Source organism: Carcharodon carcharias, chromosome 6 (assembly GCF_017639515.1).
Source record: "Carcharodon carcharias isolate sCarCar2 chromosome 6, sCarCar2.pri, whole genome shotgun sequence".
Lineage (NCBI taxonomy): Eukaryota > Metazoa > Chordata > Chondrichthyes > Lamniformes > Lamnidae > Carcharodon > Carcharodon carcharias.
Window position 1 is genome coordinate 36,070,927 of NC_054472.1, and position 288,358 is coordinate 36,359,284.

At 42.8% G+C, this 288,358-nt stretch overlaps 4 protein-coding genes across 4 annotated transcripts in view; 3 read left to right on the forward strand and 1 right to left on the reverse strand.

Annotated features, from left to right (window-relative positions):
- Positions 1-4,534: 4,534 nt before the first annotated feature.
- On the forward strand, positions 4,535-50,730 carry LOC121279353 (collagen triple helix repeat-containing protein 1-like). The gene is made up of 4 exons (XM_041190533.1): positions 4,535-4,943; positions 30,401-30,622; positions 48,662-48,878; positions 50,044-50,730. The coding sequence occupies exons 1-4, from the start codon at positions 4,830-4,832 to the stop codon at positions 50,187-50,189; spliced, it is 699 nt and encodes a 232-aa protein (XP_041046467.1). The 5' UTR covers positions 4,535-4,829; the 3' UTR covers positions 50,190-50,730.
- Positions 50,731-51,130: 400 nt separating this feature from the next.
- LOC121279352 (mitochondrial folate transporter/carrier-like) lies at positions 51,131-75,952 on the reverse strand. Its single transcript, XM_041190532.1, has 7 exons — positions 75,677-75,952; positions 72,841-72,991; positions 70,256-70,341; positions 67,552-67,712; positions 63,959-64,072; positions 54,801-54,946; positions 51,131-51,938 (listed from the first exon to the last, which is right to left on the reverse strand). The coding sequence occupies exons 1-7, from the start codon at positions 75,843-75,845 to the stop codon at positions 51,815-51,817; spliced, it is 951 nt and encodes a 316-aa protein (XP_041046466.1). The 5' UTR covers positions 75,846-75,952; the 3' UTR covers positions 51,131-51,814.
- A 64-nt stretch (positions 75,953-76,016) lies between these two features.
- dcaf13 (ddb1 and cul4 associated factor 13) lies at positions 76,017-181,276 on the forward strand. Its single transcript, XM_041189079.1, has 11 exons — positions 76,017-76,224; positions 86,103-86,302; positions 90,489-90,596; positions 97,192-97,281; positions 100,574-100,729; positions 108,551-108,628; positions 108,726-108,808; positions 117,593-117,757; positions 134,751-134,886; positions 174,288-174,451; positions 180,762-181,276. Exons 1-11 carry the CDS (start codon positions 76,155-76,157, stop codon positions 180,847-180,849), a joined length of 1,338 nt encoding a protein of 445 aa, XP_041045013.1. The 5' UTR covers positions 76,017-76,154; the 3' UTR covers positions 180,850-181,276.
- A 70,566-nt stretch (positions 181,277-251,842) lies between these two features.
- rims2a (regulating synaptic membrane exocytosis 2a) overlaps positions 251,843-288,358 on the forward strand; it is a 1,407,304-nt gene continuing 1,370,788 nt past the window's right edge. Inside the window, 2 exon segments of the mRNA XM_041189340.1 lie at positions 251,843-251,903; positions 251,979-252,099. Coding sequence (XP_041045274.1) covers positions 251,843-251,903; positions 251,979-252,099 — 182 coding nt within the window.

A 288,358-nucleotide genomic window follows, 5' to 3' on the forward strand; every position in this document is an offset into this window, starting at 1 on the left:
CTAAATTCTCAGTCACAGATCCCTGGAGTCTTCCAGGGTCTAAAGAGGCTGCAAGGATGGCTCCTCAGGGACAAGGGCTACCCACAAAGGCTGTGGCTGATGACACCCATGCAGTGGCCTCAGACTGCAGCAGAGCGACAGTATAACGAGGCTCAAGCTGCAACTCGCAACTTGGTGGAGCAAACCATCAGGATGCTGAAAATGAGGTTCCGGTGCCTGGACCAGTCTAGTGGAGCTCTGCAATACAGTCCACAGAGGGTGTCACGCATCATTGCCTGCTGCACCCTTTACAACCTGCCGCTGCAACAGGGAGAGGAGCTGGCTGAGGAGGAGCTGGAGGAGCGAGAGTTCTGCTCCAATGAGGAGGATGTCGACGGAGATGAGGGTGAGGATGTTCATGAAGGCGGCAATGAGGCCATTGCACTGGCCAGCTGAGGCAGTCATGCTTGGGAGCTGCTAGATTTGTGGAGGATGATGACGACATGCAGTAAGGAGACATCATGGATCCCACATTGCATCTGTGAATGTTTGACTCCAGTCTGGCTGATGGCAGGGCACATATGCTCTGTGATAATGCTCCTGTCATGGAGACGCAGTGGAGGCCCTAATTGGTGCTTGATTGCAGGAGGATGAAGACGGCATGCAGTGAGGACACTCCATAGGTCTTCACATAGCCTCTGAGAATGTCTGACTCCTGTCTGGCTGAAGGAAGCTCACTTGCGCTCTGTGATCAGGGTCATATCACGGAGATGCAGCCACGAACCTTTTAAAAGCACCTGATCCATTGTCCACCGTCAGCACCTGAGCCCTTCAGGAGCACAGCATCATTCGTCATGGATGCTGAAGAGATGGGGCCAGCCCCACCTTAAAGGTGCTGAAAGCACACAGAGAGAATGACAGAATTCGGTGGCACCTGCCCACAACATTCTGGCAGCAATGACCAGACCGTTGAGGTGCAGGCATCACTGATGTGTCCAGGGAGTGTGAGGCATCACTTTGGTCTGAAGGCTGCAAAAAGCACAGGGAAGAGGACCTGGACTGAAACGCCCGCCTTTATCTTTTGCAGAAAGGTTTCACATCTGAGTGATACGAACACTGCTCATCAGAACAAGGAGACATAGGCAGGGAGATACTCTTGGGAGTTTACTTACAATAATGAACATTATGTACAAATGATTAATACCTGGGCCAAAGCTGTGCAACTATATCTTTTTTACCTGCTCTTTTTGTGGTCATGTGGAGTCCGTGGACCATGTTTATATAGGGTGTGGTAGACTGCACTCCCTTTTCAGTTACTTGAAAAACCTTTTATTACTGTTTTGTTTGGACTTCAGTCCCACGCTCCTGACCTATGGACACCCGGTGCAGAGGGGGGTTGGGAAGGAGGAGGACCTCCTCGTGAACCTGCTCCTGGGCTTGACCAAGTTAGCCATTAACAGGTCCAGGCAACGGACGAATGAGGGGGTCGGCCCACCGGACTGTTTAGCCCGCTTCCGTGGCTATGTTCACGGCCCGGTGTCCCTGGAGAGGGAGCACGCTGTGTCTGCTGGCACCCTCGAGGCCTTCTGTGCCCGGTGGGCACCGCGGGGACTGGAGTGCTTTATTCACCCCCTTAATCACATTTTGATTTGATGTTTGTAAGTTTCCTTTAAACTTAGTCTTTGTTTTATAGCTGACCTGACTTAGGGGCTGTGTTTATTTTACCCCTCATTTTGTTGATTTAGTTTGATTGGTTTGACTCTGAAAGAGTTACATCTTCTTAACCTTCCTTACTCTATCGCTACATATTGGTGCTCCCAGATGTCTGCAGCATCAGCAACACTCACCCCAATATTGCAGACTTCCCACCCTGGAAACGTCGCACCCCAGGATAGCCAATCTCCCCTGCTCCAGAATTGCAGACCCACCCTCGGATTATGGACCTTAACCACGCCTCTTGGCATTGCTGCCCTGCCTCACCCCCTCCATGGATCTTTCCACCCCCCTGCCCCCCCCCCCCCCCCCCAACCACACAAAGATAAATACCCCTCACCTGAGGATTGCGCATACCTTCTTAAAATTTGGAACCTACCGACTTTTGGGATGCAGTCTTCCCTAGAATTTTTCACACTCGACAAGCAACCAAGTGTTTAAATCAGGCTGGCTTCTGGGTAGTAAATCTGTTAAAACAAAAGACAAAACTCCACAAATGCTGCAGAAAGGGGTTTGTGATCCTGGTTGGTGAGGGCGTGTGGGGTTTTGTGGTCTGTGATGCTGAGGATAGGGAAACCAGGTTTTGTGTGTTGGTCTGTGGGAAACACCCCTGCTCTTCCTGGCCCACACAGCATTGCTGGAAAGGCATTTATCTCCTTCTGAGATATACAGATTCTTCTGAAATCTCAACCCAGTTGAAATCAGGGCCATCTATGATAAAATTAATTGCCACTTGGAAAAATATTGGTTCATAAATGAAAGCCAGTACCATTTTGTTAAAGGTAAATCTTGTTTGATTGACTTGATTAAGTTTTTTGATAAAGTAATGGAAAGGGTTAGTGTGGATATTGTGATTGATGTTGCAAAAACTGTTTGAAAAAGTACTAGATAATAACAAGATTGAAGCCCAATATATCAAAGAGGCAGAGATAGTATGGATATGAAATTGGTGAAGGGATACAAAATGGAGGGTCGTGATGAATGGTTGTTTTTCAGGCAGGACTGAAGTATAAAGTGGTATCCCCCAATGGTTGGTATTAGGATAGCTGCTTTCGTTGATATATATTAATGACCTGGGTTTACTGGGCATAATTTCAAAATTTCCAAACAACAGAAAACTCTAATGTAGTAAACAGGGAGGAGGACATGGACAGATTGGTGAAATGGGCAGGTGCAAGGCAAATGAAATTTATTGCACACAAGTATGAAAAGATTAACTTGGGTAGAAAGAATGAGGAGAGGCAATATAAGCTAAGGGGTACAATTTTAAACAGCGTGCAGGTACAAAGTGACCATTCAGCCTGGCAGTTCAAGTTGAGAAGGCTGTTAAAAATGCATGTGAGATCCTTTATTATTAATAGTGGAATACAGTACAAAATCAAGGGAGTTATGCTTAACCTTTATAGTTACTGGTAAGGCCTCAGCTGGAGTATTGTGTTCAATTCAGGGACCACAATTTAGGAAGAATGTCAAGGCCTGGAGAGGATACAGAAGAAATTTACTCAACCAGTGATGAAGTACTTCAGTTATACAGAAAGATTGAGATATCGGGATTGTTGTCCTGAGAACAGAGAAGGTTAAGGGGAGACTTGATAGAGGTATTCAAACTCTTGATGAATTTTAACTGCATAACTGAGGAGAAACTTTCCAGTGGCAGGAGGTCAGTAACCAGAGAACACAGATTTAAAGTATTTGGCAAAGAAACCAAAGGCAAGACACTGAGATTGTGTTTTTAATAAAGATATGCATGGAATTTGGAGAGGACATCAAATTCAAAGACTACAGAGAGGAATGTGAGCTTGGAGATGGGGAGGTAGTTTGCAACGATGGAGCAATCAGGGTAGGTTTTTTGAGGAAGAGTGAACGTAGCACATTTAAAGGGGAGGGGGATAGTACCCAAACAGAGGGAACCATGAACAATGCTAACATGAGGGCCAGGAAGGGAATTTAGTTGATCAGCAGTTGGTGGGAATAGAGCTGAGGGTGCAAAAGGTAGGCACCAAGGACAAGACTTTTATTTATTTGTTCATGGGATGTGAGCAGTCACTGGCAAATCCAACATTTATTGCCCATTCCTAACTGCCTTGAGCATGTGATGGTGAATCACCTAGAACTACTGCAGGCCATCTGGTGTAGGTACACTTACAGTTCTTTTTCAGATTTTGACCCAGCAACACTAGCCCTGTTTTCTGTTCTTAATTTAGTTACAAAGTTCCGATTGGCATATAAAAGTTTTTGGTGAGCGAATGCATTTAGATTACATTTACACTACAACTCCGGTGTTGACGTGGAATGGTTCTAATGCAAATTCAGCCTGAATTCCGGATCAGGATATGACCCGGCAGTGGGGCTGAGTGGAGTGAAGCTCCCTGGGGAGCGAGTGAGTCTCCAATCCAGAATCAGTTCAGACCCTAGCGCCCTTTTTACACAAGGCTGGTACGTTCAAAATCAATGCCGACTCGACACATGCTGGCAAAGTCCCACGTTTATGTAAATACAACTAGTAGGGTAATGAAACATCTTCTGTTTTGGTTAATTGAAAGAAGGAGGCGGTGAATACCTACTGATTAAAATGCTATGGCAAAACAAATGAAAACTTACGCTGAGATGAACTGTAATTCAAAGAGCAGCTCTGATAACTATATTTTTGAAGCATAATACTTGCGTAAACTATCATTTGCGCCTTGTAATCTACCCAAATCTGTTGACACGCCACGTTTAAAATATTGAGTTTGAAAACTGCATTCATTCAGCTTACAGCTGCAGTGGAACTTACAAGCCCGTCTTTGTTCTCAAAACTAGCGATGATTTATAAGGGAGTGTGTATCCGCTACTAACCGCAGACTGGCTTTTCCATCCATGTTTTTATTTTCATTTCGTCAAGAAATCTAAACTTTCTAATAAAGGTTTAATCTGTAGCTTTGAAAATTCCAAACATTCCTATTCTGCATTTGATCTGAAGTGGAGCTGCACACAGAAATGAGTCAGTGTTTGGGCTGAGACATTCCTGAAATCCCTGCAGATGTTGATGTTCATGACCTGAAGCAGACACAAAGTCTAGAGAGAGGCTAAGTGGGATCCAGTGAATTCCCTGTCTCATCTTTGGGTCTCAGTCTCAATAGCTCTTTTCTCCCAACATGAGCTCCCTGGCTCGGATACTGCTGTTCACCTGGCTCATTCTACCTTTACTCGGCACCGAATCAGGCAAGAAAAGAACTGCTCGTCAGCGGGATGAGGAGTTTATGGAAAGGGTAAAATTTGTTTTTTTCTTTGTCCGTACCGTTCTGAAGGGGAATGTTTCTGAACGTTCCGTTTGGAATCGTTAATCCGGCGGGAATAAGTACTTTTGGCCATACTATCGAGTATATAACTGTCTTTTTATTCCCTTAATCTGCTGCAGCCTGTCAGAGATGTCTAGCAATACAACTGTTTATAGACATTAAACCACAATTGAGCGACTGGTTTGAGTTTCATAGAAAGTGATGGGGACGGGCGGGGAGGTAGCTGGTGAAGAGAGGTGTAGGAAAATGCAGCTTTAGTTAGCAGTGAGAAAAAAATACTTCAATTCGCATTGAGTTGGAACGTTTTTAGTTAATATGAAATTAGTACTCGGTGAAATTTTCCAACGAGCAAGTCACTAGGAAACTTCTTTCATCAATCTTTTATTTTAACTCTCAGACTACTTTTATAGATATATTTTCTTAATAAAAGTTTATTAGATATGAAACCTACCATTACCCCTGTGGGATAAAATTCATTGTAACTTGTTAGTTATGTTAGAAATGCCCCTTTGGGATGATTGGATATCACCGGAATTGAGAAAGATATTTAATTTGGATTGTTGGTTTAGAGGACCCAAGTGTTACAAATAGCGCTCAGAGCAATAATAATAATAAGCAATATCTTTCCTATAAACTGAGGATTACAATTTTTTGTGCGACATTCAAAAATAAGGTGGAAACCTTTCCAAAATCACTGAACGGAACTTCTGATGAACCCTTACATGAAAAGGGTTTCACCGGGTTAATTCGGAGCGCCTGGGTTCGAATCAATGGATCAAAACAATGGTATTGAAAACCCTGGGACAGCTGTTTGGAAAAAAAAAAAGTCCCTAACGGTTTTCTTCGAGGAACAGATTTCTCAATGCTTAAGCAAACAGAAACGATTAAGATTCTATCAGACAACTAGACAGCGCAAAGAACCGAGGGAGGAGCTGGCCGGGTTTTAAAAGGAGCGGGAGTGAGAGGCAATCGGCTGGTAAGAGCAGAGCCACCGAGGGAGAGACGGACAGCAGGGAATTCTCGGAATTTTGATAAATTTTGATGTCGAGAGTGCAATCATAGCATGTACAGAGCAAGAGCCCTGAGGTTGAGATATTGGGTGAACAAAAAGGAAGTAATGTCTTTCTTTACAAAAGCTGTCTTCAGTTGGAGAGCCAGGAGGTAAGGGAGCGCGTGGTGATTGGTGACTGGCTGGCGAATTTTATTTTGTCTGTTAAATTTAGCTAGTTCTCTAATAAATTGAGACATTAAAAGGAACCTCAGTCCAGTGGAATGCAAATCCTGTGCCATGTGGGAGCAAGGTCACTAATTCCCAGGGGAAAGTAAGGGGGCGTGGTTAATGGTGTTGGTAGCACGGGGCAGGTTGCCAGAACTGGGTGGGTGGGGTGTGTGCAGTCTTAAATCTCAAACTCAAACTGTACGTATGCCGCATCTGACACATTCGTAGAGGCGAATTAAAGCTGAAATCCGGGACAAATCGCACGCAGGGAAGGCCTGACACAGGACAGAAGTCTGGATTAGGGCATGATCCTGGAAAATCTGGGATGGTTGGTCACCCTATGTGAGAACTCCAGGGCCCTTCTTGTGGAGGATCAGGAAGTGTCATCAGCTGAAGAAACTCAAGCTCTGAGTTTTGGAACTTGAGCAGTAGTTGGGGTCACTACAGCGATTTTATGAGGCAAAGAGCTACCAGGGCCGTATGTTTCTGGAGATGGCCACCTCACTCTTTAAGAGTTTGCAGGTGAAGAGGGAATGGGTAACCATGCCATTAGAGAGGCTTTAGACTAGTTTGGTAGGGGGATGAGAACTTGCGTGTAGATTTAGAAGGGAGAGGAGAAAAGCTGGAAATGGAAGCCAGGAAATTATTAGGTGAGTATGGAAGGCAGACAAAACAAAAGCTGTAAAATAGACAATAAAGGAATTGTTCAGTGATTTGTTGTATATATTTCAAATGCAAAGAGTCTAATGAATAAAGGGGATGAGCTTAGGGCACAGGTTGGGCACTTGGATGTCTGATATCATAGCTACTAATGAAACATGGCTTAAAGAAGGGCAGGAATGGCAGCTCAATGTCCCTGGCTACAGGATTGCAGATGGAATAGAGAGGTGCATCAAAAAGGAAGGAGGCACAATGCTGGTTAAAGAAACAGTCACAGTTGTGAGGAGGGTTGTTGTGTTAGAAAGATCATCAAATGAGACCACATGAGTTAAAGTGAAGAACAAATAAGTGACAATCATTTTTTCTTTATTCTTTCATGGGATGTGAGCATTGCTGGCAAGGTTAGCATTTGTTGCCTGTCCTTAATTGCCCTTGCTAGGCCATTTCAGAGGGCAGTTAAGATGCTGTGGGTCTGGAGTCACATGTAGGCCAGACTAAGTAAGGATGGCAGATTTCCTTTCCTAAAGGACATTAGTGAACTAGATGGGTTTTTAAGATAATCAATTATAGTCATTACTGAGACTAGCTTTATATTCCAAACCAAATTAGAGTGAATTTAAATTCCATCAGCTGCCTTGGTAGAATTTGAACCCGTATAGGGTAGGATAAGGTAAAATGGGGAAACTTATGTGAGAACAGAGAGCTCAATACAGCAGAGAGCTGGAGAAGTATAGAAAGTGCAGTGAATAAATTAAAATGGAAATAATCAAAACAAAGGGTGTGGAAAAAATACTGACAAGCGTTGGCAAGTAAATTCAATGAAAATCCAAAGGTGTTTTATAAGTACATAAAGAGCAAAAGGAAAGAGTAGAGCTGTTTAGAGATCAAAAAGGTAAATTGTTTGTGGAGATGAAAGACGTGAGCATAGTGCTTACTGAATTCTCTGCATTTATCTTTGTAAAAGAGGGGGGCAATGCACACATTGTAGTTAAGTGGGAGGGTGAAATAATGGATGGTATAAAGATGGTGAGAGAGGAAATGTTAATAGATTTAGCTTTTTTGAAAATGGACAAACTGCTAGGCCCAGATGAAATGCATCCCAGGCTGCTAAGAGGAGGAAGGGAGGGAATCACAGAGACAATGACAATCATTTTCCAATCCTCTCTGGCTACAGCATGGAGTTGGAGGATTGCTAATGTTGTACCATTGTTTAAAAAGGGAGAAAGGATATACCGAATGATTACAGGCCATTAAACCTAAGTGGTGGGCAAAAGATTGGAAAAAATTCTGAAGGACAGTATAAATCACCACCTTTTCTCTTCAGGTGCTTATCCAATTCCTCTTTGAAAGACATGATTGAATCGGCCTCCACTATACTCTCAGACAGCGTGGCCGGAATTTTCCAACCCTCCAGTGGCAGCTTTCACTGCAGCGGGGCAAGTGAGCCATTGAAATTTCCATTCACATCTGCAGGACTGGAAGATCCCGCCAGCGTAAGGGGCTGGAAAATTCCAACCTGTGTTGCCGGTCCTAACCATCTGTTGTATAAAAAAGATTTTCTTCATGTTACCATTTTTTTCACCAATCACTTAATTCGGTGTCCTCTGGTTCTCATCCCCTCTGCCAATCAGAACAATTTCTCTCTATCTATTCTGTCTAGATCCATCATGATTTTGAATACCTCTATCAAATCTCCTCTGGACCTTCTTTAAGAGGAACAACCCCAGATTCCATAATCTAACCATGTAACTGAAGTCCCTCATCCCTGGTACAATTCTCATAAATCTTTGCTGCACCCTCTCTAAAGCCTTCACATCCTTCCTAAAGTGTGGTGCCAGTGTTTTAGAAAAGTTATCTGAATTAGCTTCTGCAATTTTCCAGTGAAAAGCTCCCAAGTCATGACTGGCCTCATTTGAATGTATTGAAATGACAGCCATTTTAAACCATTGCTGCATGTGGGTAACAGCTGTCAGCATCAAAGTTAAAAATATTAAAAATCCATAAAGTGCAAACAAACCACTTGGGTTCATTGCTAGAAAAATAGAATTGAAGAGCAAAGGAGTTATGTTAAGTTTGTGTAGAACCTTGGTTAAAACACATGTACTGAATAGTTATGGCTTCCATACAACAAAAATGATATAGAACCACTTGAGAAAGTGCAAAAAAAGATTGCCAAGAATGAAACCAGAACTGAAGGTCTGACTGAACAACTGGGGTTCTTTTGTCTAATAAAGAGAATGCTGAGATGTGCCCTGATTAAAATTTTGAAGGGGTAGATGCAGAGAAGAATTTTTTTTACTCAAAGAGTGGATATAGTGCAGTGCAGAACTAACTGCTGCTTGGAATGATTGTGGCATGAAGTGGCATAGCTGCACAAGGGGAGGCTAGATAAGTATGTGAAGAAAGGAATAGAATGTTATGTTGATAGGGTGAAATGAAGTAAAGTGGAAGAAGGTTGGGTGGAGCATATGCACCAGCATAGTCCAAATGGCTGTTTTTGGCACTGTAAAATTTCTAATTCTATGATGAGTTGTAAAGCAGTTGTGAGGAGTTTCTGAAATAGCAAGAATCTGAATATCTTTGGAATTCATATTTCTACTGGTCAGGAATTATTACCAACATGTTGTTTTTCTTTGGCATTCTGCTTAGATACTGCACTTGCTTCCCACTGGGTAAGACCAGTGGCAGATTTTTTTGGATTCCTGCCTTTTACCCACATTCAGGGTTTTTCAGAAACAGGTATAACATTTCCTATGGGCACCTATTCTTGTGCTAGGATTGCAGGAGGAGGGCACAAAATTCAGAAACAGACTAGTGAAATGGGCAGATGTGTTAAATTTAATGCAGTCATGATTAGTGATGCGCTTTGGGAGGAAGAATGAAGAAAGGCAATATCAACTAAATGGTACAATTTTAAAGTGGGTGCAGAGAGACATAGGGTGGAATCATTACAGATTTGCACAAAATGCAATAGCGGGTGGAGAAAAGGACGTTTTACCCACTGGCTGCAAAGGCAGGTTTTCACACTGTAACATCCCATTCCCGGCGCGTCCCACCTCATTAATAATGCATTTCTGCAAAGTACACTGGATTTCTGGCAAGCAGCCTCTGATTCACCCGCCCTGCTATCACCACAGACCTTCAGTAGTCCGGGCTCCCCTGCATCGAGCTAGCTCTCTCTAAGGGATCGTAAGTTGCTGCAAAGTCATGGCTGTCAAAGGGAGGAAACATGCTGCCCCTAAATTTAGTGATGCCTCCCTTGGGTGCCAACTGGAGGCAGTGGAGGCCTGCTGCAAAGTCCTCTACCCGCATTCTGGGTGAACACTAGCAAGCAAGGTGACAAATCCAGAATGGGAGGCAGTGGCAGCAATGGTCAGTGCCAATGCCATGCAACAGAGAACAGCCACCCAATACTGAAAGAGGATGAATGATCTCCTCCTCATCACACTGAACTCACACTTTCACAAACCCATCACACATCCACAGGGATCTCATTCACTGCTGGTTCAAGGAACATCACCGTTCACTTTCTCACACACACCTTCATCTCCCCTGTGGATCATGTCATCAGCCCATCCATGGCACCACTCACCACCCACACATGCCAGGCATCCTTCTCATCTGGCCTGGCAGATGTCCTGCTTACACTCTCCCCATCTGTCTTCCTGTAGGACAAGCTGGCACACAACAAAAGGGAGAGGTCCCCAAAGCATTACCACACCTACAAGCCACAAATCAGGAGTGTGATGGAATATCCTTCACTTGCCTGGATGAGTGCAGCCCCAACAACACTCAAGAAACTCAACACCATCCAGAACAAAGCAGCTGGCTTGATTGGCATCCCATCCACAAACATTCACTCTCTCCACCCCTGATGCACAGTGGCAACAGTGTGTACCATCTACAGCATGCACTACAGGAATTCACCAAGGCTCGTCAGGCAGCACCTTCCCAACTTACAAACATTACCATCTAGAAGGACAAGGGCAGCAGATAGATGGGAATACCAACACCTAAAAGTTCCCTCCAAGCCACTCACCATACTGACTTTGAAATATATTGCCCTTCCTTCACTATCACTGGATCAAAATCCTGGAACTCCCTCTCTAACAGCACTATGGGTATACTCATACCACAAGGACTTCAGCAATTCAAGAAGGCAGCTCACCACCACCTTCTCGAGGGCAATTAAGGGATGGGCAATAAATGCTGGCCTAGCCAATGATACCCACATCCCATGAATGAATTAAAAAATATTAGTGGAGGAATGCCTGACATCAAGGTCCCGACAGACTTTGAAAATAGAGTCATCAAGCTGGCCGGCAATTATCTGGACCACTCCTGTGCTGACAGTGAAGTCAGCGGTGCTCACTCAAGTGAGGATCCAGTGATGCAACATTCATCAGACAGCCATGCTTTGAATCAGTTCCCCTGTTCTGCAGTCCCCTGCCATGCACTAATTATCTCTCCTGCTTTTGCAGGCACATCTGGGAAGCAGCTGAGGGAGTCCATGACCCACATCATTGAGTCAAGCCCCAAAAAAACCTCAGAAGAATAATCTGATGACACCCTTACTGAAGGCCTGTCAGAGCACTCACACACACCCTCCGCCAGCACAGAGACACACACCTCAGTTGGACCTAGTTCTAGGGTAGCCTCGGGGTCACAATTTGGTGAGGACATCACACTGTCTAATCCACAGCAGGCAATGGCAGGGTCTTCCCAGGTTTCTGGCACTTGGAGGATTGCTGGGGGCCAGAAATCTGCTGAGTCCAAGTCAGATGACGAGCCTCTGGACTCAGTCATATCTCGGTTCCTGGAGCTGCAAAGGCAAGCTCGGGAACTTCAGAAGAGGGGTGTCCGCTGCACTCCTCAGATTGCAAGGCACGATGGAGGAGTCCATCTGCCTTCAGTCTGAGGTGATAGCATCGGCATGCCAACACACTGAGGTCAACACTGGTAGGGTGGCAGCCACCATGGAGACCTCAGTCCAGGACATTGGTCCTGCACTGCTGCTCGGGCTGAACTCCATTGCTGGTGCCATCATTGGCCTCCAACAATGTCAATGCGAGATGGATGTGGACCATCTCGATCTCACTCCAGCTTCCCCTTCCCCTCAAGGAGTCATTCAGGACCCTCAGACACCCATAGGGAGAAGGATTGGCAGGTATACATTCCGGGGCCATCCAGGTGACTCCAGGAGTGTCCAGCCCATCCAATTCCCTTCTTCCTGTGACCCCAGCAGCTCCACTCCACAGGTCAATGAAGAAGCCACTGCCACACAGCAAGACCCCAAAAGTAGGCCGCGGCCCTCCACGTCTAGGCCTTCCAGAGGACGCCCGCCAAAGTCATCACAGACAGGGTGTAGCAGTCAGCAGGCTGCTTCCACCTCTGCTGTGGATGTCCAGGGATACCAAGACAGGGTTAGGAAAGTTAAGATGATGTAACTCTTTTGGGAGTCAACCAATTAAACTAAATGAACAAAAGGGATAAAACAAACACAGTCTCTAAGTCAGGTCAACTGTAAAAACAAGGACAAAGTTTAAAGGAAACTTACAAACATCAAACCAAAATGTGATTAAAGGGGTCAATAAAATACCCCAGTTCCTGCAGTGTGGCATGGATGTTAATCACTTGTACTTAATGTTCACTATTTAAGTAAACTTCCAAGAATGTCTCATAGCCTGTAGCTCCTTGTTATGATGAGCAGTGTTCATGTCACTCAGAAGTGAAACCTTGGTTCCTGCACAAGATAAATGCAGGTGGCTCAGTCCAGGGCCTCTTCCCTGTGCAGTGTGTAAACTTCAGCCCAAAGTAAAGGTCCAGCTTCACATTCACTAGACACATTAGTGCTGCCTGCACCTCGATGGTGCTTGTTATTTCTGCCAGAATGTTGTGGGCAGGCATTACAGAGTTCTGTCATTCTCTCTGTGTGCTCTCAGCATCTTTGAGGTGGGCCCCCCCACCTCTTCAGCATCTGTGACCAGTGACAATGTTCTCCTGAAGGGGTCAGGTGCTGAAGCATGACAAAGAATCAGGTGCATTTAAAGTTTCATGGCTGCTTCTCCATGATATGACCTTGATCACAGAGCGCAAGCAAGCTGCCCTCTACCAGACAAGAGTCAGATATTCACAAAGGCAATATGAAGATCTATGGAGTTTCTTCAAAGCATGTCCTCATCATCCTCCTGGGATCTATTAGGGCCTCTGCTGTATCTCATTGACATGAGCCTGAGCACTGAGGGTATGTGCGCTGCCATCAGCCACACAAGAATCAAACGTTCACAGGTGAGAATGTCAGGACTGTCCTCACTGCATCTCATCATCATCGTCCACGAATCTTGTGGCAATGACGACCTCCCAAGCGCACCTGCGTCATCCAGCCAGTACGATGGCCTCATCACCGCATCATTGCCTATGAGGACCTCATTACCCTCACTCCTGTTGATGCCCTCCTCATCGGAGGATACTTGCAGCTCTTCCATCTCCTCCTCAGTCAGGTCATTGCATCACTAGACAGTGGAGTGCGCAGCAAGCGACAGTGAGGCACAACACCCTCTGGGGACTGTATTGCAGTGCTCCACTGGACCAGTCAAGGCACCGGATCCTCATTTTCAATATGCCTATTGTATGATCCACCAAAGTCCGAGCCACAGCATAAGCTTCCTTATACCGTCTTGCGGCTGCAGTCTAAGGCTGCCGCACAGGCGTCATCAACCACGTGCTCTGTGGGTAGCCCTTGTCCCCTAGGAGCCAAACCTGCAGCCTCTCTGGATCTTGGAAAATGTCAGGGATCTGAGACTTGGTAAGGACGTAGGAATTGTGGATGTTCCCTGGGAATCGTGCTCGGACCTGTAGGATGTATTTGTGGTGGTCGTATACCAGCTGAACATTCAGTGATTGGAAGCCCTTGTGGTTAACATAGTTTACTGTTTGTTGCCACGGAGATCTAAGTGCCACGTAAGTGCTGTCGCTGGCACTCTGCACCTGTGGAAAACCTGAGATCTGCACAAACCCCAGTGCTCTTGCTTCCTGGCTTTCCTGATCCTGGACAAAATGCACAAAATTCTATTCCTTTGCAAAGATGATGTCTGTAATCTCCCGAATACACTTGTGTATGGAGGCTTGCAAGATCCCACACAGATCATCTGTCGGTCCCTGGAAGGAGCCACTGGTGTAGAAATTGAGCACTATAGCCATTTTCACAGCCACTGGCAGTGGATGCCCTCCACTGGTGCCAAATCCTACAGCAGGTTGCATATGTGACTATCCAGTTCCCTACACAATGCGCAGTCTTCGGCAACACTGGTTCTCAGTCATCTTCAGGAATGACAGTTGCTATCTATAGACCCTGGGTCTGGCGAGGCACCTATGTGCGACAGCTCACTGTGCCTCTTCAGCTGTGTGCACAGCAGCCCCTGCCCCCTCTTCATCATGAGGGAGGTGCTCATTTTGCAGAGCCACGCGCCTCCGCCACTCTTCTTCTTCCTCCCTGCTCCCTGTAAGCCATAAGGCATACCACCAAATCATCAGGCTGCATGGTCCTGATGTTCCCCTCCTGGAGTATCAAAGAGAAAGACTCATGTCTTAGCTTTGGAATATTAAGGACCTCTCTTGGTTAAGTCTCAAGACCACTTCACACTGACAGGAGAGTGCTGGCCACTACTTGGATGGCTAGTTTGTGGTGTCCTCATTGGCTGTCTGAAACCCGACCCACCTCTGTCCTCTCCACTTGACTGATTGGCGGCAGCTTTGCCCATTGGACTACATGCTGTGCTCTCAGCTCTGGCGCAGGCATTCTCCTAACCAGCACTGCAAGGCTGCGCTGTTAGCATGAACCATAATGGATGCTGGTCCAAACTTTAATAAAGACATCACAAGGGACTTGTGAGCGCCTCCACCAGTGACTGCACCATGGCCATCTTTCACAAGGGGATTGTATAACTTGTTTAGTCGGCCAGTTGCTCTGCTGCCCCCTAAAATGCACATTAATTTGCAGTCTGCGCCGGAGGGGTGAAAAGTTCTGGAGCATTTGGTGGCACTTTCATGCTTTTGCGCTGCTTGAGTGGGCAGAAAAGCTTCAGAGGCCTGACTCCAAGCATGTCAATGGATCTGCAGCTGAAAGATCTCAGCTGCAGAGGAATGCTCACTTTTGACAAGCTTTTCCAAGTGTGTGGCCACATCCCTCACCCCCTGCCCCCACACCCCAGCATATGCTTGAGTATTTCCTTCAGTCAGGCTATGTTGCCTTGCCCCCCACACCCTCGCCACCGGTCTGAACCCCTCTGGAGCTCTTGCCCCAGAACTGCACTGAAAGCCAGCCAGGAAAAAGTGAATTGCCTGTACCCAACCCCTTCCAACCGAATGCATGGCACCTCTTCCTTGATGTCCCACGGGCGATGCTCGCAAGTGATGCGCAAGGTTGTGTGCACACACCTCCAAGCTCCCCTCAAAATTCAGGTTGCCAGGTGCACGCCTTTTAAAGGAGTCATAAATCATGCCGTTCTGAAGTCACAGCAACATGGGCAGTTGACATGGGGGGATGATTCAGGCGAACGGGGCTTATAATTAGATGCAAATATATTGAAATGACGTTCCTGATGTGTGGTAGCAGGAAACGGGCCTGCCATTGACAGGTGGAATGGACAATTGCAAACTGGTTTCACAATGGCATTAAACCGATTTTTATGCTTCTCACCATATTGTCCCACCACCCCCCAACCACACCCACCCCACCCTACCCACCATGACACCCAATGCCAACGGGGCTGGAAAACTCCAACCATTGAGTCTACTTACACAAATCTTTGAAGATTGAGGACAAGTTGATAAAGCCGTGTAAAGAAAAACATATGGAACCCTTTGTTTGATGAATAAAAGCATAGAGTTCAAAAACAAATAGCTGTGCTGAATCTTTATAAGTCATTGGTTTTATCTCAATTGGAATATTGTGTCCAATTCTGGGTGCCAAATTTTAAGAAGGTAGGCTTGGAGAGGGTGCAGAGGAGATTGACCAGAATAATATCAGGATTGATGAACTTTAAATATGTGGACAGATTAGAGAATCTGGAATTGTTTGGCTTAGAGCAGAGAAGGTTTATAGAGGTGTTCAACCATTATGAATGGTTTTCATAGGGAGAAATTGTTTCCTCTGGCAGGTGAATCAGTAACCAGAATACACAGATTTAAGATAATTGGGAAAAGTACTAGAGGATTTTTTATGTAGCATGTTGTTCAATAAGGAAGCAGGTTCAATAATAACTTTCAAAAGAGAATTGGGTGTATACTTGAAAAAGGAAATTTGCAGAGCACTGAAAAAAGGGCAGGGGAGCATAAACTAATTGGATAGCTCTCTAGAAGAGCTAGCACACACATGATGGATTGAATGTGTTCCTTATCTGCTGTATGATTCTATGATAGGCTACTGCTCATACTCTAAAAATGTTCCATGAACAGAGAGGGTCCTTGCTTTATAGCATCTTATGTTGCTTTCCCATGTTCCATTGATATGGTTTTATGTGGGAAGAGGGTGTGGCGGATTGGGGGTGGTGACTGAAGATCTGGTATGTGCTGCCGTTCTGAGGCACAGTAATGTCTTTGCAGCTGTGATTCCTGGTTGTCTTGGTGCCTCCAGCGGCCCACTCTTGGCAGTTATTACCTTCCTGCAAGAAGATAGAGTGAATGAGGTAGTTGAGCAGTGAATGCCACGAGACATGGGAGAGGTGAAGTAAGTAACTTGGGGGACCAAGGCAGTTAAAGGGGACAGAGTGGTTTTAGGGTTGTGAATGTAAATAATTACTGTAAGAGGAGCTGGGTAGCCATTGTGTAAGATGGTGGGGAGGTGGTGTCATAGTGGTAATGTCACTGGACTAGTAACCCAGAAGCCCAGGCTAATGCTCTGGAGATATGGGTTCAAATCCCACAACAGCAGCTTGTGGAATTTAAATTCAATTAATAAATCTATAATTAAAAACTAGTCTCAGTAATAGTGACCATGAAACTATTGCTGATTATTGTAAAAATCCATCTGGTTCACTAATGTCCCTTACGGAAGGAAATCTGCCATCCTTATCTCATCTGGCCTTCATGTGACTCCAGACCCACAGCAATGTGGTTGACTCTGAACTCCACTCTGAAATGGCCTAGCAATCCACTCAGTTCGAGGAAAAATAGGGATGGGCAACATTAGCGATGCCCACATCCCATGAAAGAATTTAAAAAAATACCAAGTTGGAGAGAACACTGTGATGGATTAGTTGAGGAAATGTTGATTTGTGAAGGTGAGAAGTATATGCTGGTTCCCAGATTGAACAAGGAAGGAAAGAGAAAATGTGCAACATGTTCCCTTGCTTCCCTGGCTGGGGATGAGTAAGTTTTAGTGTTGTTCTGTAGTACTGGGGCAGTTAGTGCCATCTCCCCTCAGAAGGCTTAAGTGATAATTCTGGGTGTCTTGCTGCCACACATTCCCAGGATTCTCTTTGTCTTGTTTTTAAAGCCCAACAGAAGGACTTGGAGGTCTGAATGAGTGAGATTGTATGATTTTCTTCTTTGGTTTCTTGCCATGTCACAGTACCTACTGGGTACAAATGATCATAATTCTGCACAAAAGTAATAAAAAGTGAAGAAGCCATGTCATGGAATTATTATAAAGTGAAATGGAAGAGCCAAATATTGTTGTTTGCTTACCAATTTATGCCTCAATCTGCGCTGAAGAGAGCAGAGTGAGCTGACTTTTCAGAGGCTGCCTAAGAGGCTTTCTGCTTACAGTTGCTTTACACCAATGCCTGCACCAATGCTAAATGCAAATAAACGGATCTGTGAAACTCATTTGTGTCTTCCTCTGGATCAGGAGTTCTCAACCAAGGGTATGCAGCCTCTTATAGGAATCCAAGAGAAGGATTCAAGAATCTGCCAGAAAAGGCTTACACTAAAAGCTTGTGCTGATCAGTGATCAGACCCAGAATGGTGCTGAAAGCCAGTGCTTACATCAGGAACTACAGCTAGAAAGATCTCACATTGACCATAGTTTCCCTCTCTAGTTTATTCAGTTTAACAGAATCCTCGTGTATTCCTTGCCCTGATCTAAAAGGATAGAGAACCGATCCATGGACAATGCCCCTTCACCTGGTAGACTTTGCGATTGCGTCTGATGAACAAGGTTAAACTATCACTTAGGTTTATCCAATGTGTTTCTTAATGTCACACCTGATACCAAAATGTTTGCAACAGAACATTGGAATTTAGAGCTACAGAGTGATGAAAATCTCTTTCACAGAACTGTTCAATCTCCTGAAGAAAGCAGGACAAGAACCTTCATCCCCAGAAGCCCTTTAGAATCAATATGAAATATAATGTGACACTTAGGACAGTTCCACACAAAGAAAAGGGAGGTGTTGAAGAAGAGTAAAGAAAGAATTCAAACTCCTTAGAGTCTTCTAGAAACTCTCACAATAAAAGACACCAATAGACCCATTTACAGCCAGGCATTGCAGTGCTGGAGCAGAATCGTGAAGGGTCAACTGAGAATCAATGGCTCCAGGAAATCAATGACAAGAAACTAAAATAGAGCCTGAATATGGATTCCAAATTCTATCCGACAGACAGATTTCATTGGCCTGAATAGAGAGAGTTTAGGTACATGTTGACAGAACCCTCAAATGTGTCCAAGTGCCATTTACCTGCTGTTTGCAGTTTGTTATTTGGGAGTGTTGGTCAAAGCAGAGCACTGGGGTGGTTCTTGCTGGTTCAGTCTCCAGGTAATGTCTCTAGCACTTCGTCCAAAGTCTCAGGGATTCCCCTTTACCCATAAAATGGAGGAGGGTGGGGTTACATGGGCAAAAGGCAAGATGTCAACCACCTTGATGTTCTCAGTGTATAAATTCGGTGCCATTTTAGCTTGCTCACTGATCCAAAGCCACACATTGAGTTTAGGGGAGTCATTCTCACCGTGAGATTAATCCTCCCTCCTGGTTATCCAATCATAGTTTACTTTTATCCAGAGTCACTACTTTTTTGCCTGAAATCTACCTCATAATACGGTAATGGATCTGATAAATGGAGCAGAGTGAGTCCTTCTATTGCATATTTAGGGATTGGGTAGAATATGTTAAGGCCCATTTTTGTGCAGGGTATCATGAAGCATGGTCCCATTGAGACAGGCAGAAAACAAACTTCGTGTTGCCTCCTCACTTTAATTATATTAGCATGCAGTCAGGCGTGAAATATGCTGCTGACTGGCTCCAGGTTCAACAGGGGGGCCAGAAGCATGCCTAGCTATCAAAATGCTTGCCTATCCTGCACCTCTTAAAGGCAGCCTGCCCTCCATAGAGGGGAGCTGCACACATTATACAGAAGCTGTTGCATACTGTGTATAAGACCTGAATAGAAGGAGAACACACTAAATGAGGCAACAAGAGAGAGGCTCCCAAGTTTTCAGATGCGCCATTGGAGGCTTTAGTAGAGGAGGTAGAAAGGAAGAGAGATGCCATGTTTCTGCAAGAGCAAAGGAGGTCCTCAAGGCACACTCTGGGAAGCAAATGGGAGCAAATGGGAGGGAGATGGCTACTGTGCCTGAATAAGCTCAATGAACTCGCAATGGTGGTCAAGATCAGTGAATCCATCTCCACATGACATCTCTTACCCAATGTTCCACCAATACCTCACACTGCTCAATGCACCACAGCCCCATTATTCAACCAATCAGCAATCTCTAGCAATCAGGATTCATGACTAATGTGTTATGATCAGGTGAGGAGGGGTAGAATGGCTCCCCACTTTTCCCACTCACACGGTGGGAATGATGGAACTCTGTGATGCATGCCCACAACATTCCAGCAGCACTGCACTGGCAGCACTGTGTCCAAAAGGCACTCGAGGTATGTGTCATTGAAACTGGGGGCTGCAGTTTTTTTGCCTTTCAGTGCCACGTCTTCTTTGCAACAGTCATGGCTGGAAGCACTGAGAGGTGTGCCCATGGCTGCACTTTAAATATGGCACCTGACTTGATGAAGCTAGTGGATTCCAGATCCATGGTTTGCATGATTAGATTATAGCTGGCTGAATTCCTTTCTCAGCCAGAGTTCATTGGCTGAGGTAAATACATAAAGTCATTTTGGATAGGAAGCATGGCTTTATAACAATTGAAATGGTCTTCCTCACGCTCACACAACCTGCAATGCTGCCAGCCTTATGCCTGCCTCTCATTCCTTCCACAACTATTCTGCTATGGCAGGCACATCACTCAAACACGCTGCAACACACACACCGACATTCTTTCCTATCTCTTAGAGGAGAAAGTAGAAAATAATCACAGGGAACAGAACAGCAGTAGTGGGGGTTGGCACTCCGCTATCACCTGAGCCCGCTGGACAAGACAGTGCTGCACATCATGGGGCTGGCTGTAGCTGAGACCATTGCATGCAGATTCAGAATGATGGTGTGTTCCTGCCTTATGTTCCCTTCTCAAATCCACCTATCTCTCATCCTGATCTGGGGCATGAGGCGTAAGCTGCAGATGGTGTGACCATGGACCTTTTGCTTTGCACCCCAAACCCCCTCCCCTCAATCAAATCCTCCTCTTCTGTTTTTATGCTTTCAGATACCCAAGAACTGCTGCCTGGCCAGCCATTGCATCCTCATGATGAAGACTGACAGCATACCTCACCTCCAAGGAGGGAGCACCATCACATGATCTGACAATTGCTGCTACCAGCTCAGATACTAGCACTGCACAAACTTTAGGGGGTATCGGGACCAGCACATAGTGAGTCCAGGAATGAGTGGGCTACAGCCAGGGCATGTGATACATTTGCCAGTTCACCGTAGGGTGAGGTTGCACACCAATTCTGACGTAGAAGACTTAGATGAGGAATTCAGTGGGGCCGCCCAAAGGAGAATGCTGATGAACGTGTATACTGAGATATTTGACAGGCCTGCCACTTGTCACTGTCGAGGAAAATGGAGGAATTGGGCTTCAACTTGGCATATGGTTTCATGCAGAGCTTGCAGCCTATTCTTTCCAGCGTGGACGTGGTGGCTAACATCATGATTGCATTTGCAGACCCACCTGTGATGCAGATTCTGATGGCTGATGTCTCAACTTCCATTGCAGCATGAGTGGAAGCCACCCAACTCTGTGTTGCAGTGGAAGCTCAAACCAAAGCACTTTGCGTGTTGTTTTTCAAGCCCAGATTGATGCCATGCAAACTCAGACTGCTGCCATCGTGGCTGCAGATGGCAGTGCTCAAAAGGGCATGCAGGCTCTCACAGAAATCCAGCAATCTGTCCTTCTGTGGATAACAAGGATTGCTGAGGTGCCACCCCACTTTTCAGGCTTTTATTTCAGGATTTTGACCAAGAAGGCACTGTGATGGTATGCAGCAGATGGATTGAAAGTTGGTGAATTGTGAAGCAACTGTGATGATGGGATGACATCTTAGATCTCAGTATCTGCTCACCGACAGCCCTTCCAGAGTGAAAGGGTGCTTCCTCCCTGTCTCCTTTTCCTCCTTTTTTGTACTCCATGTGGTCAGGTAGCAGAGGGGTAATATTAGCCAATTGTAGGAGCCAGCCTCTGGTGTCGTGGTGGGCCAAATATTGTTGAATGCCACAGGATAAAGGCATAGTGGCTGCTTTTTAAAAATTCATTCACGGGATGTGGGCTTTGCTGGATGGGCCAGCATTTATTGCCCATCCCTAGTTGCCCTTGAGAAGGTGGTGGTGAGCTGCCCACAGTGCTGTTAGGACGTGAGTTCCAGGATTTTGACCCAGTGACAGTGAAGGAACAGCAATATATTTCCAAGTCAGGATGGTGAGTGACTTGGAGGGAAACTTCCAGGTGGTGGTGTTCCCATCTATCTGCTGCCCTTGTCCTTCTAGGTGGTAGTGGTCGTGGGTTTGCAAGGTGCTGTTTAAGGAGCCCTAGTGAATTCCTGCAGTATATCTTGTAGATGGTACACACCGCTGCTATTGTGTGTCAGTAGGGAAGGGTGTGAATGTTTGTGGATGTGGTGCCAATCAAACGGACTGCTTTGTCCTGGACGGTGTCCAGCTTCTTCAGTGTTGTAAGAGCTGCACTCATCCAGGCAAGTGGGGAGTATTCCATCATGTTCCTGACTTGTGCCCTGTAGATGGTGAACAGGTTTTGGGGAGTCAGGAGGTAAGTTACTTGTCACACAATTCCTAGCATCTGACCTGCTCTTGTGTTAAACAGTGTTTATATGGCTAGTCCCATTCAGTTTCTGGTCAATGGTAACCTCCAGGATGTTGATAGTGGGGGATTAATTGATGGTAATGCCATTGAACATCAAGGGGTGATGGTTGGATTCTCTCTTGTTGGAGATGGTCATTTGCCTGACACTTATGTGGCGCGAATGTTACTTGCCACTTGTCAGCCCAATCCTGGATATTGTCCAGGTGTTGCTGCATTTGGACATGGACTGCTTCAGTATCTGAGGAGTCGTGAATGGTGCTGAACATTGTGCAATCATCAGCGACCATCCCCACTTCTGACCTTATGCTGGAAGGAAGGTCATTGATGAAGCAGATGAAGATGATTGGGCCTAGGACACTATCCTAGGAACTCCTGCAGTGATGTCCTTGAACTGAGACGACTGACCTCCCACAACCATCTTCCTTTGTGCTAGATATGACTCCAACTAGCGGAGAGTTTTCCCCCTGATTCCCATTGACTCCAGTTTTGCCAGGGCTCCTTGATGCCACACTCGGTCAAATGCTGCTTTGATGTCAAGGGCAGTCACTCTCACCTCATCTCGGGAGTTCAGCTCTTTTGTCCATGTTTAAACCAAGGCTGTAATGAGGTCAGGAGCTGAGTGACCCTGGCGGAACCCAAACTAGGCATCGGTGAGCAGGTTATTGCTAAACAAGTGCTGCTTGATAGCACTGTTGTTGACCCCTTCTATTACTTTACTGATGATCGAGAGTAGACTGATGGGGCAGTAATTGGCCGGGTTGGATTTGTCCTGCTTTTTGTGTACAGGACATACCTGGGAAAATTTCCACATAGCCAGGTAGATGCCAGTGTTGTAGCTGTACTGGAACAGCTTGGCTAGGGGTGTGGCAACTTCAGGAACACAAGTCTTCAGTACTATTGCCAGAATATTGTCAGGGCCCATAGCCTTTGCAGTATCCAATGCCTTCTTGGTTTCATGATATCACGTGGAATGGATTGAATTGGCTGAAGACTGGCATCTGTGATGCTGGGTACCTCCAGAGGAGGCCAAGATGGATCATCCACTCGGCACTTCTGGCTGAAGATTGTTGTGAATGCTTCAGCCTTAACATATGAACGCTGTTCTGGGCTCCTCCATCATTGAGGATCGGGATATTTGTGCAGCCTCCTCTTTCAGTGAGTTGTTTAATTGTCCACCATCATTCAAAACTGGATGTAGCAGGACTGCAGAGCTTAGATCTGATCCATTAGTTGCTGCCAGGACAACAGACGTTGAGAGAATCTTCTGGTTATGGTTGCACACTAACTGGATGTGATGGCCTTGAGATTAAGGAACATCTCGCAGCTTTTGAGGCGGAAATTTGAACAATGGGTTGGACCCCTGATGCTCTCCCACCTCCTAGCGAGTTTCCCAAGGGATGGCTGCCACAGGAATCCGCATCCCACTTATGGGCCATTTTCAGAAACCGCCAGTGTTTTCCTGTGTTGGACTGGCTGTCACCCTTTATTGCACCTGGAGAATAGCAGTTACTTAGAGGCTGGCAAGGAGTTGAAAAGATCACAGCCTTGGCCTTTTCCATCTCAGCAGTGCCCATCCAGTGAGGCTGCTGTGTTGCAGTGTTGCAGGCCCTCCTATTGGGCCTCTGCCTTGAGAACCCACACACCATCCTTAATTGTATGGTGAGCATGAAGGCGGCTTCTTAATTGGCCATTTCCCATAAGATTGTGCAGAGGGCTCACTGCAGAAGCAAGCAGGTGTGGAGTTGGTCCTGACCTCTGAAAATGTTTTAAGCTGGTAAGATGCAGCACTACTTGTGTGCTGTTCAATCCCCTCTGCACCATTGGAAATCCGGCCAGCTTGCAAATCCATGTCTTCTTTGCTCCTTCTTCGCTCTGGTCAGTGAGAAGATGATGAAATCCCCCCTCCTATACAGGTACTTTGTGACCTCCCTCATGCAGCGATGGTCAGTGAACTGATGTCGCCTGCTCCCGCCTAGGAGGATCCACTAGTCTGGAAATTGAGGGTGATGGCAAACTTCACAGCCACTTACACTGCCGTCCTCACATCTCTGTGCAGCTGTAGTTGAGTTGCAGAAGGGGCATAGTTCAACCACCACCTCCTTGGCAAAATTTAGGTGCCTCACACACTGTTCCTGGCCAACATGGAGGTAGGAGAAGTGTTGCGGACATGGCCTTCTCTTGAGAGCTCTGCTCCTCCCACTGAGCACTGATCCCTATGCTCCATTTCTACATCATGCTGCAGTCCAAGAGGGACTGCAACTATAGCCCCCATTACTGAATCAGGCTTTCACTTAGAGGGCAGAAAACTCCCCTGACCTCCTTGTCAAGGTTCAGCAACACTCTTGAAAATCCAAAATGTGAGCCAAGCTCCTCCATGAACACAACATAACTTACACAAACACAAGACCTACAAATGTAAGTCAAAAGCACCTCATCTGTAAATTGAATGGCTATCCCTTTAAATAGCACTAGTTGGGGTTTGGCGGAGGTTGGGGGTGAGGGGGCGGTGGATACAGTCCCTCATGCAGTTCAATGCATCTTCAGTTGGGAGTGAATATGAAAATGAATTAACTGGACTTGCACAGTCCAAGATATCACATATGCACCAAAGCAGCATTAGAGATAGATTGACATCAGAATCCGCCCTATCTGCATGCTTCTGGCACGTGCGCGGCATGCCCACTCTAGCACCCCGTCACTCAGAATGGGTTGTGCCAATGGCGGCTGGAAGTACTCTGGCTACCTTATTTCATTTCAAGGATTTCAAGGCACTGGCACCAGCATTGTTAGGGAACCCAATTTTGTGGCCCCAATTTCCATTGTCATGACAGGATTGTTGCTTAGCACCGGCAACAAGTTCCACGTTAAATGAGTAAAGCAATAATAATAAAAAATATATGTTTAAGTGTTTAACTAGTTTTGATAAAGATACAATACTTGTGTATAAGGGGCCTTATAAGAGCCCTTATAAGGGCAATTTTTATAACATGGTGGGGGGACCTCAGAGGCAAAAATGTTGAGAACCCCTGCTTTAGAGACCACCAGCAGATGCAACATTATATTTTGGAGGTGCAAGAGCAGTGTAACTCATTTAGAGGAAATCTTAGGCCATTATTTATTTGGAACATTGCTAAAACTGAATAAACACATATCAACCAGAGGAAATAGTGCCTTAAAGGAAATATAAAAAGCACTATTCCTGCCTTGGTGTTGGTTTCAGATCCACAGGATCAGTAGCTCAAGTATGAATATAAAAACAAAGACAGTGAAATTTCAGCGCTGCAAAAAGCACCCATCATTTCCCCCAAACTCTGAACATTTTTGGGTGTAGCTCAACAGCCCACCTTATCACAGACTTTTACTGATGACTGGCTCTTTATTGATCTTAATAATATAATGATCATTATTATAGTCCAGCAGTTGCCAGTGAAGTGAAGATTAGCCACTTCAGAGACATAGGGCGGAATCATTCCATGGAGTCATCGAGTTATAGAGCTCTACAGCACAGAGAAAGGCCCTTTGGCCCAACGAGTCTGCAATTTTCATGAAGCGGTAGCAGATGGGGAAAAAAACGCTTAGAGCCAGTTGCAATGGTGGGTTTTTGTGCCATATCATTAATTATGCAGCCACAGGAAACATGCCATCTCGCTGGCGGGCAGTCTCCAACTTGCCCACCACGTCATTACCTCGCCGCTTCCTCATGCAAGGTGCAATATTTAAACTGCAGCTGTGCATATTCTTCTCAATGCTTGCAGCCTAGGACTGCTCCAGTGAAGACATGGCCCCAAAAGCCTGGAAGAGTGCAGCCCCCCAATTCAGTGACGCATCCTAGGATGTCTTCTGGATGCCATGGAGGCCCACAGCAATGTCCCCTACCCCCGTCTTGGCCACAGGAGGCCCATCAGTTTCACCACTCTGGCTTGGGAGAAGGTGGCAGAGGTGGTCAATACCAATACTGCACAGAGGATGTTGGCCATCTAGTGCAGAAAACGGATGAATAACCTCATCCGTGCCACCTGGATAAGGCAACCATCTCATCACTCTAAACTCACACACTTACAAGGCCATCACACATTCACTGGCATCTCACTCACTGCCAGCTCAAGGGACATCACCACCCATTCTCTTAGACACATCCTCACATCTCCATCTGGCCTTATCTCCTCTGGACACTGCCTCCTCAGCCCTCACCATCTTGAGGCCACTTGCACAGATCAACTTGTGCCCCCTTCCCCAATACAGCCCTCACCCTGCAGCCTCTTCCCTTGCCTGAGGCCACATCTCCCCCTTCTCCTAGCCCTATAGCCACTAAAGAGCTACGCCTATCTTATGGCTGGTCTGATAGGTAGAGACCTGTCCATAAGCCCCCTTAAAAGTGGTGTGGTGCTGTCTGTGAAGCCTGGCACTGATGACCGTGAGTGCTGTCCGAAGCAAGGTAGGCAAACAAACCTTGAAGTCCAGAGCGAATTGCAGCTAGCCAGGTGCAAGTCGCTTATGTACAGCTGTGAAACATGTCGGCTTGCAATCACGCCGATGTGCCCAGCGGATCCAATGTAGGGGAATGATTCCAGGAAGCAGGGCTTATAATGAGATGCTAAAGTACTGAAATTAAGTTCCTGATGTGCAGCAGCGGGAAACGAGGCCCGCCTTAGACGGGTGAACGAATGATCACAAACTGGTTTCACGATGGCATGAAACTGATTTTTAGCCATCCCGCCGTATTGTCCTCCCCACCCGCCATGACGCTCGATGCCAACAGGGCCGGAAAATGCCGCCCACAGTGTGAGCATGTAGTCATTCAGGTAACTTAAAACAACATTCACAATCTCACTGTTCTCAAGGGTTTACTTAATAAACATAAATATTCAGCCACTACTCACCTCTCCTGGACCCTGGAGCAACCACTGTTGGCTCCTGTAGACTATCTCCCCTCCTTAATGGCCCTCTCTTTCCACTTTAATTTTAAACTCTCTCATGCTGTCCCCTCCTTTACCTCTGTTTATGACCAGTCTTCTTTAATCTTTGCCAAATCTATTAACCTGAATGCCTCTGTGAACATTCACTTACTTATTTTGGACAAGAGCCCATTACTTCCATGTTCCTTATTTATTCTCTTGGTCACTCACAGCCATTCTCTTTCCCTTCCTGTCATTCAGTCAACTCACTTTCAGAGATGGGCATTTTCCAAAGGGCCCATCAAAGCACCCATTGCTAACTCTATAAACTACCCCAATTCCCCATCCTCCTCTCTAACAGTCCTTCCCATTCAGCAGACCCTCTGGAGGCTAACCTCACCAATGCTTTTTGTCTTACTCTACCCAGTACTGTTCATTTGGACTCTATCACTATTTCATTATTCACCAGCCTCCTCCACTTTACCCTCCAGCCTGTCCATTGACTCACAAATAAGGTCCTCATCATACCTAACCTTATTGTGGACATTTGCATTGGCACCATGGCTCTGCTTGAAACTTGATTCATGGGTGACAGCAGCTTTCCCCTTCCTGAAGCCTCCCTGCCTGTCTATACTTCTCACTAGCTGTCCCTCTCAAATCACGGGGGTCCATGTCACCAAACCTCCCTTTGGTTTCCCTCCCTACTTCTCTGACAACTTCTTCTTCTTTCAGTACCTCACTTTGTTCCATCTCCCTTGTCTGTCCTTTACAATCCTTATAATCTACTACTCCACTTAAATTTCTAACCAGGATATTCTTCCTCCTTTCCTCCCTCAGGTTCTGCATTGAGTGACTTACTGATCATATTCATCAACTCATCTTACTCTTTGTCCTCTGAATTTACTGACCTCCTATAACCTCTCTCTCCTTTGACCTCTTCATGACCATCCCTCAAGTTGCTATCTTATATGGACTCTCCACTCACAAATCTGGAGCACAGATAAGACTGTCTCCTCCAGTAGGTATCCATGTGTCCCTTAGTACTCACATCTCTCTGTACCCTTCTAATCTCATTTCTTTCTGCATCCACCCTTTGTCTTAAGAAAACCAGCTATGGTGCTTGTTATATATTGTTGCATTATCTGTAAATATCTATAACGAGCTAGGAACTAATTAATATGTGTAAGTGTTTCAGGTGTCATGACCATGGATCCTATCTCCGAATTACTTATGGACATGTTGAACTTTTAAGTAAGACATGCATTTTTTTTAAAAAAGGACATACAAGCAAAAGTTGGTTGAGACTGTAAGGTAACCACTTGATGGAAAATTCCCATGCAGATTACTTGACCAACTAGTTCAGAGAGAATGGAATGTCACCTAAATGGTGTGACACAGCCTACTTCAGCTAGAGGTACTTCAAAGGAAAAGATACAATGCAAAAACTGAACTGTAATCTCCTGTGGTTGTGGAGATAATGGAAAATGTTTACCATCTCAGCAGAAATGACCTTCTGTTGAGCTATATCCCAAACTGTGAACATGAACTGAGTTGAAAAAAAAACAGATCTGGGCAAAAGACATGCTTATTTTCTTTCCTTCCAGGAATACATAAGGAAAGGGTTTTAAAGAAGCCAACTGCAAGCCTAGTTCTGTGTGCTAGTCAGGTGTTCTTTTCTGGTGTGTGTGTGATGTGAAGGTCACAACTGAACATCAACTGGGCATCCCTGCACTTGCAGGTAAAAAACTCTCCCTCTCTGATTGCTGGAAGCAAGTCACAAGTCAGCAAAGCCACAGTTGAAAAAGAAACAGGACAACTCCTTTCAGCTAACCTGCAAAACCAAGGATCTCCAACCCAACTGCTAAACTGCCAAAGTCAGCGCTACTGGAATCACCCCAACTTAATGGCCACAACATTTCACCATCTCACGGACAAGCCAAAGGACTGATTCATATATCTTTTTAACTTTTATTTTCAGACTCAATTTCTCATTTCTAATCTGTGTGTATATGTGTTCCATTTTTATTACTTTTTTTAGCATTCAGTAACTAATAAACTCACTCTTCCTTTGACTCAAGACAGCCTGGTTAAATAGGCTCCCTTTAAAACATAAATACATTTGAACTGGGAAAAGATATCCAAGAAGGAAAGGATTATTTTTAAATTAACCTTGTTGTGACCAACCGAGGGGGCTGAATAAAGAAAGGAAGCAAATTCATCCCTCCTCACCCGGGAGCATAACAATTTGGGGTACCTCATCTGGGATCATTACATATTGGGGGAACCTCGCCTGGGGACTGGTCGTAACATAGGGGGCTACATTTCATAGCTGCACTGGTATCATGAAGAGATATTAATGTCTATAATGTTATTGGAAATTATTTTTAAAATGGGGTTGTAGAGGGGTCTGTGTCTATGTGTTTGACTGTGTGTGTCTTAATTGAATTAAAGCCAGCTAGCCTGGGTGCTTTGATGTATAGTAGTTTGAGATATTAATTGGGTAAGAAGTAAGGAAGTTAAAGTGTACATTTGCATTTGTTGAATAAAGCATTCAAGAATGGGAGTAAAATCTTGCACCTAGCTGGGAGATGCCAAGCAATGCGTTTATATTACTAATAAAATTAGTGGGATGAAAATGTTATTGTTAGAAGATGTGAAGTTAAAAGCCTAGTGACATCATGGAAAATTTACATTCAAAGAGGAAGCTAGGTATAAAAAGGGAAAGGAGATTGTGTGTAAGGTAGAGGCATTTAAGGTCTAACTAACCTGTAAGCCTCCAACTGTGCCTGCAAAGGAACCAAATTGCAAGGAACCTCATTTTGAATTCATAAGGTCAAATTTGCTATCAGTTTAAAATTTATGTGTTATTGTTGCCTTGGTGGAGATTTACCTGGGAGTGATTAATTTGGGGAATTATTTAAAAGTTATTATGGTAATAATTTGTAGACATGTGTATGTGTTTAATTTGTTGTAAATTAATAAATGTTTAGTTTTATATAAAAATCCTCTTGAGGCTCAGTGGTCTTATTCCTGAATTCAGAGCTTCATCTCAGACATACCAATTGAAAATATGGGTTATGACAGTTGTTTCAAGTTTCCCTCTGAGAGTTAAACAACTCAGCCTTTACCAACTGCTGTGTCATAACAACTGAAGACTGATGTGATGAGTAACAGAACCAGTTCAAACTAGTCCCTCTTGTATACAAAGCAGCATGGCAGCTTAAAGATAAAGAGTTCTGATCTCTCCAAGCTTAAAGTATAATTATTACCAACATCAGGGAACCTTAAAGCAATAAGAACTCATAGTACTTGTGGTGAGTCAGAACAGGAGTAAAATGGTTGTGGCTCTGAGCTACATCTATTGTAATGGGTCATTTCTGTTCCATTTGAACAGTAAAATTTGAATGAAACTGATGATCTTTGTTCTTTCTCCTTAATGCAGCATAATAATATATGTATGCGGGGTTCACCAGGTGTTCCTGGCCGAGAGGGTAATCCCGGAACGAACGGTATCCCAGGAACCCCAGGGATCCCGGGACGGGATGGAATCAAGGGAGAGAAAGGCGAGTGTATGCAAGAGCGTCTCGAGGAGCCCTGGAAAATCAACTACAAGCAGTGTGCTTGGAAAGCACTCAACTATGGCATTGACCTCGGCAAAATCGCGGTAAGTAAGGTGAAATAAAGCAGATGAAGCACTGGAGTATTATTTCCATGGACCAGAAATTGCCAAAGTATAATGACACATTAACAGCACTTGTCATTATTAGTTCACTAAAGATCCACAATTTGTGGCAAAGAAGAGAAAAACCATGAGTTCTCACTCTTCACAAGTTCCTCAAAATCAAAAAAATTTACCCTCTCATCGTGAGGCTCCACATTGAAGGCCATTGTTAGATTTATACCACTTCTGCAAGTCAATATTGCCGGAGCCCTTTAGGGCTGATAATTGATGTCTTAAGGACCCTGTTAATGATGTGATTTATGATGCTGACATGACACTTAACCTTTGAGGCCTAGAAGGGGAATAATAAATCTGCAGATTTTACTTTAGCAGGTAGTGAATAGTTCCTAGTGTTTTTTTTTACTTTTTATTTGTCTTAGCATTATTTTTATATCACTCTTGCCATTCACATTTCTATTAGTGTCAGAAGGTAATAATGTTCACGTTGCAAAGCTGTTTTGACATTCAGAAACAAAATTGGATAGGTTTCAGAAAATGGCATTTCGTTGTACCATATAGGAGTCATTTGAGATGTGAAATAGAATTATTTAGGATTACGTAGAATATTCAGCACTGAAATAGGCCATCACTGAAACAGCCATTCAGCCCAACCTGTCCATGCTGATATTTATGCTCCACTCATGCCTCTTCTCATCTTTTCTCATCTAAATCTACCATCGCAACTATCTATTCCCTTACAACTCATGTGCTTGTCTAATTTCCCCTTAAATGCATCTATACTATTCATTTCAGCCACTACCTGTTGTAGTGAGTCCTATCTTCTTACCACCCTGAGTAAAGAAGTTTCTTTTGAATTCCCTATTGGATATCTTGGTGACTATCTTATATCTAGCAATGCTGTGAGGTTTTGATATACTGAAGGACCTTATGGCAGATCTAATACATGCGTTTATTTCTTTGTATCTTTAGTACTTTACCCACATCCTCTACTGTGAGTACAGTTAAAAAGTAGCTACTTAGTAAGTCCTCCACTTCCTGATTTCAAATTACACTATTACCTGCACCTGTAAGTAAGGGGCCTACAATACACTTAGTCACCCTCTTTCTCTTAACCTTTAGTGTTGCACCTGTTATCCCTCACTTGCTTTTATTCATTTTCCTGTCTTTCAATGTTCCCCTTTGCTGTTCTTTATATCTCTCCCAGAGCTCAAAATATCTACTATTCTTTGCCTGCATATGTTTTTTTGTATTTTTATTTGTAGTTTCTTTTGGTTTTACAGTCTTACATCCTTTCCTATCCTTCAATTCTATTCATAGTATTTTTACTGTCTGCTTACCCTTACTGATATCCCAGCTTTCTAATGACTTGGATTTTGAATTTTATGAATTCTCTATCCTAGAGGGTTGTGGATGCTCCATCGTTGAATGTATTTAAGTTTGGGATAGACAGAGTTTTGGTGCCTCAGGGAATTAAGGGATATGGGGAGCAAAGGGGAAATGGAATTAAAGCCCAAGGTCAGCCATGATCACATTGAGTGCCGGAGCAGGCTCGACGGGCCACATGGTCTTCTCCTGCTCCTATTACTTGTGTTCTAGTGTTCTTGTGTTAATGCATCCTTGCTCAATGTTGCAACTCCTCCTGCTTTTTCCAATTTTCATGTCCTTTCCAAAAACCTTATAACCTCGAATAGTTATCTCCCACTCCTATCAAGCTTCAAGCCAGGTCTCAGGAATGGCCATTATGTCATGCCCTTTGAGCTGAATTTGAACTTTTAATTCACTTGTCTTATTTCTTATGCTGCATGTATTAATGTACAGAACCTTTCTTTGAGTAACAGACCTCGTCATGTCCTTATACCCTAATGTTTTTAACGCACAGTTTAACTTATCACACTACTTGTTTCTTTTATCACTTTTGTTGTATTCTTATCAGTTATATATTTTTACTACCTACATTTCTTTATGAACCTGAAGTTCAAAGTGCCCTGAAATACTCTCAGCATGATGAGCACCAAATGAACAGAAGTTGCTTTCAGCAAATATCAGTTGAGAATACAGTGCCTAAAATTGTTGGGGAGAGAAATTGGTTTCTGTAATGACCATTGTGCTACAAGACTTTCTAAAGTTAGAAAATGGCATCTGCGATACACACACACAATTCGAGGTGAAGTTGATGGACGCCACCTTGGGGAAAGGTTATCAGCAGCATGAAGAGCAGATAGATCATGACATCAATCAGTGTGCAATGCTGATTTTATTTCAGCTTTGGCATTTTTTGCATTTCACGCTTCAGCCTACACCTCTTAACCTTGCACAGCTGAACATGATGTTAAACTGCATGAAAGATCCTATCCCTCCCACCAGCGCTATTCAGGAATCATGGACTACTGCTGCTGGATTACTTTTCTGGCTGTTGGTGCAATACCATGCATTTTGGGAGCTTTTCCATGCTTTTTTCAATATTCTGAGGTTGATTAGTGTGGAATTATGTTCTTGGTGACTTAACGGCATGTGCTAAATGAGTTTAATGCAGATATGGACCGCCTGGTAAGACTTCCTCTTGGAATTCAGCATGACTGGGATATTGAAGAAAAGACATGGAGAGCAGGACTAGAAAAGAGAGAAGGGGGGAGAAAGGCTTTCAGCAAAAGGTCATATCTGTAGAGGGAAGAGAGTGTTAAGGGAACAATTCTCTTACCTGAAATTCAATGATGCCCAATGCTTAAGTCATCTGTTCTTCTAAAGAGGTTGTGGCTGAAATCTGACTACTGCTGCAGCCACAACTCCAATCTCAAGGTAGAGCATGGACTATCAAGTGGCTATCAAGGTGACTGCGGCTCTGAACCTTTACAAATCTAACTCTTTCCAAACTGTTGCTACAGATATAAACAATATCAATCAGTTTACAGTACACTGATGCATTAGGGAGGTCACTGAGGCTTTCTATACAGGAGGGCTAGCTTCATCTTATTCCCTCTTGGCAGAGACAAGTAGGCAACGTGAATACAGGGGGTTTGCATGGTTTGCAGTCTTCCCCATGGTGCAGAGTGCCATTAACTGCACTCACTGCCTTGCATGCATCTCATATCAACTCAGCCATTTTCCTGAACCAAAAGAGATTCCAGTCCCTCAATGTGCAACGGGTGCATGACCACAGGCAAGTGCTCATCCAGGTCAATGCCCAGAATCCTGGCAATAGCCATAATTCATTCATTCTGCAGTATACCTCTGTGTCACCTCTATTTAAAACACCACAGCAAATCATAGGGTGGATACTGAGCAACAAGAGTTATCCACTCATGGCATGGTTCATGAACCCATGCACACTTGCACAGCAGGCATACACTGAGAGTCATGCTGCCACAAGGAGTATTATAGAGAACACCCATCCATGCCAACAAGCAATGCTTCTGTCTGCACTGCTCTGGAGGAGACTTGCAGTACTTGACCAAGTGGGTCTCAAGATATGTGGTGGCAGCTCATTGTGGATAATCTCACCATTATGTGGGAACAAGCCTTGACTCCATCTAGCAAGTGAGAACCCAAGGAGCAGCAACAGGAGGAGGAGCAAAAGAAACATGTGACCAACCTCCTCTCTGTTATTTTGCCTTAATTCAATTTATTTCATTCCTCTCATTATAATGTCTGTTCTATACCACATTTCTATTTCATTTATCGCTGGTGTTCTCTATTTAGTGCTTCTATATCTTAAGTCTAAATTTTACTATGGCTGCTTTAATATGCATATTACTTTTTATTTCTATATGCTTTTTTCTGATTTCACTCAAATATTTTGTCCGGTTAATTCACTTTTAATTTACTAGTGTTCTTTTAATTTGAGCTTTTTTATTCTTTTACATTTTAAAAAGACTCACTTCATGATATACCTGATTTTTGTAACTTATAATGCTATATTTTCTTCTGTCAATAATTTTAAAACAAAGACATACACAAATCTTTGAGCCTGCCAAGGCATGTTCAGAAGGCTTTTGAAAAAACATATTGCATTATGGGTTTTATAAACAGAGATACTGAGTAAAAGTGCAATAAAAGGTTATAATAAACCTTTATGATTCATTGGTTCAGCCTCAACTGGAGTATTGTGTCCAATTCAGCACATCACATGTTAAGAAAGATGACAAAGCCTTGGAGAAGATGCAAAGGAGAATTACTAAAATGATACTAGGAATGTGGGACTTCTGTTATTTGGAGAAACTAGAGAAGCTGAGATCATTCTCCTTTAGACCGAAGAAGGTTAGGGGCAGATTTAATGGAGTTGTTCAAGATTATGATGGGCTTTGATAAAGTAAATATGGAGACTCTGTTTTCAGTAGTGGGAGGCATTCTAACAAGGACACACATTTAAAATAAATGACAAAAGATCCAGAGGGGAGATAACAATAATTTTCTTTAGGTAGTGAGATGTTACAATCCAGAGTACATAGCCCAAAAGGGTGATGGAAGAAGATTCATAAGTAACTTTGAACAGGGAATTGAATAAATATTTGAAAAAGAATTGTTTGCAGGGCTATGAGAAAAAAGCAAGAAAATGGGACTAATTGGATAGCTCTTTAAAAGACCTGGCACAGGTTCAATGGGTTGAATTGCCTTGCCTGCGCTATATGATTCTTAGATTAAGACTGATAATTTTCTATCTGTTTCAACTGTTAATCAAAGTCTTGTCTCTTGCAAAAACATGTTTACTAATGTTAGCCAAACGTACTTAGACTTGTTAAAGGGAGATCAAAGACAATTGTGCAGCTTTGCACAGTTGGAATATGAAAGCTAATACTAATGAAGGGAAGGATTTAATCAAGGTTGTATTTCTCTATGCTTTCCATTCCTTTCAAGGGACAATAGGACTGTTCTTTAAAATAAAGCCATTCAAAATTATATCTCGGCTTTCGCTAGGAAAATTAGGTCAAAACAATGAAGGTGAATATTTATCCATGTACCGGTTGGTAGTGATGCTTTCTGTTGCTGTCACTATGCCACCTTGTGACTAAAACTAAATATGGCATAAATTAAATGAAAAGACAGGCAGAATTTTAATGGCCAAAGTGGGGCTAACTTCATCTTGCCCACTCCGAGTTTAACCAGGGCAGATTGTAAGGCAAGCAGGAAACCCTGCTGAAGTCTGGTAGGTAATTTCAATGTTTGAATTGGCAATTAATTGTGAACTTAACCCAGAATTCTGGCTTTAACAGTCAGTGCACACATTTCCCAAGTTGTGTGAAACTCACCAGGATCAACAAGGCAAGAGCACAGCAGGGAACCACGGTTCAATTAAGCCAACAGGCTAGAAAAGCCTTTAAACAGTGAAACTTCATTGCTGTTGCCCTGCTTATGTGAAAGGCTGGTGCTCACAGCACCTCTTCCTAGAGTCTGATTTCACTGCCTCACAGGTGATTTCCAATTTTCTCGACGTCATTTCACCGAACTTAGACATTACTCACCTTAATCAGATCTTCCCTGCTGTCAGCCTTCACTGCAACATGGAGTAGTTTATGGATCTCAGATGTCAAGAAAAGCAACAACACCAACGCCAACACCAGAAGCTCTTGGAGCAGCAAGCGTAACATCTGCAGCAGCACCACCTGCCTTCTCCTCAGCCACATGTTCTCCACAGGGAAAGGGGATGGATAAAAAGACCCAAATCCAAGGAGCTGATAGCCCCAACATATAGCCAACGGGTAGAGGATCAGCTTTCTCAATATGTGTGGACATCAATGCCTCATGAGACTCAGACTTTCACTGCAGTTCATTGCTGACATCTGCAGCCTCCCAGAACAAGACCTTCTTTCCAGTGGACCAGTTGGGTGTGAATTGCCATAGGCTGCCAAGGTGGCTATCACTGGAGGACCGCCACCCTGACCCATTCTGCCTCCCCTGTTGCCAGGTCCCTTCCTCACCCTGCAATCCTGCACTCTTTTCTCCTACAAGAAGAGAAAGCAGGGACTTATGAGCATTAGAAATGGCTTGTATGGAGACCAGTTGTGGAGGGTGACTGGGAGGCATGGGTATGAGATGTCAGTAATGTGAGGGTAAGTGTCAGTGTTGGCTGTTCAGATGGGAATGTGTAAAGGTGCCTGGGGAGAGACAAATGAATGGAGCTGCAAAGTGTACTGTTCTGAGGAGTGTTGTGCAGCAGAATGCTGGGGAAGTCAGCATGTCAGAATAACACTTGAAAGTGGGATTCCACTCACCTTTTCTGCTTTCATGAGGTCATTGAACCTTTTGGGGCACTGTCTCCAGGTTCAAAGGAGCACACTCCTGCTACTCACTTTTTTGACCACTTCCATCCATGCTTGGTTTGAGGGGCTGACATCTTACTGCCGCACTAAGGAAAAATATATTCACTGCACTCCCTCAGATCTCATAGCAGGACTTCCAGGAAAGGACCAGAAACCCAGGGGGCAGCATTCTCAATCTCCTTTCCATTCCTATGGTTGCTGATGTTTCAGGAATCAGTGTAGAATTCAGCCATTCCGATCCTTGCCTGAGTCCCTCTAAATAAAAATCCTTCCCTTGACAATTTGCGGGTAATCATCACATCCGTACTCTCTGATTGGCTCAAGATAACTGGAAGCAAGATATTAATTCTGTGGCTGAGTTAAAGAGCCACAGCAAAACCTGCTTCTCTGAGAAACAAGTTCCCAACATGTTCAACATGTTTTCTCCCCCGTTTCCATCCCGCAGCCACCACACCCCCACCCTCCACCCCAGCTGCAAGGGGTCTGTCATATTAAAATTTGGCCCATGTATTATATAGTTTTGCGTGGAGGGGAGAAATTTGCTGTGATTTTTGGTGCAGCAATTGTTATTTGCAATGGTCCATGCCCATTCAGACCGAGGTGGGCAACACACACAATTTACATATACCCACCTCACCTAACTGTGATGCTGACTGGCGCTCCACAACTCTTCCTTCTTAACGCTGCCAATGAGCTCTGCACACAGTACTTGGCCCCAGTAGCATAATTTCTTTAAACATGGTAGAGGCAGCCTGCTGTTTCTTAAAGGCAGACTGCCTCTTAAGAGGAAGCTGAACAAAAAGATCACTGCAATGGACATCCCTGGAAACTAAACGCGAGGGCAGACTGAGGGATTGTAATGGTGGAAGCGGCACTGGAGGCATTGGTGGTGCAAGTGAGCATGAGGAGAGATGTTATGGTTCTGAAGGAGCCAGGAGACCCTGAAGACCCACCCTCAAAAGAGAATAGGAACAAATGGCCAGGAAGGTCAACTCCTGAAGCGTGGCAGCAAAAGGTCTAATATCTCATATGGGTGATCAACTAAGTCTGCAGCCTTGCAAGTCACACCTCTTCTCTTGCAGATTTTGCATGTTCATCCCTCCTATTTTTGCTTCACTGGTCTGCCACTCTCAAGCCTTTCAATTTCAAGCTTTATCAGTTTTCAATTATCACACAGCCTCACTTTACCTCATGTCAATGATCTTCTCCAACTATGTACCTCAGCCTACACTCTAATTCGGCTTCATTTCCAGCTTTCTTCGCTTCAGCATAAGAGGCTAATTCTTTGGCAACTCAATCTTATAATCGATTTCATTTCTTTCAATAATTTCCTTAAAACCTATTCCTGTATTTTCTATTTTATGTCTAATTTTATTTAATTCAGCAATTCCCTTTTCTTCGTTGTAAAGCTTTCTGAGACATGCTTCAATGTGAAGGATGTTAAATTAAAGTCTGTTGTTGTTGTTGTAATCCTGACTGCTAAGATCCATTCTTAATGTTGGCACAATAGGGGCAATTCTCCAGATATGCGCCTGTGGTGGGTGAAATTCCCATCAGCACATACTTGGAAAATTATCCCACCTGCAAGTACTGCCAATGGTTAAAGAAACAAGAACTCTAGAGACTCAGTAATATTGAAGGCTAAAATGTTAAAATCATATTCTGAGCCAAAGAAATACAACCAAAAGTTCAAGTCAATCAAGTAATTTCTCTTGATTTAGAAGTCCAACACAAAGTACAAGTCAAATGAAGGCTCAGCATTAGGTTCCAGGTTTGTCAAGACCTTGATATTAATGCCTTCAGCAGGCAAGTGCACCTTGAGGAAAGTGTTAAATCTTGTGAGCCTAAGGAGGTTCATAGTTAACATTTAGCACTTAAGTCTGGAGAAAAGTAGGGCATTGTTGATGCTATGATTTCTTTTGAAGACAAAATTCTTGACTCCTAGCCAAAGGTTTCAGACTCAGTGTGGGAAAAGTCACAGATTACACAGTACATTAAAGCTATCCAGATTACTTGAAGGAACGTTGCCAAAAAATCCTATCTTTCAGAATTATCTTGTACTGGAAATTCATTAGCAATATCCATGGACACAATTGTAACACTTAACCATAAATATTTAGCTCTTGCACATAATAATTCTAAACTGCCACCAGTGACCCATAATATTCCCATATTATTACCAAAATGCAATTGTTATGGACATGACAGTCTTGCTTTTCCCTGGTGAGAATTTCATCAAGTGTATGTGGCTGATATTCACATATCTGTGCCTAAGAGAATGGTTTCATCTGGCTTTGGCTTCTGGAGACATTTACCCAATTATCAAGTTCCATTGAGGGTTCAACTATTTAGCACTGGTACTTGGATATATTTAACCATTTTATAGAGTTCAACCTCTGAAGTGTATCATGAGAAAAAAACTGTCTTCAGAGATCCTTAATCTAGATAAAGCCACAAAGAGAGCGTTTGTGAAAAGCAACAGGGCCATTTACAGAGAGAGGGCTTGTGAATAGCAGCAGGGCCATTTACAGTGAGAGAGTGTGAGAGAAGCAGTGGGGCCTTTAACAGTGACAGAGTGAAGGAGAGTGGCCTTTAACAATGAGAGAGTTAGATGAACAGCGGGGCCATTAACATTGAGAGAGTGAGAGGAGCATGGCCTTTAGCAATGAGAGAGTGAGAGGAGTGTGGCCTATAACAGTGAGTGTGTGAGAGGAGAGTGACCTTTAACAATGAGAGAGAGTGTGAGAAGAATGAGAGACCATTAAAGAGCACGAGAGGGAAAAGAGCGCAGGAAGCAGCTGATTGGTCAGTAGGATTGATGAGTATTTCCAGTCTGTAAAGTAAAACTAAGGTCTTTAGTTTGTGTTTAGGTCTCCAGTCTTTTTTCTCTTTTTCTTATAGATAGCTTGTTAAGTATAAGATTGGTACTGGTGTGTATAAAAAATAATTATAATAAAGTGTAAAGAGTGGGGATACTAGAGAAATTAATTAATAAAGTGAATAAAATATGATAGTGATGGCAGGCTGGGTGATGTGTTGCTGCTGCAACATGTGGGAGCAGCTGGACACCAAAGTGATCCAGAGCGAACGCATCTGTACCAGGTGTTTGCAGCTCAAGGAACTTCAGATCTGAGTTAAGGAGCTAGAGTCCAAACTGCAGACATTGCACCACATTAGGGAGGGGGAAAGTTACCTGGACAATTTGCTCCAGGAGGCAATCACACCCTCAGATTAGGTAATTCAAATTTGATCTGTGATCAGGGACAGGAGGGTGTGACTGCAGGTGAAGCAGATTTGGGGACCTAGGGGGGTAATGTTCGAGGAGCCTCAGCCTTTGCAACTGTCCAACAGTTACGAGGTTCTTGCAAGCTGTGTGGACAAGAGTGGGGACTGCAGGGAAGATGAGCAAACTGACCACGGCACCATAGTACAGGAAGCCATTCAAGTGGGGGGAGGAAATAGGAATGTGGAAAGGGACAGTATAATTAGGGGGATAGATACTGTTCTCTGCAGCCGTAAGCGTAAGTCCAGAAGGTACCAATGACATTGATAGGACTAGAAAGGAGGATCTGCTGAAAGAATTTGAATAGTTAGGAGCTAAATTATAAAGTAGAACCTCCAAGGTAATAATGGCATAGGGTAAATAAAGACAAGGGGCTGAATTCTCCGGTTGGTGAGTGGGAGCGGGGCCCACTCACTGATGCGTAAAATGAGGCGCGGTGACATCGGGCAGGCGTCATATGTCACCGCGCGTCATTTAGATTTCCAGTTTGGCACTGTTCTCGGCAGCCGACTCGGCTGTGCGCCCACCAAACTGTCAAAGGCGTATTAAGGTCTGTTAAAAACTAATTTAAGCAATTAAATGAGCTGCCCATTTAATCTTAAGGTTGGCGGGCAGGTGAAGAGCTTGGGCAGCCTTTGCATTCTTCATGAAGCCTCAACCACGGGCGGGATGAGGTTTCATGAAGTGTTTTAAAATTCAATGAAAATTTTTAAAATAATTCTTTATGTCCCAGCTCATGTGATGAGGGGTCATGTTTTAAAAGTTTTTAATTACTTTATTTCAGTTTTTAAATATCAAACTGATCTTTCTGTGTCTCAGAGAAATCTCTGTGCTCTTTCATACGCATGTGCGAGAGAGCACCGGCCCCTAGTCAGGGAATTCCCCCGCCCGCACAGGGAGCCCTCAGCGCTTCCAGGTGAGCGTCATGTTGGATGGGCCTTAACTGACCCGCCGACGCAAAGCGGCGATGCAGCCCCGGTTGGGTTTGCGCCTGCTCCCCCACAACCACCCCCCCACCCCCACCACCAACAGGGAAAATTTTTCCCATGGAGTTAAATGCTTAGCTCAAAGATTGGTGTGGGAGGAATGGGTTTCATTTAATGGGGCATTGGCATCAGTGCTGGGGTAGAAGGGAGCCGTTCCTGACCGAATGGACTGGCTTCACTTGAACTGTGCTGGGATCAGTGTCCTGGCGAACCAAATAACTAGGCCTGTAGAGAGGGCTTTAAACTAAATAGAGGGGGGGAGGGTTCTGGAAAGGGGATACGTAGGCTTACAAAGCAAAGGACAGCTTTGGTAATGATACCCAGAGTGTGACAGGAAGGGACAGAGTGTAAAAACATAAAAAAAACAGCAGCAAATAGGATCAAAGGGGAAAAAATGGTAAAAAGGCAAAATTAATGGCTTTTTATTTAAATACATGTAGTATTCAGAACAAAATAAATGAATTAACAGCACAAATAGAGGTTAATGGGTATGATCTTCTAGCCATTTCGGAGATATGGTTACAAGGAGATCAAAGCTCTGAACTAAATATTCAGGGGTATGTGATTTTTCAAAAGGACAGGCAGGAAGGAAAGGGTGGTGGGGTAGCTTTGGTACTATGAGATGGGATAAGTACGATAACAAGAAATGATCTTGGATTGGAAGATGTAGAATCCAAAAGGGTGGAGGTAAGAAGTAAGAAGGGGAAGAAGACACTGGTGGGAGTAGTATATAGGCCCCTGAACATTAGCTGTACAGAGAATAAATCAGGAGATAATGAGGGCATGTAAAAAAGGCAGTACATTAATCATGGGTGACTTTAATCTTCTTGTAGATTGGGGCAATCAGTTGGCAAAGGTAGCCACTGGCAAGAATTCATAGAGTGTATTTGGGACAGTTTCCTAGAACAATATGTTGTGAATCCAAACAGGGATCAGGCTATTTTGGATCTGGTAATGTGAAATGAGGCAGGTTTAATGAATGATCTCAGAGTAAAAGATACCCTAGGAAATAGTGACCATAATGTGGTAGAATTTAGCATTCAGTTTGAAAGTGAGAAATTTGGGTCGGAAACAACAGTGCTAAACTTAAATAAGGGTAATTACAAAGGAATGAGGGCAGAGTTGGCAGGGGTGTACTGGGATAGGATTTTAGCAGAAAAAATGGCTGATGAACAATGGCAGACATTTAAGAAAATAGTTCATGATTCACAAGAAAGACATATCCCAGCGAGGAAGAAGGATTCAAGGAAGGAGATAAACCAGCCATGGTTAACCAAGGAAGTTAAGGATAATATCAAATTAAAAGAAAAGACATACAATGTGGCAAAGATTAGTAGTAAGTCAGAGGATTGGGAAGGTTTTAAAAACCAACAAAAAATGACCAAAAAAATAATGAAGAGGGAGGAAATAAACTTTGGGGGTAAACTAGCAAGTAATATAAAAATGGATAATAAGACCTTCTTTAAATGTATAAAAAGGAAGAGAGAACCCAAATTGAACATAGGCCCCTTAAAGAATGAGGCTGGGGAAATAATAATGGGGAATCAGGAAATGGCAGAGGAGTTGAATAAATACTTTGCTTCAGTCTTCATGGTAGAAGACACAAATAGCATTCCAATACTAAATAATCAAGGGGCAAAAGAGGGGGAGGAAATAAATACAATAACTATCACAAGAGAAAAAATACTAGGGAAACTAATGGGGCTAAGGGCCGATAAGTCTGCTGGACCTGATGGGTTGCATCCTAGGATATTAAAGGAAGTAGCTACAGAGATATTGGATGCACTGTTAGTAATCTTCCAAGAATCCTAAGATTCTGGAAAAATCCCAGAGGATTGGAAAACTGCCAATGTAACATCCTCATTCAAAAATGGAGGGAGACAAAAAACAGGTAACTATAGGCCAGTTAGCTTAACATCTGTCATTGGGAAAATGTTAGAGTCTATTATAAAGGATATAACAGCAGAACATTTAGAATTACATAATCTAATCAAGCAGAGTCAGCATGGTTTCATGAAGGGGAAATCATGCCTGATAAATTTATTAGAATTCTTTGAGGAGATAACGAGCAGGATAGATAAAGGGGAACCAGTAGATGTAATATAATTGGACATTCAATAAGGTACTTTGATAAGGTTCGGTAAGGCTACTTAATAAGATAAGAGCCCATGATGTTGGAGGTAGTATATTAGCATGGATAGAGGATTGGCTAACTAATAGAAAACAGAGAGTTGGGATAAGGGTGGCATTTTCAGGATGGCAACCTGTGGAGTGCCACAGGGATCAGTGCTGGGGCCTCAGTTATTTACAATATATATTAATAACTTAGATGAGGGAAGTGAATGTACTATTGCCAAATTTGTTTATGATACAAAAATAGGTGGGAAGCCAATTGGTGAGGACACAAGGATTCTACAGAGGAATATAGGCAGGTTAAGTGAGTGGACAAAAAAGTAGCAGATGGGATATAACGTGGGAAAATGTGAGGGTATGCACTTTGGCAGGAAGAAGAGAGGAGCTGAGTGAGGTGGACAAGCTTTGGGGAATCAGGAGGTGAGTTACTCGCCAGACAATCCCAGCCTCTGGACCTGCTCTTGTAGCCACATTATTTATATGGCTTGTCCAGTTCAGCTTGTGGTCAATGGTTATTACTAGGATGTTGATAGTGGGGGATGCAGTAATGGTAATGTCATTGAATATCAAGAGGTGATGGTTAGATCCTCTCTTGCTGGAGATGGTCATTGTCTGGCACTTGTGTGGCGCAAATGTTACTTGCCACTTATCAGTCCAAGCCTGGATGTTGCTCAGATCGTGCTGCATATGGACATGAATTAAGAACATAGGAGTTAGGAGCATGAGTAGGCTATTTGGACCTCTGAGCCTGCTCAACCATTCAATAAGATCATGGCTGATCGGGTTGTGGTCTCAACTCCTTTCCTGTCTGCTTCCCATAACCCTTGACTGCCTTGTCAATCAAAAATCTATCTAACTCTGCTCTGAATAAATTCAATGACCCAGCCTCTACTGCTGTTTGGGGAAGAGAATTCTACACATTAACGACCCTGAGAGAAAAAAAAAACCCTCATCGCAGTCTAAAGAGGGAGACCTCTTATTCTTTAAATTAGTCCCCTAGTTCTAATCTCCCCCATGAAAAAACATCCTCTCAGTTGTTGCCTTGTCAAGTCCACTCAGTAAGGTCACCTCTCATTCTTCTAAACTCCAATGGGTATATAGGCCCAACCTGTTCAACCTTTCTTCCTAGTGTAAGCTCTTCATCCTAAGAATGAGTTGTGTGAACAATTGTTTCAGTATCTCAGGAGTCATGAACGGTGTTGAACATTGTGCAATCATCAGCGATTCTGACTTTATGTAAAAGGGAAGGCTAATGATGAAGCAGCTAAATATGGTTGGGCCTAGGCACAACTCTGAGGAACTCCTGCAGTGATGTCCTGGGACTGAGATGATTGACCTCTAATGACCACAACCATCTTCCATCATGCTAGATATGGCTGGAGAGTTTCCCCTCCGATTCCCATTGATTTCAGTTTTGCCAGGACTCCTTGATACCACAATTGATCAAATGCTGCCTTGATGTCAAGGGCAGTTGCTGTCACCTCCCCACTGGAGTTCAGCTCTTTTGTCCATGTTTGGACCAAGGCTTTAATGCCGTCAGGAGCTGAATGGCCCTTGCGGAACCCAAACTGAGCATCAGTGAGCAGGTTATTGTTAAGCAAGTGCTGCTTGATAGCACTGCAGATGATAATTCCATCACTTTGTTGATGATTGAGAGTAGAGCGATTTGATGGTCATTGGCCAGTTTGGATTTGTCCTGTTTTTGTGGATAGGAGATACCTAGGCAATTTTCCACATTGCCGGATAAATGCCAGTGTTGTCGCTGTACTGGAACAGCTTAGATAGAGGTGCAGCTAGTTCTGAATCATAAATCTTCAGTACTACTGCCAGAATGTTGTCAGGGCTCATAGCCTTTGCACTATCTGATGCCTTCAGCCATTTCTTGATATCATGTGGAGCGAATTGAATTGGCTGAAGTCTGGCATCTGTGATGCTGGGGATCTCAGGATGAGGTAGAGATAGAGCATTGATTCGGCACTCCTGGCTGAGGATGGTTGCAAATGCCTTGTCTTTGGCACTGATGTGCTGGGCACCCCATCATTGAGGATGGGGATATTTGTGGAGCGTCCTCCTCCTATTAGTTGTTTAATTGTACACCACCATTCACGACTGAATGTGGCAGGATTGCAGAGCTTAGGTCTGATCTGTTGGTTGTGGAATTGCTTAGCTCTATCACTTGCTGCATATGCTGTTTGGCACACAAGTAATCCTGTTTGTAGCTTCTCCAGGTTGACATCTCATTTTTAGGTATGCCTGGTGCTGTTCCTGGCTTGTCCTCCTGCACTCTTCATTGAACCGGGGTTAATTCCCCACCTTGATGATAATAGTAGAGTGGGGGGTATGCCAGGTCAGATTGTGGTAGAATAAAATACTCCTGCTGCTGATGGCCCACAGTGCCAGATGGATGTCCAGTTTTGAATTGCTCGATCTGTTCAAAATCTATCTCGTTTAGCAGGGTGGTAGTGCTACACATGATGGAGGGTATTTTCAATGCGAAGATGGAACTTTGTCTCCACAAGGACTGTGTTGTGATCACTCCTAGCAATACTGTCATGGACAGAAACATCTGTGACAAGTAGATTGGTGAGGATGTGGTCAGGTAGGTTTTTCCCTTTTGATGGTTCTTTCACCACCTGCCACAGACCCAGTCTATCAGCTATGATCTTCAGGACTTGGCTAGCTTGGTCAGTAGTGGTGCTACCGAGGCACTCTTGGTGATGAACATTGAAGTCCCTATGTGGAGGAAATTCTGTCTCTTGCCATACTCAACATTTCTTCCAATTGGTATTCAATATGGAGGATCAGCTTCATCAGCTGAGGGGATGGGGTTGGGATGCAAAAGGTGGTAATCAGCAGGAGGTTTCCTTGGCCATGTTAGACCTGATGCCATGAAACTTCATGGAACCTGGATTCAATGTTTGGACTCACTCCCCATATCATTCCCTCTTGACTTCAGGGGTACAGAGCCAACGTTGAGGACTCCCAGGGCAACTCCCTCCCGACTATGTACCACTGTGCTGCCACCTCCAGTGGATCTGTCCTGACAATGGGACAGGCACATCTTCCCAAAATGACCAATTTCCTGCAAAGAAAGCATTCTGCAATGTTTGCAGGACACTATTCGCGCCTGTGGGTCTTTTTGGCGCCACAGCACTGGCAGAGTTTTATGGCATCTTGTACTTGCCCTCCAAATTGTATCTTCTTTTCTGATGCTTCTTTTACATTCCTGGGCTTAAGGAACTGGATGGTTTCCTAAGCCAAGGTTTTTCTTCACCTCTCAGTATTGCCCTGTTCTATTTACAAACCTCCGTTTGTCTCACGAGCTGTATTTTTTTTCTAAGGTTAGATCCTCCTTAGTTTGCAATAAGTCTGATAGGGATTCATAGGTAACACCGACTACAATATGGTCTCGTATTCATTCTGTTTTTAGGTCTTCATACTAGCATCCATCAGTCAGTCTGTAATGGCCATTAACAAAAGCATATGCTGGGTTCTCCTGATTTCTGGACATTTTTGTTTAATGTGCCTTTTTTCCAGAATCTTATTGCTTCTCAGGTTGAAATAGTTATCAAAGGCTTTTAAGATCTCTTCAAATTTATCAAAGGTCTCATTGATGCCATATCTTGCAATATCATCTACTATTGTTCCTATAGAGTAATATGTTGACCTGTTCAGAATCCCACTTACTGTCCAATCCTGAAGCAATTCAGATCCTCAAGAATCTTTTTCTCCAAAGTGTCCATTTTTGAGTTTGATTTAGTCCCTCATTGTGTCCAAACCTCTCAGGTAGCATACATTTAGGATCCATGGCTTTTCTAAGATTTTAGGTAGTTTACCCAAAATGTTTAAGTTTTCTTCCAGCATTTGAGCTTTCCCACATCATTCAGCCTTTCACTGAGACCTGCTGTGATCACTGTCTCTCCCTGGGGGATCTTTCAGCAAGATTGAGATTTATTTCTTGAATGCTGCAAAGCTGTTAAAAATTGCTTTGCTTTAAGTTATTTCAATAAGCTCTTCAATCCCTTCCCCTGGAGCATCAAGTATTTGCAGTCACTTAATGGTTTTTGTCACAGTTGTCATGTGTAATGGCATTGACCTCTGACCCAGACTGCAGGGTTTACTGAAATTTCGCCCTTGTTGGGAATGTGGTTTTCTCAGTACTGCCTGCCCAGTGCACCACTAAAGTTGATTTTTACCCTTTTTAAGGGTTGCTCACAAGTTCCATGATCTTTGCTTGGTTCTCCAGCTCGAAGCCTATGATTGCTGGATTAGGATTTCCTTCACAATCACATAGAATGACTTTATAAGTTGATTTTCTGACTCTTCCTGCCTCCACTTTGTCTATGGAGCAGCTTTGGAGTTCTTTAACCGTGCTTTACAGAGTTCTGCAGTTTTGGTCCCACTTTTACAAGTCTGACATTTAAAGTTGAATTTTCAGTGTATTGGGGTCCATCATTGCTGCCACCATATTGTATGTTGGTTGGTCTAGCTGAGGAATGATTGCTGGGATGTTGGTAAAGCCAAATAATAAGGTTATTGTATATAAACTATGTACAACTAACCAGGATCGGGTGTTACCACTGCAGAAGCCATGAATATTCTCCCTCCAGCTCCTTGTCATGTGTTCCTCTACATCATAATTATGGGAGGTGCTATTTACACGGTCCCACCCATTGACCCTTACAAACCTTAATACTACAGTATTGTAACTAGAATCCCTGACACGTGCTTACCAAAGCAAATCTCCTATGGAGAAATTGAGTCTGGAGTGTGCTCTCGTGGTGGTCAAAGGAAGTGCTTCAAGGACACTCTGAAGGTTTCACTTAGGAGTTCTGATATCAACTTTCAGTCCTGGGAAAAGATCACCTAAGATCGCTACACTTGAACAAAAAAATTAAAAGTGTGGCTTCCTCCGAAAGAAAGCGTTTTTCAGAAGCAAAAAGAAAACACAAGCAGAGGAAATCCAGAGTCAGAAACTCATCCAAAACTCAATCGTCTGCGGTGTCCCATGCTATTTGCAGCAGGATCTTCTGGGTGCAGATTGACCTTAACATTCACCTACATACCCACTCCTACCAAAATGTATCACCTCACACTTTTCAGGGTTAAATTCCATCTGCCACTTATCTGCCCATTTGACCAGCCTGTCTGTATCTGCCTGTAGCCCAAGACACACAACCTCACTGTTAACCACCCAGCCAATCTTTGTGTCGTCCGCAAACTTACTAATCCTACTCCCACATAGTCATCTATGTCATTTATATAAAGAACTTCAGTTATTTGTGTAGAAGAGATTGTGATTTACAAAGTCATAGTATTTGTTATTTTGAGTGTTGACTTTATGCCTATTTGTGTATTGCTTCAGGAATGTACATTCACCAAGATGCGCACAGACAGTGCTCTCCGGGTCTTATTCACTGGTTCCCTTCGTCTGAAATGCAAAAGTGCCTGCTGTCAGCGCTGGTATTTTACATTTAATGGGGCTGAGTGCAGTGGTCCACTGCCTATTGAAGCAATCATCTATTTAGACCAAGGAAGCCCAGAATTCAACTCTACTATTAATATACATCGCACATCTTCAGGTTTGTCTGAAAACACACTTACGCTTTAGCAGCTAATTATTTTTTCATTAAAAATATACTTGTATAAGAATCTGTCACCTGGGGGTCCAGTAGCATCATTATAGTTTAAAGTCGCTAGGCTCAGGAAGAAGCAAAGAACATAAACCTAGAAACTGAATTGTTTAGCACCTTTCAGTGTCTATGGCATAGAAACACATTTACACCAGGCATGTAATGCTCACCACATTGGTTAAGGAACCCTGTTCCGTTTAAAGCACCCTCTGAAGTAGGCATTGGTACATTGCCAATGCAAATTATGGATCCAATACATTTCAGCTCCCTTCTTTAAACTAGTTGAGACTTGAGAAGCGCTTGCTGCAATCTGATCCCTCAAGCGCACAGCAACCAAACTAGGGGTCTTCCACCAAAAGGCTAAACAAAATGATTTTGCATTAACCTGAATATGGAGTCAGGAATGCTCTTCCTGGATCCACGTTAAAGTGTGGGCTGCTGCAGGTAAGCACTCGTTGCCTTCCTGATCTCCTTCCCCCTGTGCCAGTCTCATGGTTGCTCTGGTGTTTGCATCTTGCCAGATTTCCATCTTTTAAATGACCAATGCATATAGCACATGCACTGATGATGCAAGAGGTCAAATTTTGAATGGTTCTCCTGCTCATCAATTTCTAGGCCCATGTTCTTGCTCCCCGATTTCTACATCCAGCTTTCCTATTCCTGAATTTCTAGGCTGAGATTTCTTTCTCCGAATATCTAGGCCCAGATTTCTAACTCATCAATATCCCAGTGACAGCTTGATAGAAAACATCTAAGATGTGGAAGTCAGAATTAGGTTGGCTAATAGGCATTCCTTCTGCCAATAAATTTCATGTGGCCTTACTGGCACATGAAGAATGGCAACTGGATGGCTCCAGTTGTCTTCCTACAATTTTGGAGTCACCTTTCTACGTGCATTATTATTTTCAACATTGAGTTGAAAATTGATTAGGGAAAAAGCATTGAAACAGATATGTAAGAACATCAAAAGAAAATCTTAGTGTGCTTTATCATGTAAAGCTTCGCTTCACAAGGAAACTAGGCTTATACTGCAGCTTTGTTCTAAAAAATCTTTATCTTAATTATGTTTATTCTTTGCAACTTCCTAACAAATTTCTATTCATTTTTTCCACAGTGGAAGGGCTGTGCGAAGGAATCAGTGCTGGACTAGTGGATGTTTCAGTCTGGATTGGGCTGTGCTCAGATGGCTACCCACAAGGTGATGCTTCTACTGGCTGGAACTCAGTATCACGGCTGATAATCGAGGAGATGCCAAAATAGCTTTGTTTCTACAAGCTGAAAACTATCAAGAGCCATTCCTGCTCAATCAGAACAGTTTTAAGGAAAATTGTTGACTTCATAAATGTTCACACATTTCTAATTAAACATTTTGGTAATTTGAAAACACCCAGTGAAATTTAAAATAAATATAAAATTTATCTTGCATGGGATACAGTTGTACTTTTGTACCTGAACTTTCAAGTATGGGGATTCAAGTGAAATTTAGACTATATGGCAGTAATTTTGACGTGTGAAAGCGTAAAACAGTTGATATTGACTCAGCTACCCATTATGCATGCCTTTTGATTTTATAAAAATGTGATAAATAGTCAAATAGATAATCACCCAAAGTCATGTTGCTAAGTTTTGGTTTGATTTGAACAACCTGTACCCTCTTAACTAATTTTAAGTATTGTACTCCTTAGGTGTTAGAAAATTGCAAAGTTGGCATGGTTTGCATACTTCTGGAACATTTGTAGAGGACTCTCTAGAATACTAGATTTTCATAGCATTAAATAAAAAGCAATTTGGAAGATTTGAATAATGCAGGTTTACTGTAAGACAAGAGAAATTATCAAATTCTGCCTGGATATACTAGCTTTGGTGGGCTAACTAGAGATTAGATGACAATGTAAGTAGTGATTTAAATGTTCAGATTTATCCTATCTAAACATCTGAATGTCTGTATGAGATTCAAATGTACTAAAGTAGAAAAATGTCCTTGTCCAACAGTGCCACTTAACTCCATTGTTTCCACTCAACTGAATTCAGCCATTAAACAGATATTTTACGTAGCCACACAGAAAAAAGCCACATTACGAACTGTCAAAATGATAATGTGGGAACTGAACACCACCATTGAAGAAGACCATCAAGGTGCATCACCTTATCCAAGCTCTATAACTTCATTCTTTTGTAATTGAGATGCAATTAAACATGCCTTAAAATTAACATTTTATTTAGTTCTGCCATTTGGAACAAGGCTCATTACAATATTTAGATTTAGCAATATTATATGACATTTATATATAGGATTGTAAATTTTCCCAGAGCACAGTACATAAACTTTTCCTACTGAACCATAATTAACTTTACTTAATAAATTACATTTTAAAATAGATAAACACCCATTAATTAAGAGTGCATTATTGTACCAAATGTATTTTATTACAAAAGACCACTGCAAGGATATAAAACATAAACTTATCAATTCAGTTTGACATTAGTTGCTCCTTGTAAACTTGTTGATTATAGTGTCAGGAAATTTGATCCTTTAAAAAGGAAAATATTAAATATTAAAAAGAATGTTATCAAGAGGTAACATCTGACCTTCATAAGTTTAACTCTTGAGTTTAAGGGATGGACAATAAACACCGGCCTTGCCAGTGACACCCACATCCCATGAATGAAAAAAAAATGAACATATCTATATCTGTTATCATTACAGATTTATAAAATGAAACCAATAATATTTTAACACCAGCATTTAAAATACTACTGCAACAGCTGGGGGTGCTGAAAGTGGTTGCTACAGAGCACTTGACATTATTCTCTTTCTTGTAGATTTATTTTGGTAAAATGATATTCCTCCGTGATTCAAATGCTGACAAGTCCAAAGTTCAGGATTAATGGAAGCCAAATAAAAATTGAGATACATTTTCATATACCAGAAATGTAATGCAACAGGCAGGAGTCACTTTCAGCACATTTGGAACAACTCCTTTGTAGAATCCGTGAACACCTTCATTCCTGAAAAAAAATGGCAATTTTGGAATTACATATTACTAAAATGTAACCTTCCATTTACTTACAATAATTATTTTAGCAACAACACAAAAGCACCAGAAAAAACAATTTAATATCCAGTGATTTATATTTTTAATGTTGAAGGCTAACATCAAAACTACTTGCCACTACTGAACATATACTCAAGATTCACAACCAATTAGAGACATTTTATCAAATTATCATTTTATGGAGGTAAAAATAGTTTTTAATTTAATGAGCCATGTCCCACATAAAACAAATAACATGATCAATTAATCTGCTATTAGTTGATGGAGAAATATTAGGAGTCGGGGAATATCTGTAATGTGCAACTGAACCATTGGAATAGAGCAACTCTGATCATGCAGCATTCCCTCAGAGTGCTTAAATTTACCCCTGGAGTTTCTGTGGGGTTTCTTCCGATCTCCCGCCTTAACTTTGGAACACTGGTGAAAGAGCTTTTCTGAAGCTTCCCCACTAATCTTCTGCTACTTTTAGGCAGAGAGATTGGAAACCCTTGCAGAAATTGTACTTGTATGTACTCCAGTTCTGGAATACTGTTTGCACCCACAAACTTTTATGCATCCAATTGCCAAGTTGAAACAGTAGGAGTAAAGAAGCCATATGCCCATGATGAGAAACAAATCTGTTCATCTAGGTCAATCTGCTTGTTATATGACTAGCAACATCAATCATCAAAAGACCCCTTTGGTTAGCCTAACACAAACATCAACAATCTGCATTTATATAGCATCATTAACATAAATAAACATTCCAAAGCATTTCACAGAAGTGTCAAAAAGGTCAAAAGAAGTGCCAACCCAAAGAAGGGAGATATAAGGATCGATGATCAAAAGATTGGTTAAAATGGTGGGCTTTGAGGAAGGCTGTAGAAGAGGAAATGGACATTTGAGAGGTGGGGATGTCCTAGAATCATAGAACAGTTACAATGCAGGAGGCCATTCGACTTGTCCTATCTATGCTGGTTCTCCACAAGAGTTACTCAGTTAGTTCCATTCCCCTGTTCTTTCTCCTTAGCCCTGTAACCTTTCCTCTTCAGGTGCTTATCCGATTCCCTTTTGCAAGCCACGATTGAATCTGCTGCCACCACACTCACTCAGTGCAGTGCATTTCAGATCCTAACTACTTGCTGCGTAAAAAAAATTCTTCTTGTGTCACCTTTGGCAATCATCTTAAATCTATGTCCTCTGGTTCTTCGCTTTCTGCCAATGGGTACAGTTTATCTCTACTGACTCTGTCAAGATCCCTTACAATTCTGAAATCTATCAAATCTCCTTTCATCCTTCTCTTCTCCAAGTAGAACTCGAGTTTCTCCAATCTACCCACATAAATTGAACGTTGAATCAGTGCTTTGTAAAGGTTCATTATAAATTCTTTGCATTTGTATTCTATGCCTCTATTCATAAAGCCCAGGGTCATGTGTGCCTATTTAACCACTTTCTCAAACTGCCCTGCCACCTTCAATAATTTGTGCACATATACTCCAGCACCTCTTTAGAATTGTACTCTTGATATTGCTTTTCCTTGCTCTTCCTACACTTCTCTGCTTTAAATTGCATCTGCCACGTGTCTACCCATTCCACCATGTACACTTGAATTTTATCACAATACTTCCAAGTTTTGTGCCATTTGTAAATTTTGAAATTGTGCCCTATACATTTAAATCTAGGTCATTAATATATATTAAATAATGCAGTGGCCCTAGTACCAACCCCTGGGAACCCTATACCTTCCTCCAGAAAAGCAACTGTTCACTATTACCGTTCTCTCACACTCAGCTAACTTCAAATCCATGCTGCTACTGTTCCTTTTATTCCACGGACTTCAATTTTGCTGGCAAGCCTATTATGTGGCACATTATCAAAAGTCCTTTGGAAGTCCATATACATATCAACCGTATTACCCTCATGAATCAGCTCAGTTAACTTCTCAAAAACCTCAATCAAGTTAGTTAAACACGATCTGCCTTTAACAAATACCTGCTGGCTTTACTTAATTAAACTCATCCAAGTAGCTGTTAATTTTGTCCTAGATTATTATTTTTAAAAGCTTTTCCACCACCTAGATGAAACTGACCTGCCTATGGTTGCTGGATTTATCCTCCCAGCCTTTTATGAACAAGGGTGTAAGATTTATAATTCCCCACCTCTCTGGCACCAGCCTCATATCGGATGAGGTTTGGAAGATTTATGGTTAGCACCTTCTCAATCTCCACCCTTACTTCCCTCAGCATTCGGCCCTTCAAGCCTGCTCCACCATTCAATATGATCATGACTCTATCTCAACGCCACTAACGCACTTTCTCTCCATACCCCTTGAACCCCCTAATATCCAAAAACTTATCAATTTCTTTCTTGAATATACTCAGTGACTCCGCCTCCACAGCCTTCTGTGGTAAAGAATTCCACAGGTTGACCACCTCTGAGTGAAGAAATTTTTCCTCGTCTCAGTCCTAAATGGCCTGCCCTGTATCCTGAGACTGTGGCCCATGGTTCTAGACTCTCCAACCAGGGGAAATATCCTCCCTGCATCTAGTCTGTGTAGCCTGTTAGAATTTTATATGTTTCAATCAGATCCCCTCTCATTCTTCTAAACTCTAGTGAATACAGGCCCAGTCAAACCAATTTCTCCTCATATGACAGTCCTGTCATCCCCGGCATCTGCCTAGTGAACCTTTGCTGAACTCCCTCTATGTCAAGTATATCCTTTCTTGGGTAGGGAGACCAAAACTGCACACAATACTCAGGTCTCACCAAGGCCCTGTACAACTGCAGTAAGACATCCCTACTTCTGAACTCAAATCCTCTTGCAATGAAGCCTTACCTCCATGTTCTCCATACAGCATTCATTACTCCAGAGTATTGGGTATGCTGATCCTGCAGCCGAGCGCGCACTACTTGATAAGGATACGTTGCTGTTACAGCAAAAACTTTGGACAATGCTGCCATTGTTACGTATTCTAAAGGATTCTGAGGCAGACACAGGAGAAAAACAAAATTAAAATTTTACAATTATTATGAAAACTCAAACAGGCCTGTAATGTTTATGTTTTCAATTAACTATATTTTGAAAGAACACAAATGGTTCCTTCACGTAGGCAGCTTTTCAGATTTTTAAGCTTTATTCAAACCCGTCCGTAGAAAGGATGTTACGAATTTGAACTCGCATCTCAGAAGTGAATATCAGGAATTCTGGTGCAGATGCCATAAATCAGAAAATATTATGGATCCTGAACATTGTATCAGAATTGCTATTCAGACCCCAAGCAAACAAAGCTCAATAACAATTCAAGAAAACCTGACTCAACAGCTAGATAGTTACCTTTACATCTTTGCAGTTGAACGTTAGTCAGACAATCCAAACTATCTAAAACAAGACTTTGCATTTATAGTCCCCACTTCTTACTGTTCAGTCTTAGCGCGAGCAGCCATTTATACTGGGCAAATGGCATTAACCTATTAGCACAGGAGTCAATTGCAATGGCATGCTGCAATGGATAAGCACTTGTACTTCTCAATTTAAAAGGCTAATTAAAATGCCTTAAATGAGATTCTGGATGCAACTGCTAAGAAGTAGATGAGGTGTATTATTGTGAGATGCATTCACTCACAATTTTGTAAGAGGACTCTGAACTCTCAAGATTCTTCAGAGGCATTCCAAAGCTGACGTGATTTCTTGTATCAGTGCTCCTGCGCATGTGTCTAGACTGGGATGGGAAGCCCCTGGCCCACGGGCCAGATCCAGCCCATTGCACTTTTTCATCTGGCCCACGGTGAGACTTAAAAAAAAAAATCACGTGCATATGACGCATATGTCTCTGCCATTTTAGGCATCGCACTTTCCAGCCCAGCTCCCGAGAACTGTTGAAATTCAGCCCAGCCACTTAGAATCTTAGAAACCGCGCTTGAGATCCAGCCTTTGAGTGGGTTGAAGGTAACACAGCGACAAGCCCCATTTGGTGGGGACTTTCCTGCAAATACCATTTGCGCCATTTTAGAAGCAGCTCCCGCTTGCCAAACACAACAAAGCTCAGCCTCGTGGGGACAGAGTTCATTTTTTGGCTGCGCTTCTCTTGTGGAAGGCAGGCACCCAGTAAACGTCCCTTGACAAAAGTCGGCAGATTTGAGATTAGTGCAAATTTCTCAGGGAGCCTGAGGATAGTGTGCCAGTGAGCAATCCTCATTACAGGTGGAATTTCTTAAATGTCCCACTGCTTCCTTTCAGCTATTTTGTCCTGACATTTTGTCCGGGATCCGCTGTTCCCACATGATACACTTGCTTGGGGTTTTGTTGCACATGGTATTCTCACAGGTTTCTTTAAAAAAAAACACATGGCTGTTGCAAACAAAAGAAGAAAAGTGGATGCGAAGTATCGAGTCTTTAATGAAAAAAGGACAAACAATTTTTTTGTGGCAGTGAAAGGCAAGCCCATATGCCAGATTTGTGGAGAAGCGATTTCTGTGATGTAAAAAGTCTACATAGAAAGACACTACAACACGAAGCACATCAAATATGAAGAATTTCAAGGACAAGTGCGACTGGACAAAATTAAAGCACTTAAAAAGAATGTGAGCACGCAGCAAGCAATTTTCACAAGACCAAGAAGGGTGGTAAGACAGTATTATGCAAACCAGGGTGCGTGAACTTATCGCAAAAAGCTTAGGAGTACATCGCTGCAACCGCAGCTCGAGAGAAAATCAAATTATTTGAGTGAGAGAGCTTATTTCACAGGACCATGTCAGATGAATTAATGATATGGCTTAAGACTTTGAGTCTCTGAAAGATTCTGCAGCTGATTTCGAATTTTATTCTCTGGCTATTGATGAGAAAACAGACATAATAAATATGTCGGAAAAACTCAGCAGGTCTGGCAGCATCGGCGGAGAAGAAAAGAGTTGACGTTTCGAGTCCTCATGACCCTTCTGTCGAAGGGTCATGAGGACTCGAAACGTCAACTCTTTTCTTCTCCGCCGATGCTGCCAGACCTGCTGAGTTTTTCCAGGTAATTCTGTTTTTGTTTTGGATTTCCAGCATCCGCAGTTTTTTTGTTTTTATAATAAATATGTCAACTGGTGATTTTTCTGCATGGAATCATGGCAGATTTTGAGATTCAAGAGGGCTTGCTTGCTTTAGTAGCAATGCATGAAAATCTGTGGCAGAGCTGAGTGACAACAAATGATTGGGTGACTTGGCTTTCATTGTCGACATTTCGCAGTATCTGTCTGAGCTCAATGTCAAATTGCAAGGGCCAAACCAGCTTCTTACTTCCCTTCTTTCAAATGTGAAATCAGTTGAAACCAAAATAAAGCTATGGCAAATGCAACTGGAAAAGGGCAACACTGCATTTTCCTACCCTTCAGAAACAAAAACCTGCAATGCATGTACTGCTGTGAGCAGTTTTTTCAGAACTTTCTCTCGCAAAGAACCATCTGCATGTCAGATTAACAGACACGAATTTGGAAAGCCAGTTGCAAACAGCAAAATCATCAGTGCCAGCATACATAACAAGGCTCATTAAGGAAAAGCAAACTCAGCCATCGTGTTAAAGCAGCAGGTGAGTTGAACATTTCTATGTTCTCTCCGAAAAGGTAATTAAGTTGGTTTTTATGTGTGTGGCCCACGACTGATGTTGGCTATGTGTGAGTGACCCTTGATAAGAAAAAGGTCCCCACCCTTGGTCTAGACCTTTAAAGCAGCACCATTACAACAGAAAAGTCATTGGTAAACTTTACAACGGTGATTCAATATGTGCAATGCAAATATTATTCATAAGACGATGCTGAAAAAGCTAATGCTGAGTGATACAACTGCATTGCAAAAAGGTCAACCACAGGAGCTACTGGAATTGTAAAACGCCTGACAATTGACCTCATGTTCCAAAGGCCAAGGGCTTTGGGTGACTAGGATCAGTTTGCAACTGTCAAAGAAAAGAAAAAGCACTGAAATAAAGTCAGTCTAATGTGTTTTAAGGAAAACCAGAGCTCAAGACATTTAATAAATTACCCAGCTGAACTGAAAAGTGAAATGACACCATGAAATAAAAAAATCATAATGAATGAAACAGAACAGGGCAAAAACTGAGTTCTGGAGAGGTGCTGCTTGGTTATACCATTCTGGAGAGGCCCTGGTTCATGAACTAGATGAAGGAGGAAGTTTCCACTAACATTATGAAAATTGCTAACAGCTTGACGTTATCTGCAAGGATGACCAGTGGAAAGCAAATTAACAGTATTCAAAATGCCCTGTGTGATGAACTAAGAAGCAGCTAAAACAAAAGCAGACTTCTCTGGATGCTGGAAATGTGAAATAAAAACAGAAAATGCTGAAAATATTTTGCCAGTTAGGCAGCATCTAAAGATGCTGGAGAGAGAAACTGAGTTAAAGGGTTGAATTTTTACATGGGCTTTGGGGAGGGGCTCAGAGACAGGAAGGCTGGCAAAATGTTGCGGGAAGGCGTCGAGTGGACATACCTTACCACCAGTATGTCATTTTGCCATCAGTGGGAAAAGTGGCAGATGTCCTGCTTGCCCACTTAATTGGCCAATTAAGAGTCTCTTCCCACATCTGCTGACATTTTACCAGCGATGGGAAGGGGCGGGGGACCCTCTGCCATTTGGCCTATAAGTGGGCTCTGGGGGAGCGCCCTCCTTTTTTTTTGTGTCTTTGGTCCATGGAGGGCCTCCCATCCCACTGTCAATGGTCACCCCCATGGCATCAGCACTGCTAACCCTCAGCGACCCTGCCCCTACACTTGGCAAGACCTGCCTGACTGGCCCCGAGGTCCCCAGATCTACTTATTTTGTTGTGAGGATGCTCATCCATTGATATGAACTCTTCCTCCAGGTGCACCCTCAGCAGTGACCACTGCACCCCGCAGCACTACTAAAGCTGCTGAGCTGCCTTGCCCTTCAATTGGGCCAGCAGTTCTTGTAGGGAATCTCCCCTCCCTAATTGGCTGTCAGCTGTAAAATGCAGCCTGGGTCCTGCCACCTGCCAAAGTGGGGTCATCCCAGCCCCACTTCTGATCCCGGTGGTGGGACCTGTAACCTGTGGCAATCTCCAGTCAACAATTCAGGTCACTGACAAAGGAAATGGTTGTGGTTGCAGAACATTGGAATTCTGGAATGTAATTAATTTTGGACATGATAGCTTCAAAACAGTCATGGATGCACTGGGACTTCGAGCTCTAAAAGAGTAGAGATGCCCAGAAATAAACTTGTTCCATTGGAAAAAAATGAGAAAATTGACCTTAACAAAATTGAGAAGTAAGAGTAATGCAAATTTAAGGTTATTTAATTTAATCTTAATCTAAGTACAAAATCAACAAGCTTCAAAGGAGACTACAGATTGGAAAAATATGTTTTTCTTATATCCATAGGGGAATAGATAACTTTGAGGGAAGATGGGACTGATAATCCAGAGACTTAGGCTAATGCTCTGTTAACATGGGTTCAAATCCCACCATGGCAGCTAGTGTAATTTGAATGTGAGGGGAGTGGGAGCAAGAGAGAGAGTAAGAGAGAGTGAGTGCGAGGGCAGAGAGAGATAATGTGTGGTGGGGGCGGGAAGAGGAGAAAAAGAGATATAGAGAGTGTGAGTGACAGAGGTAGAGAGGGTGGAGAGGAATATAAAGCTAGTCTCAGTAATCATAACTATGGCCTGAATTTTCCCATTAGTGATTTGAGGGTGGGGCCCGCTCGCCGACGGGAAAATGACGCGGGATGACGTCGGGAGGAACCCCTGACGTCATCTGGTCCCTTTAGGAAGGCGGGCAGACAGCAAAATCAGCTGTCCGCCCGCCGACCTGTCAATGGCCAACTGAGGCCATTGACAGAGTAATTAAGAAAATTAAAGACCTGCCCGTTCAACCTTAAGGTTGGCGGGCAGGCCAGGAGCCCCAGTGGACTTCTAATAATACATGAAACCTCACCCACTGGCGGGATGAGGTTTCATTTCCGTTTTTAAAAACTTTAATACATTTTATGTGATATTTATTAACATGTCCCATCTCGTGTGGCATTGTCACATGAGGGGGACAGGTTAATAATTTTTTAATTTTTCTATTTTTAAAGTTTTTTCGACTGTTAGTAATCTCCCTGAGACAGCACTTTGTCTCGGGGAGCAGTGCGGTCTTGACAGCTGGGGATTCCCTCCACCCCCGCACAGGAAGCGCACAGTGCTTCCTGTCAGGCAGGCCGCTGGATGGACCTTAATCGGCCTGCCCACTCAAAATGGCGGCGGGTCCAGTTTTGGTGGTGGGGGTCGGCTGTCCGCCCGCTGCCGAGCCGGTGGAGCCCGCACACCCATCAAGGGCAAAATTCTGCCCAATGAAACTGTGATTATTGGCATAAAAATCCATCTGGTTCACTCATGTCCTTTAGGGAAGGAAATCTGCCATCCTTACCTGGTCTGGCCTAGTGCAACTCCACACCCACAGCAATGTGGTTGTCTCTGAACTGCCCTTGGAAGTAGTTGTTCAGTTCGAGGGTAATTAGGGATGGGCAACAAATACTGGCCTTGCCAGCGATGCCCACATCCCATGAAGGAATAAAGAAAAATAGATCATTGAAACGCAGGATTTCAGTAATGCATCATGGTGTGTCACTGTCTGGCAGAGCATGCAAAATGCTGAGAGATAGAATAACACCTGTAAGACTGTCTCTCCTAAATGAAACTAAAAATAAACGAGCTTGCCCAATCCAATTCACACTCAAGACATGTAAAACATTGTCCAGTACTATAGGCAGAATTTGAAAACACATTAGAATTATCAATATACACATTTCCCTTCAATTTAGAATAATTTAGAAATTATTTTGTAACTATATTAGATGACCTATGAATACAAAACCCAAGTTTGAATACAAATTTCAACAAGAATGTGTACTTCAGCATCCTCTATAGCAAGAATACCAAACCACGGGAGGTGGGGGTCGGATATTTGTCTCAAAATCAGGTAGGCTGCTGTATGAATTTGCAGAAATGCATGTATGGAACATTCAAGCATCACATACACAAAAATGCAGCCACTGCCACTTACAAAAATTGTGATACACGATAAAAGGTGAGATTGCCAACAAATAATGAGGAGGCAGCACTTCCCACACATACAAATCCAGAGGGAGGGCAAGGTTGCACATAGTTCTGCTTCAGAGGACTCTATCTACGGAAGAAGGCTGATGGGTGTATATAACCAAATGAACGATGCACAGGAAAGCCTGCCAGAAAGCATGCACTTAATCTCAAAGAGCATGGAGGAGTCCACCAACCAGGCACAGAGCTAGAGGTCTATCCCTTCTCATATAGAAAAGGTGGTCACATTTCTTCCCAAAGTGTGATGCCTAGAATTAGACACAATTCTGTATCTGAGGCAGATTCAGAGCTTTATCAAGGTTCATCATAACTGGAGAGAGCGAGAGAAGTTTGCTTATCTCAGTTTCGGGAGGACTAATGATCAAGATGTCTTCACTTCACTAGACAGGTCATGACTGAAATCCGCCAACTGCTATAGCCACAACTGCAATCACAAAGCAGGGAAATGGCTGCAATGGCTGTCAAAGTGATCGTGGATCTTAACTTCTGTGCGGCTGACTTCTGCACACCACTGCTGGAGATACAAGCAACATCTTGCATTTATAGCACACTGCTACATAAGGGAGGTCACTATACTCAGTCAATCATCCTGCGAGAGGAAAGGAAGCTCATGCTCAATGGTGTCACCACCACTCTCCCAGGGCAGCACTTCAGCAATCCTACAGATTTGTTGGATAACAGATTGATGGACTGCAGTATAGTCCAATAAGGTCCTCTGAATACTGGTATCCAAAGCCACGATGGAAGCTGTTTGAGCTTCCACTGCAGTACTCAGACTTTTGATGGAAGCTGCCTTCTCTTCCATGAAACTGTGACTTTGGTCATCAGATGCTGCATCATGCATGTTCCGTAGGTGTGCTGATAAAAGTGACCACTTGTTCCATGTAAGAAAGGATGGGCTTGAAGCTTGTGCCAAGTTGGTACTGGACTCCTCTACATGCTTCGAGATTGACTGCATGTTTTCTGGCAGGCTTTCCAGTGCACCATGCATCTGGTTACGTAAACCCATCAACGTTCTTCAGTAGACTGGCCCATCGAGGTCCTCATCTGAATATTCTTAAGTAGGACTGCAGTGCAACCTCACCTCTAGCAAGCTGGCACCTGTGCTATCCTTTCCCCTCACCCTGACTCCTGCACGCTTGTACCCCATTTCTCACCAGGTGTAGATCCCTTTTCTATCCTTATCTCTAACATACACAGTGTCAGTCTCTGAATTGATGATTGCAGGTATATGATGAAGTGCTGGTGCCCGTTGATCTTCACTGTCATTACCTTCTTCCTCCACTGACTGGGAGGACTGCAGTTCATGGGTATGGGAGAGGTACAATGATGATGATTGGTAAGAGGATTGGTCCAATTTCACTCACAGAAGATAACACGGATGTACAGGTTAATCAGACAATGGAAAGAGAGATGGAAGAGGTTAAGTTAAAAATATTCAGTCACAGTTTGAGGATGGATTTTCCTGATATGCCCCAAGGAATGCTTAGTTCCTCCACAGTGCAATGATTAAGGAAAAAAGAGTGGCAAGAGAACTGCTTCATCTATGACCTTCCTTCCAACCTAAGGTCAGAAATGGAGATGCTCGCTGATGACTGCACAATGTTCAGCACTATTCGCAATTCCTCAGGTACTGATGCAGTCCATGGCCAAATGCAGCAAGCCCTGGGCAATATCCAGGCTTGGGCTGATAAGTGGCGAGTAACATTCGTGCCACACAAATGTCAAGCAACGACTATCTTCAACAAGAGAGAATTTAACCATCTCCCCTTAATATTCAAAGGCATAATCATTGCGAAATCCCCCATTATCAACATTCTGGGGGTTAACACTGACCAGAAACCGAACTGGACTAGCCGTACAAATACTGTGGCTACAAGAGCAGGTCAGAGGCTAGGAATCATGCGGCGAGTAACTCACCGAAGCCTGTCCATATTCTACAAGGCACAAGTCAAGAATGGATTAGTGCAACTCCAAAAACCCAGGACAAAGCAGCCCGCTTGATTGGCACCCCATCCATATTCACTCCCTCCGCCACCACAGTAGTAGCAGTGTGTACCATCTACAAGATGCAATGCAGAAACTCACCAAGACACCTTAGACAGCACCTTCCAAACCCACGACCACTACCATCTAGAAGGACAAGGGCTGCAGATACACGGGAACACCACCACCTGGAAGTTCCCCTCCAAGCCACTCACCAACCTGACTTGGAAATATATCACCATTACTTCACTGTCGCTGGGTCAAAATCCTGGAAATCCCTCCCTAACAGCACTGTGGGTGTACCTACACCACATGAACTGCAGTGGTTCAAGAAGGCAGCTCATCACCACCTTCTCAAGTGCAATAAATGCTGGCCTAGCCAGCAAAGCCCACATCCCTTGAATGAATATTAAAGAAATCTGAAATTGTCGCTTTGCTTCATTTTCTTGCTCCTTCAGTCAACACGAGCTCCTTCCGGGCGGTGCCACCAGGTCATATTAAACAACTGAGAGCACAAAATTCACTGATGATGGGACTGGACAGGAGCAGCCCTGAATCATTATTTGTCTTTATCAACAATGGCTGGAAATGCTGGAACTATTAACTGATCGGAAAGAAGAATGCAAATAATGATAGTGTATTAAATGAAAGCACCGACCTAAAATCAGAGAGAATATTATGTTGTACCCTGCCAGGAACATTGTGCACAATAAATGGTAGAAAATAGCATTAATGCACACATAGTTCTTTAAGGAAAGGTTAATGAGTCTACATAAATGAAATCTTAATTTAGCATCAGCTTTCTCGGATCTGAAGAGAGGTTTCTGTGTTGTAACAAAAGTGCCCAATAATACAATTTGCTGTACAATTAGAAATTAAACTTGCATTGACAATAAGCTCACCAATTTTGCATCTGTTGCCAGATTCTTATATATACTGTATTCTTTCTTCAGTTCCTCATAAGCCATGAATTGGAGAGCACCATGCGATGTACCAAAAAGTCCTGGCACAAAGCCCTATAGAAAATCAGATATACAGAGTTCAAACACTACAATATTTCCAGCATCAATTTTTCAGTTCATATATAATTGGATTCAAATAACCAAGACTTGGGTAAACATTTAAGAAAATTTTAAAAGCATTGGATTTAAATTTTTCAGCTAGATTAATCAGACAAAAAAAATCCTTTCCCGAAATATCCAGTTAAGTTATTTATTATAAAGAAAATTGGTCCAGAGTTGTATAGAAACAAAAGACAAAATATCAGACTTATATTAGGCAAACATTACGAATAACGGGATCTGAAAGTGAATGGTTTAGACTTTGCATGATTGTATTTTAATCTCTTAAAAGATTTTGAAAAGGTGAACCAATAAAGATGGATGGATCTGTGGATTTTAAAAACAACTTGAGACTTGAATTCTCCACTGCCCACCAGTCCTCTACTTTGTTCCCTTCCTCTTGTCCAAGTACAGTTAACACAGAAGGTCCCAATGTGCTTCACAATGTAATCAGACAACAATTCACTGAGCCAAAGAAGGAGACATTAGGCCAATTGGCCAGAAGCTGGTACAAATAATGGTCTCAAGGAGCAGCAAGAGGTGGAAATATTTAGGGAGGGAATTGCAGAGCTTAGCATCCAGATGATGGAAGGCATGGATACCAATGGTGGTGCAAGGGAGGTAGGGATGCTCTCGTGGTCTGAGTTAGAGAAACGCAGTGTTCTAAGAGGGTTGCAGGGCTGAAAATTTGTACACGAGGATTAGAATTTTTTAAATTGAGCTGTTGTTGGACTGGAAGCCAATATTGATGAGCGAATAAGGGGGTGATGGGTGAAAGGGACTTGATGCGAGTTATGATATACGCAAAGTTTTGGATAAGCTTAAATTAATGAGATGATAGCAGGTGAGAGATCAGCCAGGAGAGCACTGGAATAGAGGGCTCTGGAGGTAACAAAAACATGATTGAGAGTTTTAGCAGCAGATGAACTGAGGCAGGCCAGATATGGGTGACATTAGGGAAGTGCCAGTAGGTGATCTTTGTGATACAGAGGATATGGGGTTAGAAACTCAGCTGAGTCAAAGAAAACACCAAGGCTGTGAATGGTTTATTTTAGCCTGAAACAGTGGACATGAAGGGACTGGAATCAGTATCTAGGGTTGGTGTTTGTTGGCAAGATGTAACAAGTGGTGTGCCACAGTGGTCAGTGCTGGGACCTCAACTGTTTACAAACTATATAAATGACTTGGATGAAGGGAGTGCCAAATTGGCTGATGACACAAAGATAGGTAGGAAAGTAAGTTGTGAAGAGGACATAAGGAGGTTACAAAAAGTTATAGATAGGTTAAGTGAGTGGGCAAAGATCTGGAAAATGGAGTATAATGTGGGAAAACGTGAAATTGTCCAATTTGGCAGAAAGAATATCTAAATGGTGAGAGATTGCAGAGCTCTGAGGTGCAGAGAGATCTGGGTGTCTTAGTGCAGGAATCACAAAAGGCTAGTATGCAAGTACAGCAAGTAATTAGGAAAGCTAATAGATTGTTATCATTTATTGTGAGGGGAATTGAATACAAAAGTGGGGAGGTTATGCTTCAGTTGTACAGGGCACTAGTGAGACCACATTTGAAGTACTGTGTACAGTAGCGGTTACCTTATTTAAGAGCGGATGTAAATGCATTGGAAGCAGTTCACAGAAAGTTTACCAGAGTAATACCTGGAATGGATGGATGTGTTATGAGGAAAGACTGAACAGACCAGGCTTGTATCCAGAGTTTAGAAAAGTAAGAAGCGACTTGATTGAAATGTACAAGATCCTGAGGGGCCTTGAAAGGGTGGATGTGGAGAGGATGTTTCCTCTTGTGGAAGAATCCAGAATTAGTTTAAAAATAAGGCGTTGCCCACTTAAAACAGATGAGGCAAAATTTTTTCACTCAGAGGGTTGAGAGTCTTTGGAACTCTCTCCCTGAAAAGGTGGTGGAAGGAGAGTCTTTAAATATTTTTAAGGCAGAGGTGGATAGATTCTTGGTAAGCAAGAGGGTGATAGGTTATCAGGGGTAGGTGGAATGCAGATTTCAGGTTACTATCAGATCAACCATAGTCTTGTTAAATGGTGGAGCATACTCGAGGGGCTGAATAGCCTACTCCTGCTCTACGTTCATGTGTGTCCAATTCTGGGCACTGCGCTTTAGGAAGGATGTGAATGACATCTTTGGAGAGGGTGCAGAAGTATCTTACAAGAATGGTTCTAGGGATGTGGAGAAGCAGGGGCTGTTCTCAGAGAAAAGGGAATTTGATAGAAGCATTCAAAAATCATGAGGGGTCAGACAGAGTGGATAGAATTAAATTATTCCCATTGGTGGAAGGGTCATGAACCAGAGGACACATTTAAGGTGGCTGGCAAAAGAAGTGAAGGCGATAAGAGGAAATACTTTTAATGCACCAAGTGGTTAGGATCTAGAGTACATTTCTGTGTGGTGGAAGCAAATTTAATTGTGGCTTTCAAAACCACAACCATTTAGAAGGACAAGGGCAGCAAACACATGGGAGCACCACCACCTGGAAGTTCCCCTCCAAGCCACTCACCATTCTGACTTGGAAATATATCGCTGTTCCTTCACTATCACTGAATCAAAATCCTGGAACTCCCTCCCTAGCAGGACTGCAGGTATACCTACACAACATGGACTGCAGCTGTTCAAGAAGGCAGCTCACCACTGCCTAGCCAGTGATGCCCACATCCCATGAATGAATACATAAAACGATAAGCACCTAAAGAGAGAGAATTTGCATAGTGAAAAGGGAAAGGGCAAGGGAGTGGGACTAGCCAATTTGCTCTTGCAGAGAGCTGACATGAACTAGACAGGCTGAATGCCCTTCATGTGCTGTAACTATTCTATGATTTTATTCTATTCTTACTGAGACATGCAGAGTCTAAACCAGGAAGTGCCAGAATATTTAATTCAAGGTCAAAGCATGTACAGAAAGCAAAATAAAGGGAATGAAAGAAAAATAGGATGTAACGAAAAAGATAAAAGAAACGGGGAAAAAAAGTTTTTTAAAAATTCTTTTAAAACAAAACTTAAAAATTTCCAATAATAAATAAAATCAGAAGGAATGAGACTCCACATTCATACAAGTGAATTCTGTGTGTCAGAGAAGATTTTTTGCAACAATGAAGGCTTATCATGCCTTTAAAAATTTGCTTACACTATAATGGAAAAGCCTTAACTTTTTCTGCCATATTTTGTAAGTGCTGTAAATTCAAACCCTTCCATGCATTTGAACGCTGAGTCTCTCTGCAAGATACTGATATAGCACATCTTCAGGAGGAGGAGGGCAATTCATACCAACTTCCTGTTTTCTGTGTTTTGTTGAGCATGTGCAGATGCTGGGAGTTGCCATCCAACTTACTCCTTGATAATGATGATTTTCACTGCAAAAATTGGGCCAAAGACTTTACAACTTCAAGGTCCAGTTACTGGCATTATTACCTCACCTTGTAGAGTCCACGGATACCTTCATTTTGATATATTTTCAAAAGGGCATGCAACATGCCTTTGTACTGCCTCTTTGATGGATCGACCCCTGCATCATACTGCAGGACTAACCGTGTCTTCGTCACCCAAATCGGATTTGTAATACAAAGTGTTACAGCACCTAAAAAATACAGGTACATTTGCTGAAGGAGGTAACATGTAAAGTGAATTTCCAAAGCGGATTAGTATTTCAGAAGATGATTTCTTCAGCAATTGTGCTTTTAATAACATGAATGTTGTTATTCCATACCAACACAAATAGCCCATATTACCCAAAAATACTTCGATCTGTACAAAACAATTAAAACAATCTTTCCATTTTTGTTGTCCTCATTGCAATTCTCAAAGTTTCTTTCACAAAGGCATATGTTTAATACTATGTATCTCATACGAGAAAACATTATTGGAAATACCACCGATACACAGAAGTCTACTCAATAATAGTGGAACTTTCCTCCCAGCTCCAATTAAATGTTATGCAAATACGCAAAGTTAATTATAGTTAAGATTGCAAAGCTTGCCAATATTTCTGAATAAGCACCTTCTTTGATGCATCATTATGTTGCATGTAATCCCCAGAGCTCAGTTAAATCCCTACATTGTTCTGCTAGCATTCCAGGCAAAACTACAAGCTGTGCTAAAAAGGTATTCAGCATGCTTGTTCCAGAAAAAATTATTTTCCCCTCTCACAAATAATTCTTGAGATGAGTTTTTGCACTGGCAAGGGCAGGCAATAAAAAGAGGGATAAAGCAAAAGAGTATTTGGTCAATAAAAAAACACAAATAATCACCATAGACAGAAAGGAGCTGAACCATGTTCCCTGAACAGATCCACAAGGGCAATTTTTACTGTATTACATGTCAAATTACAATGACAAATGGAACAACTGTAAGATAGCGACAGAACAGTTTAGTGTGAGTATTCTACTACACTTGGCAGCTGAATAAAATGATGAATGCAAAAACGTTGGTTGAGCACAATCTGCTTCACTCTATTAAAATAATTTCTTTTCTTGATAGAATTGCCATTTTAATTGGAATACAATATGTTATTTTCTGATAATTTAGCTTCAACTCATCATTAGAACAAAGAACAAAGAAAAGTACAGCACAGGAACAGACCCTTCGGCCCTCCAAGACCACGCCGATCATATTGCCCGTCAACTAAAACATTTTGCACTTCCAGGGTCCGTATCCCTCTATTCCCATCCTACTCATGTATTTATTAAGCTACCTCTTAAACACCACTATCGTACCTGCTTCCACCACCTCCTCTAGCAGCAAATTCTAGACACTCACTACCCTCTGCGTAAAAAACTTGCCCCGCACATCTCCTCTACAGTTTTCTCCTCTCACCTTAAATCTATGTCCCCTAGTAATTGACTCTTTCACCCTGGGAAAAAGCTTCTGATTTTCTACTCTGTCCATGCCACTCATAATTTTGTAAACTTCTATCAGGTCGCCCCTCAATCTCCGTGGCTCAAATGAGAACAATCCGAGTTTCTCCAACCTCTCCTCATAGCTAATAACCTTCAGACCAGGCAGCATCCTGGTAAACCTCCTCTGCACCCTCTTTAACGCCTCCATATCCTTCTGAGAAGGCATAAAGATCATGAGAACCATTAGCTCGGGTGTTGCGGTTGTAATGACGGCGAAACTGTCAATGTCGTCATCATTACTCTGTAAACCTGACAACAACTTCTGGCATCCACATGTGATGTTAAGTGTAGAAATGCAGTTAACATCATCAGCGATTTCCTGCCCTTCTATAAGATGTGAAGTGCCAGCAAACAGCAATCTTGAATTGATGACAACTTTATTTTTAAATTGTAATATCATTGTTAAAGGACTCACAATACAGTTGCACCTTGTTTTGAGATATAACTGGGTTTTTAAACACATACTAAGTCATAATAATTGCTGAACAACTTCACTGGCCCTGGAAAACTAATTTTGTGTAATGCCAAATTTTTCCATCAAGATAAAGAAGTCCATAGTGTTTTAAGAAAATAAAAATTATATTTAAAAAAAGGTTTATATTTCAGCTTCTAATGTGTATGTTCTATTCTTTATTTCACTCTCTGTAAAGTTTTTACTTCTTGGTTTATTATCCATGAGAATCCTACAATGTAGTTGGCTGTTTACTCTGTTTGACAACATCACCGTTATGGAGGCTGGAGAGCCACCTGGCCTGGCGTCAGATTCAAATAAGTGAACAAGGTGAAACCCATGCCACAGAGATTGCTAGGTATTTGTGGGCAGCTTTCTTCAAGGTCAGCATTGAGTGTCATCGCTTCACTACTGGCTGCAAAATTCGGGCCATTAATTCAACTGCATGGACAGGGTACCTCAAAGACATGCAGTAAGCACATGGCCAATCTTACTACCCAATGCTAATAAAAACAAATTAATTGAAAGTGATATAATACTACCCAATTAATGAAAAAGAATATATGTGGGAGTGTCTATTAATCCTTGCATATTGCACAGAAACGTAATACTACTGAGGGGAAATGGACAAAACTTTAATTTATAGCTTGAAAATGCATTTTATAAGTAATAATCCAGTAATATTTTTATGCACTAATGTAATACTGAAACATTAATATGGTAGCCATACTTTCATCACCTAGCCAAGCAAGTTTAATTCTTCCAACTACTTACCAGCTTCAGCAGCTGAGATAAGGTGCTGAGTAGCGCTAAGTTGAGCTGGTCGACCATCCTGTTTGTAGGCCTTGATGGCATTATAACTGAAAATAATACATCTCGGTTTAGTCATTCAATCACCAACACAGAATATTACTATTAATACAGGTTTTATAAATGATTCTGTATCATAATACTAACCTACTCCGTTTAAGAATAAAAGGAATTGCTGGAATAATTTTCACAGTAAGAATCAAATTACTCAGTTTTTTATTAACTAAATAGCTGCTGCATAAAAAAGATTATTGTCGAAGTTCTTCAGCATTAACTATTATTACTAATTGTGCACATGCACAGAACTTAAAACATTAAAATTTTAAGAACTTAATTGGAAAACCAAATGGTCCTGTGAAGTCCTTGTGCCTGATTTATTTGGTGCTTTCACACAATTATCCATCCACAATGGATCTGGTGATGGCACGGAAGTTTCACAGTACAATTACACTGGCCATGCGCTGGTTCACTGAAACTGTGCTAAAATTGTTTGGCTCAGAACATCAAGTTCAACATTGTGAGCTGGACAATGAAGTGCTTAGGAAGAGTTACCCAGGTAAAGATCCTGACAGGCAGTCAGGCCATGGTGTGTGTTTTTGGAATGATTTGAAGGTAGGATAAAGTTAGTATTTTTCCCTGAATGGTTAAAGTCTGTTAAAATAAAACGCATTATAAGCATAGTTTAAAGGCTATATAGGGGGTTAATGGGGAAACATCATAGCTTTGTGATTGGATAGAATTGCCTTTGATGTGATGTGACAAACTCTTAACAAATGAAAAATAAGGAACTAATTGTCACTAGGAAACAGTCAATGTAAATGATAGGTTTGACATACATGATGGACAGGAGACTTTATTATAAAGGTTCAGATTTTGAAGTGACTAACCAATACCAACTTAGACCTTCCTGTTGCTTGCCATTTCAACGCACCATCCTGCTCTCATGCCCACATGTCCGTCCTTGGTCTGCTGCAATGTTCCAGTAAAGCCCAATGTAAACTTGTGGAACAATACCTCATCTTCCGATTAGACACTTTACAGCCTTCCGGACTTAAAAGTGAGTTCAACAACTTCAGACCATCAACACTCTCCTCTATCCTCATCCCCTTTTTAATTCCTTTTCTCTACAATTCAATTTTATTTTTTATCCACTTACTTTTATTAACCATTTTATCCCCCTTTTTAATCCCCCCTTTTATCCCATTTTCCATCCTTTTGTCCTCACCACCCCCTCCCACAACCCAACTCCCAAAAGGGTCATCTGTTACCTGTTCCAAGTTGTTCTTTCACACAATGCTTACCCTTGTTCTGCAATTATCACATTTCTGCTTTCTTACTTTTACGTCACTATCAGCACCTTCTTTAGCCCTTACCACGACTGTTAACACTCCCTTTGTCCTTTAGTTCATGACATCTTTGTCAATCTTTCCTTTGTCCCCCGCCTATCACTGATCTTCTATCCAGCTTCACCTGCTCCACCCCTTTTAAACAGTATAAATTTCAAAACATTTCTACTTCTCTTTAGCTCTGAAGGGTCATACAGACTCGAAACGTTAACTCTGTTTCTCTCTCCATAAGATGCTGCTAGAGCTGCTGAGTTTTTCCAGCATTTTCTGCTTTTGTGCCAAACAGGTTCATTGGCCATTTATCTTGTTTGCTTTTTATAAAGAAAAAGCCTACACAGTACCTTTCACTTCCACCAGACATTCCAAAAAGCTTTACAGTCAATGAAGTACTTTTGAAACAAAGTTGTAATGTAGGAAATGAGGCAACCAATTTGTGCACAACAAGCTCCCACAACAGCAATGCAATTATGACCAGAGAATCTGTTTTTGTGATCTTGATTAAAGGATCAATACTGTCCAGGATACCAGGGATCAGATTCCTGGTCTTCTTCAAAAGATGATCTTTGGGATCTTTTACATTCACCGGAGAGGGCAGGTGAAGCTTCTGTTCAAAGTTTCATACGAACAATGATACCTCTGAGGGACAGTACTGGAGTGTCAGCCTTCATTTTTTTGTGTTCAAGTCCGAGAGTGAGTGAGACTTGAGCTCGGAACCTACTGACTCAGAGGCAAGATTGTTACCCATTGAGCTGAAGTGTAAACAAATTGGCTGGATATGTGCCGATATTTCAAAAAACTAAAGACACGGTTGTTATATTTACAACTCACATCTGCATGGCACTGGTTCCAGATCCCAACTGTATCACAGTGGTGAAGTGCAGAGTATTAGCCAGGCATTTCTTTATGGGGTAGGAAAATTGGAGGAATGATCATCTTGGAGCACCCTCCTGCTTCCCTAGTGAACAGGAGTGGTGTGGAGAGCATATAAATAGGTCATCCAACTTTTTGTCCATAGTTTGGGATCTCGGAGAAAAGTGAAGGGTTCCAAACTCTCTCTCTCTCGCTCTCAAAGTGAAGACGCCTACTTGTCAAAATTAGCAACTTTGAAAATATTTTCACAATTGTAATCCACACACGAAATCATTCCACCCAAAGCAGAGAATTCTAGCTGACAGATCCTGTAATAATGTTTCCAGTACTTACAAGAAGAAGTATAATCCCCAAGATAAACCTGCACCCCAGACATTTGGGGTTACTCCTTGGTAAAGCCCTCGTATTCCATCCTGTTTCCAGATGCTCCTCATACAATGTACAATCCCATTGTATTTTGGCCTCATCTGCAACCCATCACTGACTGCAAAAACAAAAACAAATTTCATGTTCAAGTAACTTAAGATTTCTGGTTTATACATTTCGAGTTAGCCCTTTATCAAATTACTGAACATTTCTAATATAGCAAATGACAAACCCCGTCCCAGCCCTTCCCACCCCCACTGCAGATAACACTCCCACCCCACTGTTACACAGTTAAACACTTCCACTCCACTGACACAATGTAAACACCCCGACCTTGTTGTTATGTTTGTCACACTGCCCTTTTTATCTGAGTTGCCCCTTTGACATGTTGGACAGGCTTGCGCATTCCAATGATCCCTCAAGCGTTGCCATCAGGAGATCCTTGCTCTGGTAGGACCACCCATAGTGGGAAGATCGGGAGGTGCCAGACAAAGAGTGGTCAAAAAATCTTCAACAACAAGACAAAGGAAGACTGTGTCGCACACCAGCTGCAAAGGCAGAAGAAGGCTGCAGCAGCAAGGTGGTCCAGACCATCATGCTTTGACATATCACCAAAATCTGACCACTAACCCATCAAGATCATGTGGACAATGTTTAATGTGGGGACCTTGGGAAGCCATCAAAGCCTACAGAATTCTACAAGGGTCCATCTGTCAAGTGCCAGGGCAGGATTGGTGACAGGGACAGGGCTGTGAAACTGGTAGTCCTTGAGTCAACAATCTGCACACAGGCAACAGATTCATGAAAACTGTTGGGTGTTTGGGCAGAGGTGTCCTTGGGCAGCAGCAGCTGTGACTGAGTAGTCTCCTTCAGGATATCCTTTGCTCACACCAAATGAGGTGGTGGCCAGAAAATGTACCCTAAAAATAGGCAGTCCCACTTTATTCCAGCTGGAGAACCACACACTGCAGGATCACCATCTTTGTGATCAAAGAAAAAAAAACTTTAAATTTTGCAAATTGGAACATCAGAATGCTCAGATAATCTCAAAAGTAATTGCTCGGAAACAATTGCAGTTCTTGTAACACATGAGCTATCAAGACTCCAAAATGACATCACCGCCCTCAGCGAGAGCTGCTGAAGGAACAAGCAAGGGAATGCACCTTCTACTGGAAATGAAAGGCTGACAGCAACCCTCATGCCCACCGAGTGGTTTTGCCATCCAGAGTAGGATCTTGGATGCAATGCCTGAACTCCACAATTGAATAAATGAAAGACACATGATACTTCACCTACAGTTCGGCTATGACCAACATGCCACCATCATCAGTGCTTATACCCCGACCTTTGACTCTAATTAAGATGTTAAGCTCTATCCTGACCTTGATGAAGTCCTCACTACCATCCCAAAAGAAGAAACGATCATCTTTCTGGGGACATTGGTACAAGGTTGGCTGTGACTTTGATGTATGGAGAGGAACCACTGGGAAAACCAGGGTGGGAATACAACGTGGGGAAGTGTGAGGTCATGCACTTTGGTAGGAAGAATAGAAGCATAGACTATTTTCTAAATGGGGAGAGAATTCAGAAATCTGAAGTGCAAAGGGACTTGGGAGTCCTAGTCCAGGATTCTCTTAAGGTTAACTTGCAGGTTGACGCAGTAGTTAGGAAGACAAATGTAATGTTGGCATTTATTTCAAGAGGACTAGAATATAAAAGCAGGGATATGCTGCTGAGGCTTTATAAGGCTCTGGTCAGACCACCTTTAGAATATTGTGAGCAATTTTGGGCCCAGTATCTCAGGAAGGATGTGCTGGCCCTGGAGAGGGTCCAGAGGAGGTTCACGAGAATGATCCCAGAAATGAAAGGCTTAACATATGAGGAACGTTTGAGGACTCTGGGTCTATACTCGATGGAGTTTAGAAGGATTGGGGGGGGGGGGGGGGATCTGATTGAAACTTACAGAATACTGAAAGGCCTGGATAGAGTGGACATCGGGAAGGTGTTTCCATTAGTAGGAGAGACTAGGACCTGAGGGCACAGCCTCAGAGTAAAGGGAAGACCTTTTAGAACAGAGATGAGGAGAAACTTCTTTAGCCAGAGAGTGGTGAATCTATGGAATTCATTGCCACAGAAGGCTCTGGAGGCCAGGTCATTGAGTGTATTTAAGACCGAAATAGATAGATTCTTGATTGGTATGGGGATCAAAGGTTACGGGGAGAAGGCGGGAGAATGGGGTTGAGAAACTTATCAGCCATGATTGAATGGCGGAGCAGACTCAATGGGCCGAATGGCCTAATTTCTGCTCCAATGTCTTATGGTCTTACGGACATTTATGACTGGGAAGAGTTAGCTTCCAATCATTCAGAATGGTGACAACCTGTCCATGAAGCCACTTCAAGTCCCAACACCTGAACGGCGAGGCAGAGTGGCCGCAGAGAAGGAAAGAAAAAGTTGTAAGTTCTGCACTCCGGATCCCACTACAATATGGGGTGTCTTGTCCCCCGTGCCCGAAGGTCTGTGGGTCGAGTATCAGTCTGTTCAGTCACATGAAGACCCATGGCAGAAACTCACGACTCTGGGTAGATGTCATCGTCGAATGGAGGGACATCCGACAGTGACACTGCCCAGTAGGGAGCAGTGACTGACCCACCATCACACACCCAACCCGTCCTTTACATTTTCAGCTCCATGTATGACACGCCACTCCCTCCTGGCTACTCCGTGATTTCACACCGTTGGCATGCTGCCCACTATTTCCCTGGCTGAGGGGAGGCATTCAGAAGCTGAGAGCTAGTTTTACCTGCGAACCTGATCTTGACCAAATCGAGCGGGTGCAGCACCAGCGTGGACACCACACCGCCGCTCACGCCGGCCACCAAATTCTCATACTTAACCAGGTGGAAAAGCCTCTGCACCGTCGCCGCCCAGCTCAGCTGGGTCTCGGGGGCCTGTCCGGCTCCCGATGTCATCCTCTCAGCGGCACCGTTGTTGGCACCAGAGAGAAACGGAAAAAGAGCGGCCACGAACCGCTCAAGGTGGGCAACTGTCGCGCACGCGCCCGACTGCGAAATCAAGAAACAGAAGGCCCGCGTGATGACGTAGAGCGCGAGCTTCCGCGCACTCGATCGCACGTTAACGTCAGCACGCAGGCGGCAATCAAGTGACCCCGAGGCCGGGCAGGCGCTCTCATTTGTCTCTACTGACGGAGCGTACGGCCAAATTTAAAACGGAGTGGGTGAGATTTAAATGCCGGTCGTGAGCTCGATGCTGGTTTTATAATGAAAGTTAAAATTCTGTGTCGCAATCCGGACGATTACGTTAGAGAAACGAAAAACGACATCCAGAGAGGTGAGAGGGGGGTGCTGGGAGACCCTGCTTCTCGTTTACAACGACCGGCCTGATGGTGAACATTTACAGCGTTTGTAACCCTGGGCCCAGCTACACAGCGACCATGTGCCGTGTGTATGTGTGAGGGCACTGTAAGGTTTATTATTACAATAAGATAAAAGCAAAATACTGCGGATGCTGGAAACCTGAAACAAAAGCAGAAAATGCTGGAAAAACTCAGCAGGTCTAACAGCATCTGTGGAGAGAAAAACAGAGTTCAAGTTTCGAGTCCATAAGACTCTTCAGAGCTAATGAGAAGTAAAAAATGTGATGAAATGTATACTGTTTAAGGGGGTGGAGCAGGTGAAGCTGGATAGAAGGCCAGCGATAGGTGGGGGCAAAGGAGGTGAATTGCTCCTTAGGAGAGCCAGTATGGACACGATGGGTGAATAGCCGCCTTCTGTGCTGTATCGATTCTATCCTATGACCTTGATCTAAGCATTCAAAAGATTGTGCCAGCTACCTAAAGGAAACATAAATTGTAGGAAAGTTACAAAAATCTTATCAGAAACAGGGTGGTTAAGTATTTGAGCAAGTAAGAGATGATCAGAGAATCAGCATGGATTTGTGAAAGGATCTTCACAGCTTATCCAATCTATCTAGTTAAATTTGCTACGGTCATCTAACATAGGTACATCAATGACTATGTTGTCTCTAAGGACTTCTAAAATGTGTTTGAAGCCCTGTTATCCAGCTGAGTGGGAAGTACCTGCCTGCTTCCATTTTTTTTTTTGTCTCATTGCAGACAGAGAACCACCTGCACTGGTTTCTCTTCTACACTATTACCTCTGGAGTCCCCCAAGGATCTATTCTTAATACCCTTCTATTTCTCATTTACGTGTTGCCCCTCAGAGACATCATTCAAAAACACAGCATGAGCTTTCATGTGAAAACTAATGACACCAAGCTCTGCCTCAGCCCTACCTCTCAACAGTGCTACTGCTGCTAAATTATCAAATTAGTTATCTGATTCAAGTAGTAGATGAGCAGAAATTTTGTCAAATTAAAACATTGGGAATACCAAAGTCATCTCCTTCAGTTCCCCTTACAAGCTCTTTTCCATAACTACGAGCTTCATCCCCCACTCTGCCAACTGTCTGAGGCTGAAACAAACTATTCAGTCTTGGTGTCAGATTGACAGCGAGATGAACTTCCAGCCACATAAGAACTAGGAGTAGGCAATTCAGCCCCTTGAGCCTGCCCTGCCATTCATTACGATCATGGCTGATCTCATTTCAGCCTCAACTCCAATTTCCCACCCTCTCCCCATAGCCTTTCAACCCATTACTAATTAAAAATCTGTCTCTCTATCTCCTTAAATTTATTCAGCATCCCGACATCCACTGCACTCTTGAGGTAGTGAATTCCACAGATTCACGACCCTTTGAGAAAAGTAATTCTTCCTCAAATCTGATTTAAATTTACCATCCCTTAGCCTAAAACCATGGCCTTTCGTTCTAGAATGCTCCAGAAGGGGAAACATCCACTCCACATCTACTTTGTCTATCCCCTTTAGCATCTTATATACCTCAATTAGATCACCTCTCATCCTTCTAAACTCCAGCGCGTATAGGCCTAAACTGCTCAATTTCTCCTCATAAGACAAGCCCCGCATGTCTGGAATCAATCTAGTGAACCCCCTCCACATGTTCAGTGGTTCAATGAAAGTGCAGGAGGGCATACCAGGAGCAGCACCAGGCATACTGAATAATGAGGTGTCAACCTAGTAAAGCTACAACAGAGGACTACTTGCATGGCAAACAGTGGAAGCAGCATGCAATAGGCAGAGCTAACCAACAGATCTGATCTAAGCCCCGTAGCCCTGCCACATCCAGTCGTGAATGGTAGTGGACAATTAACTCATTGGAGGAGGTGACTCCACAAATATCCCCATCCTCAATGATGGGGGAGTATAGGACATCGGCGCAAAAGAGAAGGCTAAAGCATTTGCAAGCCAGAAGTGCCATGTGGATGATCCATCTCGGCCTTCCCTTGAGGTCCCCAGCATCACAGGATGCTAGTCTTCAGCCAATTTGATTCACTCCACATGATATCAAGAAACAACTGAGGGCACTAGATACCACAAAGGTTATGGGCCCTGATAAATTCTGGCAGTAGTACTGAAGACTTGTACTCCAGAACTAGTTGTGCCCCTAGCCAAGCTGATACAGTACAGCTAAAACACTAGCAGCTACCTGGGAATATGGAAAATTGCCCAGGTATGTCCTGTTCACAAAATGGAGGACAAATCAAATCTACCAAATTACCACCGTGTTAGTCAACACTCAATTGTCATGGAAAGTGTCATTGAGGTGCTACCAAGTAGGACTTGCACAACAATAACCTGCTTACTGATGCTCAGTTTGGGTTCTGCTAGGGCCACTCAGCTCCTGACCTCAGTACAGTCTTGGTCCAAACTTGGATAAAGGAGCTGAACTCCAGAGGTTAGATGAGAGTGACTGTCCTGACATCAAGGCAGCATTTGACAGAGTGTGGCATTAAGGAATCCTAACAAAACTGGAGTCAATGGGAATTGGGGAAAAAGCCTGCTCTAATTGGAGTCATACCCAGTACAAAAGAAGATTGATTGTGATTGTTGGAGGTTAACCATCTCAGTCCCAGTGTGTGCCAGCAGGAGTTCCTATGGGTCTGTTCTAGGTCCAATCATCTCCTTCGATTACTTCATTAATGACCACCCCTCCATCATAAGGTCAGAAGCTGGATGTGCGATCAGCAAACAATGTTCAGCACCATTCACGGCTCTTTGGATATTGAAGCAGTCTGTGTCCATCCATGTGCAGCAAGACTTGGACAATATTCAGGTTTGGGCTGATAAGTAGTAAGTAATATTTGTGCCTGGCACTTGTGTGACAATTACCATCTCCAACAAGAGAGAATCCAACCGTCACCCCTTGATGTTCAATGGCATTACCATTGCTGAATCCCCCGCTATCAACATCCTGGGGGGTTGCCATTGACCAGAAACTGAACTGGACCAGCCAGTTCTTGGCTACAAGAGCAGGTCAGAGGCAGTGAATTCTGCAGCAAATATCTCACCCCCTGACTCGCAAAAGCCTGTCCATCATTTACAAGTCAGGAGTGTGATGGAATTGTCCCCACTTTCCTGGATGAGTGCAGCTCCAGCAACACTCAAGAAGCTTGACAACATCCAGGACAAAGCAGCCGCTTAACTACCATCTTAAACATTCACTCCACCACTGAAGCACAATGGCAGCAGTGTGTACCATCTACAACGCTCCTTAGGCAGCACTTTCCAAATCCACGACCACTACGATCTGGAAGGACAAGGGCAGCAGACACACGGCGGCGACACCACCACCTGCAGGTTCTTCTCCAAGCCACTCAACATCCTGACTTGGAACTGTATCGCCTTTCCTTCACAGTTGCTGAGTCAAAATCCTGGAACTCCCCCCTAACAGCACTGTGGGTGCACCTACACCACATGGACTGCAACTGTTTAAGGAATTGATTCATTGCCATGTTCTCCAGGGCAAATAGGATGGGCAGCAAGAGCTGGTCTAGCTAGTGACGCCCAGATGCAGTGGAAAAATTAAGAAAAAAATTGCACTATCAGGTCAGCCTACTTCCATCTGCATTACATCTATCCTCAGCTTATCTGCAATTGAAATCCACACTCATGCTTTTGTTACTTCTAGACTTAAATTTTTGAACACTCTACTGGCCGAACTTTCATCTTTCACCCTCCAGAAGTTTAAGGTCACCCAGCACTCTGCTCTTATCTTAATATGCGGCAAATCCCATTCACCATCACCTCTGTGCCTGTCAAGCAGCACCTCTTTTTAAAATTCTTATCCTTGTTTTAAATCTCTCCTTGGACTCATCCCTCCCTAATCCTGTAGCCTTCTCCAATCTTACAACACTCAAAACCCTGCGCCCTTCCAATTTAGGCCTTTTTGCACATTCCCTATTTTAATTGCTCCTCCATTGACAGTCATACTTTCAGCTGCCTATACTCTAAACTCTGGAATTCCCTCTCTAAACCTATCCATCCCTCTGCCTCCCCCTCTTCGAAGATGCTCCTGAAAACTTACCTGTTTAACCAAGTTTTTGGTCATCTGTCCTTCTCCCTCCTTATGTAGCTCATACGAACTTGGAGTAGGCCACTTAGCTCTTCAAGCCTGCTCCACCATTCAATAAGATCATGGCTGATCTGATTTTACCCTCCTGCCTACCTCTGATAATCTTCCGCCCCTTTGTTAATCAAGAATCTATCTAGCTCTGCCTTTAAAAAAAGACCCTACTTCGACTGTCTTTTGAGGAAGAGAGTTCCAAAGACACTCAACCCGATGAGAGAATTTCTCCTCATCTCTGTCTTAAATGAACGACCCTTATTTTTAAGCCATGACTCCTACCCCTAGATTCTCCCATAAGAGGAAACATCCAATCTGTCAAAACCCCTCAGGATCTTAAAGTTTTCAATCAAGTTGCCTCTCACTCTTCTAAACTCCAGTGGATGCAAACCTAACCTGTCCAACCATTCCTCATAAGACAACCCACTCATTCCTGGTATTAGCCTTGAAAACCTTCTCTACTGCTTCTAACGCATTTACATCTTTCCTTAAATAAGGAGACCAGTACTGTACTCCAGATGTGGTCTCACCAGTGTCCTGTACAACTGAAGCATAACTTCCCTATTTTTGTATTCAATCCCCTCCCAATAAATGATAATATACTATCAGCTTTCCTAACTACTTGCTGTAGCTGCATTCTAGCCTTTTGTGATTCATGCATTAGGACTCTTTTCAGCAATATTCAAGTGCCGTTCGACCAAGTGACTGTTAATGTATCTTTTCTGAGGAACCAAAATACACTCTTTGGGCTTTGTTCTTCCTGCCAAAATGGACAATTTAACTTTTGCCCACATTATACTCCATTTGCCCATTCACTTAACCTATCTGCGCCACTTTGTATCTTCCTTACGTCCTCTTCACAACTTCCTTTCCTACCTATCTTTATGTTGTTAGCAAATTTAACAACTATATCATCTGTCCCTTCATCTATGTCATTTATATAGTTTGTAAAATGTTGAAGTCCCAGCACTGTTCCCTGTGGCGCACCACTCATTGCGTGTCAGATTTTGTTTGACGGCGCTCCTGTAAAGTGCTTTGGAATGTTTAACTGCATTAAAACTATTATATAAATGCAAGTTGTTGTTAAATTGCACAGAGCTTTGATCAAACCCCATCTAGAGTTTTTTTTGGTTCTTCAGGAAAGAAACATTAACAGTACAGAGCTTGAATATTGCTGAAAAGAGACTCATGTTGCCGAAGCTTTTTGCCTCGGATTCATCAGGAAAAACACAAGAACGTCAAATTTCAAACAATCACAACACTTTATTCTACAGAAGAAAAGTGGTGCTGATTGGTTGGCAAGTTGACTTTGATTGGCCGAGGCAAAAGGGACTATAGGCTTCCCATGCTTCTGAGTAATTCAAAGAAGGCGCAAGGTTTCCTTTTTTTTCCTCCAGAGAATGGTTTCCTGTGTATAAGTATGTTGCTTCTAGCAAGTGTAAATGAACCACAGCACAAGCTCAGCTGATCATCATCTTAAATTTGTTATTAGTGCACTCGGGCTTATTCAGCAAGTGCTGCCCAATCACGGAATCGCATCCAACAGTAGACATTTAGTTGGTTTTGCAAGTACATAGTGACTCTGATTCATCTGTACTCTGCCTGTTACAAATAGTAGGAGGAACATGTTATTCGATTTTGATCAGCCAGTTGTTGGGATGTACAGCTTACATACCTGGCATCTCACCGGCACTGAAATTCAGACATGATGTTGCTTGATTGTGTGGTAGACAGAACATCCTTTTGGACTGATGGCAGCAAAGTATTAGTGGAAAATACAATGGGAATTGTTCTAGGGATGAAGGGCTTCAGTTACATGAGTAGATTGGTGAAGATGAGGCTGTTCTCCTTGGAGAAGAGAAGGTTGAGAGGAGACTTGATAGAGCTGTTCAAAATCGTGAGGGATCTAAATAGACCAAAATTGTTCTCATCAGTGAAAAGTGAAAATCAGACTACGCTGATTAAAAAGTGAATGGCAAATTCATGACATGAGGAAAAACTTTTTTTTTACACAGTGGGAGGTTAGAACCTGGAATGCAGTGCCTGAGAATGTGGTGGAGGCAGATTCACTCTTAGCTTTTGAAAGAGAATTGGATAAGCATATGAAGAAAATCAAATTGTGAGGCTATGGGGAAAGGGCAAGGGAGTGGGGCTAGCTAAGTTGCTCTTGCGGAGAGCTGGCATGGTCACAACAAGCTGAAACGCTGCCTCCTGTGCTTATGTTTCCAAGGAGACGACACATTTTTACGTTAGAGCTAGACCATTTAGGAATATGTCAGAAAACACTTCCACGCAAAGGGTACTGGACATCTGGAATTCTCTTACCCTGAAAGTTGTGGATGTTGAGCCAGCTGAAACTCAAGACTGAAATCAACAGATTTTTGGGGGTAAAGGTGTTCAGAGTTATGGAATAAAGTGGATAAATAGAGTTGAGATACAGATCAACCACGAAGTGCCAGCCAAGATTATGCTCAAATCCTGAAATAGGCTTGAACCCATGACCTACTAATTCATAGATGCAAGTGCTTCCACTGAACTAAGGCTGATACATGGGGGTTAGTGGTTTGAAGAGAAAATCAGCCTTACGTTATTATTGTTTTGTAGGATGATGGAGTGATAAATGCTTCTGGCTGAGGAGGGCAAAACCAGCTTAGCGCCAGATTTCCTATGGTTTGTAGATTTCAACTGTGACTTTTACACACTCTGGATGGGTGCTTGCTTCCTAGGTTGCTGAGAGAAATAAGGATGGAAATAAAGGAAGCTTGGCTATTCTCTTCCAATTCTCCTTGAACGTGAAATGGTGCTGGAGGACAAGAGAGCTGAAATTGTTCCACCAATGTTGTAAAAAGGGGGAGAGGGATAACCTGGTTATAACAGGCCTGTCAGCCTGACATAGGTGGAGGGAAATCTTTAAAGACAGCAATCTTGGACAAAATTAACCACCATTTGTAAAAGCATCAGTTAATAAATGACAGCCATTACGAACTTGTTAATGGCGAAGCATGATTGACTAACTGGATTGAGCTCCTTGAAATAACAGAGGTTGTTGAGGATAATGTGATTGATGCATATATGGCCTTTAAAAAGGTGTTTAGTAAAGTGCAAATTGAAGGCCATAGCAGTGGCAGGGTGCATACGAAATAGGCTAAGGAGCAGAAAGCAGTGAACAGTTGTTTCTCAAACTGCGGGAAAGTATGCGGTGATGTCCCCCAGGGTTCAGTATTATTAAGAATGTTGTTCTTCTTGACATTTACACAATACTAATGGACTGGACTTGTATATAGGATGTAATTTCAAAGATTTTGGATGACATAAAACTCAAATGTAGTAAGTAGTGTGGAGGATAATGGCATACTTCAGAAGGCTGTCTGGTGAAATGGGCAGATGTGGCAAAATGATGTTTAATACAGAAAAGTACGAAGTGATGCATTTTGGAAGGAGAATGAAGAGAGGCACTATAAACTAAATTGTACAATTTGAAAGGAGCTGCAGCAGCAGAGAGGCATGATTGCTTTCCTACAGAAATTTCTGAAGGTGGCACAGAAAGCTGAGAAGACTATTTATTTAAAAAGGCACACAGGATATATGCTTTTCTAAATTAAGGCATAAAATACAAAAGCAAGGAAGTTATGCCAAAAGTTTATAAACTACTGATTAGCTGGAATATTCTGTACATTTCTGAGTATCTCACCTTTGGAAGGATATTGAAGCCTCTTTTAGAGAAGATTTACTCGAATAACGGATGAGTGACTTCTGTAATCTGAAGGTGATAGAGCAGTTGGGGTTATTCTCCTTGGAGGAGATTTAATAGAGGCATACAAAATCACAATAGAGTGAATACGGGATACTGTCTCCAGTAGCAGGAGAGTCGGTAATTGGAGGACATCGATTTAAGGCAATTGGCAGTGATGAGAATTTTTTTTGCCATGAGTTGTTACGATCCAAAATGTACAGCCTGAAAGAGTAGTGGAAACAGATTCAGTAGTAACTTTCAAAAAGCAATAGAGTGAATACTTGAAGGGGAGAGAATTGCAGGGCTTTCGGGAAACAGCAGGGGAGTGGGACTAATTGGAGTGCTCCATTGAAGTTGGAGGCATGGAGGACTGAATGTCGTCCTCCAGTGCTGTTAGATTCTGTGATTGTGTGACAAAGATGGGGATTGCAGTGGGGGAACTGCAAGGGTGGAAGCTGGTGAATAATTCTGTGGATAAGAGCATGACATATTTTGGTATGCGTTTTTGTTAAATTTGCTTCATTTGTACCACTGCATAATTCAATTTTCTATCCAGCAAACATCAACTTTTGAATTAAGAATAGATTGTATTTTATCATGGCACGGAAGAAGCTTGGACAATTTAAATGTTTCCAATGCACTATGTTTTCTTTCTCTTAGAAACATAGGAAGGGGAATAGGCCATTCAGCTCCTCGATCCTGTTCTGTCATTTAATTTACTCATGGGATGACCTGCATCTTAACTGCTTTAGTTCTGTAACTTTTAATACCATAGCCTAACAAAAACGTACCAATCTCAGTTTTCAATTGACCTACAGGATCAACAGATTTTTGGGGAGAGAATTCCAGATTTCCATTGCCTTTTGTACTTTCTGATATCATCTTGCTCTCTTTCTTCACCCCCTCCCCCCAAACCAAATCCTTTAATCATCTTAAACAGTTCAGATAGCCCTTAATTGTCTTCTATACTTAAACCCTTTCAGCCCCAGCATTATTCTGGTAATTCTGTGCTGCACCCCTCTGAGGCCAGTGTATCCTCCCTGAGAGGGAGTGTCAAGAGCTGAATGCAGTACTCCAGGTGGAGTCCAACCAGAGTCCTGTACAGCTGTGACATAATTTCCACCCCTTTTTATATTCCAGCCCCATTGAGATAAAGGCCAACAGTCCATTTGAGTTTCTTGTATTATAGTCACTGTTAACTTGATGTACCGTTTCTGTTAGTTTATTGACTAATTCTGGCTCTTTACCCATTACTGAACCTACAATGGCCTGTTCTCTTCTTGGCTTCAAGAAGACTGTCCTGAAGTACACTCAAGAAATTTGCGGCTTTTGGGATACAAGTCCTTCTGCTTCCCCAATCTATCTGAACTCCATGTTTATGTATCCTGCTACTTTATTAACGCTATCTAGAGATCTGTGAAAACTTCCAAAATTTTCTCCCCACTGTGCATAAGTAAATTATTCTGTGGATCCAACCTAGTTCTTCTCTGATGACTAGAATCATCGGATTCATACCCGAAAAGAAATAAATGAATTTGATTAAAAATACTTCAATTATATTATGGAAGGCAAATACTTTATTTTAACAAAGATATTGAGAGAATAATATGGTGGCTGAGAGAATTGTGCATCCCTTAATGACAGACAGCAATTGGAAATCGGGAAATGGCAGACTTACAAAGTAGCCACAGGTATTTAGTATCACAGTGGAGAATGAGGATAAAATACTGAGAAAACTGAAAATAAAGGGAGAAACTTACTAGATTATTGTTTTTAAAAATGGCAGTACTGAAGTACTATTTTCCAGAGATTCTGGAATAGTTTCAAGCCATATTGTCTGTGGGAGAGGAGGTGGCATGATGTTGGAGGGGATTTATTGAAATGCAGTCTAGACTCGTCACTATTACAGGATATGTTTATTAATAGTTAAAGAAATTGCTTGCAAAATAGTTGGCTTTGTCCTAATTTGTTAAATCTCTAATTCCTATGTTCAGTTCCAAGGAATTATGATCCTGCACTGCATCCATTTGAGGTACCTCGGGAATACACTAGAGCACTGAATGCAACCAAGCTAGAACGGGTTTTTGCTAAACCATTTGTAGCATCGCTCGATGGCCACAGGGATGGTGTGCACTGTATGGCCAAACATTTTAAGAGTTTATCCACAATAATCTCTGGGGCTTGCAATGGTGAGGTGAGTGATACATATATCTTTGTGTTGTGTAATTTGTTGTAAAAGGAGGTTGTACTTTCTTTTAAAATAAATAAAGACCAGCTTGGGTTGGTGCCAGTGTAGTGCCTGAATTGTTTGAGAGTATGGATAAATGGATTTGCCATAGCCAGTATCATGATGAAATAAATACCTCCAGTGAGATTGACTGACTGGGAATTATAGATAGCCTAACAAGTGAATATACTTAACAAAAATGACATGGCTAAGGGGAAGGAGTAGTAAAGTGGGGCTAATTGGACAACTTCACAACAACAATGGACCGAATGACCTCCCTTGTGCTGTATGAATCAATTATAGCATTTGTATGTGCTGCAGGAGTGGCTAAATTTTGAGAGCTCAAACCAAAAAGAAGTCCTATCTGCCAAAAAGCCACAATCCCCTTTTCATGTAGATCAAATCCTGGGAGGACAACACCAATATAGGTGTCTACTGTTATTAGCTACATATATTTTAACATAGAGCCCCTAAAGGAGAGGCATCAACTCAGAATCACATGTTAACTATGATGTGCCTCATCTGGCCACTGAGCAGACTTTTTTTAATCTTCCTAATTTTGTTTTCTCGACTTTAAATCTTTTGGTTTCAAATCTCTGATTAAAAAGTAGCAGTTTATTTGATTTCCTCTTATTCTCTGGTTCACCATATCATTTCAAAGTAAAACTCCGTCATACAGCCTTATGAAAATATACTATCTGCACCCTTACCATGCACTTTGCTCAGTGGTACTCCTCTCTGAACTTGGCTTCATTTCAACTGTAGACCAGCCGTTTTCCTGCTTCTTGTAAAATGACAGGTACAGGCAAACAAATCTCTTCTGGCTTGATGCATGATGTAATTCTATGTGTAATTTGTGAGGCATCAGTTTAGCTAATGATGATGAATATAATATAAAGAACCACATTACAGCAAATGTAAAGCAATAAGGCAGGGAGCTAGCAATAGATGTGTATTTTTTTGGATGTTGGACACCCATTCACTTTTTTTTTTATTCATAACTTGTATCTTGCTACTTTGATGGAATTAATTCGTGATACATAAGGAGTGCCACATTAAAAATTTAGATTGGGTAAAAATATGCTCTGATTTAGATCTTTTGCACTTTTAGTCTTTTTCTTAAATGTACATGTTCGCAGTAGAATAGGGAACTGAGCGTGTAGACAGTAATAGGACTTCATAGGCATATATGTAGTCTGGACAACAGGAGGTAAACAGAATAACAGACAAAATATAATTTGTGTTTTCCCCATGCCACCTACTTACTACCCATTGCCTAGTGAAGCTTTCTGTTGCATCAATTCCACAAAGTGAATGTCGTAAAATAGAAATAAAAACAAAGTGTTGGAAAAACTCAACTGGCAGCATCTGTGAAGAGAGAAACAGCATTAACATTTCGAGTCCAATATGACTCCACTTCGGAAACAGACCTAAATAGAGGGATTATATTCCCTGACTCTATTTGTCCAGTGGTTTGTATCTTGATACCTCTTCCTTTTACCATACTGACATATTGATGGCACTTTACCCCATCTCAGGCTATTGACCATACTTTGTGTTTTGTTTATGGCATTCAATCGTGTATGCATGTCCTCTACCCACCCTCCTCCCCCCCCCGCCCCCCCTCCAACCACCCCTCATTCCTGCTTAAAATCAGTATTTTCCTCCTCCTCCCCATCCTCCTGCAGACTATCATCCCCCTTCTCCACTCCACCATTATAGCTTGGAGATGCTGGACATTTCTTCGTGCTACCAGACCTCAGACACTCGGCCCATTATTTCTCAAATTAAACAAAAAATCAATTTTAAAAGCTTATCACTTAAACACAAAGGCATAATTGTTTTGTTGAGACTTAGGAAATATAACCATTTTAATTTCCGCTCAAGAGGGCTAGCTTTTTATCTGAGTAAAAATGCTATTCTCTCTTAACTTACCAGTACCTACTCCCACTTTCATATCCAATGTTATCCACCTTTTCTATTACACCAATCACAATCCTGAAGTGCTCACTGCTTATCCTCCATACTATTTACTTACCTCTTCTCCTTTACTACCCCTGCTGCAACATTCTTTGACCCTGAGGCACTACAGAAAGGAAAATTTGTAATTTCTTTAAAATGTCTATGGAATCTGTAATTGTTTTGAAGAATGTTTGGAAAGACTTAAGAGTTTTCATCAGTTGTAATTTTCTTGAATAGAGTGGATAACTAACAGGAAACAGTGTGTTGGGATAAATGAGTAATCTTCAGGTTAGCAAACCAACTCATGGAGTGCTATAGGGATCAATGCTGGGATCTTAACTATTTACAATCTATATTAATGACATGGTTGAAGGGACAGACTATTGTAGCCAAGTTTGCTGATGATACAAAGAAAGATAGGAAAAAAGCTGTGAGACGAATACAAAGAGCTTGCAAAGGGATATGGATAGGCACAGTGATTGGACAAAAATTTGGCAGAAGGAATATAATGTGGGAAAATGTGAGATTGTCCATTTTGGCAGGAAGAATAGAAAAGCAGTATATTATTTAAATGGAAAGAGACTGCAGAGTGAGAAAGTACAGAGGGATCTGGATCTCCTTGTACATGAATCATAAGTTATGCAGGTACAGCAAATAATTAGGAAGGCAAATGGAATGTTGGTCTTTACTACAAGGGCGATGGAATGTAAAAGTAGTGCAGTCTTGCTATGATTGTTCAAGGCATTGATGAGACCTCACCTGGAGTACTGTGTGCTGTCCTGGTCTCTACTTCAGGAGAGCTATGCTTGTATTGCAAGCAGTTCAGAGAAAGCTGACTCCTGGGTCGAAGGCGTTGTTTTATGAGGAAAGGTTTGGCTTATATTCATTGCATTTTAGAAGAATGAGAGGTGACATAATTGAAACATATAAGATTTTGAGGGGGCTTGATTGGGTAAATGCTTCCTCTCATGGGGGAGTCTAGAATTAGGCGGCACAGATTTAAAAACAAGGGGTTTCCCGTTTGAGACATGGAGATGAAGAGGAATTTCTTCACGGAGGGTTGTTAATCTTTGGAATTTTCTTCCACAGAGAGCAGTGGAGGCTAGATCATTGATTATATTCAAAGCTGTGTTAGACAGATTATTTGATCGTCAAGGGTAATGGGCTTAAGTAGTTAGGGCCACAATCAGATCAGCATGATCTTATCGAATTACAGAGCAGGCCTAGTGGCTGAATGGCCTACTCCTGCTCCAATTTCTTATGATCACTAGAGAACGTTGGAACTGCATTTGGTGCCACATGTCTGCGGGAAAGATGCGAATGCTTGTGGTTTTGTAAGATGCATCTTTATTGTATTTACTATTTAAAGTGAAATTTACCTTTTTTATTTGAAATATCATTTGCCTGTTAACTCATGAGTAGTTTACATTGATTCTGATTTGTGTTAAAGTGAAATCTTGTTAATTCCTTCATTTGGGAGTCATTAAGTAAATTTAATTATTTTAGTTTCCAACTCCCCCATGATTGTAACACCACATATAGTTGCAACAACCTGCTTTAACCCAAAAGCAAAATATTGTGGATGCTGTAAATCTGAAATAAAACACAAAATTCTGAAAATACTCAGCAGGTCTGGCAGCATCTGTGGAGAGCGAAATGTTCCAGGTTATGATCTTTCATTAGAATTGTTCAGCTGATGTGCAACAGATCTGTAAGCCTGATGGTTTTGTTGCAGTTGTATAGTTAGATTCCTTTCCTCATCCTGAATGCAGATTCAAGGGAGGCCAATGTTATAAACACCCTCACGATTCATTGTTATAGCTGCAGCATGCATTATTATCCAGGGCCAAGAGAAACAAGTTTAAATATTTAAATATTTGCCCATGTATAAGCAATGATGCAGATTCTATTCTAATCAGCCCCTTCACCCTTAAAATAAGACTTGATTTTTATAGCACCAGTTCATATCATGACAAATCCAGCTGGAGGTTTTGCCTTCTGTCAAATCATCTAGTTCCCATGCATTCGATATGAATTGAATTGTGATTTTAGCAATCACTGGAGTTTCTGACTGTTTGAAATTCTTAATATATAAAAATGCTGGTACAGGATTTTCATTCTCACTTCAGAAAGCGGTAATTTGTAAATAATATCTTGACATAATTGAATCGCTCATGCCGTTCTTTTGTAGGTAAAAATTTGGAACTTGATGAACCGGCAGTGCATCCGCACTTTACAAGCACATACTGGTTTTGTCAGAGGGCTCTGTTCCAGATTCTGTGGCACGTCGTTCTTCTCAGTAAGTATAACAGTACATCTTCAAGTGTATTTAAAGAGAAATAACTTCGGGTGATGCTTATGACTGTGTTTACTTTGTCAAAAAATGCAGTTTTTAAAAAAATTTGTGACTTGTTTGTTCAGTAGGTATCAGGCAAGTATTAACTGTCATTCTTGACCACTTGATTTAAGCTTGTCTCCTAAATAGACATTTGTGAGAACCAAATTGGGTTTTGATCAAAATTCATATTTATATTATACAAACCATGATGGGCCCAATATTATATTTGCCTCCCACAAACCCCGCCTCCCTCAATAATAATGACTTTCTTTTATTCATTCATGGGATGTGGGCATTGCTGGCTAAGCCAGCATTTATTGCCCATCCCAAATTGCACTTGAGAAGGTAGTGATGAGCTGCCTTCTTGAACTGCTGCAATCCATGTGGTGTAGGTACATGCACAGTGCTGTTAGGGAGAGAGTTCCAGGATTTTGACCTCACAGCAATAAAGGAATGGTGATGTAATTTCAGGATGGTGAGTACCTTGCAGGTGGTGGTGTTCCCATGTGTTTGCTGATAGCAGTCATGGGTTTGGAATGCGCTGTCTTGAGAGCCTTGGTGAGTTCCTGCAGTGCCTCTTGTAGATGGCACACTCTGCTGCCGTTTTGTGTCAGTGGTGGAGGGAATAAATGTTTGTGGATGGGGTGCCAATAAAGCAGGCTGCTTTGTCCAGGATAATGTCAAGCTTTGAGTGTTGTTGAAGCTGCACTCATCGAGGCATGTAGGGAGTATTCCATCATACGGACTTGTGCCTTGTAGATGGTGGACAGACCTTGGGGATTCAAGAAGTGAGCTACTTACCACAGGATTCCTAGCCTCTGACGTGCTCTTGTAGCTGCAGTGTTTATATGGCTACTCCAGTTCAATTTCTAGTCAATGGTCACCCCCAGGATGTTGTTGATGGGAGATTCAGTGATGGTAATGCCAGTGAGTGTCAAGGGGTGATGGTTAGATTCTCTCTTGTTGGAGATGGTCACTGCCTGGTACTTGTGTGGCACGAATGTTACTTGCCACTTATCAGCTCAAACCTGAATGTCGTCCATGTCTTGCTGCATATGGGCACAGATTGCTACAGTATCTGAGGAGTCACGAATAGTGCTGAACATTGTGCAATCATCAGTGAGCATCCCCATTTCTGACCTTATGATGGAAGGAAGGTCATTAATGAAACAGCTGCAGATGATTGAGCCTAGGACACTAACCTGAGTTACTTCTGCAGTGATGTCCTGGAACTGAAATGATTGACCTCCAACAGCCAGAACAATCTTTCTTTGTGGTAGGTATGCCTGCAACCAGCAGAGAGTTTTCCCCCTGATTCCCATTGACTCTAGTTTTGCTAGGGTTCCTTGATTTCACGTTCAGTCAGATGATGCCTGGATGTCAAGGACAGTCACTCTCTCACCTCACCTTTGGAGTTTAGCTGTTTTGTCCATCATTGAATCAAGGCTGTAATGAGGTCAGGAGTTGAGCGACCCTGGCAGAACCCAAACTGAGTGAGCAGGCTATTACTAAGCAAGTGTCACTTGATGACACTGTTGATGACTCCTTCCATCATTTTACTGATAATCAAAAGTAGACTGATGGGGTGGTAGTTGTGTTAAATTTGTCCTGGTTTTTGTGACAGCACATACATGGGCAATTTTCCACATTGCTGGGTAGATGCCAGTGTTGTAGCTGTACTGGAGCAGCTTAGCTGGACTACATGTCTTCCGTACTATTTCCAGAATATTGTCAGGGCCCATGGCCTTTGCCGTATCCAGTGCCTTCAGCCATTTCTTGATATCACGTGGAGTGAATCGAATTTGCTGAAGACTGGCATCTGTGATGCTGGTGTCCTCCAGAGGAGTTTGAGATGGATCATCCACTTGGCGCGTCTGGCTGAAGATGGCTGCAAAAGCTTCAGCCTTATCTTTTGTACTGATGTGCTGGGCTCCTCCATCATTGAGGATGGGGATATTTGTGGAGCCTTCTCCTCCAGTGAGTTGATTAATTGTCCACCATCATTCATGACTGGAAATGGCAGGATTGCAGAGCTTAGATCTGATACATTGGTTTTGGAATCAATTAACCCGGTCTATCACTTGCTGCTTATGCTCTTTGGCATGCTGGTCGTCCTGTGTTGTAGCTCCACCAGGGTGACACCTCATTTTTAGGTATGCCTGGTGTTGCTCTTGGCACTCAGACTCATAGACAGTTGCAACACAGAAGGAGGCCATTCAACTCATTGTGTCCGAGCCAGTCAACAAAGATCTGACTACACTAATCCCATTTTCCAGCACTTGCCCCATAACCCTGGAGGTTATGGCAACGCAAGAGAATATCTAAATATTTCCTAAATGTTACGAGAGTTTCTGACTCAACTACACTTTCAGGTAGTGAGTTCCAGATTCCCACCCCCTTTGACTGAAAAAATTTCTCCTCAACTCCCCTCTCGGCCTTTTAGCTCTTATCTTAATATGCCCCCTGGTTATTGACCCCACTACTAATGGAAAAAGTGCCTTCCTATCTATACCCCTCATAATCTTATGCACCTCTAGCAGGTCCCCTCTCAACCATCGCTGTTCCAAGGAAAACAACCCCAGCCTATCCAATCTTTCCTCATAACTCAGACCCTCCAGCCCAGGCAGCATTCTGTTAAATCTTCTCTGCACCCTTTCCAGTGCAATCACATCCTTCCTATAATGTGGTGACCAGAACTGCATGCAGTACTCCGGTTTGGCCTAATCAGCATTTTATATAGTTCCAGTATAACCTTCCTGCCCTTGCGTTTATTAGCTGAGGCATAGAATACAAGTATCCCATATGCAGCCTTAACCACCTTATCTACCTGTCCTGCTATCTTCGTGGATCTTTGGATATGCACACCGCACAGTTAGGCCCTCCTGCACCCTTCATTGAACCAGGGTTGATCCCCTAGCTTGGTGGTAATGGTAGAGTGGAGATATGCCAGGCCATGAGGTTATGGATTGTGGTTGAGCACAATTCTGCTGCTGCTGATCACCCACTGCCCCTCATGGTTGCCCAGTCTTAAGTTGCTAAATCTGTTCAAATCTATCCCATTTAGCACGGTGGTATCAGGTCAAGATATCCATACATTAATTCTTCTATTTCTGCACTAATATTATTGTGATGCATTTGTACATTTCTTCTACTTCATTTTCTCCTTGCAAAATTTTAGTAAGTGTCAACTCCGTTATTTAGATCCAGAATTATAAAAGGGCTTAAAGAGTTACATGCTGAGGAGAGATGTATGAACTTGACTAATTTCCTAACTTTAGAAGGTTAAGAATTGATTTAACCGAGATGGTTAAAAAGCTAAAGGGACTTGTTGTGGTAGATGCAAAGAAATTGTTTCATCTGGGGAATGTATCCTGAACAGTGGGGGCATTATCTTAAAATTGGAGCTAGGTCATTTAGGAGTGAAATCAGAAAGCACTTTTTTCACACAAAACGTTGTGGAAATCAAGAACTCTCCTTTAAAAAAGCTGAGATGCTAGGTCACATCAAATATGTCTGAATTTATAAATATTTGAATAAGAGCCTCCTGGAAAATGGAGCAAAAGTGGGTAAGTGTGGGTGAGGTACATTTCAGCCAATGTATAATTGAATTCTGGAATAGGATTGAAGGGCCAAATGGTCTACTTTTATGTCTATGTTTAATAGATTAATACTCCATAGTCAAGACAAAGGATTCATATACTGCAGTCTGCAAGATTTTAATACATTTTTATGTTTTGTTTTATAAAATGAATGGGCATTACTGACCAGTTCTCATAACAGCATGCAGTTATATATAACTTGTTAAGTCGTGAACCTCCCAACCAACTTCACTGGTTTGTTAGCAGACAAAATTTACATTAAACTGAAACTTTTCTCATATTTCTATCAAAAGCTCAATCAAAGAGGTAAGTTTTAAGGAGCTACTTAAAGGAAGATGGAGAGTGAGAGAGCGAGAGGGGTAGAGGTTTAGGGAGGGAGTTCCAGAGCATAGGGCCGAAGCAGCTGAAGGTAGCCTGCCAATGGCAGAGTGAAGAAAATTGGAGATGAACAAGATGCCAGAATTAGAAGAGTGCAGAGTTTTCGGAGGGCTATAAGGCTAAAGGATGTTAGAGACTATGGGGTAAGGAGATCAAGGGCATGGAGGGATTTGAAAACAACAATGAGAATTTCAAAATCTAAATATTGCCAGACTAAGTGGTGATGGCAGGTCAGTGAACACAGGGATGATAGCTGGGCAGGCAATTTTTGCACTTGTCAGGAAAATCTTCCAAATATTTAGTTGGAAGAAATTCCTGTTCATCCGGTATTGGATGTCGAACAAGCAGTGTGACAAATCAGTGACAGTGGAGAGAGGTGGATACGAGCAGCAGAGTTTTGAGTAAGCGCAAATTTACTGATGGTGGTAGTAGATGTGAAGCCGTCTGAGAGGCGGCACTAGAATAGTCAAGATCTCTAGGTAAGAAAGCTTGAATGAAGGTTTCAGCAGCGGATAGACTGAAAAGAGGAGCACATGGAACATGTTGCAGAAGTAAGAGATCTTAGCAATAGAGAAAGGATGGGGTCAAAATCTTATCTTAGGGTCAGATAGGACCCTAAGGTTGCAAACAATCTGGTTTAAATTAGCCAAGTAGCAAAATTTGAGTTGGTGGCTAGTGAGTGGAGTTCGTGGTAAGGACGAATGACAGTGACTTCCAGCTTCCCAGTGTTTAATTGAAGGAAATATATGATTATCTAATACTGGATGTCAGACAAGCGGCGTGACAAATCAGAGGCAGCGGAGTAGTTGAGAGAGATCATCTGACCTGTGTGTTTTCAAGGTGCATGTAAAACCTGACTGTTTTCAAATTATGTTGCTGTGGGATAGCACGTAGATTAAAAATAGGATGAGGCCAATGATAGATTCTTGGGGAATTCCAGAGGTAGTGATATGGGAACTGGAGAAAGCCATTGCAAGAGACTCTCTGACCATGCCTAGATTATTGGGAAACCATGTTTAAAGTTTATAAAAATGCCTATATGCTTTCAAAAAGCATGCCATTTTTATTCATTCATGGGATGTGGGTATTTTTAGTAAGCTCAGCATTTATTGCGGATCCCAAATTGTCCTGGAAGTCTGGAGATTAGTTACTTGCTACAGAATATCTAACCTGCTTTTGAAGCCACAGTATTTATGACTAGCTCAGTTAAGTTTTTGGCTACTTCACTGCGAATGGAATTGAACACTGCAATCGTCAACGAACATCCCCACTTCTGGCCTTATCTTGCAGGAAAGGTCACTGAAGCAGCTAAAGATGGTTGGGCCAAGGACATGTCATGGCAGAATTTCCTCAGTGCTGTTTGAAGACTGAGATGATTAGCCTCCAACAACCACAGCCTCCTTCCTTTGTGCTAGATATCACTCCAGCCAATGGAGAGCTTTTGCCCAGATTCCTAATGACTTCAATTTTACTTGGTCAACTTGATGTCACCTGTAATTCAGCTTCTACCCATGTTGGGGAGTGGCAAGGGGGCATGAGGTTAGCTCAATCGGCTAGACATCTAGCATATGGATCAGATTAACACCAACAGTATGGGGTTTAATCCCTGTTCAGTTTGAGGTAGACTTGGGGGTCTGCCTCCTTATTGATCCTGTAGCAAGAAAAAAAACATGGCATTTTGCCATGGTTTGGCAAATAATCACCGAGGACAGAGCTCAAGAGGAAGATCCATGTTTGGGCCAAAGTTGTAATGAGATCTGGAGCTGTGTGGTCCTGGTGTAACCCAAACTGAGCATCGGTGAGCATGTTTCTGAGCAAGCACCACTTGGTAGCACATCAGTGATGCCTTCCTTCACTTTGTTGCTGATTGAGAGTAGATTGAAGGCAGGTAATTGTTTGGATTGGATGTGCCATGCTTTTTGTGGACTGGGCAATTTTCCACTGTGAATAATCAACTATTTCAAAACACTGTACTTTGATATTTCATTACTGAGTCTTAATACTAATGATCAAAACCTAATGATCAAGATTAATAGAATCACTATGTATACTAGATACAGATGGGCAAATGCAGGTTAAGTGAAGATCTAAAGATTTATGTTTTACGAAATCCAAAAAGTATGCTGTGGTATACTATTCTGATTCTATATTATTTGATATTTAACTATGAACATTTAGTATTTATTACTGGTGATTTTTAAGCAAAAATGAAATTCTATGGTGTTTTGTTAATTGACTTTTTGTTGTGAAAGCTTAGCATTCTTGGAAGGGGAGAAATTTCAAACGTTTCTGTCACGGCTTTGAAGATTTATCAGACCTGAATAACTAAAAGGACGGAGATGTTTTTGAGGGAAGTCAAAACTTATTTGTAATCAAATTGTTTATAAATATATATAACACATTTCATAGTTTCTGTTCCTACTGGTATGGTTTTTATCAGTATCATCTGACCCAGGGCTGTTCCAAAAATTGTTAACTTTCTAAATTTGTACTATACTGGTATAGTGATGGTTTTAAAAAAAAAGAATTTACTTTGTTTAACTGCATTAACTTGAACTAGTGATTTTTTTTTTGTAAAGGTTGGTGATGATAAGACCATCAAACAGTGGAAAATGGAAGGTCCTTCATTTGAAGAGCAAGAAGAACCAGTACACACAATACTAGGCAAGGTATGCCACATTTTGTAAAATAATTGAAAAGTGAAAATTGACAGGCAGGAATCAGCAATTTCAGGAAATGAATCTCAGTTGTGCTGGTTGTTTTTTGGCATCCTTACCAATGCGTGTTAGTGAGTAATGAAAGGTCACATCCAGTCACTAGATATTGTAGGAAAGGTTCTCCAAAGAAAAACATTCTAGGGTTCTAAGTTCTTGTGGGGCGGGGTGGGGGGGGGGTTCCCCTTTTTCCTCAGAAACCCTCCCACACTCAAGTTCGTCATACAAGGTCACAACTGTATGGCTTGAACAGAATGACCAGTGAGAAATTTTTTTTGACAATTCACAATTGCTTTATTGAATCACCCACAACCCAACAGTACAAAATCCAACATTTAAAACTACCTAATCTCAGTACCTGACACAAAGTCACCATGACTCGGTTAAAACTTACAAAAACACAGGCAAAACACCACACCCTGTCCTGAAACATTTAAGAAACCCATATCATTAAGATATGGCTGAAACAAAAACAGAAATACCTGGAAAAACTCAGCAGGTCTGGCAGCATCGGTGGCGAAGAGCAAAGTTGACGTTGAGTCCTCATGACCCTTCAACGGAACTAAGTAGAAATAGGAAAGGGGTGAAATATAAGCTGGTTGGAGGGGTGGGGGGGTGTTTGTTGGGACAAGCAAGCAGTGATGGGAAGAGATAACCAGAAGATGTCACAGACAAAAGTACAAAGAGCTGTTGCAACACATCCTATCTCCTCCTATCACTGCTTGCTTGTCCCAACAACCCCCGCCTCCTTCTTACCACCACCCCCCCCCCCCCCAACCTAAACCAGCTTATATTTCACCCCTTTCCTATTTCTACTTAGTTCTGTTGAAGGGTCATGAGGAGTCGAAACGTCAACTTTGCTCTTGTCCGCCGATGCTGCCAGACCTGCTGAGTTTTTCCAGGTCGTTCTGTTTTTGTTTTGGATTTCCAGCATCCACTGTTTTTTGTTTTGCTGGCTGAAACAGGTTACAGGTACCGAAAAAAGCACCAAGTTTTTGCCCCAAACCTTTACAAAACCCTCAGAGCAATATCACTAAGATTTGGCTGAAACTTACAATCCCCAATCCCTGGTTTGTCCAAAGTTGACTGTAGGCCTGAGTCAAGGTGACCAGACTTGACCCTTCTTCCAACTGCAGCCCAAAACCTTATGGTTGAAAGCGCTTAGAATTCCCAACGTGGCTGGCCTGTCTGGTGTTGACTGTATGAGTCTTTTTTTTTTGTATGCCTGAGTCAAGGTGACCAGACTTGACCCTTCTTCCAACTGCAGCCCAAATACTCAGATCTGCTCTGCTTTTATAATAATTTAACTCAGACATGTCGAAACATATTTCCTGTTATTCAAATATCCATTTAACTGATTTCATGCAAAGTCCAGACAAATGTCATCAGCTCCTGCTGGTTGAAACAATACAAGGTTTTCCATGGTAGATGTATCCAGACGAATATAATCAGTTCTTATTGTATGAGCAATTCTCTTGCTGTTTGAGATAGCACAGTAACAGCACCTGACTCCAACGTTAATGATGGTTTGAATGACTCTATTCCACTATTATTGTCTGTGATGGATGAATAATTCCTTGAGTGTATTGTATTGATATGTCCTTTGTGCCATTGTGTTGGGTAATCAGACTTTTAGATCAAAAAAATAAAAACAAAAAAACTGAGGATGCTGGAAATCAAAACAAAAACAGAATTACCTGGAAAACCCAGCAGGTCTGGCAGCATCGGCGGAGAAGAAAAGCGTTGACGTTTCGAGTCCTCATGACCCTTCAACAGAACTCCACTTGCCTGGTTAAGGGTCATGAGGACTCGAAACGTCAACTCTTTTCTTCTCCGCCGATGCTGCCAGACCTGCTGAGTTTTTCCAGGTTAGCCTTTTAGATCACTTTAGTCAATGTCCAAACCCTTTTGATGAGTCACATGTTTTCACTAAATGTCTTTCACTAGTTTTTCACTAAATGGTGGTGGTAAATGTTTTTCACTAAATTAATCCCTTGTTGCCCAGCCCTGTACTGCTGACTGCAGCTTATCTTTTTGAAATTTATAGTTCCAATCATGAGGTCAAAACATGTACATGGTTTTGAAATTATGTTCCACAAATTTTCCAGTTGGAGGGGATTTTGATCCCACACGCTCTGTTGTCAGAAATGCATTTGACATAAATCCCATCCCAAATCATGGTGTTGAGAAAGTTTCATGGTTAGTGTAATCATGGGGTTGAGAAATTTTCATGGTTAGTGTAATCATGGGGCTGAGAGAGTTTCATGGTTAGTGCAGGTAATCTGTCATTAAATGGGTACATCAAAAATGTTCACTTGGTTGTGTTGGTGGCAGTTGTAGCAGTACCCAGCTGCTCTGACAAGAGCACCCTGTTTTAGAACTCAGATATTCAAATGAGGAAGGATTGAAAACTTGAGCTGAATCTTTATTTGTTGGCAAGTAGTTTTTTAAACAAACTGTATATTGTACATCTCTAACCACAACCCCACTTTCAATCTTTTTTATTTATATATATATATATATATATATATATATACATATATATATATATATATATATATAATACCCACCATCTAAATACAATTAACACACAGTTGGTGTACAGTTAACATCCTGAGGCCTGGGAAAGACCTAAGGAACATTTTTTTTCATGGAGCAAAATGTCCTCAAAGAAAATTGTTCCCATATGTAGTATTTTGGTTTTCTATTACGGAGCAGAACAAGGAGTGGAACACGGATTTATTGGGCATTTAAAAGTTGCTGAATAAATAATTCGTCCAGCTGATCCTATGTGTCTTGAAATCAGATGCCTTCTCATGGGCAGTTGGGGATGGGCAACAAATGCTGGCCTTGCCGGGGTAAAAAAAAACAGATGAACAAACAAATGTGATGGAGTTTATTATACCTGTTCCATAGTTTGTAAAACTGTTCAGGCAGCAAATAAGTGTGAAAATGTAACTGCAGTTCCATCTGCCTCTACTGAAAATAGTTTGTCATTCCCTTTAGTCACTTGTCTCCGTCGCCACCACCTATCTATAACGTAGTTCTCCTCCTGTCTTTATGAATCAACTGAACAGGAGCAAAGTTAGAAAATGTGTTAATTAGCATTTTCCTACTGTCAACTTTTATCAAATTACCATTTTCATATCTTAAAAGTACAATGCATTTCATCCTGGCGTTGTAGCATACTTTTAGCACTGTGTGCTTGCTTAGATTTCCAAGTAAACATGATTATGCTTCTGTTTAGACTGTTTACACAGGAATTGATCATCATTGGAGGGATGGTGTGTTTGCAACATGTGGACAGCAGGTGGACATCTGGGATGAGCAGAGGAGCAGCCCAATCCGCTCATTTACTTGGGGCGTGGACAGTATCAGCAGTGTGAAATTCAACCCGATAGAGGTAATGCTGCTACTTCTGAGAAAAATCCTGTCATTTACTGAAAGTAAACAAATACAGCATTTGACTAGTAAAATGAACACATGATTTTAAACATTATTGTACAGGAGATTGTGTTGCCCCTTCATGATTTAAAAAAAAATGTTCTTGAATTAAAATTGGTCTCAAGTCATCCTGTTTATCAGGCTGAAACTGGCAAGTCTCCTCTGCTTATAAAGCTGGAAGATGTTTTCCACACTAATCCCACCAGAGGGCAAGAAAAGCTGTGGAAGAAGTTTAGAGAATACACCAAGCTTATAATGCTATTCCTGGGTTGGCGTATTTTAATTTGGTACATATTTTCAAATTATGATTTGAGAAATGCCACTGTCTGATCTTTTTGATTCCACTTTGCCTACATCACTGTATCTTAATTGCCTTGAATAGAGGCAATGTTGGATGGATGTGGGGGTCCAGTGCGGGTCTACTTCTGCTTTTAGTAAATACATGGTTAGGCTACTGTTAGTGTGTTGTGTTCTTGAAGACCGGAGTGGCTTCTGTTCCAATGCCCTGTCTGAAAGACTGTATTCCTTCAGTACTGTACCAGAGTGTGGGCCCAGGTTATATGCTCAAGTCTCTTGAAAAGGACTTAAACGCATGGCCTTCTGTCTTAGGAGGGAACATTACCATGGCAGCATGTGTTTTCATGTGTGACCCATAGATGAACAACTTCTTTTGGAAGTCATGTTAAGTTTTTTTCATTTGCTGGGTGTGGGCATCGCTGGCTGGGCCAGCATACATTGCCCTTGAAAAGGTGTGGTGAGCTGCCTTTTTGAACCGCTGCAGTTCCTGTGGTGTAGGTACACCCAATGTGCTGTTAGGGAGAGAGTTCCAGGATTTTGACTAATTCAGGTTGGTGAGTGGCTTGGAGGGGAACTTCCAGGTGGTGGGGTTCCCATGTATCTGCTGTCCTCGTCCTTCAACATGGTAATGGTCGTGGAAAGTGCTGTCCAAGCAGCTTTGGTGAATTTCTGCAGTGCATCTTGTAGGGGGTACACACTGCTGCCGCTGTGCGTCGGTAGTGGAGGGAGTGAATGTTTGTGGAAGGGGGTGCCAATCAAGCCAGCTGCTTTGTCCTGGGTGGTGTCAAGCTTCTTGAGTGTTGTTGGAGCTGCACTCAACCAGACAAGTGGAGAGGCTGCCATCACACTCCTGATTTGTGCCTTGTAGATGGTGGATCGGCTTTGGGGAGTCTGGAGATGAGTTACTCGCCGCAGAATTGCTATCCTCTGACCTGCCCTTGTAGCCACAGTATTTATATGGTTGGTCCAGTTCAGTTTCTGGTCAATGGTAACCCCCAGGATGTTGATAGTGGGGGATTCAGCGATGATAATGCCATTGAATATCAAGAGGCAATGGTTAGCTTCTCTCCTGTTGAGAGATGGTCCTTCCTTGGCACTTGTATGGCGGGAATGTTACATGCCACTTATCAGCCCAAGTCTGGATATTGTCCAGGTCTTGCTGCATTTGGGCATGAACTGCCTTGATATCTGAGGAGATGCGAATGGTGCTGAACATTGTGCAATCATCAGCAAACACCCCCACTCCTGACCTTAGGATGAAAGGAAGGTCACTGATGAAGCAGCTGAAGGTAGTTGGCCGAGGATACCACCCTGAGGAACTCCTACAGTGATGTCCTGGAACTGAGATAATTGACCTCCATCCATCTCTGAGCTAGATATGATTCCAACCAGTGGAGAGTGTTTCCCCTGATTCCCATTGACTCCAGTTTTGCTGGGGCTCCTTGATGCCACACTCAGTAAGATTTTGCCTTGATGTTGAAGGCAGTCACTCTCACCTCATCACTGGAATTCAGCTTTTTTGTCCATGTTTGAACCAAGGCTGTAATAAGGTCAGAAGCTGAGTGAACCTGGTGAAACCCAAACTGAGCGTCAGTGAGCCGGTTATTACTAAGCAGGTGCTGCTTTATAGCACTGTTGATGACCCCTTCCATCATTTTACTGATGGTTGAGAGTAGACTGATAATTGGTAATCGTCCTGGCTGGATTTGTCCTGTTTTTTGTGTACAGGACATATCTGGGCAATTTTCCAGATTCCGGGTAGATACCAGTGTTGTAGCTGTACTAGAACAGCTTGTCTAGGGGTGTGGCAAGTTCTGGAGCATAAGTCTTCTGTACTATTGCCCAAATATTGTCAGGGCCCATAGCCTTTGCAGTATCATGTTTCTTGATATCACATGGAGTGAATTGAATTTGATGAAGCCTGGCATCTGTGATGCTGAGGACCTCCATGGGAGGCTGAGATGGATCATTCACTCAGCACTTCCGGCTGAAGATTGTTGCGAATCTTTTGCACTGATGTGCTGGGTTCCTTCATCATGGAGGATGGGGATGTTTGTGGAGCCACCTCCTCCAGTGAGTTGTTTAATTGTCCACCACCATTCACGATTGGATGTGGCAGGACTGCAGAGCTTAGATCTGATCCGTTGGTTGAGGATTCGCTTAGCTTTATCTATCACTTGCTGCTTATGCTCGTTGGCACACAAGTAGTAGCTTCACCAGTTGACACCTCATTTTTAGATATGGCTGGTGCTGCTCCTGCACTCTACATTGATGTCCTAGCTTGGTGGTAATGAAAAAGTGGAGGATATACTGGGCCATGAGGTTACAGATTGTGGTTGAGTACAGTTCTTCTGCTGTTGGCTCATAGTGCCTCATTGATGCCCAGTTTTGCGTTGCTAGATCTGTTTGAAATCTATCCCATTTAGCACGGTGGTTGTGTCGTACGACACGATGGAGGGTATCCTCAATGTGAAGACAGGACTTCGTCTCCACAAGGACTGTGCGGCGGTCACTCCTACCAAGTGGCTTGCTAGGCCATTTCAGAGGACATTAAGAGTCACTACATTACTTACTCACAAGCCTCAGCATGAGCTCAGCAGATTTCCTCCCTAAAGCACATTAGTTTTTACGACAATCAACAATGGTTTCATGGTCGTTAGACTTTTAATTCCAGATTTTTTTTATTAACAGGCTTTGAACCCGGGTCGCCAGAGCATTACTCTGGGTCTCTGGATTACCAGTCCAGTGACAACACCACTACGCCACCACATGCTTTGTAGACTCAGCTCTTGGGCAAACACAGCCAAAAACTACTATTCATAAATACTATATATTAATTGAATTTATCTTGTTTAGGTAGGGTAGGTTGTAAGCTTGGACAATATGGATGTGCAATTAAATACAGTGCGAATAGCTGATGGCTTGTTCTGGTATACTTGTTGGTCTTTCCAAAAACGCATTTGTAACGTAGCCCTATGTGAACCAACTGTCTTCGTGTATTTGATACGGATAGTTCGCATTTGTTGATGAATAATCAATATGCAGTTCAGATTTACTCCTCTGCCCCAAAGTTACCTCATACTGCATCTTGGAAAAGCTCTCTGAAATCAGCAGCAAAGAGGTGGCATTGGCTCATCGGGAAGAACTGATGTGTGTCATTTGGCATATAAGTGAGGAACCATTTTTATGTTAATCTTAATTGAACTTTTTCTTGTCCTTGATCCTAATCTATCTGCTGACGAGAAAGCAACCACTAAGATCAGTTGTAGTTTTATAGTAGCAACTATTAGCACTTGATATGCCAGTCACAACAGAATTAAGGAGAGATTAATTACTTAGATGCTCATATCTAGCTGTTTCTGCTGGTGTATGTTTTTTTTTACAATTGGTGCCTGGCCGAATTAGATTTTAAATAATTTGATCATAGCAGAATTTAATAACTGATTTCTTAATTCACTTGATCTCATTCAATTAAGGTAAATGGGTAGCTTTATGGCACTCTTTAGCATTTTTACTATTTGATGCATTATTTTCGCTTGAGGCTGGCAAGGATCCACTGACTTGCTCATAAGCTGTGGGAATTTAAAAAAGCAAAGAAATTATTAAGCTTTCTCGTGCTTTTCTAACATAAAAATAAATATAGCACTGAAAATCTTTAACATTTTCAAACACAAGCCTGTAATTTTAGATGGTGGAATTATCAAATTAGAGCCTAATGCTTGTGCAATTGTTTGGAATCTACAAATGCTAGTTTTTAGTCAGAATCAAAACGGCCAGATTTGTGGCCCTAAAATATACAGAAATAAGTACCTAAATAAAAGCAAAATACTGCAGATGATAGAAATCGGAAATAAAAATAGAAAATGCTGGAAAAACTCAGCAGATCTGGCAGCATCTGTGGAGAGAGAAACAGAGTTAACGTTTAGAGCCCATATGACTCTTCAGAGCGGTGAGATGGTGGGGCAGTCGTAATGTCACTGGATTAGTAATCCAGAGGCCCAGTCTAATGCTTTATGGACATGGGTTCACTAAATAAGTCCATGTTGTTTTGACTCTATTCAGTTTCTCCTTCACATCTCTCCGCTGTCCTCTGCTGTTACTAATGCTTCTGATATCTCTTTCCACTTCAACTGTGGATTCACCCCACAGCTGCCCACCATGATTGACAAGGCCCTTGTCCTGGTTGGTGAAGTAAGCTCACTGAGCCATATGGCCTGTTTCTATTTCTTATGTTCTTATATTCCGCTAACCTTGCCTGTCAGGCTTGGCAACTCTCGCCCCGAATAATTACCAACAATGTGGGTACTTCAGTTTTCGGTTGACCCGTGATATCATTCTTCTGTGCATGAGCCGCACATCGGATGATCTCCTCGAGCATGCATCAAGCCATACAATGATGTCATTCTCAGTGTTCAGTACAATTTGCAGTTCCTTAGATGATGCATTCTGTGCCCACATGCAACAAAGCTTGGACAACATCCAGACTTGAGCTAATAAGTGGCAAGTAACATATGCACCACACAAGTGCCAAGAAATGACCATCTCCAACACGAGATGGAACTTAATGGCATTGCCTTTAATGAATCCTCCATCATAAAAATCCTGGGGGTTGTGGGGGGGGTGTCACCATTGACCAGGAACTGGACCAAAGATCAAAAATACTGTCACTACGAGAGTAGGTCAGAGGTTGGATATTCTGCGACAAATGACTCTCCTCCTAACTCCATAAAACCTTTCCACCATCTGTAAGGCACAAGTCAGCAGTATGTGGAATACTCTCCAGTTACCTGTATGGGTGCAGCTCTAGTGTCGCTCAGGATAAAACAGCTTGCTTGATGGCACTCCATCCATCACCTTAAACTTCCTCCACCAGCAGCGCGCTGTGGTGTGTGCAAGCTACAAGGTGGACTGCAGTACCTTACCAAGGCTTCATTACAGGTTTGGGAAGTACTTCCAATGTCTACTACCTGGAACAGCAAAGGCAACAGGTGCTTGGCACACCACTGCAAGTTCCATAGAAGTCTCATATCTTCCTAACTTGGACTTGTGTCTTCACTGAGGCAAATTCCTGTAACTCCCCACCTAAAAGCACTGTGGGAGTACCTTCATAAGGCCTGAATCACAGTGCAGAAGAGGCCCTTCGGCTCATCGAGTCTGCACCGACACTTGAGAAACACCTGACCTACCTACCTAATCCTATTTACTAGCACTTGGCCCATAGCCTTGAATGTTATGAAGTGCCATGTGCTCATCCAGGTACTTTTTAAAGGATGTGAGGCAACCCACTTCCACCATCCTCCCAGGCAGTGCATTCCAGACCGTCACCACACTGGGTAAAAAAGTTTTTCCTCACATCCCCCCTAAACCTTCTGCCCCTCACCTTGAACTTATGCCCCCTTGTGACTGACCCTTCAACTAAGGGGAACAGCTGCTCCCTATCCACCCTGTCCATGTCCCTCATAATCTTGTACACCTCAATCAGTTCACCCCTCAGTCTTCTCTGCTCCAGCAAAAATAACCCAAGTCTATCCAACCTCTCGTCATAACTTAAATGTTTCATCCCAGGCAACATCCTGGTGAATCTCCTCTGCACCCCCTCCAGTGCACTCACATCCTTCCTATAATGTGGCGACCAGAATTGCACACAGTACTCCATCTGTGGCCTCACCAAGGTTCTATACAATTCCAACATGACCTCCCTCCCCCTGCAGCGGCTCAAGAAGGCGCTCACCACAACCTTCTCAAGGGCACCTAGGGATGGGCAGTAAGGGTGTTGCTAGTGACGCCAACATACTGAGAATTAATGAGTTTTAAAAAGTGATAGCTTATCCTGTGTGGGTGCTGCCAACATTCATGACACAATTCTGAAGAGTCATACGGACTCGAAATGTTAACTCTGTCTTTCTCTCCACAGATGCTGTCAGACCTGCTGAGACTTTCCAGCAATTTTTGTTTTTGTTTCTCGACACTACATTTATTTTGGCATGGTAGTTTCCCTCAATCCCAGGCCATTGAACGTTACATTTACATCTCCTTCCAGACCTGACTATTCCAATGCTTCCTTTTGTACCACATTGATAGCAAAAGTTAAAGTATGAGGGCAGTATTTGTAAACTTGGTTTGTATTCCTTTAGGAGCAGACATTTTGAGAAGCGATGTAATCAAGGTCATGAAATGATAAAGTGATTTGATAAGATAGAGAAAAACTATTCCCTCTGCTGAGTTATTGAGAATAGGACATAATATTAAAATTAGAGCTCGGCCAGTTTGCAATAAAATCAGAAGTAACTTTCTACGGAAAGAGTAGTGGAAATCTGAAACACTGGTCCCAAAAGGGTGTGAATGCCAGGTAGTTGAAATTGCCAAGGCTGTTGGATTTTTGTTTGATCAGGGTGTCAAGAGTTGAGGTACATATCAATTGTGATTTAATTGAATTTGTATATTTTGCTATATGTTTTATCTTTGGAGAGTTACTTCGTATCCTGTGCTCTCAAGCAGCTGAATAACCTATTCCTTTGTGAAATGCAATTCCATTACAATGGTTGCAAGAACCAGTCAGAGGCTAGGAATTCTACGGCAAGTAACTCACCTCCTGACTCCCCAAAGTCTGTCCACCATTTACACGGCACAAGTCAGGAGTGTGATGAAATGCTCCCGACTTGCCTGGATGAAGCTCAACGCCATCCATGAAAAAGCAGCCTACTATATTGGCACCTCATCCACCATCTTAAACATTCACTCCCTCCACCACTCTGTCGTGCAAGACAGCAGTTTTTACTATCTACAAGATGTACTGCAGCAACTTCCAAACCTGTGACCTCTACCACCTAGAAGAACAAGGGCAGCAGAGTCATGGGAGCATCACCACCACCCCTCTAAGTCGCACACCATCCTGACTTGGAGCTTCCTCCCTAGCAGCATTCTGAGTGTACTTGCAGCAGTTCAAGAAGGTGACTCACAAGCACCTTATCAAGGGTAATTCGGGATGGGTAACAAATGCTGACCTTGCCAGCAATGCTGACATCCCAGGAACAAATATAAATAACACAGTAATAGGAAATCATGAAGCAGGATATAATGGAAATGAAATGTAAGTAATTCAGTCGCCATAAACCAGTGACCTTGGGTCTATAATCCTAGCTGTTTTTCAGTTGCTGGCTTTTATGGGATGGTTAGCTTTCCTGTAGCTGTAGTTCTGCTTTTGCTAGTATTCTAGGTTGGTGCGTCCTATAGTAGATGCTTATCTTTAATCCTGAGAAAATGGCACATTTGAACTCCGTTGTAAATTGAAGATGCTTAAATGGACTTTAAACATGTTTTGAAGTACAATGAAATAGTAGACACACCCAGGATAGCAGACCTTTTGTTAGCTGTGCACCAAGGCTCACCTTAATTCTTGAATAGGTTTGGTTTAATTATGTATTGTTGATTTTGGGGACTGTACTGGTGCTAATGGTTGTATTCAATTTGTGTTCTATTTTAGACTTATCTTCTTGCAAGCTGTGCTTCAGACAGAAATATTGTTCTGTATGATATAAGGCAGGCAACCCCCTTGAAAAAGGTATGGCATTTAACATTTTCAATTCATAAATTGAATAGAATTAAATTGTCACATAGCTATGTTTGTTTCTTTTAACACTCAAATTTTATCTTAACAGGTTATCATGGACCTGCGGACCAACGCTGTGTGTTGGAACCCATTGGAAGCCTTTATTTTCACTGGAGCAAATGAGGATTACAAGTAATTCCTTGTCTAAAAAGATTAGAATGATTTGTGTAAAACCAGTGCAAGGAAAGAGAATGGATCTGAATGCCTTGCGATTTAGTTGTGGGAGCTGTACACAATCATTCAATATAGTTATCTTTAAAAATGGGGATGAGATACAGGGAGTAGCAGGCAATGTTTGGTTATAGATTCAGTTTTACTAAATTATCCCTTCCAGAGTCTTGAAACTAAATTTTGAATGTTGCCCCATCCAAGTCAGAGGAACTAGTGTTACATGATGCCTTGTCCCAATAGATTCAGTAAATCAATTATAACTTTATTTTAATTGATTTGTCTTCATACATTAATCAGATTAAAGAGCTGCATCTTCTGAAAACTCAAGTCACTGTCTTAGAACACCATTCTGAAAAAAATATATCTAAATAACTTGTGCTTTATTTGAATGTCATCAGTGGCTCACTTGGTAGCACTGTTGCTTCTTAGTCACAACGTTCCATGTTCAAGCCCCACTCCAGGTCTTGGAAGATAAAAATCAAAGCTGACACCCCAGTGGAGTATTGATGGAATGCTGCACTGTCAGAGGTGCCTTCTTTCAGATGAGACGTTAAGCTAAGACCCCATCAGCCTGCTCGGTTGGATGTAAAAGATCCCATGGCACTATTTCAGAGTAGAGCAAGGAAGTTATCCCGGGTGTTTGGCCAATATCTCTCCTGCAATCAAGATCACAAAATCAGATTCTCTGGACATTATCAGGTTACTGCTTGTGGGCATTTGCTGTACATTACAACAGTGACTACATTTCAAAAAGTACTTCATTAGCTGTAAAGCGCTTTGAGACATTCAGTAGTTGTGGAAAAATGGTATATAAATGCAAGTCTTGTTTCTTTTTCAACAAAATATTTTGTTCCCATAAATTACAAACTTAACACACTTCCAAACAGCAGTCCCTCCAATCCAGCTTGCCGATCTGAAAAAAATAAATAGTTAAAACGCTTTTCAGGAAGTCAAACTGATATTGAGTAAGGACTCAACTGAATACAAACACAAATCCTAAACTGGTTGGACTTTATTCAACTAAATTGTACAAGGTGTGCTTATTCTGTTTGTGCTGAATACCAGTTTTATATTCATGACAATTCCTATTTCTCTCCCAATGTTACCATCTTCTAGGATAATCTTTCATAAGATGTGTACATCGTTAAAAATACATGTCACATCAACTGAGTTTTGCTGATCATGGAGGACCTGTTTTTACTGTATCCATTTCTCTCGCACAATCTGATATTGTGCTCCTTCCTGAAAAACCTGATTGTTGCTGGTATGGAACTTGAGCACGATATCTGTCACTATGAAGAATCATGGAGCTACTATAAAATAAATTAGAGACTCTCATGAAATTTATTGTAAATTGCAGCAGCTTTTAATCTTGTGCAAGAGTAGTTTACCCCTGTTTCCTAGATTAAAAAGAAAATATGTTCAAAACTTACAGGTAATACATTTCAGCAAATGCCTTTGGGTGTCTATTGATAACTGATAGACTTAGAGATCTTATCAATTCTTACAAGAAACACTGAAAATCCTAGAATCATACCTCCTCCAGGCTATTTATTCACTACATTTATACCACAGCACTGATTCAAATTTTGCTATTGATGGGTGCGTTCTGAATGGAAGATGGATCAAATTTAAGTCAAAAAAGCATTGTAACTCCCTAATTCAATACTGTCAGTAGTGATACTTAATGGTAACCATGTCAGCAACATCAGTAGAGCATTCCCTCTTCACCAAATTCTTGAGTTCTCAAAGTATAAATTGACTACAATGAGAAAACGCCTGAAAGTAAAATATATTAAATATTTGTCTAAATGCAAGATACAGAAGAGCTAACGGGATAAATATTTTGTATTTTTTCTTTCACCCTTTCTTTCCAGACTGAATTTTTTTAACATCCACTTAGAATACTTTCAGACTTATCGATTTTAAGGTGGCCCATGTAGTTAACATAGAGGAAATGAAAATAGTGGAGAATCTACCCCTACATGCAAAAATTGTAATGCATTTAACCAGCAGTGACTCAATCTAAAGACATACTTTGTCCATTTGTTCCTGTGTACAATCTCTCCAGGTTCTCGTTTCCATCAATTACTAGTGTCATACAGAAAGGTACCTCAATGATATAAATTACTTCCAGCCTTTGACTTTGTTTTACCCATTATGTTTGCAAGAGAACAAAGTAGCACTTCTGCAAACTGTGCAGTACTCTATTCCTGCAGCATGCAGAGTTCTGGACCTATAACTAGTTTCAATTGCTAAGTCCCTTTGAGTTTTGTTTCTCCTAGCTCCAGCAAAAAGTAACTATCTATAATTATCTTCAAAGGAAGATGAGGTTAATTTATTTTTCAAACTTTTCCGCCTGTTAGGCTGGAAGAATGCAACCCTCCGCCCTTGGGCATCGTATATGTTTTGTATTTCTGAAAGCTTCGTTGTTTGTTAGTGCTTACTGCATAAAGTTGCAGCCAAAGTGCCATTTTTGCTAAAACTGCACTACATTTAATTTTATGAATGTCCACTGTAACCATCTTGAAAAAGTTAATTGATTTCTTTTAAAACAGCTGATTGTAATTATTGTTGATTTATAAGTGAACAAATTGATCACTTGCCACTGTGTTTCAAGAAATTTTAGTTTCATTGCAAGTCTTTTTGCTGCATAATAAATTCACAGCCACAAATAGATATTTTTGCTCCCGTAACAATGTTAAGTTTGTCCTAAATATTGAATGAGGGGAAATTAAAAATTTATTTGTTTATTAATTAATTGAGGAAAATTTAAAGCAATTTAATTTGTTTTCTGCTCCAAATTTTTTTACATCCTCTTCCACTCCTTCCCTACTTTAAAATGTTACTTGCTTTCTCTTATTGTCATAGAGTCATTGCGGCAAAGGAGGCCATTCAGTCCATTGAAAACATGCTGGCTCTCTGTAGAGCAATTCTGTCAATCCCATTTCCCCGCTCTACCCAAATGCACATGGGATACAGGGTAATTCAAAATTGGCTTAGCAGAAGACAGAATGTGATGACAAGGATGCTTTAGTGACTGGAAGCCAGTGTCCAGTGGCATACCACAGCGATCTGTGCTGGGTCCCCTGTTATTTGTCATTTATATAAACAACATAGCTGACTATGTGGGGGTTAGGATTTGGAAGTTTGCGGATGACACAAAGATTGGCCAGATGGCTAACAGTGAGGTTGAGTGTTTTGGGCTACAGGAAGATATAGACAGGATGGTCAAATGGGCAGATCAGTGGCAGATGGAACTTAACCCTGAAAAGTGTGAGGTGATACACTTTGGAAGGAGTAATTTGACAAGTATTCAATGTACGGCATGACACTAGGAAGTTCTGAGGAAGAAAGGGACCTTGGTGTGTGTGTGTCCATAGATCTCTGAAGGCAGAGGGGCATGTTAGTGGGGTGGTGAAAAAGGCATATGGGGCACCTGTCTTTATCAATCAAGGCATCGATTACAAAAGTAGGGAGGCTGTGTTGGAGTTGTATAGAACCTTGATGAGGCTACAGCTGGAGTAGTGTGTGAAGTTCTGGCCGCCTCGTTATAGGAAGGATGTGATTGCACTGGAGGGGATGCAGCGGAGATTCACCAGGATGTTGCCTGGGATGAAACATTTAAGTTATGAAGAGAGGTTGGATAGACTTGGGTTGTTTTCGTTGGAGCAGAGAAGACTGAGGGGTGACCTGATCGAGGTGTACAAGATTATGAGGGGCATGGACAGGGTGGATAGGGAACAGCTGTTCCCTTTAGTTGAAGGGTCAGTCACAAGGGGACATAAATTCAAGGTGAGGGGCAGGGGGGGAGATGTGAGGAAACACCTTTTTCTACCCAGAGTGTGGTGACGGTCTGGAATGCACTGCCTGGAAGGGTGGTGGAGGCAGGTTACCTCACATCCTTTAAAAAGTACCTGGATGAGCACTTGGCATGTCATAACATTCAAGGCTATGGGCCAAATGCTGGTAAATAGGATTAGGTAGGTAGGTCAGGTATTTCTCACGTGTCGGTGCAGACTCGATGGGCTGAAAGGCCTCTTCTGCACTGTGATTCTGTGATACCCCTTAACCCTGCAAAGTATATTTCCTTCAAGTGCCCATCCAGTTTCCTTTTGAAATAATTTGTTTTCTCTGCTTCTGCCACCTTTTGTAGGCAATGAGTTCCAGGACATTACCACTCGCTGCTTTAAAAAAAAATCCCTCACATCCCTCCTGCATCTCTTGCCCAAAGCGTTAAATCTATGCCCCCTAGCCCTTGTATGATCATCTAATGGGAACAGCTTTTCTTTGCCTACCTCATGTAAATCTGTGTACCACTATCAAATCTCCCTCAATCCAAGGGGAACAACCCCAGCTTCTCCAACCTAACCTTGGAGCGAAATCCCCTCAACTTTGGACCCATTTTGGTAAACCTCCTCGGCACTCTCTCAAGGACCCTCACACCCTTCCTTAAGTATGGCAACCAGAACTGGATGCAATACCCTAGCTGGGGCCCAACCAGAGCTTTTATAAAGGTTCAACAAAACTTCCCTACTCAGTACCTCTATCTATGAAGCCCAAAATTACATAAGCTTTGCTAACTAGTCTCTCAAGTTGTGGCACCTTCAAAGATCTATGCACATGAATCCCAAATCCCGTCGCAGTGAATTTGTAATATTGCTGTTTGCCACATCTCTGTGTGCGTGCGTGTATGCGCACACACTGTTACTTCATCAGAAAATGCAATTCGATTGGTCAAACACGATCTGCCCTTTACTACTCTTTGCTCGTTCTCCTTAATTAACTTAAACCTCCCCAGTGCCTATTGTTGCTTTTCCCTCTTTATTGTTTCTATAACCTTACCTACCATTGATGTTAAACTGACCAGTTTATTGCTAGGAATGTCCTTACACCCCCCATTGAACAAGGGTGTCACATTTGCCACTTTCCAATCCTCTGGCATCTCCACCTGTCTAGGGAATGTTGGCAAGCTCATCTGCTATCTCCACCCCCACTTGATTTAGCAACATGGGATACAAGCTATCCAGACCAGATGATTTATCAACTCTAAGCATAGCCAGCCTTTCCAGTATACCCTGCCTATCAACTTTCACCCTGCCCATTACCTCTACCATCTCCACTTCTCTCAATATTTTGTCGGATTCCTCTTCCTTACGAACCACTGCAGAAACTTAAGTATCCTAGCCTTGTCCTGCACCTCTAAGTGTATCCCAACCCCTTTGTCCCTAATGGGACCTATCCTGTCTTTCATTTGCATGTTGGTAGAAGATTTTTGGGTCCCCTTTTGTGTTGATTGCCATACTATTCTCATATTTTCTCTTTGTCGATCTTATTTTGCTCTTCACTTCCCCTCTCAACTTATTATATTTGGCCTGGTTCTTGCTTGAAGAATTCACCTGACATGTATCATGCACTTTTTTTTGCTGCTTCATATTCTCTGTCTCCCTTGTCTTCCAAGGAGCCCTGGCTTTGTACCTGAAACTTGTCCTCAGAGTTCTCTGTTGCAGTTTTTCCTGTCGGCCTTTGGTTCTATTCTACCCTGCCTAAATCCCCCCCCTCATCCCATTGAAGTTAATCCTATTTTAGATTGTTCCTTGCTCTTCTCCTCTACCAACGTAAAACTTCTGACACAATGATCACTCTTACCCAAGTGATCTCTGACAGAAAATTGGTCTGTCTCATTCCCCAGCACCAGATCCAACAATGCTTCCTTCCTAGTTCGAACCAAGGACTTGCTGATCAAGGAAATTCCTTGTTCTCCTTATCCTTCGCTCTAACTCTATCCCAATCGATATGTGGGTATTTAAAGTCCCCCTTTACCACTCTATAGTTCTTGCCACCTCTGTATTTTTCCTGTGGATTTGCTGCTCTCTCACTATTTGAATATCCCCAGTAGCATGATCATACTCTTTTTGATCCTCAACTCTAAGCAAATGTATTCTGTCATTGCCCCTTCAAGAACATCATCTTATTCCAAAACTACAATGTTTTCTGTAATCCATACTGTCACCCACTTGCCTTTTTTTTCCTGATCTCTTTATATCCTTGAATACTAGGCTCCAATCCTCACCAATTTTAAACCACATTTGTATTGTTGCCACTATATCACGTTCCCACATGGCTAATTGTGCTTGTTGCTCACCAACCATATTCAATACACTTTGTGCATTTACATACATACATTCCAAACCTGTGTTTGTATTCCTTGTAGTCCTCCTTAGTCTGCTCCTATCTAACATGGTAATGCTTCCTTTTCTAGTACTATCCAAAACCCTCACCTTACTCTTTTTTTACTTCCCTGTGCTAGTGCTTCTCTGCTTGCCAATTTAAATAGTTCCCAATCACACTAATGAACCTTCCCATGAGGACGTTGGCCCCAGTCATGTTGCGATGCAACCCATCCCTTTTGGAGGTGCAACTCATCCCTTTTGAATAGGTGCTTCCTGCCCAGAACTGGCCCCAACGCCCCAAGAATCTGAAGCACTCCCTCAAACCATGCATTGATCCTCCGTATCTTCCTGTTTTCACTCTCACTGGCACACAGCAGTGGAGTAATCCAGAGATGATTACCTTTGAGGTCCTACTTTTTAAATTCTTCCCTAGCTTCTGAAAACCTGACCTTGGATTCTCAGTATGTGCCCTCTCAATGTCATTGCTACTGACATGTACCACAACTTGTGGCTCACTCACTTCTTCCTGCAGAATATCCTTTTCCCTGGCACCAGGGAAGCAACGTACCATGCAGGGCTCATGATGGCAGTTATAGAAATACCTGTCTGCCAACACTTCTGTTTATTTATCTTTACTTTTTGTTTGTTAATGGATCCAAACTTGTAGGAGTCTTCAGCAATTGGATTTAGCTTTTGTTTAATGTGACACAAATTGTGAATTGATTTGAGCTTACTTAATCTAGGGTAAAACTTTGGAATGAATACGTGGAGTTTTAAGTATTAGAGCTGAAGTTCTTCGGTGCTGGAAGTGATTACGCCAATGTTGCTCATGCATAAAAATGCTATCTGTAAGCATAATAGTTTGTTTATTAACATGGTACAGGCTTCTGAGATGAGGTTTATAATTGGGGAAATGTCTGTCAAAGCATGAGTTCCTTCAAGATACATTGATGCTTTCTTGTACAAGAGCCATAGCTAAGGAATAAGAGGCAGAGCACCGTGGTAAACAGATGATTTTTCTGACTGGAAAGAAGTATGGAATGGGTCCCCCAGAGTTTGGTGTTGGGGCCATGGCTTTTTGTGTTCTATATAATTGTACTGGACTTTGTATGGAGTTGTACACCTTATACCATGTTGTAAACAGTGACCATGATAGTAACATGCTTCATTTAGTCATGGGCAGACAGGTGAAATGGGAAGACACATGGCAGTTTAATTCGGTTAAGTTAGAAGTGATGCACTTTGGGAGAAACAACAATGGGATAGAATATAATAATTAAAATGGTACTGTTTTGAGAGGGCTGCAAAAACAGAGGAACCTGGGAGTGCATACTCTCAAATCTATGAAAGTGGCACGGCAAGCTGAGACAGCAGTTTAATAAGTTATGTGGCTTTGTAGTTAAAGATATTGAATACAAAAACAAGGGAGCCATGCTAAACCTTTACAGATCTTTGACTAAGCCTCAGCTGGAATGTTATGTAAAATTTGGGGCACCACACTATAGGAAGTATATCCAGGCCCTGGAAAGGTTAAGGAGGAGGTTTACTAGGATGGTACAAGGGATGAGGGAATTCAGTTTGTGGAAATATTGGAGAAGTTGTTCTCCTCAAAACAGGGAAGGTTAAGGGGAAACCTACAGAAGTAGTTAAAATTTATAAGGGATTTTGAATGCATGGATGGGGAGAAACTGCTACTAGAAACAGGATTGGTAACAAGAGGCCATAGATTTAAAATAATTGGGAAAAGAGGGAAAATGAGTCATTTCTTCACACACAAGGTTAAGATCTGGAATGCAGTACCCGAAAAGGGGGTGGAAATATACTATTGGAAATTCTAAAAGGCAATTGGGTATGAACTTAGAGGACTAATTTGCAGAGTCATGGGGAAAAAATTGGGGTATGGGTTTAAATTGGACAGCTCTTTCAAAGCATAAACATAGGTGTGATGGGGCCAAATGGTCTCCTGTAATGTAAGACTCTCTGTCTCTAAGGCACTGGTTAGCTTTTCATTGCCAATTAGGATGCAATGTGTTTTGAAAAGGAAGAAATCTGAAACAATTGACCAGTCTTTTTTTTATTCTAACTTGCTATTATGGCTACGTGAACCCTTGCACAAAAAGCTGTTAAAGCATTTTTTTTAAAAACCATCGTAGTAGTTTAGTTACTTTCTGAAATCCAGATAGTGGAAGTAGAGTAAGAATCTTTTCTTTCAGTAAGGTAAAGAATCCTGAAAATTGCAGAACTTTCGAAAGTGCCACATCCAACATGACCAGTGTTAGAAATGTTAATACTGATAAGATCAAAGTAGGTAACTTTTAAAAAAAAAAACCTGTTGGGAAATATTTAATGACGGGCACTTTCATTGGTAACTTTTGTAATCAAACTTTGAATCATGTGTATATGCAATATTCTTAAATGCTCCGATTCTGTTTCTTCTTTTCCCCTAAAAACAAGTTGGACAAGTAGATCTCTTCCTGTCTGCCATTTATTGTATTTTAAAAAAGAAAGTACCTCCAAATTTTAGTATGTAATGATGGACTAATTCTTCATCAATTTTCTTATCTTTATGCAGCTTATATACCTTTGACATGCGCTACCTTGATAGTCCCCTAACTGTGCACATGGATCACATATCAGCAGTACTTGATGTTGATTACTCTCCAACAGGAAAAGAGTTTGTCTCGGCCAGCTTTGATAAATCTATACGCATTTTCCCTACAGAGAAGGGACATAGCAGGTTGGTGACTTTTTAAAAATATGCATTTTTTATGTTAATTCACCAATTAGAATATGAACATTTCTCCACTTTTTATATTTGTTGTTTTTTTGTGTTTTATTCCGTCACCAGTTTGGGGGTTGTCAGTGCAGATGGATTGAGAGTAACATGTATAGTGATATCATGAGAAGCGATTCTGCTTGGCTGTTATTTCTGTTTTATAGTTTGGGATTCAATGCTAATGCATTTTCTTTTACATTCAGTTTTTTATTCTTTGCGTCAAGAGAAAAGGAGTTTATGTTGAAAACACTCTTTCCAGTAAGAATTGGGAAAAATGTTTGATGGATGTTGGACCTGCAGACTTAGAATTTTTAATCTCCTTCCTGTTCCATGGGTTAGATTATAACTAATAATCATGTGTGTGGTGGAGTAGCTTGATCAGAGTTCTGAGAAAGAAAAAAAATTGATTTCAGTCAGTGTATTGCCAGTATACTTGGTCTGTTGTGTTTTTTTTAATGGAGTTAGACCTGAATGAAGCTGCTCTGGGAAACAAAGGGGCCCCTTAAATCTGGAAATTTCTACCCTGAAAGGTCAGATGTTGAGTCAGTTGAAATTTTAAAGACTGAGATCAACACATTTTTATCAAGTAAGGTTATCAAGCGATATGCTGCCAATTGCCAATGCTCCTCCTCTCCTGGGTAAACCTCCCCAACGTGTGGGAGACCTCCCGTTTCTTGCCCTCTCCCAGGCATTCCATGCTCTCTTATCTTGCAAGGCTATCACAGCAGACCTATGAATGGCTCTAAAGCATGTGTGTATCCAGTGGATGAAGTGTGTTCAGTGAGTGACAACTGGCAGATGTATCACGAGTGGCACTGTCATGCATTTGAGAAACGTGCTCTGAGAATGAGGAGAACTGACTGAGGTATTATCTGATTGCTTAAGAATGGAGTAACTAGCAGTGGAAGGGACAAGTGGAGGTGTATATTAAAATGGAACGATTGCTGCTTTAAAAAAAAAGGAGGAATGTGAGGCTGATGAGAATGGAGTACACTCAATTACGCAAGTGAGACGGAGTACACTACAGGATGTCAGCCAATCTGTGACTCTTCCAGTTCGGTCATTCAAACACTACCGAATCTCAGTCCAGGTCCTCTTTGTCATTCTCCTGCATGATCACCTTGTGGGCCACCTCCAGCCATGCCACTTTCGTGGCGGTGGCAGTTTTTTCCCCCAAGTTAATGGATAAGAGGACTGCCCTTCTTGCACCCAGCAGAACATCCACTGATAGTGAACCTGGATACAGCCTTTGCTCTCTTTGCCAATATTTTCCTTAATTTTCTCTTTCAAAAACCTCACCATGAATCTGCAGATGTCCTCCTTTATTGCATCTGTAAACTGGCCCTTTTTTTGCACGCATTGGAGATGCAAAACCATAAAGTAAAATAATAATGAGGCATCCTTGTTGAAATTGGACTTTCCCATGTTCCCATGATGTTGCTTTTGTGTTTTGAACCCTGGCATTGAACCCTGCTCAGTTCTCATCCCTGTGTTAATATCAGGACCATGGTGTTCTGTTCACATAGTATAAAAAGCATTCCATCAGAGTACACTGCTGGCTTCCTCAGCAGGATGCATCTGGCTGACAAGGACAACTATGACCTAACAGCAATGCTGTCTTCCTGCAATCTGGATGTGCCACATCCAACATGCTGCAGATGTAAAATAGAATGGGAGAGTAGCAAGGCTAGGAGTAAACGGTCTTATTTTAGCCCGCTGTGTTACTGAGAGAACTTTTTTAACTCATAAAACCACAATGACAGCTCAGATATTTCTACCAGTAAGTGTATCCAGAAAATGGTTGCTTTTTATTATCAGAATTCACTTCATTTATCTGTGCCTGTATGATAGAACAGTAAGTGGGAAGAAGGATTACCATTGATGCTTGACCATTCCAACCTATATTTAAGTAGCTGACTTAACCCAGGCTGTTGCTGGCTGTGCAGGGTAACAATGCCAGCCTGATGTCCCAGATTCAAAGACCCCTAACCAGTATAACCTTAACCCTCACACTCAGCATTGTCTTCATTGTACTTTCTCCATGCCAAGGATGCGTTGGCCACTGATAGTGCAATTTCTAATCCACCCACTTAGCTGAGTCATAATTCTGTTTTGCTTTTCCATTCATGATTGCAGCAATCAACAGGAGAGATTTTTTAAAAAATGACAAAAAAGGAAAGTAAAAGTGCTAAGGCAAAAACTGAAGCTTGTAACAAGGGAAAAACTCATAAGATGCTACAATCTACCCACTTTCCTGTATGCCTCAGAAACCTGGATAATAAGTAAAGATCTGTGGAAGAAAAGAGGTCTGTGAAACGTGCATGCTAAGACGTGTGTTAAAAAATCCATATACAGGGCATAAGACAAATGAAGAGATATATGAAATAGCAAGAGGGAGAACTCTTAAAAGTGGCACCCAGTAGTTTGGCCATTTGATCAGAGCTGAAAAGCTACAGCAACCTCTTCTGGAGGGCAACAGAACAAGGGGTCAGCCTAGCATAGTTGGATGAAGGATGTCAGAGAGTGGTTGCAAAAAGGCTACAGTGAATGTGTGAGGGTGATGCAAGACAGACAAGTGTGGCATACCATGTCAGCACATGATCTAGCAGGTGTAGCTACAAGCAGCAGCAAGGCTAAAATAAGTAGCAGGGAAAGCTAAAGGAGGAGTGAATGAGACTGAAGGAGAATCATTCCACGCTAATGGCTGGAGACTGGTGCCTAAGTTGGGAGAACTGTCCCACAGTCAACAAACAGCTTGACATAATACTCGAAATCATTTGCAGCAGGTAACATTGTAGATTCATCCATCACCATTGTTTGAGATGTCATGTCTCACCAAAGGATGGAGAGCAGTAGTAAGCAGTTAGGTTAAAATGGCCGTGAGAATCCTCATGTTGACTTCAGACCCATGACGCCTTGTAGTCTCTGGTCAAAAGAAGGCTATGGAAAACTCCTGATTACCATCTTCTATCCTTCCACCATTTAGCTGATGAATTAGTAGGATTCCATGAAAGAAGCACTGTGGAAAGTAAGGACACAGGTGTACTCTGAGGGACTTAGGCCACTAAGTGTGGTTCAGTAGTACCATCGCTGACTGGATATAACAGCTAGACTGTGCCTGTGTCAAGGGGAGAGGAAATCAAAATGAGGCACTAAGCACCTAATAAGCCTCATCCTGCCAATCTGACAGATCTGCCTCTAATAGACTCAAAGACATTGGTAAGAGTGACCACAACATAGTCCAAGACAAAGTCTCATCTTCGCTGCAAGGAGACCCTAAAACCACTACCAGCATTCTCAGTGAGACAGACTAAGGTCAGGTATAGAAGCTTCATGTTGAATATCCCTGAGATACTGCAGGCATTCAGAGACAGCAGAATTGTATACAATCTCAATTTTTAATTTTATGGCCCAACATGAGTTGAGAATGACTGCCCTTGACATCAAGATAGCATTTGACTGAGTGTGGCATCAAGGAGCCCTAACAAAACTGAATTCAATGGGATCGGGGAAAACTCTCCACTGGATGGAGTCATACTAGCACAAAAGAAGATGGTTGTGGTTGTTGGCAGTCAATCATATCAGTCTCAGGACATTGCTGCAGAAGTTCCTCAGGGTAGTGTTCTAGGCCCAGCCATCTTCAGCTATTCCATCAATGACTTTCCCTCCAGCATATGGTCAGAAATAGGCATGTTTGCTGATGGCGCACAATGTTCACCATTCACGACTCACATACTGAAGCAGTCCATGTCCATGTGCAGCAAGACCTGGACAATATTCAGACTTGGGCTAATGCAACAAATAACATTCGTGGCACACAAGTGCCAGGCAATGACCATCTCCAACAAGAGAGAATTTAACCATCATCCCATGACATTCAATGGCATTATGATCACTAAATCCCCCACTATCAACACTCTGGGGGTTACCACCGACCAGAAATTGAACTGGACCAACCATATAAATACTGTGGTTACAAGAACAGGTCAGAGGCTGGGAAATCTGCAGAGAATAACTTCTGACTCCCCGAAGCCTATCCCCCATCTACAAGGCACAAGTCAGGAGTGTGATGGAATACTCTCCACTTGACCTGATGAGTGCAGCTCCATCAACACCCAAGAAGTTTTACAGGACAAAGCAGCCTGCTTGATTGGCACTCCATCCACCACCTTAGAAGTCCAGAGAAGGTTCAGTAGGTTGATCCCGGGTATGGTGGAATTTTCTTATGAGGAAAGGTTGGGCCTGTACTCATTGGAGTTTAAAAGAATGAGAGACGACCTTATTGAAACATATGAGATTCTTAGGGGGCTGGACAGGTTAGATGCTGAGAGTTTGTTTCCCCTTGTGGGAGATTCTAGGACCAGAAGGCATAATCTCAGAGTAAGGGGTCACCCATTTAAAGCAGAGATTAGGAGGAATTTCTTCTCTGAGGGTAGTTAATCTCTGGAATTCTTTACCGCAGAAGGTTGTAGAAGCTGGGTTGTTAAATATATTCTAGGCTGAGTTAGACATTTTTAATCAGTAAGAGAATCAAAAGTTAGGGGGGGAAAGGCAGGAAAGTGGAATTGAGGATTTTCAGATCAGCCATGATTTCATTGAATGGTGGAGCAAACTCGATGGGCCGAATGGCCCACTTCTCTTACATCTTATGGTCTTATGATCATTCACTCCCTCCACCATCGACGCACAGTGGCAGCATGGTGTACCATCTACAAATGCATTGCAGCAACTCACCAAGGCTTCTTCAACAGCAACTTCCAAACCTGTGAATTCTACCATCTAGATTGACAAGGGCAGCAGATGCTGGGGAACACCACCACTTGCAAGTTTCCCTCTAAGACACAAACCATCCTGACTTAGAACTATATAACTATTCCTTCACTGTCGCTGAGTTAAAATCCTGGAACTCCCTAACAGCACTATGGTTGTACCTACACCCCATGGACTGCAGCGGTTAAAGAAGGCAGCTTACCACCACCTTCTCAAGGGCAATTGGGGATGGGCAAAAAATGCTTACCTAGCCAGTGATGCCCACATCCCGGGAACAAACAAATTAATTTAAAAAAACACCCACTCCTCTACCATCTTGTCAGAGGACAAGACCTGGTTCTATGGGGAGTGGAAAAAGACATGTGGGAGCTGCATCAGGCACCATCCAGTACCAATCGAATGAAGCTATAGAACAGAGCCCACATGTTTGCTAACACCAAAAGCAGCATGTATAGATAGCTAAGCAGTACAACAACTAACATATCAGCAAAAAGCTCTGTACCCCTACTGCATTCATTTTAAAACAATGGTGGATTATCGGGCAGCTGAAAGGAAGATGCTCCATGAGTGCCCCATCCTCAACTATTTTGGAGTCTTGTATGTGCTTTCAAGGGTTAAAGTGGACAAAGTAATACCTTTAACCACAAGCACTATTAGGCCAATCCAATTCCGGCCTCTCCTCAAGGGCCCTGCTATTATAGATGCCAACATTTACTCAAATTACTTAACTCTGCATATCAATAAGAAGTGGCTGAGCCAAGACTATGGGCCTTGATATCAGACTGGCAGCGATGCTGCAGATCTTGTATAGCAGTTCTTGATCCAGGCATGAATGTGATCGGAAAAATCTTCCAGTGCCTCAAGAATAGCTGGCACAAAGGAAGGTGACTATTGTTGTTTGGAGCCAATCATTGTAGCATTCACAGCCATTTCATCATTGGCTTTCCCTCCATCATGAGGTCAGGAGTGGCATTTTTCACTAACATTTCTACAATGTTCTGCTCCACTCACAACTCCTAATGAAGAAGCTGGGGGGCAACCTACAGCAAGACCTGAAGAAGATCCACACAAGTGGAAGTGTAAAATTTCTGCTGCCAGTGCCCCAGGCACTGCCCATCTAGAAGAAGTTGAGATTCAACCACCACCCCTGACTTTCAACAGCACCAGCATTGTACATTATCACCAACATAAAGGAGAGAGTAGGAACTCCACAGCGAGTGATTCAGCTGATCATCAAAAGTGTCTCAATCATTTATGCCACTGGGGGAAGACAGTGGTAATGTTGCTGGACTAATTATCCAAACACCCTGGCTAATGTTCTGGGCATAACAGCAAAATTATGCAGATGCTAGAAATCTGAAACAAAAACAAAAGTAGCTGGAAAAACTCAGCAGGTCTGACAGTATCTGCAGAGAGGAATACAGTTAACGTTTCGAGTCCGTATGACTCCTTCATCAGACCTGTTAGTGTTCTGGGCACATGGGTTCAAATCCCACCATGGCAGCTGGTGGAATTTGAATTCAGCTAATTTAAAAATCTGAAATATGAAGCTAGTCTCAGTAACGGTAACAATGAAACTATCATCAATTGTTGTAAAAACCCACCTGGTTCACTAATGTCCTTTCGGGAAGGAAACCTGCCATGTTTACCTGGTCTGGTGGACACGTGACTCCAATGTGGTTGACTCTTAACTGCCTTCTGAAATGGCCTAGCAAGCCAGTAGGTTCAAGGGCATGATGGGATAGGCAACAAATGCTGGCATTGCCAGCAACACCCACATCCCATGAAAAAAGAAAGAAAATTTAGTCTAGACAAGTACAGCTAGTATTCTAGAATTTTAATACCACCCAGAGCACTAGATTCTACATACAACCCTTCCAGCCTCAGTCCCTGTGGTTGCAGTTATGTACTATCTACAAGATACACTGCAGAAACATACCAAGGTTACTTCAACAGGATCTCCCTCCCCTGCAACTTCCATCAGTGGGAAGGGGAAGATCAGCTATGTCATGGAAACACTATAACTTCAAAGTCGTCCTCCATATCAGATACCGTTCTGACTTTGCTATCTTGTTTTCTCATTTTACTGGAACAGTAACTGTGAATTCTTTACCTAATACTATCATGGAAGCACCAGCAGCACAAGGACTGCAGTGGTTGAAGGAGGAGGGATTTTACCACCACCTCAGGGCAAGTAGAGATGGGCATTAAATGTAGGTTGGTCAATGTTGGCCACATCCCTAAATCAAATTTTGAAATAATCTGCTGCAAAGTATATCCTTTGGAATTGATGGCTATAGAAGAAGTTGTTTAAACATTATAACATAGCATTAGATTATAATTTAGTATAGTCCACTTCCATTGTGTATCAGTATTATGAAATTTTAAAAATGACATGCTTCATTAAGATGTATTATGATCAAGTAGTTCTACAATGGGATCGATTAAAAAGAACTTAATGCTTTGCTTTGTCATTCCTTACTTCTGAGAATCAGAAAATGCAGACTTTAGTTTTTAAACTGATTTTTGGAAAAATTCTTCCGTTCATTAAAAACTGCCACAAAATTCTCCAGAACAATTAGGGATAAGCAATAAATGCTGACCTTGCCAGTGACGCCTACACCCCAAAATGAATGTGTTTTTATCTTAATACTTAAGGGTATTGAACGAAATATTGAGCCATTCATATTGGTGCCAGGGATGGGACTTTTTCTTAGGCCAGAATCTTACCTTTTTGTTTAGAAGGAAGGTACCTTTTCAGAACTGGTTACTAGCTTGGTTTTACCCCTCGTGAAAAATCTTTTAAAGTGGCTGGTGTACCTAATTTTTAAATCGTGTTTATTGGTTTTGCCCAAATGTGGTTGAGTAAGTTGCACAGATCTTAATCTTTTAAAATCTAGTCCTCTGGTTAAATTTTTAATTTATCTAAGTCCAAATAATCAAACTAGTATTTTCATCTGCCGATCCAACCCAGGTTGGCAGTTTGAAAGTTTATCTGTGTAAACTGTAAGGCTTCTGTATCTAAACATTGTTCCCACTGGGCATGAGCCTACAGTATAAACTGTCTCTAATTTGTACCAAGATACTGCTCTTGCTTAGTGTAACTGATATGAAATAGGAAAATTCATACCAGTACAGTACAAGGCGTTTTTCTAAGATGGTGGTTTAAGTCTTAATCACCATTCATGTGCTTCAACAAAATTTGTGTTCAATGTGCCTTTTCTGTCACAGCCACAGTCACAGTGGAGAATGGCAATCGTGACACCTTTTATTCAAGAAAAGGTGTAAGGACAGCCCAAGTAACTACAAGCCAGTCAGTTTGATATCAATGGTGGGTCAGGTTTTAGAAACAATAATCGGAAAAAATCAACATGCATTTGAAGAGGTTTGAGTTAATTAAGGAGAGACAGCAAGGATATGTGAAAGACATATCATGTTTGACTTTTTCAAGTTTTTTATGAAGTAACTGAGAAGGTTGATGAAGGGAATGCACTTGATATCTATATGGATTTTAACCAAGCATTTGATGAAATACCACATAGAAGGCTGGTTAACAACATTGTGACTCATGGAATTGGAGGATCAGTGTCAGCTTGGATAAAAGAAATTTGGCTTAAGGACAGAAAACAGCTAGTCATGGTAAATGGTTGTTTTTCAGACTGGACGATGGTAGACAGAGGTGTCCTCCAGGGTAGGTAGGCGAGCAGAATGGGCAGACAAGTGAAAGATGGAACTTACAGAGAAGTATGAGGTGATGAGTTTTGGCAGAAGGGATAGAGGCAATATACACTAAGTGGCACAGCCTTAAATGAGTGTGCAAGGACAGTGGGATCTGGGGGGTGCACGTGCATAGATCTTTGAAGGTAGCAGGGCATATGTGTGAGTGTTTAGCAAAACATAAGGGATCTTGGGCTTCATAAATAGAAGCATTAAGTACAAAAACTGGGAAATTATATTAAACCTTTATAAGGCTCTCGTTAGACTACAACCAGAGTATTGCATTCAGTTCTGGTTGCCACATTTTTTAGGAAAGATGTGAAGGTCCTTGAGAGGTTACAGGAAAGATTTACCAGAATGGTTCCAGGATGAGGGGCTTTAGTTACACAGTTAAACTGGAGAATCTGGGGTTGTTCTCTTCCTTGGAGCAAAAGAGATTGAGGGGAGATTTGGTAGAGGTGTCCAAGATTATGACAGGTTTAGATATTGTAGACAAAGAACAGCTGTTCCCATTAGCTGACGGTACAATGACTAGGGGACACGTGAGGCTTTGGACAAGAGATTCCGGGGGGTGCTGTGAGGAAGAATTTTTTTTACGTGACTGGTTTTTGTTGCCTGGATTTTGTTGACCCTGAGAGTAGTGGAAGCAGAGATGATCAATGACATCAAAGGGAAATAGAATGGGCACTTGAGGGTAATAAACTTGCAAGGCTATGGTGATAGATGTAGAGGAATGGGACTGACTGGTTTTCTCTACAGAGAGTTGACATGACTTCATGACTCAGACAAATTGGGATGAGGGCAAAGAGGAGAAGAAAGGGGAGTGAAATGAAACACACCCTTTACTGGGAATAGGTGAGGAATCTTTCTACAAGAGGAGGCAAGGATCAATGCCTCAGTAGGGAAGGGGCTCTGGCAAACTACTTTGGGAGAGGGGTGATTGTTGATACTACTTCAGCAGGGATGGGATTTGAAAATCTTAATTAATTGAATTTTTGGATCAAGATATGCTGAAAAGGATGATGATTTTATTGGAGAGTAATTTCTTCTGTGTCATGTTGTTGATTGGTGAAGGATGCTGCGTAGTTTGTATAAAAAATGCATATGGGAATGTAAAATAGCAACCTTGAAATAGTACAGGATCATGGGGTTTCAAACTGGGCATAGGATATTCAAGAGCTGAGTGTGAAGATTTACTGAAATAGCCTGGATGTGACAAGCTTATTAAAAAAATATGTGGGTCTGAAAATATCCCAGAGAAGTGAAAGACATATACACAGTAGATGGCAGTGTTTCCATGGGTGTGGAAAACTTGACTTCAAAGTTTAGGACTATTTGTCAGCAGTGGGGTGTGTGCTTTAACACTAAATTCAAATGATTTTTAAAAATTGGAGTTAGAAAGCCTCAGCTTGCTGAACAGCACAGTTCTTAACAGTGACAAAGTGACTTGGGGTTCATATGCATAGATCTTTGAAGGTGGTAAGACATTGAGAGAGTAGTTAGCAAAGCATAGATATATTGAGTACAAAATTAAGGTTTGCAGAACCTTTATAAACCTCTGGTTAGGCTACAACTAGGGGTATTGCACCCAGTTCTGGTCACCATATTTTAGGAAGATCCTTGAGAGGAGATTTATTATAATGGTTCCAGGAATGAGGGATGTTACATTCAATATGAAGTTAGAGAAGCAGGGGTTGTTCTCCACAGAGCAAAGGAGATAGAGGGGAAATCTGTAGGAGATGTACAAGGTATAAGGTAGACAAAGAAAAGCTGTTCTTATTAGATGGTTGTACAAGGACGAGAGGACACAGGAGTTTGGGCAAAAGGAACAGAGATGTGAGGAACAACATTTTTACACAGCACATGGTAATGACCTGGAACTTGCTGCTTGCCAGGGTGATGGAAGCGGAGGCAATCAATGTCTTCAAAAAGAAATTGAATGGATGTTTGAAGTAAATAAACCATCAGGGCAATAGGGATAGTGCAGAGTAATGGGACTGGCTGGATTGCTCTACGTAGAGCTGGCATGGGCCCGATGGGCCAAATGGCCACCTCCTTCACCTTTTTGACTCTTTGACATCCATGTCTGGATAAATTGCTTTCCTGAGGCTTGAACTTTCCAATACTGTACAATTCATTTTATCACCATCTCTTGATTAGTTCAAGTAACTTTAAATAACTGCAGGTTCAGATTGTTTATGTCGAATTGATAAACTGGGAATTGTGAGGAGCTATTCTGAAGGATGCTACTTTTGGGGATGAATATTTTTCAAAGCAATCCTCTAGTCTGTATGAAATCTGTTTTCCATGAGTATATTGCAGGCTTAAATAGTTATTTTAATTTTTGAAAGTGAAGTTTAGTTATATTTAGGTGTTTGGCGCATCACAAATTTATTCTGTAGAGCTTTTACTTCATTTATAAAACAAAAAGCTAAAATGTTTTACTTTATTTTGTAGATATGAATTTAATAATGCTAATACTGAAGAAATTGAAACAAAAGTAATTCTTTGTCCCATTGATCAATTATGTTGCATATTGGTTTTAATACAACTTTTAAAAGCTTTTGATCATGGTTTAGCAGAAATTTGCAGTTTGAGCACAGATTAATGTTCTTTTCAATGTTCAATGTAAACAAGGGCCTTGTATCGAGAAATTAAGCAAGATTACTTCAGCAAACTTTCTTCAAATTTTTTGTCGCATAATTGACTTTGCTGTCTATGGAAATACTTAATAATGATTGGCTGCTTACCCTGCTTCCTGAAATTAATGTTGTTGGATGCCTAAGGAACCCCTTGACTCTGCCAGAATAACTTCCATTGAGAAAAGAGAAGACAGCGCCACGGTGATCGCTTGAACTTCGTGGGCAACTTTCTTTGAGGTTATTGGGGAGTGCTGTTGCTTCACTGCTGACCACAAAATTCAGCCCAATAAATCAGCCTAAAGGAACAGTAAGGGGCGTGCGAGGAGACAGATGACTATGCCTGAGTGAGATGGAGATTAATGGCAAATTAGGTTTATGTGGGAATTCAGTGCACAGGGGAAAGAGGTGAATTATGCACAGGAGTTATTCTAAGATGAAGCTAGCTAGAAATGTAAAAACTCTTAGCAAGAGTTTCTACAGGTATTTAGAAAGGAAGAAAGTGAGGAAAGTGAGTGTTGGTCCTCTAGAGGGCGACAATGGGGAGTTACTAGTAGCTAATAAGGAAATGGCAGATGAAATGAACAAATATTTTGCTTCTGTCTTCACAACAGAGGATACAAAAACATTCCAGTAATTCCTGTAGATCAGGAGGTGGAAGGAAGAGGGGAGCTTAGTGAAATTACAATCACTAGGGAAGCAGTACTGAACAAACTGGAGCTATGGGTTGACAAGTCTCTGGGCCCTGATAGACTTCATCCTAGGGTCTTAAAAGAGGTGGCTAATGAGGCAATAGATGCATCAGTGTTAATTTTCCAAAATTCCCTAGAATCTGGAAAAGTTCCATTAGACTGGAAAGTAGCAAATACAGCCCTTCTACTCAAGAAGGGAGAGAGGCAGAAAACGGGAAACTATAGGCCATTTAGCTTGACGCGTGTCATGAGGAAGATGTTAGAACCAATCATTAACGTGGTTATAGCTGGACACCTAGAGCAACTCACGGTAATTGGGAAGAGTCAGCATGGTTTTGTGAAAGAGAAATCATGTTTAACCAATTTATTGGAGCTCTTTGAAGGAGTAACATGAACTATGGATAAAGGGAAGCTTGTAGATGTGCAGTACTTGGATTTCCAGAATTTGATAAGGTGCCACATCAAAGGTTACTGCAGCAATAAAAGCTCATGGTGTAGGGGGTAATGTATTAGCATGGATAGAAGATTGGCTGGCAGAAAACAGAGTATGTGTAAATAGGTCTTTTTCTGATTGGCAGAATGTGACAAGTGGAGTCCTGCAGGTTTCTGTGCTGGACTTAAGGGGAGTGAAGGCATGTTAGCTAAGTTTGCAGGTGAAATAAGGTAGGCAGGAAAGTATGTTGTGAAGAGAACATGAGGTTGCAGACGGAAATAGATTGAGTGTGGGCAAAATTATGTCAGATGAAACATGAAGTGGGAAAATGTGAGGTTGTTCACTTTGGCAGGAAGAATAAAAAAGCAAAATATTACTTAAATGGAGAACAGCTGCAGAATTCCAAGGTGCAGAGGGATCTATGTGTTATAGTGCATGAGTCACAAAAAGTTAGTATGCAGGTGTAGCAATTAATTAAGATGGCTAATGGAATGCTGTCCTTTATTACAAGAGGAATTGAACATAAAAGTAAGGATGTTATGCTTCAGTTATACAGGGCATTGGTGAGATCACATCTCAAATATTGTGTGCAGTTTTGGTCTCATTTAAGGTAAGTGCATTGGAGGCGGTTCAGATGAGGTTTACTAGATTGATACCTGGAATGAGCGGGTTGTCTTATGACAAAAGGTTAAGCAGATTGGGCTTGTATCCACTGGAGTTTAGAAGAGTGTGGGGTGGCTTGATTGAAGTGTGTAAGATTCTGAACGGTATTGACAAGGTGGACGTGGAAAGGATGTTTCCTCTTGTAGGTGAGCCCAGAACTAGGGAGTACTGTTTTAAAACTGGAGGCTCTTTTAGGACAGAGATGAGGGGAATTTTTTTCTGAGAGGGTTGTGTAACTTTGGAGCTCTGCCTCAGAAGGCGGTGGAGGTGGGGTCATTGAATAACAAGACAGCTTCTTGTTAGGCAAGAGAATCAAAGATTAGCGGGAGTAGATGGGAATGTGGAATTCAAAACAAACAGATCAGCCATGCCCTTATCGAATGGCAGAGCAGGCTCGAGCGGCTGAATAGCCTACTACTTTCTTTTCATGTGTAAGTCGTAAGCAAGCACCGGCTGTTTGAAGAAGTGGCTATGGTCTGAAATTGCTAAATTCCATGCTGAGTCAGGAACATTGTAATAGAAAGATGAAGTTCTCTTCCTCTAGCTTGAATTAAACTTCACTTGAAGTGTGGAAGGCTGAGGTGGGAGTGGGCGGAGTTAGTACCACCAGATGAACGATCACTATCTGCATGGCAAGCAGTTGTACTATGTAATGGAAGTTCTAAACTCTGATCAAAGTAGCTTTCAACACCATCCTGTATGCATAAAATAATATGGTGAGATTTGCATGTGTTGACTTCAACCATTTTGCTAATTTACCTATAATTGGACTAAGATTTAAGAAAAACAAACTTCTGTACATCTTCCCATCAACACTAAAGCAAGATATTATTAATTACTTGTGCTTCCTTGACAAAAATAACCTCCTTATAACTGGGCTTTACAATCTTAAAAGGTATGACTTTCTGGGACCAGAGTCATCAATGCAATATTTGTGATTCGATAGAAAAATCCCTGTATCTTGCTGTGTACAGTTTAATTCACTTTAATTACTTAAAGTGAAGCATTTACTCTTTATAAACTTAATCTTTGAAATTGCTTAATTTTGAAAGGTAGACTTAATGGGCTATTTCGTTTTGATTTGACTAGACATAGCTTAATAAAGGAGGGGGTGGGAGGATTCATGAAAAAGTAAAGTCAAAAGCACCAAGGGAAATGTCAAAGATCTAGAATAAAGCAGTGTTTTGGGTAAAAGTAAGCTGGGTGTGCCAGGGAAGATGGTGAGGGTAACAAACGGAATAGGGCATTAGTGACCAAGGTGATGTCAGAGAAAATTAGAAAACAAGTCAAAGCTAAATGCACCATATGTGAATGCATGAAGCATTTACAATAAATTGAATGAATTAGTAGTGCAGATAGAAATGAGTATGTTTGATCTGATGGCCATTACGGACCTGTTGTTGTAAATTGACCTAAGACTGGAAACTAAATATTCGAGGATGCTTAACTTTTAGAAGAGATAGGTAAAATGGAAAGGAGGAGGGGTAGCTCTGATGAGATAGGATAAATCAAAGAGAAAAGGATTTCGCTCAGAAAATCCAAGTAGAATCAGTTTGGGTAGAGATAAGACACAGCAGGTGGCAGAAACATTGGTCAGAGTTGCATATAGGTCCCTTAACTAGTTGTAATGTAGGGCAGCGTATAAATCAGGAAATTAGAGCTGCATATAAGGGTAATTCAGCAATCATGCTTTAATCCTCATATAGACTTAACAAACTAACTTTGCAGTAATAGTCTGGAGGGCGAATTCATGGAATATACTCTAGATCAGCATGTCAAAGAACCAACTAAGGAATAGGCCATTTTGGATCTCGTATAGTGCGATGAGGAAGAATTAATAACCTTGTTCCTCCAGAGAAAAGTGACCATAATACGGTGGAATTTTATAGTTTTGAAAGTGATTTTAAGTCCAAAACTAGGGTCTTAAATTGAAACAAAATTAAGTAGGTATGATGGGTGAGTTTACTGTGAAAGATATGATGGTAGACAAGCAATGGCGAGCATTTAAAGAATTAATATATAATTTGCAACAGTACATGCACTTAACGTACAAAACCCCCCCAGAAAATGTAGTCCAACTGTGACTGACAAATAGCTAAAGATAATATTAGATTAAAGGAGGAAGTGTATTGTGTTGCCAAGAAGTGTAGCAAGCTTGTGGATTCGGAGGAATTTAGAATTCGCAAAGGAGGGCGAAGAAATTGATAAAAGAGAACATGAGAGTAGACTAGTAAGAAACGTAAAAACAAATTGTAAACGTTTCTATGGATTTTTAAATAGATTGATTTATTTTTATTTAAAAATTCCATGAAAGTAAGAGACCAGTGTAATTATGATGGGGAAATAAGGAAATGGCAGAGACACTGAACACTTTCCATTTGTCTTCACATTGAAAGACACAAAAAATAATGAGGAGCCAAGGGTCTAGCGAGAATGAACAGCTCCAAGAAATCAGTAAGAGTATAGAAATAGTACTGGAGAAATTAGCTGGCGACAAATCCCCTGATCCCAACAATTCCAAGTTTGCTAACAATAGAAAGTTAGTTGGGAAGTAAGCATGAGAAACATATAATAAGCTTGCAGAGGAATATAAACAGGTTGGGTGAGTGGGCAAGAACATGGCGGAAGGATTATCTTGTGGTGAAGTGTGAAGTTATTCACCTTGATAGGAAAAAGTAAAAGAAACAGAATATGTTTTGAATGCTGAGAAATTGGAAATGTTTGCATTCAGAAAACCTGTCCTTGTATGTGAATCACAAAGTTAACATGCAGCTACAGCAAGCAATTGGGAAGGCAAACAGTATGTTAGCTTTTGTCACAAAGGAATTGAAGTATAAAAGTAAAGAATTTTTGTTGCAATTATACAGGGCATTGGTGAGATCACACTTGACACTGGAGTACTGTGTACCATTTTGGTCTCCATACCTAAGGAAGGACATAATTATCCAAGAGGGAATGCAACAAAGGTTCACTAGACTGGTTCCTAGGATCATGGAATTGTCCTATGAGGAGAGATCGAGTAGACTAGGCCTATATTCCCTGGAGTTTAGAAGGATTTAATTGAAGGTGATCAAATTGAAATAAATTTTTTAAGTGACTTGACAAGGTAGATGCTGAGAAAATGTTTCTCATGGCTGTGGAATCTAGACCCCATCTTAGAGTAAGGAGTCAGACATTTAGGACTGAAGCAAAGAGAAGTTTCTTCGCTTGAAGGGTTGTGAATCTTTGGAGTTCTGTACCCCAAAGAGCAGTGGGTGCTCAATCGTTGAGTACACTTAAGGCAGAGGTTGATAGATTTTTGGGTACAATATCGAGGGATATGGGGATAGTGCAAAAAAGTCTAATTAATGTAGAAGATCAGCCATGATCTTGTTGAATGACTGAGCAGGTTCTAAGGGCCAAATGGTCTACTTCGGCTCCTATTTCTTAGGTGCTTATGATTTTGCACTGGTGTACTGCTTTTGACAAATAAAATGTCATCGTTTTTAAAAAAAACTATTTGCCTAAGACTCCTTTTGACTGATCCTTCATTTGTTAGCATCAGCTAGTGCCATTTTCCTTTTATAAATCTGCCATGATCATAACTTCATGTAGAAACATCATATGCACTTGATGCCAACCAGAAAAGCGTTGTTGACTTGTTTTTCTCTTATTTTATCCACGTTTCACAAATTCAGATTTTTGTATGTCTCAACTGTTCATGAATAATCTTGGCAATGTAAATGTTTTGTATTACATATGAACTAGATTCCACAGTTATTTTAACTTGTTGCAGAAATGATTGAAACTACAGGGATTTGTACAGAAAGTGAATGTGTAATTTGAGTATAATTTCTACCATGGACACACCCTTTGAGAACAATATCATTAATGGTAATAAACAAAACAAGATTTGAATTTGATGCTTTGCTTCCTTCACTGATGGCAGTACCAGTTGTATGTTAATTTGTTTCTGAGATTGATCCATAAGTAAGCTTTCTGTTTCAAATAGTAATGCTGGCTGTAAAGTTTCTTTCCATTAATATCACTTTATTTCCTAGGGAGGTGTACCATACAAAACGTATGCAGCACGTTATGTGTGTAAAGTGGTCTGCTGACAACAAGTACATACTATGTGGCTCAGATGAAATGAATATCCGTCTGTGGAAGGCTAATGCTTCTGAAAAGCTTGGTGTGGTAAGTTATAGCATTTAAAAGAATCCTCACTGTATTCATTCTGATAAGAATGTGCAAGATGACTAATACCTTATCACTAGTTTCCTGTTAGTATTATATAGAAATCTTGAGATTTATTTCCAAGTTGTTTGCTTATATGGTTATTTGAGCATTCCTTTTAAACTTTTGAATAATTTACCCAAGCAACTTTCTAGTTAATAGTACAGGAGTGCTTATGGAGAATTTCATTACACACATTTAATTGCAACAGTCCCATTTTATAAAGTCAGTATTTGAAATATGGTAGAAAGTTGGAAAGCACATTACAAGTAAGATGGCATTAAATAATTGTAACTGCCGAAAGCCACATCTAGTCCTAACTTGTTACAGAAACATTTAGATGATAACTTTTTGACTACTGATGCATTGTTCTACAGTGTGGAGTACTGCAAGAACCAATTGGTTCTGCTATGTTGATTCTTGCAACAATATCAGTGTAGTAAAACTTAAAGTATATTAATAAAATAATCAGTGATTTGAAGATTCTTAAGAGCAACAACCCATCAACTTTAATATGAAAGCAAAATGCTGTGGATGTTTGAAATCTAAAATAAAAACTAAGTGCTGGAAACGCTCAGCAGGTTTGGCAGCATCTATTCAATTAGTTCATTTTTGAACCACCTGTCTTACGAAAGAAGAAGTTATCATTACTCTATCCAGTATGTGATGAGATTCCTACACATTGCGCAGGATCTGGCAATAGTTTTGTCAAAAGCTTTGTTTCATACTTAATCTTTTTTTTAAACATCACATTAGCCTTAGTAGTTGATTTGCATTCAAAAACATTTTCAGTTGGTTGTTAGCACCTTGTTAACACTCAATGAACCACGTTTAGTTTGATATTTTTATTAGAACTTCCCAACTCACATTCGAAGATAGAATAGGAACATTTTAATTTCAAGCAATTTTGGATTTATTGTTTCTATTCCCTCAATTATTTTGTACATGGCTATATATGATCATTTCACTTTAAGTCTTAAAAGTTCAAGTGCTTTTCAGTCTTTCACTCTTGCTCAACCAATTGACTGGGGGTCACATATTGCACCTAGCTGTTAACTGTCATTGATGTGTCTTGGTGACCAGAGCTGGATGCAGTAATGAGGGACCAGAGCACTTTACACAGTTTGGCTGCAGCTTCCTTCGGCATATTCTAGTTATGTAGTTCAATATACATGTTATCATTTCTTGAACTCCCGAGAAATTTAAACTCTTCGGAATGCATCAAACTAAATGGTGAGACTGCATTGAGATTCTCTGACAAAATAACATTACTAGTGTAATTCTGTGAAGTCACTTGCATTCACTCATAATTGGAAGATTCCATTGCAGGGCCTATTTTCTGGCCAGTTTAAATTGGCCTCCCCCTTTGTGAGAAGGTGTTATTGCTCATTCAAAATTGCTTAAAGAGAAAAAGAAAGATCTTGCATTCATATAGCATTCATGACCACAAGTTGTCTCAAAACACTTTACAGCCAATTAAGTACTTTTGAAGTGTAGCCACTGTTGTAGTGAAGGTTTAAACTTAGTCATACAGAAATTGATGTTTAAATACTGTATAAACACTGTTAGCGCTCCATTGCAACAGCATTTAAAGCCATCCTAAACCTGTAATTTCATGGTGGAGAAAGCCATTGTCTCATTGGTTAATGTAATTACGCCGAAGAATTGACAATAAGATACTTGAACTTAGGAACAGGAGTAGATCATTCAATTACTCACTTGATCTGCCTGTTCATTCAATTAGTTTGTAACAGATGTGTATCTGAACTCCATTTCTTGGTTCTGTAACCTTTCTTGTTTGTCATTCAAGGCAATGATGACCATGTTCATCATCTGGACTATTTGGTAGGATTCTGGTTGTTATGTAGGTGACTACTAGGTTCGATCTGTGCCCAGAAGGTTTTGGTGCAAATAGGACAGTATACCACAGACGATTGAGATTTCAAGTTGCTGATTTGGGATTTCCTCTCCCTGTGTTTTCTGTGTGTCTCTGGTATGCATTTGCTTTCAAAGGAGGCTGCACTTTTTTTTTTATTTTATTGCTCCAAGTGTGCTGATTCTGGGTGAGCATCCAGATCTTAAAGTTGATATCAAAATTCCAAAGTGAAGCTTTTGAAGTGCCCTAGTAGCACTTCTTTTGGCTGCCATCAGAGTGCACCCCAGACTTGAGATCTCTGGGGAAGATTTGCTTTGGTAAGTAAGCATTCTGGCTACATGACTAGCCCAACTCAGTTATGACTACCTCAATAGGAGGTGGATGCTTCACAAGCCAGCTTGAGTGAACATCTCAGTGTCTGGTATTTTGCCCTGCTATCTGATCCTTAGAAGCTTCCAAACACAGCTCAAGTGAAAATGGTTGAGCCTCTTGACATGAGAGTGCACAATCCAAACATCACGTGCATGGAGCAGAGTGGGCAGGACTATTGTTCTATAGACTCAATTTGGTGGGCAGACATGCTCCTCTTCGTTCCCTGATGTTCAAAATTTGTCGAAGGCTAGCTACACTTGCTTTGGCAATTCCTGCATGTGTTTCATTGTCGACGTAGACACCGCAAGCGTGTGTGCTGCTGAGACAAGTGAACTGGTCATGGACTGAAACCTTAGGCTTTCCTGGAACAAGCTCGTGCATTACTTCAATTTTCTTTGTGTTTGATGCCTTTAGCAAATTAATCTATCAATTTCAGTTTTGAAATTTTCAACCAATCTAGCCTCTTTGGGGGAGGCGATGGTGTAGTTGCTGGACATAAATCCAGGGATCCAGAGTAATGCTCTGGGGACCCAGGTGCGAATCCCACCATGGCACATGGTAGAATTTGGTTTCATGGTCATCTTTAGACTTTTATTTCCAGATTTTTATTGAATTCATTATGAATTGTCATAAAGACCCACCTGGTTCACGAATGTCCTTCAGGGAAGGAAATCTGTCGTCCTTACCTGGTCTGGCCTACATGTGACTCCAGACACACGGCAATGTCGTTGACTCTTAAATGCCCTCTGAAATGGCCCAGCAAGCCACTCAGTTGTATCAAACCACTACAAAGTCACAAAAAAAGAATGAAACTGGACGGACCACCCAGCACGGAAAAGATGATGGCAAACTCAGCCCTGTCAACCCTGCAAAGTTCTCCTTACTAACATCTGGGGGCTAGTGGCAAAATTGGGAGAGCTGTCTCAGAATAGTCAAGCAACAAACTGACATAGTCATCCTCACAGAATCATACCTTCAGATAATGTCCCAGACACCACCATCGCCAGCTCTGCAGAGGTGATGGTATACAGTTGGGAGTGAGTTGCCCTGGGAGTCCTCAACATCGACTCCGGACCCTATCAAGTCTCATGGCATCAAGTCAAACATGGGCAAGGAAACCTCCTGATTACCACGCACCTCCCCCCCCCATCAGCTGCTGAGCCGGTGCTCCTCCATGTTGAACACCACTTGGAGGAAGCACTGAGGGTGGCAAGTGTGCAGAATGTACTCTGGGTGGGGGGGCTTCAAAGTCTATCACCAACAGTGGCTCAGTAGTATCAGCACTGACCAAGCTGGCCGAATCCTAAATGACATAGCTGCTAGACTGCGGCAGGTGGTGAGGGAACCAACAAGAGGAAAAACAAGAGGACTCGAAATGTCAACTCTTTTCTTCTCTGCCGATGTTGCCAGACCTGCTGAGTTTTTCCAGGTAATTCTGGTTTTGTTGTGAGAGGAAAAAACATACTTGACCTCATCCTCACCAACCTGCCTGCTGCAGATGCATCTGTCCATAACAGTATCGATAGAAGTGACCACCGCACAGCCGTTGTGGAGACGAACGCCTGCCTTCACATTGTGGATACCCTCCATCGTGTTGTGTGGCACTACCTCACTAAATGGGATAGATTTCAAACAGATCTAGCAACTCAAGACTGGGCATCCATGAGGTGCTGTGGGCCATCAGCAGCAGCAGAGTTATACTCTAACACAATCTGTAACCTCATGGCCTGGCATATCTACCATTACCACAAAGCAAGGGGATCAACCCTGGTTCAATGAAGAGTGCAGGTATACTTAAAAATGAGGTGTCAACCTGGTGAAGCTATAACACAGGGTTACTTGCGTGCCAAACAGCATAAGCAAGTAATAGAGCTAGGTGATCCCACAACCAACAAATCGGACCTAAGCTCTGCAGTCCTGCCACATCCATTCGTTGATGGTGGTGGACAACTAAACAACTCACTGGAGGACATGGTTCCATGTATCCTAGCCAAACTGTTCCAGTACAGCTACAACACTGGCACCTACCCAGCTATGTGGAAAATTGCCCAGGTGTGTCCTGTATACAAAATACAGAACAAATCCAACCTGGTCCCATCAGTCTACTCTCGATCGTCAGTAAAGTAATGGAAGGGTTGTCAACAGCACTATCAAGCGTCACTCGCTTAGCAATAACCTGCTCACTGACGCCAATTTTGGGTTCTGCCGGGACCACTCAGCTCCTGACCTCATTACAGCCTTGATTCAAACATGGACAAAAGAGCTAAACACCCGAGGTCAGAGTGACTGCCCTTGACATCATTTGACCAAGTATAGCATCAATGAGCCCTAGCAAAATTGGAGTCAATGGGAATCAGGGGGAAAACTCTCCGCTGGTTGGATTCATACCTAACACAAAGGAAGGTGGTTGTGGTTGTTGGTTTACATGGACTATGTATTTACTGTGAACATTAGAGTATAAGACATCTTGTATAACATGTGTTACCCTTACAAATCCGTATATATCTGAAAATATATAGTTGTGGGTGAAGGAGTATTGTAAAATAGTTCGCTTCTTGTTTAATTTTTTTTTTGTTAAAAGTTCATCATCAGCTGATCCCTGTGACTCTCTTCAGTAGCTACTCTCCACGTATGCAAACAAACAAATAAAAGTTAGGATCTATCAAGCTGGGTTCCACCCTGAGATCAGGCTTGTCCAGTAGTAACATCAGCTGGGATCATAACTTACGGCTATAATTTATTTTTCTTTCATTCGTGGGATGTGGGCATCACTGGCTAGGCCAGCATTTATTGCCCATCCCTAATTGTCCTTGAGAAGATAGTGGTGAGCTGCCTCCTTGAACTGCTGCAGTCCACGTGATGTTGGTACACCCACAGTGCTGTTAAGGAGGGAGTTCCAGGATTTTGACCCAGTGACAGTGAAGGAACAGCAATATGTTTCCAAGTCAGGATGGTGAGTGGCTTGGAGGGAAACTCCCATGTGTCAGCTACTGTTGTCCTTTGAGATGGTAGTGGTTGTGGGTTTGGAAGGTGCTGTCAAAGGAGCCTTGGTGAGTTCCTGCAATGCATCTTGTAGATGGTACGCAGTGCTGCCGCTGTGCATTGGTGGTGAAGGGAGTGAGTGTTTGTGGATGGGGTGCCGTCAAGTGGGCTGCTTCCTCCTGAGTGGTGTCCAGCTTCTTGTGCTGTTGGAGCTGCACTCATCCAGGCAAGTGGGGAGTATTCCATCACACTCTTGACTTATGCCTTGTAGATGGTAGATAGGCTTTGAGGAGTCAGGAGGTGAGTCACTCACTACAGGATTCCTAGCCTCTGACCTGCTCTTGTAGCCACAGAATTTGTATGGCTACTCCAGTTCAGTTTCTGGTCAATGGTGACCCCCCCCCCAGGATGTTGATAGTGGGGGATTCAGTGATGGTAATGCCATTGAATGTCAAGGGACGATGGTTAGATTCTCTCTTGTTGGAGATGGTCATTGGCTGGCACTTGTGTGGTGTGAATGTTACTTGCCACTTGTCAGCCCAAGTCTGGATATTGTCCAGTTCTTACTGAAACAGACCATGTCCAAATGCAGCATCTGAGGAATCACAAATTGTGCAATCATCAGTGAACATCCCCGGTTCTGTCTTATGATGGAAGGAAGGAACTCAATTCTAGTATCATCCTTGTAAATGTTGCCACTCAAGTGCAATACTGAGGAAGTGCTTCATTTTAGAGGTTCCACCTTTCAGATGAAATGTTAAACTGAGGCAGTCTGCCCTCTCCGGTGGAAGTAAAATTTCTCAAGGCCCTATTTCAATGAGCATTAAAAAATCAACGAGCACTTGAGGTTTGAGTTAATTAAGGTTAGCCAGCACAGGTTTGAAAAAGGCAAATTCTACTTGACTAAGATATTTTAAATTTTTAATGGCGTAACAGAAGATTGATGAAGGGAATGTTGTCTGCGTGAATTTTAAGAAAACATTTGAAGAAGCACCACAAAAGTCTGGTGAACAAAATTGTGGCTCATGGAATAGAAGGGTTAGCATCAGCTTGGATAAAAATTTGGCAAAAGAACAGCAAACAACGAATTATGGTAAATGGTTGTTTTTCAGACTGAAGGGTGGTAGACCATGGTTTTTCCCTTGGGTCAGTGCTAGTAAGACTTTTTTGATACATACATATAAATGACTTGGATCTTGAAATACAGCGTGAAATTTGAAAGAGTGGCAAACAGTGAAGTTGATAGCAATCCGCTGCAGCAGAACATAGCCTAGCAGAGTGGGTTAGACAAGTGGTAGATGGAAGTTAGTAGAGAGAATTGTGAGGTAATGCATTTTGGCAGAAGAAATAGGAAGAAGCAATATGAACTCAGTAGCACAGTTCTATACAGTGTGCAGGGACAGAGAGACGGGCGCATGTCGATAGACCTTTGAAGGTGGCAAGGCATGTTGAGAGACTAGTTAGCAAAGCATTTGGAATTTTGGGCTTTATGAAGAAATGTTGAGTACACAAGCAGGAAATTTAGGCTGAACCTTTTATAAAGCCCTGGTTAGACCATGGGTAAAATGGCTCTCTTCCCCCCACCCCGGCAGTGGCATTCTGCAGGGATCATTCCCTCCAGGACACCCTGGTCCACTCCTCCATCACCCCCTACACCTCAACTCCCTCCCACGGCACCTTCCCATGCAACCACAGAAGGTGCAACACTTGCCCCTTTATTTCCCCTCTGCTCACCATCCAAGGGCCCAAACACTCCTTTCAAGTGAAGCAGCATTTCACTTGCACTTCCCTCAATTTAGTCTACTGCATTCATTGCTCCCAATACAGTTTCCTCTACATTGGAGAGACCAAACACAGACTGGGTGACCGCTTTGCAGAACACCTTCGGTCTGTCCGCAAGCATGACCCAGACCTCCCTGTTGCTTGCCATTTCAACACTCCACCCTGCTCTCATGCCCACATGTCCGTCCTTGGCCTGCTGCATTGTTCCAGTGAAGCTCAACGCGAACTGGAGGAACAGCACCTCCTCTTCCGACTGGGCACTTTACAGCCTTCCGGACTGAATATTGAGTTCAATAATTTTAGATCATGAACTCTTCTCCTCCATCCCCACCCCCTTTCCGATCCCTTTTTTTCCCAATAATTTATATAGATTTTTCTTTTCCCACCTATTTCCGTTATTTTTAAATGTATTTCCACCCATTGTTTTATCTCTACCTTTTAGCCTATTTCAATCCCTTCCTTTCACCCCACCCCCACTAGGGCTATCTGTACCTTGCTTGTCCTGCTTTCTACCCTTAATTAGCACATTCCTTAGATAATGTCACCACTTTCAACACCTCTTTGTCCTTTTGGCTATCTCCACCTATCACTGGCCCTCTATCCAGCTTTACTTGTCCCAACCAACCACACACACCACCCCCCCCCCCCCCCACCCAAACCAGCTTATATTTCACCTCTTTTCTATTTTTACTTAGTTCTGTTGAAGAGTCATGCGGACTCGAAACATTAACTGTGTTCCTCTCCACAGATGCTGCCAGACCTGAGTTTTTCCAGATATTTTTATTTTTGCTCTAAAATATTGCATCCAGTTCTGGTCACCACACTTGAGGAAGGATGTGAGGGTGCTTAAGGGGAAATTTATCAGAATGGTTCTGGGGATGAGGGATTTTTGCTACAAGTTTAGGTTGGAGAAGCTGGGGTTGTTCTCCTTGGAGCAAAAGAGATTGAGGGAGATTTGATAGAGGTATACATGATTATGACAGGTTTGGATAAGGTAGACAAGGAAAAACTGTTCCCATTAACTGATTATACAAGGGCTAGAGAAAACAGATGTAAGGTTTCAGGGAAGAGAGGCGGGGGGCTGTGAGGAAGAATTTTTTTGCGTAGCAAGAAGTAATGACCTGGAACACACTGCTTTGACTATCAATGATTCCAAAAGGAAATTGGATATGCACTTGAAGGAAATAAACTTAAGGTTTTGGGGATAGAGTGGGGGAATGGGACTGACAGGTTTGCTGTACAAAGAGCCTGCATAGACTCGATGAACTGGATGCCTGTTGAACTTCTTGCAGCCAGTTAGTGAAAGAGGAGACCAGAAGTCAATCTTTACTCAGTTCTGGATTTATTCACAAAGTGAGACATTAGAAATGTGTAGCTCTGAACTCTGCAACCCACCACCAGTGCCATTAAGTGTCTCTTTATACTCTCTTTTTGGCTAAATCAAATAACCTAATTACCTGAAGAACTACTGTTTCCAAGGACCTCTTTATACTCTTCTGAATAGATAATTAAAATTAACAAATTGCCAGCCCCTTAAAGGGGCACTCTTTAAAACAAAAACTACAGTGGAAACTTAGCAAATTAAAATGTCATTCCCAGCACTGATGATGCAATCCAGCCCCTGCGGCACCCACCCACCATGGAAGGCCTCAAGTGCCTCTTTATACACTTTTGAATAAAAATCAAATAAATTAACAGCCCCTTAAAGGGGCACTCTTAATAAATACCAAATCACTGTTTCTTTATGTGCACAAGTAATAATCGAATGAGGGACCCCTATATACACACAACCTTAATTTATACAATTATCAATAGCGGCCTCCTGTGCCGTAAATAACTCTGATTCTTTCTCCACTCCCACTTTCTTTTGCCATCCAGACCAGGAGACTTAGCCACTCAAAGCATAACCAGCCTTTACAGTACCTCCTGCCTCAATTTTCACCCAGTCCATTGTCTCTATCATCTCCACTTCTACTTTGTCAGATTCGTCTTCCTTTGTAAACACTGATACAAAGTACTCTTTAAGTATTCTAGCCTTGCCCCATGCCTCGAAGTCTATATCATCCTCTTGGTCCCTAATAGGACTAACTCCACCTCTGATTGCCCACTAACTAATTACATGCCAGTTGGAAGATCGCTGGGTTCCCCTTTATGTTGACTGCTAAACTATTCTCATATTCTCTCTTTAGCAGCCTCATTTTCCTCTTCACTTCCCCTCTCAACCTACTGTCTGTGACCTGGCTGTTGCTTAAAGCTTTCACCTGACATGCATCATATTTTTTATGCACATGCATTTTTTGTTTTGTATCGTCGTATTCTGTCTCCCTTCAGATTTGTTCTTCTATCTTTTACCCTTGTTGGAATTTACCTAGCCTGTACCTGAAGCATCTCGTAATAAAGGAGATTTGAGCCAAGCCAAGCAGTCCAAGAGGACGTTGCCCACCATCACAGAATAAGAAATACTTTCATTTTGTTGCTATTTTTAACTTTGGTAAACCCAATTGTATTAGTAACCAAAGTACTGGTATACTCAGCATTTTAGAATTGGACTTATGGGACTTAGAGGAGGATAGAGAGCCAAATCTTGCTGGAAAATTAATGGCATGTTCATCGTGCATGCTGTTGTTAATGTGCAAATCAGCCAGCAAGTTTAGGTGAAGAAAAGATGCACCATGCATGAGTTGGGAATCTTCAGAACTTGATGGCCAATCTACAACAATCTACTTACTTCGCACAAGTGGCATCTTGCCCTTTGTCTCCCCTCTTATTTTTAAGAACTTGCTGGATTCGCTCATTAATTGCCTATTCAACTCACCACACAAAGTTAAGGCTCAAAATTTAAGAGCATAATTACTATTTTAACAACGTGGTATTGCTTTTGCAATGCCAACAACCTCTCCGGCCCAGAAAGAATTAAAAAGAAAAGATAAATTCTTGGACCTTTTAATTTTGTTATTTTTGTCTTTATTCTTCCTCTCTTGGTCCAGTGTTCCCTTCCTCCTCTCACTTTATTTCTCACTCTGTATCTGATTTAATTCTTAATTCACCTCCTCCAATTTGCCCTTATTCGTCATTCCTCCGTTTCTTTCTCAATCCTTCATAGTTAAGCAGCTGGACTATTGATCCTGCCATTTATTAAGGTCTCGAATGCGCTATTGCCCTCGCCACATTGTTATCTGCTCACACTTCCAGCAAGTTATACCGCAGAGAAATTTTGAGCTAAAGAATACAGGATAAACTTTGAGTAATGATATATGCTGCATGATGTTCTGCTCAGCAGAGTTTGGTCCTAGAATTTTGAGTGCTTTGTTATGAAGGGAGCTGCAGTAAAAACTTCATTATGCAACTTCCTAAAGAAGGCGTACTTTATTTGCAAATAGAGTGCTTGTACATGTTCAGGTTTTCAGCTTCAAGAAATTACTCAAGGATCAAACTCTTCAGTCACCATAGCTTCTAAGTATTCATTGGAAAAATGTACTACAAAAATTGATTCCCATGAAGTGCCTTGGGACATTTTACTTCATTAAAAGGGTTATATAAATAACTTTAAAATATGATAGTTATTTTAAATTGTCTTAAAGCACACAGTAACCATACTGCTCAGGTAGCTTTGGACACCCGTCATCCCACTCACTCTTTAATGCAGTAATTGAGGAGTTTGAGCTAACGCTAAATAGCAAAAACCTTGTTCCAGCCTTCCAAGACGCAGTTAACTTTTCTTATGTTTTTCAAAACTAACTAACTTAATTCAAGTCAACACATGACAAAACAATGTCTTCAGTATTGTTTGTGTTTTGCTTTGGTGGTTCTTGGTCAACAATATTCACATTGATATATTTATATTAATTGATTTTGTGTCCTTAGAATCTCTTGTGTATGACAATGAATAGTCATCTTGGTTATTCAGTACATACAAAATTAGGTTGCTTAACATTTTTTTTAGCATGGCTTGAATGGGAATTTTTTCAAGTTTTTTTTAAATATAAAGCAAACATATACATCTATGGTTAGCATCCTGGGACTAACTCTGCAAAAATGTCAGTCCAGTGGGTAGCATACAACCACATAGTGCTTGTGATTTTCAATTCATAGTTTTGCCCATGTTTGCTCCCAACAAGCACAGCTCCATAGTGAAAATTTGCATTTAGAAAATTCCTCTGACTATATAAGTAGTCATTAACATAATGTATACTTAAAGTTATCCTGTTTAAATTGACCAAGGCTGGGTGACTACTAATTCCCTGTTATAACCAAATTATTTAACCCGCTCTCATTCACACACGCAAACATTTACTCTTGTGTATTCACATACCCACATAAATAGAGCAGCCTAACCCTCTGTCCCCTTAACTTAAAGAAGACCTCAATATTTGTCAGTCTACTCTTTCCCAGTGAGAGCTCCATCTCAGCCTTCTCCTGAGGTCCCCAGGATCAAATGCCAATCTTCAGCCAATTCAATTCACTCCACATGATATCAAGAAATGGTTGAAGTCTGCAAAGGCTATGGACCCTGACAACATTCCAGCAATAGTACTGAAAACTTGTTCTCCAGAACCACCCACTCCTTAGCCAAGCTGTTCCCCAGTACAGTTACAACACTGACGTTTACTCAGCAATGTGGAAAGTTGTCCAGGCATGTCCTGTACACAAAAAGGACAAATCACACTGGCCAATTAACGCCCCATCAGTCCATTCTTGATCGTCAGCAAAGTGATGGAAGATTCCATGTCCATATGCTGCAAGACCTGGACAACATTCAGGCTGAGCTGATGAGTGACGAGTAATGTTTTGCATCACACAAGTGCCAAGCAATGACCATTTTCAATAAGAGAAAATCTAACCATCTCGCCTTGATATTCAATGGCATTACCATTGCTGAATCCCCCACTATCAACATCCTGGGGGCTACCATTGACCAGAAACTGAACTGGACCAGCCAAATAAATACAGTGGCTACCACAGCAAGTCAGAGGCTGGGAATTCTGCAGCAAGTAACTCGCCGCCCCCAAAGCCTGTTGACCATCTACAAGAAGCAAGTTAGGAGTGTGATGGAATACTCTCCCCTTGCCTGGATAAGTGCAGCTCCAAAAGCAGTCAAGAAGCTCGACACCATTCAGGGCAAAGCAGCCCACTTGATTGGCACCCCGTTCACCACCTTAAACACAGTGGCAGCAGTGTGTACCATCTAAAAGATGCACTGCAGCAACTCGCCAAGGCTGCTTTGACAGCACCTCCAAACCCGCAACCACTACCACTTAAAAGGACAAGGGCAGCAGATGCAGGGGAACACCATCCAGATACAAGTTCCCCTCCAAGATGCACACCATCCTGACTTGGAACTATACGTCTGTTCTTTCACTGTCGCTGTGTAAAAATCCTGGAACTCCATTTCAAACAGCACTGTGGGTGTACCTACACCACATGGACCGCAGCATTTTCATTTTCACGACCACTTTCTCAAGAGCAGTTAGGGACGGGCAATAAATACTCTCTTAGCCAGCGACACCTAGATTGTGTAAACAAATATATATTTTTTAAAACTTCACAAAGACGATTAAGTTCTGCTTGAATTGCTTAGTCCACAGCTTCCCTGATAGTTCACTAAATATCTGGACCATGCAGATCAGTAAGATCCGAAGCATAATCTTTGATTACTGTGCTGAGTTAGCCTAAGCAAGCAGGGGGAAAAAAGTAATCAGGATCGGAAAATTATCCAGTGATCCCTGGTGGAGGATAACCATGTGGACATTTAGTGAGGTGTAGATTATATTTGACTGGAGTCAGACATAACGGGAACAGGTAGGAAAGTGGAGTTGAGGCAAGATCAGATCAGCCAAGATCTCATTGAATGACAGAGCAGTCTCGAAGGGCTGCATGGCCTAATCCTGCTCCTATTTCTTATGTTCTCATGTCCTACTCGCTGATTTGGTTTTTCTTTCTAAATGGAGCAACCTTGTATGCAGTGTTAGAACAAAAGCTTTGTTAAAGTCCTGATAAAGAATGTCCTTGGAACTTCCTTCATCCACAAGTACTGATTTTTTTTTCCAAAAATATGCTTCATTCATAAAATGTTTAAAAGTACATTACATGACTATTCAAGGTTGATGTTACGTAAGTTGCAAAACCAAATCAGTTTCATCCAATACTGCATGTTACTTACTACATTTACAGTGAATATTTACAAGATTAATTACATGTAAAACATACAACCCAAGGGGTCTTCGTCAGGTTCCAGCTCCTCAGTATACTATGGTTGAAAGGCCTTAGACGGGGGGTGGGGGGAGCCTTTCCTCATTGCACCTTTGTGGTGGCTGACCCAAGCTTCAGTACATCTGAGTCCTGAACCTTGGAATGTGCCAATCTGCAGCACTCGGTCATGGACAACTCTTTGCACTGGAAGACCAGCAAGGTGTGGCTAAATCAAAGAGTTTCTTTCACCAAGTTATCCAGCCACAGTTGACGCTTATCTCGGACTGCGTTGCTAAGAACAGTCCATAGAGCGTATAGTCCCATAAGACAGAGCTGCTCCAACTAAACCTTGACAAAAAAACCACTGCATCTCTTTCCAGATCTTCCTTGCAAAAGCACATTCCAGAAAGTGTTGGTGGACGATGGTCTCTTCCTACCACAGCCACCTCGAGGTCAACATGTGGAGGGAGTGAGACTTCCACGTGTGCAGGAAGGATCTGACTATTGTAATTCTATATTTGCCCAATACAACTTGCCAATCTCGCATAGGACTGGTAAACTAAACATAGGTTCAGTTTATTTGACGATGTAGTACAGGACTGCTCAGCACACAGATATACTACAAAGATTCAGCAGTTATTGTTAACAGGAAAGTACAGCTGCAACTGCTTCATACCACATGCTGCTATCTAACCTGAAAGCTCCTCTGAACAATGCTGGTAACATGGTTTACATCCTGGCTACTTAATCATTAACATATCTCTCTTAAAGCGATATCACATCCCCTTTTTTCCAAGATAACATTATTTAAATTGAGTGAAAACCATTTACACAAAAAATAAATCTCTATTCAAGAATTTAAAGATTTAAGAGTTTTAAGAGACTATAATGTTTAGGTGGTTTAACAGTCCTCCCGGATCTATTAATGCTATGATCTTCCTGAGATCTAGAATTATTACTTGGGTATTCTTGACTTGCAGATGTGTTGGCATCTCGCGCCAAATAATTTCCAATAGTTTGTGGTCAGTTTCCACAATGAATTGTTTACCAAATGGAACCTTGTTATACCAAATATCAGAGCAGGTGTCTCACGCTCTATGTTTGAATAATTGGATTGTGCTTGTGATAGATCTTTGGAACCAAATGCAATTGGTTTGCCATCTAGCATAATGCACACTCCTAATCCTATTTGAAATGTATCAGCCTTTAAGATCGTATCCTTTCTTGGGTTACAGTACTGTAAAACACATGTCTCATCTGCCAATGCCTGTTTAAGTGAATAAAACACACAAAGTTCCCTATGGCATTGAATCTGTCTGGATACATCAGTTGTAGGTCATGGGCTGACTCAATCCGATTATTCTTGGCCTCTTCTATCATTGGTATCTTAGTGATTCCCTGTACGATCACAATGTTGACTTCCATACACACTGGTAGCCCTGCAACTGCTGGTCCGCCCATGTCCACCAGGTGGAATACTTGTGGCTTCCTGCAGACTTGCCATAGCTGCATTTCAGTGTCAATGCACCTATGCAATGAATAGGTGACCCATTGTGCAGTTAGTTTGTTTGTCATAGGTTGTATCATTGACTTCCAATGATCCAGATACATATTGTTCAGGATTCTGACTGGTAAGTTATTTGTGTCCAATCCCATGCTGACTTAGGCTGTAAGTGTGTGTTTGCTGCTTTTCTTTTGGCATATGGTGTTGATAGTAACAAAAGCTTCTAACTGTTTTACTTCATCCACACATTGCGTCACGTTCAGAATATGGAAAGCCTGTTCATTTTCAAGTTGAAGATCTTTCTGCTCTGAACCTTCCACCCTGATCTGTCTGATTGCTGTCTAATTGCCAATGTCAATGTATGTGCTTGCACTTATGTAGGTCTCTGGTGCACTCCCTGTTGTTGTTGCAAGGATGCTGCACATACTTTTTGTTTGGTTGCATCTTACTTCTGGCTGCAACTCTGGAACCAAATTTCCTGCACAGGTGAGCCCAATTTCCTTTTACACTGTATAACATACAAATATCTTGGAACACAGGCCAGATTCATCGTGGGTGCAGTGGACAGCATTTCCCACACTTTCTAATAGTTGCACCTAATGCTTACAGGTGTTGTCCAGTTACAATGGCATCATATTTTCTGCCATCTTTTAGACATGTGTCAATATTGAGACCTTTTTCTCCAAAAGGTCCTTTTGGAAAGCTTCAATTGGCGTTGAAGCTATAACCAGCTCCATTATTCATTCAGACAGCTCAGCTTCTGAAAAGTCACAGTCCTTGCCCTTGTCACAGCACCTGCTGATGAACTGATCGATTGATTCTTGTGACTGTTGTTTGCAAGTCATGTATTCTGAAGTTCACCTTTATGTGAAGCTGATCCTCCAGCATGTTCCAAAGCTTGGCAGGGTCCTTCTGGTCCTCCTCAGACAGGTCCGAATATTGATTCTGTGCAACCCCTCATTTCCAATGGCTAACTTTTCTTCACCTTATTCGTTTGTGTCGGATAAATCTAAAAAGAGTAACGCCATCCTTTGTTTAAAAAGCCTAAATTTGAGTAAGACATCTGTGGCCTTCCAGTTCATACTGGGGAATTTGTTGGTCACCTTTCTGAATGTATTTCTTTGTTTGTTTAATACAAACTTACCAATCCCACACAGGACTGGTAAAATAAACATCGATTTGGTTTATTTGAAGCTGTGGTACAGAATTTCTCAGCAGACGGATTGACTAATTTACTATAAAGATTCAACCGCTGTAGTTAATAGGAAAGTACAGCTGCAACTCCTTCACACCACATGCGGCCAGCTAAACTGAAAGCTCCTTTAAACAATGCTGGTCACATGGTTTACATCCAGGCTACTACTCATTAGCATATTCTCTCTCAAAGTGATATCACAACATTGACAGGAAAGGGCTTTCTCACCACCAGTCAAACTGTCTTGGTGCTTGTTTGAAAGTTCAGGTGATGAGGCATTTTGCCAAATGACTTTTGACAGTCGGCTCAGGGAACCAACCAACAGGATCTGCTCTGCCATTTTCCCTGCCATGCCTCGCAGACATTACATGTGGACATCTGCTAGAAGGACTTGTGGTCAAAGGTGTTTTTCTGCATTAACCTCTCCAAAAAGGATAGCTGGTAAGGCACAGTCCAGCTGCTTGGAGCATTTCTGCAGCAATCTGGCTAGACCCATCCCTTGCAACTCCTGGGACAGATAAAACCTTAGCACGTAGCGGCACTTACCACAAATGCTGGTGTCTCTTCACAAATGCTAATGGGTTTGTTAAATATGATCTCATTTCCCTGTTTCCCCTCCACCATCACAACTGCTACCCAGTAAAGCCACACTGACTAATCCCAATGTACTTTTACTTCTCCAAGTGTTTAAAAAAATCCCCCATTTCAAGATGGCCTCAAAAATCTCATCTTTGACCGACGTCGACTTGAAAAGCATACTGATAATCTAAAGGCTGGAAGTCAGTTACATTAAGACTAGTACTTGGCTACCAGCAACCAGTTACCTCAACAACAATTTGCATTTTGTAGCACCTTTTAGTGTTGTAAAACATCCTAACGTGCTTCACAGGAGCAATTATCAAACAAAATTTTCCGCTTAACCACATAGAGATATAGGACAGGCGATCCAATGCTTGATCAAAGAGTGAGGCTTTAAGGAACATCTTAAAGTAGGAGAGAGAGGGGATGGGTCAGGAAGGGAATTCTGGAGCTGAACTCTCAGCTACCAATGGTCGAGCGAAGAAAATTGGGGATGCACAAGAGATTCGAATTGGGGGAGTACAGAGATCTCCGGGGCTGGAAAGGTTACAGAGACAAGGTGGCCATGGAAGGAATTGAGAATGAAGAGAATTTTAAAATCAAGGTATTGTGGATGACAACCAGTGTAGTTCAGTAAGCATAGGGTGTTGGGTGAACAGGAGTTGGTGTGAGTTAGGATACAAAGGGTTAGGGGTTGGTGTATTGAGGGGGGTGATGACCGCAAGTTTGAAGGGGAGGAGGACAGTCCCTGAGGAGAGGGAACTGTTAACAATATTAGCTGACATGGGGGACAAAGTGAAGTTAGGTAGCCAGCAGTTTAGTGCAAATCAATTTGAGGCAGCAAGAGGTGAGCCTAACCAGACAACAGGAATAGGAGATAAACTTGAGAAAGTTGCAAGTTCAGGACTATGGCTTGGAAGACTTATGGAAAGTTTGAGTTGGTGGTTTAAGGGAAGTGAGAGATGAGGCTGGATAGATTGGGCAGAATTTTGGTCCCAATAAGGGGCTAGGGATGGAGGCATGCAAGCACTGAATTTTCCGATGCTAGCCACTGTGCCAACTCCCAGTGATGTTTCTAGAGGCTGGATCATGTGTGAAACAGCTACCCAAGCATCTGGTAACTTGTTGACTCAACTAAAAGGCCAAGTAAGTTCATTGATCAGAAGCCGACTGGAATTCTTCAGTTGACCTACGGACCTTCTGCAGTGTTGGGAGCACGGCTGATACCTGGAGACAGCCTCCTGTCAGCAGGCTGGGGATTCGGATTACTTTAGTACCATCACAGACACAGCTGCCATACCTATCTGGTCACTCTGTGGAGAGTTTTTTTCTGTAATGGTGATCTGACAGTTGTGGCCATTTTTATTTTAAAATATTTTGAAAGTGCTGAGAGGGCATCTCAAGATGGAGGCAACTCCCTCTTCCTTACCTGCAATGACAAGCTACAACTCCTTCAGTGGTGGAGGGCTTCCTATTGCCCTTCCAGCTTTGAGAACCCGTCTGCGATCAATTGGCCAACCCAACAAAAATGGCTGTTGCATTAATGCTCCCGGCACAATGTGGGATTGGGATCCGCATTTGATGATGACTTCTGGATCCCAACCCCAAATGCAAAATAATACCCAAGGCCTCAATCTTAAGTCCATGAATTTCTCCCATTTCTTTATGGAGCTGATGGTGGAGGAGATGGGAAGAGGTGTTTCAGAAGTCAGTTTGTAGTGTTGAGAAACCAGAGGATATTTTTGAGTAGCAGGATGATTCTGGACTAGCAAATTAAGCACATCCGTTCATCTCCACCAGGCTCTCATCCACAACCTACAAATTCATGGAAAGTGCTCAGCAAAGTTGTGAAATATCTCATCCATGCTGTTTTCTCCTTTGAAAAATTGCTGAATGCATCCCAAATTCAAACGTACTTACCTTTATTCCCACATCTAAGATTCTGAGAACCATGTCTTCCAGCAGAGCAATTTGCAGTATTATGAACACCTGGTACAATGTTAGTTATTTACTGTTGGTTATAGTAGCTTCAAGCATTTAGGACTTAAAATAAAATCCTGCTTAACCCTAGTTTTGTGGGATAAGTGATGTCTATGGTCTTATCCAGCTCGAATTGTGAACTGAAGCAAAGAGCACAAAACTCAAAGGGATACAACTGGATATAAAATTACAATGAAAGCAAGTATCTCGAGCCTTCACATGTTAGTACATATAGTATGAGTTTCTACAAGTATTTAAAAAAGAGAAGAGTAGCTAAAATGAGCATGGGTCCTCCAGAGACTAAGTCTGGGGAATTGATAATGGGAAATAAGGAAATGGTGGAAGCATTGAATGGATATTTTGTCTGTCTTCACTGTAGAAGACACAAAATAATAGCCCAGAAATATTTGTAGATCAGGAGGTGAAAGGGTTGGAGGAACTTAAAACTATTACAATACTTACAATTACAAAGGTGACTGAGAAAACTATTAGGCTGACAAGTTCCCAGGACCTGATGGATTTCATCCAAGGGTCCTAAAAATAAAAATGGCTGCAAAGATAGTAAATGCATTAGTTATAACTTTCCAAAATTCCCTTGATTTAGGAAAGACCCCATCAGATTGGAAAATAGCAAATGTGATTCCTCCATTCAAGAAAAGAGAGAGACATAAAGTAGGTAACGACAGGCCAGTTAGCTTCACAGCTGTCATAGGGAAGTGCTAGAATCTATTATTAAGGAGGTTATAGTAGGGAACTGGGAAAATCTTAATACAATTGTGAAAGAGAAATCATGTTTGACTAATTTATTAGAAGTCTTTGAGTAAGTAACAACGTGGATAAAGGGGAACCTGGAGGGTGTAGTGTACTTAGATTTCAAAGGCGTTTGATAAGGTACCACATCAAAGGTGAGAGCACGAAATAAAAGCTCATGGTGTAGGTCAGGGGTGGGGTACCTTTTTCTTATTATTTGCACATAGACAAAATCAGTTGCGGGCCGCTAATATCTCCAAGATTCAGAGTGACCTGAATATAACAAATATTGTACAAATTCAAATTAGATAACACTAAATCACCCAAAAAAGCCCAGGGTAGCACAACTTCTGTGTCTTAATCACAGCACTCCTGAAATTCAGCTCAACTTTTTGCTTGGTTTCCTTCCCCATTTTATTTGTGTGTCTTTCTCTCTCCCTTTCCTTTCTCACTGTCACAGGTGTCCTGCTCCCTTTCTCCTCCCGCCCCAGTTTATTCTCAATTCACTGCCTGATAAGCAGCCGGCAGCTTCCTATTCCTGCCCTGTGCTCCTGCTCCTGAATCCCAGGCCTTGGTCTCTCCCCACAACCTGGGCCTCAAGTGACTGGCTGAAGCTCAGGCATCAGAACATGGCGGTCCCAGAGTGCAGCACACCGAGGTGGGTGCCAAATTTTGAAGTCTCCCCACGGGCCTGAATATCCCCACCCCTTGTATAGGGTGTAACATATTAGCCTGGTTGGCTAATGGCAAGCAGAGAGTAGGGATAAATGGGTCATTTTTGGGTTAGCAAGTTGTAACCAGTAAAGTGCCACAGGGATCAGTGCTGGAACTTCAACTATGAAATAATTTGAAGGGCCCGAATGTATAGTTGCTAAATTTGTTGATGACATGAAGATAAGTAGGAAAGTAAATTGTGAAGAGAACATAAGGGTTCTACAAAAGGATTTAGATGAGTTAAGTGAGTTGGCAAAAAATTGGCAGATGGGTTATGATGTGGATTAATGTTAACTCATCCACTTTTGTGGAAGAATAGAAAAGTAGCACATTATCTAAATGGAGAGAGATTGCAGAACTCTGCAGTATAGAGGGATCTGGGTGTCTTGGTACAAGAATCAATAAAAGTTAGCATGCGGATACAACAAGTGATTAGGAAGACCGATGGACTGGAGTATTGTGTACAGTTTTGGTCTCCTTACTTAGGATACAATTGCATTAGAAACAGTTCAGAGAAGGTTCATTCAGTTGATCCTGGGGTGAAGAGGTTATCTGATGAAGAAAGGTTGGGCCGTATCCAATGGAGTTTAGAAGAATGAGAGGTGATCTTATTGAAACTTATAAGATCAATACTGTAGAGGAGGAACATCCCGTATAATACTATGTTTTTCTGGACCAATACATTGAGGAACCAATGAGAGAACAGGCCATCCTCGACTGGGTATTGTGTAATTAGAAAGGAATAATTGGCAATCTAGTTGTGCGAGACCCCTTGGGGATAAGCAACAATGATATGATAGAATTCTTCATTAAGATGGAGAGTGAATTGGCTGATTCTGAGACTTGTGTCCGGAATCTCAATAAAGGAAACTACGATGGTATGAGGCACGAGTTGGCTATGATGGATTGGGAAACGTTACTTAAAGGGATGATGGTGGATAGGCAATGGCAAACATTCAAAGAATGCATGGGTGAACTGCAACAATTGTTTATTCCTGTCTGGCACAAAAGTAAAACAGGAAAGATGGCCAAACTATGGCTTACAAGGGAAATTAGGGATAGTATTATACGCAAGGAAGAGGCATACAAATTGGCCAGAAAAAACAACAGGCCTGAGGATTGGGAGCAGTTTATAATTCTGCAAAGGAGGACCAAGGGATTGATTAAGAAAGGGAAAATATAGAGTACGAGAGTAAGCTTGCAGGGAACATAAAAACTGACTGTAAAAGTTCCTATAGGTATGTGAAGAGAAAAAGATTGGTGAAGACAAACGTAGGTCCCTTACAGTCAGAAACCGGGGAATTTATATTGGGGAACAAAGAAATGGCTGACCAACTAAATACATACTTTGGTTCTGTCTTCACAAAGGAGGACACTAATAACATACCAGAAATGTTGGGGAACACAGCGTTTAGTGAGAGGGAGGAACTGAAAGAAATCAGTATTAGTAGGGAAATCGTGTTGGGGAAATTGATGGGACTGAAGGCCGATAAATCCCTGGGGCCTGATAATCTACATCCCAGAGTACTTAAGGAAGTGGCCCTAGAAATAGTGGATGCATTGATGGTCATCTTCCGAGATTCTATAGACTCTGGAACAGTTCCTACAGGTTGGAGGGTAGCTAATGTAACCCTACTATTTAAAAAGGGAGGTAGAGATAAAACAGGGAATATAGACCAGTCAGCCCTACATCAGTAGTGGGGCGTGTAAAATTAAAGTGCATGGGATTGGGGGTAATGTATTGAGATGGATAGAAAACTGGTTGGCAGACAGGAAACAAAGAGTAGGAATAAACGGGTATTTTTCCGAATAGCAGGTAATGACTAGTGGGGTACTGCAGGGATCAGTGCTGGGACCCCAGTTATTGACAATATATGTTAATGATTTAGATGAGAGAATTAAATGTAATATCTCCAGATTTGCAGATGAGACAAAGCTGGGTGGGAGGGTGAGCTATGAGGAGGATGCAGAGATGCTTCACTGTAATTTGGACAAGCTGAATGAGTGGGCAAATGCATGGCAGATGCAGTATAATGTGGATAAATGTGAGGTTACCCATTTTGGTAGCAAAAACAAGAAGGCAGATTATTACCTTAATGGCCATAAATTGAGAGAGGGGAATGTGCAACAAGACCTGGGTGTCCTTGTACACCAGTCGCTGAAGGTAAGTATGCAGGTGCAGCAGGCGGTAAAGAAGGCAAATGGTATGTTGGACTTCATAGCCAGAGGATTCGAGTACAGGAATAGGGATGTCTTGCTGCAATTGTACAGGGCCTTGGTGAGACCAGACCTGGAATATTGTGTGTAGTTTTGGTCTCCTCATCTAAGGAAGGATGTACCTGCTATAGAGGGAGTGCAGCGAAGGTTTACCTGACTGATTCCTGGGATGGCGGAATTGACATATGAGGAGAGCTTGAGTCGATTAGGCTTATTTCACTGGCGTTCAAGAGAATGAGGCGGGATCTCATAGCAACCAATAAAATTCTTCCAGGACTAGACAGGGTAGATGCAGGAAGGATGTTCCCGATGGTGGGGGAGTCCAGAACCAGGGGTTACAGTCTGAGGATATGGGGCAGACCATTTCGGACTGAGATGAGGAGAAATCTCTTCACCCAGAGAGTGGTGAGCCTGTGGAATTTGTTACCACAAAGTAGTTAAGACCGAAACTTTGTATGCTTTTAAGAAGGAGTTAGATATAGCTCTTGGGGTGAAAGGGATCAAAGGGTATGGGGAGAAAGCGGGAGCAGGCTATTGAGTTAGATGATCAGCCATGATCATAATGAATGGCGGAGCAGGCTCGAAGGGCCGAATGGCCTACTCCTGCTCCTAGTTTCTATGTTTCCATCTTGAGGGGAATTGACATGGTGGATGCTGAGAGGATGTTTTTCATTGTGGGAGAGACTAGAACTAGGGTACCCAATTTATAAATAAGAGGTCTCCCATTTAAGATGGAGATGAGGAAAAGTTTTTTTCTCTGAGAGCGGTTCGTCTGTGGGATTCTCTTCCCCAGAGAACAGTGGAGGCAGAGTCATTGAATACTTTTAAGGGTGAGTTAGATGGATTCTGATTGGCAAGGGAGTCTAGGGATAACTGGGTAGTCAGAAAAGTGGACTTCAGGCCACAATCAGATCAGCCATGATGTTCTCAAAAGGTGGAGCAGGCTCAAGGGGCCAAATGGGTTACTCCTTCTCCTAATTTGTGTTAGAGAATAGGAGTTCTTGTACTGGCCAATAGATTTTTAAAAAATATTGTGAATATATTGCTGGAACTATGTCTGCATGAGAGCCATTGGTAATGTAAATGCAACTTGCTCAATCCTTATGCCCCAGCTTGCACCTTCCAATCTTTGACTCTGATGTGCTGTGTATCCTCCCCATATCTATTTGCTTCCAAAGCGGAGCAGAACCTTTTGCCAAAGTACTTCTGTATTTTTCTCTTCACCTTGAAATCTTTCTCTTTTTCAAAATTTGGCCATACTACCCACCACTTATTTTATTTTCTGTTTGATACCCAATACCCCCTTTCTTGGTGGGAGGAATTTGCAAGATTTTGATCCAGTGACATTGAAAGAATAGCAATTATAGTTCCCAGTCAGGATGACGTGTGACTTGGCAGAGAACTTGCAGGTGGTGGTGTTCCCATGCGTCTGCTGCCCTTGTTCTTCTGGGTGGTAGAGGTCACAGGTTTGGAAGGTGCTGTGGAAGAAACCTTGACAAGTTGCTGCAGTGCATCATGTAGATGGTACACATTGGTGCCAGCCTGCCTGTGGTGGAGGGAGTGAATCATAGAGGGATACAGCACTGAAGTGGGCCACTCGGCCCATCGTGCTGACTCTTCGAGAGAATTATTAAATTAGTCCCCTGTTCTCTCCCCCACTTTTCCCTGTAACCTTGCAAATTTTTCCCTTTGATTATTTATCCAGTTCTTCACACCTTGCTGTAAACTAGGAGGCAAAGCCACACTAGATCCGCACAAAAGGAAGAATTTAATTCAGAGGTGCTTCCAAATTTCACCATCCGTACTTAAATCTGAACCAACACCAAGATTTAAGGTGTGGATGGGGTGCTGATTATGTGGGTGCTTTGACTTGGATGGTGTGGAGCTTATTGAGTTTTGCTGGAGCTACACTCATCTGCATAAATGGAAAGTATTCCATCACACTCCTGACTTCTGCCTTGCAGATAGTGGACATGTTTTAGGGAGTCAGGAAGTGAGTTACTTGCCACAGAATTCCCAGCCTCTGACTTCTTATAGCTGCAGTATTTATATGGCTGGTCTGGTTAAGTGGTCAGTGTTAACCTCCAGGATGCTGATAGTGGAGTGCAGCAATGGTAATGCCATTGAATGTCATGGGATGACAGTTAGATTCCCTTGTTGGAGATGGTAATTGCCTGACACTTGTGAGGTGCGATTGTTACTTGTCACTTAACAGCCCATGGCTGAATGTTGTCCAAGTCTTGTTGCATGCAGGCATGGACTGCTTCAGTACCTGAGGAGTTGGAACTAAACACTGTGCAATCATTAGTGAACATCCCCACTTTGATCTTAAGATGGAGAGAAGGCGATTGAAGAAGCAGCTGATGATGTTTGAGCCTAGGACATAAGAAATAGGAGCAGGAATAGGCCATTTGGCCGCTCAAGCCTGCTCCACCATTCAATGAGTTCATGGCTGATCAGATTGTGACCTTGACTCCACTTCCTTGCCAGCCCCCCATAACGGATTGATTCTATTGTAGATCAAAATTTTGTCTAACTCAGCCTTGAATATAGCTAATGAACCAGCCTCCACTGCTCTTTGGGGAAGAAAATTAAAAAGATTAACGCAAGTCAGAAAGAAATTCCTTCTCATTTGTCTTATATGGGAGATCCCTTATTTTTAAACTGTGCTCCCTAGCTCTAGATTCTCCAACGAGGGGAAACATCCTCTCTGCATCTACCCTGTCAAACCCCCTAAGAATCTTATAGATTTCAATAAGATCACCTCTCATTTTTCTAAACTCCATTGAATATAGGCCAACCTGCTCAATCTTTCCTCATAAGACAATCCAGGAATCAGCCTCGTGAACCTTCTCTGAACTGCCCCCATGCAAATATATCTCTTCCTAATTAGAGACCAAAACTCTATGCAGTACTTAATACAATGTCCTGTAAAGTGGTAGCAAGACTTCCCTACTTTCATGTTCCAGCCCCCTTGCTGTAAAGGCAAATATTCCATTTGCCTTCCTAATTATTTGCTGTACCTGCATGCTAACTTTTTGTGATTCATGTGCAGAGGGATCACAGCATTCTGCACTCACTCATCATTTAAATAGTTCTTTTCTATTCTTCCTGCCAAAGTGGACAACCTCACATTTTCCCACATTATACTCCATCTGCCAAATTTTTGTCCACTCAACCTATCTATATCGCTTTGCAAACTCTTTATATCCTCCTCACAGCTTGTTTTCCTACCTATTTTCGTATTGTCAGCAAATTTGGCTGTAGTACAGTTGGTTCCATCATCCAAGTCAGTGCAACATAAATTGTAAATAGTCAAGGCATCCCTGTGGCATTCCGCTAGGTACAGTTTGCCAGTCTGAAGATGGCCCATTTATCCTGATTCTCTGTTTCTTGTTAATTAGCAATGACCTATCCATGCCACTATATCACCCTCAACAACATGAGCTCTTGAGGTGAATTTTCTCCCTGTTGGGAGGGTTGTGCGGAGGTGGGCGCACAGCCAATCGACGCCCCGATTGGCTGGGTGCCACCATTTTACGCGGGTAGGCCAGTTAAGGCCTGCCTGGAGTGATGCGCACCCGGAAGTGCTGAGCGCTCCCTGTGCGGGCCGGGGGGGTGGGGTGGGGGGGGGGGGGTGGCCGTTGCCTGAGTCAGTGAGTGTGCTCGTTCATGCATGCGAGCGAAAGTGCATAGAAATCTCCGAGGCACCTCTGTTTTACTTATTTACTTTTACTTATGAAACATTGAAGAAAGGTTAAAAAAAAAAGTTTAAGGACATGTCCCCTCATGTGAAACTGTCACATGAGCTGGGACATGTCCATTAATTTTATTAAAAAATTTTCAAACACTTTTAAAAATGTTCATGAAACCTCATCTCGCCTGTGGATGAGGTACCATGAAAAATGCGAAGGCCTCCTGGGCTCTTTGCCTGCCCGCCAACCTAAAGTTGGGCGGGAAGCTCAACTAATTGCTTTATTGGCTTTTTAAATGGCCTTAATAGGCCTTTGACAGTTCAGCGGGCACGCAGAGGGAAGTCTAGGATCGGACTGAGGGAGGAAGAGGTGGGGGGGGTGGGATGACGTTAGGAGGTGGGGAATGAAGATGCCGGGTGGGGGTGAGGTTAGGTGGGGTAACTGAAGGTATCGGGGTGGTGAGCTTGGGAGTAGGGGGAATGAAGGTGGCAGGGGGGGAATGAAAGTGTTGCAGGGGGGCAATGAGGGGTGAGGTCGGGAAGGTGGAATGAAAGTATCAGGAGTGGAGGGGGAATTAAGGTGTTAGGACGGGTGAGGTCGGGATGGGGGGCAATGAAGGGTTGGGGAGTCAATGAAGGTATCGGGAGGGGTGAGGTCGGGAAGGGGGCAACAAAGGTGTCAGGAGGGGGCAATGAAGGGGTTTGGTGGGGCAATGAAGCTGTTTGGCCATGAAGGTGTTGGGAGAGGTGAGGTCGGGAAAGGGGAAATGAAGAGATCGGGGGTGGGGGTGAAGGGGTTGGGGGGAATGAATGGGTCAGGAGGAGGGGATGAAGGGGTCGGGGGGGAATGAAGGGGTCAGGAGGAGGGAATGAAGGGGTCGGGGGGGGAATGAAGGAGTCAGGAGGAGGGGATGAAGGGGTCAGGGAGGGGGAATGAAGGTGTCAGGAGGGGTGAGGTCGGGAGGGGGCAGTGAAGGTGTCGGGGGTGTGAAGTCGAGATGGGGGGCAATGAAGGGGTGGGGGAGCAGTGAAGGTGTCGGGAGTGGGGGGAATGCAGGGGTCAGGAGGAGGGGAATGCAGGGGTCGGGAGGTTGGAATGAAGGGGTCGGAGGGGCCAATGAAGGGGCCAGGTGGAGTGTGGTCTGGAGGGAGCCAATGAAGGGGTCGGGGGGAGGAAATGAAGGTGTCAGGAGGGGTGAGGTCGGGAAGGGGGGAATGAAGGTGTCGGAGAGGGCAATGAAGGGGTCGGGGGGGGGGTGAAGATGTTGGGGGGTTTGCAATAAGGGGTGAGGTCGGGAACGGGGAATGAAGGTGTCGGGAGGGGTGAGGTCAGGGAGGGGGGCAATGGAGGCTTCGGTGGGGAATGAAGGGATCAGTGGGGGGAGATTGAAGGGGTCGGGGGGAATGAAGGGGTTGGGAGGGGCAATTGAAGATGTCGGTAGGGGTGATGGAGTACAGTGGAGGAGATGGTAATGGGCGAAGATTGCAAAGGGGGAGGTAGGTGTAGGGGGTTGGAAGGTGTAAGGGAAGGAGTGCAGAGAGGGGAGGGAGTTCGGGGGAGTGAGTGAGTAAGGCTGGAGGAAGGAGCAAGGCTGGAGGAAGGAATCAGGGGAAGGGCTAAGGGTGGTGGAAGAAGTAAGGTGTCTGAGGCAGTCAGGAAGAGGGAGGGACTAAGCAGGGGGTCGGGTGGGGTGGAGTCCCAGGAGGTGGAAAGACTTAAGTAGGTTGAGGTCGGGAGGGTTCCGGAGTGGGGAAGTGATTCCAAGGAGGGAAGGAGTCTGGAGGGGGGGAAGGGGTCCGGAGGGGGAACGTCCAGGTGAACGTGCAAGGGAGGGGTCTGATGGGTCCATGACTGCCTCCTGCGGAACGAACTAAGGGTGAGCATGGTATGAGGGAATGGTGAGAATGACCGAGGGCAGAGTGAGGTGGTAGGGTGGGAGGGTGAGTGTTCGATGGTATCAGTAGGAGGGATGCCGAGGGTGTTTGGTGGGGACTCGGAGGGAGACCCGTACCCTAGGGGTGGGAAGGAGGAAGTTGGGGAGGTTAATTTGGATGGGGTGTGATTTTTGGGAAGGAAGGGAACGTGCATATTCACCAGGACATCACCATAGGAGAAGTGTTGTGGCTGGTAGATCACGGGGGGGTGCAGCAGCGGGCGGTGGTCAACAGTGATGGGGGAAAGGCAAATAGAATGGAAATTAAACGATTTAGCACCATGCTGTTCAAATCGAAAGTGAAATGAGAGACGTGGTGGGCGAGATCCGGTGCTGCATGGGTGTGTGATCAGTGGGTGGGCGGAGATGCAGGTCAGCTCAGATGGTCAACTGAAAGCGAACCCCAGCAGGCAGCATTGAAAATGCTCAGGGCAATGAGATGAGTGTCATGCAAGAAGGATCTGTGTCATGGGAGAATGCTTGCACGAGGTTCTGAAAGGCCCTGCCGCACACATGCTTCTCCTCTAGAATCACCCATGGGCCGGCAGCTCCCTCTGCAGTAACAGAGGTAAGGTTGAGGAGCTCACAGGCAAAGAGGACTTGGAGAGAGTGGACAGCCTCTGAGATTTCTGAATGGGTGACCCAAAGTTGTCCAGCTGCCATTCCGCCTTGCTTTGGGTGCCGGAGAGCCCCAGCCTGACTCCTTGAGGGAAGGAGCACCTGGAAGGACGTCGAGGTGTCCCATTTCTCTTTTACATTGCCACTGCAGGAACTCACCCATGGCTCCCGTGATGGAGTGCAAGTCTGCGTACATCTCCACGTTCTGCTGGATCAGGGTCTCCATGGCATCCGCCATCCTCCCCATGAGACCTCCACACAAGCACATGTGGGCACCACTTCATCGGAGAGCAAGGTGGACGCACTCCTCCAACTCATGAGCCACAGTGTTGATGGCTTCCAACAGCTCTGCCTCCCACCCTACTGCCTCACTTTGCCCTCGGTCATTCTCACTATTTCCTCATACCATGCTCACCCTTAGTTCACTCGCCAGGAGGCAGTCATGGACCCATCAGACCCCTCCCTTGGACGTTCACCTGGACATTCCCCCTTTGGACCCCCCCTACCCCTCTGGACCCCCCCTCCCCCTCTTTCCTCCCCCCCTCCCCCCTTCTTTCCTCCCCCGCTTTCCGCCACCCCCCTTTCCTCCCCCCGCCCCCCCTCAATCATTAATTACATTAGTATTCCTAGTACTTGTTCTCTAATGGTAGTGATAGTTTTAAGTTGGCCTCTCCCTTTTGCTCCTCGATTTTCTAATATTCTTGAGTTTTGTGTTTCATCTCAAGAGGTGAGTCACTCGCTGCAGAATGCTCTTCTTATCACAGTGTTTGTGTGTCAAGTTTCTGGTAATTTTCACGTACGCCTGACATGCTCTTCTACAGTCTGCTACCTTGAGGAACATCTGCAATGTTTGTGATGATATTGGATGAGTAATCCAGAGGCCTGAATTAATTAATAATCTGGAAGCATGAATTCAAATTCCACCAAAGCAATTGGGAAATTTAAATTCAATCAAGTAAGTAAATTCTGGAATAAAACCTTGTGTCTGTAATGATTACCATGAAATACCAGGTTTTTGGTAAAATCTTAACTGGCTCACTATTGTCCTTTAGGGAAGGAAATCTGGCGTTCTTACCCATCAGAAGTATATGTGACTGCAGACTCCCAAAAAGTGCCCTCTGAAATAGCCTAGCAAGCTTCCCTGGTTTATTCAAGAAGGCAGCTTGCCATCACAAGGGCAATTAGGGGTGGACAATGAATACTGACCTTAATAACAATGAGCACATCCTATCAATGAATTTGAGAAAAAGCTAATGTTTTATTACTTGAGAAGTTCTTTGCAAATGTAAATTGTTTATAGAGTTCTCCCTCCACTCAAAAAAATTGATGAACTGAATACAAAATTCTAGATTTGCTAAACGGAGTTTTTTTTAATCACATTTCTTTTTAGACGCATGTCAAAGTACAGATTTGCCTGAATGAAATGACTGAAGCCTTAAAACCATAACTGTGATTGACATATAATTACTGTATTTAATAAGTGTAAAAATGTGCCTGCATAATAGTCCCTTTGGCATTCTGGCAGATTTCTGGACTGATAATCTACTGATTATCTAGTGAAAACTCTCATTTGGTTGCCTATATTTTGAAGGCTTTCATAAATTACTTTATTGATGCTCTTTTTTTTGTCTAGAGAAGCATTGCAGTTGTACTAGATCAGCAGCAATTTCCTCTTCTTAAATAAATTGAATTAAAGAAAATCATTGCTTTTAATTATAATAAAAGCCCTCACAATTTAGCTTGTTTTGACAGTTTTCAGTAAAAAGAATGAGGGAGGATTTATTAAGACAGAAGCAGCTATTTAGGCAGACTTAGAAAAATGAACTTGACTAGATGGAGCTTAATACATTTATTTAACTGATAATGAAAGTTGGAACTCTTCATTGATTGAGGTGTAAAAGTGAAAGCCATGATTTAATTAGAGTAAAATGAATTTGGCTTTTTGCTTGGCAGATTAAGAATGACCTCAATTGCATTGAGCTGAATACCATGGCATCTTTATGCTGTTGTCAGTAGTATATTAAGGACCACATTGAGGAAAATAATTGAAAGATGTTATTTGAAAATGAGGACAAGCCTGTCTAAACATAAAAACAAAGCACTGGAAAAACTCGGCAGGTCTAATAACACCTGTGGAGAGAGAACAGAGTTAACATTTTGAGTCCAACATGACTTCTTCAGAACGAAGTTCAGCTCCGAACAAGTCATATTGGACTCCAAAATGTTGACTCTGTTGCTCCCTTCACGGATGCTGCCAGATCTGCTAAGCTTATCCAGCACTTGTTTTTATTTCAAATTTCCAGCATCCGCAGTATTTTGCTTTTATTTTCCTGTCTGGACATAGCCCTTTTCAAAACTACCGCGGGTGAAGATTATTTTTGTCAGTTGCTACTGATTTCATGAATTGATGAGCTACTTAATTCCAAAAATTGTTTTGATGGGGCTAATTCCAAAGGAGTTACTTACAAATGGTAGTTTCTGTCAAAGATAATGAGAAATGGTAGTTTCTGTCAAAGATAATTTATCAAATCAGTGGTACAAGTTTCCTTAGAAATTTAACAATGGGAATATTGTCATTTTGGAGGGCAAATCCAAGCAAGTAATAGGATTGTATAAAGTTGCATAAATCAATTGTATAAACTCTTTTTAACTCCACATCAGTTCCCTAATTGCTTGCAACAAATTTCTCAATTTGCTGAAATATCTCTGCAGCTGTTGATTTGACAACTCAGTCCCTCACCTTCACTTTCAATGCCCTCATTCCATGGAAAATTTTCACTATCTCCTATCCCTAACATTCTCCTCGTATGGTGCCCAATTTCTTTGAGTCTAAAGGACATAAACCAGTGGTTGGGAATCTACAGCTTGTGGGCTGGATCCAGCCCATTGCTCAATTTCACCTGGCCCCCAGCAAGATTTCTAAAAAAAAAAATATAGACCTATGACAGCGCCTTCAAATTAGCATTTATCATGGTTATGAATTTGCTTTGGATAAAAGCATCAGCTAAATTACTATAATAGTATTTAACAAAATAATCAAATTCAGCCATCACTTTAAAACAGTGGGTGAGTTGAATATTTCTGTATTCTCTTTTTAAAAAAACTATTTAAGTTGATTTTTGTGTGTATGTGGCCTGCAACTGATTTGTCAGTGTGTGAATGGCCCATGATAAGAAGGAGGTTCCTCACCCCTGACATAAACAGCACATCATGGCATTCAGCTGGACGACATAAAATTCTCGGTCTCCTCTGCCAAGGTCAAGGTCACCCACTACTCCCTGTTCTCTTTGGAGAGCATAACCTCATTTTCTCTACTGCCAAATGCTTCCTTAAACCTCTTTCCCTGCCTCATCCTCCTCTATCGTTACCTCTAATGAGAAGATTGAGTAGCTCATACCTTACTTTTTTTATAACGTCAGCATACTCTGTTTTCTTTGCTGCTTCTCATTCTGTCCCTTGTCCACCATGCCAAAAATCCCCATTGTTCCTCTGACCTTAAACCCGATCTATGTTCTAGTTTCTCTTTATCTTTTCCTAGGCCCTCTCTAAGTTTATCTTATTCATGAGATCCACCATCTGCTTCCTCAGATCAGGTTTATACTAAACTCGTCACGATGCAACTTCCCTTCCTGACCCGGTTTAATTAACATTGTAAATGATCCTTTTTCCTAAGAGACTTCTCCACTTTCCAAATCATTGTCGTCAGCTCTTCTTAAAAAAACTCATTCTCAGCCCCTCTGTCCTTGCAACAACCACCCCATGTTTAGCCCCTCTTTCTATTCAACCTTGGCTTGGTGATAGCACTCTCATCAATGAATCAGAAGGTAGTGGGTTCAAGTCCCACTCCAGGGACCTAAACACAGAATCTGGACCGACGCACCAGTGTAGTACTGCATGAACACTGCACTGTTGGAGATGCCATCTTCTAGATGAGACAGTAAACTAAGAGTCTGCCCTGTTATAAAACACAAATGCTGGAAATCCTTAGGTCAGGCAGCATCTGTGGAGAGAAAAAAGTTAATGTTTCGGGTGGGTGACTTTTCTTTGGAACAGAAGGTAGGTAGAAATGTAAGAGGTTTTAAGCCAATAGGAGGAGGAGGAGCAGGAAGAACAAAAGGTAAGGCCCATGATAGGGTGAAGGCAGGAAAGATTAACTAACAAAAGATTCTATGATGTAAAAGCCAAAGAGAGTGATAATGGGTATAATAAAGAAACAAAGGTTGTCCAGATGAAGTGTGAATGGCTACATAGTAGCAATCTGAATATAGCATGAAGGGATTTTGTTTTTATTTCAGATTTCCAGCATTCACAATATTTTGCTTTTGCGTAAGGTATTAGGTGGAAGTAAAAGCTTCCCTTGCACTATTTGAAGAAGAGTGAGAGAGTTCTCCCCATTAGTAAAAAAGAAAAAGCTAGAAATACTCAATAGGTGAGGCTGTGTGGCTTTGATGACATTATTACTCCAATAAAGCAGTAATGCTATCAGTATGTCAGAAAGTAACTCATATTTATACAAACATTCCTCTTTTCCCGTTTCATCTAATTTTCTTGAGAGCAGTATTAAACACAGAAAGCATTCCCCAAAAGCTTGGCTGAAGTACCAAATGAGTACTTTGCATGTGTTTTTTTTACCAAAGAAGATATTGCCTAAGTCATAGTGAAAGGGGAGATAGTTGAGACACTTGGGCTTAAAATTGATGAGGAGGTGGAGGTATTAGATAGGTTGGGTGTACTTAAAGTTGATAAATCATCTGGATTGGATGAGATACATCCAAGAATACAGAGGGCAGTAATTGGGGAAATTGTGAAGGCACTGGGCATAATTTTCTAATCCTGCTTAGATACAGAGGTGGTTCTAGATGACTGGAGAATTGCAGATGTTACAACCTTGTTTAAAATAGGGTGTAAGGATAAGCCCAGCAACCACAGGCCAGTCAGTTTAGCCTCAGTGGTGGGGAAGCTTTTAGAAATGATATTTTAGGACAAAATTAATAGTCACTTGGACAAATGTGGATTAATTGTGGGAAGCCAGCACGGATTGATGGCAAGTTAATTAACTTGCAGGAGTTTTTGATGGGATAATAGAAGGGGTAGATGAGAGTCATGTGGCTGATGTAGTGTACATGGATTTCCAAAAGGCATTTAATAAAGTGCCTCACAAAAGGCTTGTCAGCAAAGTTAGAGGCCATGGAATAAAAGGGACAATAGCAACATGGATATGAAATTGGTTGAGTGACAGGAAACAGTAGTGGTGAATAGTTCTTTTTCAGACTCGAAGGCTTATATTGGGGTTCCACAGGGATCCTTGTTCGGACCCCGACTCTTCTTGATATATATTAATGATCTCGACATTGGTATGTGGGGCATAATTTCAGATGATACAAAACTGGAAAGTATTGTGAACTGTGAGGAGGATAGGTTTAAATTTCAAAAGGACATAGGCAGGCTGGTGAAATGGGTGCACAAGTGGCAGCCAAAATTTAATGCTGAGAAGTGTGAAGTGATTCATTTAGGTAGGAAAAACTGGGAGAGGTGATAAAAAAATAAAGGATGCATTTTTCAAGGCTGTGTAGGGACAGTGGGACTTGGAGTTGGGGCGTGGGTGGTGTTGGTGGGGAGCAGGGGTGGCGGCGTGGCATATGTGCAAAAATCATTGAAGGTGGCATAAGCAAAATATTGCGAATTCTGGAAATCTGAAACAAAAACAAAAACAGCTGGAAATACTCCAGGCCTGACAGCATCTGCGGAGAGGAACACAGTCAATGTTTCGAGTCCATATGACTCTTCATCAGAAGGTGGCAAGGCAGGTTGAGAGAGCAGTTAAAAGAGCATACATGATCTGGGCTTTATAAATAGGGCCATAGAGTACAAAGGCAAGGTAAGTTATTCTAAACCTGTATAAAACACTGGTTCAGCCTCAACTGGTATATTGTGTCCAGATCTGGGCATCACACTTTAGGAAGGATATGGAGACATTAGAAAGGGTGCAGAAAAGATTCACAAGAGTGATTCCAGGGATGAGGAACTTCAGTTAGGTAAATAACTTGGAAAAGTTGGGACTGTTCTCCTTGGAGAAGAGAAGGTTGAGAGGAGATTTGAATTAAGTGTTCAAAATCGTAAGGGATCTGGATAGAGTTGATAGGAAGAAAGTGGTTCCATTGATTGAAGGATCAAGAATCAGAGGACACTGACTTAAGGTGTTTGGCAAGAGAAGAAACAGCAACATGAAAAATGCTTTTACACAGCGAATGGTTAGGATCTGGAATGCACTGCCTGAGCATATAGTGGAGGCAGGTTCAATTGTGTCTTTCAAAAGAGAAATGGATTATTATCTGAAGAGGAAACATCTGCAAACTAACAGGGGAAAGATGGGGGAGTAGCACTTGGTGGATTCTCTTGTAGAGAGTTGGCACAAACACAACAGGTTGAATGGCCTCCTGTGTTGTAACCATTCTATGATGCTGTAAATACTTAAGTCATAAATATTTTGTTGGCAAGAGAGCTTGGGAGAAACAGTTGAATAGCAAAATATTTCATACCTGAGACTGGTGAGTAAATGGTCATTTCTTGCTGGCTTTTAGAATGTAGCTAATATTTGAGCATTTTCAGGCCAATTCCTAATAGGTTTGAATTCACAGCACAAATTGCCTGTAGTTCACCACAAATTGATTCCAAATTGAATGATTTATTCAGAAACCACAAGGATGTTTGATGTTGGAAACCTGCTAGCTCAAGTAGTACATTAGTGATATTTTCCAAGTTGTGGGCTCTGAGAATGTTGTTGAGGTAGAGCAGCCTCACCGTCTCTATCTAGTTATGCCATAATTGACCAATTGGCTGATGCCTGCAAACTTGCAAAAGTGTTCCCAACATTACTGTGCCTCCAAATAAAAACAGAAAATGTTGGAGACACTCAGGTCAAGCAGCATTAGTAGAGAGAGAAACAGTTAATGGCCATGATATTCTGGGGGACAGACCAGGCTAACATGGATTCAGGGTGGGGGACCCAGAAGGGTGGAATTTAATGACAGGACCTGTTTTTTTTTTACTCTTTCCCAACTAGCAGCCAGATTGTTGACAGAGTGACCAGCTATCCAGTAGGAAGGCCAATACTAGAAGGCCGCAGCTGGGGATCATTTTGGGATGGTCCCTGGCAACCAAGAAAGATTGGGGGGGGTTGGGGTTCACACTGGCAGTCCAGGGCAAAATTTCATGGGGCATAAGAAGGGGGGTCAGATCAGAAGGAAGGGAAAGATTTAGGGTGGAGGTGCTTGGATTAGCAATCAGGAGGGAAATATCACAGGGCAGTAAAGGCTGGATCAGACCGGCAATCAGGAGAGAGGGCGTAACTGCAGGGCAGATGGGATGGGTCGGACCCATTGGAAATCGGGAGGGAGAAGAGAGAGATCATGAGTTTAGTGGGGGTGGGCTAGTGGTGGCTGTGGCCAATCGCAACAGCGATTTTGGTCTTCCTGTCTCTCAAGTAATGCTATAAAAATCACTAAATTGTTTGAGCTGATTGCTCTCATCTATATTTAGAACTTTCTAAGCCATCAGTGTCTGACCTCTATTATAATGGACTGTCCTGCCTCTCCAAGACAATACACAGACATGCCAACGCTGCAGTCTGAAGTCATGTTTCACAATTTATGACACCCCCAGCTCTCTCTTGCCTATGATGAGGGATTTAATATCGACCTCACCATGTCAGGTTGTTGACCTTTTATCAGAACTGGACTCTGGGGCAAAATTAATTGGCACTTTTAAAAATGTATGAAAGGCACCATGGGTTTGTTTGACTAACTTCATTGAGATAGACTCATAGATGTTTGCAACACAGAAGGAGCTCATTCGGCCCATTGTGTCCACACAGGTCAACAAAGATCTGACTACAATAATCCCATTTTCCAGCCCTTGGCCCATAGCCCTGGAGGTTATAACAATGCAAGTGAATATCTAAATACTTCTTAAATGTTACGAGAGTTTCTGACTCAACCACCCTTTCAGGCAGTGAGTTCCAGACTCCCACCACCCTCTGCATGAAAAAATTTCTCCTCAACTCCCCTCTTTGCCTTCTATCTCTTACCTTAAATCTATGCCCCCTGGTATTGACCCATCTACTAATGGAAAAAAGTGCCTTCCTATCCACCCTATCTATTCCCCTCATAATCTGATACACTTCTATCAGGTCCCCTCTCAACCTTCGCTGCTCTGAGGAAAACAACCCCAGACTATATGATCTTTCCACATAGCTCAGACCCTCCAGCCCAGGCAACATCCTGGTAAATCTCCTCTTGCACCCTCTCCAATGCGATCACATCCTTCCTATAATTTGATGAGCAGAACTGCATGAATTACTCCATTTGTGGCCTAACCAGCACTTAATACAGTTCCAGCATAACCTCCCTGCTCTTATATTCTATGCCTCGGCTAATAAAGCAAGTATCCCATGTGCCTTAATTACCTTCTGCCCTGCTACCTTCAGGGATCTGTAGATATGCACACCAAGATCCCCCTGATCTTCAGTACTTTCCAGGATCCAACGATTCATAGTGCAACCCCTTGCCTTGTTTGCCCTCCCCAAATGCATCACCTCACACTTTTCCGGGTTGAATTCCATTTGCCATTGCTCTGCCCACCTGACCAGTCCATTGATATCCTTCTACAGTCTACGGCTATCCTCCTCACTATTTACTACCCTACCAATTTTCATAACAATTTTGAAGTAACAGAGCGGGTATTGCAGTTCATGTGTATATGTACCTTCCAAAGGTATTTGATAAAGCACCTCATAATAGACTTGCTAGCAAAATTAAAGCCCATGGGATTAAATGGATGATGACAATGTGGATACAAAATTTGCCAAGGGACTGAAAGCAGAAAATAATGACTGTCGGAAAGTATATTGCAGTGTAATCCAGTGGTCAGTATTAGGAGCACTGCTCTTTTTGATATTTGTTAATGATCTGCACTAGGATGTGCAGGACATACAGTTTGCAGTTAACATGAAATGCAGGTAAAAAGTAACTGGTTTAAAGGAGAACATAGACAACTGGTGAAATCAGCAGACACATGGCTACTTGAAATTTAATGCTTAAGTGATGAAATAAGTATGGCATATTGATAGGAAGAATGAGGAGAGGCACTATAAACCAAGTGGCGTGAAGGAACAGAGCAACCTGGGCTTATATATGCACAAATCCTTGAAGGTGGCAGAACAAGTTGAGAAGTTGCTTGAAAAAACATGTGGCTATATTAACAGAGGCATGGAATCAAAAGCAAGGAAGCTATGCTAAAATTTTACAAAACACCATTTGGCCTCAGCCGCAGTACTGTTCAATTCTAGGCATCACACTTTAGGAAGGATGTAAATGCTTTAGAGAGAGTGCAGAAGAAATTTCCTATATTGAGGAATATGAGGGATGAAGGAAGTCAGTTATGTGGAGAGGTTGGAGAAGCTGGGGTTCACCTTAGACCAAACAAGGTTAAGAGGAATTTTGAAGGTTAGAGTAAATAGGAGAAACTGGTTTTAGTGGCAAAAGTGTCAGTAACCAGAGAATACAGATTTAAGTTGATTGGCAAAAGAATGAGGTAGCATGAAGAAACATTTTAAAACTCAATGAGTTATTGTGATTTGGAATGCACTGACCAAGTGAATGGTTGACATAGATTTCAAAAGGGATTTGGATAAATACTTGAATGGAAGAAATTGACAAGACTATGAAGAAAGGGCAGAGAAGTGGTATTAATTGGATAGAGGTGCATTAGCTGCCATAGGCGTGACGGGCCAAACGGCTGCTTCTATGTGATGTACGGAGATGACAAACCTCTGCAAGCTGTAGATAGTTGCATTGTTCCTCAAACAGCCTGAATGCTTTTTAGACATTTGATTCATTCCAAAGCTCCAGAATCTGATCTGTGCTTGGGTCATTTCTACAGAATTGGGAATGATATTACAAATCTTTTCACCAATTTTAGTTCAAAAAGCTTAGAAAAACACTTTGAACTGAAATATTTCCCTCCTGGTCTAGAGGGTTTGTTCATTAAGATGTTCCATGTGTTCACGTGGTCAGCTACCTCCTCATAAGCCTCCCAAAGTAACAACTACTGGACCGCACATATTCAATATTTCCTTTTGGAATTTCCTTTCTCTTCCTCTGCCTCAGCCTGCAAGTATTCGGTCATCTACTAAGGCTAAGGAAAGAATGTTAATGTTCAGTTGATGAATTACTAATGAAAATTTCAACAGTGTAAATACGACAGTATCCACTATTGCCTATTTAGACTGCAATTCAGTTTATCGATGCGTTTTTAAAATTTCTCACACTTGACCGAATTTCCAAGTGGTTCCTTTTAAACCATCCTTTTATAAAACTGATGATTTAAGAAAGTTTGGGGTTGTTTTTTGTTCTTCACTGAGCTTTGTTTAATGATTTGTTTAAGTCATTTTATTTGGACTATATAAAGTGTAATCTCTTAAGTATTGTCCTGGCATGGCACTTCACATTTTTAATTGGCTTTTTACATAAATGTTGCTGGAAAAGGGCAAGAGACAATGTTGTACACTTTATTTTAAAATGGTCCCTTATAGTTGATGTTTAGCTTTGATTAGACACTCTTACAATCAAATCACAGCAGATTAAGTTTTTCTTTCTTTGGTTCAGTTTGTATTCCAGCTTTTCTATTCAGATTTGCTTTTACTGGTTTTAATCCAAATAACTAATAATAAGTGTGCTGCCATCAAGAAAATGTTTATACTTTGAACTATGTTACCAAATTTCTAAATAATTAATATTGTGTGGCATTACAAGAAATATTAATGCTGATAAACATTAATAATTAAAAACCTGAAATAAGTGTTGAAGAGACATTAAGCTTGAAAATCCAAATCTGAAGAACTTAAATGTATTCTGCATTCTTGAATAATATATTCAAAGTACTTAGGTGCATTAATGCCATTTATTTTGCTGTTTTAGCTTGCACCAAGAGAAAAGGCTAGTTTGAACTACAATCAAAAATTGAAAGAAAAATTCCAGCACCATCCTCACATCAAACGTATAGCCCGTCACCGCCACTTGCCTAGAATGATTTACAGCCAGTCGAAGGAACTCCGCATCATGAGGGAAGCACGACGCAGAAAGTAAGTTTTACAATACAGCATCCCCTATGTGATATTTTCTATAATTAAGACTTAGATTAAAATTTGACTCCATTTTATCAAAGTGCCCAAAATATACTGTATTCAAACATAAAGCTATAGTTCAAAAATTAAGATATAATATAGCCTAATTAGATGGGCCTTTGTTGTTTGATAAATAAAATCTTAGAGGGATTTTCACTGTACTAAGCTGCACAGGGGACAGAATGAGTTTGGATCCACAATAACTCACTCCATGTGGTGGATTTTCATCATCAAGGTAGGTAGCAGAAGTCGGGAATGTATAATGCGCCTTGACTGAGATCCCAGACATCCATCAGTCAGTTGAAACAGCTGTGCCCAAGGGGAAACATTGCTTGACTGACAGCTTTTTCTCTTGGATTGATTTTGGAATTGCTCATTGTTTACTTACACATGATAAAGAGGTGTCAATTGCTTTCAAAGTTTCTGCTATTGATACTTAAAAGATCTGGTTGATTGACACTTTTATAGGGCTTTAGTAAATTCAGTTTTTTTTTTAAAGAAAGGTATGAATGAATGAGTTATAAAAAGCTTTTTCACACATGCCATTCTTAATGTATGATTCATTGCTTCTGTACAGGGTGTATACTGGGTGAATGGGTATCGAAGTGCCATAGGTTGCCATGAAGGAAATGACGTCATGAGGGGTGGGTGGAGAGACATAGATTGCCATAGCAATCTATGAGGGGCCATTGGAGGTGGATGGAGGGGCATAGGTTGGCATGGGGAGCATGAGTAAGACTTTTTGAATTTGCCTTTCAAAAGGTTCCGTCATTTAGACTATGGCTCATGATATATCTGAGGGGTCATGAACCACCAGTTCTTGAGTACTTAATTTCAGTTAAATAAAAAAAAGAATTAAAAAAACTAGTGGCAGTAAAAGTAACAATGATGTTACTGTGACCTGACTCCATGAAAATTGCAGAGGGCTAGAAGATGGCAATAGAGCCAGTCAAGTCAGGAGCGCAGGGTCCTGCACTGGCAGAAATAGGAGGCCCTAAGAAAGGGGTCGGGAAACCCATAATTGGGTACCGACCACCATTTTTAAATGGTGTCCCTGATACCATTATTCTGTGTTTCCAGTGCCTCATGTGATGTTAAGTAGAGGTGAAGTGCTTTCATAAATTGACAGGGATGAAATAGTTAATCATCCAATGCACTCTTGCACAATAGCAACAGTAACCACAACTGAGGAACTAAACATGAAATAAGCCACAATTTATTTAGATCAGTATAACTGAAGAGCAAAATTTTCGCATTGTTTAATCTGTATTTTCTACAAGCTTTATGACAAGTCAGAATTCTGTACACTACTGCACCACTGGTTGGCTTGGTAATAAATTGACTGACTTGAGCATTTTATAATCAATTAGGTACAAATCTACATTTTAATTTTATGTCACACCTGTCTTGAGCATGAGATGTAGAATTTATGCTCGTCTCCTGCAATGTTCTGCAGCACTGGCCAACTTTCAAGTTTTGTTCACTTCTTTTCCCCACTGTAATATCGAGGAAACGTATTGATTAAAATGAGAATTAAAGTAATGTTGCAAGGGTAGTAAAAGTTTTAAATGATTAGCAGTACTGAAAGGATGTAACAGAAAAATAAAACAAACATTTTTGTAATGTCACTGCTAATGCTTGTAGGTGGCCAGACTAGGACAAATATCCCAATCTTCTACATGGATGGCTTTAAGACCATAAACTAAAAGCTGTACAGATCAAAAAATGCAAGAATGTTATTTTTCAATTCTTCTTCTTGAGTTCTCTGCCTGAAAGCAGGTCTGACCTACAGTGCCACAATTTCCACCACACTGGCCATTCGGTCAACTGGGCCAACCGAATCCACCCACCGAACCTGCCCCACCCCAAGGAGTCAGAGTTGCTGTGGCAACATACATTTTTACATGCATGTTGTAGCCTGGGGTTATGGATAGTGATGGTAGAGGCTCCATTTCTTTCCATCACATGGCTGAGCAGAAAACACTCTCGCTCTTACGACAGCCATTGCTGCATGTTGGAAGGATTTGCATATTGATACTCAACCTGTTTGGCCACATTACAAATGCATATTCCTTGGCCATCAAGTCCTGGAGAGTGAGACTTGAATCCAGAGATTCTGTTTCAGAGGCAGTAACACTGCCACAGTACTGCACCACAAGACCCCCTGATTTTTCAGATACACGCATTTAAATAAATTATAGCTCATCCAAAGAATAGGTCCTTAGTTACGTTTAGCATCACTCTGTAACCAACTCTTAGATGCTGTACAAGAGTGGATTCGATGATCAAAGACATAAACCCAAGTGATTTGACGTTCTACCTGAGCCAAAGATTGTGCTTGATCCTTTGTGCTAATCCCTCCTATCAGGTTTCTGCCCCATCCACTGTGTGACTGTGACAAAGATAAACTTTCCCTCCTTGTCCTTCTCAACTTGTTTGTTGCCTTTGACACAGTTGATCACACCATCCTCCTCCAACACCTCTGCTCTGGGTGGGACTGCACTTGCCAGGTTCCATTCTTATCTATCTAATCCTAGCCAGAGTGTCACTTGTAATGGCTTCTCATCCCTCACCTGCACTGTTACCTTTGGTGTTGCCCAAGGATCTAACCTTGACACTCTCCTATTTCTCATCTACATGCTGTCCCTTGGTGACACCATCCAAAAGCACAGCATAGTTTTCACATGTACACTGACAATGCTCAGCTCTCCTTCACCACCACCCTTCTTGATTCCTACATTGCTGCCAAATTATCAAACTCTTTATCTGACAACGAGCACTAGGATTAAATATTGGGAAGACTGAAACTATTGTCTTCGGTCCCCATTCCAAACTCCATTGCCTAGCTACTAATTCCATCCCTTTCCCTGGCGACTATCTGAGACTAAGCCAAACTGTTCACAATCTTGATGCCATATTTGACCCTGTGATGAGCTTCCAACCACATATCATGCCATGACTAAGACTGCCTATTTACATCTCAGTATCATTACACTGCTTCAGCTTATCTGCTGTTTAAACCCTCATTCATGCTTTTGTTATCTCTAATGTATTCCTGGTTGCCTCCCACATTATACCTTCCATAAACTTTGAGGTCATCCAAAACTCTGGCCTTGTCCTGACTTGCACCAAGTACCATTCACCTATCACCCCCATGTTTGCTGACCTACATGGGCGCCTGCTCAAGTAATGTCTTGATTTTAAAATTCTCACCCTTGTTTTCAAGTCCACCCCTCCCCATTTCTAATCTCCTCCAGTCGCACAACCCTCTGAGATAGCTGCACTCATCTGATTCTGGCCTCCTACAGCTTCGCTGATTTTAATACACTGTTGGTGGCCTTCAGCTGTTTAGACCCTAAGCTCTGGAATTCCCTCCCTAAATTTCTACAACTCTCTACTTCTTTCTCCCTTTAAGATGCTCTTCAAAACCTAGCACTTTGGCCATGTGTTTGATTATTTATTCTAATATTGTTTTATATGGCTCTGTGTCTGATTTTGCTTTATGTTCCTGCGAAGCACCTTGGGTTGTTTATTAAGTTAAAAGCACTATATAAATATAAGTTTTTGTTGAAATGACCATTAAGGTTACACATTGTGACTGCGAAAAGAGTGGAAAACCTATTTTCTCACCCATTTTTCTGCCCTTATGCTCTTTCCAGAAGGTATGTATTTTTCATTGGGTTACAGTTCCAGACAGCCATTGGGGAGGGATTCCTAGCTAATTTTTTTTTCTCTTTTTTTTTTTTCAAACGACACAGAAGCCAACAGTAGCATTCCAGCTGCTGCCCTGACTGAGTTTAGCTATCTCAGCAAACACTAGGTTTTATATATGGAGTATATCTGGCCTGTTTGGCTCAGCATATCATGGGATAAATCTGAAACATAAAACACATAGCCAGCTTTTAAAATGAACAGGCTTGCAGCTAAGGTTGCATTATGTAACATGATGTTGAGTTGCAATTTTTCATTAGGTAATAGACTGCGTTATAATTCAAGAAGAACAAATGTCCACCACCTTTATTTCCTGAAGTGAAACCTATTGGTTGGATAATTTGATGTAATTTTCATATCACAGGATTACAAAATTCTAAAGACTATTTTAAGTTTTGCAGGCTTTTGTTCCATGAATCCTTATTAATTTAAGTTTTTAGCTTACCACCACCTCATCTGTATTGCATTTAGCTTGTTAAAGGGATGTTGGAATTTCCTTAATTCCCATAAAAATCCAACACCTTTAACATTGAACCTGATCAACTTTCTAGCCTCGACACCCATCTGTTAACACACAAACATATATATGTTGACCTGTATATATTAACACACACGGACACACCTATATATATGAGCCTAGAGTATTGTAGTTTCTAATGTACTGATGAACAAGCCAGCTGCAGGAGAATGGGTGCTATCAAGCAGTAGTGTCTTTTCTCCCTATTTGCCAACTTGCAAAATCTATGTTAGTATTAATCAGGCAGTTTCATAAGGCAAAAAACAACATAATGTTGGATTCCTCTGAATTATCCTGAGACTTATTTCAGCAGTAAATAAAGTTATAGATGTTAATAAACTAAATTGAATAGACAAATTATTCTACACCTTTTCACCCCTAGTTCCCACATATTTGTATTAACATAAGTGTTCAGTTGCAGCTGCTGTCACGTCTCCCACAATTATATTCATTCAGTAGAGCCCCTTCCATGTTTGATATGACCAGATTAGTCTTTATATTATGGACTTTCAACTAGAATGAAAACCCTTTTAACCTAGGCTTCAGCTCACACCTCAAATGACCAGTCTGGTACTAGTAAGAAAAATAAGGTATGTAAAATTTAGATAAATTAAGTGTAAAAATAACATTTTAAACATATTACATACGAGACAGAATTTTAAGCACAGAAACAGGCTATTCAACCTGGCAGATCAGTACTGTTATTTATACTCCAAACACTCCACCTCCCACCTTCCTTCATCTCATCCCTCTGCTTGTCTTAACTTAAATGCACATATGCTAATCACCTCAGCCATTATGTGCTGTAGCAAGTCCACATTGTAACGCTCCCTATTCCTTATTGACTTAATAGTGATTATCTTATATTTATCGCCCCTAGTTTTATATTCCCCACAAATGGAAATGCCTTCTTTACATCCGCCCTGTCAAATCCTTTCATAATTTCAAAACCCCTAACAGGTCACTTATAAGTCTTCTCTAAGATGAAAGCACCAGCTCATTCAGAATAACATAAGTTTTAAAAAAAAAGCATAAATGGATGAAGGACAACATGGAAAACAAAATTGAAGTTTTTTAAAAATATATTTTACATGCTACAATTGATTTTTATGAATGTGTTCCCAGTAAACTGTAAAATCACCTTAAATAGTTTTTAGCTGTACTTCTAAAGCTTAGGACTAATATAGCAATCTGTTCCTAAACGTGTATCTTTATTACTGTAATAATTATTCCTGTTCCAGTATAACAGCTTAAAGGCTACAAAATTGTATAGTTCAGAGAGCTCAAAATTGCTACTTCATTTGCTAGTGGTTAAGTACTGCAGTAAAGAAAGGACCCTTGCTTTCACATCCAGGATTCAGAATTCATATTTCCTAATATCGCTTCCTTGCTGGTTTTAATCACTTGCAAACAGATTTTGAAAAAGCTATAAATAAGTGATATGAAAAGATCATCTCAATGAGGTAGATATTAAAACAGCAAGAGGTAGGAAAATGGTTACAGTCAGCAGCAAGTAATGGGGAAAATGCACATACATTTTAAAATAAACTTTCAAAATGAGGATGGATGCAGTGGTATTTGGATGACAGAAATGGATATTTTTTTTTAAATATGAGAAAGCTAAAATGAAGCATACATGGTCACAGCCCAATCACCCTCAGGTAAAGGACATTTCAATTGTACAGTAATCGGAGTCCTCAAAGTGAATACAGTGAAAACAGACATTGACTGGTCGTTGTAAGAAGGGGCTAGCTGTGCATTTTGGATAAATATTTGTGGAAAGCCCTCGCACTGCCCCCACCACCACTCTTCTGTAAACCTGCCTATTCTTAGATTTTTTTTGGTGTTGTAAAATGCTCTTTCATTAATTTAGTGACAATTTAATGCTCTTTTTTTGTTTGAACTGATGAATTGAGTCAGTTAATGAGACTTATATGTATCGTTTTTGGCATTTTGAAGAGAAGGTGCCACAGTTAGTTGTAGTCATGTTCAAATATGTATTTAACCAAATAGCTCATTACAAACTTGTTTTTCTTTCAGGGAACTAAATCGCCGCAAGCACAGCAAACCAGGCTCTGTACCATTTGTTTCCGAGAAAAAGAAGCATATTGTGGCTGTGGTAAAATAATTATTCTGTCTGTGTGAAAGCAGATTATCTTAATTATTGGACAATATTTCAGAACTGAATTTTGTCAAAATTAAATCAGAGTTATAAAATTCCTTGGGTCTAAGATACTTTTTTCAGAAGTTGATTGAAATATACCTTCATTAAGAATTTCATGTATAAGCTGCTTCATTGGACGTATTTGTTTTCTGGAAATATCTGCCAACTGTCTAGCAACTGAGATACACTTTATATTATTAAAACCTCTGTTCAATAAACTCAATGCTATTTGTACCTATTAATAGTAAAAATATGAACATAGAGTCAAAATAATTTGAAGTTTGTTTGCATTCTAAAAATGACATGTTTGTTAAAAAAAAATATATCTATAACCTGGATTTTTTTTTTCTGAATACTTTACATATTAGGCAAATAAACTTGGAAAACCTAATTTTCAAGAATTGTTTTCATGATTGAAGTAACAAAGATAAATGAAAATACGTAATTTATGTATCTGTATTTTGACTGACTAATCATTCTACACATTCTGGCCCTCACTTTAAGTTACTTTAATCAAAATTCAAATATTGGGCTTATAATCACATTCATTTCATACACAGATAAACAGAAAAAGACTTATTTAATAAAGCTATTTATTGTTATGCATTATATTGCCTTTAACATCATAAATGTTTTAAGAAGAATTACTCATGGATGCACTCTCTAGAGGCAAGTAAATTTATCACATACAGAACCTCAAACATTAGTCTTTCTGCTGTTTCCTTTCTGTCCCCTCCACCTAGTAGTGTAATCTACGTATACCGACCCTGATCAGTTGCATTCCAAGTCCCATCATAATTCTGGTATCATAATTCTAATACTACGGAACACGATTACATCTGTATCAATCACACAGTCAGTAGTGGAAAATGATTGTATATTTAATTTTATTATTCTGGGGTCAGGATGTTCTGTACACCATTTCCCAGCATTCAAGGATGCAAAAAACCATTTCCAAAGAAAGCCTGTGAAAAATGATCCTAGCAGATATAAAGGGAACAAGCAAATTCAATCTTTCTGCAATATTGTTGCACTTTTTTTTCTATTTCTTCATATTGTTTTTGTTTTATTTCTGCTAACATTTTGGTTGTCATTAGCCCTTTATGTCATGTGTTTAAGTTTTTAGCAGTGAAACTCCTAATTTTTGTAGAAGGACCTCTTTGAGGGATGATAGGGAGGTCAGGCTCTCAGGGTTAGTTTTGTCTACCCTCATACTAGCGTCCACAGACAGAAGTGGCCAGTCCTCATTTTACAGGTTTTTAGTGCATGAGGCTCTTATTCCACAAGGAAACGAGGGCACCAGACCTAGTTACTAAAATATGCGAATACCTGACTTAATGTTGGACATAACTTGGAAGCATCCCAATCACAGTATTTCACACCTTCGGTGGCATTTCAGTGGAAGACAGCATGCCTGCGAAATCAACAGCAGATGCTCTGCAATGGGAACGGGGAACAGTCTTCAGCCTCTGGGTAATCAGAGAGCGAGGTACAGGGCTATGTCATCAGCTATAAAAGTACCTTCAGCTACCATTGCAAAATAGGGTTGGCACATCTGCTGATAATATTGTGGCCTGAAAATTTACAACTCCACCTTATAGGCATGAGGATGGTGCTGTCGAGTGGCATAGAGGACCACCCTACATGAAATCCTCTTTGCAGAATCGCCTCGGCTTCAGCAGCCATCAAATGGTGTTGGCAGTTGGGTTGCTGTCATTTGCCTGCAGACTCATGCCTGCCCATAGAATTTATTTCTCGTTATATTTGCTTGTCACTTGCTCTGCTGTAAACTGCAGCAAAGGTTGTGATGTATTGAGATGCCTTGAGCTTTTCCAAAGGCTTTTGGAATTTTTGTTCCCTTGTTCTGACACTCCCCTAATTGTTCCCTTATTTATTTCAGTTATAAACATTCACTCCTTGTGTGCTTCTTATACCTATTGAAATCTGCACTTAAAGCTATGATTAAGGAACTGATTTCTTAAAATAGGGTGCAGATAGATATCTAAATCCTGCCAGTGATCTTTTGGGTCTAAACTGCACCTGTATCATAGAGTATTGTCTCTATGTATTTATTCATATGAATTTTAATTCTTTTCATTATATTCTAAGCATGTATTTTTGGAGTGGACTACTCTTTTCCCCCGTCTGCTTGTTCAGAGGGATGTAAAACATATTGTGGCAGAAATCAAAGAACAGAAGTCCTAGTATGCTGCCTAACATTTATCCCTCAGCCAACACCAAAAAACGTATTAACTGACCATTTGACTTGATGCTGTGGTAAGATCTCGTTATGTAAATTAGCTGCCACGTTTGCATGCAAAACAACAATGGTTACACTTCAAAAGTAATTCATTGGGTGTGAAGTACTTTGAGATATCATGAGCATTGAGAAATGTATTATATAAATGATAATTCTTCTTGAACACTCATGAGGAAACACTGCATGATAAAGACAGTTAAATTAGAAGAACAAAGAAACCAGTAGTTCTGCAGCCAATATTTTGAGAACTTGACCACCATTCTACTAGTAGCTTAAGAAGATAGTTAACTTTCTAGTTCTTGATCTTGATTAGAATGGATGGGTACTGCCCTTTAATGGAAATTTTCATAGCTGACATTGGGGTTTGTCACTTCAACTATAGTTGTGACAAAAATGTATTTTTATCTGCATACAATTATAGCTTTGAATTTCTTGTTGCTACAGGTCAAGTATCTTTTATCCAAAACCCTCGGGGCCGATTGCGTTTCGAATTTCAGATAATTTTGGTTTTCAGATACTGCATATGGGCCTGGCCTACTTACATTACAATGGCTGAAGCCTAGGCTAGCTATAGTCTAAAGTAAATAAAATAACCAGGAAAGTAAGATGTAACGCTGAATAATAAAAACTGGGTATCTGTAATAAGTTCACACTCATGGTGCCATCTGAAATGGTTTGCAAGGTAAACAATTGCAAACAAAAATCGCAAGATAAACAATGCAGACAAACAATTTGACTCCCCTGCTAAAGGTCGGCTGAGATCAGCTCGGATCACAGACTTGCCACGCTAAAGTTCGATGAGGTTCAAAAAAAGTGCAGATTTTGGATGTATTCAGTTTTCAGATTTATGGATAAGGATTGTAGCTTCTACTGCCTGTAGAAGCAATACACACAGTTAAAATAAGTTGTTTGCTGGAGGGAACCTATATTGCAATCTGACCAGTATATGCAGGAAAAGGCAGTTACATACATTGTTCTGGAAGTCCTTAGAGAAATTTCTTCATTTTAAGGGTTATGAAGCTTCGGAATTCTCTACCCTGGAGAGTTGTGGATGCTGCATTGTTGAGTACGTGTACGACTGATAGACAGATTTTTGGTCTCAGGAAATCAAGGAATATGGGGAACAGGCAGGGATTTGGAGTTGAGGCTGAAGATCAGCCATAATATTGAATGGCAGAGCAGGCTCGAGATTTGGTCATCTACTCCTATTTTGTATGTTCTTTTGTATGCATGATCTGATTGCTGCTATTGCATATGGATTCAAACCAAGATGAATTACCTGAATGGATATTGAAGGGGGAATGTATCTGTAAATTTGTGAAACAAAGGATGGATTAATGTGATAATTGAATGCAACAACAATTTGCATTTACGCAGCACTTTTAACATAGTAAAATGTACCAAGGTGCTTCACAGGACTGTTAACAATGTTTGATCTTGAGCTACATAAAGAGACATTAGGGCCAATAACCAAATGCTTGATCAAAGAGGTGGTTTTTAGGAGCATTTTAAAGGTGGATAGTGAGGCAGAGTAGTGTAGGGAGAGAATTCCAGAACTTATGGCCTTAGCAGCTGAAGGCATGGTCACCAATTGTGGAGCAATTTAAAACCAGCGATGCTCAAGAGGCCAGAATTGGAGGAGTACAGTTATCTCAGAGGGTTGCAGTGTTGGAGGAGATTACAAAGATAGGAGAAAGGCTTTGGAACAAGTTTAAAACAAAGATGAGGATCAAGGCATTGATAAACCAGGAGCTAATGGTAGGTGAGTGAGTGCAGGAGTGATGGTCAAATGGGACTTGATGTGAATTAAGATGCAGGCAGCAAAGTTATGGGGCACTGGGTTATAGTATCTTTGGTTGGATTCATGAATCTTAAAATATGAGTTAATTGATATTTAAGCAGGAAATGTAATTGACCAGAAATGGATCGTTAATGCAATTAAGAAAAATGTAGCCTTTTATTACTGTTAGCTGTGAATCGGTGGGTAGCATGCTCACCTACAAGCCAGAGGTTTGCGGGCTCAGGATCCACATCAGAAATCTGAGGACAAAATCTAGCCCCTACAGTGCAGTATTGAGGAAGGTCTGCATTATCAGAGGCACCATCCTTCATGTAAGACATTAAATAGAGGTCCTTCAGGTGGATATAAAATAGCCTATGGCACTATTTTGAATAAGAGCTGGGGCATTCTCCCAGTGTCCTGACCAATATTTATTCTTCAACCAATATTACTGAACAAATTATCACGTTGTTGTTTATGGGACCTTGCTATGTGCAAATTGACTGCTGGGTTTTCTACATTACAACAAAGTCAGTACACTGCATTAAAATACAAGCAAAATACTGCGGATGCTGTAAGTCTGAAATAACAGAAAATGCTGGAAAAACTCAGCAGGTCTGGCAGCATCTGTAGTGAGAGAAACAGAGTTAGCATTTCAAGTCCATATGACTTCAGAGCTGAAGAGAGGGGGTGGAGCGGGTAGAGCGAAATAAAAAGTCAGGGATAGGTGGGAGCTCAGCAGAGATTTGACAAAGATGTCATAGACACAAGACAAAGGGAGTGGTAATATTGTTAGGTGCTACCACCAAATACATCTCCTCACCTCCCTTGTCAGGATTCTGTAGGGACAGTTCCCTCTGTGACACCCTGGCCCGCTCCTCTATCACCCCCAATGCCTCATCCCCTTCCCACAGCACCTTCCCATGCAATTAGGAGTCTTTACCTCCTCCCTCCTTACCTCTAAATTGGGGAGACTAAACACAGACTGGATGACCACTTTGCAGAACACCTTCACTCAATCCACAGCATGACTCTCTTTTGCTTGCCATTTCAGTTCACCATCTTGCTCTTATGCCCACATTTCTGTCCTTGGCCTGCTATGGTGTTCCAGTAAAGCCAAACACAAACTGGAGGAATAGCACCTTATCTTTTCATTAAGCACTTTACAACCTTCTGGAATTAACGTTGAGTTAAACAACTTCAGACCGTGAACTCTGTCCTCTATTTTGATATTTTTCCCAACCCCATCCCACTTGGGGCCAATCTGTAACTTGTTCTTATGTTTTGCTTTCAGAGAGCGCTGACCCTTGCTCTGCTATTAATACATTCTGCTATCTGACCTTTATGCACTAATGGCACCTGCCTTGGTCTTTCACACTATCATTACCACACCCTTTCTGTCTCCATAGATGCTGCCAGACTTGCTGAGATTTTCCAGCATTTTCTGTTTTTATTTGAATACACTTCATTGTCTGCAAGGTGGTTTGGAACCCCCTGAGGCTCTGAAAGGCAAGTCTTTTCAGTACACTTTCAAATGTCTTGGAATGGTGGTACTTCAGTTTGTAAGTCAGTATGCAGCCAGAGAGACTGAATTAAATTGGAAGGGTACAGAAGAGAATGTTTCCATGGATAAGGGGTTACAGTTTTGTGGATATTCTGGAGAAGCTGCAGTTGTTCTCCTTAGAGCAGAGGAGACTTAAAAGGAGATTTGTTTGAGGTATTTAAAATCATGAAGGATATAGATAGAGTAAATAGAGAAACTATTTCCAGTGACTGAAAGTTTGAAAACTTGAGGGCACGGATTTAAGGTGATTGGCAAAAGAACCAGTGGTAACATGAACATTTTTTTTTACACAGTAAGTGAATAGGATTTGGATTCCACTGCTTGATAAGATCCAGTAGTATAGCCATTGTTATGAAAGTATAATAATTTTCATAATAGTATTCTGGTTTATTGTAAAGTAGGTTATGGGTGTGAGCGTAGATGGTTCTGTCTGTGTGATTTAATTACATTGGAGTCAGGTAGATTGTAAGATTGAAATTATCAATAGAACTTAGGTGTAGAAGTGTAGTTGAAATTCTAATAAGTAAACATGGATGCTGTCTTTGCATATAAAGCATGGAAGAAATTTTAGATAAATGGAAGAGTTGTTTGGATTTCAAAGGAATGTTAGGATGTTTACAACTAGCCATATAAGCAAGGCCAACCAGTGTGTTTATTTTGCCCAAAGGCTACTGACAATATTGGCAACATGAAAGCTTTTATATTATGGGAAAAGTACATTTCCAAAGACATATGGAACAGTGGAATTTACAGATTAAAGAGAGAGAAACATATACATATGGAACAGTGGAATTTATAGATTAAAGAGAGAGAAACATATATAAAGGAGAATGAAAGGCAATGTTGGGAGGCCATGTAAGATCTAACAGGAGTGCATGAAACAGCCTTTGGGAAGCCTCCAGCCGTTTTTCCAAAAGTCGGCTGTATCCAGTAACTAAAGTTGGAGACAAGCTGCTGGAATTCCACTGTCAAGTGGTAACTTGTTGGCTTGCTTTTTAAATTGAAAAACCTATATTGGACTGTTGCCTTAAAAGGGGTGTGTAATTGGGAGTAAGGTTAATTAGGAATTTTAGGATTTGTTATAATATTAACTAATTGTAGTCGTATGTATATGCTCGAAATCTTTCCTTCTGTTAATAAATATTTTACTTTAATTTTTTAAATCTTTAAAGGTCTTGGTGGACTCATTACTTCTGAATTCAGTGCACACATCACCTTGTAATTAATACAAATTGCAAAACCATTGTGACTGTGTAGCCAAGTTTCCCTTGTGAATTTGGTCTGCCTGGCACACATCATCTGCCACATCATAACAGCCATCAATGGGGAATTGAACAAATACTTCAAGGTATTATGACACAGCCAATGGTAAATGCTGAGCTGCTCAAAATCCAGAGGGAAACTTGAAACAACTGTCATAACCTATTTTGCAATTTGTATATTTCGAGATGCAGGCTTTGAATTCAGTAATAATAAGACCACCGAGTCTCAAGAGGTTTTTATAAAATTAAAACATTTATTAATACAAGAAAGATAGTAAGTTCATAAATATGTCTACAAAATTACTACTATAATAACTACAAAAGTCCCCTAATTAATTTGACTCCTAGTTACACCTCCGTTAAGGCAACAATAAACACAGATTTAATCAGAACCCGAGCAAAGCACACCTTGGACAGTCACATTCAAAATGAGTTTCTTTCAGCTCTGGGTCTTTGCAGAGTGGTTTGAGGCTCACAGGCTAAAGGCTTTAAATCTTCAAATCCCTCCTTTACCAACAGCTTTTTTTTCCTTAACACATATTTTCATCTTTGAATGCAAATTCTCATTGTATTACTAGGTCTTTTGAACTTCACCTCTTCTAACAATAAAACCCCTTTCATAGCACCAATTTTATTTGTAAGCTTTGGGAAAAAAATAAACATATAGTTTAGCTTCTTCTGGCTAGGCGGGATATTTCAGCCATTCTTTTGAATGGTTTATTTAAAAATGCAAATTGCCCCCTTTTCACTACACGTAACTTCCCTATGTTTACCTAATTACCATTTCAAACTTACTTTTCTTTTATACATCAAAGCCTCTAGACCAGCTGGCTTTAACCCAATTAAGACACAAATAAATAGACACAGACACCACTAAACTCTATTTTAAAATAATTTCCAATAACATATCTTCTTGACAAAGGAGTAAACAATAGCAGGGATGTGGGGAAAGAGCAGGGGAGTGGAACTAGCTGAAAGAACCAGTGCAGGTGTGATAGTCTCAATAGCTTCCTCCCGGGCTGCCCTGTTCTATGTTTCTACAGTAGTTTAGTGAGGTGTCCTGACTATTTTGATGTAATGTGGAGGTAGTAAAATTTATAAATTATAGTAAATACTTTGTTTTGTAGTGAACAATTATTATTGTTAGTTTTGCTTGCTTCTCTGAATGATGGAATGTATGAGAATTATGTGGTATGTTCCAAACAGCCAGTGTACATTGGCAAAAGTTCTGTGTTCAATCCATGGGTACTGCGATCACTTATGTAGATTTTAGGCAAATAAAAGCACACTTCAATATGTATGTGATGCAAGTGGTCATGGTTTCAGATCTGCAGTATTTATAGTGGTATAGTATATGACTCACAAGAAACAATAGGTGAATTTTACATAATGTTGGAAGAAATTTCACTTTTCTTAAGAATGATGCAATTTCTTCACACTTAGTCTTAGCATAGAGGTAAACTTGCATGGAATGTTAGCCCAGATTTTGCAGTTGTAATGACTGTGAAACTCAGTTGGCAGAATTTTCCGTGCCCAACAGCGTCGGGCATGTTCGGTGGCGTAAGCGGACAATATGGTGCAATCTGTTTTACGATGGCGTAAAACCAGTTCGCAATTGCCCGCTCAGCCCGCCAATGGCGGGCCACGTTTCCCGCCATCAGATGTCGGAAACCTCATTGTAATACATCAGCGCATAATTATTAGGCCTCTCCGCCGGAATTGACCCATCCCACACCCCCAACCGATCATCCGTCCACATTGGTGGGAAAAGATGCCGACGTGTATCACAACAGCATATAAGTGACGTGGACTTGGCAGGATGCATTTTGAGGGGAACTCGGAGGTGAATACATGGTAACGTGGGGTAGCGCTCGCCGGGGTCACCTTTGGACTTTAAGCTTGTGGGCACTGGGGGTTCGGGGTTAAGGGCAGCCCTGCCACTAAGGTGACTTGGAGGGGTGGTGTGTAAGCACAACCCTGCCGTTGAGGTGACTTTTGGGGTGGGAAAAGGGCAGCCCTGCCATTGAGGCGACTTGTGGCAGGGAGAGGGCAAGGGCAGCTCTGTCATTAAATATAGTGGACAATCATTTGGTGTGGGTAGGGTAGGTGAGGGAAGTGGCTACACATTAGGGAAACCTGTAAAAAGTGACCATGTCTCTGCAACTCAGATCAGGCACAGCCACATTGATATGACTGGTGTCGGGCTTTGAGCTTATCTGCTCCAAGCAACGCAGGGGCATCAAAGTGCCACCAAGTGCCCCAAAGCTTTTTGCACCCACTCCCCGCCACCACCCCCACCCCCCCCACCCCTCACCCCACCCACCACCCTCCCGGCACAGACTGCAAAGCCATGAGCATTTTAGATGACATCGTGCAATCTCTTCACTAAAGCTGGCCACGGAGCAGTCACTGCTGGAGGCATTCACAGCCCCTTGCAATGTCAGCATCCTGGTTTGGATTAGTCTTCCCCCATGCTTCAAGCTAAGAGTGCAGCCTTGCAGTGCGGGTTAGGTGAATGCCTGTGCCTGAGTTGAGAGCACAGCATGCAGTCCAGTGGGCAAGTCTGCCACCAATCGATCGTGTGGACTGGGACAGAGATGGTAGGCTTTCAGGCAGCCATGCAGCGCATTAATCTCTGGCCATCCAAGTGGTGGCAAGCACTCTCCGGGAACCATTAAGGGGCCTTCACACTTAACCAGGACAGGTTATTAGTACACCCATCATAACCATGTGTCTCTCTTCCATCCTGCAGGAGGATGACATCAGGATCAGGGAGCCTGGAGAACTAGCTGTATGCCTGACCACCTACAGAGACTGAAGACGATGGAGGAGAGCGACTGAGGCTCCTAGCTATGCAGAGGCAGGAGCAGCAACCTCAGGAAGAAATGGCAGCTAGGGCTCCTGCACACGGCGCTGAAGAGCCACAGTGAGCCATTGCTGGTAAGCACCCAGCGACACCCAGGGCCTAGAGACGCTGCCTGTCATTCCTGCAGATGACCGACAACCAGTGTCGCCAAAGACTGCACATGTCTATGGAATTGGTCGCTCACATCTGCCAGCTACTGCAGGATTTGGCGCCACAGGGAGATGGAGGGCATTCACTGCCAGTGGCCCTGAAAGTGACTGTGGTGCTCAATTTCTATGCCAGTGGCTTCTTTCAGGAATCCACAGGTGACCTCTATAGGATTTCACAAGCCTCCACCCACAAATGCATCCATGAGGTCACGGATGCCACCTTCAGGAAGACACACAACTTTGTGCATTTCGCCTGGGACACGGACAGCCAGGATGCAAGAGCAGTTGGATTTACCCAGATCTCGGGTTTTCCACAGGTGCAGGGTGCGATTGACTGCGCACTCATGGCACTCAGATCTCCGTTGCAACACGGCATGAACTACATCAACTGCAAGGGGTTCCATTTGCTGAATGTTCAGCTGGTATGCGACCACTAGAAACTCATCCTGCAGGCGTGTGCATGTTTCCAGGGACTGTGCACGAGTGCCTACATCCTCAGTTGGTCACAGATCCCTGAAGACTTCCAGGGTCCACAGAAGCTGCATGGATGGCTCCTCGGGGACAAGGGCTACCCGCAGAGACCATGATGAGGCCGTGCGGTGGCCTCAGACTGCAGCAGAGTGACGTTATAATGAGGCTCATGCTGCAATTCACATCTAGGTGGAGCAGACCATCAGGATGCTGAAGATGAGGTTCCGGTGCCTGGACTGGTCTGGTGGAGCCCTGCAATACAGTCCGCAGAGGGTGTCATGCATCATCATCGTTTGCTGCGCCCTTTACAACCTGGCGCTGCAATGGGGAGACAAGCTGGCTGAGGAGATGGAGAAGCTGGAGGTCTCCACTGAGGAGGATGCCCAAGGGGATGAGGGTGAGGAGGTCCTCGGAGGTGATGATGTTGGGGATGAGGCCCTCGCACTGGCCAGACAAGGCAGGTGGCCTCAGGAGGCCCTCATAGCTGCTAGATTTGTGGAGAATGATGACATGCCAGTGAGGTGACCCGATAGATCCTCACATTGCATCTGTGAATGTTTGACTCCAGTCTGGCTTATGGCAGCGCGAATACTCTCTCTGAGAATGTTTCCATCTTGGAGACGCAGTGGAGGCCCTAATAGTCGCTCGATTGCAGATGGATGATGACGACATGCAGTGAGGATCTTCACAGCCTCTGAGAATGTTTGATTCTTGTCTGGCCAAAGCAGCTCACTTGTGCTCTGTGATCAGGGTCATATCATAGAGACTTAGCCATGGAACTTTAGAAGCATCTGATCCTTCAGCACCTGAGCCCTTCAGGAACACAGCATCAGTGGTTACAGATGATGAAGGGATGGAGGCCAGCATTACCTTAAAGGTGCTGAGAACACACACAGAGAATGAGAGCACTCTGTGGCACCTGCCCACTATATTTTGGCAGTAATGACAAGCACTGCTGAGGCGCAGGCATCAGTAATGTATCCAGGGAGTGTGAGGCCAAACCATCACTTTGGTATAAAGGCTGCACAGAGCACAGATTTGAGGCCCTGGACTGAGACACCTGCCTTTATCTTGTGCAGAAAGGTTTCACATTTGAGTGACAAAAACACTGCTCATCAGAACAAGGAGCTATAGGCGAGGAGACATTCTTGGGTGTTTATTAACAATAGTGAACAGTATGTACATGTGATTAACATCCATGCCCAGGCTGTGCAGCTAATTCTTAACTTTCCTAACCTTGCCACTACATCTTGATGCTCCCCAGAGGTCCTCAGCAGAGCTGGAGGCGGCCTGTTGACTTCAATGCCCTGTCTGTGATGACCTTGGTGGGCATCTTATGGAGGACTGAGACTTGGAGGGCCCTGGTCTGCTTTTGGAGCCCTGCTGTGTGGCAGTGGCACCAATCCTCGTCCTGTGGAGCTGGAGCTGTTGACATCGCAGGAAGAGGAGATTTGGATGGGCCAGACACTCTCTGAGTCACCTGGGTGGATGGCCCCAGACAGGAGACTTGCTGATCCTCCTCCCCATGGGTGCCAGAGGGCCCCGGGCTGACACCTGACCTCCAGGCAGAAGGGGTAGCTGGAGTGAGACCGAGGTACCCTGCACCCCTCTCATTTACACACTGTTGGAGGCCAACTATGGCCTCAGCGATGGAGTTCAGCCTGCACAGCAGTGCAGGGGCAACGTCCTGGATCAAGGTGTCCATGGCAGCCGCCATCGTGCCAATGTTGACCTCAGTGCATTGGCATACCAATGCTATTATCTCAGTCTGAAGGAGGACGGTCTCCTTCATCATGCCTTGTATTCTGAGGAGTGCAGAGGACAACCCTTCCTGATGTTCCCAAGCTTGCCTTTGCAGCTCCAGCAACTGTGACATGACTGAGTCCAGGTGCTTGTCATCTGACTCAGACTCAGCAAATTCCTGGCCTCCAGCAGTCGTCCAAGTGCTGGACACCTGGGAAGTCCCTGCCACTGCCTGCTGTGGATCAGACAGTGGGATGTGCTCAACAGATTGTGATCCCAAAGGCTATTCTAAAGCTAGGTCCCACTGAGGTGCACCCCTGCACTGGTGGAGGGCGTGGGTGAGCGCTGTGATGGGACTTCAAGAAGGGTGCCTTCATATTCTTCTTTGAGGTGTCTTCAAGCTTGATTGGAGGCCCTGGGTCATGGAATCTCTTGGCTGTTTCCCAGATGTGCCTGCGGAAGCAAAGGGAGATAATTAGTGCATGGCAGTGGCCTGTGAAACAGGACACATCACTAACAGCATTGTTGTCCGATGGATGTTACAATGCTGGATCCTCACTTGGTAGAGCATTACCGACCTCACTGTCACCACAGGACCAGTCTGGCCAGCTGGATGGCTCTGTTTTCAAAGTTGTTGAGGACCTTGACCTCCACCGGCCTATGACCACCTCTTCCTCTTGTTGCGTGCCAGCTTGTCCTGTATGAATAGAGATGGAGAAAGTGTAAGCAGGACACCTACCAGGCCAGATGATAAGAATGCCTGGCCTGTGTGGGTGGTGAGTGGTCCCAAGGACAGGATGAGGACAATGAAGGTGTGTGTGAGAGAGTGAATGGTGATGTCCCTTGAACTGGCAGTGAGTGAGGGCCCTGTGGATGTGGTTTGTGATTGTGTGAATTAAGAATGATAAGAGTGACTTACCCTGGTGGAACGAAGGAGATCATTCATCCTCTTGCGGCACAGGGTCGCTGTCCTCTTTTGAAGGGTGTTGGCGTTGACCACTATTGCCACCACCTCCCAAGCCTTGTTGGTGACGCCGCTGCCCATCCTGCGGCCTGAACAGGGGTATAAGACATTCTGGTAGGATTCCACTGCATCTAAAAGGCGTTCCAGAGATGCGTCGCTGAAGCAGGAGGCTGCAGTCTTTTTTGTCTTTTGGGGCCATCCTGTTTCCCTGCAGCAGTTGTGATATGGAAGCACTGAGATTTGTGCTTGTGGCTAGACTCTAAGTATGGCACCCGGTGTGATGAAGTGGCGAGGTGATGGCGGGCGAGTGAATGAGAGCCCACCCATCATTAAAAGGACATGTTTCCTGGGAGTGCATAAATAATGTGGCAGGTTTGGGACAATATGGCTTAAAACCCACCATTGCAGCCAGCGTGTGAAATGTCGTTTTACCCACCTGCTACCACACTTAGTGCAAATCTGGGATGATTTCGCCCAGTGTTTTATCATATTACTTTGTGAAATTAATAGCAACTTCTGGTGATCACACTTGTGCAGTTAATGCAGAAATCCAAATGTTCCTGCCAGTGATTCCCCACTCCTCCACATGTAGGCCATTGACATCCTGGCAGATGGGAAACAATTAGACATCTCTGAATTGAACTTACACTTTTTATATATTATTATTCTTGCTGTAAAATTGGTCGAAAGCAGTACACCTTGTTGAATGAGGTGTAACTGGAGTTCTAACAGATTAGTGAGTCATAATGCTGTGGAACAATCTCCCTGGCCTTGATTTTTATATTTCTCAAATGTCAAATTTCTCCATTATATGACAAAAATTCAATAGATTTAAGAATTGTTACACAATAAAAAACAATCCCAGTAACTCACTTTTGGAATGAGATCCGGTTGCACTGTGGTGACTAGATATGATCTGCTATGTCTGAGCTGGGAATATTTTGATATTTTAACTGGTGGGCCAATATAGCTAACACTTGTTGAGACTATTTTTAAATTATCCCATTAATATGATGTTATGAGGCCATGCCTCTTTATTTTTGAAAATATGATTTTCCAACTTTCAACTAACTGGAAACTTTGCAATTTGAACTTAGACAGAGCAATCTGCTTAAAATGCAAGGCCGCCTCCCAATGTGAAGGTGAGAAACCAACAAATCTCCCTCAGGGGAGTGTGAAGGGAGAAACATTTCCTATAATCCAAACACCCGTCGAAACTCTTAACTGTCCAAGGAAGAGACACCAAAGTGTTAAAAATGGTATTGAAATAATGGCTGCCACAGACCAATCCACCCAAAACTTCTTGGAAATACACATTGGGTGAAGGATTTCAAAGCAAGGCTGCCCAGCCACTAGAGAGAGATTGCAAATGACACAGGCAGTATCCAGAAAGCCTTCAGGAGAGGAAACAAGCTGAGGGCTGCTAGATCTCTCTCTTTTGGAATAAGCACATTGTCCAGCTCGAGAAGCCAACTGTACCAGAAACCTACCAGTGAACCCCGAGATCTCATAATAACTGCAACATCATCTAAATCCGACTGCATCCAAGAAACCAGCTAACCTAAATCGGCTGCAATATTTACAACCTACACCTCCAGGACAATCAAGGGGCATTTAATCATACGGTCTTCTACCTTTTTATTGGACTCGAACTTCCCTTACTTCTGATACCTGTGTGTGGGCACTAATGACCGCATGAAAGTCGAATGCTTAATGTCGCATTTTTATTATTTCCTCGGGTTTAGCAGTTAATAAATTTGCTTGCTCTTTGGTTCAAGAAAAATCTGTTTGGCTCCTTATTGCTCACAGCTTAAATAGTTAAATATATTCTGATTTGGAGAAGTTATATCCTTGTGAAAAGAAACTTAAACTTTTGTTGTGACCAACTGAGGAGGTACAGTAGAGGGTTCACCCCTTCTCACTTGGTCATTATAATGGCCAAATTTGAGCTTTGTATTCTTTGCACAATTCTGATGAAATACAAGTAGTGCTGCTCTGTTGCTTCTTTCAGGTGATTTATAGAGTCAGTCAGTGCTACACTTAAGTGGGCATTACTTGCTGAGGTTTGAATCATCTGAGTAAGCACTTCTATGGTTTGTTTTCATGCTGCTTAGCCAATCTTCATGGTGATATTAAAACCAAAGATCTGTAGAATGGTCCACTTCTGTGCCAATGACTGAATTGGCAGTCATATCTATTGGGAAAATATCAACAACTGACAAAAAGGTTATCACTTATCAAGAAATGGTTACAAGTACTTCTAACCATATCCTGAAAAGAATACAACATTGTAGGCTTGGTTTAATTTGTATTCTCATCTAAAGAACTTTCAAAATACCTGTAACCATGTTTTACAATAGTCTGCCAACCTACATTGCAAGGTAGGCCTTCCTGACACAATTTGTGCCCTGATCCTGCCAAGACAAAAATCACAGACAAGGACAAATACTAATTTACTCCATTAAGAATGACTCACATAAGCAAATATGCCAAGATTGTCAGCAGTTGCAGCAGTTCTAATGACATGCATTTCAATCCATTTTTGTTCACAGCTTAGCCTGAAAGCCGTAAGTGTTTGTGCAATGTAATCTAAATATATGATCCAAGGGCGTTACCAAATGGGTTTGGATAATGGACCTCCTGCATCCATTTTATCTTCTCCTCTTAGTATACCAACCTGAGTATATTTTCATTACAGAAAGCAGTATCCTGGCCTCAATCACCCTGCCCAGCAACCCATTCCAACTGCTGAATGTACTTTACGCAAAGAAATGTTTCCCTCATTGATTTTAACTTTGGTGAACCAATGCACTCTTGCACATTGAGGATGTTGAGTTAGCTTTCTGTATACTGATAAGAATCATGTATGCAAGGTTCCCTCCAAGATCTGTCCTTTTGAAGCTGAACATCCCTCGCTCGGGGATATTCACATAAGAAATTGAAGCAGGAGACCGTAGGACCCCTCAAGTCTGCTCCAACATTCAGTTAGATCATAGCTGACCTGATCTTGGGCTCAATTCCACTTTGCTGCTTGTTCCCCATAACCCTTGACTCTGGTACATGTTCGAAAATCTCCATCTCAGCCTTGAATGTAGTCAATGATACAGCCTCCACAGCTCTCTTGTGTAGAGAAGTCCAAAGATTTGCAACCATCTAAGAGAAGGATTTCCTCCTTATCTCCACCTTAAATGTGCAAACCTTTATTCTGTAACTGCCCCATAGCTGTGGATTCCCTATTGAGGGGAAATATCCTCTCAGCATTTACCCTGTCAAGCCCCTCAGAATTCTATATGTTTCAATAAGATCACCTCTCATTCTTCTAAACTCCAGCAATAAGCCCTACCTGCTAAACCATTCCTCATAAGAAAACCCCTTCGTCCCAGGAATCAAACCAGTAAGTAACCCTTCTCTGAACTACTTCCAATGCAAATATATCCCTCCTTAAATTAAAAGTCTAAAACCAAATGCCATATTCTCGGTGTGGTCTCACTAATACCTTAAACAAATGTATCAAGACACCCCTCCTTTTATATTCCATTCCCTTTCAATAAAGGCAAGCATTCCATTTGCCTTCCTAGTTACTTGCTGTACCTGCATGCTAACTTTGTGTTTCATGTACAGGGAAACTCAGATCTCAGTACTGTAGCATTCTGAAATCTCTCTATTTAAATAATATTCTGATTACCAAAGTGGATAACATTCAATTGCCCCACATTATACTCCATCTACCAAATTTTTTGCCTATTCATTTAACATACCTATATCCCTTTGGGCAGAATTTTCAATCTATGAATATACGAGTTAGGAGTAGACCATTCAGCCCCTTGAGGCTGCTCCACCATTTAGTAACATCACGGTTGATCTGATTGTGGCCTCAACTTCACATTCCCCCATCCCGATAACCTTAAATTCTTGACTGACGTGGGAGCCAAACTACTTCTGCTTTAAAAATATTCAATAACCCTGTCTCCTCCACTCTCCAGGGAAATGAATTCCAAAGGTTCATGACCCTCAGAGAAAAGAATTCTTCCCATCTCCATCTTAAATGGGAGGCCCCTTATTTTTAAGCTATGTGCCCTAGTTCTAGTCTGTCCCACAGGGGGAACAGCCTTTCAGCACCCACCCTGTCAAACCCCCTCAGGACCCTATCTGTTTCAATAAAATTACCCCTCAATCTTCTAAACTCCAATGGATACAGCCCAGTCTTTCCAACCTTTCCTCATTAGATAACCTTCCTCCCCCGCCGCCCCTCCCCCTCCCCCTGCACCCGCCCCCCCTCCTGCCACCGCACACCCACCCCCCCGCCCCAGCCCCACACCTCTATCTCAGGTATCAGCCAAGTGAACCTTCTCTGAACTTTCTGTTTCTAACACATTTATATCCTTTCTTAAATAAGGAGACCAATACTGTCCACAGTATTCTGGATGTGGTCTCACCAATGCCATGTACAATTGTAGCAAAACATCCCAACTTTTATATCCCATTCCCCTTGCAATAAATAATAGCATTCCATTGGCCTTCCAAATCATTTGTTGTACCTGCGTACTAACATTTTGTGATTCATGTACCAGGACATCCAGATCCCTCTGAACTGCAGAATTCTGCAACCTCTCTCCATTTAAATAATATGCTGCTTTTCTATTCCTGACAAAGTGGACAAGTTCACATTTTCACACATTATACTCCATCTGCCAAATAATTGCCTACTCACTTAACCTATCTAACTCCCTTTGCAGACTACTTATGTATTCTTCACAACTTACTTTCCTACCTATCTTTGTGTCATCAGCAAATTTAACAACCGTACTTTCAGTCCTTCCTCCAAGTCATTGATATAGAAGCACTGATCCCTGTGACACTCCACTCATCACATCTCACCAAAGTGCAACTGGGGAGATGCTCCTACCATGGCACAGGGCCATGATTGCCCTGCTGTCTAAGGGGGATCTCTGCCACCTTAAGAACTGGTGCCAGGTCTCCCTCTTCAGCACGGATTACAAGAACTTTGCCAGGGCAATATCATTTAGCTTTGGCACCGTACTGGACCACGTGATCCATCCTGAACAGTCCTACACGGTCCCGGGCCGTACCATCTTTGATAATATACATCTGGTCTGGGACATTATCCACTTTTCCCAGAGGACTGGTCTGTTGAGCGCCTTCCTAACTCCTACATAACTCCCTTTGTAGACTCCTTATGTCTTCTTCACAACTTACTTTCCTACCTATCTTTGTGTCATCAGCAAATTTAGCAACTATACATTCAGTCCTTCCTCCAAGTCAATGATATAGAAGCATTGATCCCTGTGGCACTCCACTCGTCACATCTTGCCAACCTGAAAATGGCCCATTTATGCCTATTCTGTTTCCTGTTAGCTAACTGATTCTCTATACAAGCAAATATGTTACCCCCTATGGCATTAGCTTTTATTTTACGTAGTAACCTTTGATGTGGCACCTTTGTCAAATGCCTTCTGCAAATTTAAGTGTGGCACATTTACAGTTTCTCCATTATCCATGTTGCTTATTACTTCTTCAAAGAACACAAATAAATTAGTCAAACATAATTTCCCTTTCACAGAGCCATGTTGACTCTGCCTGATTGTATTGAGATTTTCTAAATCCCTTGCCATAATCTCCTTAATAATAGATTCCAGCAATTTCCCTATGACAGATGTTAAGCTAAATGGCCTGTAGTTTCCTGCTTTCTGTCTCCCTCCTTTCTTGAAAAGATGAGTCACGTTCACTATTTTCCAATCTGGTGGGACCTTCCCAGATCCTAGGGAATTTTGGAAAATTAAAACCAATGCATCTACTATCCTGGCAGCTACTTCTTCTAAGACCCTAAGATAAAGTCCATCAAGACTTGGGCACCTGTCAGCTTTTAGTTCTGATCATTTTCTGAGTGCCCCTTCCCTGGTGATTGTAATCATTTTAAGTTCCTCTCTCCCTTTCACCACCTGATTCACAATTTATCTGGGATATTATTTGTAACCTCTAATGCTACTATCTTTAACTTCCTTCCATAGATGTCTCTCTTCCATAGTCTTTCTCACTTGAATGTATCTTTTCTGAGGATTCTGAAAAATCTCCTTAAATGTCTGCCACTGCATCTCTACTGACCTATACCTTAACCTAATTTCCCAATTCACTTTAGCTAGCTCCATTTTCATGCCCTCATATTGCCCTTATTTAAGTTTGAAACACTAGTCTTAGATTCACTCCTCTATCCCTCAAACTGAATGTGAAATTCAATCATACCATGATCACTGCTACCCAAGATTCCTGATTCCAGGGGGTCTTCTGCTGGCCTATCAAGTGCTTGAGTGGTACAAAATATGGTGGACCTTCCTAGATAGAGGCAATGCAGTGATCTCACCGGCTATCCAGCCAGCAGCCGAAAACCCCATCACTTCCACAAGATTCCTCCCTGTTTAGGCTGATTCTCTGGTACAGTACTGAGGGAATGCTGTGGAGCTACTGTCTTTCAGATGAGACATTAAACCAAAGCCCCATCATCTCGTGGATGGACATAAAAGATCCCATGACACTATTTCAACGAGCAGGAGAAGTAGGTCTGGTGTCCTGACCAATATTTATCTCTTGATCAATATTACAAAAATAGATTATCTGGTTGATATCACATTGTTCTTTGTGGGAGTTTGCTGTGTGCAAATTAACTGCCATGTTTCCTATATTACAACGGTGACTACATTTCAAATGTGCTTCAATGGCTGTAAAGCCCTTTTGCAGGGTGATCATGCAAAGTGCTCCAAAAATTTAATACTTTTTTTTACTACTGGTTGATCCTAAATTATATTGAGCTAGTTGAAGACCCCCATTCATGCAACTTGCTTTATCCCACTTAAATTTTCTATACTATAATAGAATGTCATTCTTCTTATTTGGCCTGCTGGTCTATAGTAAACCCTTTCTTCATTGAATGCAAGTCTGAGATTTCATACTATTGCCTTTCTTTGGTGCTGACTCAACTATGTTAACCTCCAACATGCTGGAGAGAAAGGATATCCCAGAGGGATCAAGGACAGAATCTATTTGGCTAGGGTTAAGAAACAATAGAGGTATTATTACAATGCTTGGTGTATTCTACAGGCCACCAACTAGTGGAAAAGATGTAGAAGAACAAATTTACAAGGAAATTACAGGGAAGTGCATGAATTATAAAGTAGTTATAATGCAAGGCTTTAATTATCCTCCAATAGACTGGGATAATAATAGTGTAAAGGGTGGAGAGGGGCAAGAGTTCCTACAGTATATTCAGGGGATTTTCTGCATTGGCATGTTTCCAGTTCAAAAAAATAGAGGCATTGCTAGACTTGGTTCTTAGAACGAAGGTGGATCATGTGTCATTTAGGGGACAGTGATCATTGTATAATAAGGTTAGGTTGGCTTTGGAAAAGGACAAGGACCAATCCAGAGTAAGGAAGATTAATTGAGGGAGGGCTAACTTCAATGGGATGAGAATGGATCTGGTCCAGATAAATTGGAATCAAAGATTGGCAGGCAAAACTGCAATAAAACGGAGATAATGCAATAACAGTCAAGGTGCATTCCCATGAGAGGGAAAGTTAAGGCAAACAAATCCAGAGCTTCCCAGATGATGAAAGTGATAGACTGAGAAGAAGTGGAAAAAGAGTGCATATGACAGATGTGAGGTGGATAATACAATTGAGCACTTGGCTGAATATAAAAGGTTTAGAGGGGAATTCAAAAAGCAAATAAGGAAAGCAAAAAAAGAGTATGAGAAGAGACTGGCAGTTAACATAAAAAATGAATCCAAAAGTCTTCCAGAGGCAGATAAATAGTAAAAGGGCAGTGAGAACGGTGGGGCCGATTAGAGACCTAAAAGGGAATTTACACATGGAGACAAGGGGCATGGCTGTGATACTAAATTAATATTTTGCATCTTTCTTTACCAAGGAAGATGATGTTGCCCAGGTCATCATGAAAGAGAAGGTAGCTGAGACAGTTGATGAGTTAAAAATCGATGAGGAGGAGGTATTAGACTGGCTGTACCAGGACCGGGTGAAATGCATCCAAGGATACTGAGGGCTGTAAGGTTGCAAATTGCAGAAGCACTGGCCATAGTTTTCCAATTCACCTTAGATACAAGGGTGGGTGGTGCAATAGGACTGGAGAACAATTAATGTTGCAGCCTTGTTCAAAAAAGAGGTGTAAATATAAGCCTAGCAACTAGAGGCCAGTCAGTTTAACCTCAGAGATGGGGAACTTTTATAAACGATTCATGACAAAATTAAGAGTTATATGGGCAAATACAGATTCAGTAAGGAATGCCAACATGGATGGCAAATTGTGTTTAACTTTTGATGAAGCAACAGAGGATACTGCTGTTGATGTAGGGTGGAGTCATCCCAGATTTGCACTAAGTGCAGTAGTAGGAGGGTAAAATGACTTATTAGCCACCAGCCGCAATGGTGGTTTCTCACTCATTAGCCCGCCACGCCATCACCTCGCTTCATCACACCAGGCGCCATATTTAAAGTCCAGCCATGCGCACACCTCTTAGTGCTTCCAGTCCACGACTGTTGCATGGAATGCATGGCCCTGAAAGGCAAGAAGACACCAGGTCCAATGATGCATCTCTCGAGCATCTTTTGGATGCAGTGGAGGCTTGCCATGATGTCCTCTACTCACGGTCTGGCCGCGGAATGGGCAGCAACATCACCAATCCAGCTTGGGAGGTGATAGCAGCGGTGGTCAGAGCAAAAGAGGACAGCCACCTAGTGCTGTATGAGGATGAATGATCTCCTCCATTCCACCAGGGTAAGTCACTCTTCTCATCTTTCTCAACTCACACACTCACAAACCAATCAAACATCCACAGGTCTCTCACTCACTGCCAGTTCAAGGGACTCGCCATTCATTCTCTCTCATACACCTTCACTGTCCTCATCCCGTCTATAGGACCACTCACCGCCAATACATGCTAGGCATACTTACCATCTGGCCTGGCAGGTATCCTGCTTACACTTTCTCCATCTCTATTCATGCAGGACAAGTTGGTACACAGCAAGAGGGAGAAGTCACAGACCGGTGGAGGAATGCCAGAAATCAAGGTCCTCAAGGACTTTGAAAACAGAACCATCCAGCTGGCCAGAAAGGATCTGGACTATTCCTGTGCTGACAGTGAGGTTGGCGGTGCTCTACCAAGTGAGGATCTAGCAGTGGAACATCCATCAGACAACCATGCTGTGAGTTATTTCACCTGTTCCACAGTCCCCTGCCATGCACTAATTATCTCCCCTTGCTTTCACAGGTACACCTGCGAAACAGCCAAGAGAGTCCAGGACTCACAGCCTCCAGTCAAGGCCTGAGGGAAGCTCAGAAGAGAAATCCGCTGAAACCCTGAAGACCTGTCACAGCGCTCACCCACACCCTCCATCAGTGCAGACACACACCTCAGTGGGACCTAGCTTTAGAATAGCCTTGGGATCATAATCTGGCGAGCACATTGCACTTTTTGATCCACAGCAGGTGGTGGCAGGGATTTCCCAGGTCCCTGGCACTCAGAAGACAGCTGGAGGCCAGAGATTTGCTGAACCTGAGTCAGATGAAGAGCCTCTGGACTCAGTCATATCACAGTTGCTGGAGCTGCAAAGGCAAGCTCAGGAACATCAGGAAGGGCTGTCTGCTGCGCTCCTCAGATTGCAAGGCATGATGGAGAAGCCCATCCAAATTGAAGATGGTTGATGGGAAGAAACCAGCTCCCAAGAAGGGAGCCAAGAAAGCCTTAAAGAAACCAGCAGCAAAAGGCTGGAAGAAGCGGCGAAGGCTGAGGAAGGAGAGTTACTCCATCTACATCTACAAAGTGATGAGGCAAGTTCACCCCGGCTCTGGCATCTCCTCCAAGGCCATGAGCATCATGAGCTCGTTCATGAACAATATTTCCGAGCACATCGCGAGTGAAGCTTCCCGCCTGGCCCATTACAACAAACACATCACCATCAGCTCCCGGGAGATCCAGACCGCCGTGCCTGCTGCCACCCAGGGAACTGGCCAAGCACGCCATGTCGGCAGGGACAAAGGCGGTGACCAAGAAGGTGGGGGTGGGGGGGAAGAGTGACGGGTACCAGCTGCGGCCACCTGAATGGTGCTGGCAGCCTTGGAGGCAGGGCACCACATGTCATCTGCTGACCAGAAGATATGGTAGGCGGCCCCCTTGAAGATGACATCTTCCCGGGCCAGGCGAACGAAAACCTGGTGCTGGAAGGAGTACACGTGGTGAAGGCTACTTTCCTTCAGGCAGAGCAGAATCGGCACCATCCCTGACCTCACCTCCCCCAGATGACAAAGGTGAGGGAGGAGGAGCTCATTGGGGATGAAGGGCTGGATAGTGTGAATCTTTGGGCAGTGACCTCTAGGGGGGGTCCACCATCAGGAAGGTCCCGCCCACTGTGAGCCCCTTTCCAAAGGTGAGGTGCACCACCCGCACAGTCTTCAAAAAGAATACGGCCTTGCTGTACACCTTTGAGGCTGTGACTATGGTTGAGGGGTCGACGACCCCAGCCAGAGCTTTTACATAAGCCTCAATCGTCATGGTGGAGTGGATGTAGCACTGCATCCCAAGCTTGCGGGTTATCAGTTTAAATGGTGATGGAGGTGCAGGGGAGGCATGGGCCGAAGAGGTAGTCTGAGCGGGCCCTGCCACAGGTGAAGATGTTATTGCCATTGAGGTGTCATGTTACACCCTCCCCGATTCAGGTACACGAACAACAGTGGAAGAATGAAGCGGAGTGGGAGAGAGGGAGAACAAAAGAGAGAGGGAGAGAGGGGGAACAAAGGTGATGTGCAGGATAAGTGGATGCCCTGATGTTTCAGCGGTTGGGGGGGGGGATGGAATGTCTGTCGGTAGCTCCTTCCTGGGGGAGGAGTCTTCGCCTGGGCAGCTAGCACTGCCCAGGTACAGTCCCGGAACAGGTGATCCTTCAGGTACACGGATGGCTCCAGGCAGCACAAGCTAACCCAGGCTTCAAAGCTGGCAAGGGAGGGCAGCGTGGAGTTCAGGTCTCTCTCCCCCGTGGATTCTCAGTCAGTCACAGCCATCCCTCTTCCGCAGCTACGTTTGCAGCCGGGTGTCCCTGGAGAGGGAGCATGCGGTGTCTGCCGGCACTCTTGAGGCCTTCCGTGCTCGGTGGGCACTGCGGGGACTGGGGTGTTTTGTTGACCCCTTTGATCACATTTTGGTTTAATGTTTATAAGTTTCCTTTAAACTTTGTCCTTGGTTTTTTCTCAGCTGACCTGAATTAGGGGCTGTGCTTGATTTATCCCTCATTTTGTTAATTTAGTTTAACTGGTTGACTCCCAAAAAGAGTTACACCTCCTTGATTGGAATCAGATGCGTGTGGCTGTTGCTGTTGTTGTGGAGGGTTCTCTGACCCACTTTTCTGCCTGAAGGAGGAGGAGGAAAGAGCTGAAGGAGAAGGCTTCAGAAGACTTCAAAAGCCTGTTTAACATCCGCCTGCTGCACCCTGTTACTGCTGCTGCAGAGCATGGCCTGTGAGGCCCGGGAGTTTGGAGAGAGCCGGGGGAGAGGATTTAACTCCAGCCAGAGAGGGAGGCCTGGCCTTGAGCCGGAGGTGGGTGCCTGAGGGCATAAGACTGTGTCTTGGTTTACTGTTTGATTGAAGGTGAAGGGAGCAGAAGATTTGCTTTGAAAAAGGGATGGCTGTGACTGACTGAGAATCCACGGTGGAGAGAGACCTGAACCCCACGCTGCCCTCCCTTGCCAGCTTTGAAGCCTGGGTTAGCTTGTGCTGCCTGGAGCCATCCGTGTACCTGAAGGATCACCTGTTCCGGGACTGTACCTGGGCAGTGCTAGCTGCCCAGGCGAAGACTCCTCCCCCAGGAACGAGCTACCGACAGACATTCCAACCCCCCCACCAACCGCTGAAACATCAGGGCATCCACTTATCCTGCACACCATCTTTGTTCCCCCTCTCTCCCTCTCTCTTTTGTTCTCCCTCTCTCCCACTCCGCTTCATTCTTCCACTGTTGTTCGTGTACCTGAATCGGGGAGGGTGTAACTTAACACCTCAATGGCAATAACATCTTCACCTGTGGCAGGGCCCGCTCAGACTACCTCTTCGGCCCATGCCTCCCCTGCACCTCCATCACCAATCGGGCAGGACTCCCCCGTCGATCGCCCACTGCCTGGACCTGTTAATGGCCAACTTGGCCAGGCCCAGGAGCAGGTTCACGAGGAGGTCCTCCTCCTTCCCGACCCCCTTCCGCACCGGGTGTCCGTAGATCATGAGTGTGGGGCTGAAATGCAAACAAAACAGTAATAAAAGGTCTTTTAAATAACTGAAAAGGGAGTGCAGCCTACCACACCCTATATAAGCATGGTCCACGGACTCCACAAGGCCACAAATAGGGCAGGTATCCTGGGAGTCCGTGAACCTGCACAACCTTCGGTTGTAGGGGAGTTGCTCAGTCTGGACACGGGTGTTAATCACTTGTACATACTGTTCGCTATTGTCAATAAACTCTCATTACTGTCTCCCTGCCTATGTCTCCTTGCTCTGATGAGCAGTGTTCTTGTCACTCAGATGTGAAACCTTTCTGCAAAAGATAAAGGCAGGTGTCTCAGTCCAGGGCCTCTTCCCTGTGCTTTGTGCAGCCTTCAGACCAAAGTGATGGTTTGGCCTCACACTCCCCGGACATATTACTGATCCCTGCATATCGACGGTGCTGGTCATTGCTGCCAAAATGTCGTGGGAAGGCGCCATAGCGTTCTGTCATTCTCTCTGTGTGCTCCCAGCACCTTTAAGGTGGGGTTGACATCTGTGACCTGTGACGCTGTGCTCGTAACGGGCCCAGGTGCTGAAGGCAGACAAAGGTTCAGGTGTTTTTAAAGTTTCATGGCTTCATCTCCATGATATGCCTGTGATCACAGACCTCAAGCGAGCTGTCCTTGGACAGGAGTCAGACATTTACAGAGGCTATGTGAAGATCTATGGAGTGTTATCACTGCATGTCATCATCATCCTCCTGCTATCAAGCAACTATTAGGGCCTCCGCTGCATCTCAGTGACAGGAGTATTATCACAGAGGGTATGTGCGTTGCCATAAGCCAGACTGGAGTCAAACATTCATAGATGCAACGTGAGGATCTATGGCATCTCCTCACTGCACATTGTAATCATCCTCCACAAATCTAGCAGCCAAGAAGGCCCCCCGAGCATACCTACCTCATCTGGCGAGAACCTGTTCACCATCATCGTCGCCTTAGAGGACCTCCTCACTTTCATCTCCGTCGACATCCTGCTCATTGGAGGAGACCTCCAGCTCCTCTCCCCGTTGCAGCAACAGATGACGATGATATGTGACACCCTCTGCAGACTGTATTGCAGGGCTCCACCAGACCAGTCCAGGCACTGGAACCACAGCATCCCGATGGTTTGCTCCACCCAGTTGCAAGTTGCAGCATGAGCCAGGTTATACCCGTTATGTCTTTACTGTGCTGCATTTTGAGGCCGCCGCACGGGTGCCAGCAGCCATATCCTCTGTGGGTAGCCTTTGTCCCCTAGGACCCAACCCTGCTGCCTCTGTGGACCATGGATGACATCAGAGACATATGATCGACTGAGAATGTAGCCGTCGTGGACTATCATTCACTCAAGGAAATGTTGGTCACGATTTTAACTGCCCCCACCTGTTGGAAACCGGTCAGGGAGGCAGTTGAATTAAGCTCAGTCACTTAGCCCCTCTGAACAGGAGAGCAGGCCAACCGCAGAAAGCAAGTGGGTCCTTCTTTAAATGAGCAGATTATGCCTGTGTACATCATCAAGATCCAATCTGCGATTTTAGTTGCATACTTGAGTGGGGTGTAGCAGGGATATGGCTTCCCCATCAGGCAAATGTGTCAAAAGCCAAATCATGGGCCAAAAAATGCCCATGAGATAAGTTTCACTTTAAGTTCCCATGTGGGCAAGGAGGGGCAGGAATATTCCTTGGTCCTCACAAAGAAGGCTTGGGTCTTCTTCACAATCTTTGGCAAAACCTTTCCCTCCCCACCACCCCCAGCTGACTACTGGGAACCATTCCGACAAGTCCAAGGCCGTGACTTCCTGTGCCGGATGCCCATTCCTGCCTGCCAGGCAGGTAGTCAATCTAGCCAGGTGTTGGGCAGGACTCATGAAACTTTAAAAACACCTGATTGGCAAACCAACTTGTCCCCAGTTTGTGGGCTGCCCCTTTGTTAATATTGAAGCCATTAGATTAGTTTGAATGTATCACCTTCATAGTAGGATGTGTCCTCTGGTTCTACCGTTCTGAACAAAGTGAAAAACTTGTCAAGCCTATCTAGTCCCTACAGAATCCTAAAAACAGTCAAAGTTTCAATCTTTTAGGATTGCAATGAGGAGGAATTTCTTCAGGGGGTTGTGAATCTGGAATTCTCTACTCCCAGGGGACTGTGGATGCGCTATCATTGAGTACATTTAAGGCGGAGATCAATTTTTGGATTCAGGGGAAATTGGAGGTGAGGCCAACGATCAGCCATGATCTTAGTGAATCTTATTGAGATTCTCAAAAACTTCCCAATGTTATTACAGGACTCATGGGTTCTGTATACAGTGGATACTGCATGAGTGATATTGGGGGGTGAGGACTGTTTGGGGGCTGGTATGGGCGTTGAAGAGGTAGAGGGTATGGAGAGTTGAGGGGGGCAATTGGTTGAGGGTTAAAGGTTAGGGAGTTTCATACTCAACTCAAGAACTGGGTGAGTGTCCCAGTGAATGGAGGCAGGCCTTTTAACCTGGCCACTTCGGCATCAGATCATTGCTTGATCCCTGCCTCCACTATGAAAATCCAGCCCAAAGGGTTAATTCAAACATGTATATTGCCAGGTATTGTAGATCACTGAATAAGTAGACGTTTGAAGCTTCCAAAAATTCTTCCAGAAATGGGGGTTGACTTATATGATGAGTGGAAAATGTGAAGCACTAGTGCGGGTGGTTGCCATCTTGAAATGTGAACAAAAACATAACACCAGTAATTCATATTATATTAATGTGGCCACATTAATCTTCCTCTCCAACCATTGAATTGGATATTCTGCAATTTTTTGAATGAAACAACAGAAAACTGCAAGCCAGGTAGCAGTAATATCTCCACTTTTTGTGAAGGTTTTTTCCCTGTCAACTATGCACTTATTCCTTTCAATGTGAACATGATTCTTGAATGGTTTGTTGAGGAGTGTTTTCCAAAGGTTCAGCTACAGACGTTAGACCCCCTGATATAACTGCAATGTGGTTTTTATTTTTTTGCAGACACCTCTTGAGCTCATCAGTTATATGGGATCTGAACATGCCCACACAAATAAGCTGCATTTTACACATAGGTCACTTTAAGATCAGTTCAACTGAGTAGGGGTCACGTGACTTGTTCAACAAAAATGTGCGGCTTGCGCGGGGGGATAAATTCTAGGGAGAGGTTTCCAAGGAAAAAATGGTTGTATGAGGGGCTGGCTGCATTTAAGCAGTCACAGAAGCTCTCGTGTAAATAAAGTTCGTTTTGTTCGAGCACTTGGCATGTCATAACATTCAAGGCTATGGGCCAATGCTGGTAAATGGGATTAAGCAGGTAGGTCAGGTGTTTCTCATGTGTCGGTGCAGACTAAATGGGCCGAAGGGCCTCTTCTGCACTCTGTGATTCTGTGATTCTGTTTGACTAAGAAGCCTCCCAGAGCGTGCTTCTACATTTGGCGAGGAGGGAAAAACTATCCTGGCACACTCTCCCACCTGCATCTGATAGTATCATGTTTAATCGAGCACTGTGAAAAGGAAATTATATTACTCACTGAAATGCCGGTTTTTAGCCAGATAAACTAATTCAACTCCTTTGCAGAGGAATGGGGTAATTTCCAACCGACACCTTCAGTCATAATGCAATATTTTAAGTTTAATTCGTGAGTGAGAGTCCCGGAGGGGTCAAAGGCAACATATATTGTGAAATTCAAACAATTTTCAGAGCATTGCAACTTTGGTATGACTCTAAGTGACATGCTGCGGGATCGATTAGTCTGTGGCATGTGTAACAATGTCGGTTGTTAGCAGAAGTTGATGTCGATTTAAAACGCACAATGGAGATTGAGCTCACTATGGAAAGTGCTGAGGTAGATGCATTTGAACTGCAAGGTGCGCAAAGTGGCGCCGTATACCAGTTATGGTGGGAACCAGCAACCAGCTGTGGCACCAGATCGACTGTGGCCACCGGAAAAAGGGAAGCAGCTCCAGTAAGCTATAGAACAAAAAGCGGAGGCAGTCAGGCAGTGATTCCTAAGGTCCAATGTTATCGATGTGGGAATAACCATACTCCTAAATCTTGTCGATTTAAGGAGGCTGAGTGCTATTATTGTGGGAAAAAGGACACCTGAGGAGACAATGCAGGGCTAGGTCCAGGCAGTTGAAAAGCCAATTCAACAAGATGTTACAAGTCCACAGTGTGGAAGACCCTGGCACCAGTAAGTCTGATATTCACTCTCTTTCCAACCTCAAGGATGTTAAGCCAGATCCAATCACCATAACACTCTGTGCAAATGGGAAGCCTCTAAATATGGAACTAGATACAGGTGCATCAGTCACTGTGATGGGCGAGCACACATTCCAGTATTTGAGAGGGGGTGCCCAGTCTTTAAATTTAGAGAGCACTTTAGCTCACTGGAAAAGAAACAAAGGTGAGCTGTACCACCATTGTACCTGTAAGCTATCGACAGCAGTCTGCCCAGCTACCTACTGTAGTAGTAATGGGGTGAAGGACCAAGCCTCCTGGCCTGTGACAGGTTCAAGAAAATAAAGTTAAATTAAAATTAAATTGGGCTGGCATTTTCCAGATGAGGACAGGGAGATTGTCAAAATTGTTAAGAAAATATGATAATGTCTTCCAGGACGAGTTAGGCAAAATTAAGGTCTTACAAGTCAAAATCTACGTGAATCCGGAAACCACCCCTCAATTTTTCAGAGCAAGACCCTGTTGAGAAAGTGGATGCTGAACTAAAGAGGTTAGAAGAACTCGGTATTATCCAGCTGGTTCAGCTTTCAGAATGGGCTGCACCCATCGTTCCCATTTTGAAGCCCGGCAATACTATCCGCATTTGCGGTGATTACAAACAAACCGTCAATCAGCCTACAAAGCTGGACAAGTATCCTCTTCCACGAATCGAGGACCTTTATGCAAAACTGGCTGGGAACCAGCCATATACCAAGCTGGACAAGCTGCATTTTATGTCTTGGTGTGATGACTGTCAATTTAAGATCAGTTCAACTGATTAGGGGGTCACGCAATTTGTTCAACCAATGTGTGGCTAGCACAGGGGAATAAATTCTAGGGAGGGGTTTCTTTGGAAAAAATGGCTGTATGAGGGGCTGGCTGTATACAACCAGCCACAGAAGCTATTGCGCAAATAAAGTTTGTTTTGTTTGACTAAGAAGCATTCCTGAGCATGTTTCTACAGGCGGCCTACTCCAGGCATTATTTCACTCCACCTCCATCCATGCAACCATTGTCATGGACATGAACAAAACCTCCTGCAGGGAACTTGAAAACTACCAGAAGCTTGAATTTTGTTCCTTTGGCCATGTGGGCTAGTACCACCGTGAAATCGGTCTTCTCTCATCATGTTGTTTTCACTAGGACTTTTTTTCGAAACTTTCCACTCCTCTTTTTGACTGCTGGGCATATCAAAATTCATGGGCGTTTCACCCATGTTGCTGATGTGACTTAATGGGTACTGGTGTTTTTACTGCTGTCTGACGGTGAATCGCTGGAAACTGGTAAATTTGACATCAAGGTTTTTTGGTAGTCTCTGAGCAATCTTGGACATCTACCGCAACACTAGACTGTTTCATTCCGTAAAGCAGCTACACCAACTAGCTGTTGGTCTGAAATTGTTTGCTGGACTCAGATTTGATTTGGCCCACTAAAAGTGCCTATATATGGATTGCATTTCTGGTGATGATGTACCATTCCAACGATTTTCAAAGGCACATTCTGATACATGCTTCCCAAGATCAGGCCAGTGGCTGGTGCCTGTTCTCATGATGCATTTGATCTTTGGGTATTTTTTTCAGGGTAGATTCTTCCTCCTTCCATTGCCATGCCAGTTTTTTATTCACACCAATTGCCTGCCTGCAGCAGGTATTTGACAAGTTTGCAAATGTTGCAAATTTCAGCTTGAAAACAGTTTCCTGCTTCATTTGTTTTGCTGGAGTCTGTTTGTCACTCACCATGCCATGCGCATTCTGCTCTATGTGGGCATGTCTTAAACTCCCGCAGATCTGATCCTCATATTAGCCCATATTGCCTGCTTGATCCCATGCACCGACTTACAGTATAAAGCAAGAAAACATGCATTTCTGGGGTGAAAAACGGAGGCTGACTACTAATACAAGTATAGCATTTAGTAGCCAAAAAAGGGCGGGGGGGGAGGCTGTTGTTCATCTGCCAAGTGTATGCAAAAGTATAATTTTTGGTGCCGAAAAATGGGGTTGCCTTATATGCCATAATCTATGGTATGCTTGCAATCTCATCTAATTCCACCTGGAATGTACATTCTGTACTGAAGTTATCCTTTTCAAGGTAAATATTTCCAAAGGTCTGTACTTTGTGTGTAGGCTTTGATCTTCATGCAGTGCTGAGGAACACCAAGATGAACTGCACCAAAATAAACTACTAAATTCAACAGATTTATTTATGTGCAAATCCTGCTAATCCAGTGGTATGGTTGTCCTTTCCCCTTGATTTCTTGGTCTTTTAGGATATCTCTGAGATTGAAAATTCAGAGAGGCCAAGTAGCAGTGTGTTAATGTATGAATGAGTTGTGCCACTGTGCTACCCTCTTGCTTTAACTAACAGAACTACATTGCATGATCAACTCAGTGGCTGCTTGTCTGGCCTCAGTGCCTGCTTTGACATCCTGAAATAGATTATTAAAAAAGAATCAGTTTTGTTTTCTTAATCCAACCTGGATGCTTTGGCACCATTGAAAGTAGAATGCTTTGTTTTCGAGTTTACTGTTCCTGAATTAACTGCCATTTAGGAGAGGGGATATTCATTAATATCAATGCACCAGCATCATTGATACAGTTTCTGTTATTCATATGTCTGTGGTTCATATATTCTGGTTTGTAGTGTCCAAACCATATAATTCAAGATGACAATTTTGTTCACGATGATAAATGATTAAAATATAGGAGGAAATGAAAGGAAAATTAGGAACATAGGAATAAGACAGGAAGTTCAACAGAACCTTTCCCTCAAAGGGAATAGGATTGCGCAATGTAAAGTTTTTAACCTTAAGTCACTAATTAAAACAACTGTCTTTCCTGATGATTAGATGAGCACTGACCTTAAAGATTCAAACCACACTTCTACTTTGCAGTAAGTGTAATGTTCTTTGATTGTGATATGATGATAAAAAAATTAGCCAAATGCACAGATGTACACAATCATCCATATTGATGACTGAGACAGTGAACCATCAAGATCGAAACTTTGGCAACAAGAAAAAATATAACAGGAAAATAGCTGCGTAGTTTAAAAAAGAACATTATAAATACTAGCCTTGAAGGTAAGAAGATCTGGGGGCAATGCAGGAGAGAGATCAGACAACATGCCTAAGATAAATTAAACAACGTCAAGTGTTCACTCAAGGTCACAGGAGGTGGTCCAACTTCCTAGGAGTGACTGATTCTAATGGAAGAGACAGCTGTCCAACTCATCTCATTCCAAGTTGTTAATAAGCTGGAAAAGATTGAGGTCAGTCTTAAGGACACAGCTTCTAAGTCACATCCATCAAATTCTAATGTTTCTGTCATTTTTTGTTTAGTATTTTAATTGTGTAGTATATGGACAAACTATTGTGAGAAAGCAGAGAACTTATATACTATATAAAAATACTGTACAATTCACACAGGATGTTGATACCTGCCACATATTTCTTGCTTTACGGTGCCACAGTACAGATTAACGTAAAGTTAGAAAGCTGGCTATAATGGTATGGATTTGAACAAAAGCAGCTTATTGATGCCAATTCAAGTGTTCAATAGTATGATCATTTGATCATGATACGAAGTGTTCCACAATCTTATGTCTGTGTAAAATCCTAAGAGCTGAAGCCCAGAGATGAGCATTTGGGTGACTGGTTGGTAAGTTTTAAGATTTTTTTTTTCTCTATAGAGTGGGACAGTAGTTTAAACTGGTACTAGGGCGATATAACTATTGTATTAAGTTAATAACTTAGCAAGTTAATACCAAACTGTAACTACAAATAATTGTTGATCAATATTTCTAAACTTGAAACCTAATTAGTTACATAAAAAACAATAAAGACGGCAGGGCAGGTGATGTGTTGCAGCTGTAGCATGTGGATCCTGGTGGACACCAGTGTGATCCTTAACAACCACATTAGCAGTAAGTGCCTGTAGCTAGAGGAACTTCAGCCCGGGGCTAATGTGCTGGAGTCTATGTTTCGGACACTGCGATGCATCAGGGACAGTACCAGAATACTTTGTTCCAAGAGACAGACACAACCCTTGGGCTAGGTATTTTAGATTTGGTCTGTGGGCAGGAAGAGGAAGGTGTAACTGTGAAGGAATGGAGCTATAAATACGAAGTTATAAGAGAATCCAGCTAAAAATAAGGGGTTATAAGGTTAAAATAGTGATTCTTCTATGAAGTAGGGATTAAAAATTAAAAGCAAAGTTCAAATTAACAGGAGAGTTCATCTGTTGGACAAAAGAAAAAGGTTTATAAACATGCCTAGGCATAATTGTGTGCTCAAGGACAACAACTTCCCCCATAGCATAGAATAAGGTTTATCCTCTAACACAAGGCAATTCTGAAAAAAAACAGAAACTGGCCTTTACATCACCTCAGCAAGACATTGGTAAATTTTAAGATGGTAATATTCTCTGGTGATTCCTTTCCTTCAAGGAGAGTTAGATCAGACCTATTTAAGTTTTTGTGAGGCCTGTCTTGTGGGCGAATCTAGAATTAGGTGATAACATTTTAAAAATAAAGGGTCTCTCAATTAAGGTGGAAGTGAGGAGGATTTTATTCTCTCAGATGGTCATTAGTCTTTGGAATTTTCTTCCTCAGAGAGCAGTGGAGGCTGTGTCATTGATTATATTTGAAGCAAATATAGACAGATTATTGATCCACAAGATAGTCAATGGTCATGGGGGGCAAGCAGGAAAGTGGAATTGAGGTCACAATTAGATCAGCCATGGCGGAGCAAGCTCAAGGGGCTGACTGGCCTACTCCTGCTCCTCTTTCTTATGATCTTGTGATCTTCTAATCAATTTAATGTATGGACAATTGGACCTATATCATCTGTAGTTATCGTGAAGAGTGTTGACATTCCTATGTATTGTGTAATCATGTTGCCCTCATTTGATGATGAATGAAAATAACGTATTTTGGAGCAATTATGTCAATCAAACAATTAACTTTAAAATGCAATTAATTATAATGTATGTTTTCATTTCCTTTATTAATGATAAATATGTATTTTGAGCAGTGAACAGTGTATAAGAAATTGCTGTAATTCCTTTACATTGAGTAGTAATTTCCTGCTCTACAGATGTAATTCCTCCACTGCAAGAATCCAGTTTCTTTGATACTTATCTTATTATTGCTTATTTTGTAAATAACATGTACCTGAAGCAGTTGCCGCTGATCCACCCAGCTCTGCCTGTGTTTATGGCTTTGAGTAAATTTTTTTGGGAGAATGAGATGGATTCCAATGCAGGTTATGAATGCTGTTGAGAATAGGGACATGGTAGACAGAGGTAAGAATGATGGCACTTCCTTAATAATAGTAGAAATATATGCTCTACACCCACTAGAAAAATGTCATCTTATGCAGCTTTAGACACCTGGGGCAGAATTTTGCCCTTGGCTTGCGGGATCTGCAGGAGAGGTCGGGATCACCCGCGATCGGCAGCACTCCGTGATTTTACACGGGCGGGCCAATTAAGGCCCCTCCCAGTGTGATACGCGGCTTGGGAATGAGTGCAAAGGGGGGGGTGGGGGTGGGGGCGTGAGGTCTGACGAGTCCAATGGTGACCCGATGACCAATTCAAATGCAGTCTCGGCAGCTTCTGGAAGTCTGCCATGGAAGGACGTTGAAGTCTAGTCAATGGAAACCATTGCGGGTGGACACAGCAGGCAGGCTGGCGGGGCAGTCGGGCCTGCGTTTCTCGGATGAGCCTTGCAGCCCTCCTGGAGGAGGTGGCAGCGAGGAGAGAAAGCCTTGTCCCCAGGGATGGGAAGAGGGAGCACCCCCATCTCCCACCACCACCCCACCACCACCCCTCCCCTACCCCCCCCACCCCCGCCACCTCACCAAAGAGCCCTGGGAGAATATGGCATCCAGGGTCAGCAGCCAAAATGTGGTGAGGACCACATGGGTGCAGTGCCAGAACTGCTTCACTGATCTCCTGTGAGCGGGAAGGGTGAGTACCGTGTTGGCATGGGTCACTTTACAGAACAGATAAGAGCTGCCCATCCCCCCCATGGACCTCAGCAATGTTAGAGTGTGAGTGGCAAATGCCAATGAGGCAGAAGCTGGCCAAGGGGGTGAGCCCTGGCTGCTCGGACCAAGTGCCTTGCTGCTCCAGGGTCACGAATCGATTGAGCTCAGGTGGGGTTGGCCAGGCTGCAATGGTGCTGCAGGTAGACAATGGACTAATCAATGCTCCTCTATCCTTTCAGGAGAAAACATCCCATAACAATGCTGAGAGGTCGCGGACTGGCAGGGGACCTCCACAGCTCCTCATCCTTATGCGCTACAAGCAGGAGGTCCTGGAGCTGGTGAAGTGCCATGCACCTCGGTCAAGTGGCCACGGTGAGGTTGGGGTGCCAGAGGAAGGCAACAGTGCAGTGCACTGAGTGAGAATGTCGGTTATTGCAACCATATATATAACTGTGTAGTCTCTATATTGATGTGCGCCTCAGACCTGGAATCCCCATTGATAATCGAAAGACGAGTGCACCATGATGCATATCTCCGTCTAATCAGGGTGCTTGGCATGCACAGTGACAGTGTCATGACTTAAACTAATGATATGTCCTTCTTCTCCCTTTTAGGCTCACCAGCAGCCAGTCATCATCAGGACCCTGAAGGCCAACCCTGATCCCTGAGGACCACCATGCTCATTACGCACCTGCATCACACACTCTCTCTGTCAAGCAGGCACCAGCGCAGATACCAGCACATCGGTGAGCATCGCCATGTAGTCTATCAGTGCACATTGGTGAGGGCACTTCAAACTTGCTTAAGATGCAGGTGAAGGCAAAGAGTGCCCAGGGCACTGGCTTTTGGAGGACTGCTGGGGACCAGGACAATGCTCAGTCAATGGCTGATGATTGGCCTCTGGAGTTGTCCCTGAGGCAGCAGATGCTGGATATCCAGCAGGGTGTGCAGGAGGATCTGGTGGAGATATATGAGGGAATGTATGCCATGGTGTTCATTGTTGAGGAGTCCCTGTGGAGCATAAGCACTGCGTTGACCCCCATGGCCGAGTGCAATACCTCCTCCATGCAGAGGCTGCTCCAGGGACTCAATCAGGGGTTCCTGGGGATGCGCTCAGACCTTCAAGCCCTCACACCGGCAATGACCTCAGCTGATCAGTGTCAGTGTGGGAGATGGATCGGGCACCCAGTATCCCAGCTAGGTGCCCAGCCATCTTTGCTAAGCAGGGAGGTCCAAAGTGACCTCACGTTGGCGCACAAGCTGCCTGTTGTCTCTGTGGGCTCCTCTCATGGTGCCCCAAATGATGACAGCTCCTCCTCCACCCCTCTGCCAGTGAACATTACAGCTGATGAGGCTGCGGTGACAGGGGAGATGCCAGCCATGGTACTGGCCGTTCCCTCTGAGGCGGGCCCAGCACAAGGCTCCATGGGCCAGAGGATGCCCGCCAAGGGCATCAAAGCCAACAAGTCTCCAATGCCGGTGCCAGCAAGGGGGGAGCACCTAGACATAGCACCCACAGGTGAAAACTTAAAGCACCTTAAACACAAGACGGTCTTATCACAGGTGATATTTGGTTCCCCGTTTTGCTTTACGTTTTTTAATGGCGTGATGGAAAACACCGGTTAATGTTAATTTCTGAAATGTTTCACATTCACAAGTAAATGAAATGTTATTTTGTGCTATTTGCCTCTGTATGCTTCATTTGTTCTGTAGGTGCAGGGTAGGCCATGATGACATGATGGACGTGTGTCTCCTGAAACTTTATTGCAAAGGCACACATGTATGTTGTTGACCAAGGAACTGGTCCTGTCAGGGATCGAGTATGGAGCCTGCAGCCCTGGCCTGTGGTGGTGGCTCTTATTTGGTGTTCTAGCTGAAGGATAGTTGGATCAAAGCGTCCCGGGTGTTCCTGCCTCCTTGGAGGTTACCCAGGTCAGCGTCTATACCCTCAGCATTCCCCTCACCGTGCTCATCCTCGAACTCACTACTGGACTGATCATCTGTTGCCCATGCAGCTGTGCCAAGATCATTTTCCTCCAGTGAGTCCTCCCTTTCCAGCGCCAGATTGTGGAGAGCACAGCATGCAACCGCTATCAGCGACACATGATCTGGGGGGTATTGGAGTGCCCCCTGAACAGCTCAGCCATTGGAAGCGCATCTTGAGAAGACCTATGGTTCTCTCTACCATAGCCCTTGTGGAGGCATGGCTCCTATTGTACTGCTGCTTAGTCTCTGTTCTTGGGTGGCGGAGAGGCGTCATGAGCCACCTTCCATCCAGTCGAGCTGGAGCACCGAAGAGCCCTGGCACCTGGGAGTGCCTCAGGATGTAAACGCCATGGGAGCTGCCAGGGTACCTTGCTCACACTTCCAGAATCTGCATCTTGTGATCGCATACTATCATGGAGTTCATGGAATGGAATTCCTTCTTGTTGACAAAGGCACCCGCTGGCACATTGATGGCCACATGTGTGCAGTTGATTGCGGGGGAACCCAGCAATCACTGTGAAGCCTCTGGCCCGCTCTGCCTGGCTGGACTCATCCGTACAGTAATGAATGAAAAAACAAAAACAGAATTACCTGGAAAAACTCAGCAGGTCGGGCAGCATCGGTGGAGAAGAAAAGAGTTGATGTTTCGAGTCCTCATGACCCTTCGACAGAACTTGAAGGGTTGAAGGGTCATGAAGACTCGGAACGTCAACTTTTTTCTTCTCCGCCGATGCTGCCAGACCTACTGAGTTTTTCCAGGTAATTCTGTTTTTGTTTTGGATTTCCAGCATCCGCAGTTTTTTTGTTTTTATATCAGTAATGAATGAATGTCATTACCCGCTTGAACAGAGCTTCTGTCACCAGTTTGACGCAACTATGGACAGCTGATTGCGAGACTCTACAAAGATCCCCCACTGACCCCCAGACACAGCCAGGGGCATAGAGGTTGAGGGCCACTGTGACCTTCAGAGCCACTGGCATGGGGTGTCCACCCACACAGTCGGAGCTGATCCTCTGATAGATGGAGGTCTTGGTCTCCCTTGAGAGGCGCAGCCTCCATCAGCATTGCACCTCAGACATATTGAGGTAGCTGCATCGCCACCTGTAAATTCTGGCAGCAGGACAGTGGCATCTTCCACGTTGGGCTTCCTGTTGGCCTTATGCCTCTCCTCCCACAGGTCACTCCCCTGGAAGCTGAATAGGGACACTTGGCCTCCTCCCCCTTCTAGCCCTCTCTTCTTCCTCAGTGGCGGTGCCTCCAACAGAGACCACAATTGTCATTACCAGGGTAAGGGAAAGCTGTTTGATACCTGGAAGGCCCCATGTGGTGTGAATTGTCCGGGGGCCTGGAAAACAACACTGAGTCCTGAACTGAAGTCTCTAAAATCTCTGAATGCAGCTCTGAAGCAAGATGAAGCTGTCCTGTTCACAGAAGCAACCAGCAGCAAGTGATATCCTATACTCCTCACTAATCAGTTTGACAATGCCACTGACCCCTCTTATCCCATGCCCTTGGACGAGGTTTGGATAATTGTGGCCTGCCCGCCTGTCCGTTTTGCCCATGCGACGGCCTAAAAATCACACAGGCTACGTAAAGTTGGAGACAATTGGTGTCAAGAGGGCCTTACCTGGCTACTTAATTAACGGCGGGTGCGCCTCTGTCTCCATCGCAAACCTGCCTAGCGAAACATCGTGAGAGTGCGCGTTGATGTCGGCACACTCGGCCGATGTCCAAGCACTTTATTTAACGCTCCAGTGGGTCGGGCGCGTGCCCGCCCACCGAGCTAAACATTCTGCTCCTGGAATACTGTAGGGACACTGTCCCTGATTTCTTTGGCAATCCACAAATAGGACGATTAAACAACAATACAGATATGATTATAGAGCTTCTCATTAATTTGGCTGGGAAACTGAGGGACTATCATTAGTTTGACTGATAAATGATCCAACAAGTTGCTTATGGCACTGAGCAAATCATTGCAGCTTGTCAAGTTTCACAACACGTGGTCACAGAAATCTCTGGGCCATTATACGCAGCATTATAATGCGCAGTGCTCGCAAGCATTGCCCATAGGACATGAAGGAAGAGGTGCCATGCATTTATTGGAAGCACAGGCAAGTCCCTTTTTCCTGAAAAGTTTTTAATGCGGTGCCGGAGTAAGGGCTCCAGTGCAAGACAGGCTGGGGCGGGGGTGGTAGGGGGGTTGGGGAGATTGGTGGGCAGTGGTGGCGGGGGAAGCAGGGGGAGCGGGGCGGGGGGACAAGGTAGCACAGACTTGAGAGAGGGAATGGCACAGTGTTATTGTCGCTGGACTAATAATCAAGGGACACCGTGTAATGGTCTGGGGGTTGGGGTTCGAATCCTACCATAGCAGATAGTGGAATTGGAATTCAATAAAAATCTGGAAGTAAAAGTCCAATGTTAACCATGAAACCATAGTCGATTGTTGTAAAAACTGGTTCACTAATGCCCTTTAGGGAAGGAAATCTGTCGCCCTTACCTGGTCTGGCCCCATGTGACTCCACACCCACAGCAATGTGGTTGATTCTTAACTGCTCTCTGAAATGGCCCAGCTAGCCACTCAGTTGTAACAAACTGCTACAAAGTCACAAAAAAAAGGAATGAAACTAGACGGACCACCCGGCATCGACCTAGGCACCGGAAACAACAATGGCAATCGCAGCCCTGTCGACCCTGCAAAGTCCTCCTTACTAACATTGGATGCCAGTACCAAAATTGGGAAAGCTGTCTCACAGACTAGTCAAGCAACAGTCTGAAACAGTCACCCTCATGGAATCATACCTTACAGATAATATCCCAGACATCACCATCACCATCCCTGGGCATGATCTATCCCACCAGCAGGACAGACCCAGCAGAGGTGGCAGCACAGTGGTATACATTCGGGAGGGAGTTGCCCTGGGAGTCCTCAACATCGACTCTGGACCGCATTAAGATTCAGGGCATCAGGTCAAACATGGGCAAGGAAACCTCCAGCTGATTGTCACATACCGCCCTCCTGCAGCTGATGAATCAGTGCACCACCATTTTGAACATCACTTGGAGGAAGCATTGAGGGTGGCAAGGGCACAGAATGTACTCTGGGTGGGGGACTTCAATGTCTATCACCAAGAGTGTCTCGGTTGCACCACTACTGACCAAGCTGGCCGAGTCCTAAATGACATAGCTGCTAGACTGGGTCTGTGGCAGGTGGTGAGGGAACCAACAAGAGGGAAAAAGATACTGACCTCATTCTCACCAACCTGCCTGCCACAGATGCATCTGTCCATGACAGTATCAGTAGGAGCGACCACCTCAGAGTCATTGTGGAGACGAAGTCCCACCTTTACATTGAGGATACACTCCATCGTGTTGTGTGGCACTATCACCATGCTAAAAGGGATAGATTTCGAACAGATCTAGCAACTCAAGCTTGGGCATCCATGAGGCGCTGTGGGCTATCAGCAGCAGCAGAATTATACTCGAACACAATCATGGCCTGGCATATCCCCCACTCTACCATTAGCATCAAGCCAGGGGATCAACACTGATTCAAAGAAGAGTGCAGGAGGGCAGGCTAGGAGGAGCACCAGGCATACTTAAAAATGAGGTGTCAACCTGGTGAAGCTATAACATAGGACTACTTGTGTGCCAAACAGCATAAGCAGCAAGTGATAGACAGAGCTAAGCGATCCCACAACCAACGGATCAGATCTAAGCTCTGCAGTCCTGCCACACCCAGTCATGAATGGTGGTGGACAATTGAACAGCTCACTGGAGGAGGAGGCTCCACAAATATCCTCACCCTCCATGATGGAGGAGCCCAGTGCAAAAGATAAAGCTGAAGCATTCGCAACAATCTTCAACCAGAAGGGTCGAGTGGATGATCCATCTCAGCCCCCTCCAGAGGTTTCCAGCCTCACAGATGCCAGTCTTCAGCCAATTCGATTCACTCCATGTGACATCAAGAAATGGCTGAAGGCACTGGATACTGCAAAGGCTATGGGCCCTGACAATATTCCGGCAATAATACTGAAGACTTGTGCTCCAGAATTTGCTGCGCCACTAGCCAAGCTGTTCCAGTACAGCTCCAACATTGGCATATACCCAGCTGTGTGAAAAATTGCCCAGGTATGTCCTGTACACAAAAAACAGGACAAATCCAACCCGGCCAGTTTGGCTTTTGCCAGGGCCACTCCGATCCTGACCTCATTGTAGCCTTGGTTCAAACATGGACAAAAGAGCTGAACTCCCAAGAGTGATTGCCCTTGACATCAAGGCAACATTTGATCAAACTTGTCATCAAGTAGCCATAGCAAAACTGGAGTCAGTGGGAATCAGGGGAATAACTCTCCACTGGTTGAAGTCATACCTAGCACAAAGGAGGATGATTGTGGTTGTTGGTGGTTATTCATCTCCGCTCCTGGACATCTCTGCAGAAGTTCCTCAGGGTAGTGTCCTTGGCCCAACCATCTTCAGTTCAATGACCTTCCTTCCATCATAAGGTCAGAAGTGGGGATGTTGGTTGATGATTGCACAATGTTCAGCACCATTCACAACTCCTCAGGTACTGAAGCAGTCTATGTCCAAATGCAGCAAGACCTGGACAATATCCATGTTACAAGAGGCAAGTAACATTCACGCCACACAAGTGTCAGGCAATGACCATCTCCAACAAGAAAGAATCCAACCATCATCCCTTGATGTTCAATGGCATTACCATCACTGAATCCCTCACGATCAACATCCCGGGGGATGCCATTGACCGGAAACTGAATTGGACTAGCGAAATAAATACTGTGGCTACAAGAGCAGGTCAGAGGCTAGGAATAACTCACCTCCTGACTCCTCAAAGCCTGTCCACCATCTACAAGGCACAAGTCAGGAGTGTGATGGAATACTCCCCACTTGCCTGGTTGAATGTAGCTTCCACAACACTGAAGAAGCTGGACACCGTCCAGGACAAAGCAATCTGCTTGATTGGCACCACATCCACAAATATTCATTCCCTTCACCACTGACGCACAGTATCAACAGTGTGTATCATCTACAAGATGAACTGCAGGAATTCACCAAGGCTCCTTAGACAGCACCTTCCAAACCCACGATCACTACCACCTAGAAGGACAAGGGCAGCAGATAGATGGGAACACTACCACCTGGAGGCTCTCCTTCAAGTAACTCACCATCCTGACTTGGAAATATATTGCCGTTCCCTCACTGTCGCTGGGTCAAATCCTGGAACTCCCTTCCTAACAGCACTGTGGGTGTACCTACATCACATGGACTGCAGTGGTTCAAGAAGGCAGCTCACCATCACCTTCTCAAGGACAACTAGGGATGGGCAATAAATGCTGGCGAAGTCCATACCCCATGAATGAATTAAAAAAAGATTAATGGAGGTACACAAGCACATGTCGGGGTCGGTGGGGGGGGGTGGTGAAGGAAGCGGCCATGAACTTGGAAAAGCTTTACAAAAGTGACCATTCTTCTGCAACTAAAACTGTTCAGCAGAAGCTCCATTGACATTCTTGGAGTCGGGCCCCTGAACTATTTCTGCCCACTCAAGCAATGCAAAAGCATGAAAGTGCCACCAAATGCTCTAGAAATTTTCACCCCTTGGGCGCAGACTGCAAATGGATGTGCATTTTAGGAGGCAGCAAAACAATTGGCTGACTGGACAAGTTGCAGAGCCTGCTTGCGAAAGGTGGCCATGGTGCAGTCACTGGTAGAGGTGCTCAGAGCCCTTTGCAATGTATTTATTAAAGTTTGGACAATATCCCTCATAGTTCAAGCTAACAGTGCAGCCTTGCAGTGTGTGTTAGAAGAATACCTACATCTAATCTGAGAGCACAGCATGCAGTCCAGTGGCCAAAGCTGTCACCAATCAGTCAATTGGAATGGGGCTGAGGTGGTTAGGGTTTTGGATAGCCATGAAGCACACTACACACTGGCCATCCAAGTGGTGGCCTTTGTTATGGCATAGCCAATGGTAAATGCTGAGTTGCTCAAAACCCAGAGGGAAACTTGAGACAACTGCCACAACTATTTTTGCAGTTTGTATGTTTTGAGATGCCAGCTTTGAATTCAGTAGTAATAAGAGTAATAAGTAATAAAGTAATAGGTTTCTACAAAACTAGATTAAACATTTATTAATAAGAGAAATGATTTTAAACACATACAAATGTCTACAAATTACTACTGTAATAATTTCTAAATTCCCTAATTAATCTGACTCTCAGTTATACTTTTGTTAAGGCAACAGTAAGACACACAGATTTTAAAAGACCCAGGCAAGGAAATATGATACCTTGAACAGTCCAATTCAAATTGAGTTTTCTTAATTTCAGTTTGTTGCAGACAGCAGCTTGAGGCATAGATGCTGAAGGCTTATTACACTTGTTAGATCTTAAAATGCCTACCTTTATACATAGCCACACTCTCTCCTTTATACATATTTTCCCCTTTGAATGCAAATTCCCACTATTACACTATGTCTTTGGACTTTACCTCCCTGATCATAAAAATTTATCATAGTACCAATTTTACCAGTAATCTTTGGGAAAAATAAACACACAGTTTCTTAACTTCTGCCGCTTAGGTGTAATATTTCACTCCCTTTTTCAAGCTAGTCTAGTTTATTTAAAAATGCAAATGTATTTTTACACCTTACATTCTAAACTTACCCCATGTTTACCTACTTAACATTTCAAGCCTAGCTCATCTTCTAATACATCAAAGCCTTCAGACCAGCTGCTTTTAATCCAATTAAGTCACACAAACACACACATACACACACACACACACACATATAGACACATTATTTTACAATAAATTACAATAACGTTATTATGGCCAGAATTTTTCACTCATCAGGTGGACATGCACCCGCCCAACCCGAATGAGCATAAAATAGCGCATGATGATGTTGGGCGAGCGTCCCGTCATCACACACTAGAGCAATATTTTGGTTGGTGAGCATGCGCGGGAGCCAGCAGCGCACCCGCCGACAATTAATAGGCCTATTAAGGCCATTAAAGATCTAATTAAATTAAATTTTTCTCTGCTCGTCCAACCTTATGGCCTTCGGATTTTTTGGAGTATGGGCAGGATGATTCAATCCATCATTAAAAATATTTTAAATTTCAAACTAATTTCTAACATGTCCCTGCTCATGTGACACAGTCACATGAGGGGATATGTTTTTAACATTTTAAAATTCTTTATTTTAAATTTTCAAAAATCTTCATCTCTGTGAGGCAGCTCTGTGCCTCAAAGGAATCTCTCCTGCGTGCACGCACAAACTTGCGGACTCACCCTCCTGCCCCCCAACACAGGCAGCACTGAGAGCTGCAGCGCACATTTCACACTGGGCGGGCCTTAATTGGCCAGCAAGAAATCGCAGCTGGGTCCTGATCACGGGTAGGCTTCCCGAGCACTCCCACTCGCCCCCACCGAGCCTGCCTGACGAGGGCAAGATCCTGGCCTATATCTTCCTGACAGCCAGCACCCTCCTGCATGCATGAAGGGGCCTTCAGACCTAACCAAGTGAGCTTCTTAGGACACATGTGCTAACCCACGCATCTCTCTCTTTGACCCTGCAGGAGAAGAACATCAGGATCATGGAGCCTGGTGATTTATCGGTATACCTCATGGCTTAAAGGGAGCAGAGAAGAAGCAGAAGTGCGGCGGAGATGCTCGGCTCAGCAAAGGGAGGAGCAGCTCCCTTAAGATGATAGGTGGCAGGGCCAGTTGCACACGCAACTGAAGATCCACAGAGAGCCATCGCTTGTATGCACTCTGCTAGACCCAGGGTCTATAGATGGCGCTTGCCATTCCTGCAGATCATGAGAACCAGTGTCACTGAGGACTGCGCATGTCTAGGGAAATGATCGGTCACATCTGCCACCTGCTGCAGGATTTGGCGCCACGGAGACATGGAGGGCACCCACTGCCGGTGGCCGTGAAAATGACTGCGACGTTCAACTTTTACGCCAGTGGCTCCTTCCAAGGCTCCACAGGTGATCTGTGTGGGATCTCGCAAGCCTCCACCCACAAGTGTATCTAAGAGGTCACAGACGCTATCTTCACAAAGGCACAGAACTTTGTGCATTTTGATTGGGATCAGGAAAGCTGGGAAGCAGGACCATTGGGATTTGCACAAATCTCAGGTTTTCCACAGGTGCAGGGTGCCATCAACTGTCATGTGGTGCTTAGATCTCTGTGGCAACAAGCAGTCAACTACATCAACCACTAGGGATTCCACTCGTTGAATGTTCAGCTGGTGTGTGACAACTACAAACATACCCTACAGGTCTGTGCATGATTCCCAGGGATTGTCTATGACTCCTATATCCTTAGTAGGTCTCAGATCGTTGACATCTTCCAGGGTCCACAGAGGTTGCAGCACTGGCTCCTTGGGGACAAAAGCTATCCACAGAAGATGTAGCTGATGGCGCCTGTGCGGCGGCCTCAGACGCAGCAGAGCGAAGCTATAACAAGGCTCATGCTGTGATCTGGTCTTTGGTGGCACTGCAACAGACGAGGACCTGGCTGAGGAGGAGTTGGAAGAGCTGCGCCTCTCCTTCGATGAGGTGGACATCGAAGGGGATGACAGTGATGAGGTTTTTGAAGACGAGGATGCCAGTGAAGAGGCTATCGCACTTGCCAGGTGAGGCAGATGCATTCAGGAGGCCCTCATAGCTGCAAGATCCATGGAGGATGGTGACGAGATGCAGTGAGGACAGTGCTGGTATCCTCATCTTGCATCTGTGAATGTTTAACTTCTGTGTGGCTGATGGCGGCGCACATATCCTCAGTGCTCAGGCTCATGTCATGGAGATGCAGCGGAGGCCCTAATAGTCACTAGATTCCAGGAGGATGATGACAACATGCAGTGAGGACACTCAATAGATCTTCACATAGCCTCTGTGAATATCTGACTCCTGTCTGGCTGAGGGCAGCTCGTTTGTGCTCTGTGATCAGGGCCATATCATAGAGACGCAGCTGAGAAACTTTAGAAGCACCTGACCCTTTGTCAGCCTTCAGCACCTGTCCTTCTCAGGAACACACCATCACCAATCACAGATCTGAAGAAATGGGGGGGGCCAGACCCACCTCAAAGTGCTGAGAGCACACAGAGGGAATGACGGAACTCTGTAACATCTGCCCATGACATCCTGGCAGCAATGACAAGCACCATCGAGATGCAGGCATCACTGATGTGTCCAGTGTGTGAAGCCAGACCACCATTTTGCTCTGAAGGTTACACACTACACGGGGAAGAGGCTCTAGACTGAGACACCTGCCTTTATCCTGTGCAGGAACCAAGGTTTCACATCTGAGTGACATGAACACTGCCCTTCACAACAAGGAGCCATAGGCAAGGAGATATTCTTGGGAGCTTATTTACAATAGTCAACATTAAATGCAAGTGATTAACACCCAATCCCAGCCTGTGCAACTACATCTTCTTACCTAAGCTTGGCCTAAATAGCCAAGTGGTTATAGTACTGGGTTTGTAACCCCAAGATCAAGAGTTCAAATCTCACAGTGGCAAACAATGTAACTTCATCTGAAACAGATGGAGATGTGTTTGTACTCAAAAGAGTTACAAATTAGTCTTAGGGCTTGGCCTAAATAGCCAAGTGGTTATGGTACTGGGTTTGTAACCCCAAGATCAAGAGTTCAAATCTCACAATGGCAAACAATGTAACTTCATCTGAAACAGATGGAAACGGGTTTGTACTCGAAAGAGTTACATCTTCTTACCTGAGCTTGGCCTAAATAGCCAAGTGGTTATAGTACTGGGTTTGTAACCCCAAGATCAAGAGTTCAAATCTCACAGTGGCAAACAATGTAACTTCATCTGAAACAGATGGAGATGTGTTTAGCTTGGCCTAAATAGCCAAGTGGTTATGGTACTGGGTTTGTAACCCCATGATCAAGAGTTCAAATCTCACAATGGCAAACTATGAAACAATGTAACTTCATCTGAAACAGATGGAAACAGGTTTACTCAAAAGAGTATCAAGAGTTCAAATCTCACAATGGTAAACAATGTATTTCATCTGAAACAGATGGAAATGAGTTTGTACTCGAAAGAGTTACATCTTTTTACCTGAGCTTGGCTTAAATAGCCAAGTGGTTATGGTACTGGGTTTGTAACCCCAAGATCAAGAGTTCAAATCTCACAATGGCAAACTATGAAACAATGTAACTTCATCTGAAACAGATGGAAACAGGTTTACTCAAAAGAGTATCAAGAGTTCAAATCTCACAATAGTAAACTATGAAACAATGTAACTTCATCTGAAACAGATGGAAACGGGTTTGTACTCGAAAGAGTTACATCTTGCTGATCGCAGCCATGTTGTGGTATCGGCTGGTCACTTTGACCCCTCCCCCGGACTTTGTCACAAGAATCCAGAAATTGTTAGTCGACTTCTTCTGGGACAAAAGATTGCACTGGGTCGCTGCTGAGGTTCTAAGTCTCCCGCTTAGGGAGGGTGGTCAGGCGCTAGTGTGCCTACGCACACAGGTGGCGACTTTCCGCCTTCAGACCCTGCAGCGATACCTCTACGTCGAGCCTCCTCCTACATGGTGTGCCCTGACGACGTATTTCTTCCGTCAGGTGCACGGCCTGAATTATGACGTGCAGCTCCTGTTTATAGAACAGAGGGGCCTCGGTGGCTCCTTGCAGGCGTTGCCCGTCTTTTACCAGGACCTGATCAAAGTCTGGAATATGGTCGCCTCGCGACGCAGCTCTCCCCCGTCAGGAGTAGCGGCTATCGTCAGAGAGCTGCTGCTCAGGAATCTGCCCCTCCGTCCCTTTCAGTAGTTGGCGGAGAGGAGGGCTGTGGCCGCAGGGGTGACTAGGATCGGGGACGTGCTGGGTGGCAGAGGACTGGGCTGGATGCTCCCGCAGGAGTTGGTGCGTCGCACGTCTGTGAGTGTCCAGGTCACAGCCGATGCCATCCAAGACCTGAGAATGGTCATGCTCGGACCCAATGTAATTTTAGGTCTTGAGGTGGCCCAGGTGCGCGGTGGTCTTCCGTCTGAGCGTTCCCCTGTTCGGACAGAATTCCACATTGGCCCCAAGCCCCGAACCCTCCCTCGGGTGCTGGTGCCCCGCAATATGAGCCGCCTTGGGGACATGCCCTCTGTGCCTTTTGGCACGGCAAAGAGGAGCTTTTTGTACGGACTGCTGCTGCACACCTTCCATTTTCTCACCCTTGTCTGCCGCCCGGACACGCCCTGGCGTGCCTTGTTGCCGTCCGGCGGTGGAGGCCCCCGATGGGAGGCCCTCTACGGAGGTATCCTCCCCCTTTCTATCAGGGACCTGGGTTGGAGGGTGTTGCATGCAGCAGTCCCTTATAATAGGAGAATGCATAGGTTCACGGACTCTCAGGACACATGCCCTTTTTGCGGTCTTGTGGAGTCCGTGGACCATGCATATATAGGGTGTGGTAGGCTGCACTCCCTTTTTAGTTATTTGAAAAACCTTTTATTGATGTTTTGTTTGTACTTCAGCCCCACGCTCCTGATCTATGGGCACCCGGTGCGGAAGGGGGTCGGGAAGGAGGAGGACCTCCTCGTGAACCTGCTCCTGGGCCTGGCCAAGTTGGCCATTAACAGGTCCAGGCAGCGGGCGATCGACGGGGGAGTCCCGCCCGATTGTTTGTCCCTCTTCCGCGGCTACGTTCACGGCCAGATGTCCCTGGAGAGGGAGCACGCGGTGTCTGCTGGCAGTCTCGAGGCCTTCCATGCCCGGTGGGCACCGCGGGCACTGGGGTGTTTTGTTGACCCCTTTAATCACATTTTGATTTAAAGTTTGTAAGTTTCCTTTAAACTTTGTCCTTGGTTTCACAGCTGACCTGAATTAGGGGCTGTGCCTGAGTTATCCCAATTTTGTTGATTTGGTTTTCATTTAAAAGATTATCAAGAGTTCAAATCTCACAATGGCAAACTATGAAACAGTGTAACTTCAACTGAAACAGATGGAAACGGGTTTGTACTCGAAAGAGTTACACCTTCTTACCCTTTCTAACCCTGCTGCTAAGTCTTGGTGCTCCCCTGACTTCCACAGAAGAGGTGGAGGTGAGCTGCTGACTGCTACGCCCTGTCTGTGATGACCCTGATGGGCGTCCTCTGGAGCATCGAAACCTAAAGGGCCTCAGCCTGATTTGGGTGTCGAGCTGTGAGCCAGCTGCACCCTCCTCAGCCTGTTGAGCTGGAGCTGTGAGGATTACAGGAAGATGGGAGTTAGATAAGCCGGATATTCTCAGCGTCACCTGGGTAGATGGCCCTGGGATGTGCACCTGCTGATGCTCCTCCTTATGGGTACCCGAGGACCGCTGGCTGACTCCTTGAGTATGAGGGGAAGCTGGAGTGAGTTCGAGCTACCCCACCATGTCTCTTGAGTTGAAACTGTCGGAGATCAACTATGGCATCAGCAATGGAGTTCAGCCAACGTGGCAGTACAGGACCAATGTCCTGGACCAAGGTCTCCATGGCAGCCACTATCCTGCCAGTGTTGACCTCAGTGCATTGGCTTGTCAGTGCTATCATCTCAGACTGAAGGTGGACACACTCCTCCATCATCCCTTGCAATCTGAGGAGTGTAACAGACATCCCTTCCTGATGTTCCCATGATTGCCTTTGCAGCTCCACCAATTGATTGAGGACTGAGTCCAGAGGCTCATCACCTGACTCAGACTCAGCAGATTCCTTGTCTCCAGTAGTCCTCCAAGTGCCGGCAACCAAGGATGTTCCTGCCTCCACCTGCTGTGGAATAGATTGTGTGGTGTCCTCACCAGATTGTGATCCCAAGACTTCTCTACATCTAGACCCCACCAAGGTATGTGTCGCTGCGTTACTGGAGGGTGTGGGTGAGTGTCATGATGGGTCTTCAATGCTGTTGCCCTCAGGGTCCTCATCTGAGGTGCTCTTGGCGCTGGGATCAGGGTCACAGCAGCCTGAGGTTGATGTATCAGATGTGCCTATGAAAGAAAGTAGAAATTTTTAGTGCTTGGTAGCTGTGTTGAACGCAGAACAATCGACCAAGGGTAGCGTTGAGAGAGGGATCATGTGGTGCAGGATCTTCATGTGGTTGCTGACCTCACAGTCACTGCAGCAATGGTTGACATCCTCTCTGGCCAGCTCCAATGCTTGACTCTCGAATGGAGTGAGGACCTTGATTTCCGGCACTCCACCCCCGCCCCCCAAGTCTGGGACCTCTTCCAGTGATTGTGCATGATCTTGTCCTGCATAAAGACAGATGGAGAGGGTGTGAGCAAGGTGCATGCCAAGCCAAGTGAGAAGGATGCCAGGCATGTGTGTGTGCTGGGTGGAGCCCTAGACAGGATGAGGAGGCAGTCTCCAGAGGAAATGAGGCCAGATGGAGATGTGAGGGTGTGTGTGAGAGAATGAGTGGTGATGTCCCTTGAGCTGGCAGTGAGTGAGATGCCAGAGATTGTGTGATGGGCTTAGGAGTGAATGAGTTGAGACTGATGACATGGATGACTTACTCTGGTGACACGGATGAGATCTTTCCTTTGTTTTCTGCACTGGATGGCGACCTCTTCTGTGCAGCATTGTCACAGCAGTCCTCTATGGCACCCAGAGATGATCACTGAATTTGGGGGGGGGGGGGGGGGGGGGGGGGGGGCTGCACTCTTCCTGGCTTTTGGGGCCATGTCTTCACCGGAGCAGTCCTGGGTTACAAGCATTGAGAAGTATGGGCGTGGCTGCATTTTAAATATGGTGCTCGGTATGAGGAAACAGTGAGGTGATAGTACGGCAGGCCAATCGGAAGCCTACCACTAACGATCTGGCATGTTTCCTGTGACTGCATAATTTATGAAGCAGAGGAGAAGATACAACGTGAAAACCCACCATTGCAGCTGACGGGTAAGACCATAAAGACCATAAGACATAGGAGCAGAAGTAGGCCATTCAGCCTATTGAGTCTGCTCTGCCATCCAATGAGATCATGGCTGATCTGATAATCCTCAACTCCACTTTCCTGCCTTTTCCCCCATAACCTTTGATTCCCTTACTGATTAAAAATCAGTCCATCTCAGCCTTGAATATATTTAACGACCCAGCCTCTACAGCCCTCTGAGGTAAAAAATTTCATGGATTCTCTCTGAGAGAAGAAATTCCTCCTTACCTCTGTCTTAAATGAGCAACCCCTTACTCTGAGATTATGCCCTCTAGTCCTGGACTCTCCCACAAGGGAAAACAACCTCTCAGCATCTACCCTGCCAAGGCCCCTAAGAATCTTATATGTTTCAATAAGGTCACCCCTCATTCCTAGGGATCAACCTAGTGAACCTTCTCCGGACTGCCTCCAATGCCAGCACATCTTTCCTTAGATAAGGGGACCAAAACGGTTCACAGTAATCTAGGTGTGGTCTAACTACTGCCTTGTATAGTTTTAGCAAGACTTCTCTATTTTTATACTCCATTCCCTTTGAAATTATGGCCAACATTCCAGTTGCCTGTTGAACTTGTATGCTAATTCTTTAGGAATCATGCATGAGGACCCCCAAATCCTTTTGTATGGCAGCTTTCTGCAGTCTTTCTCCATTTTAATAACATTCAGCTGTTCTATTCTCCTTGCCAAAGTGCATAGCCTCACATTTTCCCACATTATATACCAGTTGCCAAGTTTTTGCCCACTAAATTAACCTGTCTATATCCTTCTGTGGACTCCTTATGTCACCCTCACCACTTGCCTTTCCTAAAATGACTTTTTTCACAGCCGCTACCCAACTTTGTGCAAATCTGGGACGGTTCTGCCCAGTGAGTCTCAGAAGTAGTATCAAATTGTAATTTTTATCTTAATGTAATTGACATTAAATAGGTTCTGTTATGGGGAGACTGAATTTTGTCAGGACATCCCTGTTGCATTGTTTTGTTACATTTTTGCCACAGATCCAGCTTTGATGATTTTAGATTCTTATTTACTTGGTTGCTATTTGCCTTGATTTGTAGCCACTGTGATTTAGAAAATGCACGCAAGCTACTGTTTACCATCAATTTAGCAGAAAAAAACATACTGATTGAGACTTGAAATATTGCCAAGAGCTGAAACAGCTGTTGCTGACTTTTTAGACAGTATGTAACATCGACTGAAAAGAATTATTTGATGTAATTGCACAATAGCAATTTTACAAAGTTAACTTTGGATAGTCAACACAAATCAGTATAAACATTAGCCAGTTCACACTTCAATATTGGCAGAAATTCAGATCAACTGAATTGATTCATTTTATTTCTAAATGTTACATAAACAGACACTGGCCTGGTTTCTATAAAATACATAATATTGTTAACATCAACAATTTAAGATCTGAACATCGATTAAATATGTGTAATCACCCAGAAGTAAGAGTGGATAGAAATTGATAATAGGTAGAAATCAAAATATTTAAACCAATATGATTTTAACTTGATTGCGCAGTTGCGAGTCTGCTTTCATTCCAAATTGAGTTGATTTGAAATGCTTATATGGCTTAACTTAATGTTTAACATAACTATTGCCAGTCCATATGCTCTGAGATGGAATGTGTGCTACATAATTACTAAAAACTAAGATAATTAATAGGGTTTATGTCTGATTAATATAATCCAAGTTTTTATTCTCTGCACTTTGTGCACAACCAAGAGCCCTATAAGTGACAACTGAAATAGAATTAAATATCTTTATTTAGTCTGTATATACAGTTAAATATGAATCTGCTGCTAGAGTCAATTAACATTTATCATATTACAATTAAAGGTAAAATTTTTAGGTCGGTGGGTGGGCAGGCGCCCGACTCGCTCGAGCATAAAATGACGCCTGTTGACGTTGGGTGAGCATCCTAATGTCAATGCGTAGTTGCACGATATTTCGTTCAATGGGCACATGCTGGAGTCGGCAGCGCAACCACCGACAATTAAGAGGCCCCTTAAGGCCATTAAAAAATTAATGAAAAGAAATTTTTTGCTGCCCATTCAACCTTATGGTTGGCGGGCAGTTGAGAAAGCCTTTACACTTTTTTGGAAACCACAAACACAGGTGGGTTGAGGTTTCCAAAAGCAAATAAAAATTCTACATTAGCAGAGGTGCCATCCTTTGGATGAAATTTTAAAGCAAGGTCCTGGTATCATACTTTATACCACTAAAAAGAACAGGGAATTTGGTCAGTGTTAGACCATAAGACCATAAGACATAGGAGCAGAAATTAGGCCATTCGGCCCATCGAGTCTGCTCCGCCATTCAATCTGGCTGATAAGTTTCTCAACCCCATTCTCCCGCCTTCTCCCCGTAACCTTTGATCCCCTTACCAATCAAGAACCTATCTATCTCGGTCTTAAATACACTCAATGACCTGGCCTCCAGAGCCTTCTGTGGCAATGAATTCCATAGATTTACCACTCTCTGGCTAAAGAAGTTTCTCCTCATCTCTGTTATAAAAGGTCTTTCCTTTACTCTGAGGCTGTGCCCTTGGGTCCTAGTCTCTCCTACTAATGGAAACATCTTCCCCACATCCACTCTATCCAGGCCTTTCAGTATACTGTAAGTTTCAATCAGATTCCCCCCTCATCCTTCTAAACTCCATCGAGTATAGACCCAGAGTTCTCAAACATTCCTTATGTGTTAAGCCTTTCATTCCTGGGATCATTCTCATGAACCTTCTCTGGACCCTCTCCAGGGCCAGCACATCCTTCCTGAAATACGGGGCCCAAAATTTCTCACAATATTCTAAATGTGGTCTGACCAGAGCCTTATAAAGCCTCAGCAGCACATCCCTGCTTTTATATTCTAGTCCTCTCGAAATAAGTGCCAACATTGCATTTGCCTTCCTAACTACCGCGTCAACCTGCAAGTTAACCTTAAGAGAATCCTGGACTAGGACTCCCAAGTCCCTTTGCACTCCAGATTTCTGAATTCTCTCCCCATTTAGAAAATAGTCTATGCTTCTATTCTTCCTACCAAAGTGCATGACCTCACATTTCCCCATGTTGTATTCCATCTGCCACTTCTTTGCCCATTCTCCTAAACTGTCCAAATCCTCCTGCAGCCTCCCCGCCTCCTCAATACTACCTGTCCCACCAAATATTTTTGTATCATCTGCAAAGCTAGCCAGAATGCCCTCAGTTCCTTCATCTAGATCATTAATGTATAAAGTGAAAAGTTGTGGCCCCAACACTGACCCCTGCAGAACTCCATTAAGTCACCGGCCGCCATCCTGAGAAGGACCCCCTTATCCCCACTCTCTGCCTCCTGCCAGACAGCCAATCTTCTATCCATGCTAGTACCTTGCCTCTAACACCATGGGCAGCCTCCTGTGCGGCACCTTGTCAAAGGCCTTCTGGAAGTCCAAGTAGATAACATCCATTGGCTCTCCTTTATCTAACCTACTCATTACCTCCTCAAAGAATTCTAACAGATTTGTCAGGCATGGCCTCCCCTTGATGAAACCATGCTGACTTTGCCTGATTTTACCATGCACTTCCAAGTATTCTGAAATCTCATCCTTAATAATGGACTCTAAAATCTTACCAACGACCGAGGTCAGGCTAATCGGCTTGTAATTTCCCGTCTTTTGCCTCACTCCTTTCTTAAACAGGGAGGTTACTTCAGTGATTTTCCAGTCCTCTGGGACCCTCCCTGACTCCAGTGATTCCTGAAAGATCACCACTAACGCCTCCACTATCTCTTCAGCTATCTCCTTCAGAACTCTGGGGTGTAATCCATCTGATCCAGGTGATTTATCCACCTTCAGACCTTTAAGTTTTCCTAGCACCTTCTCCTTGGTAATGGCCACCATACTCACCTCTGCCCCCCCCCCCCCGACTCTCTTGAACTTTGGGGATGTCACTCGTGTCTTCCACTATGAAGACTGACGCAAAGTACCTATTCAGTTCCTCCGCTATTTCTTTGTTCCCCACTACTACTTCTCCAGCGTCATTTTCCAGCAGCCCAATGTCCACTTTTGCCTTTCTCTTACCATTTATATATCTAAAAAACCTCTTGCAATATTCTTTTATATTACTGGCTACTTTACTCTCATATTTAATCTTCTCCCTCCTTATTTCTTTTTTAGTTGTCCTCTGTTGGTTTTTGTAGGCTTCCAATCCCCTGGTTTCCCATTGCTCTTCTCCGCATTGTATGCTTTCTCTTTAGCTTTTATGCTGTCCCTGACTTCCCTTGTCAGCCATGGTTGCCTTGTCCTCCCTTTAGTATGCTTCTTCTTCCTAGGGATGAATTTTTGCTATGTCTCCCAAATTACTCCCAGAAACTCCTGCCATTGCTGTTCCACTGTCTTTCCTGCTAGGCCCATCTCCCAGTCAATTCTGGCCAGCTCCTCCCTCATGCCTCTGTAATTGCCTTTATTCAACTGTAATACCATTACATCTGATTCCAGCTTTTTCCTCTCAAATTGCAGGGTAAATTCTATCATATTATGATCACTTCCTCCTAAGGGTTCCTTCACCTTAAGCTCCCTTATCAAATCTGCCTCATTACACATCACTAAATCTAGAATTGCCTGTTCCCTAGTGGGCTCCACCACAAGCTGCTCCAAAAAGCCATCTTGTAGACATTCCACAAATTCCTTTTCTTGGGATCCACTACCAACCTGATTTTCCCAGTGTTCCCGTGTTCTGGCCAACGTACCTCCCTCCATCAATATCCCCCAAAATTAAATTAACTGGCCATTCATTGTTGTTGGTGAGATCTTGCTGTATGCAAAATGCCTGCTCCATTTGCCTGCATTACAATAATCACTGCATTTACAGTAATTCATTTGTGAAACATTTTGAGAGAAATGACGAGGTGTTTTATAAATACACATCTATTATATGATAAGTATATTAAAATCTGAATGCAATTTTTCCATGTATAGTTGTCAAAGCAATTTACAACAATTATGTATTAGAATTGCAGTAAGTGATATAGTATAAGGAAAACATTTATTCTAGCCAGCTACTTTTATGATTACATGAGTCAAGTCTACAACCTTTGGCATGCATGCATTGAGCAAGTGACAATTAAGAAGCACTTGCTCCAAAGCTCTAAAAACGAAACAGTAGAATACAAAGCAACACAGAAGCAAAATAGTGCAGATGCTGGAAATCTGAAATAGAAACAGAAATTGATGAAAATGCTCAACAGGTCTGACAACATCGGTGGAGAGAAAAACAGAGTTAAAGGGCAGAATTTTCCCGTCGGCGAGCAGGAGGCGGGGCCCACTCGCCGAACGAAAATGATGCGGGATGACATCGGGGGGAACCCTCGACGTCATCCTGCCCCATTTAAATATTCAAGAAGGCGGGGGGGACAGTGTGATCAGCTGTCCGCCCGCCGACCTGTCAATGGCCAATTGAGGCCATTGACAGGGTAGTAAACCCAATTAAAGGCCCTGATCGTCCAACCTTAAGGTTGGCGGGCAGGCCAGGAGCCCCAGCGGGCTTCTGAAAAAAACATGAAACCTCATCCACCGGTGGGATGAGGTTTCATGTCTGTTTTAAAAAACTTTAATAAAATTTCTGTGATATTTATTAACATGTCTGTCCCATCTCATGTGACATTGTCACATGAGGGGGACATGTTAATAATTTTTTTATTTTTCTATTTTTAAACTTTCAAAACCTTTCAGCAATCTCCCTGACGCAGCACTTAGTCTCAGGGAAATGTGCGCTCTTTCGTGAGCATGTGCGAAAGAGCACGCTCTGACAGTTGGGGAATCCACCCCCCCCACCTGCACAGGAAGCGCATAGCACTTCCCATCGGGCAGCCCACTGGGTGGGCCTTAATTGGCTTGCCCACTTAAAATGGCAGTGGGGCCCGTTTTGGCAGCAGTGATCAGCTGCCTGCCACCGAGCCAGTGGGACCTGCCTGCCCATCAAAGGCAAAATTCTGCCCAAAAATTCAAATCAATTACATTTCATCAGTACAGTTCTGATGAAAGATCATTGATCAGAAATGTTAACTCTGTTTCTCTGTCCAAATGCTGCCAAATCTGCTGAATATTTCCAGAATACTGTATAAAGTAATTTGCAGCCTATGCAACTAAAGAGGTAGTGGCAGCATGGATACAAAATTAGTTAGGGGAGAGAAAGCAGAGAGCAGTGATAAACTGTTGCTTTACACACTGGAGGGAAGCCTACAGTGTTATCCATAGAAGCCAATATTAGAGCCACTGTTCTTTTTGATGGCTATGTCCAGGACTTAGTTAACTGGGGCATAATGCCATAGTTTGCAGATGACACAATGCCAAAAATGTAGGTCAGGAGGACATCAACAGACTAGTGAAATGGGAAGGCACATGGCAGATGAAATTTAAAAAGCTTATGGGATCCCTGGTTTATAAATAGAGGTGTAGAGAACAAAAGCATGGAAGTTATGCTAAACCTACATCTACTGCATTACCCTGGCCTACTGTCTCTGTTACTTCTTCAAAGAATTCAATAAGATTAGTTAAATGTGGCCTTCTCTTCAATCCATGCTGGCTACTCTATTACATTTTCATTTGCTGGATGTTTTTCTATTACATCTTTGAGTAAAGATTCCAATGTCTTCTTTTTAACCACTGCCATTAAGTTATTTGGACTATAATTCCCTGGACTTGTTCAATTTCCATTTTTAAATAAAGGAATAACATTAGCTGTTCACCAGGGCTCTGGCACTAATCCCTTTTTCAATGATTTTTTATAAATATGTCTCCACTATCTCTTCCCTAAGTTTTTTTAAATGCACAAATGCAGGGGTTTTATCCTCTTAAAGTGAGATTAGTTTATCAATTATCTCCCCTTTTCTTCATAAATATCTTTCTATCTTTTTGATTTCTTCTTCTAATGTTAGGTCCACTCTGTTAGAGTAACTGGTAAATAATGAGGCAAGTTAACTATTCAATATTGCTGCCATTTTGCTTTCATTGCCTGTCAGGTTATCTTGAGGATCTCTTAGTAGCTCTGTCCTTATCTTAATTTTCTTTTTGTTGTTTATCTGCCTATAGCATACTTTACTTTTTTTTAACTCCTTGATAATTTCTTTATTTTCCTAATTGTTTTGTGACTTCTTTCCTAACTTCTTCATGTTCCCTTTTGTCATTCTTTCCTTTATTTTAATGTACATTCTCTCGTTTATCATCTTTGCTATCTTTATTCAGTGTTTATGTTTTATTTTGAAGTGGTAACTGATTTTCCACGATTGCAAAAAGGTAGCATAGCAATGATGGAGCTAATTTACTCAGCTAACCTTGTCTGGCAATACTCCAATCCAAGTATGTGGGTAATTATATTGCTGGTGTAATTTGTACAGTATTGATAACATTTCCTGTTCTCTAAGCCAATAGAAAGAAATTCGTGCTTCAAAGTCTACAGAAACAGAGGACTTTGTTTGGGGGTGGCTGGGGGTGGGAGGCTGATTCCTGATTCCCTTGATTGATACATATTTCCTTATTTCCTAGCTATCTCTTACATGTGTCGGTTTGCGTGTAAACCCTGGGATCTGAACATTATAGTCTCAAGTCCCAGTGAAGGACTTAAACATATCATCTAGGCTTTTATTTCAGTTCGGTACTAATATAACTCTATATTGTTAGAGGTCTGTCTATTCAGGTGGATGTCACAGATCTCATGGTACAATTCAGAAAGAACAGGAGCATTTTCCTAATGTTTTGGCCAACATTTATGTTTCAACCAATGCTGCTAATACAAATTAATTAGCATTTGTCTCTTTGCAGTTTGTGCAACTTTGTTATGCACAAAATGCCCATCATGTTTACCTATGTGAATTCATTCCAAAAGTAATTCAATAACTCTGGAGCACTTTAAGACATCTCGAGGTCGTAAAAGATGGCATATAAATGCAAGTAAATTTGTTTATTCTTTCTAATTGAGCTCTTCACTTAAGTTGATATCCTTCCAATTGTCAGATTTTGTATGTTTTATTCTCCAAGAGACAGTATTCTCTTTCTTCAAACAATCTCCACCTTTTCAGAAATAATGATGAGGTCTTCACACAATGTTAAAGCCAAGGTTTGCAATATAAATTGTGTGGTAATGAGTGAATGATTTAGCAACATGTACGTGTGAATGCAGAAAAGTAGGAATGGAATATGTATGCATTACAACATGCTGTGTAAAGTGAAATTGATATCATGTTAGCCTACATTATGCATAATTGATATTTTATATACTGATATAACATGATATAAATTATAACGTCACAGAAATAACTGACCAGTATCTGAAATCCCGATGACTGTGATCTCTTCCTTTATTAAGCTAAAAATTTTCTGTTCTGCAGTACTCAGTGTTTTTCTATGCTGACAGACTTTCATTTTTGGCTGTTCTTTTCAGTCATTAATTAGGTTCATTTTAAGCACACCATCCTTTTCAGATTATTCAGCCAAAATTTCTGCATTCCTCGTCATTAAATGTTGGACACCTATATTGAGATTGATTGAGATGGTATAAATTTATAAGATAAAACATAATCTTTTAATAAATGGTTTTACAAATGTGCAAAAATCTCTCTCTCAATTGTGGCTTTCATGCAGATTTCGGATTCAGTTTTTGTTATAAACCATAATTAAGTAATTGCTCACCTGTTATTATTAAGGTGATAAATTTACATTATTACATGTTACTTACACAAAATGGTATCATTTGCCATTAACTACCATATTCCTAAAGCTCAGTAGTAACTCTTTGTTCATTCATGGGATGTGGGTGTCGCTGCCTCGGCCATCCCCAATTGCCCTTGTTCAGAGGGCATTTAAGAGTCAACCACATTGCTGTGGGTCTAGACTCACATGTAGGCGAGACCAAGTAAAGATGACAGATTTCCTTCTCTAAAGGACATTTACAACAATGGTTTCCAGATTTTTACTGAAATCAAATTTCATGATCTGCCATGGTGGGATTCAAACCTGGGTCCCCAGAGCATTACCCTGGTACAAGCCAAGTGACAATACCACTATATCATCACCTCCGCTTATCCATGGTTTGCACATAGTTACCACCAATAAATACTTTATTCCTATAAACAGAGCCTTAAGGAATCTAGCATTGTATCAGTAATTTTGTTATAGAATCATGGATTCATACGGCATAGAAGATTATCCAATCCATTCTGTCTGTGTCAGCTCTTTGAAAGAGCCATGTAATTAAGCCTTTACCCACAGCACTGGAAGTTTCAATTTTTTCAAGTATATATCCAATTCCTTTTTGAAAGTTACTCTTAAATATGCTTCCACCACCTCCTGAGCTAATATATTTCAGATCATAGAAAATAAACAGCATAAAAAATTCTCTTAATTTCTCCCCTGGTTTTTTTTTTACTGATTAACTTAAATACATGTCCCCTGGTTACTGGAAAAACTCAGCAGGTCTGACAGCATCTAAGGAGAAGAATACAGTTAACGTTTTGAGTCCGTATGACTCTTCATCAGAACTAAAGAAGAATAGAAATGAAGTGAAATATAAGCTGTTTGAGGGGATGGGGGGGGGGGGAGAGCGGGGACACAGGTAAAGCTGGATAGAGGGCCAATGATAGGTGGAGGCAAAAAAGAGATTACGAAAGATGTCATAGACACAAGGACAAAAGGGTGTTGACGGTGGTGATATCAGCTAAAGGATGTGCTAATAGGGTAGAAAGCAGGATGAGCAAGTGACAGATGGCCCTAGTGGGGGTGGGGTGGGGGAAAGGGATCGAAATATGCTAAAAGGTGGATGGAATAATGGATGGAAATAATTTTTTTAAAAAAATAGAATAGGTGGGAAAAGAAAAATATATTAAAAAACTATGGGCTGAATTTTGCCATCGGCGAGCAGGAAGCGGGTCCCCTGACATCATCCCGCCCCATTTAAATTTTCAGGAAGGCAAGGGCACAGCCAAACCAGCTGTGTGCCGGCTGACCTGTCAATGGCCAATTGAGGCCATTGACAGGATAATTAAAACAATTAAAGGACCTGCCCATCCAACCTTCAGGTGGGCCTCTGAAAAAACATGATGGGATGAGGTTTCATGTAGGGTTTAAAAAACTTTAATAAAGTTTTAGTGAAATTTATTAACATGTCTCATCTCATGTGACATTGTCACATGAGGGGACATGTTAAGGATTTTTTTATTTTTCTACTTTTAATGTTTGAACAACTTTCAGCGAGCTCCCTGAGGCAGCACTTAGCCTCAGGGAGATGTGCACTCTTTAGTGCACATGCGCGAAAGAGCGCATTCTCACATTTGGGGAAACCCCCCCCACCGCCCGCAGAGGAAGCGCACAGCCTTAATTGGCCCGCCCACTTAAAATGGCGGTGGGGCCCGCTTCTCCGGCGGGGTTTGGCTCCCCGGCACCGGAGAGTGGGTCGGGCCTGCCCGCCAGGCAGAAAATTCTGCCCTATATAAATTATTAGAAAAACAGGGGATCGGAAAGGGGGTGGGGATGGAGGAGAGAGTTCATGATCTGTAGTTGTGGAACTCAATGTTAAATCCAGAAGGCTGTAAAGTGCCTAATCGGAAGATGAGGTGCTGTTCCTTCAGTTTGCGTTGAGCTTCACTTGAACACTGCAGCAGGCCAAGGACGGACATGTGGGCATGAGAGCAGGGTAATATGTTGAAATGGCAAGCGATAGGGAGGTCATGCTTGCGGACAGACTGAAAGTGTTCCACAAAACGGTCACCCAGTCTGCGTTTGGTCTCTCCAATGTAGGGGAGACCGCATAGGGAGCAGCGAATGCAGTAGACTAAATTGAGGGAAGAAAGGAGTGTTTGGGCCCTTGGGCGGTGAGGAGGGGAGAAGTAAAGGAGTAGGTGTTGCATCTTCTGCAGTTGCATGGGAAGGTGCCGTGGGAGGGGGTTGAGGTGTAGGGGGTGATGGAGGAGTGGACCAGGGTGTCCTGGAGGGAACGATCCCTACAGAATGCTAACAGGGGGTTGAAAGGAAGATGTGTTTGGTGGTGGCATCATGCTGGTGTTGGTGGAAATGGCAGAGGATGATCCTTTGAATGCAGAGGCTAGTGGGGTGATAAGTGAGGACTAGGGGGACCCTATCATGGTTCTGGGAGGGATAGGTAGGTGTGAGGGCGGATGCGCGGGATATGGGCCGGACACAGCTGAGGGCCCTGTCAACCACCGTGGGTGGAAACCTTGGTTAAGGAAGAAGGAAGACATGTCAGAAGAACTGTTTTGGAAAGTGGCATCATCAGAACAGATGCACCAGAGGACAAGGAACTGAGAGAATAGGATGGAATCCTTACAGGAAGCAGGGTGTGAGGAGCTGTAGTCGAGGTAGCTGTGGGAGTCAGTAGGCTTGTAATGGATATTGGTGGACAGTCTATCACCAGAAAGTTGTAAAAATAAAAAAACTGCGGATGCTGGAAATCCAAAACAAAAACAGAATTACCTGGAAAAACTCAGCAGGTCTGGTAGCATCGGCGGAGAAGAAAAGAGTTGACGTTTCGAGTCCTCATGACCCTTCGACAGAACTTGAGTTCAAGTCCAAGAAAGAGTTGAAATATAAGCTGGTTTAAGGTGTGTGTGTGGGGGGCGGAGAGATAGAGAGAGAGAGAGGTGGTGGGGGGGGGTGTGTGGTTGTAGGGACAAACAAGCAGTGATAGAAGCAGATCATCAAAAGATGTCAACGACAATAGTACAATAGAACACATAGGTGTTAAAGTTAAAGTTGGTGATATTATCAGCACATTCGTTTAGATAATATCACCAACTTTAACTTTAACACCTATGTGTTCTATTGTACTATTGTCGTTGACATCTTTTGATGATCTGCTTCTATCACTGCTTGTTTGTCCCTACAACCACACCCCCCCCCACCTCTCTCTCTCTCTATCTCTCCGACCCCCACACACACACCTTAAACCAGCTTATATTTCAACTCTTTCTTGGACTCGAACTCAAGTTCTGTCGAAGGGTCATGAGGACTCGAAACGTCAACTCTTTTCTTCTCCGCCGATGCTGCCAGACCTGCTGAGTTTTTCCAGGTAATTCCAGAAAGTTGTTGTTGTTTTTGTTTTTGTTTCAGATTTCCAGCATCTGCAGTATTTTGCTTTTATCCCCTCGTTATTGACCTTCCTGCTGGTGGAAACAGGTCCCCCCTAACTACTTTCAACATGCCTAATTTTTTTAACACCTCTATTAAATCTCCTCTTTACCCCTCTTCACTAAGAACAACAATCCCAGCTTCCCTAGTATTCATACACGACTAAAGTACCTCATTATTGTCACTTGCATCCACTCAGAAATAAATTGCAGAATTGCACATTACATTGTACATTAAGAAGGCAAACTTGAAAGCTACCTGCCAAATGGATTGTTGCACTGAAATGTTGGAATTACTTGAGATGGTAATAATGCACTTTGATTGACTTTTCTCCTGAGGTAAGTCAGGCATTTAGCATTTCTTAAATTTACTGTACCATTTCACTGATATCAGATGCATAACTACTATTAGGACACCAATATTTGAGCTGGTATTAATGAACTTGGATTTATGTAAAAACAAAGATACATCAGCAAGATGTTATAAAGAGATTTACAGAGTATAATCTACAGCATTGATATCAACCCTTGTTAGGTTTAACAACAACTTTCATTTGTGCAGCACCTTTAACAGAGTAAAACATTCCATGGTGCTTCACAGGAGCATTATCAAACAAAATTTGATACCAAGCCACATAAGGATTATATTAGAAGGGATGACCAACAGCTTGATCAAAGGAGTAGGTTTGATGAGGGCGAGGTAGAAAGACAGACAGCTTTATAAGGAATTCCAGAGCTTATGGTTTTAACAGTTGAAAGAAAAGGCATCAATAGCAGAAGAATAAGAATTGGGAATGTGTAAGAGGCCAGAATTGGAGGTGCGCAGCGATTGCATAGGTTTTGAAGGGCTAGAGGATATTACAGAAACAGGAGAGGCAAGGACATGAAAGGACTCAAAAACCAGGGTTAGAGATCTAAAATCAAGCATCGCCAGACTGGAAGCAAATGGAGGTCAGTGAGCACTGGGTCAATGGGTGAATAGGGCTTGGCATTTTGGGAATTGTGTCTTGGTAATGGAGTGGAAATGTGATCAAAATATCTTCTTAGGATCAAATATGGCACCAAAGTTGCAAATGCTCTGGTTTAGCTTCAGACCTTTTCATTTCTTTGAAAGACACATTTAGAAATTACAAACTCCTTCACTGTCCTCACATTTTTTCACAATTGTTTAAGTCAGATATTCTACTTTATATCAGTAAATTCTAAAAACAAAAGTTTGAAAGGATGGTTCAAAATAGCTAAAGCAAAATTCACCAACATTCAGAAAATATTAATCTGTACATTTGATTAATTTTGTCAGCCTACTTTTTACGTTGATCTTGATAAACAAATATGAATTGGTTCCATAAATCTGAAGTCTGATCTAGTAAAGAAGATGTAAGGTTCCCATTTGAATTAAACATATCTATTTTCTCGATCAAAAAAAAATTTAATAGCTGGGATTTAGCCTTGTGGATCTTATTACATTTATATATGGTGATAATACTTCTGTTTTGTAGTTATGTGCTTCAAACTGATATGGGCACAGCAGACAGGTTTAATTGATTTGCAGAGAGTAGAACTGATAACTTCTATTGCTGAACCTCCCTGTCTACAATATGTCAGTTAAGATTCTATCTTTTCCACTATAAATCTAACAGCATTCAAAATAATTTCAAAAGAAATGAAAAAGTATGGGTTCTTAAAATTGTGACACTTACAAAACAATCTTGAAAGTTGACTACATTAACTCTTCCGTGTTTCTCTTAGTGCTCAGAATTATTTGAAAACTGCATACACAATCAACAGAACACTGGTTTACATACCATGCAAATTCTTCAGAAAAGCAAATTTACTGATCTAGAGCAAACAGTTCCCTGCCACTATTCAGTTAACTTTCCTTTCTCAGAAAATTGTACATATTCACACTAAGGTGAAGTCTGTTGTGTTGCCTATCTCAGTATTTTCTCCTTTTACGTAATTTCCTACATTTTTTAATCAGGTTGTGCATGTCACTTCTCAGACATCAGGAACTAGGTGGATGCTGAAGGCCTGTAAAATTACAGCTGCATTCACCCAGGGTTAAAATGTAAAAAGTGTTGTTAGCAAATGCTGAAAAAAGACATTGAGTAGGATTGCAAAACTTGTGCCAAGTGAAAGTTATTTGCATTGTTAAGCTTAATTTGCAAGCAATACTGTAATCTTCTTTTGTTGTACATAAATCTGAGACAATATTGAATGATTTCCTCAATTAAATATAACTAACCAATGGAAAAATGTGCATCAGAAAATGAAAATGCCTAAGTTGAAATTATTGATGCTAGAATTGTTAATATTCAGATTCTACCACCAATAATTTACTTGGTCAAAAAAATTATAGTTAAATGCAAATGGAGGAGATTCATCTTACTTTGTCAGGACAAGTATTTAAAACAAACTGTAACTAAGTATTTATATTTATGTGATCCCTGACTTGGTTTCCAAGGAAGGACAATTAATTATCCAGAGAGAGATTAAAGGAACGTGAGATCTACTTCATCGGATAGTCTGTCCCCTATGATTTCAAAATATTGTTAAAATCTACAGCTGGAAGGGAAGATGATCAATTGTTAATCATAGAGTTGAATTAAAATCAGCCAAAACACAATTTGAAATGTGGTAGTTAAGATATCAAATGGACATAGTATTCTCTATTGGTCTAGAGACTAAGAACATTCAAATTTTGCTTTTGCGGGGCATCAAATGGTATTTGCCATTAGTTAGGCTTGCCCTTGCTCATTGAAGCCTTTGATTTTTTTGCATGGCAAGTTGCTGAAGGTGTGAATGATAACTGCGAGATGCCGTTTTCGCCACAGTGATGACGGAAGTGCCACAAACTTGAACAGCAACTTTTCGACAATTCGCCTTTAACTGCGCACCTGCCCTAGACCTAAAGTTGCTGCGCTATTTGCATATTAATAACTGGAAACACCATTAGCCTCAAGGGTATTTCGAGAGCAAAGTCAAGCCCCATTGTGTGGCAGTGCAGCAAGCCATACAAACCTGGAGTTTCAAAGCTCCGTATCTATTCTGTGCTGAGATTACTGATCTCAGCGAGGTGCCAGTACAGGTATCAACACCTCCGAGGCCAGGTTTGGACGGTGGAAGCGATGCGAAAAATTATTTGCTGGTTAACAAACACCTAGTCTTGCTGAAAAGTGTGCACGTGTTTATGTCAGATGATGCCATACTCCGATTTAGCTGTGACATTCCCCTTTCAACCATTCCCTGTCTGCCGGGTCTCAGTGGCCCGCCCAAGTTCAGACGCGTGTAGACTGGCCTTTTCAGCAAATGAGTAGAGGTGCCGATTCGTCTGGCACTTTATCTTAACCTGAGCCACTACTGTCAGAAGAGAGTGCAGAAAGGGAATTGGGATAAATATAGAGCTCGTGTATATGCAACGATCCTGAAAAGTGTGGGGTGAGGGGTGGGGTCGGGGGGCGTCTCCTTCGAATTACCCTTTGAAAATTGCATATTCAATTGCTGTAATTAAGTAATTCTGAGAATAGTGTAACATTGCATAACATGCAATGATAATTATGAAGTATTATTGCTAAAGCTTAGCTAATGATGTGCACACATCTTATAATGGCATAGCGCCCATTGAGAGGCGCCTGGTTAACTTCAGATTTCTGAATTACAGAAACTTATGTTTTTTATATATGTCCTTTTCTCTCGCGAATGCTCCTGACTTGTAAACATTTGCGAATATAACCTGTCAGACATGAAGGATTTTCACCGGGCTAATTTTACTTGTCAAACTACTCTTCCAATTTCTAATGTGCGGTATTGTAAAGCTGGGCTTTTGCTGCTGGAATGGGTTGTTTTCTCTCAGCAACTCACATTCAATATGGCGAACTGCTACGATAGCTCTGATAACGATATGGTTCCAAGGTATTTAGACTGTACACAGGAAATGCGTGTACAGATCAATTTACAATGTTTTATGGGCTGGAATACAGATTCTGTCTACCTCAGAAACCCATTAATTTTTACACCTGGATACACTCAGATACCAGGATTTGTACATGTTAACTGTTAGACTTCGCACAATTAATACAAGATTATTAATTGACATTTCCTCATGGACTGAAGGTGGTCGTCTTAAAGGATCATTTCGATGTTTATGTATTGTTGGCAGGATCTTGGTTGGGACATTGCGTCGAAACCCTCGGAGAATGCAGAAAGTAACGATCTCTTTTGACATGTTACAGTACTTGCACCATATGTTTAAAACAGAAACTACTGGAAATACACAGTAAATAAAGGCACAGAGAACATAGAACGACGTTTCAGGGGTAGACCCTTAATCGGAATGCCCAGGACGTTAATCAATCTTTTCTCTTCTCTAATGCTGCAGATTTGTATTCTTTCTTGTCTTTTCTTCATAATTCCAGCATTTGCAGTATTGTCACATTTCATCACATTCCTGCCTTGTAGATGGTAGGAAGGCTTTCGAGAGTCATGAGGTGAGTTACCCAGTGCAAAATACTCATCTTCAGGCCTGCGCTTGTACCTACAGTATTTATGTGGCTGGTCCAGTTGAGTTTGTGATCAAAACTCACCGTCGCCCCCCACCCACCAATCCAGGATGTTGATCGTGGGGGATTTGACAATAGTAATATTCTGAATATCAAGGAGAAGGTTGTTGAATTTTCTCTCAGGAGATGATCATTGTCTGGCAATTGTGTGGCGTGAATGTTACTTGCTACTTCTCAGCCTAAATGTTGTCCAGATCTTGCTGCATGCGGGCACAGATTACTTCATCATCTGAGGAGTGGGTAATGGAACTGAACACTGTGCACTTATCAGTGAACATATGCAGTTGCTTATAATGGAGGGAAAGTTATTGATGAAGCAACTAAAGATGATGGGCCTAAGACACTGCCTGGAGTGAAGTTCTGGGGTTAAGATGTTTGGCTTCCAACAAGCACAACCATCTTGTTTTGGTATGACTCCAGTCAGTGCACAATGACCTCACTGACTTCAATTTCAATTAGGGCTCCTTGATGTCACATTTGGTCAAATGCTGCCTTGATGCCAAGGGCAGTCAATCTAACCTTGCTTCTGCAATTTAGCTCTTTTGCTCATGTTTGGACCAAAGCTGTAATGAAATCTGGAGTTAAGTGTTCCTGGTAGAACACAAACTAGGTATCTCTGAGCAGGTTATTAGTGAGTAAGTGCTGCTTGACAGCACTCAACCACCCTTTCCATTACTTTGCTGATGATGGAGGGTTGGCTGATGGTGCAGTTATTGACTGGATTTAATTTGTTCTGCTTTTTATGGACAGGACATGGCAGAGAAATATTCCACTCTGGTTGATTCTAGTGTCCTAGCTCTACTGGAATAGCTTGCAGAGGCATGGCTAGTTCTGGAGCATAATTTTTCAATAAACCCAAATGAAAATAAGTGCTTGTCGCGTATAACCAACTTCTGAGGCTTTTGATAGCTTTGTTAGTTTAATATATTACCGGATAATCATTATAATCCATAGGGGTTTATTAAGGGTTTTGTTCCATAAAGTCTTTTGTAAACTCCTCAAGCTTTTGCACACCTTTATATGCTACCTTCCTAACATGGAAGTTATTAGCAACTTGTGCAGGCCAGCATAATTTATTCCAGCACAATTACAATAAACACATACAACACTGCAGACGCTTGAAATCTGAAATAAAAACAGAAAATGCTGGAAATACTCAACAGGGTTGGCAGCATCTGTCAAGACAGAAAAAGAGTTAACATTTCAGGTCAGTGACCTTTCATCTGAATTCATTTCAGACCATCTCTGAAGTCGAGAGGAAATAATTGTATACTGGCCTGACAACATTTGAGCACTTAATGCTCATCCTTCCTTGTCTGTGCTGTCAGCTCTTTTACATTAGCCCTGAATAAAAATATACCAAGTTGACGATTGTTACTATGCAGCTAATGGTTTTTTTTCTTTTTCATAGCCGTTAATCCAAGTATGCACTCAGTCAAATAAATGTTCTTCGAGATGCTGAAGATTCAGGCAGTTTAAAAGAATATTAAAGAAATTACCTGAAATAAAACCACACTGTGCTTGAGGGCGGCGCATTGGTTGCTGTCCGAGGTCCTGTATTCGCAAACTCGTACAATTTAAGCATGTCCCGGCAACAAGGGAATCCGGGGGATGTGACTTAAATATCCCATTTTCAAAATGAAGAGCGTTTCTTTAAACAGATATAATTTTACTCTACCGTTGGATGGCAAATTTAAATTGTTCCTGAAAATCCCACTGTTTAAATAAGTCAGATTCCATGTTACACAGTATGCGTGACTTTATATTGGGCCCCTGAAATCTGGCTTATTTTTGTTGGTGATTAAAAGTGTATAACGTGCTCAGCGTTTAATTTCGACGGAAAATAAAAGAGAAGTCATGTGTATAAAACGACCAACAATAGCCTAATCCGTTACTACTGCAAAGTTAAATGCACCGTCTTCCCTCATAGCGAGCAAAGGTCTGAATTTTAATGATAAAATGATGATTAATGCTTATGCACGGTGTAACTCAATAGTGTTTCCAGAAAAAATGCATGCATGCAAACCGATTTTTAATAATGGCAAATAGAACCGACCTTAATTAAATCTCAGCACAATAGTTCCAAATGGAATTGGATTTCTGCCTCTTCTTGGGCCAGGCAGGATAGGAAACGTTGATGAGGGAGCTGAGCAGAAGCCAATTTGACAGCGCTCCAGATCCTGATCAATAATCCACTCCGGAGTTTGCAGGGAGTTCGCAGTCAATGAAAGCGCGCTCTCGCGCTCTCCTCACTCTTACAGTCAATATATCCTTTTAGCTGTGTATGCGTGTGTGTGTGGTGTCTGCTACGTGCTGGAATCAGACTCCGCCTTGTCTTTCCTTATAGGCCTTTTTGAAAAAAAATTGAACTTTTGAGGGTTTTTTTGATTTGGTTTTATTTTTTTCCCTGCACAAGTGGCGAGGGAGGCGATGGGCTGGGTGCAGGAATAAAGTGCTCGTTAATGATGTTAGTGATGGGTTAGCAGACAGCGAGAGAGACAAGAAGAGAAAATGCATCGCCGTTCCTAACTAATAGATTTTTTTTGCGGATTCCCCCTCCCCCTTCCTTTAAAGTGCATATGCATCAATGGAGAGAGAGAATTATGAAGCGAATTGCAGCGAGCGGTGGAAATAATTTCGATGTGACTGGAGCAGCTTTCTCCTCTTATAGCTGCTGCCCGGGAGTATTACCAGGCCAGCACACCATCTGCATCGGCTCCGCTTTCTTTGCCTCCTTCCCGCTCTTGTAATTGTTTTAGATTTGATTATCATTGAAGATGTCGGCTCCGCTCGGGCCTCGGGGCCCGCGTCAGCCCGGCCCTGTCCCTCCTCACCCTCATCCATCTCTCCTTGCTTCGGCGGCTCCTCCTCCTCCTCCAGCCGCCGCCGCCGCCGCCGCTTCTCCCGCGCCCGCTGCCGCCGACATGTCCGACATGCCGGACCTCAGCCACCTCACCGAGGAGGAGAGGAAGATCATCCTGGCCGTAATGGACAGGCAACGCCAGGAGGAAGAGAAGGAACAGTCCATGCTCAGGTAAGAAGATGGGGAAAATATTAATAATAGTGTTTAATCAAAATTATCCCAATTGCAAAAAAAAAACCCGAATGAAAATTAAAGAAAGAGAAAAAAAATGCAAACAAAACACACCCAAAGACATACATGCAAAGATTTTGTTTAAAATTTATAACATTTGGCCTAGAAGCAGTGGGCTGGGTTTTCCTTCCGCCATCTTCCGCCTGAAATTTCAGCCAAAAGGCTCTGCTCTGAGTTTTGAGTTGTAGCAATATTTTTAAATGATTAAATGCAAGTAGACCTGAGCAGAGTTTAGGTCTTTGAGTGTCTGTTTTGTGCGTTTGTATGGAAATGTCTTTGGAAATGAAGTGATTGCAATAATGTCAGCGTTCCCCGTGGTCTCTCTCTTTCCCCCCACCCCCGCTCCCCGCAAAGCCCTGGCTCTCGACCCAGCACCGAGCTAAGCCTGGAGCGATTCGTGCTGCGAGCGGTATCCAGTGAAAGTTGCCAAACTGGCAGCAGCGGCTGGTGACAGGCAGGCCTCGGATGACGGGGGCTTCAGCACCATAACAGCAGCGGACAGCGCCCAGCAACTTCGAGCCAGACTCGACTTAATCAACCACAGGAGATGCCTGAAAGCTGAGCCACAGCTACAATCAGACTCAGAGGCAGATCTTTAGACGCGACCCTAACCACAAACAGAGCAAAAACCAGAAACTGAGCAACACTCAGCACAACCCTGCCCAGAGAGAGATAGCGGGAGAGAGAGATGAAGAGAGCAATGGCGAACTAAAGGCCAGAGTATAGTCAGTCATGTGCATTGCAAGGTGTGTGGGGTGGGTGGAATTTGCGGAATGGTATCAAAATGGTATTTAACCTTTTATCAAGGTAAACAATTTTATTTCTGATCATTTCATATTGTAAACTGAACCTCAGAAAAATTGGAAATTAAAGTCACCTGCAGCAACTGGAGGTAGTTGAAAGGTGTTGGTAACATACTCTGCTGTAGTGTTGCAGTGGTTATGCATTTTTAAATTAGTTCACTTACTCCAAAATGCTACTTTCTGCCTACTTGTTATTCAGTCTCTTAATACATTTACAATTGCTCTGATATTCATATCATTATTATCTCTTCACTGTGATGAGAGGATTGCTTGCTAATGTAATGTTTCTTTCAAAATTAAATTGATGGGTCCAGTGTCTTCTTTAATTATTTAGATTGTGGATTCATAGAATGCTAGAATAATATGAAGTATTAGTTACCTGAAGGGGAGTCTGCCTCTGTTCAGTTTCATGGCTTTTTAATAGCAGTTTGTTGCTAGTTCATTGTATGACGTTTTTCTGTTTGGATTGCAGAATGATATTGAAAGTTGTACAATAAGTGTATCTTATCCAGAGTTCTGAAGTCCTATTAACTTCCTGTGTTGTGTAAGGTGGGGTCAGAGTTTTAAGAATGTGATAAAGTTTTAAGTTGGGGGCTTATATCTGAGTGTATGAACATTTTCCATCTTAACAACAAGAAAAAAAACATTTTAAACCAGGCATTTTGACCTTTTCTCAAAAGCATATCAAACTTTTTGTTGTCTCTGTATTTGCAATTTAGATTTTCTTATGTTACATCTGCTATACATTAGTAGAATGCAACATAGGTCTGATATTTGACAAGTCATCAAATATGAAGAATGCAAAAGACCATAAATAGTTTTTGCTATCCTGGACATAGTATATTTTAAACTGTGATGTAGGCTTGTGAAGGTGACAAGGTTATCCAAAAGCTTGCAGTTTCAATGTACTTTAATGTGTGAAAGAGAAAAAAAATGGACAAATACATCCAGGTCACAGTGCATGTGTTGAGAAAAACTTTCTAATATAATCAGGTAAAACTGACGCGAGACATATTGATGGGAACTAGTGTTATAATGGAGCAGTCACATAGACATAACTACCCTAACTGACGCTGCAGTGGGGAATTTTACAACATTTTATGCCTCATTTTTCTCTTTAAAAACGTTCATGCTTATATATAAGCCCATAATGGAAGTCATGCTTATGAAAATGCACTGGTTGAGCAATGTTCAGCTTATTAACTGTTGAGCACCACAGGCAGGTTGACTTATAGGATCAACTTCATGAGTGGTCTGTTTGTCATTCTCCATTACTCCAGGGTTTTGTGAGCTACTTATAATCCACAATACATATTGTAAAAATGCAATAAAATAAATTCACATTTTTTATGTACTGATTCTGAGTATGCGTGTGTGCATATTGCTTCGGTATTCTAAACACTGTATTGTTTTGAGGCCATATGATCTGGAAGTTGATTACTATAGGCTGCATCTTAATTACTGGTGTTTGAGAAATTCAAACCAGAAAACAACAGCTAAGTCCTCTACTCAGATTGAGAAAAAAAACTGGCAGATAAGAGGTTTAACTGTGTAAGGATAATGATTTTATTCATTTGTTTCCATTTATATTAATAATTATTTTTGTTCCGATTAGTACCATTGGCTAAGATGCACTGACACACGAATAAGCTGAGGGCCTGATAGAATATAATGTGAAGGCATTGACATAGTTTGGGCAGAAGCTAATGGCATTTTTATACCTTACACAATGCACATAACTTTTCATACATGTGATACAAAATTTTGTATACTGACTGTTATTTCCAAGAAAAGATATTTCCAAAGATATATTTGATAACTTTGCAGTGATTGTCTCCAAGTTATTAATCATTCAATGCAGAAATTATGATGAATCAATGATATGAAAGCCATTTGGTTTTGCCACCTGCCATTTGCCACTTGCTGCCATTGCAAAAAAAAAACTCAACAAAATAACCCTGCAAGCTTTAATTTATATATTAAAAAGAGAAAAAAGATACATGAGGGTGACTTCAAGGCTGTAATTTCATCCCTGGGTTTAGATGGCTATTATAAACTGCTCATGCCTTATTCTCATAGGTTATACTGCCACCTGAACCACTTGATGAGATTACTGCCTTGTAATCACTCTAGGTATCTATTATTCTGTATATCGTTTTTGCCAATAATGTTACTTCCTTTGCCCATATAAAACCTATTTTAATGATCTTAATCCATTTTCTGATTCATTGAGGGTTATGGCTCTCCTATTTCACATATCCTGCTATATCCATTTACAGAATAACAATATCACCAAAGTAAAAAAACAGTGATAATATAAAGAACTTTAAGTTGGAAGGGAGGAAAATTTAATCAGCCCAATTTCTCAAAGCTTTCCACAGTATACAGGTGGAATTCTCACTTGTATGTATCTTTCTTTCTCTCTTTCTATTCTATCTGTATTTTTCCTTTCAGTTCTCATTTCTTGAAGGAATTGACACCTTGCCCAACTAGCCTTTCTTCAAGTTTGGCAATTAGAGAAAGTTGGTGGAGAAATTAGATAAAAGGGAAAAGGCCAGCAAATCAGAAGTTCTGGAATGGGACATAAATATAATTACAGATACAAATAAATATTTATGCTCAAAATTGCTTTATTATGGAAGAAATGGGAATCACAAGGAAGCCAGTGGCAGTTCTGTAAGTAGAATGTTTCTTTGGAATTATGGCTAATATTAAATCTTGAATATAGAATTTATAAATTAACATAGACTTAACACAGATCTTTCTTTGTCACTATTTTTGTAAATTGGTCCCAGTTATGGTTTTAACTTTATAGCTCAGTGAGGTTATCAAATGATTAGCTGAGTCATGAAGACTGGGAAGTTGAACATTAGTCAGAGTTCCCACTCCAGATTGCTACCCAACATCCTCTACTTGAAGTGCACATAGTGATTATCTGGTGATGACAGGATTGCAATATGTTCTGATGCATGTGGTTCAATAGTTGCTCAGGTCCTTTGCCAAAGCCCACATATCCATATCGAATACTTGGATCCTCACTGGAGGAGGGAAGCATTGAAACTTAAAAAAAACACTGAACAATGAACAGGGAGCTGGATGGTGCAATGGGTTAGGGCACCCACATCTGAATCATGGGGCTGGATTTGATGTGGGGGTCCGTGGGGGAGATGGTGGGGTGATCTGGTTACACTTGCCCCACCCCTCCCCACACCCTGAAGGAAAGTTGGTCCCGAACAGATCAACTTTTACAAAGCCTTCCCTGCAGCATTTACACACTGGGGCCAGGCTAAACAGTCTGAGGGTTGGTCTTGTGCCCTCAGTGGACAGGCAGTCCTGCCCTTGTGAGCTGCCGAACAATCAGATTGGCTTGCAGCTATTGCAATCCCAACAGTGCCTGAACTCAGTAGTGGTTACTGCTGGGGTTGCAAGGAGGGCCCCAGAAGATCATGGCGAGTGGGGAGGGATCAGGGAACATAGGGAGGGAGGGGACCTGGGTTTTGGAGGGAAGGCAGAGAGGAACAAATGAAGGTCTGGCCTCTTGAGAGGGGTGCCCCTGCTGCGCACAGCACCCCCAAAATGATGAGCCCCTCCTTTCCTGCCTTTTCAAAAATGACCTTTGCACTCTGGCCTGCCTGCCACTGCCCAGTGTTTTATGGCAATGGAGGTGGATTGAGGCCCTTAATTAGGGCAGTTAAAGGCCTCAGTTGGCCTAACGGCAGGCGCCTTACCCAGCCCCTGTATTATGGGAATAAAAGCAAAAAACTGCGAATGCCGGAAATCTGAAACAAAAATGTATTATGGGAACAGGTTAGGGTCAATGGGAAGGAGGTGGGCTGGGTACCTGACATATTTTCCAAAACCCGCCTGGCAGGGGGCCGTAAACTCTGGCATAGATGGATGAGCTTTAGGTTTCCTCCCTTTGAGAGCTGTAAAGATCTTAAAAGACATGAATTCACAAGCCAAAACTCATCAGAATGGCTGGAATTTTCTGTGAAAATAATAGTGAGGTTAACAGTGCTCACCGTTATTTATGTGCGAATTGGACAATAACGTCTGCTGACTACATGTGCGCAATTAGACGAGGAAATCCATAAGTTGCTGTCTGAGATGCCCACTCCTCCAGATGATTCCTGACATGGACTAAACTTGCCAGAAAAAAAGGGCTTGTTCATTCCTGTGTACGTGCCCTTTTAACAGAGTGGTTAGCCTTAATTACCATGAAACATCTTCATTGGCACTGAAAATCATTTTTTACAAGTGTGGAACCTCATTTCTTCAGGTTTTAATTATTCTTGGAGATTTTAAAAAATAAAACAATTTAAATAAAACACTTTTAACTTTTTAATGTCTTGTTACTTCTCTCTTAATCCAGCCTGTCTCTTTGTTTTGTTTTCTGCACCTGATTTGATGTTTAATTTAATATTCAAACTTAAACTTCCTGGTTTAGACTCTGCACTGTTTATTATTGATTCATCAATCTGGTTGGGGAAACACATAGGAGAAAATTTTCACATCAGTGTGCAGGGTGGGCCTGGCACGCCGACGCTTAAAATGATACATGGTGACGTTGGGCATGTGGCCTGAGGCAGCTCCGTGCGTCATTCAACTCTTTCGTTCGGCTGGCATATGCTGGAGGCGGCTGTGCGCCTGCCGAACTGTCATAGGCCTGTTAAGGCCATCAGGGTACCAATTTAGATAATTAACAGGGCTGCCCATCCAACCTTAAGGTTGATGGGCAGGCGAAGAGCCCATGCGGCCTTTGCATTTTTCAGGAAACCCCATCCACGGGTAGGATGAGGTTTCCTGAAGGTTTAATAAAATCTATAAATATTTTTTGAACAATTCATAAATATGTCCCAGCTCATGTGACACTATCACATGAGAGGACATGTCTAAATAATTTTTATTTTTCTTTATTTAAAGATTTCAACATGAACTTAATCTCCTGAGGCAGGGATATCGCACAAAAGAGGGCAGGCCCTGACTCTCCCTCCTTCCCCCACCTGCACAGGTAGCGCTGAGCGCTACCGGCCATGCATCACACTGGGCGGGCCTTAATTGGCCCACCCATGTAAAATGGCAGCGCGGAGTCGATCGCGGGCTGTGATTGGCTCCACACCTGCTCGCGCCCGCTCCCGACCGGCCTGCCTGACATGGGAAAAATTCTGCCTATAGTGACTTTCCATGTTCACGTAAGTTCCAGGTGCCCTGTAGAGGGTGCTGCACTTCTGGACGATTGGCTGAGAGGAACTTCCAGTACAAAAGCCCATAGGAAGTATATATGCAATTCTAACACTGCTCATTTACCACTCAGCATATCCTGGCCCAATGTGACATTAATTAGCAGCCCTCACTTAGAGAAGCCATAAAAATACCAACGACTATAGTTTAGGGCTGTCCTTTAGATGTAGTTCTCAAATATTCTTGACCTGTGTCTGCTAGGACCTGGGAATGCTTGTTGCAGCATTAGGAGTGGAAGAGCGTTCCCTCACCAACACTGACATGCTTCATCATAACAAGCACCAAATTGACCAAAAATAAAAGTAAACAATTAAATTATCAATTTTTATACTCGATTCCTTGCAACTTACTGTAGTTTTCTTAAATTAAAAGTATTTTAATGCATTATGAAGTGCTTATGGCATGTTTTTGTGAAAATAAAGGTAAGGTTTAGTTCTGCTTTTGATATTTCACCTGGGTGTGCTTGATATGGACATTTGGTGCCATAAGAGAGGTGGAAAATGTTCTGTTTATCTCACTTCATTTAATACAAAATTTCACCAAACATATTATGACTGTCCAAATTCATTTCATGTAGGATCCTCACAATCATCAGGGGTGGGGAAGTAAATCTAGAAAATCTACCAGTCTAAACAATATTCAAATCTGGGACCAAGATGAAAAAGGAAAATGTTCCAATACATGAATTATCCACTGAGTCAATAACAATTTTTTGTCTTTCTCTTAAGTTTTTAAAATGTGACTGAGTTTCATAGTAATTGAGCACACATTTTTGGAGCTAGCAATTTAGCAAAAGTAAGCCATCAGGTATTGTTGGCTGTATTCTTGAGCTATATGAACTATGAGATGAATACCGTAGTTTATTTTCCATAATGTAGCAGTTTTCAGTTTGTGTTCTTTTAATAAAGGCTATTATTGTTTTAAAAAGTATAGTGTTAACTTTGGTACTCTCAACTTTGGTACTCTCAGCAATCTTATTATTCAATTACATATGTTAATTTGGATTCTTCACTCTGTTGGAAATGGTAACTACACCAGACCTGTTTACTTCAATGATGTGAGCATTGCTCAAAGAAAAATATTCAACAAATTTACAGAAAAGAGTTAGAAATCAAAACTAAATTATGTTAAAATCCATTTCAACACTTTGTGACAGACACTACATCTCTGTCTCTAGTTGCCCCTTTATTTTTTAATGTTGCCGATGAGACTTTTTTGCGGTTTGCTTAGAATCATTTTTTGGCTTATGGTGAACGTACAACCCTGGTAATGCCATTGCCTACTTACCATCTTCTGATAGGCACCCAAGGGATTCTGAAAAAGATGAGTTTTTATGTTGTGTTTGTTATCATTTTACCTTTAAGTAGTATAAGTCTGTTGTTTAAATAACAACTTACAAATTCATACAGTCACACAACATAGGAGGAAGCCATTCAGGTAATTGAGGTTGAAAGCTTTGAAAGAGCTATCCAATATAAGGCCCAATTTTCTGCTTTTTCAACATAGCCTTGCATTTTTCTTCTTCAAGTACTTATCTAACTCTGTCTTGAAAGTTGCGATTGAATCTGCTTCATTACTCTTTCAGGCACTGCATACCAACTTCCTGTGTGAAATATATTCTTTTCATTTCTTCATGGGTTCTTTTGCCAATCTGAGCCTTTTGTTTATTGACCTGCCTACAGTTTCCTGGAGGCAGTTTCTCCTTATTTACTCTCATCAAAACTTCTCATAACTTTGAACATCTCTCAAATCGCCGTTTCATCTTTTCTGGTTGAAGGAGAACAATCCCAGGTTCTTAGTCTCTTCATGTACTGCCTGGCTCAAACTACAATTCTTTTACCTTGGAGAGAGAATACTGTGCCTGCATGCCCGCTTGTCTGCACAGAGCTCCTCTACTAATGGTTAAGAAAAAAATGTAGAGAGAATCTGGTCAGGAGTGTCTCTGTTCTCTAAGCATCTGAATCTGTTTTTAAACCTGATCTGACAGTACATTCCATGCGGGGTCACACCAATGTCTTGTAAGTTCTAGGAAGATTTGCTTCGTTTTCTCTGGAGTCAGACCCAGGTCTTGCCTCTGGATTTGCCCTGAAATTTTTAGCATTGCTCAAAATTGGAAGCTACTTTGCAGAAATGCTCCAGTTGTGTTAAAACTGTTATTACTGCTCTCCCTTAATTCACAAGACTTCAGAATCCATATAGTGTTTATATCTTTTAAATTTTGACCAACTAAAAGACACATATTAGCTATAGTGACTGCCAGTAGCTTCTTAGTTATTTTGACAGATCGTTACATTATGTTTAAGCTATGTATATTTTTAAGCTACTTGTCGAAGCTGCTTTTATTGTCATGCTTAACGACTGTCCTGCATTCAATCGGGGATAGTCTTGTGGGTGATGACTATCCAGCTTACTTCTACACTTTATTTGGAGGGGGAGACGGTGATGTAGTGGTAATATCACTGGACTAGTAATCCAGAGGCCCAGGTTAACGTTCTGCAGACATGGATTCCAATCCCACCACAGCAGCTGGTGGGATTTAAATTCAATTAATAAATCTGGAATATAAAACTAGTCTCAGTAATGTTGACCATGACAACACCTTCAATTGTTGTAAAAACCCATCTGGTTCACTAATGTCCTTTAGGGAAAGAAATCTCTTATCCTTACCCAGTCTGGTCTACACATGACTCCAGACCCACAGCAAATGTGGCTGACTCTTAACTGGCCTCTGAAATGGCCTAGCAGGCCACTCAGTTCAGGGCACTTAACGATGGGCAACAAATGCTGGCCTTGCCAGCAATACCCACATCCCATTAAAGAATAAAAAAAAAATGCAGCTTTATTTTTTTTGGTGATCAAACAAAAGCAAAATATATTATGAAGGCATAATATAAATAACATTATTAAATACCCTCCATTATAATTTTGGGGCTCTCCAAATTTAAGAGGGAACTTTCCCTGTTGCTGTGAATACTGCAATAGTTCTTTTGCCAAAGCATTATTTTATTCCTTCTATGCAACAAAAGAATGTCACAATCATGATGCTCACAATTCAGGCAAATAGGCAGTGGAGTCAGAATCAAAAATAAAGGCAAATAGAGGGAGACTGAAATGGGGCAACACAAGAGAAGGGAAAAATAGAGAAAAAAGGTAGAGGAAAGAGGGAAAAGGCACAAAAAAAGCATAGGACAATAAGACCAAAGAAGAAAGAGAAAGAAAAGGAATGTGAAGAACTGCTTTAGGAATGGGGTGAGACCTGAATCTTATACCTAAGATTTTCTTGATGCTAACACCTGCGATCAACCTCCTTGTGGCATGTTTATAGGAATTATACCAGATGTGTTGAAAGAGAAACCATGGTTGGGATTTTGCCATGCACACCGACGTCGGCCGTGTTCGGTGGCATGAGTGGACGATATGGCGCAATTGGTTTCACAATGGCATGAAACCAGTTTGCAATCACCCGCTCTGCCCACTGATGGCGAGCTGCGATTCTGGCCTCTGCTGGATTGGCGGGAAAACCTGCTGATGTGTTTCACAACAGCATATAAGTGACGTGCACCTGATGGCTGCACTTCACTCGGGACTTCAAGGTTTGTTTGCCTACCTTGCTTTGTTCAGCACTCGCAGTCATCAGTGTGTATGCTTCACATACAGCACCACATCACTTTTAGGGGGACTCACGGGCAGGTCTCTACCTACCAGATCAGCCATATGTGGATGGCTTTTCAGTGGCTGCAGGGCAAGGTCTTGCTTGGGGAAGTGGGAGAAGTGACCAAAGGCAAGCGGCGAGGCTGCAGGACGAGAGCTATACTGGGGCAGTGAGGCATCCCAAGGTGTGTTTGGGGGGGTCACATGTTGACTGTGCAAGTGGCCTCAAGATGGTGAGCACTGAGGGGGCAGTCTCCAGAGAATATGAGGCCAGATGGACATGTGAGGGTATGTGTGTGAGAAAGGGTGGTCTGTCCCTTGAGCTGGCAATGAATGAGATGCCAGTGAATGTGTGAAGGGCTTGAGTGTGTGAGCTTAGAGTGATGAGATGGTTGCCATACCCTGGCTGCACGGATCAGATCATTCATCCTCTATCTGCATTGGATGGCCAACCTCTTCTGTGCAGCACTAGCACTGATCACCGCTACCACCGCCTGCCATTCTGGATTGGTGATGCTGCTGCCTGTCCTGTGGACAGAGCGGGAGTATAGGACATTACAGCAGGCCTCCACAGCATCCAAATGGCATTCCAGTGATACATCATTAAACCTGGAGACTGCAGTCTTGTTTGCTTTTGAGGACATCATCCCTGCAGTAGTCATTGGCTGGAAGCACAGAGATGTGTACTCGCAGCTGGACTTTAAATATGATGCCTGGCATGATGAAGCGGTGAGGTGATGGCATGGAGGGGGTGAGTGAGAGCCAACCTGCCATGGAAACGACATGTTTTCCAGGAATGCATAAGTAATGTGACGGGTTTGGGACGATATGGCATGAAAACCCACCATTGCAGCTGATGGTTAAAACATCATTTTACCCACCTGCTACCGCACTTAGTGCAAATCTGGGATGATTCCGCCCCATACCTTTTACTGTGAAGGAAGCCCTTATTATCCATTGTGTGGTCCTCTCATTTTAGTTATGAATAAACTAGGAGGTTGTTGCCTTAAAAAGAGGAGGTGACACATCCAAAGAGTCCAACAGAAATTTGCAGCATTAGCTACAGTAGAACAAGTAATTTGGTGTTTTCCCCAGATTTTCATTAGAGTACAGTATATTAAAGTCAATATATATGCCCAATCTGGTGCATTATTATAAGTGTTGCATTTGAATTATGCATGCCTGGGGAGCAGTAGATTGCCAAGTTCTCTGTAAACAAACTAATTTTCTGTGTAATCAAAATTATGCTTCATTAAGTTATATTTTGCATTAATTTGTAGTTAGATTAATAAAACACGATTACTACTAAATTACTTTAAGATAAAAATATGTATATAATAAAATACAATATATAAATAAATAAAATATGTATATAAGAAATAAAACTGAGTAATCAGTGCTTTTTACCTTATTTTAATGACCTCATGAAGGGATGCAAATATTACACCTATTAAAGATGTTTCTTGACTTTGCTATTTCCATTTTTGCTACAAGTACATTTTGCCTTCCAGTCTTTCTCAAACTAATGGCTGTACGCCCATTTAGGCTTGGAGCATGTCACTCCGGGATTTGAACTCATACTGTAAGCTGACATTGTAGTGCAGTATTGAGGGTCTGCCGCATTGTTGAGGGTGCATTCCTTTGAATTTCCATTTGCTTGTTAAGGTGGGCATTAAAGATCCTGCACCAGAAAACCCGTTATCTCACTCCATTGTCATAACCGCGATGGAGTAGGACTTCTTTCCTTCAGCCTGGTCCTACCAATTTGCCCCAGCTCAAGAGTTTGCATATTTTTGGTGGTTGCTGTGGCAGTATTGTTGCTGCTTGGATGCACACAAGATGGTGATGATGAAGAAAGGTAAGACAAATGTGGCACTAGCCAGCTGATTGTCACCGAAGTTAGAAAGCCCAACTGAAAAATTTTGTTAAAGTTTGAAAGTGCTTACTTTATGGATGGCCAACCCTACCCAGGGACGAGCCTACATGTCTACACCTGCAAGTTTGTTGGGACTACTTGAGTCAGGTGTGCAGGAATGCCATCTTCGTTACTGATGTTGGGTGACAGCAATCCACCCCCAGCCCCCAGCCTCACAAGAGCTATTGGAATTAATGTAGCCAGACGCCACCTCCATTTCTGCTGCTGTCGATCTTTTCCAGACTGGGATGCTTCCAAAATTTACTCACAAAAGTACTCACGTTTTAGGGCTCATTAAAACTTGGGCTTGGTCCCAAAAGACTTGAATTACTTAGGGCTAGAAATTCAGGCATGCCCATTTTTGGGTGTGCAAGATACATTACCTGCTCTTGAATGTGAGGCCTGAGGCACCCCAGATATTGAGCCTTGGGCCTCATTATAGCAGTCAACATGACATTTGAACAGGCCGGGATAGAGCTGTGTAATATTGTGCTGCTGCTAGCTTCACAAAAGACCTCATGTTGGGGGGTAGAGGCGGGGGGTGGGGGGGAGGCGGGTGAGTCAGGATTTGCAATATGTGTTTGGGAGAGGTGGGGCTGGGGCTGACAGGAGACAGACTTGGAAAAGGTGGTGTTGGAAAAGCAGGCTGAAGGGGAGGATTGATAATCAGGGCAAGTGTAGGATAAATATTGGATAGAGAGGACAATAAATGCTTCTCAGGATACCACATTCATATTCCAAAAGACAATTCTTGTGCTCTCTCTGGGAGGTTCAGTTTCATTTAATGGAAACTGGTCCTAGCACAACCCTGGAGACTGATACAAAGAAACCATATTCTGGGAAAACAAGTATTGAGTCACACCATCCAGCAGTGATCTTTTGTGGTTTAGGTAGCTGGAGATCACTATTGCTCCAGAAGCTCTTTGGGTTGTACGTAACCTATCGACGGGATTTTCCACATCTGCCCACCACTGCAATTTTCTGGTCCAGCTGCAAGTCAATGGACTTATGGCTGGGGCGTGGCCTCACCCACTGTGGGTCCCGCCCATAACGGGGCCAGAAAATCCTGTAGGAAAACTCTATAGGGGAGCAGAAACCAGCAATGAAAATCTGCCAACATTGGATAAATTTTAGATGTCAGATTTGCAGCCAATATGTTGTTATCTGAAACCTCCACTTGTACCAATAACACAGCTTGGATAAAGTGGCAATCTTCCTCCATAAAACACTTTCACAACCATTCCAAGATTGCCAATTTGATTCTGATGTGGGTATGCTGGAGAGTTGTTGGGCTTGTTGACTAAAATGGATGGTCACAATGGGGATGAAAATTGGTGATGCTATGTTGGAGATATATGCATTCTAAGTTAAAAAGAGATGAGGGAAGTGAGGATGGGGGCTGGGGGGTGCATGGTGGGGGTCAGGGGCTGGTTGTTGAAGGCATGTCCAAAGTTGTTCCTTCACCGTTAATTATGCTGTTCTTTCTTGCAACGTGTCCATCTTCATTTGCCACTCCAGTTTAGTACTTCCCTGATCAACTAGCTTCTTTTTCTATAATTAGCTTTCATTTTCTTATTCCTTTATTTCATTTGTGCTCTTCATGCAGCTTTTAATTTGCCTTTGCATTTAACTTCCAAGTCGGTTCATTCATCTGACTTTCTACAACATGCAACTCCTCCATTTTCTTTCTTCAGCAGCTTTGAATAATAAGTTGTTTTTGCTCTGTGAATACTGACTGAGCTCTCTTTTTGGTTGTAAAATACTTGACCGTCAGTGTTTGCTGTGGAAGCTATCATGCAGTACCTGATAGACAGAAACTCTTGAAATTGTTCAGCTTTCCATCAAAATTTCATCTTAAAAGAGTTCCACTTACCTGTGGTGAATAACAAAAGTGGTTGACTTGGATTTTCCATTATCAATTATTCCATTCGTATTTTATGACAGATGTGTGCTTAATGACGCAGTAAAAAAATACACTTAACACTGAGCAGTAAGCCAGAAACCATTTGTTAATAGATCAAATGATGAACAAACCTGGAAATGAACATAAAGTTTATTTTAATACATTTATTATTATGACAGCCCTGATGCGTGCGTGCCTGTGTGTGTATTCACACATATATAGTTATACAACTCAGTTGTTGGGAGGGATTGTGGATGACATCCTATTTGGACCAACATTTAATTACAATATAAATAATTAGGTAAGAGCTTTGGTGTGCATTTTAACTACAGTGCAGCCAGCTTTGAAAAATGGGATTATACATCCTGTGACGTTATAAGTGCCAGCCTTGGAGACTAAAATAAACAATTACGTTTTTCTAACTTTAATCATTGGTAGTTTGAAAACCGAAGTAGTAAGGCTGGAAAAACTGTCACAGGCAGGCATATGGGAAACCTGAATTGAGGTGAAGCCTGGAGTTGCTGTTACCATCAAGACTTTTTTTAACTCAGTTGCAGTATATTGTAATTACCTCATAAGTAAAATACCCTGATAAAGCGACAGCAGAATTTGGTTCTAATGAGTGATTTTGACAGGTCCCCTAGTAATCACTGTACCTGAATAATTACCAAATCTGAAGCTGGCACGCAAAGTGGCACTGGGAGCAGGCATTTTAGCAACAGTTGAACTGAACCTTTGGCATTCTTTTAATAGTAATTTTTAAATAGTAACTTTTAAGATCCTCTTTGGAATTTAATTTAATGAAGTCGAATTTTTTCACATACATGTGATGTATGGTCAGCTTGAGTGGATAGCTTGAGGAACTCCTTAGTACCTTAAACAACTGATTGGTAAACAGAAGTTGCAATGTTCAAAGCATCCATAAGAAAAAGCAAGACTTTCTTTTGTACAGTGCTTTCTGGGCGATGAAGTATTTTTGGAAGTATGGTCACTGTTGTAATTCATACACCATCCACACTTCCTGCCATGACAAACATCACTGAAGGAACCTTAAAAGTTAAATGAATATCTAAGATGTACTTGAATTGGATTGCTCTACTGTATTTACTTTATCCCTCATTTTCTCACTTCCCTCTCTGAAGATCTTATTCCTTGCTGACATCTGGCTCTCTGCATGCTGGCCAACTTCAAATATCCCACCTAAATGACCATTATTGATGTGTGAGCCTGGCCAGGGCACGCAGCCAATATATTTAACTGTGGAGGGCATCACTGCCTAGTCCAATTGTGTTCTCCCTCAGCGTCCACAAACATGCGCCTTTCAGAAGAAATCATAAGATTGTGATCAGGACTGGGAATCTTGGTTGAATTCTCCCCTACTTGAAAGTGTGTGAATTTAACTCAGTTGCAGTATATTGTAATTACCTCATAAGTAAAATATCCTGATAAAGCGATAGCAGAATTTGGTTCTACTGAGTGATTTTGACAGGTCCCCTAGTAATCACTGTACCTGAATAATTACCAAATCTGAAGCTGAAGTGGCACTTCATCTGATACCTTGTGTGGAAATTGGGTGAATCAATACATACCAGGGATTGAACCTATGACATTCTGATCCCATACGGCTTTGGGGAACACAAAGAATTTATTCTAAGCCATGATCAGCTATTATGCACTGATACTTCTAATTCAGTTTTAGTAGTACTTCAGAGAACTGAATAATATTAGAACTGAGCTCTGATTGACAAGTAACTATACTCTGAATCTAATCACATCAATCATATCATATGACTCTTTCTCCTATTGATGATGAGGAACCAAAATACTTCTCATGATCATTGTTTGATCAAATATGTTATTCAGTGAAATTATAGCCAGGGGATTGCTTCACACCAGTCTGAAACACTAGTATTTCAGTAAAAATCAAAGTTGGCACTTCCTGCATTACTTATTTAAAACATTTGAATTCAAAATTTATTTATATAATAAGGCGCACCCACAAAGAATGTCACGGAGAAAACATTACACCATAAGCAATGAGTTCAGATTCTGGCAGGAATTCAGCATCATAATACTTTATGTTACACCTGCAGCGGCAAATGCTGTTTGCATTCAGTCGGATAAAACCTCCTGTAACACCAGTACTTTTCTTTACTAGCACTAACCATTTCCCATCCTATCATAGTTTTCTGCTATTTCTGGATCTTTGCTCTGCCTGGGTCACCCACTCCACTGGTATAGCAGTGTAGACGTCCCAGTTGCCCAACGAACTTGCATTAGATCCCATTCCATCCTATGTCATCCCATTTTGCAGGTATAGGGTCATTTATATACCCAGGGTGTTGCTGACCCCTCTAAAAATATACCATAAGCATATATCCTGATGATAGCCCAGAAAGTTGAAGCAGTGCAATTTCACTTTTAACTGGCACAGAAAGCCCGGTAAGAGCCTTTTGAAACACAGTGCAGATCAAAGCTGCAGCCCCAAAAGGAGTTGAACTTTCTGTGGAAGCTAATTTAATCCCATGGGGCTAAACTACCTGTTCCTGCCTTTGGTCCTTCTGTCTCCCAAATTGTACCTCTTGGCTGTGGGTGTCATTGCTGTCTACAGCTTCACAATCTCATGGCCTGTAAATGCCATATATTTTCCCACTTTGATCATGATCTGATTGGTGTCTTATAGCCACGTACCTAGTGAGGTGGCAGCTGGCAGCAAAAGAAAGGCTTTCAAAAGCTTAAAGATGGTCCCTGCAGAAATAAAAATCAGGAGAGATGTGAAATAGGCTGCTGAATTGCATCACAAAGTTAAAATATACTACATCTCTTGAAGTGAGTGAAAATAAAAATTGGGACTTACTTAAAAAGCGCTGCCAATTTGCTTTACAGTAGTCTAATGTAAATTTCTGTGTCAAAGTGTATTAAGAATCAGCAGTTATTAAGAATGTGCAAATGCTCCAGCAAAAGAAAATGCACAGGTCACAGTATCTGCAAGCTCTTAAGTAACTTATATTGAGCACACCCACCTAGTGCTTGCTGCGCTGTGCTCCTGGACTTACATTGGCTCTTGGTCCAGCAATGCCTTGATTTTAAAATTTGCATTCTTGCTTTTAAATGTCTCCATGCCCCGGCATCTCCCAACCTCTTTAATCCCCTCCAACTCTGTAACTCACTGAGATCTCTGTACTCATCTAATTCTAGCCCATTGTGCATCCCCGATGTTAATCACTCCACCATTGGAGTCAATGCCTTAAGCTGCCTAGGCCCTAGGCTTTGGAAGCCCCTCTCCAAACCTCTCCAACTCTCTACCTCTCTCTCCTTCTTTAAGATACTTCTTAAAATCTAGCTCTTTGACCAAGCTTTTGGTCTCCTCTCCCAAGAGCTCCTTATATAGCTTGGCATCACATTTGGTTTGATAATGCTCCTGTGAAGTGCCTTGTGCTTTTTTTCAAAACATGTTAAAGGCACTACATAAATGCAAGTTAATGTTAACATCAGTTAGACTTTGTTGACTTAAAGAACACATGCATTTTAACAGCAGGATCATGCACTCTGCTTAACATAACCTAATGTTCCTATTCTAATAAAACAGTGCATCCTCTGACTGACTTACATGAGCAGCGCCATGGAACAGGTACTAGTAATAAAATAAAAATGGTATGCATGCATGCATTTCCTGTTCTTCACACTTAATGCATAACATTTCCTGTATCACCCCTCAGAATACACACCTCTGAATCCCACTTGTGATATGCAGTCAATGTTACGTGTGTACACTTGCAACTGATTGACTCAAATTTTGTATTCATAACATAGCAACAAATCAGAACAATCAGCAGGAAAATTACAAAGCAAAAAACAAGCAAAGCAACTAGAAGATATAGGAAGGTACTAAGCATGTATGACAACAACAATTCAGGTGATATCAGTGAGGAAAGACTGTCAAAGGAGATGTTAATTCAACCAAATTCCTTCAAAAATATTGAAAGGTTGGATCCTTCTAATGTTCCACAGTTGGTAAATTTATAGCATACTAAATTAAATGACTCTTAATAAAATCTTTATTTTTATTCATAAACTTGCCTGTGTGGTGTTGTAATTCTCTGGAAACATATTGCAGAGGCTTACTTCTGTGTTACAAGCCTGAGAATTAATTTGTAGTATTAAATCATTGTTTTGTACTTTGTTGCTCTGTAGTTCTTCTCATTAGCTATTGTCCTCATCAATCATAGTGAACCCCTCTTCTCTTTTTGGCTTCAGAAGGCACCTAAGGGTCATTCCCTGAATCCAGTGAATATTAAGAGATAATGCTGTTTATACATTTCATTTCCTTCCAATCTTGTGGAAAAGCCCTAAAACATGTAAGCTAACTGATTAACTTTTGTATCCAAACAGGAAAGTAATAATTATTGATACCAATGCCCATCCAGGATCCTCCACCCCTTCCCATCCCCCTGACCCCATCCCGTCTTCTAATCCCAGCTCTTGCTGTGTATTCACCATACCCTCTGACCCTCCCCTCTCTGTTGCTGAATGTCCAGTACTCACTAAAGGATTCAGTTTCATGCCCTTACGCCCTCATCTCAATGAACTTTGGGCTTGGCACGATGCTGAACTCTTCTTCCGCCGGCTTCGTTTCCGTGCTCATTTCTTAGGGCAGGAGTCCTCCCCCTATTCCACGGATCCCTTCATCTGCCTCTGGTATTCTCCTTCCACCTGGACCTCTCCCCCGGCCTCTTACTCGCTCTCGATCTTTTCATTGAGAACTGTCGGCGTGACATTGGCCATCTCAATTTCTCTGCCCCTCTCACCCACTTTAACCTGTCTCCTTCTGAACTCGCCGCACTCCGTTCCCTCAGGTCTAATCCTGACTTTGTTATCAAACCTGCTGACAAGGGTGGTGCTGTTGTTGTCTGGCGTACTGACCTGTACCTCGCAGATGCTGAGCAGCAACTCTGAGACACTTCTTCCTACACACTGCCAGCCACTCAGGCCCCCTCCCACAACTCTTTCTTCGGTACATCGATGACTGTTTCGGTGCTGCTTCATGCTCTCACCTGGACCTGGGAAAATTTGTCAGTTGTGCTTCCAATTTCCACCCCTTTATCACCTTCACATGGTCCATCTCCTGCACTTCCTTTCCCTTCCTTGACCTCTCTGTCTCGATTTCTGGTGATAGTCTGTCCACCAATATCCATTACAAGCCCACCGACTCCCATGCCGACCTCAACTACAGCTCCTCTCACCCCACTTCCTGTAAGGACTCCGTCCCATTCTCTCAGTTCCTCACCTCTATTGCATCTGTTCCGATGATGCCACTTTCCAAAACAGCGCTTCTGGCATGCCTTCCTTCTTCCTTAACTGAAGTTTCCCAGCCACTGTGGTTGACAGGGCCCTCAACCGTGTCTGACCCATCTACCATCTACTCTGCTCTCACACCTTCCCTTCCCTCCCAGAACCATGATAGGGTCCCCCTTGTCCTCACTTTTCACCCCACCAGCCCCCGCATTCAAAGGATCATCCTCTGCCATTTTGCCAACTCCAGCACGATGCCTCCACCAAACACATCTTCCCCTCAAACCCCTGTCAGCATTCCATAGGGACCGTTCCCTACGGGACACCCTGGTCCACTCCTCCATCACCCCCCACCCAACACCACATCCCCTTCCCACAGCACCTTCCCATTCAATCGCAGAAGGTGCAACACCTGCCCCTTTACCTCCTCCCTCCTCACCGTCCAAGGTCCCAAACACTCCTTTTCGGTGAAGCAGTGCTTCACTTGCACCTCCTTCAGTTTGATCTACTGCATCTGCTGCTCCCAATGTGGTTTCTTTTACATCGGGGAGACCAAACGCAAACTGGGTGACCGCTTTGTGTAACGCTTTTGGTCTGTCCGCAAGCATGACCCAGACATTCCCGTCGGTTGCCGTTTCAACACACCGCCCTGCTTTCATGCCCACATGTCCGTCCTTGGCTTGCTGCAATGTTCCAGTGAAGCGCAACGCAAACTGGAGGAACAGCAACTCATCTTCTGATTAGGCACCTTACAGCCTTCCGGACTTAACATTGTGTTCCACAAATTCAGACCATGAACTCTCTCCTCCATCCTCACCTCCTTTTGATCCCCTATTTCCTATATCCATTTTTATTTTTTATCCATTTATTTTTATTCATTTATCCATGGTTTTATCCCCTTTTTTATCCCATTTTCTATCCTTTTTTCCCCCACCACTGCCCCGTCCCCCACCCCATCCCCCGCAGATCCATCTGTTACTTGTTCCATGTTGTTCTTTCACACAATGCTACCCTTGTTCTGCTAGAGTCACATTCTGCTTTCTTACCTTTAATAGTGTCACTGTTCGCACCTTTTTTTGTTAGAACTAACCACTACCATCAACACCCCCTTGTCCTTCAGTTCATGACATCTTTGCCAATCCCTCCTTTGTCCCCATCTATTCCTAGCCTTCTATGCAGCTCCACCCGCCCCAACCCCCTTAAACAGTATAAATTTCATCACATTTCCACTTCTCTTCAGCTCTGAAGGAGGGTCATACGGACTCGAAACATTTACTCTGTTTCTCTCTCCACAGATGCTGAGTTTTTCCAGCATTTTCTGTTTTTGTTTCAGAATTCCAGCATCAGCAGTATTTTGCTTTTATTAAAATAACGTAACCTATGAATGGTTGGAATACTTTCTGAGGTAAATTATGTGAGTAACTGTATACAGACTTTTTGCTTATGTAATTCATTAAAATGGTGGCATGTTTATTTAATGTTCCTTCCATCCCAGCAATCCTCTCAGGGTAACATGTAAAGGAATGGCAGCTTCAATGCGGGTTAACAATCTCCTGCTGCAACTTCAGCAAGAGATGTGTGGAAACCCTGAAGAAATGGTATAAATGGCCATTTATGCTGTTTCACCATTTTTCCCCCTGAAGTTATGGTGGTAGTTTGTAGAAGCCTTGTGGATTTCCTGGAACATTCTTCAATATGATTTTCCTGGATGAGAGAAGAAAAGTTTAGAATATTAAATTCAAGGACTGTTTATATCATATTACATGCTTATACTGCAAATTTAAAAAAAGGATTCACATAAACAGGCCATTGTACTTCTGTGGTGTCTATTTTTGAAACCTGATGAGCTGGGCAAAACAGTGAGTTTGGCACTCACCTTTCACCTCCAATCCAATCCAGATCAATGGGATGAAAGTTTCCTGTCTTGTGGCTTGGAGGCTTCTGTGTGAAATTGGTTTGGCCAGTCTCCATCTTAGTGGACATTAGGCTCTATTATAAATCTGTTCCTAATTCAACACCAATTAGCAATCTCACCCACATTGGGCACAAGCTGGCTGCTATGGGAAATGGGGGGACAATACTGTACAGATGCCTTATGAATGTTTTTCTGAGGTTGCAGCTGAAAAAGTGTTGATGAGGCATAGTAGAGTGACCTTTGCTTTACATCTGACTGTGCTACACCTGATCCAGATGTTTGGAAGAAGTCTTCTATTCCTAACAACAGCACAAAAATATACAGTCTTCACTGTTTCTGGATGGATCTCATTGGAAATTCACATAACTGCTCAACATTCATGCCTAACAATTCCCTAACTTCTGATTCACTGTGACCGTTATCACAAGATCTGTTAGTAATATTTTAAAAACTTTGCTTCTAGAATGCAGCTTGTCTATCACACTTTGGTGTTCTAGTTTGGTGTAATGCCACGTAAACACAAGCTTCAGTGTCACACTTGGATTGCACAAAATTACATAATCATAAAAGTCCAAATGTAGGGATTGGGCAAATCAAGTGTAAGGAGAGTAGGTGAAAAGTCCCAGAGAGGAATTGCTATGAAAATTTAAAAAAAAACAAATCAAATTTAAGTTTTTAAAAATTCATTCATGGGATGTAGGCCAGCATTTATTGCCCATTCCTAATTCCCCTTGAGAAGGTGATGGTGAGCTACCTTCTTGAACCGCTGCTGTCTATTAGTCCAGGAACACCCACTATACTATTAGGGAGGGAGTTGCAGGATTTTGACCCACCGACAGTGAAGGAATGGTAATATATTTCCAAGTCAGGACGTTGAGTGGCTTGGAGGAGAACTTACAGGTGGTGATGTTCCCATGTATCTGTTGCCCTTGTTCTTCTAGATGGTAGTGGTCCTGGGTTTGGAAGGTGCTGTCTAAGGAGCCTTGGTGAGTTCCTGCAGTGCACCTTGTAGATGGTACATACTGCTGCCACTGTTCATTGGTGGCAGTGACTGCTTTGTCCTGGTTGGTGTCAAGCTTCTTGAGTGTTATTGGAGCTGCACTCATCCAGTCAAGTGGAGAGTATTTCATCACACTCCTGATTTGTGCCTTGTAGATGGTGGACAGGCTTTGGGGTGTGAGGAGGTGAGTTACTTGCCACAGAATTCCTAGCCTCTGATCTGCTTTTGTAGTCACAGTATTTATATGGCTAGTCCAGTTCAGTTTCTGGTCAATGGTAACCCCCAGGCTGTTGATGATGGGGGATTCAGTTAAGGTAATGCCATTGAATGTCAAGGGGTGATGGTTGGATTCTCTCTTGTTGGGGATAGTCATTGCCTGGCACTTGTGTGGCATGAATGTTACTTGCCATTTGTCAGCCTGAATATTTTCCAGGTCTTGCTGCATTTGGGCATGGACTGCTTCAGTATCTGAGGAGTCGCGAATGGTGCTGAACATTGTGCAATCATCAGCGAACATCCCCACTTTTGACCTTATGATGAAAGGAAGGCCATTGATGAAGCAGCTGAAGATGGTTGGGCCTAGGGCAATACTGTGAGGAACTCCTGCAATGATATCCTGGAACTGAGGTGATTGACCTCCAACAACCACAACCATCTTCCTTTATGCTAGGTATGATTCCAACCAGTGGAGAGTTTTCCCATTCCCTGATTCCCATTGACTCCAATTTTGCTAAGGCTCCTTGATGCCACACTTGATCAAATGCTGCCTTGATGTCAACAAATTCTACCAGTGAAAGAGAAGTTGAATGAATCAAATTACTTCAATATTTTTTAAAAATGTTTTCATTTGCCATCAATTTCTAATGTGAAAAATAAGACTTTTGGCATAATTGCATAACAGATTGCTCTTTTCACAGTATTATTAAACTAACCTCTAAAATTACCTTTTGTGTTAATGAGTGCCTTCAGTCATGCTTTGACTTTGAGGGTTGTTCATAATTGAGAAGCCCAGGACAGTTGATTTAAGCCCATACTACGAGCGATGCCTCTCATGGCCTTTGGATGTTTTATGTTCTGCTTTCTGCTGGGCTATTGCATATATATAGTTGCAATACCATAGTTTGTGTACTTGTAATTGTGTTGTGGTTTTCCATGCGCCATTTTAAGTTTGTCTTTGAATCCTATGATTGCTGCATTTTTATTGTTTTCCTTTTTAATAAGGTTGGAGCCTTGACCTTTATTCTGAGTATGTGGTTATGTATATGCAGCCACCAATTGTGCCATCTGCATATGTAGATCTGACACAATTTTATTGTGAGGGTACTTTAATTTATATGGGCAATTTTTGTTTGCTTGTCACCCTATAATCACTGTAATACTGTGATAGGCAAGCAATTTTTAAAAAAAGAACTACCACCCACAGGACCCCCATGGCCTTCCTGACTTGATTTTTGAGATGGCTTAGAAATGGGCAGCTTGTGCTTTTATCTGAAACTGGTGGAGGCCTTATTAAAATTTTAAACTCAGGGTCCTGTTTTTGTTTAGGTCCGAACACAATTTTCAGGTGGGTAGAGAAGGCTGCACTTGCTTTAGACATGAGGGAGAAAGGTATAGGAAGATATGTTGATTATGTTGGATGAAGAGAGGTGAGAAGAAGCTTGTGTGGCCTGTTCTGTGCTGTAGAGACTTTGTAATACTTTTTAAATTAAGGGAAGTTCAAAACTAGAGGCCATAAATATAAGATGCTCCCCAATAAATTCAATGAGTACTGAGAAGGAACTTCTTTAACAAGAGAGTGATGAGAACATGGAACTCACTGCCACAAGGAATGATTGAGGAAAATAGCATTCAAGGGTAGGTAAGTGCATGAGGGAGAAAGGAGTAGAAGGATTTGCTGATAGGCTGAGATGAAGAAAGATAGGGGGAGGCTCATGTGGAGTATGGACACTGACATAGGCTGGGATGTTCCATGTCTGCTGGCCTCGGGTGTGTTCAGTGACATGAGTGGACAATATGGCTCGATCGGTTTCATGACAGCATGAAACCAGTTTGCAATCGTCCTCTCAGCCCATCGATGGTGGGCTGCATTCTCCACTATTGGACATTGGAAACCTCATTGTAATACATCAGCAGTATCATTATTAGGCCAGCCCACCAGAATAGTTCCCCCCATTGGATCATTCGCCCACGTTGGTGGGAAAACAGCACATAAGCGACGTGCACTTGGCGGGCTGCACTTCGCTTAGGATTCAAGGTTTGTTTGTCTACCTTGCTTCGGTCAGCACTCGCAGTCATCAGCGCCAGGCTTCACAGCACCTCATCACTGTTAGCGGGGGCTGATGGCAGGTCTTTACCTACCAGATCAGCCATATGTGGGTGACTTGTCAATGGTTGCAGGGCTAGTGCTTGCTTGGGGAACGGGGAGAAGTGGCCTCAGGCAAGGAAAGAGGCTGCAGGATGAGGCAGTTCTAGGGAAAGAGGGTAATCTGTGGGGGCACATGCTAATCTGTGCAAGTGGCTTCAAGATGATGAGAGCTGAGGAGGCAGCCTCCAGAGAAGGTGAGGCCAGATGGACATGTGAGTGTATGTGTGTGAGAATGGATGGTGATTTCCCTTGAGCTGGCAGTGAGTGAGATGCCAGAGAATATGTGATGGGCTTGAGTGTTGAGTTTAGAGTGATGAGATGGTTGCCATGCCCTGGCTACATGGGTGAGATCATTCATCCTCTATCTGCATTGGATGGCCAACCTATTCTGTGCAGCATTGGCACTGATCACCACTGCCATTGCCTATGAAGCCAGAGTGGTAATGTTGCTGCCCTTCCTGCAGCCAATGCTGGGGTAGAGGACATCACAGCGGGCCTCCACAGCATCCAAAGGGCACTCAAGGACTGCAGTCATCTTGTCTTTCAGAGCCATGTCTTGTTTGCTGCAGTCCTGGGCTGGAAACACTGAGCGCGGCTGTACTTTAAATGTGGTGCCTGACATGATGAAGCGGTGCAGTGATGGCGTAGCAGGTGATTCGGGGCCTGCCCGCCATGAAAACGGCATGTTTCCCAGGAATGTATAAATAATATGGCGGGTTTGGGACGATACAGTGTGAAAACCCGCCATTGCGGCTGGCAGGTAAAACATTGTTTTACCCGCCTGATACTGCAATAAGTTTAAATCTGGGATGATTCTGCCCATAGATCGGTTGGACTGAATGGTCTGTTTCTATGTTGTACATTCTATATATTAGGGCAATCATTGGCTCTGGCTTATTTTTTCTCATGCAAGGTAGAACATGAACGCTTGTCCTGTTTCCACAAAAATGTTCTGAGTCACTGGCACTGCCCAGTGATCCCTTCCTCCCTGACTACCTCCCTCTCTTTTATAATTTAACTTATGGTTCTATGCCTCGGACGAGTTGATCCAGTTCAGGTGGGAATGGTTTGGGCTTCTTGCACAGGTGATCAGATGGGCAGCGTGATCTGCTTGTCCTATATGCACTGCAATTGAAAATTGGCTCCATAGCACCAAAGGTTTGTTGTACCTTTTCCAGAGAAGGATCGCAAGTGTGCACTGTTGCATGAATTATCAATGTAAGATTTTTCAGTACCACTGAAGTGCCATTTTTACTTGTGGCTCTGCCAAGTTGATAGACACTGTTTAATTAGAAGGCTGCCGAGCAAAATGTTTCCTCCTTGCTTATTTATTCAAGTTGACAAGAAAGACAAATTTAACTGTGTTTGTTCTTCTTGGGAGTTAACAGTTTTGCTTCATTGGGGCACTGACGCACTCTGTCATTCAGACAAATATTAGCTAAGCATTAAACTCTCTGCACAGCATGATTAACTTGAACTGCTTCCTGTTTGTGAACAGATCAAGTCATGTGGCGCTCCAATCAGGTTGTACACTCACATGTCCATGTACGCAGTGTTCTGAAACTGTGAAATCAATGATATGGTTACTGTGGTGATACATTAACCAGTCAAAACACGGAGGGCTGTCATCTTAAATTATCATTAAATTTTAGTCGTGCCTGGGCTTGATGGTTGTAGTTAATCATTATTTTAGCTACAGCTGAAGCTTTCTTTTTTAAAAAAAGCTGTTGCAAAAATATTTCTGTGGATTTGAACTATCTCTTGGTTATAGGCAGTAAAATCTAATTAAAATGTTTCGGCTCCAAAATATCTTTCTTCCAGATGAAGTTTGGCCTTAGCTGTGATTCTGGCTTAATTCTGAATCATCTTTTGGTTTCCGACAATGGGACCTAAAAATAGTAATAAAGCAAATTTTTGTGTTGCTGCTTATCTGCTTCCTTCTCCCCACTTTCTATATGGACAGCTGGAGTATTATAACAGCTTTGTAGAACCCAACGGGCGGAATTGCCGTGCATGCTGGCATTGGGCGTGTTCGGTGGCGTGAGCGGACAATATGGCAAGAAGGCCAAAAAACGGTTTCATGGCGTCATGAAACCAGTTTGCGATCGTCTGCTCTGTCCACCGATGGCTGGTCGCAGTGTCGGGAACCTCATTGTAATAAACCTGCATATCATTATAAACCCAGCCCACCAGAATCGTCCACAGCCCCCCCGCCCCGACCCCTTCCGTTGATTGTCCATCACATCGATGTGTTTCACAACAGCATTTAAAAGGCGTGCACTTTGCGGGCTGCACTTTGAGGGGAACTTGGAGCTGAGTACAGAGTAACATTGCGGAGCACTCACCCGAGTTGCCTGTTGGACTTCAAGGTTGAGGCATGTTGTGGGGATGGGGGGTAGACCAAGGGCTGCCCCATAGTTGAGGCGCAATGGGAAGGGGGCAAGTGTTGTCCTGTGGTTGAGGTGTGTTCGGGGGGGTGGGCAAGGGCTGCCCTGTGGTTGAAGGTAGCGCACAAGCACGTGTGGGGTGGAGGTGGGTGTGGGGCTGAGGGAAGTGGCCAGGCATGAGGGAAACCTTGTATAAAGTGACCATTCCTCTGCAGCTGAGGCAGTTCAGGCGCAACCACATTGATATGACTGGAGTTTGGCCTCTAGCTTCTCTGCCCACTCAAGCAATGCAGAGGTATCAAAGTGCCACCAAGTGCTCCAGAGCTTTTTATACCTTGGGCACAGACTGCAAAGTAATGAGCTTTTTAGTGGACTGTAGAACAGTTGGTTGACTGGGCACATTGTACAATCTCCTTGTTTAAGGTGGCTGTGGAGCAGTCACTGGTGGAGGTGCTCACAGCCCCTTGCAGTGTCATCATCCCGGTTTGGACCAGTCTCCCCCATAGTTCAAGCTAACAGTGCAGCCTTGCAGTGCAGATTAGGAGAATGCTTGCGCCTGAGCTGGGTGCAGAGCATGCAGTCCAATGGGCAAAGCTACTGCCAATCGGGCGGGTGGAGTAGGGCGGAGGTGGGAGGGCTTTCGGGCAGCCATGCAGTGCACTAATCTCTGGCCATCCAAGTGGCAGCCAGCACTCCCTGGGATGCGTTAAAGGGCCTTCAGACTTAACCAAGAGAGGTCCTTAGTACACCCATGCTAACCCATGCATCTGTCTCTTTCATCCTGCAAGAGGAGTACATCAGGAGCTTGGAGCCTGGTGAACTAGCTGTATACCTCGTGGAGTACAAAGAGCGAAGATGACTGAGAAGAGAGTGACTGGGGTCCCTGGCTGTGGAGGAAGGAGCAGCACCCTCTGGAAGAAGAGGCAGCTGGGGTTCCCACGCATGCCCCTGAAGAGCCACAGTGAACCATTGCTGATCTGTGCCTAGCAAATTCCAGGGTCTACAGACACCGCCTTTCATTCCTGCAAATGACCACGAACTAGTGTCACCGAAGGCTGTGCATGACAAGGGAACTGGTTGGTCACATCTGCCAGCTGCTGCTGATTTTGGCGCCATGGGGATATGGAGGGCATCCCACTGCCAGGGCTGTGAAAGTGACCATGACACTCAATTTCTAAGACAGTGGCTCCTTTCAGGGCTCGACAGGTGACCTCTGTGGGATCTCACAAACTTCCACCCACAAATGTATCCATGAGGTCAAGGATGTCATCTTCACCAGGGCACACAACATTATGCATTTCACCCGGGACCAGGATACCCAGGATGCAAGAGTGATTGAATTTGTCTAGATCTCAGGTTTCCCACAGGTGCAGGCACAGATTGCACTCACATGGCGCTGAGATCTCTGTCGCAATAAGCGGTCAACTATGTCACCACAAGGGATTCCATTTGCTGAATGTGCAGCTGGTGTGCGACCACAATAAATGCATCCTGCAGGTCTGCACACGGTTTCCAGAGAGTGTGCAAGACTCCAACATTCTCAGTCGGTCACAGATCCCTGACGTCTTTCAGGGCCTACAGAGGCTGCAGGGATGGCTCCTTGGGGACAAGGGCTACCTGCAGAGGACGTGGCTGATGATATCTGTGTGGCGGCCTCAGACTGCAGCAGAGCGATAGTATAATGAGGCTCAAGCTGCAACTCGCAACTTGGAGGAGCAAACCATTGGGATGCTGAAAATGAGGTTCCAGTGCCTGGACCGGTCTGGTGGGACCTTGCGATATGGTCCACAGAGGGTGAGACGCATCATCAGTGTCTGCTGCAGTGCCAGGTTGTAACGGAGAGAGGATCTGGCTGAGGAGGAGATGGAGGAGCTGGAGGTCTCCTCCAATGAGGAGGATGCCAATGGGGATGAGGGTGAGAAGGTCCTTGAAGGCGATGATGAATGGCCTCCTAGTGGCCAGACAAGGCAGGCGTGCTCAGGATTTGTGGAGAATGGTGACGACTGCAGTGAGGATAGATCCTGACATTGCACCTATGAACGTTTGACTCCAGTTTGGCTCATGGCAGCGCACATATCCTCTGTGATCCTGCTCCTGTCACGGAGACGCAGTGGAGGCTCTAATAGTCGTTGATTGAAGGAAGATGATGACGACATGCAGTGAGGACACACTATAGATCTTCACATGGCCTCTGAGAATGTCTGACTCCTGTCTGGCCGAGGGCAGCTCGCCAGTGCTCTGTGATCAGGGTCATATCATAAAGATGTAGCCATGAAACTTTAAAAGCATCTGATCTAGGTCCACCTTCAGCACCTGACCTCTTCAGGAGCATAGCTGGTCACAGAGGCTGAAAAGATGGGGGCCAGCCCCACCTTAAAGGTGCTGAGAGCAAAAGAGTGAATGGTGGAACTCAGTGAAACCTGTCTATGACACTCTGCCAGCAATAACGAGCAGACTAATGTGTCCAGGGAGTGTGAGGCCGGACCATTACTTTGATCTGAAGGCTGCACAAAGTACAGGGAAGAGGCCCTGGACTGAGACACCTGCCTTTATCTTGTGTGGAAAGGTTTCACATCTGGGTGACACAAAAACTGCTCATCAGAACAAGGAGCCATAGACAGGGAGACATTCTTGGGAGTTTATTGATAAAAGTGAACAGTATGTACGAGTGATTAACACCTGTGCCCAGGCTGTGTAACTACATCTTCTTAACTTTACTATCCCTGCTGCTATGTCTTGGTGCTCCCCGGCCATCCGCAATGGAGGTACCGGCAGCCTGCTGACTGCTCCCCCTGTCCGTGATGACTTTGGCAGGTGTCCTCTAGGGAGCTGAGATCTGGAGGGCCCCAGCCTGCTTTCAGAGTCCTGCTCTGCAGCAGTGTCATCCTCCTCGGCCTGTGGAGCTGGAGCTGCTGAGATCATGGGAAGAGGTGACTCGGATGGACTGTACACTCCCAGAGTCACCTGGATGGATGTCCCCAGGGGGTACACCTGCTGATCCTCCTTTTGGGTGCCCAAGGGCCCCTGGCTGACTCCTTGAGGAGAAGGGGTAGCTGGACTGAGATCAAGCTGCCCCACACCCCTCTCGCGTACATATTGTTGGAGGCCCACTATGGAGTTCAGCCCATGCAGCAGTGCAGTAGTGATGTCTGGACCAAAGTCTCAATGGCAACATCCATCCTATCAGTGTTGACCTCAGTGCATTGGCATGCCGACGCTATCACCTCAGCCTGAAGGCAGACAGACTCCTCCATCGTGCCTTGCAATCTGAGGAGTGCAGCGGACACCCTTTCCTAATGTTCCCGCATTTGCCTTTGCATCTCCAGCGACTGTAACATGACCAAGTCCAGAGGCTCGTCATCTGACTTGGACTCAGCAAATTTCTGTGCTGGATACCTGGAAAGTCCCTGCTGCCTGGATCAGACAGTGTGATGTGTTCACCAGATTGCGATCCTGAAGCTACTGTATAGCTAGGTCCCACCGAGGTGTGGGTCTCTGCGCTGGTGGAGGGTAGGGGTGCGTGCTGTGATGGGACTTCAAGGAGGGTGCCACCAGATTCCTCTTCAGAGGTTTCTTTGGGGCTTGATTGGAGGCCCTGGGTCTTGGACTCCATCGACTGTTGCCCAGACGTGCTTATGGAAGCAAGGGGAGATAATTAGTGCATGGCAGTGGCCTGTGAATCAGAACACATTACTTACTTCCAGGAATATCTACCTTGAAGTTTTGCTTTTAACTCACGGCATGGTTGTCTGATAGATGTTGCTGTGCTGGATCCTCATTGGTAGAGCACCTCGGCAGTGCATCACCGTCAGCACAGGAATGGTCCAGATCCACGTTGGCCAGCTGGATGGCTTTTTTTTTCCAAGTCTTTGGGGACCTTGATTTCAGGCATTCCTTCACCGGTCGGTGACCTCTCCCTCTTGTTATGTGCCAGCTTGTCCTGCAAGAATTGTTATGGAGAGAATGTAAGCAGGATGCCTGCCAGGCCAGATGATAAGTATGCCTGGCATGTATTGGTGTTGGGTGGTCCCATGGATAGGATGAGGTCACTGAAGGTCTGTGTGAGAGAGTGAATGGTGATGTCCCTTGAACTGGCAACGAGTAAGAACCCTTTGATGGGTTTGTGAATGTGTGAGTTGACAGTGTTGACAAGAGTGACTTACCCTGACAGAACGGAGGAGACCATTCATCCCCTTGCAACACCGGGTGGTTGTCCTTTTTCGAAGGGCATTGGTGCTGACCACTGCTGCCACCACCTCCCAAGCTGGATTAATGATGTTGCAGCCCATCCTGCGGCTAGAGAGGGGGCAGAGGACATCATAGTGAGCCTCCACTGTGTTCAAAAGGCACTTGAAGGACATGTCATTGAACCTGGGGGCTACAGTCTTTTTGCCTTTCAGGGCCATCTCTTCTATACAGCAGTCGTGGGCTGGAAGCACTGAGATATGTGCGCGTGGCTGGACTTTAAATATGGTGACTGGCGTGATGAAGCGGTGAGGTGATGGTGTGGTGGATGAATGAGAGTCTGCCCGCCTTGGAAACAGGGTGTTTCCCCGTAATGTATAATTAATGTGGCGAGTTTGGGACGATATGGCTTGAAAAGCCGCCATTGCGGCCCACGGGTAAAATATCTTTCTTCACTTAGTGCAAATCTGGGGCAATTCCACCCAACATTTTTAGCTTGGCAAAGACATCTTCAGGTCTCCTTTTATTCTGTTTACCAGAGATAACCCAGCCTTGTGTTTTAGGGAATGAGATGTGAGTGAGAAAGTTATAATGTTGAATATTTGGCATGTTATATAATTCTGACGAGGTGCTTTCCCATTGTTAGATGAGCTGTATTTTGGCAGCAAGCTTCTGTGCTTTTTCCTGTAAGGGACTAATTCTTTCATTTTACAAAGGGAAAAAAATAACAAATTAAAATAGCAAAATGAGTCAAATCCTGGTTTAGGAATATAGTTTACACTGAATTTTACAGGCTGAGATTTTCTATGGAGTTGTTGCTACTCTACTGCTGTAGCTTTGCCTTGGAAGAAATCCCAAGGACATCATTCCCTCAAAAAAACACTACGCACAACTCCGTGTCTGCAGAACAGATCTTCATATACAGAGATAGTAGACACATACACACAGTCATACATCAAGGAGTTAATATGACTTCCTAAGCTTAATGTAAGGCTTGATGTATATTATTGCTTTGGAATATATTTTTGAGTCTGATAATCAAGTGAGTAATTTGGATAATTATTTTCCCATCTACCTACCCTTTCCACATGTTTTACATATCCATCTTTAATTGAATTGTGTTATGTATGTGTGAGTATGATGATCGAAGGTCATGTGTGGGTTTTAATAGTGTGCTTTCGTTTGGCAGGGTTGCAGGGATCTCGGGTTGTGATTCATTAATCTGATATTATCTTGCAAGATTATGTAATGCATCAGTAAATGTACCAGTTGGGGTAGAGCGAGCACATGTACTTGAGTTTTGGAAAATTTGTGGGTGTCATTGCACAGGCCATGTTTATTTCCCATCCCTATTTGCCTAGAGAAGGTGATAGTGGGCCTTTTCCTTGAAGAACTACGATTCCTGTAATAATGGGTAATCTACAGCGGATGTTCATTAGGGAATTCTGGAAATTTCACCCAATAATGATAAAGGAATAGCAATATAGTCCAAGTCAGGATTGTGTGTCTTTTGGAAGGGAAACTGAGAGTGTGCTCCAAATTCTTGCTGCTTTTGTCCTTTTCAATTGTAGAGGATTCAGCTCTGTAAGGTGCTGTAAGAGTAGGCTTGCTTGAGTTGTTGCAGTTGCAACTGCAGCCACAGTGTGTTAGAGAGAGTGGATATTGCTGAATTTTCATCCTTGAGGGGGTTAGCGGGAGTTGGGAAGATTCCCGGATCAGCCTGCTCACCTTGGCAGAAAGTGCCAGGAAAGATGGGATTTTCATTCCGAGGGGGCAAGGGGAGGGGTTGCAGGCTAGCCGACCAGATGTTTTCCTTGGGGCTCAGAAGTTTCAATAGTCAAATGGATTTCTGGGGTTCTCAACCAAGCCTCATTATGCATTCCTGGCTGAAAGCCCAGGCATCCATTAGAGTACTTAAATATCTGAGCCCCAGAAAAAACTTAGCTTCATTGACAGCTCTGGCTCTCTGATCTGTGTGTCAATTGCACAATGTTTATTTACACAAGATAAAGAGTCAAGTGCTTGCAGTTTCTTCTATTGAGACTTTAAAGGCTCTAGATGATAGCACTTTTATTAGGCTATAGTAAAACGGAGCTTCTTCTAAGAAACTGGAAAATTATCAATGAATGACATTTTTAAAGCTTTTATAACACATCCTATTGTCACTTTGGGTTCATTGGTTCTATATAGTATATAGTGGGTGAATGGGCATTAATGTGCCACAGCCTGGCATGGGGGCCATGATAGTTCATCAGGTTGTTTGGAGGCCATAGCTTGGCATGAGGGGCCATTGGGGTTGGTTGAGGAACATCCCTTGACATGGTAGCATGAGGTGCCATGGAGGGTGTGTGGGGGCATCCCTATCCATGGGGTGCATAAGGGGCCATGGGGGGGTGTGAGGGCATCCCTTGGCATGGAGGGAATGAGGGGCCATGTGAAGTGGGTTGGGGATATCTGTTGGCATGGGGCATAAGGAGGGTCTTTTGAACTAACCTTTCAAAAGGTTCATTCATGCAGATGATTCATAACATCTGAGGTGCCGTGTGCCACACTTTTTTGAAAACCTGGTCCGACTCCATGAAGATTGTGGAGGACTAGGACGTGCCTATCCCTGCAATGGAGCTGGCCAGGTTGGGAATTCAGGGTGTGGGCTCATGACCTGAACCAATTCACACCCTTAAAAAGCCCTGACGAAAATTGGACACACCAAGAATGGGGTCGGGAATCCCAGAATCAGGTCCCAACTGCCGTTTTTAAAGGTCCATAGAGTTTCCCCGACTCTGAAAATCTAGCCCGTTACGTCCAGTAATAGGCAGAATATTTGTTGTGGATGGTGTTCTTGAGCGTTGCTGCAGCTGTATTCATGCAGACAAGTTTTAGGTATTGCATCATGCTTTTGAGTTGAGCCTTATAGGCAGTGGCTCAGGAAGTGGCTCACCTGCCAGAGATAGGGGAATGAAAGTTTATGAGAAACTTTTTGGTGAACCGCCACCTGCCCATTAGCTGTGCCCCATACCAAAATCTGGAGATGGCTTATTTACATTTTTTTGGGTGGACAATATTGCAATGCAACAAGGGAGTTTGCATCAGGTAGGGGTGTGAGGAAACTCACAGCAGGAGGTGCTGGTTCACCAAAAAGTCTCTCATAAACTTTCATTCCCCCATCTCTGGCAGGTGAGCCACTTCCTGAGCCGCTGCCGAAAAGGCTCAACTCAAAAGCATGATGGAATACTGAAAACTTGTCTGCATGAATGCAGCAGCAGCAACGCTCAAGAACACCATCCACAACAAACATTCTGCTTGAACATTCTGCCTATTACTGGACGTAATGGGCTAGATTTTCACAGAGTCGGGGAAGCTCTGTGGACCTTTAAAAACGGCAGTTGAAGATACTTAATGAAAACAATTTCCTTTTTCTTTAACAATGGTTCCAGCCTTGATTTGCCCAACATTTCTTTTATACATGTATACATAAAAAATACTTATAGTCACTTTGTGCAAAGACTGTCAGTTACCACACCATAAGTTGTTCTGGAGTGTTTAGTCATTAATTAGTGGGTATGTACCCAGGTTTTCATCATTGCATGGATTTCAATGTTGAGTAATTTGACGAGGTTCTGTTATAGCTTAGCTTGGGGAGGGTTGGGTCACCTGGACCACATCCTCCAGATTTTTGCATTTAACTGCACGTGTGCATACTCTGGAAGTTGCTGCCAGATTTACCCCATAATAATGGTGAGTACTTAATGCCCTCATCGTTATTATTAATAATAGTGCCATTGACCAGAAACTGAACTGAACCAGCCATAAATACTATGGCTACAAGAGCATGTCAGAGGCTAGGAATTCTGTGGTGAGTAACTCACCTCCTGACTCCCAAAGCCTGTCCACCATCTACAAGGCACAAATCAGGACTGTGATGGAATACTCTCCACATGCCTGGATGAGTGCAGCTCCAACAACACTCAAGAAGCTTGACACCATCCAGGACAAAGCAGCCTGCTTGATTTGTACCCAATCCACAAATATTCACTCCCTCCGCCACTGATGCACAGTAGCAGCAGTGTGTACCATCTACAAGGTGCACTGCAGGAACTTATCAAGGTTCCTTAGACAGCACCTTTCAAACCTGCGACCTCTACATCTGGAAGGAAAAGGGCAGCAAATGCATGGGAACACCACCGCCTGCAAGTTCCCCTCCAAGTCACACATCACCCTGACTTGGAATGATATTACCATTCCTTCACTGTTGCTGGGTCAAAATACTGGAACTCCCTTCATAACACACTGTAGGTGTACCCACATGAGATGAACTGCAGCGGTTCAAGTAAATGGCTCACCAACACCTACTCAAGGGCATTAGGATGGGCAATAAGTGCTGGTCCAGCCAGCGAATCCTACAGCCTGTGAAAGAATAAATAAAAATTCGGGCCATTGAGTTCACACTACTGGGAATAAATTAATAAATCCAATAATGTGAGGGAGCTGAATTAACTCAATAAACTGAATAAACCCTGCAGTCATTTCCCTGTTCTACCACAGGATGGTCAAACCATCCGACTGAGCTAAGCGATATAGAAAATTCAAATGCAAAAAGCAATCCTATTTCATTCATAGGATTCTGTTTACTATTTTAAGACACTGCTGGGCCAGTATCAGCTGTTTGTTCAGCAAAGAGTAGCTGATGAGTATGTTTGTATTTCATTCTGTAATGGCCAGTAGGCATCGCAACACATTCTCCACTCCACCTTGACCCCCCATCCCCAACAGGATGTTCATTTCACTGTCACCTGTTTTTTTGCCTGATGATAAAAGTTAAGATTATCCCTGAGCATATTAACGTTCCTTGTTTAACTGAATAAACACCTTTTGCAGCTGGATTGCCGTCAGCCTTCAAGTCAATTCCTCCAAAATTGATGGCAGGATCAAGATGAAAATTATGGTTAATATTTTAAACTTGGCTTTTAAGGAAAAAGGTTTAGGATGACCAGACTACTGTGTCAGGCATACATGAAGTAAAAGTAGTGTTAACAAAATTAAAGTGAATATAGATAATAAAGAAGAAGAGCAAATGAGGAAAAGAACAAACCAAAGTGAAATGTTCAGAACGTTTTATTTCAGTTAAAACTATTTGTAAGTGTTTATTTTAGTTGCGTATAATTTAACATTGAAGTAACAAAGCCACTCTTGATATTTGAATAGCTTTATATCATCACAGACTGTTTCAGTGTCACTCTCTGAGACTTGAAAATTTAAAACAATACTCAGCCAAAGGACAGTAGAATTTCCTGGAACCTTCCAACAATCTAAGAATTAACAAACCAGGAGAAAGCTGAAGCATCCTAGGTTAACATTTACCAACATTTTATTCCTTGAGATTTTCCAAAAATAATGGATCCTGCCAGGTGAAGTGTTACTCACACTAACATTAATGCTGGCAGTAATGCTTTACCACCAAATGGGTGGGATCAGATCATTAAGGACAGTTGCAAAGTTATTATCATCTCCATTTTTTAATTGGCAGGACAGATCAAGCCAAGTA

What these genes read in the sequence shown, in the direction of transcription:
- LOC121279353 (XM_041190533.1), top strand. Translation starts at nt 4,830, where the DNA reads ATGAGCTCCCTGGCTCGGATACTGCTGTTCACCTGGCTCATTCTACCT. An exon ending in ATGAGGAGTTTATGGAAAGG is followed by an intron (nt 4,944 to 30,400) that starts GTAAAATTTGTT and finishes TCCTTAATGCAG; the next exon opens with CATAATAATATATGTATGCG. An exon ending in TTGACCTCGGCAAAATCGCG is followed by an intron (nt 30,623 to 48,661) that starts GTAAGTAAGGTG and finishes GTATTGCTTCAG; the next exon opens with GAATGTACATTCACCAAGAT.
- LOC121279352 (XM_041190532.1), bottom strand. Translation starts at nt 75,845, where the DNA reads ATGACATCGGGAGCCGGACAGGCCCCCGAGACCCAGCTGAGCTGGGCG. An exon ending in TATCTCAGCTGCTGAAGCTG is followed by an intron (nt 67,713 to 70,255) that starts GTAAGTAGTTGG and finishes TGTATTTTTTAG; the next exon opens with GTGCTGTAACACTTTGTATT. An exon ending in GTATCCGTGGACTCTACAAG is followed by an intron (nt 64,073 to 67,551) that starts GTGAGGTAATAA and finishes GATTTTCTATAG; the next exon opens with GGCTTTGTGCCAGGACTTTT.
- dcaf13 (XM_041189079.1), top strand. Translation starts at nt 76,155, where the DNA reads ATGAAAGTTAAAATTCTGTGTCGCAATCCGGACGATTACGTTAGAGAA. An exon ending in AGGCAACCCCCTTGAAAAAG is followed by an intron (nt 108,629 to 108,725) that starts GTATGGCATTTA and finishes TTATCTTAACAG; the next exon opens with GTTATCATGGACCTGCGGAC. An exon ending in AGGGAAGCACGACGCAGAAA is followed by an intron (nt 174,452 to 180,761) that starts GTAAGTTTTACA and finishes TTTTTCTTTCAG; the next exon opens with GGAACTAAATCGCCGCAAGC.